Below are 288,358 nucleotides of genomic sequence, written 5' to 3' on the forward strand. Positions count from 1 at the left end.
CAACCTAGGCCTGAGGGCGGCGGCTCTGCCCGCATCCTCCAGACCCGCGAGCTTCAGCTTCAGGTCGTACCTTCCCTCCAGATCTGTGTGAACCTCGGCCACCCGGCGATTGATCTCCTCCTCGACTCCGTCCTCGCAGGCCCCGATGGCGTCTTCTGTCTGAGCAACTGGACGCTCCCTCGTCTCCAGTTGCTCGAGCTCGAGGCTGCGCTCCAAGGCTTCCAGGGCCAGCGCCTCCTCGCGCTTCCGGACCTCCTCTTCCTCCACGGGCGTCCCCCTCAGCGATGCAAGAGCGGCCCCGCGCGCCTCCACCTGCTGCTCAAGGGACACGCTCCAGGCCTGGAGCCCCCACGCGCGCTCTTTCGCTGCCTCGCAACGGTGATCGGCCTCGCGAGCCTCTTCTAAGGCTCGTGAGCAGGCTTCATGGGCGATCTTGAGGGATGCCTCGGCCTTCGCATTCTCGAGGTCGCGCTGGTAGTGACCAAGGTTGATGGCAACCTTCAGCTTGCGCCGCTCCTCCACTAGCCGAATACCTTCAGCTTCAAGATGCGAATCGACACCAGCGAGCTCTTCACCAAGGTGGCTCATCGCGCCCATCGCCTCCTGGAAGAGCTCATGACGAACCATGCTCCACCCACGCTCGAGCTCGAACTCTCGACCCGCCTTGTCCTCCACCTCGGGGGCAGCGGGCGGAGCATCAAGTGGCGCGCTACCTCCCGGCGAGAGGTTGGGGGCTGGCGCCGTGCCTGACGTCAGCCCGTCCTCGCAAGGAGCCCAAGCTGATCGGGGCTCACCGCTTGAAGAGGAACCGAAGATCAAGGTCAACTAGTGGATGTTCATGAGCAAGGCAGGAGTCTTGGGCACGCCCGCCGAGCTCCACACCAGACCATGGGGGAGGGGCGGCCGAACCGCGGACTCAGCGCGCCACGAAGGCGAGGACGCTCCCCCTATCGACTCTGCTCCAAGGGCGGCAAGCAGGCCAGGAATGCTCAAGGCTGATGGGGAAGTTGATGAAGGAGGAGGCAGCCTCTCAGAAGACACAACAGCTTCAACGGAAGGAGCCCTGAAAGACAGACGTCAGAATAAGAAGACCACACGCAGGAAGCCATGGCAATAAGATGCTTACGCGTCAATGGCGATGTACTTCCGTCGCTTCAATGGCCGGAAGATATTGCTGCCGCTGGGGGATCCCTTCCTCTTGCGGAGCTCCTCGAAGTCCACACAAAGACGACCAAAGCGCTGGACGTGACGGCCGGTGCACGGCGGAGCCGAAGAAGAACCAAGAGGGATGGCTTCAGGGGAGCCCGGTCGTGGCGAACAGCCCTCCGCCCTCTCACTGCAACCTCCCGAGGCTCCTAGAGCCTCAACCTCGGGAGCCGCATGATGCGCCTCCTCAGCAACCAACGCCTCAGGAGGGTCGCAGGCCCCCGAGGATGACGCCCCCCGGATCACCGCTAGTCATGTGCTCCTCGGCACTTGAGCCGCCGGCCTCCGTCGGAGCTCCCCCCCCCCCCCCCGCACCATCACCTGGGACGAGCTCGGCACCGGCGGCAAGGAGGGGGATCATGATGACAGGGTTTCTCGCGGGACCCCATCAAGCCGATTGGGCGGAGCCCCCACTCATCAAAGGAAGGCATGTTCGCGGCAAATGTGACTTTGTTCTCGCAGCGGTACAACAGGCAGCTGTTCCTAGGCATCTCATCCGATAGAGGGACGCCTGATAGGACCGTGAGCACTGTTTTCCGTGCCGCAAGAGGAAGCCCCTCCTCCTGAAACCTCATGTTGTCCTGGCTGCGGAGCAAGTCCCACATCGGACGGGAGTGGCGCTGAAGTGGAGCGACTCGACGCCTGCCGAACTCCCTCACCACCATGGGCCCAGTCACGCCAAGGTCCTTCAACCACCTCAGCCTGGCCCAGACGGGGGCAAGGCAGAGGCTCATGAGCTTCTGATGACCCCAGCCGGAGTTTGGAATGGCAGGCCCCACCGGGGCTTGAATAAGAGGGTTGAGCACGCCGGCGTCAACAAACACCCATCGAGTACGGTACTCGCTCATGGATGAAGGAAGCTCGAAGTCGAACCCCGCGCCTGCCTTCGCAGCCATGGCCTGGAATCCCATGCACCCCGAGCTCTGCCGGGGACCGGTGAGATGCAGCGAGAAGTGGTGAAAGAGTGCCACAGAAGGAGCGATGCCCACCATGGCCTTGCACAAGAAGGCGAAGACAGCAGGAAGGATCACAGATTAAGGGTCAAGATGGAGCATGTGGATCTGATAGTGCTCGAGCACCGCGTTGAAGAAGGCGGAGAAGGGAGGAATCAGGCTAGCCCAGAGGGCCTCAATGAAGATCGGAACCTTGGTGACTACCCGAGCCATGCGAGTGCGAGACGCGGGCCAAGCTGTCGTCGCTCCCCAGTTGTTGAAACTGGAGGCAAGCATGGGGCGCACCGTGTCCATGGCCTCGTCGTTGAGCATCCGGGGCCGGCCGAGCGCCGGCTCGAAGGATGGAGGTGCAGTTGGCGAGGACAGTGCTTTCTTCCCCTTCTCGGCTTGTTTCGGCGCCATGGCGGTGAAGCAGGCGGAGCGCAATCAGATTGGGAGGACGGAGTAGGGCCTCGAGGAAGCAGGGAGATTGGAAGAGCCAGGCGCGGGGAAGGAAGAATAGCTGAGTAAGAGCCGGGGGCCGCATAGCCAGGCGGATTCAAGGGCAGCATGGGGAAGTGGAGACACCCACGTCCAATTAGCCGCCACATGTCAACCGAGGCCGTAGGCTTTTTGGGCCTGCAGTGCTCCGTACTTGGCCCTTGGCTTCACCGCGAAGCCAAGCCCGAGCGTGCCTTGGGCCCGGGGGCTACTGTCGGCATCCTCGGAACGGGGGTCCCCAGACTTGCCTGCCTGCGGCCCGCTGCGTGGCTAAGCCAGCAGGCCGTGCGACAAATCTTCATCAACAAGGCATCCAAGACCCTCGTGAGGGGCCAAGCCTCGCGAGGCGGACGACACAAGACCTCCTCTAGAGCGGCCTAGTCAGGCAGGCTCATGAGGAGCGGAGATATCAAGGTGAGGCGAACCTCACGAGGCTCTCGTGGCGTGAGCCATGACGACCGACACCAGGCTGGCGCCAGGAATGCGCCAGCGCACACAGCGTCCTTGTTTCCTCTTTGGTGCTAAGGAAACCAGCGTAGGCGAGGAGTACCGAGGCATCAGGCAAAGGTTGCCATTTTGGTGCAACAAGACCAGGACGAGAGGGACGGCAAGACGGAGGTCATCGTGGAGCCCAAGACGGCGTCACCACCGGAGCCTTTGGCAGGCGAAGACCACTTTAGTCAGGATAGCTTGTACTAGCTATCCCCCTTCAAATTTGCCTGCCATTGTTGGCTCCCTTCCCGCTCAAGATTTGGGAAGAGGACAAGGACCTCTATAAGTAGGACTAACCACCACCATAGGTGGGGAGGACATCTTAGATCACTCTCACCCACACAAGTTAGCCAAGCACAAGAACACCTCAACCTCAGGAGGCTGTTCTTCCCCTTGTATTGTTCATCATCATCCCAAGAGGCAATCCACCACCACCACACTAGAGTAGGGTATTACACCACAATGGTGGCCCGAACCAGTATAAATCTTGTGTCTTCCCGTGTTGCGAGTTTGTCGAGTTCGTTCACGAGATCTTAGCAAGCTAGGGCGTAGATCGGTGGGAGAAAAAGATTCGCGCGCACCCCAGTGTTCGAACCTTAAGGGTTTGCCGGAACCCCACATCCGACAGTCGTCAATGTTTATCCTTTGTGCCACCTGTTTTTAAGAGATAATGAAGAAAGAAAAAAGGAAAGCAGATAAAAATGTTACCGGAGTGCTTGCAGACTTGTCCGTATTGTGCTTCCGCCAATGCCCATGGCATCTTAAGTGCGTAATTACGTATGCGCTGTATAGTTTTAACGGGTATATGAGATGGGAAGCGGAAGCCGAACTGCTATTTCTGTTCCGGATTTGATCGATCTTCTGGGGGAAATTGCCTCTGGCCCCCGGCGTTTCGCTGGTGCACCATTCCGTCGTCCCTATTGCCTGGCGGCCTCCTTCCCTTGTGTTCGGTGTTGAGCTTGCCGACCTGCTTGAGGACCCAATAGCTTCTGTTGGTATGATTAGCTGGTTTATTGGGGTGGCCATGAATCTGGCATGGTCGGTCCAGTATCATGTCTAGGTTGGATGGTCCGTCTTTGTTATCCTTGAATCGCTTTTTCCGTTGACCGGGCTTGGGATTGCTGAATCCGGCTTTAACCGCTGTGTCGCGTGATCTTTCATTGTCATTGCGACTGTTGTGTTTGCTTCGTCGTGGCTTGCCATTGCCGTCTTGGATTTCGGAAGTGCCCGAGTCACTGGCACTATTGCTTCTACGAGTGAGACAGTTGTCTTCTCCCACGCAAAAGTGGGTCATTAGAGCGGTAAGGGCTATCATGGATCTAGGTCCTTCTTGACCGAGGTGGCGTGCAAGCCATTCATCCCGGCCGCTGTGTTTAAAGGCCGCAAGGGCTTCCGCGTCTGACAGTCGACGATTTGGTTCTTTTTAACTAAGAACCTAGTCCAGAGCTTCCTGGCTGACTCTCCGGGCTGCTGGACAATGTTACTTAAGTCATCAGCATCCAGTGGTCGTACATATGTTCCTTGGAAGTTGTCACGAAAGGCGTCCTCCAAAACCTCCCAGCTGCCAATAGAATTTTTTGGCAGACTGTTTAACCAGTACTGAGCTGGTCCTTTGAGTTTGAGTTGTAGGTATTTGATAGCACGATGGTCGTCTCCACGGGCCATGTGGATATGGAGGAGGAAGTCCTCAATCCCTACTGTGGGATCCGTTGTTCCATCATATGATTCGATATTCATGGGTTTAAACCCGTCTAGGAATTCATGCTCCATTACTTCATGTGTGAAGCTAAGAGGGTGTGCGGCGCCTCTATGTTGGGCCACACTGCAGCGTACCTCCGATAGAGTCCATTTACGGTTTTCGACCTGGGCGTGGCTAGATTTTTCATGTCCGAATAGGTGGCCGTTGTCACGTGTCGAGGTATGTCCTCGCGATCCGTAGATCACTCTTGAGTGTCCTGCTCTACTACCCAAGTCCTGTTGAAGGTCGTATGTACAACCCGGACCAAGTTGTGGTCGGCCTGCCGCATTGTGCGATGATGGTACGGGCTCCAGCACCTTATCGTCGTCCTGGGGTAGCAATCTATGCTTCGGGTAGCTTTTGGCTGGTCCACTAAGGCCGTATTCTTTGGTGGCTAGGACTTCAGTCCATCTATCATTGAGCAGATCTTGGTCAGCTTGAAGCTGCTGCTGCTTCTTTTTCAGGCTCCTTGCGTTGGCTATTAGTTGGCGCTTAAAGCGCTCCTGCTCAAGAGGTTCGTCAGGCACAATGAAATCGTCGGTGCTGAGGCTCACCTCATCCTCAGAGAGCGGAAGGTAATTGTTGTCCTCCGAATCTTCATGTGTGGCCTGTGTTCCAGGGCTAACCTGCCCATCTTCCCATTCATCTTGTTCATTAGATGTATCCACGGGGTCTTCGTTGTCTTCGGCATCGTCATCCATACCGTCAATGTTCTCGGAGTCGTAATCAAGTGTATCGGTCGAATCCTTGACCGTGGCTATGATGTGGGTGGTGGGTGGGAAGAAAAATTCTCCACCATCAGCCCTAGGTTCGAGCCGGATATAGTTCGGCTGTGAGTCCTCTGCCAAGGACTGGTTCTTTAATGAGTTTAGCACATCGCCCGAGGGCGAGTACTGGAAGATGTCTGCGGTGCTGCATTCAAAGATCGATAAATGGTCAAGCTTGGCGTCTGCGGGCTCACGTGGTTCGGAACTTATGGCCGAAGACGAGTCCGGAGTTCCACTAACAAAGGCGTCGTGAGAGGTTAAGTCTATGTGTGGCTCCAACACCATGGAATCTATGGCCTCCGTGGTGGGGTTGATTCTCTTGTCCTTGAGTGGCGCATCTTGCTCTAGATCTAAGGCCAGAGCGGTTATAGGTGCAATCTCCTGGATGCGGCCCGACGACAGAATTAGGTTATGGTTATCGGGGCGGCCAGGAGCGGCTACTGCAGTTTTGAATACAGCGAAGATCAAGTCCCCACGGATGTCCACGACGTAGTTAAAGATTCCAAATTTGACCTGATGGCCAGGGGCGTAGCTTTCGATCTGCTCCAGATGGCCAAACAAGTTGGCCCGCAGCGCGAAGCCGCCAAACATGAAGATCTGTCCGGGGAGGAAAGTCTCTCCTTGGACATAGTCATTATGGACGATTGAAGGGGTCATCAAACCATTCAGCGACAACACAAAGGAACTCTCAATGAAAGCACCAATGTCGGTGTCAAAACCGGCGGATCTTGGGTAGGGGGTCCCGAACTGTGGTATAAGGTCAATGGTAACAGGAGACAAGGGACACGATGTTTACCCAGGTTTGGGCCCTCTCTATGGAGGTAATACCATACTTCCTGCTTGATTGATCTTGATGAATATGAGTATTAGAAGAGTTGATCTACCACGAGATCGTAATGGCTAAACCCTAGAAGTCTAGCCTGTATGACTACGGTATTGAGTATATCCTATCCGGACTAAGTCCTCCGGTTTATATAGACACCAGGAGGATCTAGGGTTACACAAGGTCGGTTATAAAGAAGGGAATCTACATATTCCGTCGCCAAGCTTGCCTTCCACGCCAAGGAGAGTCCCATCTAGACACGGGCGCAGTCTCCGGTCTTCATATCTTCACAACCCATCAGTCCGGCCCATGGCTAACAGGTTGGACGCCCGAGGACCCCTTAGTCTAGGACTCCCTCATCGACCTCGGTCCGGGCGGGGGTGGTGTCGTCCTTCGTCCCTCCCTCCGAAGCCCACAGCTTGGGTGTACAAAGGCAGTGGATGCCCAGGAGGAGGTCGTTCGTACCATGGCCGCGACACCACCGGCCTCGCGGCTATCTCACGGCGGTGGGACCACCTCTTCTTTTGCGGGAGCAACTCGAGCATGTTGAGGGGAGTTTTGCCTTTCTCCGCGGCCGAGAATCTTCGAATAGGCGCCATGGCAGAGGCCGCAAGCGGAGCGAGGAAGAAGAAGAAGCGGGAGAAGCAAAGGAAGAGACGGGTGATGGGGGCTCCGCCCCCACTCCCCATTTATAGCCCAGGGAGGCCAATCGCCGACCTCCATGATCTAAGGTAATGATGACATTTTTTTCTTCATGCAGGAAGGACTCGTCAAGTCGGGCAGTTGCCGAGGCCGCATGGGGAAGCGGAGAGGCACATGTCCAATCAATCGCCACGCGCCAACCAGGGCTGCAGGCTGTGGGGGCCCACAGCGCTCCGCACATGCCCTTTGGCTTTTCCTCAAAGCCAAGCCCGAGCGCGCCTTGGGCCCGGGGGCTAATGTCGGTGTTCTAGGGATGGGGGTCCCCAGACTTGCCTGCCTACAACCCACAACGTGGCTCCACCAGCGGCCTGTACGGCCCATATTCACCAACAAACACTCAAGACCCTCGCGAGGGGCCAAGCCTCGCAAGGCGGACGATGCAAGATCTCCTCAGGGGCGGCCTCACCAGGCTAGCTCGCGAGGGGCGGAGAGATCAAGGCCAGGGATACCTCACGAAGGTTGTGTGACACAAGCCATGATGACTGGAGCCAGGCGGGCGCCAGCACGCGCAGTGTCCTCATTTCCTCTTTGGTGCAAAGGGGGCAAGCGCAGGCGAGGAGTCCCGAGGCATCAGGCAAAGGTTTCCATATTGGTGCAACAAGACCAAGACCAGCAGGATAGCAAGATGGAGGTCACCGTGGAGCCCAAGACGGCGTCACCACCAGAGCCTTTGGCAGGCGAAGACCACCTTTTGTCAGGATAGCTTGTACTAGTTGTCCCCCTTCAAACTGGCCGTTGTGGGATCCCTTCCCGCTCAATATTTGGGAAGAGGACTAGGGCCTCTATATATAGTACTAGCCACCACCATAGGAGGGAGGATCGACAACCACACCAAGTCTACCAAGCACAAGAACACCTCTCCTCAGGAGGATGTTCTTCCTTTGTAACTGTTCATCCTCAGCCCAAGAGGCAATCCATCACACCGCACTAGAGTAGGGTATTACACCACAATGGTGGCCCGAACCAGTATAAATCATGTGTCTCTCGTTCTTTGAGTCCGTCGAGCTAGGACGTAAGATCTTACGAAGCGTGCAAGCTAGTGAGGGGGGAGAACTTCGCGCGCACCCTAGTGTTCAAACCTCAAGGGTTTGCCGAAACCCGAAATCTGACATATTCAGACAGAATAAATGATGTATATTGGCCGTAGTGTCATGATATGTGTAGGAGCGACGACCGAGGTCGAGGACCTTAAAAAGGCCCTGCCCGAAGCCGAGGGGAAAGCTGTCAAGGAGCAGGCCGCTCGTAGGACTCTTATGGCCAGGCTGAACGAGGTCCAGCAAGAGCTCCGGGACGCTATGAAGAAGTGTGAGACCTTGGAGTGCAATGTTTTGGCTCGAGAGACCGAACTCGCCAAGGCTCGCCAAAGCGCGGAAGCGGCCCGGGTTGAAGCCCAGGGTGCCCTCCAGGAGATCCAGGAGGCCAAGAAGATCACGATGGGTAAGGCGTTTAGTATGCAAAGTAAGTATGTGAAGAAGAAGTATTTCTTACTAACCCGGATTCGAAGTTCTCCAGGGGCATTTGCGGATCTGTCGCGCAGTGTGTCTGATGTTGCGGAGTTCGTCCGAGCCAAAGAAGGGAGCTCAACGGAGAAGTTGTTCTGGTCGCAATACCTTGCACAAAAACATCCAATGCCCTTCATCGATCAGCTAAGACAGCTGGTCGAGCTGCATAGGGTGGCCGAACTGGTCATGAAGGATTTAATAATCCGGCTGTGGCCTGCCGAAGTTATACCCAGCAGCTACTTCGGACTCGTGAAGAGGCTGGTAGGTGCCTGCCCTCGGCTGGACATCGTCAAGAGGTCGGCCTGCATCTAGGGCGCGCGCGTGGCCTTCGCCCGCGTCAAGGTGTGGTGGCCGAAGATGGATGTTGTCAAGCTTGTGACCGAGGGGCCGCCTGAAGGCAAGGAGCACCACACGCCGGAATGGTATTTTGAAGACGTCCTGGAGGGGTCCCGCACTGTGGCGATGCAATGTGTGAAAGACATTATTTTTGAATGAATATATTCATATTGTCTCTGCCTTGTATGATGAAAGAAATTTAATATAATGTTTGATTAAAAAATTTCACCTCCTGTGCGGCCGTATTGTGTGAAATCTGAGAGTTGGCCAGTCATCGGCTTCTGCCCCCACATAGGAAGTACGGGGGTGTTCGGGATATAATCTAAACACTCATGATCCAATTGTTTTCTCCTTGAAGGAGGTGTTTAGCGCAGCGAACCAGGCAATCAGACTATTCGGCTTGAACACCCTCACTTAGCTGTAGGAGTTTGACCATAAGAATTTAGGCGCAACCCCTGGTATCCGAACTAGGAAGCTATAAACACCTGATCGGGAAAGTACCAATCCCTCGCGTAGTTTGGAAAGAATCTCTAACGATTTGAGACCTCCGAAGAGCTGACCGGCTCTCACCGCATCATGACAGTCAGTTTTTGGCTTTCTCTACTGAGGTGCTCATCTGGGTAAACCAGGGCACAATCGCAGTAGTTCTCCCTTTAATACCCTAGCCGATATAGCGGAACGTAGGGTAGCAAGCACAGGAGCCGGGCAAGCCAACTATTGACCAAAGACATGATTCAGAGCCAGTGCATATAGTGCTAAATTCGGGGCGCTGAACAGTAGAAAGTGTTCGGACTTTGTTGCCGTGTTGTGGGGCGCTATGAAGCCCCTGGCAAATTGGAACCTACCAAAGTGTACGGGTGCTATCTAACAAGGTTACCAATAGAAAAGGGAAAACAGAAAAAAGAGCAAGGGTAAAGAGCCAAGGCCACAGAATTTGGGCCACAAACTGTTTCCATTATAATTTGATTAATACATTGAAGGGCATTGATACAAATAGTGCAATAAGCAACGGGCTAAGGCACGACCAAGAGAGAGCTACGTGTGGGTCCTGAAAATAGGTAGAGTGATTGTTAAAGAAACCACCTAAAAATTCCCCTATATGTCTGTGCTTTGTGCCATCTTGGTATATGTATCCTTTGAAAGGACTAGTGATTGGGCCACCAGGGGGAACCTGTGGAAAGAAAACTTGGAAAGGAGAAAAGGAAACGGTGAGAGTATGTGTGTCCGGGAGCGGTCAAGCCATATTGTGGATCACAGGCTAGTTATGCCTCCGTCTATGCCCATGGTATCTTGAGTGCGTAATTATGTACGCGTGGTACGAACACCGCTACTTGATCAGGACTGGGACGGAGGCCGAATTGCTAGTCGAGATCTTGACAAGCTGAGCTGTCCTGCTGCAGAGTAGTCTGGACTCTCTTGACAGTGTCCAGGGGCTTGGCCGCCGGATTGAGGTTCTGCTTGAAAAGGCCGCTCTGTACTTCTACTACTAAGGCAGCGGTGTGCTACTCACTACGAAGGGAGCGTTCCATGTTTCCATTAACTGTTATGACGCCGCGCGGTCCTGGCATCTTGAGCTTGAGATAGGCATAGTGTGGTACGGCATTGAATCGAGAAAATGCGGTTCGTCCGAGCAGTGCGTGTTAGCCGTTGCAAAAGGGGACGACATCGAAGATTAACTCCTCGCTTCGGAAGTTGTCTGGCGATCCGAAGATAACCTCCAGTGTGATTGAGCCCGTACAGCGGGCCTCTACACCTGGTATGACTCCTTTAAAGGTAGTGTTTGTGGGATTGATCTGTGATGGATTAATGCCCATTTTGCGCATTGTGTCCTGATAGAGCAGGTTGAGGCTGCTACCGCCGTCCATGAGGACTCGCGTCAAGTGGAATCCATCAATGATTGGGTCGAGGACCAGTGCGGCTGAACCGCCATGACGGATACTAGTCGGATGATCCCGATGACCGAAAGTGATCATGCATGATGACCATGGATTGAATTTTGGGACGACTGGCTCTGTCGCATAGACGTCCCTGAGCACGCGCTTGCGCTCCCTCTTGGGATGTGTGTAGCATATATCATGTTCATCATTTTGACCTGAGGGGGAAACTTCTTCTGTCCCCCTGTGTTCAGTTGCAGGGGCTCCTCGTCATCGTCCTCGCTTTGCGATCCCTTTTCCTTGTTCTCTGCGTTTAATTTGCCGGCCTGTTTGAAAACCCAACAATCTCTGTTGGTATGATTGGCTGGTTTGTCTGGGGTGCCATGGATCTGGCATGGACAATCGAGTATGCAGTCCAAGCTAGATGGTCCCTGATTGTTTCTTTTATATGTCTTCTTTCGCTGACCGGACTTGGAGCCACTGAATCCAGCATTGACTGTGGTGTCATCGGTGTTATCACCATTGCTTTGGTGTTTGTGCCAGATTGAATCCGGCATTGATGATGGATTGAATCCGGTGTTGAAGCAATAGTTGGCGAGATGACAATGATGCTACGATGGAGATCAAGGTGTCAAGCCGGCAACGATGGAGATCATGACGGTGCTTTGAATATGGAGATCAAAGGCACAAGATGATGATGGCCATATCATATCACATATTTTGATTGCATGTGATGTTTATCCTTTATGCATCTTATTTTGCTTAGTACGACGGTAGCATTATAAGATGATCCCTCATTAAATTTCAAGGTACAAGTGTTCTCCCTGAGTATGCACCATTGCTACAGTTCGTCGTGCCGAGACACCACGTGATGATCGGGTGTGATAAGCTCTACGTTCACATACAACGGGTGCAAGCCAGTTTGCATGTGCAGAATACTCGGGTTAAACTTGGCGAGCCTAGCATATGCAGATATGGCCTCGAAACACTGAGATCGAAAGGTCGAATGTGAATCATATAGTAGATATGATCAACATAGTGATGTTCATCATTGAAAACTACTCCATCTCACGTGATGATCGGACATGGTTTAGCTGATATGGATCATGTAATCATTTAGATGACTTGAGGGATGTCTATCTAAGTGGGAGTTCTTAAGTAATATGATTAATTGAACTTTAATTTATCATGAACTTAGTCCTGATAGTATTTGCAAATTATGTTGTAGATCAATAGCTCGCGTTGTATCTCCCCTATGTTTTTTATATGTTCCTAGAGAAAACTAAGTTGAAAGATGATAGTAGCAATGATGCGGACTAGGTCCGTGATCTAAGGATTATTCTCATTGCTGCACAGAAAAATTATGTCCTTGATGCACCGCGAGGTGATAGACCTATTGCAGGAGAAGATGCAAATGTTATGAACATATGGCAAGCTCGATATGACGACTACTTGATAGTTTAGTGCACCATGCTTTACGGCTTAGAACAGGGACTTAAAAAATGATTTGAACACCATGGAGCATATGAGATGTTCCAAGAGCTGAAAATGATATTTTAGACTCATGCCCGTGTTCAGAGGTATGAGACCTCTGACAATTACATTGCCTACAAGATGGAGGAGAATAGCTCAGCTAGTGAGCATGTGCTTAGAATGTCTGGGTACTTGCTACCTCTTGAGCATGCGTTGGTTTTCCCTTGAAGAGGAAAGGGTGATGCAACAAAGTAGCGTAAGTATTTCCCTCAGTTTTTGAGAATCAAGGTATCAATCCAGTAGGAGACTACACGCAAGTCACCTAGTACCTGCACAAACAATCAAGAACCTTGCAACCAACGCGATAAAGGGGTTGTCAATCCCTTCACGGCCACTTGCAAAAGTGAGATCTGATAAAGATAATAAGATAAATATTTTTGGTATTTTTGTTGTATAGATTGGAAAAGTAAAGATTGTAAAATAAAATGAACTATAATTATAGATCGGAAACTTATATGATATAAAGTAGACCCGGGGGCCATAGGTTTCACTAGTGGCTTCTCTCAAGTTAGCATATATTACAGCGGGTGAACAATTTACTACTGAGCAACTGATAGAAAAGCGCATAGTTATGAGAATATCTAGGCAATGATTATGAAATATAGGCATCACGTCCGTGTCAAGTAGACCAAAACGATTCTGCATCTACTACCATTACTCCACACATCAACCACTATCCAACATGCATCTAGAGTATTAAGTTCATAAGAACAGAGTAATCCATTACGCAAGATGACATGATGTAGAGGGATAAACTCAAGCAATATGATATAAACTCCATCTTTTTATCCTCGATGGCAACAATACAATACGTGCATTGCTGCCCCTACTGTCACTGGGAAAGGACACCGCAAGATTGAACCCAAAGCTAAGCACTTCTCCCATTGCAAGAAAGATCAATCTAGTAGGCCAAACTAAACCGATAATTCGAAGAGACTTGCAAAAATATCAAATCATGCATAAAAGAATTCAGATAAGAATCAAATATTGTTCATAGATAATCTTGATCATAAACCCACAATTCATCGGATCTCGGCAAACACACCGCAAAAAGTATTACATCAAATAGATCCCCAAGAACATCGAGGAGAACTTTGTATTGAGAACCAAAGAGGGAGAAGAAGCCATCTAGCTAATAACTATGGACCCGAAGGTCTGTGGTAAACTACTCACACATCATCGGAGAGGCTACGGTGTTGATGTAGAAGCCCTCCGTGATCGAATCCCCCTCTGGCAGATCGCCGGAAAAGGTCCCTAGATGGGATCTCACGGGAACAGAAGGTTGTGCCGGTGGAAAAGTGTTTTCATGGATCCCCTGGATGTTTTTAGGGTATAAGAGTATATATAGGCGAAGGAAGTAGGTCGGTGGAGCTATGAGGGGCCCACGAGGGTGGGGGCGCGCCAACCCCCTGGGCGCGCCGCCCTACCTCGTGGCCGCCTTGTTGCTTCCTTGACGTCCACTACAAGTCTCCTAGATTGCGTTTGTTCCAATAAAGATCCTCGCGAAGGTTTCGTCCCGTTTGGATTCCGTTTGATATTCCTTTTCTGCGAAACACTGAAATAGGCAAAAAACAGCAACTGGCATTGGGCCTCCGGTTAATAGGTTAGTCCCAAAAATAATATAAAAGTGCATATTAAAGTCCATTAGACATCCAAAACATATAATATAATAGCATGGAACAATCAAAAATTATAGATACGTTGGAGACATATCAGCATCCCCAAGCTTAATTCCTACTCGTCCTCGAGTAGGTAAATGATAAAAACAGTATTTTTAATGTGGAATGCTACCTAAAATAATTTTCAATGTAATCTTCTTTATTGTGGCATGAATGTTCAGATCCGAAAGATTCAAAAGAAAAGTTTAATATTGACATAAAAATAATAATACTTCAAGCATACTAACAAAGCAATCATGTCTTCTCAAAATGACATGGCCAAAGAAAGCTATCCCTACAAAATCATATAGTCTGGTTATGCTCTATCTTCATCACACAAAATATTTAAATCATGCACAACCGCGATGACAAGCCAAGCAATTCTTCTATACTTTTGATGTTCTCAAACGTTTTCAACTTTCACGCAATACATGAGCGTGAGCCGTGGATATAGCACTATAGGTGGGATAGAATGGTGGTTGTGGAGAAGACAAAAATTAGAAGATAGTCTCAAATCAACTAGGCATATCAACGGGCTACGGAGATGCCCATCAATAGATATCAATGTTAGTGAGTAGGGATTGCCATGCAACAGATGCACTAGAGCTATAAGTGTATGAAATCTCAACAAAAGAAACTAAGTGGGTGTGCATCCAACATGCTTGCTCACCAAGACCTAGGGCATTTTTGAGGAAGCCCATCATTGGAATATACAAGCCAAGTTCTATAATGAAAAATTCCCACTAGTATATGAAAGTGACAAAATAAGGGACTCTCTATCATGAATATCATGGTGCTACTTTGAAGCACAAGTGTGGAAAAAGGATAGTAACATTGCCCCTTCTCTATTTTTCTCTGATTTTTTTATTTGGGCCTTCTCTTTCTTTTTATGGCCTCTTTTTTTGTGTCCGGAGTCTCATCCCGACTTGTGGGGGAAGCATTATCTCCATCATCCTTTCCTCACATGGGACAATGCTCTAATAATGATGATCATCACACTTTTATTTACTTACAACTCAAGAATTACTACTCGATAGTGAGAACAAGATATGACTCTATGTGAATGCCTCTGGCGGTGTACCGGGATGTGCAATGAATCAAGAGTGAAATGTATGAAATTATGAACGGTGGCTTTGCCACAAATACGATGTCAACTACATGATCATGCAAAGCAATATGACAATGATGAAGCATGTCATAATAAACGGAACGGTGGAAAGTTACATGGCAATATATATCGGAATGGCTATGGAAATGCCATAATAGGTAGGTATGGTGGCTGTTTTGAGGAAGATATATGGTGGGTGTATGATACCGGCGAAAGGTGCACGGTATTAGAGAGGCTAGCAATGGTGGAAGGGTGAGAGTGCGTGTAATCCATGGACTCAACATTAGTCATAAAGAACTCACATACTTATTGCAAAAATCTGTTAGTTATCGAAACGAAGTACTACGCGCATGCACCTAGGGGGATAGATTGGTAGGAAAAGACCATCGCTCGTCCCCGACTGCCACTCATAAGGAAGACAATCAATAAATAAATCATGCTCCAACTTCATCTCATAACGGTTCAGCATACGTGCATGCTACGGGAATCACAAACTTTAGCACAAGTATCTCTCAAATCCACAACTACTCAACTAGCATGACTCTAATATCATCATCTTCATATCTCAAAACAATCATAAGGAATCAAACTTCTCATGGTATTCAATGCACTCTATATGGAAGTTTTTATTATACCCATCTTGGATGCCCATCATATTAAGACTAATTTTATAGCCAAAGAAAATTACCATGCTGTTCTAAAAGACTCTCAAAATAATATAAGTGAAGCATGAGAGATCAATAATTTCTATAAAATAAAACCACCACCGTGCTCTAAAAAGATATAAGTGAAGCACTAGAGCAAAATTATCTAGCTCAAAAGATATAAGTGAAGCACATAGAGTATTCTAATAAATTCCGATTCATGTGTGTCTCTCCCAAAAGGTGTGTATAGAAAGGATGATTGTGGTAAACTAAAAAGCAAAGACTCAATTCATACAAGACGCTCCAAGCAAAACACATATCATGTGGTGAATAAAAATATAGCCTCAAGTAAAGTTACCGATAGACGAAGACAAAAGAGGGGAGGCTCTTGCCACTCCTTATTCCAAAATCCATCAAATCTTTACCCAAAAACATGAAAACTTCACAACACAAATCTCAACAGAAAATCTCATGAGCTCCGTTAGTATAAGAAAACAAACCACCACTTCAAGGTACTGTAATGAACTTATTCCTTATTTATATTGGTGTTAAACCTACTGTATTCCAAATTCTCTATGGTTCATACCCCCCATACTAGCCATAGATTCATCAAAATAAGAAAACAACACACGAAAAACAGAATCTGTCAAAAACAGAACAGTCTATAGTAATATGTAGGTTCCGAATACTTATGTAACTCCAAAAAATCCTGAAAACTTAGGACGTCCTAAATAATTTGTATATTGATCTACTACAGATGGAATTGGTATTTTATCGCTCTCTACTAAAAAATGAAAAAAATTCTCGTGAGCGCATACTTTCTGTTTTTTCCAGCAAGATCAAATAACAATCATCCAAGAAGATCCTAAAGGATTTACTTGGGACAAACACTAATTAAAACATAAAAACAAAATCATAACAGAGGATAGATGATTTATTTATTACTAAACAGGAACAAAAAGCAAGGAACAGAAATAAAATTGGGTTGCCTCCCAGCAAGCGCTATCGTTTAACGCCTGTAGCTAGGCATAAAAACAAAAATAGATCTAGGTATTGTCATATTTGGTATGCAATCCATAAGAGGCTCTCATAATTGATTCATAAGGCAATTTAATTTTCTTTCTAGGAAAGTGTTCGATGCCTTTCCTTAACGGAAATTGGAATCTAAGATTTCCTTCTTTCATGTCAATAATTGCACCAATCATTCTAAGGAAAGGTCTACCAAGAATAATATGACATGTAGATTGCAATCTATATCAAGAACAATGAAATCTATGGGCACATAATTCCTATTTGCAACAATAAGAACATCATTAATCCTTCCCATAGGTTTCTTAATGGTGGAATCTGCAAGATGCAAATTTAAAGAACAATCATCAAATTCACGGAAACCTAACAGATCACACAAATTTTTTGGAATCATGGAAACACTAGCACCCAAATAACATAAGGCATAACATTCATGATCTTTAATATTAATTTTAATAGTAGGTTCCCACTCATCATATAGTTTTCTAGGGATAGAAACTTCTAGTTCAAGCTTTTCTTCATAGGATTGCAATAAAGTATCAATGATATGTTTAGTAAAAGCTTTGTTTTGATCATAAGCATGATGAGAATTTAACATGGATTGCAACAAGGAAATACAATCTATCAAATAGCAATTATCATAATTAAATTCCTTGAAATCCAAAATTGTGGGTTCATTGCTATGAAAAGTTTTGACCTCTTCAATCCCACTTTTACCAATTTTTGCATCAAGATCTAAAAACTCTGAATCATTGGGATGCCTTTTAACTAAAGTTGACCCATCTCCAGTCCCATCTTTATCAAGATGCATATTGGAAAACAAATATTTAATAGGAGACACATCAATAACTTTTAGATCTTCATCATTATTATCAAGAAAACTAGAAGAACATGCTTTCACAAAGCAATCTTTTTTAGCATGCATCCTAGCGGTTCTTTCTTTGCACTCATCAATGGAAATTCTCATGGCTTTGAGAGACTCATTGATGTCATGCTTAGGTGGGATAGATCTAAGTTTCAAAGAATCAATATCAAGAGAAGTTCTATCCACGTTCCTAGCCAACTCATCAATCTTAAGCATTTTTTCTTCAAGCAAAGCATTGAAATTCTGTTGAGAATTCATAAATTATTTAACACTAGTCTCAAAATCAGAGGGCATATTATTAAAATTTCCATAAGAGTTGTTGTAGGAATTACCATAATTATTAGAGGAATTACTAGGAAACAGACTAGAATTAAAATTTCCTCTATACGCGTTGTTACCAAAATTGTTCCTACCAACAAAATTCACGTCCATAGATTCATTATTATTCTCAATTAAAGTGGACAAAGGCATATCATTAGGATCGGAAGAAACACTCTTATTATCAAACAATTTCATTAGTTCATCCGTCTTTCCACTTAAAACATTAATCTCTTCAATAGCATGAACTTTTTTACTAGTGGATCTTTTGGTGTGCCATTGAGAATAATTAACCATAATATTGTCTAGGAGTTTAGTAGCTTCTCCTAAAGTGATTTCCATAAAAGTGCCTCCCGCGGCCGAATCTAAAAGATTTCTAGAAGCAAAATTCAATCCGGCATAAATTTTTTGTATAATCATCCATAAATTCAAACCATGTGTAGGACAATTACATATCATTAATTTCATCCTCTCCCAAGCTTGTGCAGCATGCTCATGCTCAAGTTGCTTAAAATTCATAATATCATTTCTAAGAGAGATGATCTTAGCGGGAGGAAAATACTTAGATATAAAAGCATCTTTGCACTTATTCCATGAATCAATACTATTTTTAGGTAAAGAAGGGAACCAAGTTTTAGCACGATCTCTAAGCAAAAACGGAAATAGCTTCAAGTTAACAATATCATTATCCACATCTTTCTTCTTTTGCATATCGCACAAATCAACAAAGCTGTTTAGATGGGTAGCGACATCTTCACTAGGAAGGCTAGAGAATTGATCTTTCATGACAAGATTCAACACAATAGTATTAATTTCACAAGATTCAGCATCAGTAATAGGAGCAATCAGAGTGCTAATAAAATCATTGTTGTTGGTATTGGAAAAGTCACATAATTTAGTATTGTCTTGAGCCATTGTGACAAACAATCAATCCAACACACAAGCACAGAAGAAGTAAGCGAAAAGATACGAACGGAAAAAGGGTGAATGGAAAAGAGGCGAATAAAACGGCAACGGTGAAGTGGGGGAGAGGAAAACGAGAGGCAGATGGCAAATAATGTAATGCGAGGGATAAGAGTTTGTGATGGGTACTTGGTATGTCTTGACTTAAGCGTAGATCTCCCCGGCAACAGCACCAGAAATCCTTCTTGCTACCTCTTGAGCATGCGTTGGTTTTCCCTTGAAGAGGAAAGGGTGATGCAGCAAAGTAGCGTAAGTATTTCCCTCGATTTTTGAGAACCAATGTATCAATCTAGTAGGAGACTACATGCAAGTCGCCTAGTACCTGCACAAACAATCAAGAACCTTGCAACCAACGTGATAAAGGGGTTGTCAATCCCTTCACGACCACTTGCAAAAGTGAGGTCTGGTAAAGATAATAAGATAAATATTTTTGGTATTTTTGTTGTCTAGATTGGAAAAGTAAAGATTGCAAAATAAATAGTAAACTAGAATTATAGATCGGGAACTTATATGATATAAAGTAGACCCGAGGGCCATAGGTTTCACTAGTGGCTTCTCCCAAGATAGCATATATTACGCTGGGTGAACAAATTACTGCCGAGCAATTGATAGAAAAGCGCATAGTTCTGAGAATATCTAGGCAATGATTATGAAATATAGGCAACACGTCCGTGTCAAGTAGACCGAAACTATTTTGCATCTACTACTATTACTCCACACATCGACCGCTATCTAGCATGCATCTGGAGTATTAAGTTCATAAGAACAGAGTAATGCATTAGGCAAGATGACATGATGTGGAGGGATAAAGTCAAGCAATATGATATAAACCCCATCTTTTTATCCTCGATGGCAACAATACAATACGTGCCTTACTGCCCCTACTGTCACTGGGAAAGGACACCGCAAGATTGAACCCAAAGCTAAGCACTTCTCCCATTGCAAGAAAGATCAATCTAGTAGGCCAAACTAAACCGATAATTCGAAGAGACTTGGAAAGATATCAAATCATGCATAAAAGAATTCAGAGAAGAATCAAATATTGTTCATAGATAATCTTGATCATAAACCCACAATTCATCGGATCTCGGCAAACACACTGCAAAAAGTATTACATCGAATAGATCTCCAAGAACATCGAGGAGAACTCTGTGCCTCCCCTGGATGTTTTCAGGGTATAAGAGTATATATAGGCGAAGGAAGTAGGTCGGTGGAGCTACGAGGGGCCCATATGGGTGGGGGCGCTCCTTCCCCCTGGGCGTGCCACCCTACCTCGTGGCCGCCTCGTTGCTTCCTTGACCTCCACTCCAAGTCTCCTGGATTGTGTTTGTTCCAAAAAAGATCATCATGAAGGTTTCATTCCATTTGGATTCCGTTTGATATTCCTTTTCCGTGAAACACTGAAATAGGCAAAAAAATAGCAACTGGCACTGGGCCTCTGGTTAATAGGTTAGTCCCAAAAATAATATAAAAGTGCATACTAAAGCCCATTAAACATCCAAAACAGATAATATAATAGCATGGAACAATAAAAAATTATTGATACGTTGGAGATGTATCAGTACTACAATCACTTGAATCAAGTGGGAGTTTATCTTCCAGATAAGATAGTGATTGACAGAGTTCTCTAGTCACTATCACCAAGTTACTATAACTTCGTGATGAACTATAATATTCAAGGGATGACAAAAACAATTGCCAAGCTCTTCGCGATGCTGAAATCAGCAAAGGTAGAAATCAAGAAAGAGCATCAAGTGTTGATGGTTGACAAGACCACTAGTTTCAAGTAAAAGGGCAAGGGAAAGAAAAGGGAACTTCAAGAAGAATGGCAAGCAAGTTGCCACTCCCATGAAGAAGCCCAAAGCTGAACCCAAGCCTGAAACTGAGTGCTTATACTACAAAGGAAATGGTCACTAGAAGTGGAACTGCCCCAAACATTTAGCAGATAAGAAGGATGGCAAAGTGAACATATATTTGATATACATATTATTGTGTACCTTACTAGTGTTCATAGTAGCCCCTGGGTATTTTATACTAGTTCAGTTGCTAAGATTAGTAACTCAAAACAGGAGTTACAGAATGAACAGAGACTAGTTAAGGGCGAAGTGACGATGTGTGTTGGAAGTGATTCCAAGGTTGATAAGATCACCATTGCACACTCCCTCTACCTTTGGGTTTAGTGTTGAACCTAAATAAATGTTATTTGGTGTTTGCGTTGAGCATGAATATGATTGGATCATGTTTATTGCAATACGGTTATTCATTTAAGTCAGAGAATAATTGTTGTTCTGTTTGCATGAATAAAATCTTCTATGGCCATACACCCAATGTAAATGGTTTATTGAATCTTGATCGAAGTGATACACATATTCATAATATTGACGCCAAAAGATGCAAAGTTGACAATGATAGTGCAACATATTTTTGGCACTGCCGTTTAGGTCATATTGGTGTAAAGCGCATGAAGAAACTCCATGCAGATGGAATTTTGGAATCACTTGATTATGAATCATTTGATGCTTGCGAACCATGCCTCACGGGCAAGATGACTAAGACTCCGTTCTTCAGAACAATGGAGCGAGCCACTGACTTATTTGAAATAATACATACTGATGTATGCGGTCCGATAAGTGTTGAGGCTTCTAGCGGGTATCGTTATTTTCTGACCTTCACAGATGATTTGAGCGGATATGGGTATATCTACTTAATGAAACACAAGTCTGAAACATTTGAAAAGTTCAAAGAATTTCAGAGTGAAGTGGAGAATCATCGTAAAAAGAAAATAAAATTTCTATGATCTGATCACGGAGGCGAATATTTGAGTTACGAGTTGGGCCTTCATTTAAAACATTGTGGAATAGTTTCACAACTCACGCCACCTGGAACACCATAGCGTAATGGTGTGTCTAAATGTCGTAACTGTACTTTATTAGATATGGTGTGATCTATGATGTCTCTTAACGATTTACTGCTATCATTTTGGAGTTATGCATTAGATATAGTTGCATTCACGTTAAATAGGGCACCATCTAAATCCGTTGAGAAGACACCATATGAACTGTGGTTTGGAAAGAAACCTAAGATGTCGTTTCTTAAAGTTTGGGGTGGCAATGCTTATGTGAAAAAGTTGCAGCCTGATAAGCTCGAATCCAAATCGGAGAAGTGCGTCTTCATAGGATACCCCAAAAGAAACTGTTGGGTATACCTTCTATCACAGATCCGAAGGCAAGATCTTTGTTGCTAAGAATGGATCCTTTCTAGAGAAGGAGTTTCTCTCGAAAGAAGTGAGTGGGAGGAAAGTAGAACTTGATGAGGTAATTGTACCTTCTCTCGAATTGGAAAGTTGATCATCATAGAAAACCGTTTCCGTGATGCCTACACCAACAAGATCATGAAACTTCAGATGAAGTTACTACCAAATCTCGTAGGTCAACCAGAGCACGTTCCGCGCCAGAGTGGTATGGTAATCCTATTCTGGAAGTCATGTTACTAGACCATGATGAACCCATGAACTATGAGGAAGTGATGATGAGCCCAAAGTCCGCAAAATGGCTTGAGGCCATGAAATCTGAGATAGGATCCATGTATAAGAACAAAGTATGGACTTTGGTGGACTTGCCCAATGATCAGCAAGCCATTAAGAATAAATGGATCTTCAAGAGGAAGACAGACGCGGATGGTAGTGTTACCATCTACAAAGCTCGAATTGTCGCAAAAGGTTTTTGGCAAGTTCAAGGTGTTAAATACGATGAGATTTTCTCACTCATAGCGATGCTTAAGTTTGTCCGAATCATGTTAGCAATTGCCACATTTTATGAAAACTGGTAAATGGATGTCAAAACTACATTCCCTAATGGATTTCTTAAAGAAGAGTTCTATATGATGCAACCAGAAGGTTTTGTCGATCCTAAAGGTGCTAACAAAGTGTGCAAACTCCAGCAATCCATCTATGGACTGGTGCAAGCATCTCGGAGTTGGAATATACGCTTTGATGAGTTGATCAGAGCATATAGTTTATACAGACTTGCGGTGAAGCATGTATTTACTAGAAAGTGAGTGGGAGCACTACAACCTTTCTGATAAGTATATGTGAATGACATATTGTTGATCGGAAATGATGTAGAATTTTCGGGAAAGCATAAAAGAGTGTTTGAAAGGAGTTTTTCAAAGAAAGACCTCAGTGAAGCTGCTTACATATTGAGCATCAAGATCTATAGAGATAGATCAAAACGCTTGATAAGATTTTTCAATGAGTACATACCTTGAAAAGATTTTGAAGTTGTTCAAAATGAAACAGTCAAAGAAGGAGTTCTTGCCTGTGTTGCAAGCTGTGAAGTTGAGTAAGACTCAAAACCCGACCACGACAGAAAATCGAAAGAGAATGAAAGTCATTCCCTATGCCTCAGTCATAGGTTCTATAAAGTATGCCATGTTGTGTACCAGACCTATTGCGTACCTTGCCATGAGTTTGGCAAGGGGGTACTGTCGGTGTTTTGGGAACGTGGGTCCCTAGACTTGCCTGCTTGCGGCCCATGGTGTGGCTGTGCTGGCAGGTCTGTACGGCCCATCATCATCAACAAGGCATTCAAGACCCTCACGAGGGGCCAAGCCTCACGAGGCGGACGGCGCAAGACCTCCTCAGGAGCGGCCTCACCAGGCTGCCTCGCGAGGAGCAGAGATATCAAGGCGGGGCGAACCTCGTGAGGCTCTCGTGACGTGTGCCATGGCGATCGACACCAGGCGGGCGCCAGTGCGCGTAGCGTCCTTGTTTCCTCTTTAGTGCTAAGGAGGCAAGTGCAGGCGCGGAGTAACAAGGCATCAGGCAAAGGTTTCCATATCGGTGCAACAGGACCAAGACCAGAAGGACGGCAGGACGAAGGTCACCATGGAGCGCAGGACGGCGTCACCACCAGAACCTTTGGCAGGCGAAGACCACCTTTTGTCAGGATAGCTTGTACTAGTTGTCCCCTTTCAAATTGGCTGCTGTTGTTGGCTCCCTTCCCGCTCAATATGTGGGGAGAGGACCAGGGCCTATATAAGTAGGACTAGCCACCACCTAGAAGAGATAGATCGAAGAAGGAGATAGGATCTGATAAAAGGCCAACCCTTGGCACAAGAACACCTCAACCTCAGGAGGCTGTTCTTCCCCTTGTATTGTTCATCATCAGCCCAAGAGGCAATCCACCACCACCACACTAGAGTAGGGTATTACACCACATCAGTGGCCCGAACCAGTATAAACCTTGTGTCTTTGTGTTGCGAGTGTGTCGAGTTCGTCCGCGAGACCTTAGCGAGCTAGGGCGTAGATCGGAAGGAGGGAAAGAACTTCACGCGCACCCCAGAGTTCGAACCTCAAGAGTTTGCCAGAACCCGTGATCCGACGTTTGGAGCGCCAGGTAGGGGTGCACCGTAGCTCCTCTCCACCGGCCTGCGCTCCACGCCACCGCTCTTCGCCCTCATGGCAGGTGCCCCGCCACCGGCTCCAGCGGCCGGTGCTGACGATGGGGCCAGGGGGCTCCGAGCCCTGGCCCCCGCCCTACGACAGGTGCGATGGCCACCCAAGTTCAGGTCGCAGATGCCGCCGTGCTACGACGGCGCGGCAGACCCGTTTGCCTTCCTGTTGGCATACGAGGAGGCCGTACTCAAGGCCAGGGGCGACGACAAGGTCATGGCAAACTTGCTCCCCATGGCCCTCGCCGGTGAGCCACGTGCATGTCTGCTCAACCTCCCTGGATCCACGGTGGCATCCTGGGAGGAACTTCGCGACCTCTTCACTGCTCGCTACGCGGTAGCAGCGCACCATGCAGTCGCGGCGCCGCTAGGCGGCTCTCAAGCACCGCCTTCAGATCGCCACGTCAAGTCGTTCCTCCGCTAGATTGGTGTCGCTTCCAAGCGTCCGGGGGCTCCGCCAGAGGCCGACCTCACCTTCGGCTCAGAAGACCACCCCGACTCCACCGCCGGCTCGGGCATGCTCCCAATGCTCTGCATGCCCACCATCTGCAACGTGGTTGTTACCAAGACCCTCATCGACGGTGGTGTCGGCCTCAACTTGCTTTCCATGGAAGCCTTCATCCTTCTTCACATGCCACTCGAGCGGCTCAGCCTCAGCAAGTGAAAGCACAAGTGCTCCCTGGGTGGTTTTGGTAATTAATGTCAACATATCTCTTGTTGGACTAACACTTTTACCTAGTATGTTTCAGATAAGTTCAACAATGGAGTGGCATGGACTAGAGGATGTGGAACCCCTTCAAGATGCTAAGGACAAAGGATTGGCTCAAGCTTCAAGATCAAGACTCTACATTTTCTATTTTAGTGATCCAAGATCACATTGAGTCTATAGGAAAAGCCAATACTATCAAGAGGGGATGAGGTGTTGCTTAATGGCTTGCTTGCTCAAAGTTCTTAGTGATATGCTCCAAAACCCTCAACTACCTTCCCACATCCACATATGACCTAAACCAAAAGTCAAACTCGGCCCCACCGATTCTATCTATCCGGCGCCACTGAGTTTCAAATGTCATAGCCACTGCCATAAACCCTAGCAAATCGGTTTCACCGATAGGGATCTCGGTCTCACCGAGATGGGATTGTAATCTCTCTGTGTATGTCCATTACTAAAATCGGTCTCACCGAGTTTGATCAATCGGTACTACCGAGATTACAATGCAAACCCTCTGGTTAGCTTATTACCAAAATCGGTCCCACCGAGTTTGTGTAATCGGTCTCACCGAGTTTGCCTGACCAACTGTCTGGTTAGCTTATTACCAAAATCGGTCCCACCGAGTTTGTGTAATCGGTCACACCGATATTACGTTATGCCCTAACCCTAACCATATCGGTCCTACCGAGTTGCATCTCAGTCCCACCGAAAATCCTAACGGTCACTAGGTTTGCTGAATCGGTCCGACCGAGTTTAACCATTCAGTCCCACCGAGTTTTGCAAACTGTGAGTAACGGTTAGATTTTGTGTGGAGGCTATATATACCCCTCCACTCACTCTTCATTCATGGAGAGAGCCATCAGAACATACCTACACTTCCAATACACATTTTTTGAGAGAGAACCACCTACACTTGTGTTGAGGTCAAGATATTCCATTCCAACCATATGAATCTTGATCTCTAGCCTTCCCCAAGTTGCTTTCCACTCAAATCTTCTTTCCACCAAATCCAAATCCTGTGAGAGAGAGTTGAGTGTTGGGGAGACAATCATTTGAAGCACAAGAGCAAGGAGTTCATCATCAACACACCATTTGTTACTTCTTGGAGAGTGGTGTCTCCTAGATTGGCTAGGTGTCACTTGGGAGCCTCCAACAAGATTGTGGAGTTGAACCAAGGAGTTTGTAAGGGCAAGGAGATCGCCTACTTCGTGAAGATCTACTGCTAGTGAGGTAAGTCCTTCGTGGGCGACGGCCGTGATGGAATAGACAAGGTTGCTTCTTCGTGGACCCTTCGTGGGTGGAGCCCTCCATGGACTCGCGCGACCATTACCCTCCGTGGGTTGATGTCTCCATCAACGTGGATGTACGATAGCACCACCTATCGGAACCACAACAAAAACATTCGTGTCTCCAATTGAGTTTGAATACTCCAACCCTTCTCTTTACATTCTTGCAAGTTGCATGCTTTACTTTCCGCTGCTCATATACTCATTGCATGCTTGCTTGATATGTATTGTGTTTGTTAAACTTGTGCTTAAACTCCACTTAAACTTAAGAATATTAAAAACTGCAACTTTTAGCACTTAGTGTCTAATCACCCCCCTCTAGACACCTCTTCTCGATCCTTTCAGCAAGCCTTTCTCAGGAGTTGGTGGTGGCACTGCCTGCTCTCTGGGACAGATCCGCCTTCCCGTCACCTTCAGCACGTGTGACAACTACCGCACCGAGCTGGTCGACTTTGACATCGCCCGCATCAACCTCCCGTACAACACCATTCTCGGGTACCCAGCTTTGGCCCAGTTCATGGCGGCGAATCATCCGGCCTACAACCTCATGAAGATGCCCGGGAGCAAGGGCGTCCTCACTGTCAAAGGGGATGGCAAGGAGGCTCTGGCAGCGCTCAGGCTCTCCCTAAAAACCGTCGCGGCGGCGCAGCCTGCCGACGCGGACACTTCCGAGCCCAAGAGAGCCATACCAACCAAGAAGAAGCAGTTGTTCACACAAGACAAGGCGGAAACCAAGCAGGTGCCAGTCAATAAGGACAGGCCCTCAGGAGCCACCTTTACCATAGATGCCAGCCTCGATCAAGGTCAAGAGGAAGCATTGGTAAAGTTCTTGCGTGCAAACAAGGATATATTCGCATGGGAGCCCAATCAGCTCGTAGGAGTTCCGAGGAAAGTGATTCAGCATCACTTAAGGGTATGCCCCAATGTACGCCCCGTGAAGCAGCGGGCAAGACGGTAGTCCACTGAGAAGCAAGCCTTCATCATCCAAGAGACCCGTAAGTTGGAGGCGGCGGGCGCCATTCGCGAGGTTCGGTATCCCGAATGTCTGGCGAACCCCGTCATTGTATCGAAGAAAGGCGGGAAGGAACGAATGTGCATTGACTTCACCAACCTTAACAAGGCCTGCCTCAAAGATCCATTCCCGCTCCCGCGCATCGATCAGATTGTCGACTCCACTGCCGAGTGCGACCTGCTATGCTTCCTGGATGCGTTCTCAGGATATCACCAGATCAAGATGGCAGTAGAGGATGTGGAGAAGACAGCCTTCCTGACCCCGTGTGGGGTGTACTGCTACACCCGCATGCCTTTTGGATTGTGCAACGCGGGCGCAACCTTTCAGCGACTGATGCACATCGCCTTAGGATGGCAGCTCGGGAGAAACACGGAGGCCTACGTTGACGACATTGTAGTGAAGTCTCGGGAGGCGAGGACCTTGACTCAAGACCTGGAAGAGACCTTCGCGAGCCTGCACCAAATGAACTTGCGGCTTAACCCGGAGAAGTGTGTGTTCGGCGCACCTTCCGGCAAGCTGCTGGGCTTCCTCGTGTCCCACAAAGGGATCAAGGCGAATCCAAAGAAGATCAAAGCCATGGACGACATGAGCCCGCCGCAAACCCTTAGGGAGATGCATAAGCTGGTTGGCCGGGTAACTGCATTGGCACGCTTCATCTCCAAGCTAGGGGAACGTGCCCTACCCTTCTTCAAGCTGATGATGAAGAAGGGCCCATTCGAGTGGACCCAGGAGGCCGACCGAGCTATTCAAGACCTCAAGAGATACCAACCAGCCCTTCGGTGATGGTGGCGCCACGGCCCCTCAAGCCCCTAGTACTCTACCTCGCTGCTACCCCATAGTCCGCCAGCACAACACTGGTGGCGGTTCGCAAGGAGCACCAAACCAAGGGCGCGTTGTGCCGGGGTACAACTGAGGCAATACAAGATCAGGAAGGCACCCCAAGAGCTGTGGCAGCATCGACAAAAGACCAAGCTCAACAGGACGATGCCGCAAAAATTCCCGCAAACGATCAGGCATCAGGAGCCCCGTCACCTCACGAGGCGTCTCAACTTCTGCAAGATGCGAGCCGAGACACCATACCAGCACTCATCGAACACCCGGTGTATTTTGTCAGCACCGTGCTGCGAGATGCGAGGGCGCGATATCCCATGCCTCAGAAGCTTCTGCTCGCACTCTTGGTGGCCTCATGCAAGCTACGACACTACTTCTAGGGGCAACCCATCAAGGTTGTCTCAGCCTACCCATTAGAGAGGGTGCTCAGGAGCCCCAATTCTGCTGGAAGGGTCGCCGAGTGGAACATCGAGCTACAAGCATTCCGGTTTGAGTTCAGCACTACCAGGGTCATCAAGGGAGCCGCGCTCGCTGATTTTGTGGTGGAATGGACGGACGTCCCGACACTTGAAGTAGGTGAAGATCGGTCCACCTCTCCAGGAAGTGAGGCACCAGATGGTTGGGTCATGTACTTCGATGGCGCCTTCACGCACCAAGGCGCGGGAGCTGGAGCAGTACTCATCCCGCCCACTCAGGATAAGCTCTGCTACGCCATGTAGCTCTGCTTTCAGCAGGGCGAGAAGGTCTCCAACAACATCACAGAATACGAAGGCCTCATAGCTGGCCTAAAGGCCGTGACAGCTCTGGGGGTGAAGCGCCTTACCATTAGAGGCGACTCGCAGCTCCTCGTCAACTTCTCCAACAAAGTATACGAGCCGAAGGATGAGGATATGGAGGCATACCTCGCGGAGGTGCGCAAGATGGAGAAGCAGTTCTTGGGACTAGAGCTGCAACACGTGCCCCGAGGCATCAACAAGGAAGCCAATGACATCGCCAAGAGAGCATCCAAGCGGCATCCATAGGAGCCCGGTGTCTTTGAGGAATGGCTCTTCAAGACATTGGCGACACCGCTACCTTCAAGCACTGCTCAGCCTCGGGAGGAGCTCCCACAGCCTCCTGCCACGGGAGCCCCGGCCTGCGGCCCGACCTCAGGATCTCGCTTGATCTTGGCACTTGAACCTCAAGAGGGATGATGGACCAAGGAATTCAAAGATTATCTGATGCAAGGGGCGCTGCCAGAGAAGGAGGAATATGCAGAGCGTGTGGTTCGGCAAGCCACGGCGTACTGCATCCAGGATAGTGAGTTGTACAGGAAGCGGCCAAACAACGTTTCCCTGGGCTGCATTTTCAGGGACCAGGGGAAGGAGCTGCTAACTGACATACACGATGGGGACTCCGGGCACCACTCGTCATCACGGACCCTCGTCGACAAGGTATTCCGCAGTGGGTTCTACTGGCCCACTGCGCTCAACGACGCAGCTGAGCTGGTGAAGTCTTGCGAAGCCTACCAGTTCCACGCCAAGCAAATTCATCAACCGGCTCAAGGCCTCCAGACCATTCCGCTCACATGGTCGTTCGCGGTTTGGGGGCTGGACATCTTGGGCCCGTTCCCTCGAGCGCCTGGGGGCTACCATTACCTCTACGTCGCCATCGACAAGTTCACCAAGTGAGCGGAAGTGGAAGCTGTTCGTACCATCCCAGCTGGCTCCGCCATCAAGTTCATCAAAGGCCTTGTGAGCCGCTTCGGGGTCCCCAACCGTATCATCATAGATAACAGCTCGCAATTCACTAGTAACCTTTTCAAAACCTACTATGCTATCCTTGGAACGCAGATCTGCTACGCTTCGATGGCGCACCCCGGGAGCAATGGTCAGGCCGAACGCGCCAACGTGAAGGTCCTGAGAGGCCTTAAGACCAGGATCTTCAAGAAGAAGCTCGAGGCCTATGGTAGGGGCTTGCATGACAAAGTCCAGTCCGTTCTATGGTCTATCCGCACCACTGCCACCAAACCAACGGGCAAGACCCCATTCTTCCTTGTCTACAGAGCTGAAGTAGTCCTTCCTCACGAGGTTAGGCATCGCTCAGCACGGGTCCTGGCATTCTATGAAACGCAGAAGGATGCCACGCAGGGGATGGACCTCTTGCTGGGGGAGGAACGTCGTCACGAAGCTGCACTGAGGGCAGCAAGGTACCAGCAGGCACTGTAGCGATACCACTGTCGCAACATCCACTCCAGGATGCTCGAGGTGGGCGACCTCGTCCTGAGGCGGGTCCTCTCCAGGGAAGGGTTGCACAAGCTTTCACCCGTGTGGGAGGGCCCGTTCAGGGTCGTCCATGTCTCCAGGCCCGGCGCCGCGTGCCTGGAGACGCGGGACGGGACACCTATCCAGAACGCCTGGAACATCCAGCACCTTCGGAGGTTCTACCCATGAAGCAAGGCCCAGAGCCTATGAAGAAAGGCCCAGAGCCTGTGAAGAAGGCCCGGTGCCTGTGAAGAATCGCCGCCCATGACACTCTCACGCAATAATGAGTGGGGCTGTACACGCCCCGGAGTCTCAAGAGCGTTGGCCTCAGGCCCTGGGGCTCCCTCCCACACCTAGTGGCAGCACTTAGCTCCGCGCTGGTGAGAAGACTAGAAGACTAGATTAGGTGCCGGATGCGGCTTTTCATTTGCTTTCCGTAGTTGGCTCACTTTTCCTTAATCGAAGTTTGCCTTTGGTGTTCCTTGCTGATTCGATTCCCTCGCCTCTTACCGCATTTTCCAGCTCTGGTTCGCTTGTGTTCTCTCTCTCTCTCGCATACCTCGGGAGGGGGGCTAGGCAGGTGCCCTCGCGAGCGTTTTTCTTCTCTCTGCCTCCTCGTGAGCCACCCTCGTCCGAGCCTGAAAGCTGGCGCATCTCTCCTAATCCGTGCCCCACGGGTACCGCGATACAAGGCGCCGGGTCAAGGCTTGGGTGAACGGAAAATCTCCGGGCAAAACTCCCTAACGAATTTTTTTGTAGTTCCTGAGCAATCGCAGACCACAAGGTCAAGATGGAAAGGAGGAAGTAAACGCCTTGTGAGGAGGAGGGCGCCCCGAATGCACCAAGCTAAGTTATCTTTATGCAAAATAGCCGCACAACACTGAAACAACAAGCGTAGCATAATGTATAATAAGTTATGGTTCGATACATGCCCCTCCGGGCCCATGCTGACTTCATTCCGATACAGGAAGGGAAAGGGGAACATAACAAAAGCGGCGCTTGCCCCTGCAGCAGCCGACCGGGGCAGGGCCTTGGCGACGTCCCGGGTCTAGTCAGACCCCTCCTCGCGCTTCATTGGCGCACGGTGATGAGACGACCTGCTACCACCTTCAAAGCGGGCGCAGCGGCATGGCGACTGATCCAGGCCGCCGCTGCTGGAATTGTCGCCAAGGGAGGAGCCACCATAGCCAGACGAGGCGCGGCCGGTGGGGTTCGTCCTCTTCCTCGTCCCGACCATCGCCAAGGCCGAGCACCTCCTCGCCGTCGTTCACCTCGGGGCAGCATCCGGCGCGGTGGCCGTCTTCCCCAAACACCCTCACGAAGAGGGTCGCGTTGCCATCGAACTTGAAGTGAAGGGTGCACCGCCTGCCCAGGCCGCGCGCGCGGCCGAACATCTGCCAACCGCAGGCTAGAGCAATGTTGCCCGTGACGGAGACCTCGGCCGCGACCCAAGAAGCTCGGCTGCAGCAACCGTCTGCCTGCAGCCAGAGCCCGCATGGACCAGAGGCCGGCAACTCGTCGGCAAAGAAGCGGGGGAGCTGGAGCCAGCTGCCGACCGGATCCTCCAACCAGACAACAAACTCTGGCAGCAGCTCTGATGCATGGAACCACGGTCGGGGAGTTCGCACAACCAAGGCGCGTCTCCTCTCGTCGAAAGGACTGCCGCGACCAGAGCGACTCCTGCCGCGCACTGCGGCGCCACCCCGAGAGTTGGGGGCCACGGAGGGGGTTGCGGCATGCTTGCGGGGACGGCCATGTCCTCGCTTGGGCGCCGGGGAGCCGGGTCCCTCCCGAGGGGCCTTGCCCTTCTCCGCGACGGAGAACCTCTTCAATGGCGGCATTGCTGTTAGCGGCGGAGCAAGAAGGAAGAAGCAAATGAACCAAGAAGAGATGGGCGATGGGGGCTCCGCCCCCTCCCCATTTATAGTGGAAGAAGGCCAACCAGCGCCTCCCACGATCACAGGTAATGATGATTTTCCTTGCATGTCGTAGGGACTTGTCAAGTCGGGCCGTTGCCGAGGCGGCGTGGGGAAGCGGAGACGCCCACAACCAATCAACCGCCATGTGTCAACGAAGGCCGCAGGCTTTTGGGGCCCTCGGCGCTCCGCGCTTAATCCTTTGGCTTCGCGTCGAAGCCAAGCCCGAGCGCGCCTTGGGCCCCGGGGCTACTGTTGGCATTCTAGGAAGAAGGGTCCCTAGACTTGCCTGCCGTCGGCCCATGGCGTGGCTGTGCTGGCAGGTCTGTACGGCCCATCATCATCAACAAGGCATTCAAGACCCTCGCGAGGGGCCAAGCCTTGCAAGGCGGACGACGCAAGACCTCCTCAGGAGCGGCCTCACCAGGCTGCCTCATGAGGAGCGGATATATCAAGGTAGGGCGAACCTCGCGAGGATCTCGTGACGTGAGGCATGACGATCGACACCAGGAGGGCGCCAGCGCATGCAGCGTCCTTGTTTCCTCTTTGGTGCTAAGGAGGCAAGTGCAGGCGCGGAGTACCGACGCATCAGGCAAAGGTTTCCATATCGGTGCAACAAGACCAAGACTAGAAGGATGGCAGGAAAGAGGTCACCATGGAGCCTAGGACGGCGTCACCACCAGAACCTTTGGCAGGCGAAGACCACCTTTTGCCAGGATAGCTTGTACTAGCTGTCCCCTTTCAAATTTGTCGCCGTTGTTGGCTCCCTTCCCGCTCAATATTTGGGGAGAGGACCAGGGCCTGTATAAGTAGGACTAGCCACCACCGAGAAGAGAGAGATCGAAGAAGGAGATATGATCTGATAAAAGGCCAACCCTTGGCACAAGAACACATCAACCTCAGGAGGCTGTTCTTCCCCTTATATTGTTCATCATCAGCCCAAGAGGCAATCCACCACCACCGCACTGGAGTAGGGTATTACACCACATCAGTGGCCCGAACCAGTGTAAACCTTGTGTCTTTGTGTTGCGAGTGCGTCGAGTTCGTCCGCAAGACCTTCGCGAGCTAGGGCGTAGATCGGAAGGAGGGAAAGAACTTTGCACGCACCCAAGAGTTCGAACCTTAAGGGTTTGCCGGAACCTGTGATCCGACAGGTACCATAGTGATCCAGGAGTAGATCACTAGATAGGAGTAAAAACTTATGCTTAGTTAGCTAAGATGACTAAGTTAATGTTTCTCGGATATGGAGTTGATAAAGAGTTCGTCGTAAAGAGCTACATCGATGCAAGCTTTTACATCAATCCAGTTGACTCTTAGTCTCAATCTGCACACATATTGAAAGTGGGAGCAATTATCTAGAGTAGCTCCATGCAGAGCATTGTACACATAGAAAATTTGCAAAATACATACGGCTCTAAATATGGCAGACCCGTTGACTAAACTTCTCTCACAAGCAAAACATGATCACACCTTAGTACTCTTTGGGTGTTAATCACTTGGCGATGTGAACTAGATTGCTGACTCTAGTAAACCCTTTGGGTGTTAATCACATGGTGATGTGAACTATTGGTGTTAAATCACATGGCAATGTGAACTAGATTATTGACTCTAGTGCGGGGGGAGACTGAAGGAAATATGCCCTAGAGGCAATAATAAAGTTGTTATTTTATATTTCCTTATATCATGATAAATGCTTATAATTCATGCTAAAATTTATTAACCGGACTTGATACATGTGTGGATACATAGACAAAACACTGTGTCCCTAGTAAGCCTCTACTAGACTAGCTCGTTAATCAAAAATGGTTAAGTTTCCTAACCATAGACATGTGTTGTCATTTGATGAACGAGATCACATCAGTAGGAGAATGATGTGATGAACAAGACCCACCCGTTAGCTTAGCATAATGATCGTTAAGTTTTATTGCTATTGCTTTCTTCATGACTTATACATATTCCTTTGACTATGAGATTATGCAACTCCCGAATACCGGAGGAACACCTTGTGTGCTATCAAATGTCACAACGTAACTGGGTCATTATAAAGATGCTCTATAGGTGTCCTTGAAGTGTTTGCTGGGTTCGCATAGATCAAGATTAGGATTTGTCGCTCCGAGTATCGGAGAGGTATCTTTGGGCCCTCTCAGTAATGCACATCACTATAAGCCTTGCAAGCAATGTGACTAATGAGTTAGTTACAGTATGATGCATTACAGAACGAGTAAAGAGACTTGCCGATAACGAGATTGAACTAGGTATGATGATACCGACGATCAAATCTCGGGAAAGTAATATACCGATGACAAAGGGAATAATGTATGTTGTTATGATCTTTGTAGAATATGTAGGAGCCAATATGAGCATCTAGGTTCTGCTATTGATTATTGACCGGAGATGTGTCTCAGTCATGTCTACATAGTTCTCGAACCCGTAGGGTCCGCACGCTTTAACGTTCGATGACGATTTGTATTATGAGTTATGTGTTCTGGTGACCGAAGTTTGTTCGGAGTCCCGGATGAGATCACGGACATGAAGAGGAGTCTCAAAATGGTCGAGAGGTGAAGGTTCATATATTCGAAGGATGTATTCAGACATTGGAATGGTTCTGAGTGATTCGAGTATTTTTCCGGAGTACCGAGTGGTTACCGGAACCCCCCCCCCCCCCGGCGGGGGAATATTGGGCCTACTGAAGGAAATATGCCCTAGAGGCAATAATAAAGTTATTATTTATTTCCTTATATCATGATAAATGTTTATTATTCATGCTAGAATTGTATTAACCGGAAACATAATACATGTGTGAATACATAGACAAACAAAGTGTCACTAGTATGCATCTACTTGACTAGCTCGTTAATCAAAGATGGTTATGTTTCCAAACCATGAACAATGAGTTGTTATTTGATTAACGGGATCACATCATTAAGTGAATGATCTGATTGACATGACCCATTCCATTAGCTTAGCACCCGATCGTTTAGTATGTTGCTATTGCTTTCTTCATAACTTATACATGTTCCTATGACTATGAGATTATGCAACTCCCGTTTGCCGGAGGAACACTTTATGTGCTACCAAACGTCACAACGTAACTGGGTGATTATAAAGGAGCTCTACAGGTGTCTTCAAAGGTAAATGTTGGGTTGGCGTATTTCGAGATTAGGATTTGTCACTCCGATTGTCGGAGAGGTATCTCTGGGCCCTCTCGGTAATGCAGATCACTTAAAGCCTTGCAAGCATTGCAACTAATGAGTTAGTTGCGGGATGATGTATTATAGAACGAGTAAAGAGACTTGCCGGTAACGAGATTGAACTAGGTATTGGAATACCGACGATCGAATCTCGGGCAAGTAACATACCGATGACAAAGGGAACAACGTATGTTGTTATGCGGTCTAACCGATAAAGATCTTCATAGAATATGTAGGAGCCAATATGGGCATCCAGGTCCCGCTATTGGTTATTGACCAGAGACATGTCTCGGTCATGTCTGCATTGTTCTCGAACCCGTAGGGTCCGCACGCTTAAGGTTACGATGACAGTTATATTATGAGTTTATGCATTTTGATGTACCGAAGGTTGTTCGGAGTCCCGGATGTAATCACGGACATGACAAGGAGTCTCAAAATGGTCGAGACATAAATATTGATATATTGGAAGCCTATGTTTGGATATCGGAAGTGTTCCGGGTGAAATCGGGATTTTACCGGAGTACTGGGAGGTTACCGGAACCCCCCGGGGAGCTAGATGGGCCTTTATGGGCCTTGGTGGAAAAGAGAAGAGGCAGCCCATAGTGGGCCGCGCGCCCCTCCCCTCCCTTGGTCCGAATTGGACAAGGAGAGGGGGCCGGCCCCTCTCTCTCTTTTCCCCCCTCCGCGAGTCATATTGCAACTAGGATTGGGGGGGAATCCTACTCCCAGAGGGAGTAGGACTCTCCTGGCGCGCCCTATGTGGCCGGCCAGCCTCCCCCCTTTGGTCCTTTATATACTGAGGCAAAGGCACCCTAGAGACACACAAGTTGATCCACGTGATCTTATTCTTAGCCGTGTGCGGCGCCCCTTGCCACCATAGTCCTCCATAATATTGTAGCGGTGCTTAGGCGAAGCCCTGCAGTAGTAGTGCATCAAGATCGTCACCGCGCCGTCGTGCTGACAGAACTCTTCCCCGACACTTTGCTGGATCGGAGTTCGGGGATCGTCATCGAGCTGAACGTGTGCTAGAACTCGGAGGTGCCGTAGTTTCGGTGCTTGATCGATCGGGCCGTGGAGACGTACGACTACATCAACCAAGTTAACGCTTCCGTTGTCGATCTACAAGGGTACGTAGATCACACTCTCCCTCTCTCATTGCTATGCATCACCATGATCTTGCGTGTGCGTAGGAATTTTTTTGAAATTACTACGTAACCCAACAGTGGCATCCGAGCCTAGGTTTTATATGTTGATGATATATGCACGAGTAGAACACAAGTAAGTTGTGGGCGATATAAGTCATACTGCTTACCAGCATGTCATACTTTGGTTCGGCGGTATTGTTGGACGAAGCGGCCCGGACCGACATTACGCGTACGCTTACGCGAGACCGGTTCTCCCGACGTGCTTTGCACATAGGTGGCTTGCGGGTGACAGTTTCTCCAACTTTAGTTGAACCAAGTGTGGCTACGCCCGGTCCTTGTGAAGGTTAAAATAGCACCAACTTGACAAACTATCGTTGTGGTTTTGATGCATAGGTAAGATTGGTTCTTGCTTAAGCCCGTAGCAGCCACGTAAAACTTGCAACAACAAAGTAGAGGACGTCTAACTTGTTTTTGCAGGGCATGTTGTGATGTGATATGGTCAAAACGTGATGAGATATAAGTTGTTGTATGAGATGATCATGTTTTGTTAAAGTTATCGGCAACTGGCAAAAGCCTTATGGTTGTCTCTTTATTGCATAAGATGCAAGCGCCAAATAATTGCTTTACTTTATCGCTATGCGATAGCAATAGTTGCAAGAGCAATAGTTGGGGAGACGACCGTGTGATGACACATTGATATAGATCAAGATGATGGAGATCATGGTGTCATGCCGGTGACGATAGAGATCATGACAGTACTTTGGAGATGGAGATCAAAGGCGCAAGATGATGATGGCCATATCATGTCACATATTTTGATTGCATATGATGTTTATCTTTTATGCATCTTATCTTGCTTTGATTGACGGTAGCATTATAAGATGATCTCTCACTAATTATCAAGAAGTGTTCTCCCTGAGTATGCACCGTTGCCAAAGTTCTTCGTGCTGAGACACCATGTGATGATCGGGTGTGATAGGCTCTACGTTCAAATGCAACGGGTGCAAAACAGTTACACACGCGGAATACTCAGGTTATACTTGATGAGCCAAGCATGTACAGATATGGCCTCGGAACACGGAGACTGAAAGGTCGAGCGTGAATCATATAGTAGATATGATCAACATAATGATGTTCACCAATGAAACTACTCCATCTCACGTGATGATCGGACATGGTTTAGTTGATTTCGATCACGTAATCACTTAGAGGATTAGAGGGATGTCTATCTAAGTGGGAGTTCTTAAGTAATATGATTAATTGAACTTAAATTTATCATGAACTTAGTCCTGGTAGTATTTTGCAAATTATGTTGTAGATCAATAGCTCGCGTTGTTGCTTCCCTGTGTTTATTTTGATATGTTCCTAGAGAAAATTGTGTTGAAAGATGTTAGTAGCAATGACGCGGATTGGATCCGTGATCTGAGGTTTATCCTCATTGCTGCACAGAAGAATTATGTCCTTGATGCACCGCTAGGTGACGGACCTGTTGCAGGAGCAGATGCAGACGTTATGAATGTTTGGCTAGCTAAATATGATGACTACTTGATAGTTTAGTGCACCATGCTTAATGGCTTAGAATCGGGACTTCAAAAACGTTTTGAACGTCATGGAGCATATGAGATGTTCCAGGAGTTGAAGTTAATATTTCAAGCAAATACCCGAGTTGAGAGATATGAAGTCTCCAACAAGTTCTATAGCTAAAAGATGGAGGAGAATCGCTGAACTAGTGAGCATGTGCCCAGATTGTCTGAGTACTACAATCGCTTGAATCAAGTGGGAGTTAATCTTCCAGATAAGATAGTGATTGACAGAATTCTCTAGTCACCATCAGCATGTTAGTAGAACTTCGTGATGAACTATGATATGCAAGGGATAACGGAAACGATTCCCAAGCTCTTCGTAATGCGGAAATTGACGAAGGTAGAAATCGAGAAAAACATCAAGTGTTGATGGTAGACAAGACCACTAGTTTCAAGAAAAGGGCAGAGGGAAGAAGGGGAACTTCAAGAAGAATGGCAAGCAAGTTGCTGCTCAAGTGAAGAAGCCCAAGTCTGGTCCTAAGCCTAAGACTAAGTGTTTCTACTGCAAAGGGACTGGTCACTGGAAGCGGAACTACCCCAAGTGATTGGCAGATAAGAAGGATGGCAAAGTGAACATAAGTATATTTGATATACATACTATTGATGTGTACTTTACTAGTGTTTATAGCAACCCCTCAGTATTTGATACTAGTTCAGTTGCTAAGATTAGTAACTCGAAACGGGAGTTGCAGAATAAACAAAGACTAGTTAAGGGTAAAGTGACGATGTGTGTTGGAAGTGGTTCCAAGATTGATATGATCATCATCGCACACTCCCTATACTTTCGGGATTAGTGTTGAACCTCAATAAGTGTTATTTGGTGTTTGCGTTAAGCATGAATATGATTTGATCATGTTTATTGTAATACGGTTATTCATTTAAGTAAGAGAATAAATTGTTGTTCTGTTTACATGAATACAACCTTATATGGTTACACACCCAATGAAAATAGTTCGTTGGATCTCGATCGTAGTGATACACATAATCATAATATTGAAACCAAAAGATGCAAAGGTAATAATGATAGTGCAACTTATTTGTAGCACTGCCGTTTAGGTCATATTGGTGTAAAGCGCATGAAGAAACTCCATGCTGACGGGATTTTGGAATCAGTTGATTGTGAATCACTTGATGCTTGCGAACCATGCCTCATGGGCAAGATGACTAAGACTCCATTCTCCAGAGCGAGCAACTGACTTATTGGAAATAATACATATTGATGTATGCGGTCCGATGAGTGTTAAGGCTCACGGCAAGTATCATTATTTTCTGAACTTCACAGATGATTTGAGCAGATATGGGTATATCTACTTGATGAAACATAAGTCTGAAACATTTGAAAAATTCAAAGAATTTCAGAGTGAAGTGGAAAATCATCGTAACAAGAAAATAAAGTTTCTACGATCTGATCGCGGAGACAAATATTTGAGTTACGAGTTTGGTCTTCAATTAAAACAATGTGGAATAGTTTCACAAACTCATGCCACCTGGAACACCGCAGCATAATGGTGTGTCTGAATGTCATAACCATACTTTATTAGATATGGTGCGATCTATGATGTCTCTTACCGATCTACCACTATCGTTTTGGGGCTATGCATTAGAGACAGCTGCATTCACGTTAAATAGGGCACCATCTAAGTCCGTTGAGACGACACAATCTGAACTGTGGTTTGGCAAGAAACCAAAGTTGTCATTTCTTAAAGTTTGGGGTTGTGATGCTTATATGAAAAAGTTTCATCCTAATAAGCCCAAACCCAAATCGGAGAAATATGTCTTCATAGGATACCCAAAGGAGACTGTTGGGTACACCTTCTATCACAAATCCGAAGGCAAGACTTTTGTTGCTAAATTCAGAGTTTTACTAGAGAAGGAGTTTCTCTCGAAAGAAGTGAGTGGGAGGAAAGTAGAACTTGATGAGGTAACTGTACCTGCTCCCTTATTGGAAAGTGGTTCATCACAGAAATCTGTTCCTATGACTACTACACCAATTAGTGAGGAAGCTAATGATGATGATCATGTAACTTCAGATCAAGTTACTACCGAATCTCGTAGGTAAACCAGAGTGAGATCCGCACCAGAGTGGTATGGTAATCCTGTTCTGGAGGTCATGTTACTTGACCATGACGAACCTATGAACTATGAGGAAGCGATGATGAGCCCAGATTCCGCAAAATGGCTTGAAGCCATGAAATCTGAGATGAGATCCATATATGAGAACAAAGTATGGACTTTGATTGACTTGCCCAATGATCGGCAAGCCATTGAGATTAAATGGATCTTCAAGAGGAAGACAGACGCTGATAGTAGTGTTACTATCTACAAAGCTAGAATTGTCACAAAAGGTTTTTGACAAGTTCAAAGTGTTGACTATGATGAGAGTTTCTCACTCGTATCTATGCTTAAGTCTATCCGAATCATGTTAGCAATTGCCGCATTTTATGAAATCTGGCAAATGGATAAACAAAACTGCATTCCTTAATGGATTTATTTAAGAAGAGTTGTATATGATGCAACCAGAAGGTTTTGTCGATCCTAAAGGTGTTAACAAAATGTGCAAGCTCCAGCGATCCATCTATGGACTGGTGCAAGCATCTCGGAGTTGGAATATACGATTTGATGAGTTGATCAAAGCATATAGTTTTATACAGACTTGCGGTGAAGCCTGTATTTACAAGAAAGTGAGTGGGAGCACTACAACATTTTTGATAAGTATATGTGAATGACATATTGTTGATTAGAAATAATGTAGAATTATTCTGCAAAGCATAAAGGAGAGTTTGAAAGGAATTTTTCAAAGAAAGACCTCGGTAAAGTTGCTTACATATTGAGCATCAAGATCTATAGAGATAGATTAAGACGCTTGATAAGTTTTTTCAATGAGTACATACCTTGACAAGATTTTGAAGTAGTTCAAAATGGAACAGTCAAAGAAAGAGTTCTTACCTGTGTTGCAAGGTGTGAAATTGAGTAAGACTCAAAGCCCGACCATGGCAGAAGATAGAAATAGAATGAAAGTCATTCCCTATGCCTCAGCCATAGGTTCTATAAAGTATGCCATGCTGTGTACCAGATCTATTGTATACCCTACACTGTGTTAAGCAAGGGAGTACAATAGTGATCTAAGAGTAGATCACTGGACAGCGGTCAAAATTATCCTTAGTGGAATAAGGAAATTTTTCTCAATTATGGAGGTGACAAAAAGGTTCATCGTAAAAAGTTATGTCGATGCAAGTTTTGACACAGATCTGGATGACTCTAAGTCTCGATCTAGATACATATTGAAAGTGGGAGCAATAAGCTAGAGTAGCTCCGTGCAGAGCATTGTTGACATAGAAATTCGCAAAATACTTACGGATCTGAATGTGACAGACCCGTTGACTAAAATTATCTCACAAGCAAAACATGATCACACCTTAGTACTCTTTGGGTGTTAATCACATAGCGATGTGAACTAGATTACTGACTCTAGTAAACCCTTTGGGTGTTGATCACATATCGATGTGAACTATGGGTGTTAATCACATGGTGATGCGAACTATTGTTGTTAAGTCACATAGTGATGTGAACTAGATTATTGACTATAGTGCAAGTGGGAGAATGAAGGAAATATGCCCTAGAGGCAATAATAAAGTTATTATTTATTTCCTTATATCATGATAAATGTTTATTATTCATGCTAGAATTGTATTAACCGGAAACATAATACATGTGTGAATACATAGACAAACAAAGTGTCACTAGTATGCCTCTACTTGACTAGCTCGTTAATCAAAGATGGTTATGTTTCCAAACCATGAACAATGAGTTGTTATTTGATTAACGGGATCACATCATTAAGTGAATGATCTGATTGACATGACCCATTCCATTAGCTTAGCACCCGATCGTTTAGTATGTTGCTATTGCTTTCTTCATAACTTATACATGTTCCTATGACTATGAGATTATGCAACTCCCGTTTGCCGGAGGAACACTTTATGTGCTACCAAACGTCACAACGTAACTGGGTGATTATAAAGGAGCTCTACAGGTGTCTCCAAAGGTAAATGTTGGGTTGGCGTATTTCGAGATTAGGATTTGTCACTCCGATTGTCGGAGAGGTATCTCTGGGCCCTCTCGGTAATGCACATCACTTAACGCCTTGCAAGCATTGCAAATAATGAGTTAGTTGCGGGATGATGTATTACAGAACGAGTAAAGAGACTTGCCGGTAACGAGATTGAACTAGGTATTGGAATACCGACGATCGAATCTCGGGCAAGTAACATACCGATGACAAAGGGAACAACGTATGTTGTTATGCGGTCTGACCGATAAAGATCTTCGTAGAATATGTAGGAGCCAATATGGGCATCCAGGTCCCGCTATTGGTTATTGACCGGAGACATGTCTCGGTCATGTCTGCATTGTTCTCGAACCCATAGGGTCCGCACGCCTAAGGTTACGATGACAGTTATATTATGAGTTTATGCATTTTGATGTACCGAAGGTTGTTCGGAGCCCGAATGTGATCACAGACATGACGAGGAGTCTCGAAATGGTCGAGAAGATTGATATATTGGAAGCCTATGTTTGGATATCGGAAGTGTTCCGGGTGAAATCGGGATTTTACCAGAGTACCGGGAGGTTACCGGAACCCCCCGGGAAGCTAGATGGGCCTTTATGGGCCTTGGTGGAAAAGAGAAGAGGCAGCCCATAGTGGGCCATGCGCCCCTCCCCTCCCTTGGTCCGAATTGGACAAGGAGAGGGGGTCGGCCCCTCTCTCTCTTTTCCCCCCTCCGCGAGTCCAATTCCAACTTGGATTAGGGGGGGAATCCTACTCCCAAAGGGAGTAGGACCCTCCTGGCGCGCCCTATGTGGCCGGCCAGCCTCCCCCTTTGGTCCTTTATACACTGAGGCAGAGGCACCCTAGAGACACACAAGTTGATCCATGTGATCTTATTCTTAGTCGTGTGCGGCGCCCCCTGCCACCATAGTCCTCGATAATATTGTAGCGGTGCTTAGGCGAAGCCCTGCAGCAGTAGTGCATCAAGATCGTCACCGCGCCGTCGTGCTGACGGAACTCTTCCCTGACACTTTGCTGGATCGGAGTCCGGGGATCGTCATCGAGCTGAACGTGTGCTAGAACTCGGAGGTGCCGTAGTTTCGGTGCTTGATCGGTCGGGCCGTGGAGACGTACGACTACATCAACCAAGTTAACGCTTCCGTTGTCGATCTATAAGGGTACGTAGATCACACTCTCCCCCTCTTGTTGCCATGCATCACCATGATCTTGCGTGTGCGTAGGAATTTTTTTGAAATTACTACGTAACCCAACACCTACATGGGCCATAGGGGAGAGGGGAGGCAGCCCACAAGGGGTATTCGCGCCCCCTCCCTATAGGGAGTCCGAATTGGGCTAGGGAGGGGGTATGCCCCCCTTTCCTTCTCCTCTTCCTCTCCCTTCTCTCTTTCCCCTCTTTGGAAAAGGAAAGGGAGTCGAACTAGGATTGGGAGTCCTAGTTGGACTCCCCCCTTTGGCGTGCCCCCTAGGCCGTCCGCCTCCTCCCCTCATCCTTTATATACAGGGGCAGGGCAACCCCAAAGGCACATCAATTGTTCCTCAGCCGTGTGCGGTGCCCCCTCCACAGTTTACCACCTTGGTCATATTGTCATAGTGCTTAGGTGAAGCCCTATGCGGATCACATCATCAACATTGTCACCATGCCGCCGTGCTGACATAACTCTCCCTCGACCCTGTACTGGATCAAGAACTCAAGGGACGTCATTGTGTTGAACGTGTGCTGAACACGGAGGGGCCGTATGTTCGGTACTTGGATCGGCTGGATCGCAAAGACGTTCGACTACATCAACCGCGTTAACATAACGCTTCCGCTTTTGGTCTACGAGGGTACATGGACACACTCTCCCCCTATCATTGCTATGCATCTCATGGATAGATCTTGTGTGATCGTAGGAAGTTTTTTGAAATTGCATGCTATGTTCCCCAACAAAGAGTTCAAGCTTGGGGATGCCCAAGGCACCCCAAGTAAATATCCAAGACAACTCAAGCGTTTAAGCTTGGGGATGACCTAGAAGGCATCCCATCTTTCTTCAACAAGTATAGGTATGTTTTTCATTTCGTTCATGTGATATGTGTAAATCTTATAGCGTCTTTTGTGTTTATTGCTCCTTTTTCTTTTATGCACCATGCTGGTATGAGATAGTCCATGGTTGATTTATAGAAGGCTCATTGCACTTCACTTATATCTTTTGAGTATGGCTTTATAGAATGTTTCATGTGCTTCACTTATATCATTTGAAGTTTGGATTGCGTGTTTATCTTCACATGGAAAACCGTTATTTGTAGAATGCTCTTTTTCTTCACTTATATTTGTTAAAGCATGGTCTTCTGTAGAAAGAATTAAACTCTCATCGTTCACTTATATCTATTTAGAGAGTCTTGTGGATCACTGAATATGATATGTTTGATTCCTTGCAATAGTTTTGCGATATAGAGATGGAATATGTGAGAGGTACTAGTGGATGATCGTGTTTAGTAAGATACTGGTATTATGGTTTGTGATTCCCGAAGCATGCACGTATAGTCTCCCATTATGCTATGAAATTGGAGCATGATTTATTATTGATTGTCTTCCTTTGTCTGGAGGTCGGGGACACGCGATGGTTAACTCCTACCAACCTCCCCCCTAGGGGCATCTGTAGTAGTACTTTGCTTCGAGGGCTAATAAAATTTTGCAATAAGTATATGAGTTCTTTACACTACAAAAAAATATACTTCCGTGATGATACGTGTTTGTCACAGTAGGTCATGTTTTCTGTCATGCATGTACATCCATGACAAATTTATGACAGAATCAAGATAGTCATACATGTGCTGCCGTAGAAGTGTTCCATGACATTACCAAAATTATCATCACGGAAGTGTCCACTTCCATGACGATAAATCGCGTGTCACAGAAGTGCTTTCGTCAAGGGTGACCGACACGTGGCATCCACCGTAACGAAACGCCGTTAAGCTACCGGGTCCGGTTTTGGATCCGATAACCCGTTAACAGCCCCGACCAATGCGGATTTTCCACGTGTAAAATCATCATTGGCTGGAAGAAACATGTGTCGGCTCACGTTGGGACAGATGGCATCCACTCATTGGACCCAAAGGGCCTATGATACGTCGACATGTGGCACGGCCCAACAGAGGCCCATTCCTGTGAAAAGGCCGACCCACTTGACTTGGTCAAAAGGTGGCGAGCTGGCCCACGGCAAGCCTGTTAACGGCATGTTCGCATATAGCCCATTTACAGCCCGCTATCCCAGGGCCCGTTTACGACCTATCCGAATTAGGCCCAGTAGCGTCATCTGGGCCGTCCAATATAATTCCAGCCTGTTTTAACTTCCGGCCCATGTATGGCCCATGACGTATTTTGGCCCATATGAGGCCCTTAGTAACCCTCGGCCCCTTAACAGCCCGTGGTAAAACTGGCCCGTAATGAACAGTGTATCACTTTATACCCATTAACGACCCATTATTCCGTTGGGCCGTTTCCGGCCCATGTTATCTTTCGGCCTTCTCAGGGCCCATTTATTCTTGGGCTCCTTTCCAGCATTCGGCTATTTACGGCGCATTACTGTCATTTTCTGCTTGTGGGCCAAATCCAGCCCATGGTTACAGTCGGCCCGTTTGTGGCCCGTTAATACATTGGGCCATTTTCATGTCGAAAAAACCTGTTGGGCTGTTTTCATAGAGTTATCAAATACGGCCTATTAACGACCCATTATTGTCCACGAATAGTACGGCCCATGATTGAGGAGATGATGATACGCCCTGTAGAAGGCCCATGGATCCTATGGCCCGTAAAAGGCCCATGGATCATACGGCCCATAGAAGGCCAATGGATCCTATGGCCCGTAGAAGGCCCATGGATCATACGCCCGTAGGAGGCCCATGGTTACAACAGTCCGTGTGTTGCCATGATTATTTTGGCCTAGTTTCCAAAAATAGGTTATTGTGGCCACTAGAAAAACGCAGAAAAAGAACTGCAGTGACTACAAGCAAACAACTAAACAAGACAATAAGGAAATAAAAAAGCAAGCAATTAACGCTAGCCTATTACCGCTATTACACATATTACATCCACTGGGCATCAAAGTTCGCCACCAGTGCAAATATAGGGAACAAAGCAGCATATTACATACACTGGCCGTCAAAATTGGCCACCAGTGCAAATAAACGCGGCAGCAAAACAAGAGCATAACTGAAACAACTTCAGAAGAGCTCAAGAAACGTGGTATCCACCGCTTTGTCTTGTTTGGTGCTAAAATCCTCCAACACTTGCTGTTGCACCAGAAAGTATGCATCTGAATGCTCCAGGGACTTCCGCAGTCCTTCCGCTTCTTGTCGCAGCACAGCTGATCGATGTCTTTCACCTTGTAGTTGAGACTCAAGAAACCAAACTGATTCAGACAGTGAGTTTGAATAGCTTGTGCGAGAGGTAGTGGCCAGTAACTCGAACACTAAACCAAGATAGGACTTTGGGGTTGTCTCACTGTCTTTGAGATAGTCTTCCTTAGCTATTTTATCAGCTTTGTTGGAGACCAACAAGGATGTGTCACTATCCTGAACCTTATCTGCATTACTTCCTTTACCATTGCTTAATAAGGCACTCTTCCCCAATATTCTGTCAGCATTCTAAAAGAAGAAACAAGCAGACACATAATAGTTTTAGCATGTACTAGTATGTGAAACTCATTTCGGTGAACCAGTTCATTAGTAAGCTAGATAGGATTAAACTACCAAGTCTTCTATTGCCAAGTACTAGTACATAATAAAAGCATCAAACAAACATATATCTATGTCCTATGGTCACTGCATTGTCTTGCCAAATCAAAATAGAGACACGGTTCAAATCATACCAGTTCAAGATAAAGTAACAGTGAAAGAATACAAAGCGTGGGAAACTACACGGCACAACAAGATTTCAGATGGGTACCACGGGTCTACATGTACAACAACACTATTGGCTTTGTGTGATTCTAGTAATGTGCATGATATGAGGAGTCAACTGTATACACAATTGCAATTAAAATCAACAGAGCTATTGATAAGAGCAAGCCTGTTAAAGAAACATGCGTGAACATACCTGCTGTGCCATTGGAGTTTTGATTGGATCCTTCAATTTAAAAATAAGTTTATATGAGTAAATACAGTGATACAAGAGCAAAGCAGTATGCATGATAGCAATCATAGTTAAAAAAAAAGGCGCGCCTAAGCGAGCGCTTAAGCGCGCCTAGGCTCTAGGCGTTGGCGAAACGCATTGCGCATAACTACGCTTAATTTGTGCATAACTACGCATAAGCATGTGCTTTGGTCAGTAAAGCGCAAGGCGGTGGCAAAACACACAATTAACGCCTAGCGCTTTTTTGAACTACTAGTAAAATGCCCGTGTGTTGCCACGGGAAACAACAATGAAACATTGGTTTCTAAAATTCTTGCTCATCCATTATTGCGAAAAAGAGTCTTTTCTTGTAAAGCCAATATCTGAGGTCAACAAGACTTCATTAGGATTTCACTTCTAAACTGGCCCTAATTTTTACCAGTAGAAGCTTTGGTGTTAACTTCATCCAAAAATATAATATATGATCAGATATGAGCTTATTTTCACCGGCAATTGTTATGAAGCTACGCCGCTCGCTGAAGCTAGTTGTTGGCAATCGATGGGCGGTCTTCATCTCTCTGGTGACTCTTCAGGCTGAAGTGCAACCTTCTGAGGCGATGGATCTGTCTGCGCGCCTCTTTCTTCCTCCTAGGGCTATGCCAACAAGGAGGCAGTGTTTCTTCTATTTGGGGGTTATGTATGGCCTCGAGCCATACTGCCATAGCAGCCTCGTTGCCCCAAGTGGCTTGTTCCCGACGGTGGTGAGATGCAACCTACACTGACGCAAGGACCTGATCATGTTTTTGTCTCTCAGCTTGAGGTCCTTTTTTGTAAAAGTCCATGGAATTTTTATGTACTTTTCTTGTTTCTTTAGGGCCTGGATGTCATATGTGTTGTATCATGTTATTACGATGATAATAAACCTTTGGGATCCCTCCCTGTTAAAAAAAACTCTAGTAATAACACCTATAAAAAATAATGTTTTTTCACTTGTATACTCTGCATGTACTCTTACGTCAAGATCCCACATAGATATAAAATCACAGCCATGTGATATTCAATCACCAATTTTATTATTTGTCTAATGAAATTTTTTATTCTATTTTTCTTCTGGCTCTGCGGGAAATAGGAAGGTCACGGCAACCAGATTGTCATACTCCGTATAACATATCATCCTTACTAAAAGCTACAATCCATATCACATATGACAAACAATAGTGGCCCGTAGCTCGTACAGCTACCACTACTAGGAAAAGGCTAATTAGTGGTGCAATTATCACGCCATTAGTAACAAATACTAATGGCGCATCCCAGATAGTAATTTTCAAGTAATTCTCATTTTTCACTTTTTTCTTAATCTCGGGTCACTATGGCTTAATCTTGGGTCAAATCGCACTCCGTGCTCAAACTTCCCGGAAGGTCACCCATCCTCACACTACTCCAACCCGAGCACGCTTAACTTCACAGTTCTATCCAACTTCAGCACCAGCTCACTTCACAGGCACTTGTTGATATATCTATCATATCAATCCTATTAAACCTTGTTGATGTCTAGGACTTTGTTCATGTTCATGAGTGTCATGAAATTTTGAAAAAATATTTCAAACTTCCCTGTCATATTATGCATCATATTTTGAAAAAAAAATCCAAAAAAAATTGAAACCAATTTTTTTTCTGTTACTAGTGGCGCACCTAGCTAATGGTGCGCCACTAGTAAGTTTGAATTTTTTTTCATTTCCCCCCCTCTAGATCTTAAAAGCCCCGTACCTTTCGTTCTGTTAGGTTTTTGGGGATTCTGAAAATCTTCAACATAGTTCCCCCGGTTCAATTCGGATGTAACTTTTCGAGTAGATGATTTTTCATATAAAAAACTTTTTAATCCGAGTTCGTATGCAAAAGTTATGCCCATTTTACTAAATGCCCGAGAGATTTTGCAAATAAAGTCGAAATTCATATTTATAAATTTTCCCAACAATTAGACCACACATCACATGGGAAACTTATTTTCTTTTATTTTTTGACATTTCCATCATTTTCTTTTATTTTTTCTAAAACTGAAAAGGCGGTCCACCTTGAGGGGGGTGCAAAGAAAGTTAGTAATGGTGCACCATCTAACAATGCGCCATTAGTAACCCTGGTTACTAATGGCACACCTGTTACGTGGTGTGCCATTACTAGTTTTTGCAAAAAAAAATAAAAAAAAATTGTTTGTAGTGGCGAACCGTGGTTGTGGTGCGCCATTACTAGTTTGAACTTGTAATGGCGCACTATACACTGGTCCGCCATTACTAGTTTTGAAAAAAAGTAAAAAAGATTGTTAGTAGTGGCGCACAGAGTGTGTGGTGCGCCATTACTAGTTAAAACTAGTAATGGCGCACTATGCCCTGGTGCGTCATTACTAGTTTTGGAAAAAAATTGTTAGTAGTGGCGCACCGTGGGTGTGGTGCGCCATTAGTGATATGGACATTAATGGCGTACCTACACATGGTGCGCCACTGCTATATAGCAGTGGCGCACCACATATGTGGTGCGCCATTAATGTCCATATTAGCTATAGCCCTTTTCCTAGTAGTGTACATTTGAGTACTGCAATATGAGTGGCAAAGTACAACCCTACAACTGTATTTCAAATAGGCATAAGAGGGAGAATATATTGCATTACTTCTGACCCTCCAGGAGTGTCTCTTCCTTGATGGTCCCAATAAATTGATATCCTTGTTTGACTACTTCTATAAGAAATATAATGTTTCAATAAATTGGTATCCAGGTTTAACTACTTCTATAAGAAACTTACTTCATGTAGTGTGTAGACACTTGAAGAAACATGTGTTATCTCATTCCAAGAAATACTGAAGGACTAATAGACATAGCCCTAGGCTAGTTGGAGTGGTTTCTCAAAAAGAAAATCATGATATTACAAATTGAAGTTGTCCATAAGAGAAATATCAGTTGAATTTGACACAGAGTTACAATACTGGAGAAACTGGGATTTACAAAGTAACTTCGAACTAAATAATATAGCAAAATCAGGTTATAAGGATTCACTTATTTCTGTTCTGAAAAATCTACGCATCATGTAAAATGCTAAATAAGTGCAGAATTTGTACAGTTAGAAATATCAGACTTGCGACACACTAATCAGATTATCGTGATGGAGCTCAGACTTGTAAGGAATTATAGATGGCAACATTGTCCATGTGAGTGACACAACTTGATGTACCTTTGTTCAAACTTATAGTTTTGAAGGACATTATAAATGGCTTTAAAATCCAATTATGCTCTACCCTGCAAGCAGCCCATACTTGTGTTTGAACACAAATATCTCATGGATGAACCAAGTCGCGGGATACACAAGCATCCAGATTATGGACGGATAATATAGAACATCTAGCTTGACAATGCACTTGTTCTTGGAGTAATCTGCAACAAAAACAACCATTCCTTTCCATCTACTATTAAATTTGAGACAATGGTTTGCTCTGCTTCAGGTACTGTTATAGTGTAAGGATCGAGATTCTCTATGGTTCTTCCTTGTCTACAAATAGAAAGGAATAAGAAAAAAGATATCCTGATCAATGCTATTGACAAAATTATGTGAAGTCCTTCTATCTTAGGCAAACTAACGGCGATGTTTCCCTACCACCATGATAGAGGAAGATAAATTAGGAACATAAATAATCATCTTGTGTAAGCTGTGACTATGATCGAATATATTACCACAGAACACGAAAAGCCCTGGAGATGCCGTGTAAATTAAAGTGATCAAGAAATAAGCTATAAACTAATTAGGACCATCAACTTTTTATACTGAAAGAGTTCATGTCTTATTACCTCTTTGTCATCGAGCCCACCTGATTTGGTTTCATATATAGATTGGAGTAGCATCTTGATCTCAACTGCTAAAGTAGACCCTTTCTTTCATTCTATCTTTTATGGAAGATTACTGCGAGGGTAAGTTGACCAAGTCAGAAAAAACGCTGATAATTCCTTGACCATGGTAATTAATAAACTATAATGGAAATACGTAAATCAGTTAGTAGAAAATTAGTTTTATGAGGAGCAAAACATTTGTGAGCAAAACTGAGTTGCAGTTTATAAAGTTGCAGAATTAGAGAAAGAAAATGCTTTGAAACCGAAAGTTGTAATTAAAAAGTACTAAATATAAGTTGCAACTGTGAGATTGTTCACTTTGCATAGGTTTTACTTGTGCATGCGGAGAATAATTTCAATTCCAGTTTATGGTACATGTACTTGGAACACCTTTAGCCCAGCACCCCACAGGACTTGAGCGACCCACACATCAATCACCTAGTGTACTATCATTAAAATCACAAGCATATCTGCATGTAAGTGCTGCTAGTATCCTAATACAATAGCCAGGAATGATAACACCAAGTTCCCGACTGTCTTAACTGACAGAAAACAATAGTTCTACTTCCACATGGTAGTTGATGTTGACGGACCTAGTAATAGAATCAAACGATGTGCTCATAAGAATGATTTCTCTCAAGTCATGAGCAATTCTCTAAACTGGATTTAAAAGTTCATCAGAACTTGGCTGGAAGACTGCAGTGCAGCGATGAGGACAGAGGAAGCTTCTTCTGTGTCCATGGGATCATCATCTTCAGTTTCTGATTCATCCTGTGACAAAGAGGGATTTTAGTGCGAGCAAGAAATTAAAGTGTATGTACAGACAAAAAAACTGTCCAAGGCTACAGATTCTGATGATACAACATCAATTTACTTAAGCTCTTACACAAGAGCAGTGAAGGTCAAGGTGAATCTAAGGAAATATCATACTCAGCAAAAAAAGTTGTAAGAAGACGATCAAATTAAAATCATGTAACTAAATACATAGAAGAATCTTCTTATAAATAAATCAGGCAACCAATATTTTGTCCGATATTCAAAGAGCTATGTTTGAATGACTCTTCTATATTATACAATGCTCTATGCCAATAGATAAATGAGAGTGAAAAGAGTGTTATTAAAATTGTATGCATGCCTTATATATACCAAGGGTCGTTCTTGAGAAAATTTGTGGTTCATGCCTCATGACATTTAGAAAAAAATGGATAATATGTAGGTGCTAGCACTTTCCAGAACGTACAAACCTTACAGGTTCACTCAAGCAAATACCACAAATCATATAATCGCACAACAATGGTTCACAAAATTACAGAAAAATTAAGAGAGGGAGAGAGAGAGAAGCAGCAACAGTTTGGAGCTCAGAGAAGAACTGCATCAACGGGTTTGAGAAGAGCTTTAGAAGAAGTGCAGCAGCAGTGCTAGGAGAGATGGGACAGCCACAGGCAGCAAGGAGGAGAGAGGAGAGGTAGCAGCGGACAGAGAATCGACAGCACAGAGATGGAGTTAGAGGAGCAGCAGTAGGGACGTACGGGAAGAAAGATGCCGCGTCAGAGCGGCGCCACCGCCGGTGACTGCCTCCCTCACCCCGCGCCCCTTCTCCTTCTCATTTCTTCCTCTCTTTCCTCTCTCCCTCACGCCATGTCTCTCTCTTTCTCTGGATGAGCAGGACACCGCCGCCATCGGAGCAAGCTGCCGCACCAGCCGCCTGAACCCTCGACGTCACGCCTTGATCCGCCATCTTCCTCGTGCCGCCCGCCAGCCCCCTACCCGTTCCGGTGAACTCCAGCGCCGCCTGGCCATTTCGACGGAGTCTGCCGGCTGATGAAGAGTGGTGACGGCGAAGGAGGAGGAGAGAAAGGAGTTGGGGAAGGTGCGGCACCGACATTAGTGTCGCCGGTGGTGGAAAGCCGCAGGGGTTGAGGCGGCGCACGGCGGAGGGGCGGTGGCAGCGCGCGGTGGAGGGGCGAGGGCCGACTGCGGCGGCGCGCTGGAGGTGGAGACGGGGGAGGTAAGCGTGTTTTTTTCTTTTCCATTGCCCGTACCGGTTCAGTTTGACATATTAGGAGGACTGCGGGTTAATTTCTAAAAAATGAAGGGATTTTTCTGCAAAAGCGCCAACGACGTACAACCAGAAACAACCTGTGGTTAATTATTATTAGAGAGAAGAATAATTTTTCCAACGTAAAATTTAGTACCACCTTGGTCAGAACATCGTCAACAATAATATTATGGGTGAATGGATTAAATATTTAGTGAAACACACCTTGCTTTATTACTAGGTATAGATGATAGCAACGTAATCTTAAATTAGAACAATTGTTCTTCAGGTTACTATCTGCTGGGGTTGGGGTTAGATTGGGTGAAGCTGGTTCTCTGTCCATCGCAGTAGGGGTACAATCTGCGAGAGTTTGGGTTATGTGTGGTAGGGCTGGTTCTCGTGCATGTACAACCGGGGTGCTATCTCCACCAAGAGGTAGCATTGATTTATTTGAAGATCGTGTTTTTTGTAACGCCCCGTGACCGATGTGCCAGGTGTCATCTAGTTATTCGCTGTTGTTGCCTTGTTATTGCTTGCGTGTCATGCATTGCATATCATGTCATCATGTGCATTTCATTTGCATACATGTTCGTCTCATGCATCCGAGCATTTTCCCCGTTGTCCGTTTTGCATTCCGGCGCTCCGTTCTCCTCCGGTGGTCATTTCTACCTTCTTCTCATGTGTGGGGGTTAAACATTTCCGGATGGGACCGAGACTTGCCAAGCGACCTTGGTTTACTACCGGTAGACCGCCTGTCAAGTTTCGTACCATTTGGACTTCGTTTGATGCTCCAATGGTTAACCGAGGGACCGAGAAGGACTGGTGTGTGTAGCAGCCCAACACCCTTCCAATTTGGTCGAAAACCCACCCAAACCTCCTCCATCATCTCGGTCGTTCGATCACGATCGCGTGGCCGAAAACCGCACCTCATTTGGACACTCCTAGCTCCCTCTACCTATATATATGTGATCCCCTCCGAAATTCGCGCAGACGAAACCCTAAAACTCCTCCGCGTGTCGCCGGACATTTCGTCCCGCGCCGCCGGACATGTCCAGCCGCCGCCGCCACCTCACTCCGGCCAATCGGGAGCCGCCACCTCAGCACCGCCGCCTCCCTCCTCCACTCGTGCGCCGCCATGTGTCCCGCGCCTCGTCTCCACCGCGCCGGCCCGCCGGGCCCATCGCGAACCCGCCCGGCCCGGTCGCCGCGCGCCGACGATCCCACTCGCCTGCTGCTCCCCGCCACCTAGCGCCTCCCCGCCGGCGACCATCGCCGCCTGCGCCACTGCCCGCCTCCTCTCGCCGCCTTGCTGCCTCCATCGTCGGTCGCCGCGTCCGCCATCGCCAGCCACCGCATCCGCCATCTCCACCTCGCCATCGCCTGAATCCGGCCAACTCCGGCCAGATCCGGCAGCCCCCGTGCCATTTCCGGCATTCCCCGTCGCTCTCCGGTCACCCCGCCATTGCTGCGCCCTCGCCGGAGTTCTCCAGCGCCGCCGCCGCCATGGATCGGGAGGAGCCCGATCCAGCCGGTCTTCGTTCCAGGCCGTTGACCTCACCCGCGAGCGCCAGCGTGGGCCGGCCCAATCGGCCTCGCCTGCGGCCCATGCGCAAGCCTCCCCGCGGTCCAGCCTCGTCCCCGCCAGCCCATTTCCTCCGGCCCAGTGATTTTTTCCTCAGAGGGTATATTTCTACCAAGTCCCCGAAATTCCCAAATTCATATGCCTCTATTCATTGCATCGTAACTTTGCACCCGTAGCTCTAACTCATGCATATAGCATATCAAAATGTTCGTCTCAGAGAGTACATAATTTCATCTCATTGCATCATTTTCATTTGAGCTTATCTTGATGCCCGAAATGTTGTTGGAAGAGTGCTATTTGAGTTAATTGTCAGATCTGCTGCTCCAATTAGATATTTGTCATTTTTGCCATGATTAATGTGTCAATGATATGCTCTTGAGCTCTACATGTGTTTTGTTATATGCTTTGCCATCTTTCCAGAGGTGCTATCCATGTATTTTTTGTGATATGTGTGGTGACTAGCACAAGCTTGCAAAGTGGTGCATTTGTTAATGCTGATTTCAGGTACTTAGCATTTCCACTAAGTCCTTGATCTGTTTATTTCAATATGCCATATGTTCATGTTGTCTCCTAGTGATCCGTGTCTCTTTTGAGGATGATCAGTAAGGATGTTTTGTTAATCTTGTAGTGCTCTATCCATCCATGTCTTTGTTGGAAATTATGGTGCACCCTGTCTTGAGTCAATCGAGCTCTACTTTTGCTATTTTGTGAATCTGGGCAGATTGTCTACTTGTTAGCGATTTTGCCGAGGATGTTGTAGTTGATCCGTGCATGATATGTTATTGTTCTTGCCATGTCTAGCTTGTATTTTGTGTATTCTTGATGGGTGTATGCTTAGATTGTCATGCCATGCTCTGTAGTGAGTGCATCGAGCTCGTAAACATGCCTACTTGATATCTGATTTGCATGCTCCAATTTTTCACTAAGTCTGTGATCTGATTATGTTTTTGCCATGTTCACATGCTTGCAATTGTATTTTCTGATCCCTTTTGGCTCAAGGTCACTAAGGGATTTTTGTTAAGCTCTTTGAGTAGCTCCATGCCATGCTTTACTTTGCCATGTTCAGTTCCTGTAGCATATAGTTTTCATGCTCCAAAATGTGCTACCTGATCTGAAATTCCAGGCTTGTGTTAATTTCACAAAGTCTGAGATCTGTTTACCAAATGCATCTTTTGCCATGCTTGTTTGAACCTGTTAATGAATGAATTGGCCCTAGCCCAGTGTTCATCTTTTGTTAAGCATCATGAGTGGATCCCTGCCATGTATTTTGTTGCCATGTTTGTGTGCGGTAGCATGTTCATCTTCATGCATTTAGATGGCTACTTGCTGTATATCGCAGACCGGTGCCATATTTGAATTGCTTGCCATTTCCAAACCGTGACTCCGATTCCGGCGATCTTTATATCGTTTTCAAGCGATTCGATCTCACCTTTCCAGTGGCACACTTGGATTCCCAAGTTGAGGCCAGGTTCTTTCATTCCCTGGAAAATCATGCATATGCATCACATCCCGCATCCCGCATATCATACCATGTTCATATGTTGGTTGTTTACTATGTCGTGTGCTTCTTTCCGGTGTTTGCTTCTTTGGGTTGGTTCCAGTAACGTCGCGTTTGTGAGGACCCATTCGACTACGTCCGTTTGTCTTCTTCATGGAGTCGTTCTTCTTCCTTGCGGGATTTCAGGCAAGATGACCATACCCTCGAAATCACTTCTATCTTTGCTTGCCTACTTGCTCGCTCTTTTGCTATGCCTATGCTGCGATACCTAACACTTGCTTGTCATGCCTCCCATATTGTTGAACCAAACCTCTAACCCACCTTGTCCTAGCAAACCGTTGTTTGGCTATGTTACCGCTTTGCTCAGCCCCTCTTATAGCGTTGTTAGTTGCAGGTGAAGATTGAAGTTTGTTCCTTGTTGGAACATGGAGATGTTGTTCCTTGTTGGAACATGTTTACTTGTTGGGATATCACAATATATCTTATTTAATTAATGCATCTATACACTTGGTAAAGGGTGGAAGGCTCGGCCTTATGCCTGGTGTTTTGTTCCACTCTTGCCGCCCTAGTTTCCTTCATATCGGTGTTATGTTCCCGGATTTTGCGTTCCTTACTTGGTTGGGCTATTATGGGAACCCCTTGGAAGTTCGCCTTGAGTAAAACTCCTCCAGCAATGCCCAACATTGGTTTTACCTTTTGCCACCTAGCCTTTTCTTTTCCCTTGGGAGTCGCGCTCCTAAGGGTCATCATTATTTTACCCCCCCAGGCCAGTGCTCCTCTGAGTGTTGGTCCAACCTGTTAGCTGCCGGTGGCCACCAGGGGCAACTCTGGGCTAGCCTACCTGTACCTAAGACAATCTGAGTGTGCCTTGAGAAAGAGATATGTGCAGCTCCTGTCGGGATTTGGCAGCACATTCGGGCGGTGTTGCTGGATTTGTTTTAACTTGTCGAAATGTCTTGTAGAACCGGGATACCGAGTCTGGCCGGAATGTCTCGGGAGGAGGTCTATTCCTTCTTAGACCGTGAGAGATTTTCATGGGCTAAGTTGGGACACCCCTGCAGGGATTTGAACTTTCGAAAGCCGTGCCCGCGGTTATGGGCAGATGGGAATGTGTTAACGTCCGGTTGTAGAAAACCTGAAGTTGACCTTAATTAAAATGCATCAACCGCGTGTGTAACCGTGATGGTCTATTTCCGGCAGAGTCCGGGAAGTGAACACGGTGTTGGAGTAATGCTTGACGTAAGTAGTCCAGGATCACTTCTTGATCATAGTTTCTCGATCATGCTTTGCCTTCTCTTCTCGCTCTCATTTGCGTATGTTTAGCCACCATATATGCTAGTCGCTTGTTGCAGCTCCACCTCATACCTTTACCTTACCCATAAGCTTAAATAGTCTTGATCACGAGGGTGTGAGATTGCTGAGTCCCCGTGACTCACAGATACTTCCAAAACCAGCTTGTAGGTGCCGATGAGACCGTGCAGATGACGCAACCAAGCTCAGGAGGTGCTCGATGAAGATCTTGTCCTTCATGTTGTTTCGTTCTAGTTGATGAACAGTGGAGCCCAGTTGGGGTCGATCGGGGACCTTGTCGCATTTGTGGTTCTTCTTTTATTTTGGTTCCGTAGTCGGACCTTGATTGTATTTGGATGTTGTAATGCTTTATTCATGTATTGTGTGAAGTGGCGATTTGTAAGCCAACTATGTATCTTTTTCCCTTATGTATTACATGGGTTGTGTGAAGATTATCTCACTTGCGACATTGCTTTCAATGCGGTTATGCCTCTAAGTCGTGCTTCGACACGTGGGAGATATAGCCGCATCGAGGGTGTTACAAGTTGGTTATCAGAGCCTTCCCCGACCTTAGGAGCCCCCACTGCTTGATCGTTTTTAGCAGCCGTTGTTTAGTCTAGAAAAAATGTTTTGAGTCATTTAGGAATTATATATCGGAGAGTTTAGGAATTCTTTTTACTCCCCAGTCCCGCCATCGCTCTGGTAAGGCATCCTGACGTAGAGTTTTGACTCTTCTCTTCTCAAATTTCACTAATTTTTTTAGGATCACGCGGGTATCTTGGAGTTGTTCCGATGGATTTGTGACGAGAACATTGTTCTTGGTGCCTCCTGTCATTTAGGGGTTGTGGCAGTGTCCCGGGGAGTTGAGCTCCGAGGTGTTGTCATCACAATTTTATTGTTGCAGTTCTGGAATACCTGAGATTAGTTTCGTCGACATCGAAAATCTCTTTTTTGCAGTTGTTGGTGAGATAACCTCGACGCCACCCAGTACCGGGGCAGGAGTTCGGGAGTATTGCCATAACTCGGATATAGGATGCTTTTCGAAGGTTGAGGTAGACGATTTTCGAAGGTTTCTTGGTTATGTGTTGAAGGATGGATACATCTGGATGTAGGATTTGCTAGTTTTGGGTGAGATATTATGCTTCCCCTGTATCCCCAACACCTGATTGCATAACCGGAAAAATTCGGGAGTTTATAAGTGGGAGTTCAAGTAGCTCTTAGGATATCTTTCCGACAGATGTATGATATGAAATTGGGGTTCGATGTCTAGTGGTCCGCCTATTCATGGTTGGTTTTACAGTGGTCTCGTTGTGTCTTAAAGAGTCCTTGGCTATGACGACTCGGGGACGCTTCATATGTCATGTGCACTGCCTTGTACATGATGGTGCTGTACGATCGAGCCCGTGTAGGCCCCACCACAAAAACTTCGGACGAAATCTCTATCATATGTTTGTTCTGGCTTATTCTGCAGGCCAATCCTTGTTTTGTTTTGAGATGTGGTATTCGAGTTGCTTCAAAGTCAAATGTTGATTCCATACCCTTTCCTAAACGGTGTTCTCATAGTCCGATGTGAATACTAATCCTTCTCGATCATCAAGATTGTTTTCGTCAATCCTTTTCAACCGGCTTGCTTCTCTTCAAATGGATCCGATCATTGCAACATCCGCAAGTTTCAATCTCAGCTTTCTCTATGGTGTTCGTTTCATCCGTCCCCAAGTTGCCTTTGTTTTTCCCGCCCACCCACCCTTGTTTCTCCGAGGACTCATATATCTCATTCAAGTATCATTTTATTGATGTGAAGTCTCTTTGTTCTTTTCAGTCAATGTTCTTATCCGGTGATTCTCATGAAGATACTAATATTTGCCTTTTCTTCTCCGGTGGATCCAATTCAAGCTTTCGGTGTTGTTCAGATTCTTTTCGGTATTTCAAATGTTTTCTCATACCGGTGCACCTTATATTCAGTCATTCCACGCTCGTTATTCTATTGTTCCAGAGTGCTCAAGATGTCTGGATGATTCGTGTTTTCCACTCTACTTTCGTTCAACCTATTTCGAGGTTGTTATCCCATTCAAGCCATTTAATTCAACCGGTGTAATCTCTCCTTCAAATCGTTCAATGGTGTATCTTTTGAGTGGGCCCTAACCCACAAGTCTTTTCCCAGGATCTTACCTGACTCTTCTAATTCTCCCGGAGATATCCTTAAAATTCTTTTCGAAGTTTGACGTAAGAATGAATTGCCATCAGTCAGATGTCCTCCTCTAAGATCTTTCAAATTCTTTTCATCGTTGGCTCAACATTTCCATTCTTCATTCCAGAGTGCCTCAACAATTCTTGGTGGTGTTCTCATCATCATTCTCAACATTTCAAGACCGAAGAAGATTTTCCTCTAAATCTTGCTCCTTTCTCTTCAAGATTTATGACTCTAGCTTCGTGCCATCCTCTCTTAATTGGTTTGATTGTGAAAATTCTTTTCACCTATCCAAAGCAATTCAGGAGCCTTTTCAATTTGTTCATCCGGAGCCCATCATCTAAGATTTATTCATTCTCGGCTTTCAGGTATCATTCTCCAAATCTTACCGGTGCGTCATTCAAGTATTTCTCCAATCAGCTCGTGATCTCTTCGTTTTCATATATTTATTTTACCTCAAGTATCTTCATTCGTTCTCCAATTCTTTCCGGTGAATTGTGCCTTTCTTACTTTCATTTTCAACTCTTATGGTGGTTCGCTCAAGATCTCTTCCCTGGTTGTCATACTAATTCTTTCGTTGTTTTCTATCCTACCAGTGACTTGTTGAAGACTTTCTCAAGTTGGCGCTATATCTATCATAATCCTTTCTACGAGGGTAAGTAGTATGCCAAATCCATTGTTTGTCATCAATTTAATTGGTGAAGGATACACATAGCATAATTCTTATTCTTGTTCCATCCAAGTGATTAATTCCTTTTTCCGGAGTGGTTCATCATATCATATTCTCAGTTCGAGATGCTTTATCTTTTCTTTCCCAGAGTTCCAAGCTCTAATTATCACGGAGATCCATCTCAATCATCGCAAGGCTTCACCTTGTGTTTTTTTCAACTTCTCTTTTTTCTCGTTATCCTTTTGTTGCCGGAGTTCTTCACGAAGGTTCTACATGATGGCTCATCAAGGATTTAATTCCTTTTCGAAGTATTCATCAACATTCTTTTCTAAGGAGCACAAGTATTCTTCATCGTGCAATCCGGAGTGTAATTCTTTCTACCATATTATTGGAGGTGGTATTATGTCATTCTTGATAATTTGAGTTCATGTTCCATGGTTCACATGTTGTCAAGAATGAAATATCCTAAATCCATCAATCTCTTCATTGGAATTATCTTGGGTTATATTTCACCTAAAGCTTTCCTTTAAGGATTGTCGCTCTCATGGTGTTTATCAATGATCCAATTTCTTCATTTATCCTTTCCGATGTGATATACTTTCTCGTCTCCTTGTTCATATCAATACAATTCTTTTCCCGTGAGTGGCAGGTTGTTCTCTCAAGATCTTGTTTCCCTGCGTTCTGGAGGCAGTGTGTTGTGATTTCATCAAGTATCTTCTCATCTAGCCAAGTTCTTATTCAATTCCTGTTCTTTTCAATCGGAGTGCTGCCCGAAGTTGTTCTCCCTTCTTCCTCTTTTCTAGCGGATTGTTTTCAACTTTGTTCATCTCCGTTGCATTCATTTCTCGAAATGGCTTAACCTTTTCAAGGTTCTTTGGTTTCACTCGTTTGTCAAAGCAGCAACTTAGTTTTACCTCTTCTTTTTCTCTTCCGTTGTCCCTCCGGTGCCATTCTAGATCTCGGGACGAGATCCTCTCGTAGTGGTGGAGTGTTGTAACGCCCCGTGATCGATGTGCCAGGTGTCCTATAGTTATTCGCTGTTGTTGCCTTGTCATTGCTTGCGTGTCATGCATTGCATATCATGTCATCATGTGCATTTCATTTGCATACATGTTCGTCTCATGCAGCCGAGCATTTTCCCCGTTATCCGTTTTGCATTCCGGCGCTGCGTTCTCCTCCGGTGGTCATTTCTACCTTCTTCTCATGTGTGGGGGTTAAACATTTCCGGATTGGACCGAGACTTGCCAAGTGGCCTTGGTTTACTACCGGTAGACCGCCTGTCAAGTTTCGTACCATTTGGACTTCGTTTGATGCCCCAACGGTTAACGAGGGACCGAGAAGGCCTCGTGTGTGTTGCAGCCCAACACCCTTCCAATTTGTCCCAAAACGCACCTAAACCTCCTCCATCAACTCGGTCGTTCAATCACAATCGCATGGCCGAAAACCGCACCCCATTTGGACACTCCTAGCTCCCTCTACCTATATATATGTGATCCCCTCCGAAATTCGCGCAAACGAAACCCTAAAACTCCTCCGCGCATCGCCGGACATTTCGTCCCGCGCCGCCGGACATGTCCAGCCGCCACCGCCACCTTGCTCCGGCCAATCGGGAGCCGCCACCTCAGTACCGCCGCCTCCCTCCTCCACTCACGCGCCGCCATGTGTCCCGCGCCTCGTCTCCACCGCACCGGCCCGCCGGGCCCATCGCGGACCCGCCCGGCCCGGTCGCTGCGCGCCGCCGATCCCACTCGCCCGCTGCTCCTCGCCGCCTAGCGCCTCCCCGCCGGCGACCATCGCCGCCCGCGCCACCGCCCGCCTCCTCTCGCCACCTCGCTGCCTCCATCGCCGGTCTCCACGTCCGCCATCGCCTGCCCCCGCATCTGCCATCTCCACCTTGCCATCACCCGGATCCGGCCAACTCCAGCCAGATCCGGCAGCCCCCGTGCCATTTCCGGCGTTCCCCGTCGCTCTCTGGTCACCCCGCCGTTGCTGCGCCCTCGCCGGAGTTCTCCAGCGCCGCCGCCGCCATGGATCGGGAGGAGCCCGATCCAGCCGGTCTTCGTTCGAGGCCGTTGACCTCACCCGCGAGCGCCAGCGTGGGCCGGCCCAATCGGCCTCGCCTGCGGCCCATGCGCAAGCCTCCCCGTGGTCCAGCCTCGTCCCTGCCGGCCCATTTCCTCCAGCCCAGTGATTTTTTTCTCAGAGGGTATATTTCTACCAAGTCCCCGAAATTCCCAGATTCATATGCCTCTATTCATCGCATCGTAACTTTGCATCCGTAGCTCCGATTCATGCATATAGCATATCAAAATGTTCGTCTCAGAGAGTACATCATTTCATCTCATTGCATCATTTTCATTTGAGCTTATCTTGATGCCCGAAATGTTGTTGGAAGAGTGCTATTTGAGTTAATTGTCAGATCTGCTGCTCCAATTAGATATTTGTCATTTTTGCCATGATTAATGTGTGCATGATATGCTCTTGAGCTCTACATGTGTTTTGTTATATGCTTTGCCATCTTTCCAGAGGTGCTATCCATGTATTTTTTGTGATATGTGTGGTGACTAGCACAAGCTTGCAAAGTGGTGCATTCGTTAATGCTGATTTCAGGGACTTAGCATTTCCACTAAGTCCTTGATCTGTTTATTTCAATATGCCATATGTTCATGTTGTTTCCTAGTGATCCGTGCCTCTTTTGAGGATGATCAGTAAGGATGTTTTGTTAATCTTCTAGTGCTCTATCCATCCATGTCTTTGTTGGCAATTATGGAGCACCCTAGCTTGAGTCAATCGAGCTCTACTTTTGCTATTTTGTGAATCTGGGCAGATTGTCTACTTGTTAGCGATTTTGCCGAGGATGTTGTAGTTGATCCGTGCATGATATGTTATTGTTCTTGCCATGTCTAGCTTGTATTTTGTGTATTCTTGATGGGTGTATGCTTAGATTGTCATGCCATGCTCTGTAGTGAGTGCATCGAGCTCGTAAACATGCCTACTTGATATCTGATTTGCATGCTCCAGTTTTTCACTAAGTCTGTGATCTGATTATGTTTTTGCCATGTTCACATGCTTGCAATTGTATTTTCTGATCCCTTTTGGCTCAAGGTCACTAAGGGATTTTTGTTAAGCTCGTTGAGTAGCTCCATGCCATGCTTTACTTTGCCATGTTCAGTTCCTGTAGCATATAGTTTTCATGCTCCAAAGTGTGCTGTTGGGTTTCGTAGTAATTTCAAAAAAATTCCTACGCACACGCAAGATCATGCGATGCATAGCAACGAGAGGGGAGAGTGTTGTCTACGTACCCACGCAGACCGACTGCGGAAGCATTGACACAACATAGAGGAAGTAGTCGTACGTCTTCACGATCCAACCGATCAAGCACCGAAACTACTGCACCTCCGAGTTCGAGCACACGTTCAGCTCGATGACGATCCCCGGACTCCGATCCAGCAAATTGTCAGGGAAGAGTTCCATCAGCACGACGGCGTGGTGACGATCTTGATGTACTACAGCAGCAGGGCTTCGCCTAAACACCGCTACAGTATTATCGAGGACTATGGTGGCTGGGGGCACCGCACACGGCTAAGGAATAGATCACGTTGATCAACTTGTGTGTTTCTGGGGTGCCTCAGCCTCAGTATATAAAGGATCCAAGGGGGAGGGGGCCGCCGTCCAGGAGGAGGGCGCAGGAGGAGTCCTACTCCTCCCGGGAGTAGGACTCCCCCCCAATCCTAGTTGGACTAGGATTCCCCGAGGGGGAAAGGGAGAGAGAGAGGGCCGGCCACCTCTCCTAGTCCTAATAGGACTAGGGGAGGGGGAGGCGCGCGGCCACCTTGGGCTGCCCCTTTCTCCTTTCCACTAAAGCCCATTAAGGCCCATATGGCTCCCGGGGGGTTTCGGTAACCTCCCGGTACTCCAGTAAAATCCCGATTTCACCCGGAACACTTCCGATGTCCAAATATAGGCTTCCAATATATCAATCTTTGTGTCTCGACCATTTCAAGACTCCTCGTCATGTCCGTGATCACATCCGGGACTCCGAACAACCTTCGGTACATCAAAATGCATAAACTCATAATATAACTTTCATCGTAACCTTAAGCGTGCGGACCCTACGGGTTCGAGAACAATGTAGACATGACCGATACACGTCTTCGGTCAATAACCAATAGCGGGACCTGGATGCCCATATTGGCTCCTACATATTCTACGAAGATCTTTATCGGTCAGACCGCATAACAACATACGTTGTTCCCTTTGTCATCGGTATGTTACTTGCCCGAGATTCGATCGTCGGTATTCCAATACCTAGTTCAATCTCGTTACCGGCAAGTCTCTTTACTCGTTTTGTAATACATCATCCCGCAACTAACTCATTTATTTGCAATGCTTGCAAGGCTTAAGTGATGTGCATTACCGAGAGGGCCCAGAGATACCTCTCCGACAAACGGAGTGACAAAACCTAATCTCGAAATACGCCAACCCAACATGTACCTTTGGAGACACCTGTAGTACTCCTTTATAATCACCCAGTTACGTTGTGACGTTTGGTAGTACCCAAAGTGTTCCTCCGGTAAACGGGAGTTGCATAATCTCATAGTTTTAGGAACATGTATAAGTCATGAAGAAAGCAATAGCAACATACTAAATGATCGGGTGCTAAGCTAATGGAATGGGTCATGTCAATCAGATCATTCTCTTAATGATGTGATCCCATTAATCAAATAACAACTCATTGTTCATGGTTAGGAAACATAACCATCTTTGATTAACGAGCTAGTCAAGTAGAGGCATACTAGTGACACTTTGTTTGTCTATGTATTCACACATGTATTATGTTTCCGGTTAATACAATTCTAGCATGAATAATAAACATTTTTCATGATTATAAGGAAATAAATAATAACTTTATTATTGCCTCTAGGGCATATTTCCTTCAGTCTCCCACTTGCACTAGAGTCAATAATCTAGATTACACCGTAATGATTCTAACACCCATGGAGCCTTGGTGCTGATCATGTTTTGCTCGTGGAAGAGGCTTAGTCAATGGGTCTGCAACATTCAGATCCGTATGTATCTTGCAAATCTCTATGTCTCCCACCTGGACTAGATCCCGGATGGAATTGAAGCGTCTCTTGATGTGCTTGGTTCTCTTGTGAAATCTGGATTCCTTTGCCAAGGCAATTGCACCAGTATTGTCACAAAAGATTTTCATTGGACCCGATGCACTAGGTATGACACCTAGATCGGATATGAACTCCTTCATCCAGACTCCTTCATTTGCTGCTTCCGAAGCAGCTATGTACTCCGCTTCACATGTAGATCCCGCTACAACGCTTTGTTTAGAACTGCACCAACTGACAGCTCCACCGTTTAATGTAAACACGTATCCGGTTTGCGATTTAGAATCGTCCGGATCAGTGTCAAAGCTTGCATCAACGTAACCTTTTACGACGAGCTCTTTGTCACCTCCATATACGAGAAGCATATCCTTAGTCCTTTTTAGGTATTTCAGGATGTTCTTGACCGCTGTCCAGTGATCCACTCCTGGATTACTTTGGTACCTCCCTGCTAGACTTATAGCAAGGCACACATCAGGTCTGGTACACAGCATTGCATACATGATAGATCCTATCACTGATGCATAGGGAACATCTTTCATATTCTCTCTATCTTCTGCAGTGGTTGGGCATTGAGTCTTACTCAATTTCACACCTTGTAACACAGGCAAGAATCCTTTCTTTGCTTGATCCATTTTGAACTTCTTCAAAATTTTGTCAAGGTATGTTGTTTGTGAAAGTCCAATTAAGCGTCTTGATCTATCTCTATAGATTTTAATGCCTAATATGTAAGCAGCTTCACCGAGGTCTTTCATTGAAAAACTCTTATTCAAGTATCCCTTTATGCTATCCATAAATTCTATATCATTTCCAATTAATAATATGTCATCCACATATAATATCAGAAATGCTATAGAGCTCCCACTCACTTTCTTGTAAATACAGGCTTCTCCAAAAGTCTGTATAAAACCAAATGCTTTGATCACACTATCAAAACGTTTATTCCAACTCCGAGAGGCTTGCACCAGTCCATAAATGGATCGCCGGAGCTTGCACACTTTGTTAGCCCCTTTTGGATCGACAAAACCTTCTAGTTGCATCATATACAACTCTTCCTCCAGAAATCCATTCAGGAATGCAGTTTTGACATCCATCTGCCAAATTTCATAATCATAAAATGCGGTAATTGCTAACATGATTCGGATAGACTTAAGCATCGCTACGGGTGAGAAGGTCTCATCGTAGTCAATCCCTTGAACTTGCCGAAAACCTTTCGCAACAAGTCGAGCTTTGTAGACAGTAATATTACCGTCAGCGTCAGTCTTCTTCTTGACGATCCATTTATTCTCAATTGCTTGCCGATCATCGGGCAAGTCAACCAAAGTCCATACTTTGTTCTCATACATGGATCCCATCTCAGATTTCATGGCTTCAAGCCACTTTGCGGAATCTGGGCTCACCATCGCTTCTTCATAGTTCGTAGGTTCATCATCATCTAGTAGCATGACTTCCAGAATGGGATTACCATACCACTTTGGTGTGGATCTTACTCTGGTTGATCTACGAGGTTCAGTAGTATCTTGTTCTGAAGTTTCATGATCATCATCATTAGCTTCCTCACTAACTGGTGTAGGTGTCATAGAAACAGTTTTCTGTGATGTACAACTTTCCAATAAGGGAGTAGGTACAGTTACCTCGTCAAGTTCTACTTTCCTCCCACTCACTTCTTTCGAGAGAAACTCCTTCTCTAGAAAGTTTCCGAATTTAGCAACAAAAGTCTTGCCTTCGGATCTGTGATAGAAGGTGTATCCAATAGTTTCCTTTGGATATCCTATGAAGACACATTTCTCCGATTTGGGTTCAAGCTTATCAGGTTGAAGCTTTTTCACATAAGCATCGCAGCCCCAAACTTTCAGAAACGACAACTTTGGTTTCTTTCCAAACCATAGTTCATAAGGCGTCGTCTCAACGGATTTTCATGGTGCCCTATTTAACGTGAATGCGGTTGTCTCTAGAGCGTATCCCCAAAATGATAGCGGTAAATCAGTAAGAGACATCATAGATCGCACCATATCCAGTAAAGTACGATTACGACGTTCGGACACACCATTACGCTGAGGTGTTCCGGGTGGCGTGAGTTGTGAAACTATTCCACAATTTTTCAAATGTACACAAAACTCGTAACTCAAATATTCTCCTCCACGATTAGATCGTAGAAACTTTATTTTCTTGTTACGATGATTTTCAACTTCACTCTAAAATTCCTTGAACTTTTCAAATGTTTCAGACTTATGTTTCATTAAGTAGATATACCCATATCTGCTTAAATCATCTGTGAAGGTGAGAAAATAACGATATCCGCCACGAGCCTCAATATTCATCGGACTACATACATCTGTATGTATGATTTCCAACAAATCTGTTGCTCTCTCCATAATACTGGAGAACGGCGTTTTGGTCATATTGCCCATGAGGCACGGTTCGCAAGTACCAAGTGATTCATAATCAAGTGGTTCCAAAAGTCCATCAGAATGGAGTTTCTTCATGCGCTTTACACCGATATGACCTAAACGGCAGTGCCACAAATAAGTTGCACTTTCATTATCAACTCTGCATCTTTTGGCTTCAACATTATGAATATGTGTGTTATTACTATCGAGATTCAACAAGAATAGACCACTCTTCAAGGGTGCATGACCATAAAAGATATTACTCATATAAATAGAACAACCATTATTCTCTGATTTAAATGAATAACTGTCTCACATCAAACAAGATCCAGATATAATGTTCATGCTTAACGCTGGCACCAAATAACAATTATTTAGGTCTAATACTAATCCTGAAGGTAGATGTAGAGGTAGCGTGCCGACTGCGATCACATCGACTTTGGAACCGTTTCCCACACACATCGTCACCTCGTCCTTAACCAATCTTCGCTTGATCCGTAGTCCCTGTTTCGAGTTGCAAATATTAGCAACAGAACTAGTATCAAATACCCAGGTGCTACTGCGAGCATTAGTAAGGTACACATCAATAACATGTATATCACATATACCTTTGTTCACCTTGCCATCCTTCTTATCGGCCAAATACTTGGGGCAGTTCCGCTTCCAGTGACCAGTCTGCTTGCAATAGAAGCACTCAGTTTCAGGCTTAGGTCCAGGTTTGGGTTTCTTCTCTTGAGTAGCAACTTGCTTGCCATTCTTTTTGAAGTTCCCCTTCTTCTTCCCTTTGCCCTTTTTCTTGAAACTAGTGGTCTTGTTGACCATCAACACTTGATGCTCTTTCTTGATTTCTACCTCCGCAGCTTTCAGCATCGCGAAGAGCTCGGGAATAGTCTTGTTCATCCCTTGCATATTATAGTTCATCACGAAGCTCTTGTAGCTTGGTGGCAGTGATTGAAGAGTTCTGTCAATGACGCAATCATCTGGAAGATTAACTCCCAATTGAATCAAGTGATTATTATACCCAGACATTTTGAGTATATGCTCACTGACAGAACTGTTCTCCTCCATCTTGCAGCTATAGAACTTATTGGAGACTTCATATCTCTCAGTCCGGGCATTTGCTTGAAATATTAACTTCAACTCCTGGAACATCTCATATGCTCCATGACGTTCAAAACGTCGTTGAAGTCCCGATTCTAAGCCGAAAAGCATGGCACACTGAACTATCGAGTAGTCATCAGCTTTGCTCTGCCAGATGTTCATAACATCCGGCGTTGCTCCTGCAGCAGGCCTGGCACCCAGTGGTGCTTCCAGGACGTAATTCTTCTGTGCAGCAATGAGGATAATCCTCAAGTTACGGACCCAGTCCGTGTAATTGCTACCATCATCTTTCAACTTTGCTTTCTCAAGGAACGCATTAAAATTCAACGGAACAACAACACGAGCCATCTATCTACAACCAAACATAAACAAGCAAGATACTAATCAGGTACTAAGTTTCATGATAAATTTAAGTTCAGTTAATCAAATTTACTAAAGAACTCCCACTTAGATAGACATCCCTCTAATCCTCTAAGTGATTACGTGATCCAAATCAACTAAACCATAACCGATCATCACGTGAGATGGAGTAGTTTTCAATGGTGAACATTGTTATGTTGATCATATCTACTATATGATTCACGCTCGACCTTTCGGTCTCCGTGTTCCGAGGCCATATCTGTATATGCTTGGCTCGTCAAGTATAACCTAAGTATTCCGCGTGTGCAACTGTTTTGCACCTGTTGTATTTGAAGGTAGAACCTATCACACCCGATCATCACGTGGTGTCTCAGCACGAAGAACTTTTGCAACGGTGCATACTCAGGGAGAACACTTCTTGATAATTTAGTGAGAGATCATCTTATAATGCTACCGTCAATCAAAGCAAGATAAGATGCATAAAAGGATAAACATCACATGCAATCAATATAAGTGATATGATATGGCCATCATCATCTTGTGCTTGTGATCTCCATCTCCGAAGCACCGTTGTGATCACCATCGTCACTGGCGTGACACCTTGATCTCTATCGTAGCATCGTTGTCGTCTCGCCAAGCTTGTGCTTCTACGACTATCGCTACCGCTTAGTGATAAAAGTAAAGCATTACATCGCGATTGCATTGCATACAATAAAAACGACAACCATAAGGCTCCTGCCAGTTGCCGATAACTCGGTTACAAAACATGATCATCTCATACAATAAAATTCAGCATCATGTCTCGACCATATCACATCACAACATGCCTTGCAAAAACAAGTTAGACGTCCTCTACTTTGTTGTTGCAAGTTTTACGTGGCTGCTACGGGCTTAAGCAAGAACCAATCTCACCTACGCATCAAAACTACAACGATAGTTTGTCAAATAGACTCCGTTTTAACCTTCGCAAGGACCGGGCGTAGCCATACTCGGTTTAACTAAAGTTGGAGAGACAGTCGCCCGCAAGCTACCTATGTGCAAAGCACGTCAGGGGAACCGGTCTCGCGTAAGCGTACGCGTAAGGTTGGTCCGGGTCGTCTCGTCCAACAATGCCGCCGAACCAAAGTATGACATGCTGGTAGGCAGTATGACTTATATCGCCCACAACTCACTTGTGTTCTACTCGTGCATATAACATCAACATAAATAACCTAGGCTCTGATGCCACTGTTGGGTTTCGTAGTAATTTCAAAAAAATTCCTACGCACACGCAAGATCATGTGATGCATAGCAACGAGAGGGGAGAGTGTTGTCTACGTACCCACGCAGACCGACTACGGAAGCGTTGACACAACGTAGAGGAAGTAGTCGTATGTCTTCACGATCCAACCGATCAAGCACCGAAACTATGACACCTCCGAGTTCGAGCACACGTTCAGCTCGATGACGATCCCCGGACTCCAATCCAGCAAAGTGTCGGGGAAGAGTTCCGTCAGCACGACGGCGTGGTGACGATCTTGATGTACAACAGCAGTAGGGCTTCGCCTAAACACCGCTACAGTATTATCGAGGACTATGGTGGCTGGGGGCACCGCACACGGCTAAGGAATAGATCACGTGGATCAACTTGTGTGTTTCTGGGGTGCCTCTGCCTCAGTATATAAAGGAGCCAAGGGGAAGGGGGCCGCCTTCCAGGAGGAGGGCACAGGAGGAGTCCTACTCCTCCCGGGAGTAGGACTCCCCCCCAATCCTAGTTGGACTAGGATTCCCTGAGGGGGAAAGGGAGAGAGAGAGGGCCGGCCACCTCTCCTAGTCCTAATAGGACTAGGCGAGGGGGAGGCGCGCGGCCACCTTGGGCTGCCCCTCTCTCCTTTCCACTAAAGCCCATTAAGGCCCATATGGCTCCCGGGGGGTTCCGGTAACCTCCCGGTACTCCAGTAAAATCCCGATTTCACCCGGAACACTTCCGATGTCCAAATATAGGCTTCCAATATATTAATCTTTGTGTCTCGACCATTTCGAGACTCCTCGTCATGTCCGTGATCACATCTGGGACTCCGAACAACCTTCGGTACATCAAAATGCATAAACTCATAATATAACTGTCATCGTAACCTTAAGCGTGCGGACCCTACGGGTTCGAGAACAATGTAGACATGACCGAGACACGTCTCCAATCAATAACCAATAGCGGGACCTGGATGCCCATATTGGCTCCTACATATTCTACGAAGATCTTTATGGGTCAGACCGCATAACAACATACGTTGTTCCCTTTGTCATCGGTATGTTACTTGCCCGAGATTCGATCGTCGGTATTCCAATACCTAGTTGAATCTCGTTACCGGCAAGTCTCTTTACTCGTTCTGTAATACATCATCCCGCAACTAACTCATTTAGTTGCAATGCTTGCAAGGCTTAAGTGATGTGCATTACCGAGAGGGCCCAGAGATACCTCTCCGACAATCGGAGTGACAAAACCTAATCTCGAAATACGCCAACCCAACATGTAGCTTTGGAGACACCTGTTGTACTCCTTTATAATCACCCAGTTACGTTGTGACGTTTGGTAGTACCCAAATTGTTCCTTTGGTAAACGGGATTGCATAATCTCATAGTTATAGGAACATGTATAAGTCATGAAGAAAGCAATAGCAACATACTAAACGATCGGGTGCTAAGCTAATGGAATGGGTCATGTCAATCAGATCATTCTCTTAATGATGTGATCCCATTAATCAAATAACAGCTCATTGTTCATGGTTAGGAAACATAACCATCTTTGATTAACGAGCTAGTCAAGTAGAGGCATACTAGTGACACTTTGTTTGTCTATGTATTCACACATGTATTATGTTTCCGGTTAATACAATTCTAGCATGAATAATAAACATTTATCATGATTATAAGGAAATAAATAATAAATTTATTATTGCCTCTAGGGCATATTTCCTTCATGTGCTACCTGATCTGTTTACCAAATGCATCTTTTGCCATGCTTGTTTGAACCTGTTAATGAATGAATTGGCCCTAGCCCAGTGTTCATCTTTTGTTAAGCATAATGAGTGGATCCCTGCCATGTATTTTGTTGCCATGTTTGTGTGCTGTAGCATGTTCATCTTCATGCATTTAGATGGCTACTTGCTGTATATCATAGACCGGTGCCATATTTGAATTGCTTGCCATTTCCAAACCGTGACTCCGATTCCGGCGATCTTTATATCGTTTTCAAGCGATTTGATCTCACCTTTCTAGTGGCACACTTGGATTCCCAAGTTGAGGCCAGGTTCTTTCATTCCCTGGCAAATCATGCATATGCATCGCATCCCGCATCCCGCATATCATACCATGTTCATATGTTGGTTGTTTACTATGTCGTGTGCTTCTTTCCGGTGTTTGCTTCTTCGGGTTGGTTCCGGTAACGTCGCGTTTGTGAGGACCCGTTTGACTACGTTCGTTTGTCTTCTTCATGGACTCGTTCTTCTTCCTTGCGGGATTTCAGGCAAGATGACCATACCCTCAAAATCACTTCTATCTTTGCTTGCCTACTTGCTCGCTCTTTTGCTATGCCTATGCTGCGATACCTAACACCTGCTTTTCATGCCTCCCATATTGTTGAACCAAGCCTCTAACCCACCTTGTCCTAGCAAACCGTTGTTTGGCTATGTTACCGCTTTGCTCAGCCCCTCTTATAGCGTTGTTAGTTGCAGGTGAAGATTGAAGTTTGTTCCTTGTTGGAACATGGAGATGTTGTTCCTTGTTGGAACATGTTTACTTGTTGGGATATCACAATATATCTTATTTAATTAATGAATCTATACACTTGGTAAAGGGTGGAAGGCTCGGCCTTATGCCTGGTGTTTTGTTCCACTCTTGCCGCCCTAGTTTCCGTCATATCGGTGTTATGTTCCAGGATTTTGCGTTCCTTACGCGGTTGGGCTTTTATGGGAACCCCTTGACAGTTCGCCTTGAGTAAAACTCCTCCAGCAATGCCCAACATTGGTTTTACCTTTTGCCACCTAGCCTTTTCTTTTCCCTTGGGAGTCGTGCTCCTAAGGGTCATCATTATTTTACCCCCTCGGGCCAGTGCTCCTCTGAGTGTTGGTCCAACCTGTCAGCTGCCGGTGGCCACCAGGGGCAACTCTGGGCTGGCCTACCCGTACCTAAGACAATCTGAGTGTGCCCTGAGAAAGAGATATGTGCAGCTCCTATCGGCATTTGTCGGCACATTCGAGCGGTGTTGCTGGATTTGTTTTAACTTGTCGAAATGTCTTGTAGAACCGGGATACCGAGTCTGATCGGAATGTCTCGGGAGGAGGTCTATTCCTTCGTTGACCGTGAGAGCTTTTCATGGGCTAAGTTGGGACACCCCTGCAGGGATTTGAACTTTCAAAAGCCGTGCCCGCGGTTATGGGCAGATGGGATTTTGTTAACGTCTGGTTGTAGAAAACCTGAAGTTGACCTTAATTAAAATGCATCAACCGCGTGTGTAACCGTGATGGTCTATTTCCGGCGGAGTCCGGGAAGTGAACACGGTGTTGGAGTAATGCTTGACGTAAGTAGTCCAGGATCACTTCTTGATCATAGTTTCTCGATCGTGCTTTGCCTTCTCTTCTCGCTCTCATTTGTGTATGTTTAGCCACCATATATGCTAGTCGCTTGCTACAGCTCCACCTCATACCTTTACCTTACCCATAAGCTTAAATAGTCTTGATCGCGAGGGTGTGAGATTGCTGAGTCCCCGTGACTCACAGATACTTCCAAAACCAGCTTGCAGGTGCCGATGAGACTGTACAGATGACACAACCAAGCTCAGGAGGAGCTCGATGAAGATCTTGTCCTTCGTGTTGTTTCGTTCTAGTTGATCAGTAGTGGACCCCAGTTGGGGTCGATCGGGGACCTTGTCGCATTTGGGGTTCTTCTTTTATTTTGGTTCCATAGTCGGACCTTGATTGTATTTGGATGTTGTAATGCTTTATTCATGTATTGTGTGAAGTGGCGATTGTAAGCCAACTATGTATCTTTTTCCCTTATGTATTACATGGGTTGTGTGAAGATTATCTCACTTGCGACATTGCTTTCAATGCGGTTATGCCTCTAAGTCGTGCTTCGACACGTGGGAGATATAGCTGCATCGAGGGCGTTACATTTTTAGTCCTCTAGATGCTGGCATCACCGCCTCCAATTCAAATGGCTGATAAACAGGAAACATAGTTGAATGTACAAACATTGTATGAGAGACAGGTGTCGTGGATTTGTCACGGCAGATGTCCTAGCGAAAGGACTTAGTCGTGGAGCCATCGCTACGAGTTTACTTGAAGGGGTTAAAGCGGACACAAAGACACGAGGGTTTTATACTAGTTCGGCCCCTTCGATGAAGGTAAAAGCCTACGTCTAGTTGTGATGGAATTGATATGATCTCGATGGCTAGGGAGCAAACAAGCTTCGCCTAGGCTTGAGTTGTGGTTGTCTGTCCTGAACCGCCACCGGGTCGTCCCCTTATATACACGGGTGACGCCCGTAGGTCCATAGAGTCCTAACCGGTTCATACTCGTATTCCGGTTGGTATCTCTCTATTCCTTACTTACAATACAAGTCATACATCAGGCCGGTTTACGGCTACATGTTCTAACCGACTACAGGCCTTGGGCCTTCATCTGTTTACGCCACTAATGAAGTTAACCCGGCCCAAGTAGGCCGGTTTACGCCTAGTGGTAATATCCCCAACATTAGGCCCCAGATTGATTTGAACTGGTTCATGTCAATCCTTCACACCATCTTGCGTCCTGGATATCTTCTGTTAATTGGCAAATCTCCATGTCGTCATCATTTTTGGTTGCTGCAAACCGGCATGACGTCATCAGTTTTGGTTACTGTAAACCGGCATGACGTCATTATGAAATTCATAACGCCCTCTTAATGACAGCTCCTAGATTCACGCGTTTGACCTAGCTCGGTTGCCTTATAAATAAGACTGAAGGGTCATTTCCTTTCTCTTCCCCTTCGTCCCTTCTTCTTCTTCTTCCTCACGTCGCCGGCTTTGGAGCTCCGCCACCACCGTCGACCTCTGCCTCGTCTCGGGCCGCTGCATCAACCTGAACGTACCAGAGTGTTGCGGCGTCTTTCCGCATCTTCTCTGTTCCCGGTAAGTTCTCTCTCCTTTTTAACCTAGATCTGTTCTTAGGGTTCCATGTTCTTGCTATGTTCATTGCGCATTCATAGCTGTTCTCTGACCTTGAATGCATCTGTGAACTCTTGCTGTGCTTAGTAGCGATCCCTTTAGCATCCGCTTGCTATTTCTCATCCAAGCTCATAGATCTCCCGCACATATCTGCTCAATGGTTCACTTCTGTTTCCGCCTTAGTCTTCGAAATATTTCCTGTTTTTGTGAGCTTGCTGTAGATCCGCGGCTGTAACACGATTTTGTGAAATTTGTTTCTGCATAACTAGTTATCCATAGTTTCAATTGCTTCCGGTGCTTAGGCCAGGCGGTTTAACTTCACTATAGAGAAAAAATTGCTAAACCGGTATATATGTCATTAGTCCCCTGGTTGAACCGCCGGAATCCATCTGATGCCGCGTTGTAGAAGACCGGTTTATGGGTACTGCCTCCGGTTTACCGTAATTAGATCAACACCTTTTTATCCGGCATGTCCTTGAACCGGATCACCTATTTCTTGTAGATCTCGTCATGGCCAAACAAGTGTACGAGTGCAACTGGGTTCCCTCCCGTGTCACAGAATCACAGCTGGACGATCTAGTCCTGATCGGCGCTTTGGATAGCAAAGATACGATTCACTGGAGGGTTCCTGGAGATGAATGTCCTCCCATGCCCCAGGAAGGAGAGGTCGTGGTCTTCGCAGATCACATGGCCCGGGGCTTCAAACCGCCCGGCTCTAAATTTTATCGAGATGTGTTAGCCAACTTTCAACTCCGTCCACAAGATACTGGCCCCAACTCCATCACCAATCTATGTCACTTTCAAGTACTTTCTGAGGCATACCTTCAAGAGGAGCCTTCAGTCGAGTTATTTAGAGATCTCTTTCATCTAAACCGCCGTACTGAATTCACCGACGGCCCTAATACTGAACTGGGCGGTATGGCCATTCAGAAGAGGAAGGAAATCACCTATCCCCACGTCAAACTCCATACTCACCCCAAGGAGTGGAACGCAACTTGGTTTTATTGCAAGGATACCTCCCCTGATAATGAAAATCCCTTGCCTGGCTTCCGTCCGGAACGGCTCAGCAACACTCACCCTTTTCCACAAAGGCTAAGCGCCAAGGAGAGAATTAAATATGCCCCTCAACTGTCCAAGCTCCGGGCCTTCATGGCCAATGGTTTAACAGGAATAGACCTTGCACGCTGCTGGATATCATGGAGCATTCTGCCTCTAAGCCGGCGCCCTGGTTTGATGTGTGAATATACTGGTAGTGTCGATGACCCACTCCGACATATCAAAATCCAGGTCTCCGACGACGAAGTCACAGAATCTGTAAAGAAGATGTTGAATGAACCGGAGCACCTCTGTGCTCAAACCGGTCTGCTTCCTTACTGCACCACCAACGAACCGCCAGCGGTAAGATTTTACTTGCTTTATTATTGAACCTGTTACTGCTTTATCTGTCCGACCTTTAATTATTGTTGATCCAGAGTGATAATCCATTTTGGAGCAAGAAGCTTTCACAAGATAAAATGGAGAAGGCAGGGCGGCCAACCCGGCCCAAGACCAAGGCTATCAAGAAACCAGCTCGTAAAAGAAAGACCACCGCTTCATCTGACCCAGCCATTGATGATGATGTGGGTAATCCAGATCTTGAGGTAGAACTTGATTCACTTGGCTTACTTTTTACCCGCCTTATTGATGATGATGCTTGTCAGGATGACGCTGAGGCCAGCAATGCGGGCTTCGTTGAGGTAACTATTCTCTCTTCTGATTCAGAAATCTTGCCTTTGCCAAAATCTCGCCGGACAAACCGGAAAGTTAAATTTTCTCATCCTCTTGCTTATTTGGATCCCAATTTTCTTATGAAGACCCAGCAACACGAAGCTCGCCGCACAACCCGGCACAGCGGCCAGGTAGTTACTTCTGCCGGTTTATCGAACAGTCCGGTTCGAAAACGCCGCACCGAGGTCTCCGTCCTTTTTATTGATTTAAATCCTAAAGCGGGTTTCTTCCGTCAACCTCTTAATCCATCCGACTCTGATTACCAGGTCACTTCTCATTCATCGTCTGGTGAATCGTCGGCCACCCAGCTACCACCTTTGAAAACAGTTGCTAGGTAAGTTAAACCGAACATATGCTTCCAGTATACTGCACAATGGCTTACGCTTTTCCTTGAATTTTTATTTTTCTTTCAGGGCTAAACCAAAACCAAGCAAGAAGGCCCGCCTGGATAGAGCGGCTGAAGAAGATGTGGCCCCAGAACATGACCAAGCACCGGATCATGAAGTGTTTACTTGTGAAGATATCCCCAATGATCCTCCTCTGCAAGACGACGTTATCCCTGAAGAAGGTCTTATTCATACTCCAGCCTCTGCTGATCCGCCTGCCAGCTCTGTCCAGATTGAGAAATCCCACACTCCTGCTGACAAACCGGCCGCGCCAACCCAAACCGGCGAGTCAAAAGATGATGATGTTGTGATTACCGGCGTAGGCCGCTCTGAACTCGGGAATCCTGCCACCCTTACCAGGCATACCATCAAAGAGGATTCTTCCCCTTTGAACAAAGGAAAATGGGATGTTGAATTAGAGACATACGCCGCTCTGAATGCTCAAGATCTTCACTCTGGCTATTTAAACCGGCTTTACACTAGCCGTGACTGTGAAGCTGGCCTGGTCAAAATGATGAGGGATAAATTTGAGGTAAATTCCTTCTTTCCTTTCTGCCATTGCATTCATCCTTGTAGCCCCCAAGGGCCGGTTTGTGACCTTGGTCAAACCGGGACTTGATCCTGAACATTTTGAAATCCGTCGGCATAACCCTCGAGGGCCGGTCTAACTTAGCATAAGTAAACCGGGGCTCAAAAATAAAAAGCTGTCCTTAGAACATAACTTGATCAAATAGCTATTAGCCCCCAAGTGCCAAGTTGAATACTTGTATTGAGCTTGGGACTTTGTAATCTAGCAATATACAAAAAATTGAAGGTGCATTAGCCCCCAAGTATCAGGCATGTAACTTTGTTATGTGGTTGATACTTCCATTTCTTGGATCGCCTGTGCAAAGCTTAAAATGCCATCTGTATGCAGGCTGAGGTGAAAATCAAGGAGGACCGGATTGCCGATTTGCAGGAGGCCCTGAAGACCCAGCAGGCTGAAACAGATAAGGCCAAGCAAGAATTAACCAACGCTTTGAGCACTGCTGAACGGCTGAAAGAAGGCTTCAAGAAAGAGCGGGCTGACTGGGCCACTGAGAAGGCCGGTTTAACCAAAAGAGCGGAAAATGCTGAAGCGGCCCTTAAACCGGTGGTGGATGAACTGACGGCCGTACAGCGGCAAATACACTCCATGACTGCTGCAATCTTTGGTAAGCTCCTTGTAACTTCTGTGATAAATTTGAATCTGCTGTATCGTAAATCCGGTTTGAGACCATTCCAATCTTGTTGTAGGCACACATATTGGGCACTTAGGAAATGATGTGCGGAAGAAATTGAAAGTTGCCTACACCTTGGTGGAACAATTGTATACCGGAGCCCAACGGATCATCACCACAGCTTCTCACAACAACCCGGCGCCCTCTTTAATCCAGGACACTCTTAGCAAGTTGTCAATGCTTCCAGCCCGGATTGAGGAGCTGAAAAAATCCGCTGCCCGAACCGGAGCCATCAATGCCTTAATCCGGGCAAAGGCATGGGTGCCCGACTTTGATCCTGTGGAAGCAGCTCAAGGCTATCCCAGTCTGAAAGAAGATGGCTCTGAATTCAACGAAGAAGATTTAAGGGCCATAAACCGTGCAGTGCGCCCTCTGGCTTGCCAGCTAGCTGAAGAGGCAGATTTGACGCATTATCAAGCGCAATATAATAATCAAAACAAGCGAGTGCCTGCCCCAACTGTTGAAGCGGAGAATCTGATTCCTCCAATCCGTAAGCACACTTACGCCCCTGATATTGAACCGTCTTCCCTGATCCATGAAGAGGCTGTTTTCCAAGCTTTAATGGGAATCGACTGGACCACTGTTGATTTCCAGCCAATGGGTAGAGACGAGGAAGCTGAAGCGGCGGAGGATGAGGAGCAGGCTTGAACCGGAAGCCGGTTTGAAGAGCTATTTGCAACATCCTTCCAAAAAAACAATGATTTTGTTTGAGCACCATGCTGCCTTGTAATAGGATAGTTAAAACTTCTGCCTGGAATATGCCTTCGTGCATAAGTACTGAAGCTTTTGCTTGAAAAACTTTAATTCATATTTCCTGCAATCAGAAAAATTTGAACTTCGGTGGCGGTTATACCGTCAGCCGGATTATGATCTTGATATGTGTATCAGTAATATAACAAATAGATGATACATAAATACCTGCCATGTTTGAGCATAAAGCTGGCTTTAGCCAAGCCTGAAGCGGTGGTTTTATAAACCATTACCGTCAAAAAGGGAGAAAGTAGCTCCCATACAAACCGTACTGACTTAATACGAGCCCCCTGGTTACTCCATGATGTTAACAGGGAAAAGGTAAACCAGGCAGACTCCTCCGGATTTAAAGGGGGATCAAAAATCATAGGCTGAACCGGAAAAAATATGCTTGTTGACATAAAAGAAGTCCAACAAAAGCAAAGAACGAACAAACCATGAAAACAACATGGAAGCAAAGGCAATGATAAAAACCATTTGCAAAAATATGCTATACTGAGCTGTTCAGATGGTATTACCATGGTCGGACAGGATCAAGGCCCCCAATAGGAGTGACAATGATTCAAGTCAGCCAGGTCCCCAAATGACTCGTGGCATATATGCCAGATCAAGAGGCGTGACAATGGTTCGGGTTCGACCATGCCCCCAAGTGATTTTGTGGCCTTAGGCCGACCAAGAGGCGTGACTGGTTCAGACTTGACCATGTCCCCAAATGATCTGGTGGTTGTCGCCTATCAAAGGGTGTTCGTTGGTTCGGACACGACCAAGGCCCCCAGTGATATATAAAAAACAAATGTCAAGGGGTAAACCAGAGGCCGCTTTAAACAGAACCACTCCGTGTAACCTCGCATGATGAGAAAGACAGAGACCCCGCTTTAGCTGAGGCTCCGGTTTGATATATCAAAGATAATATATACATTGTCATGATATGTACATAGATAGAGCCGATGGCTCAAGTATAGTAAGGCCAAAGATGAGCTATATTCCACGGCCTGTTGGTCTCCTCCTCTGATGTACGTGAGTCTTGATGCCCTCGAATATCAATCAGATAGTACGACCCGTTGTGCAAATTCTTGCTGACCACGAAAGGTCCCTCCCAAGGTGGGGATAACTTGTGCATATCCGTTTGATCTTGGATGAGTCGAAGCACCAAATCTCCTTCTTGAAAAGTTCTGGTTCTAACCCGGTGACTGTGATAGCAACGAAGATCTTGCTGGTAAATTGCCGAACGGGCAGCCGCTATATCACGCTCCTCGTCCAATAGGTCCAAAGCGTCTTGCCGTGCTGTCTCATTGTCTGCTTCAACATAAGCTGCCACATGAGGCGAATCGTGCCGGATGTCACTAGGGAGAACTGCCTCTGCTCCATAGACCATAAAAAATGGCGTGTATCCTGTGGACCGGTTTGGCGTAGTATTGATACTCCATAATACAGATGGTAGCTCTTCAACCCAACATCCTGGTGTTCTTTGCAATGGGACCATAAGCCGGGGTTTGATGCCTCGCAAGATTTCCTGATTAGCTCGTTCTGCCTGTCCATTGGACTGGGGGTGTGCCACTGACGACACGTCAAGTCGGATGTGCTCACGTTCACAGAACTCCTTCATAGCGCCCTTGGATAAATTGGTACCATTGTCAGTAATGATACTGTGTGGAAAACCAAACCGGAAAATCACCTTCTTGATGAACTGCACCGCTGTTGCTGCATCACACTTGCTGACAGGCTCCGCTTCAACCCACTTGGTAAATTTGTCAACTGCCACCAAAAGGTGGGTTTTCTTATCCTTGGATCTTTTAAAAGGCCCAACCATATCCAGCCCCCAAGTTGCAAACGGCCATGTTATTGGGATCATCCTCAATTCTTGAGCCGGCACATGAGCACGCCTTGAAAATTTCTGACATCCATCACACCGTTTAACCAAGTCCTCCGCGTCAGCATGCGCTGTCAACCAGTAGAACCCGTGACGAAACGCCTTTGCCACCAGAGACTTTGAACCGGCGTGGTGTCCACAATCCCCTTCATGGATTTCTCTTAAGATTTCACAGCCTTCCTCAGGAGAAACACAACGTTGAAACGCCCCTGATACACTGCAATGATGTAATTCACCATTGACAATCGTCATAGACTTGGATCGCCGGACTATCTGCCTGGCCAGAATCTCATCCTCTGGTAACTCCCCCCGGTTCATGTACGCAAGATAAGGAACTGTCCAATCCGGAATAACATGCAAGGCTGCCACCAATTGAGCCTCCGGATCAGGAATAGCCAAATCCACCTCACCTGGGAGCTTGACTGACGGGTTGTGCAACACGTCCAAAAAGACGTTAGGCGGGACCGGTTTATGATGAGAGCCCAACCGGCTTAAAGCATCCGCCGCTTCATTCTTCCGACGGTCCACATGATCCACTTGATAACCCTTGAAACAACCTGCAATATTATCCACTTCCCGATGATATGCAGCCATGAGCGGGTCCTTAGAATCCCAAGTGCCAGACACTTGTTGAGCCACAAGGTCTGAGTCACCGAAGCACTTAACCCGGCTTAAGTTCATCTCTTTAGCCATCCGGAGACCATGGAGCAAGGCTTCGTACTCAGCTGCATTGTTAGTACAAGGGAACATTAAGCGGAGAACATAACAGAACTTATCACCTCGTGGGGAAGTTAATACGACTCCAGCCCCCGAGCCTTCCAATTGCCTGGATCCATCAAAATGAATAGTCCAATATGTGTGATCCGGCTTCTCCTCTGGTGCTTGTAACTCCGTCTAGTCATTGATGAAATCAACAAGTGCTTGAGACTTCACCGCTGTCCGAGGTACATACTTCAGTCCGTGCGGCCCAAGCTCTATAGCCCACTTGGCAATCCGGCCAGTCGCCTCCCGGTTCTATATGATATCACCCAAAGGAGCTGAACTGACCACTGTGATGGGGTGCCCTTGAAAATACTGCTTCAACTTCCGGCTGGCCATGAAGACACCATAGACCAGCTTCTGCCAATGCGGATACCTTTGCTTGGACTCAATAAGCACCTCGCTGATATAATAAACCGGCCGCTGAACCGGATATTCTTTGCCTGCCTCCTTGCGTTCTACCACAATAGCCACGCTAACTACCCGAGCATTGGCCGCTACGTATAATAATAGTGGCTCCTTGTCGACCGGAGCTGCAAGAACAGGCGGATTGGCTAACTGCCGCTTCAGGTCCTCAAATGCTTCATCAGCAGCCGGACTCCAGACAAAATTGTCTGTCTTCCTCAGCATTTGGTACAAACGGATAGCCTTCTCCCCGAGGCGGCTGATAAACCGGCTCAGCGCAGTGATTCGGCCCGCCAAACGCTGAACATCGTTGATACACTTCGGTTTAGCTAGGGATGTAATAGCCGTAATCTTCTCCGGATTAGCCTCAATTCCTCTGTTAGACACCAGGAAACCCAGTAACTTGCCTGCCGGAACACCAAAAACACACTTGGCCGGATTAAGCATCATCTTGTAAGCTCGCAAGTTGTCAAAGGTCTCCTTCAAATCATCCACCAGCGTCTCCTTCTGTCTTGATTTTACTACAATATCATCCACATAGGCGTGCACATTGCGGCCGATCTGCTCATGCAGGCAATTCTGTACACACCGTTGATAGGTGGCTTGGGCACTCTTGAGCCCGAAGGGCATAGATATATAGCAGAAGGCTCCAAAGGGAGTAATAAATGCTGTTTTCTCCTGGTCCTTAACCGCCATCTTGATCTGATGATATCCAGAGTATGCATCCAAAAAACTCAAACGCTCACAACCCGCCGTGGCATCAATGATCTGGTCAATACGGGGGAGGGCAAAAGGATCTACCGGACATGCTTTGTTAAGATCTGTGTAATCCACACACATACGCCAAGTGCCGTTTTTCTTAAGAACCAGCACCGGATTAGCAAGCCACTCTGGATGGAACACCTCAATAATAAAACCAGCTGCTAAAAGCCTGGCCACTTCCTCTCCAATGGCCTTGCGTCTTTCTTCATTAAACCAGCGGAGGAACTGTTTCACCGGTTTATACTTAGGATCCACATTAAGAGTGTGCTCAGCGAGTTCCCTCGGTACACCTGGCATGTCAGACGGCTTCCATGCAAAAATGTCCCGATTCTCACGGATGAACTCGATGAGCGAGCTTTCCTATTTGGGATCCAGGTTGGCACTGATAGTGAACTGCTTGGACGAATCGCCGGGCACGAAGTCAACAAGCTTGGTCTCAGCTGCCGATTTGAACTTCAGATCTGAATCATGCTCTGTAGTTGGCTTCTTTAAAGGGGTCATATCCGCCGGATCAACATTGTCCTTATAATACTTCAACTCCTCCGTGGCACAGACTGACTCTGCATAAGCCGCATCACCTTCCTCACATTCCAAAGCGACCCTACGGCTCCCATGAACCGTTATGGTCCCCTTGTAACCCGGCATCTTGAGCTGCAAGTAGATATAACAAGGCCGCGCCATGAATTTGGCGTAAGCCGGCCGGCCAAACAAGGCGTGGCGCCAACTGTCATGGATTTGTCACGGCAGATGTCCTAGCGAAAGGACTTAGTCGTGGAGCCATCGCTATGGGTTTACTTGAAGGGGTTAAAGCAGACACAAAGACACGAGGGTTTTATACTAATTCGGCCCCTTCGATGAAGGTAAAAGCCTACGTCTAGTTGTGATGGAATTGATATGATCTCGATGGCTAGGGAGCAAACAAGCTTCGCCTAGGCTCGAGTTGTGGTTGTCTGTCCTGAACCGCCACCGGGTCGTCCCCTTATATACACGGGTGACGCCCGTCGGTCCATAGAGTCCTAACCGGTTCATACTCGTATTCCGGTTGGTATCTCTCTATTCCTTACTTACAATACAAGTCATACATCAGGCCGGTTTACGGCTACATGTTCTAACCGACTACAGGCCTTGGGCCTTCATCTGTTTACGCCACTAATGAAGTTAACCCGGCCCAAGTAGGCCGGTTTACGCCTAGTGGTAATATCCCCAACATTAGGCCCCAGATTGATTTGAACTGGTTCATGTCAATCCTTCACACCATCTTGCGTCTTGGATATCTTCTGTTAATTGGCAAATCTCCATGTCGTCATCATTTTTGGTTGCTGCAAACCGGCATGACGTCATCAGTTTTGGTTACTGTAAACCGGCATGACGTCATTATGAAATTCATAACGCCCTCTTAATGACAGCTCCTAGATTCGCACGTTTGACCTAGCTCGGTTGCCTTATAAATAACACCGAAGGGTCATTTCCTTTCTCTTCCCCTTCGTCCCTTCTTCTTCTTCTTCCTCACGTCGCCGGCTTTGGAGCTCCGCCACCACCGTCGACCTCTGCCTCGTCTCGGGCCGCTGCATCAACCTGAACGTACCAGAGTGTTGCGGCGTCTTTCCGCATCTTCTCCGTTCCCGGTAAGTTCTCTCTCCTTCTTAACCTGGCGTGGAAAAAAGAGGGCATGAAATAGTTGACATGTATATTGTTTAACTAAAACGGATAGCATGACATAATTTCACATATATGATGTCTATCTAAACTAGATAGCATGGCATAACATAATTCAAAGATATGATGAATAACTAAACAGGATCGCATGACATAATTCACCTACATGTTATCTAAGTAATAAGGATCGCATCATTTAATTCACATATGTGATTTATATGCTAAACATAGGGCATTAGATATGATGTCTGAACTAAGAACATGTGTTGAATATTGTGTATATGATGTCTAAACTATGCAATGCAAGACACCATATGCATGATATGAGTAGTATAACCATGCCAAGTTAGGGCATACACCTCGGTGGGGGAATAGGACTGGTCATCTGTTTCTGAATCCATCTCCGAGGAGCTATCGGGACCCAACAAGAGATCTGCTTCGACAGGTAGCACTGTCTGCTCTTAAGGCCTTGTTTTCACTCTAGATTTTTCAAAATCCCACCCAAATGGCTGATTCACAGGAAGAGTAGTTTAATGTACAAACAGTGACGACAAATGGAAATGTAACGAAGAAAAGGATGGGAAAGATATCATTCAAACATATGATGCCTGGTTAAACATGATGACATTGCACATTTCACGTATATTATGGCTAGCTAAAAGACATGAGACTGCATAATTCCCATATATGATATAGAAACTAAACAAGTGGCATTATAGAACATGTCTAAACTACACAGATGACATATATGTTGTCAAAAGTAGGCACTACAAGGCAACATATGCATGATATGACTAACATCATCATGCCAAGCTAGAGAAAACACCTTGGGGGATAAATAGGAGTGGTCAGCGGCGTCTGAATCCGCCTCAGAATAGATATCTTCCTCTGGATTACAATCCGGAGAGGGGTGGGGAGGGTTTGCCATTGAACCCACCATGGAGCGATGTCTGCATGACATTGTATTGCCACGCAAAACTCTTCTCTTTTTCTCTACATGTTCAACATGACTGTGTACAATATCTGACAAGCATACTAAAAAAATATGGTGAGATTATGTAAGGAGAGCATGCAGAAATTTAGAGTGATGGTAACAACCAGTGGATGGATCCAAAAATAATGATAGCAGGCTGATGATTGCTTTAATTTAATAAAAAGACAGATGATGATTGCTTTACTATTTGTTTCCCACCCAAGATGAACAACATAGGCGTACCCTAGGTGAACCAGATATTAGACACAGATACTATTTATTGCTTCCTCGATATGTGCCCCACAACTAATTTAGAACTCAAGTGTGAACATTAATTTGGTCCTGACTTGGAGTCCAAGAGGTGAACAAGACGATAAAATAGCAGGTAATTTTAAGCAATGCATAACATAAGCAGAAACAAAACAGTGCGACCTCTCTCGTGGACCCGTGTACTCCTAAGGTTCATCTGCTGAGTCGATGATGGTGATGCCGTTGCGGTGGGTGCCGGCGGCAGGGAGGGAGATCTGAGGCGGCGAAAGACGGTCAGGAGTCGTGATGTCTGGTTTGGTGGATGTTTCTGTCGATGGAGCAGCTCATTTGAGGTGGACGATGTCGCGGCAGGAGCAGGACAAACCACACAAAGTTCCCTTCGACACCTAATTGTAACTAAAGTAATTCTGTAAGGGCTCATTTAGCTTGCATGATTTTAAAAACACGGGGATATTAAAAACACCAGAATATGATAGGAATGCACATGGTAAACAGAGCATTTGTAAACATAGGATTTCTGTCAACTTGAGTGTTTGGTTTACAGGAATTGGAAGAGCAGAGGAATGCAAAGAAACATGGCCAAAATAAAGTGAAACCATATGAAAGCGTGTACAGTTAGAATGTTATTCTGCCACTAATGCACTTGGTCTTGTTTTCATGCATAGGATGTTGAAAAGTAGGTCCAGGTGAATGTTTTGCTTCATTCCTTTCAACAAAATGCATGAATAATTGAATAGTAGAGTGCCATTGGAAAATTCCCTATTGCTATGTTTTTCCGTCGAACCAAAATAGCCCTAATGGATCGACATGAATGTATAGTAATAAGTGATGCAACAAGTGTACAACCTCTTTGCTGTAGCCGTGTCGACCTCAGCATCATTGGGTTGGTCGCTGAAGCAGTTGAGGCAGGGGTGGCTATCGGAGGTGTGGAGGAAGATCTGAGGAATCTGTAGACGGCGTCCAAGGCACTGCTCTGTTGTGATGGATTGTTCTGTCGTTGGAGCAGCCCCGGTGAGCCGTAAGACGGCAAGGCTGAAGCAGCACAAGACAGACAGCGTCAATCCCAAGTGGGATTCTAATATCATCTCCAATAGATGATGTAAAATAGATGTAAAATTTACATCACCAAAAACCACCTGACTTCAACAGATGAGGTAAAAACTGTTGACTCTGAACTTAACTGTCAAAACTGAAATGTTACTGTCGAAACTGAATGCAATGGTAGCAGAGAGGCAGTTGGCATGTAGTTTAGGGAGGGCATGCAGTTCATCTTCAACCTGCACCCCCCCCCCTGAGCCGACAGCCACCACCGGCCGAACCGCCGGCCCCAGCGCCGCCTCGCCGCCCCGAAACAACTCCCCACCACCGGTCCGCTGCCGCCCCGGCGAGCCCTATTGGCCCCCCGCCCCCACCTTGAACCCTAAGATAGATAGTGGGGTACCTCTCCGGCGAGCCCCCGTCCCCGCTGCGGGTGGTTCTTCCTTAACTCCGGCGAGCCCCACCACCCCCTGAAAATCAACTGACCCAAAAGTCGATTCAGTCGACTGAAGTGTAGCTAAATCGAAGCAGAGCAGCAACACGAGCAGGGGGAGAGCAGCAGTAGTGTGAGCGAGCGAGCGAGAGCCGGAGCAGCAGTAGTTGGGCGAGCGAGCGATCGAGCGAGAGCTGGAGCAGCAGCAGTAGCGCGAGCGAGCGAGAGCCCGAGCAACAACAGCAAATCCGGCTGGTATGGATGCTGCCGCCAAAGGGCCTCGCACTGGAGGAGAGCCGCCATGGAGATGTCGCCCGCGGTGCCGGCTTCAAGGTAGCCGCTACATGGGGGTGCGGGATGGAGCACCGTCGGTGTCGGGAGGTCGAGCTAAGGAGAAGGTGTGATGCGATGACTGTACAACCTCTTTGGTGGCGACGAGTAGGCCTCGGCTTCGTCCGAGGAGTCGGTGAGGATGCTGCAGTTCTGGTGGAGCAGGTTAAGGCGACACTGTGGGGATGGAGCAGCCGTGATAGACGAGGCGATTATCGGAGTAGCTCCTTGGAGGTGGATGACGGGGCGGCTGAACCGGCGGGACGACGAGATGGACGACGGATCCTCATCCGGGGAGGTGGACGAGGGACATCGAGCTGTTGCGGTGGACAACGTCGTCGGGGAAGAGGCTCCGGCTGGGCAGTGGTGAGGTGGTGGACGGAGGAGGGTGGGGTTTCGCGGCTGGAGCGAAGAGGTTATGGCGGCCTAGGATTTCGAATGGCAAAACGGAGGCGATGGGAGGGGCTGAACCATGACTTAGGGACGTGCTTGTCCAAAATGTAGGGTGTGTTACAAAAGTACCCCCACCGATTTGAACTAGCGGCCCTTTCGGCTCAGGGTTAGAAGGGGGATTTAGCATGTAGGGAGTTTTCGCGTGCATTGTAATTTTGGGATACCAAGGCGCGGGTTGTGAAGGCGCCAGTTTTGCGAGCACGATATTTGAATTTTCGGGATATAACAAGGCGTGGGTTGAATTTTAGGGACAAGCCTAACGTGTAATATTGTACTTGTACGTACCAAATCAATTCGCACTTCCCTCAACCAAAAAAAATTAAAAAAATAAAAATATTCACACCACACAAAGAGAGAGTCTTGCCCCGTTTTACTATAAAAATGCTATTCAAAGCTACTCCCTCCTTCCATCTATATAGGGCCTAATGCGTTTTTTGATGCTAACTTTGACCAAATATTAGAGCAATAATATATGACATGCAACTTACACAAAGCACACCATTAAATTCGTCTTTGAAAGGTTCTTTCGATGATATAATTTTCACATTGTGCTTGTCATGTACTATTAATCTTGTCAATAGTCAAACGCGGTCTTAAAAACGCATTACGCCCTATATAGATGGAAGGAGGGAGTATGAATCCATGTTATGTCCAATTAAATTTTTCCGCTTGCTGTATAATGCATGTAACCTACTCATACCAACATTTTAGTGCATTCCAAATGTCTATACTACTGCTACAATTCGAACTGAATTTGAATTCGTTTCTCTATTTCAATAAGAATCTACAATCATGATTGTTGCCAACTTCAACCATCATTCGTGTATTACCTTAATAACACACCACATGATTACTATAGAGATGGATATGAACTATGTGTACTTTTTTTAGAAAAGGAGGATGACCCCTGTCCTCTGCATCTGGGAGATCCATACGGCCACTTTATTGATTATTCTCGAGGACCTTACAAAGTATTACAAACAATATATCTGAATCCACCATCTTGGCAACATATGCCGCTACTCCTATCCATATGATGAAGGGATGCTAGCTGGGCCACTACCCAAACCACTCAACTAAACCTAACATCAAAAGCCGGAAGCCCCAGCCAAGCCACATACCAGGTCTGGGGCACAATCGGTCAGACGAACTCGTGTGTCGTCACAGCCATCTTCCACAGGTCCGTCTTCAGATTATATTGAGGCTTCTACCTTGTCTGGCCACTCTGCCATCGACGTCACCATGACACCAGACAGCTACCTCCTCCTACGCGAGTCCATCTCTGCGCATCGGACGCCGAGCCTCCTACATGAACTCAAATTCTATTTTTTGAATACACTTGATGTTGATTCCAAATAATAGTACATTTGATGTACTAACTATATATTCATAATCTAAACCATGTTCCATATGTGTACACCGTGTTTATCACACATAGTATAGTGCCCTTCCCCCTACATTATGACAAGTATTTAGACCTGAGCTGCAAAAGCCACACATTAGCCCAAATTATGATCAATGTTCTATATATTATACGTAGTACTAGCAAGATGACCATGCGTTCCATGGAACATCAACATGGTCAAGGGGAGGCCTAATTTGCAAATATGGAGAGGGGTGTGGGTATCTTTTTTCAAAATTGCCATAGTTTCCTTCCTATCCTTCAGATATAAATTGGACGGCCTATATTGCAGGATGGCAGGCACACCATCATCAACAACTCTGCTTTTTATAAGAGTAGAGATAAAATATATTATATGTAGTATAACATGTTCATAACCACATCATGTGTATCACTGTTATATATATTCACACATGCGTCGGTTTAAAACACCATGATAAATTCTTCAAATATCCGAATTCGCTTTTTATAATGAAGTATGATCTCTATTCATCTTTTACACTCACACAATCCTCTTATCTTTGTAGCTAGCTAGCGCTAACTTTCTCTCGTGCATGCACACGCCCGCATCCCTCTCACCCTCCCTCAGCATTCTCTAGCTCCATCGCACAAATTCGTCTTTTCACTTTAGGTCGTTCACCCATGGTGTGTGTAGGCCCCAAGCTCCTTCTTTACGGCACACATCGATCGATATGCCTCTCTAGCCAGGTGTGCCTAGCACAAAACACAAGCTTCCCCTCTTCTCTTATCACCGTCCATGCCTCACTCCCACCACTCTTTTCATCGATCTCGTACTCGCACACTCCTCCCCCTCGATATAGTATGACTCTCGCACCACCTCCTAGATGCATCCCTCTCTCTCTCTCTCTATCCTTCTCCTCGTGCCTCATTTGCTTCTAACACACACATCCATGTATACCGATCGATCTCCCAACATATACCTAGGTCGACTTTAACTATTCCCCACCCCATCGATCAACGTACCTCACAAGTTATGTCTGTCCTTTCTCTGACAAAGGACGATTGATCTTCCTATGTAGTTATGTCTGCTTACCACAACCATATTGCCCCCCTCATCATTCGTGCATGCCTCCTGACCCGTCTCTCACACGCACGTGCACAGATAGGAAGCCATCCCCTCTCTTATTGATATTGCAGGCATGCCCTCCAGTTGTCTAGCAAGCCTATCCCACCATTTGTTAGAAGCAACTCCACACCACCCCCTCCAACACTCTAGCTCCGTCTCTCTCCCAACCTTATTCCTCTCCTACACATATGCATGGATGCCGATCGATCTCCCTTAATACATCAGGTAGATCGATCTTGCTTAATACATGAGGTAGGCCTCTCTCCTCCTCCACACATATACCAGCCATTGTACCTCTATACTTAATTAGGCCTCCCCCCACCACACACCGATAGTCGAGCGCTGTAGGTAGGTATCCATGCCATAGAGACAAACTGCACATGTCCCCTCTCACGTTCCAGTAGGCTAGCCACTCTATATCTTTGATGTGGGCACACACAAATTCGATGTCACTCTTTATCGATCGCGCGCACACACACACACACACATCATCCCTCTCTTCGATTCTATGGACACCTCAAGCCGATGATACCTCCACTCTCTTCTCGTGGATCGCCCCCTCTATATATATGATATATCCAGGACTCTATTTCACACACATTGCATATGTTACATTTTTTATTGACCCCCCCCCCCCAAAAACTCTCACGAACCCACACACTATAATATCTCTCTATGTTTGTATCTCTCTCACACAACCCCACGTAGGTGGTGTACGTATACAAGATGAGAATAGGTGCACCATGCACGTACTCACACTTCATGCCCAGCCACACCCGCGCGGGTGCATGGTGGAGCTCATTTCTGTACGAAATGGCAGCCCACGTGCTAATTTGAACGCATGTAGCGGTTGTTTACCTACGGAGGTCATGTACCACGCATGCACGAAACAAAGTTCGACTTGATGCGTTGGCGCATTATTTTTAAATGAAGTTATATCTCTCAATGGCACGTACACAGAATATAAAACGATTTTTATGGAGAAAAAGGTAGTCCGCTCCACTATATACAATGGAGCCTGCCTGCCTGGTTTGTCTCTCTTCAGAGTATCTCACACAAGGCTGCGGTGGCCTCTATCTCTCTCTCTCAACATTGGTCACTGATCCGGCCGCATCCCGTCCGCCGACGGAAAGGGAGGACGTGCATCATTTCTCCGTTCGACGGCGCCGAGGTAGCACGTCCTGATCTGCGGTACATGCTGTTCTCTCTGACCAAGCTCCAGCGTGGTAGGGCCTACGCCACCTGCTCGATGCCGCGGTATGGGAAGATTCCGCCCGCCGCCGCTCACCTAGTTACATCCCGACGACCTCCAGGTATCCCCTCCGGCCTTGCTCCACTACCCGTCTTCCCACGTCGCTGCATGTGGATCTTCCATAGTTCTTTGCCCAAAACGTAGCTCGTCTGGCGTACTTTCCATATTACAATCTCGTCCTCACACCGTTTAAGACAAACACAACTGTGTTGTTATCTTCCCTTAGGACAAGGAATATGCTTCTTTTTTGTCGTCGCATGTGTCATCAACTGTTATTGGCCAGTAATTGTTTCCTTTCTACCTCTTTTTTTGCAAACAGGGCTATCCATTTCACCTCGTTGCTATTGCGACCTTTTGGTGAACTGCACAAATCACTTTTTTCTTAAGAGTGTTTTGTGCAGTTCTACCAAAATGTCACACGGGCAACGTCTCTACATTTCAGTGCGACTGCACAAAGGGAGATTGGTTTTGCTCTATCCTCCTCATCCAACTTTGACCCTAATCTTCTCCAACTAGTTAGTCTTAAGAGAGACTGCAAAGGTGACCGGCTTCTATTTGTGTGTTTATTGTTTCATCAGCAGTCCTCTATTATCGTAATCACACTTAATATCTTTGGAACAGGGACGCTCAGCTCTATTTTAGTGGAACTGCACAAAATGATCGGAATGTTGCATGCTCCAGACAGCTACTTTTTTCCCAACATGCCTTGTTGATTTAGACAGAGCTGGGGGACGTTGCTGCCAATGAAAGCATGGATCAATTTTAATTTAACACCTTCTCACAACTTTGTCTTCAGTTGTGATGTAAATATTAGCTCTGATTAGCAAGGAAGTTAGTTTTTTATTGTTTCCGAAAGAGCATCGATGGCAAGACACACGAAACAAAAGCTGAAAGCTCACACCATTGTACAATTTCATGTCGCTGGAAAATTATTTGTATAGTACGTCAATTATGTAAACAAATGCTGGAAGCTTGATAGCATTGCCAGAAGCCTCTTCGGCATCCGGGTCCATGTGCCATGCACAAAATTATACTCCTTCGTTCCTAAATATTTGTCTTTTTACAAATTTCAAATGGGCATATTTTAGAGTGTAGATTCACTCATTTTGCTTCGTATGTGTACTCCCTCCATTCCTAAATATTTGTCTTTCTAGAGATTTCAACAAGTGACTACATACGGAGCAAAATGAGTGAATCTACACTCTAAAATATGTCTATATACATCCGTATGTAGTAGTCCATTTGAATCTCTAAAAAGACAAATATTTGAGTAGTCACTCGTTGAAATCTCTAGAAAGACAAATACTCCGGAGTATATTTAAGAACCGAGGGGGTAGTGCACAGCCGCATGGGAGACTCAGACCGGTCGTTGCGCCGCATTAATAGTGAGTAATGAGCAGTCAAATCATAAGCCCCACCTTTCCCACTATAAGTTGCTCGGAAGAAGCAACCATCAATACGCTATTCTTTGAATCCGCTCATACTACTCCATCCGTCACTGTTTATAGAGCGCGCTTCAGAAAAAGAGAAAATTTCTGGGACCAAGGCGACTAGCGATCGGCCTAAAAAATAGCATTGGTAGTTATAGCACGGCGTCTATTACTAGAGGAAATAATGCGTACACACATGCATGCAGTGCTTCCACCCCGGGTACACACATGCATGCACTTACTCCACTCTGTAGTACTACATCGAGAGAAAATTGCGGTTACCATGCCCTAATTAATTGAGCATTAAACCAAATGCATCTAAAGTCTCTCTAGTGGTGGAAATGCATTGAGAGAAATGCATCGTAATGAAGCTCGCCCTATAAACTGTGACAGAGGGAGGAGTAGTATGAAGGTGCAAAACCAAGTACGCGTATGGCCAGTCGGTCAGCGCACCTCCCCTTGGCATATCACTGACATGTGGGACCGGAGTGTGAGCAAACTGATATCAATTGACGGCAAAATGGCCACCCCGCCGTTCCTTGAGAGAGACGAGGAGTGAGAACACACAGACAGGCTCGCACGAAGGCTAAGATATATTCGAGCATGGTTGATCGATATCATCATTACATGTTGGGCTGCCGTTTTCCGCCCTTCTCCGGAATAAATGTGTACTTTATTGGAGATCAAAAAAAATAAGAGTATAGAGGCTCCACCATGCGGTTCTAGTAGTTGTACTACTTGTACTACTAAACCTTGCGCTTGGCTCTTCGCCTCTTCGTGAAGTCGAACAATGATGGTATTCTGCATGTTCGGTGCTTGTACAGTGTATGCCTCTGGCAATCTGACACCGAATGAACTGATGCATGTCCACCGCCTGGGCGATGGTATGTTGCATTAGTCAAAAGGTGTAAGCAAGCTTCACCTTGTCGTGCAAACTTCTCCTTGTTTTGCGAGTTGACGGGACACACCAACAAGTAGTGCTAGTCCATACTCCCTCCTTTCCGGTTAATATGGCTTAATCTTTTTTGCGGGTAAATGAGAGAGCTTTATTCATATATAAGCATTTTAGGACGATCAGCCAAGACACTGGTCACTAGGAAGTGAGGTACCCCGCAAAAAAAGAAGTAGGAAGCGAGGTGTTTCATCAAGCCAGCTCTCGGCCACATTCAAAGTGCAGCAAGTATGGTTCGCACAAAGATGCGCCGCAAGGTTTGCTGACCTGTTTACATGCTGAATAACAAAAAAAGAGGAAATATTACCGACCGCTCCTATTTGTAACAGGATATGAGCCAGAATTAAGCGAGAATTGTGGCGAGTGTTCCATGCAATCAACTTCCATTATCACATGCGAGAACCCTCGAAGAGAACCAAATGTGTTGAAGATTGCTTTATCACATTTTAAAAATATAATAAGAGTGCAGACGCTCCTCCATCCAGTTCCTAGTACTAGTATAGTACATACCTCTATAGACTATAGTAGTAGTACTAGTACTAGTAAACTTTGCACTTGGTTGTTCGCCTCTTCGGGAAGTGCAACAATAATAGTACTAGTACAATGTATGCTTCTGGCAATCTGACACCGAATTAACTGTTGCACGTCCACCGCCTGAGCAAAGGAGAGCTTGCATTAGTCAAAAGTTTCTCCTTGTCCTGCGAGCCACCGTGCGCAAGCTTCTCTCGTCCTGCAAGCTTCTCCTCGTTCGGCAAGTTGATGGGACACATCAAAGTAATGCTAGTCCATACTGCCTCCTCTCCGATTAATATGTCTTAATTTCAAACGAGATAAATACACTGTCTGTCACTGTATATTTATAAAAATATGGTCAGTGGACTTCATAATATGCTCATTGCACTCAATATATACATTTTCCGGTATTTATACGGTCACTAGCTCACCCTGACTGAGTATGTGTGTGCATGCACGTGTAGGTTGAGCACTTGAGTGTGACCGTGTGTGTTCCGTCATGTGCTCGGACATGCATGCATTAGGGCTTCGCGTGCATTTTTGCATCCATGTGTACATGTGATTGTTGCATACACGTAGGGGGAGTACGTGTAGGGGCCACTAAAGGAGCAGTCGAATCACACAATAAGTTAGTCGGAAGAAGCAACCATCATTTCACTCTTCAATGACACGTACGCAATATAAAATGGTTGATATGGAGAGAAAAAGAAAACCACTATATATACACTAGGAGGAGCCTAAGCTACAAGCCTACTTGCTTGGGTTGCTCTCTCCACAAGCATAGAACGACGGTGGCCACACCCCTGGTCACATATCCGGCCTGATCCCGTAGCTGGGGGAAGGGAACAATGTTCTGCGTAGACGCGGTCGACATCGGCGAGGGAGAAAATCCACAGTCGGTGCGTCCCAATTGGGGGTCACCGCAGTATGGGCCGATGTCGCGTCCCAACCGCCCTTCTAGCTACAGCCCGACGTCCCAGGTAGTCCATGTTCCTTTTGGAGCCGGCTTGCTCTACTGCCGTAGCTCCCCGCGTAGCTCCATCTCCATGTCGATCTTTCTCTACTTCTACCGGCTTCTACTTGTGATGAGTTTATGTCTCATGAACTAGTGCCAGTACTATTATTCTAATCACACTTCTTCAATATCTTTTCCATTAGGGATGCTCAGCTCGATTTTAGTGGAACTGCACAAAAGTATCGTATGATCCGAGGGTGCCAGCCGTCTTTCCTTCGACAGGTTCTACCTGTCCAGGAAATTAAATCCTTTTTAGGGTTTAGGGTTTGAGTCATTGTGACCCCATCAGTAGTTTTTCTTTCGTACACGCTCTCACAACTTTTGTCTTTAGTTGTGAAGTAAATATTGGCTATGATCTGTGAATCATTGAGATGCATCAGCATGCGTGTTAGTTTTCCTTTGTATTTGATGGAATGTTGTAACGGGGCAACCTTGGAGTAGGAATGAAAATGGAGTGGAAAGTTTCCGTTTTTCCAGAGAAAAAATGGAAATGGAGAGAAACCCACGTTTTGTTTCGTTGGATTGCGCCATCGAGCAAAACCAACATTTAAAAATCATGTATGTCGCGTTCGTGTCTCACCCTCCTCCACGGCTCGACCCCACATGGTCGTTCGGCATGCCACTCACCGCAAACCGAGTATACGATAACTTTCCCGCCTGCTTGTCGATGGATCGCGCCATGGAGTACTAGTACTACTGGAAGAGATTGATGAGTTCGGGGAGGATAGCTAGCTGTAGAACGGACTCCCAAGAACTTTTTACATGCATGTTGTGGTCGGCGTGCTGCTTCAATGCCGGTGCGAGTGAGAGGTCGCGTCCGCTCTGGCCGGGCATGAATGCGGCACTGACCATTTCGGGCGGGAAGCACGCACGGGCGATGAAGAGGGTTCGGGTTGGTCAGGAGCGGCCGTGGCAGCGGTCCGGACGCCCGCAAACAAGAGATGTTGTACGTTAATATTCCCGCGTATATAATTAACAACGTAAATAATGTGCCAATTGGACAAATATGATTGGAGATGGAGATCAAAATGGAATTTTACGTAAACAGGGATATGCATGTCTATGTCTATGTGTGTGTGCGCGACGACTCTCGCTACCTGGAAGCGGGGTCGTGTTTTTGATCGAGTTTTCTTTCTCGGTACGTTAAAAAATTGTCCGCCAATTTTTGTTTCTTTTTTCCGGGAACGCGCGTATTCTATTTAAAACCATTTCTATGGAGAGATTGTTTTACTCCATTATAGCCTCTTGTATGATATAGTTTCTCGTGTCTCGCTCTCTCATCCTCTCCATATCAAAACAAGATGACAGTGTCCACACTATCTCTCTCCTCACGGGTGGTCACAGATCCGGCCGAATCCCGTCCGCTACGAGAGGGGAGGAGGTGCAGCATTGATATTGTCGCCGTCGGCGATGGAGGAAGCCAATGCGCACCGTCCTCTCGGAGCCGGTGCTGGCATGGACGAAGGTCCTCCGCACCCTTGTTCGCTGTCGTCGTGTGGGCAGATCCCGCCCGCCCGCCTAGGCGACATCTCGCCCACCTGAGGTATAACTTCTTGTACTGGTCCAGCTCCCCAGGTCGCTACATGCGGGTTTTCTTCTATGCGACTACTCCCCAGCTCCCCATGTATAGTAGCTAGGGTTCGTCGGCTAGTTGTAGCGACCCAACCTCAGACGGTCAAGCCTCTGGGCTTAAGTGTCATCCCTGGATCGGTATGCTGACACACACAGTACTCGAGGATTTATAACAGAGGTAAATCACATGTATAAATGACGTAAATACTATTACCTCAATCCAAATAGCAGAAGTAACAACAAGGTTGTGGATTCCCATAAACACCAACGGCAAATTTGAGTGTAGAAATCGTAACCCTAACGTATCACTTACTCGTCGTAAGAATCTTGCAACATGAGACGTTGCAGCCACAAAGGGTCAGTACATTGAATGTACTCGCAAATTCACACCAGAGGATAATGATGAATAATAGCTATCACTACATGCATATATGGCTGGTGGAAAAGCTCTATGGTTATAATGTTTTTGCGAAAAGCCAATTTTTCCCTACTGCAAAGGAATATATTTTATTTAACTACAAAGTTGGTTGAAAATATTGAGAAGGTTTCTCCAACTCAATCCCAAATTAACATCAATAACGCAACAAATTATTTAAGTAACGTGATGAGATCTATAGGATAATCCAAGTACCAGAGACTCAAGATGTCCATAACCAGGGACACGGCTAACCATGATTAGTTTGTACACTCTGCAGAGGTTTGCGCACTTTTTCCCACAAGACTCTATCGCCTCCGTTGAATTTTCTCGCACTACATGTTGTTTGAGAAATGGATGACCGATACACAGTCTTTCAGAAACATTAACTCTCTACTCCGGGCAGACCATACCAAACCTACAACCCACTACCTGTTGACCCACCTCTTCAAGAGCTTCACGTAACTTACTCAACTACGCTAGAGCCCATAATAGCTTGTGGCTGCACACGGAAGTTTCTAGCATGAATAGTCTTATGATCCCTTTGAGCCTGGGTGGCGGTCCATAGGAAGATCACACGGGTACTCCAGGATTTCCAAAAATACAGGCAACACTGGGTACTCTAGGTGCCTCAATCCACACAGATGTGTATTTAAGTTGCCACCTTAAGTTGAACCATTAATTAACAATCTAACATATGTCATGGATTTCACTCACCCAAACCACGTCTACGAGCATAGCATAGCAATATAAGCAACGCGTAGAAGTAACTCCCGAGGGTTTGAATGTAACAGGGCAATAGGTTCTACCTCATCAACTACTTCCCAACCCACATGTTAATGACATCCTAACCATGTAATGTTTGAGGATTGGAACTAATGCATAAAAACTGGGCGATAAATGGGTATGATCAAAGTGTGAACTTGCCTGCAATGTTGAAGAAGATGACTCGCACTCAAAACCCTTGATAGTTCTACTCGTCCCACTCCGTTCAATCTATCGTAAGCAAGCAATAGTAACCACACATAAGAAATCACTCAAAAGATCAGAAAGATCGAAAAGACGATTCGGAAAACTTCAAAACCAAGCAAATAACTCTTGCAACACAAAACAATTTCTAACAGTACCAAAATTATGTGAATTTGGCCTTATCGTAAAGTTTAAGTCAAGAGCTTCGATTTGCAAAAAGAATCAACTAAATCGGAGTTACGAAACTCGAGTTACGAACAAACGAAGTTTGAATACAAATCTATTTGAATTCAAAATTTAAAACTTTCAAAAACATGTTTAGGTTGTTTTACTGGATAGAGGAGATCGTAACGAAGAAGTGGGCGTTGGTCTCATATAGTTTGGATGAACAAGTAAAAAGTTATGGCTATTTGAAAAAATCAGGGCCAAGCTGTTTTACCGAAGAAAAATAGCTACGGCTAAGGTCTAATGTATAAATACGTTGATAATCTAATTATTCTATCATATTTAGTCTAGAAATAATAAACTACGGAAGTATAAAAAGAAAAAAACAAAGAAAGATACCTTTATAAGGTAGAGAAAAGACAACTTCAGAGAGAGGAGACAACTTCCAGAAGTCGCGCCGGAGAGGAGAAAAATATTTTTCTTAAATGAATCTAGTCAAACCAAAATATTGATTTAACCCGAATCAGATGATTTTTTGAAGGCTCTATGGGTCTATATTTATATATGAAAAAGGAGGTTAGAGGTCAAAGACTAGGCAATGTGGGACTAAACGTAGACAAAAAAATACAAAAAGAGAGGAGGTGTGCCATGGGCCAAAAGGCCTTTAGGCGGTTCGGCGGGCCGCGTACGCTGCAATTTTTTTTGAGTAATAGAAAAGAAAAGAAAAACTATAGAAAGAAAAAAAATATGGGGAAAGAATATGGCCGGCTGGGCCTGGCCCATATAGGATAAAGAAAAAGAAAAGATGAGGCGCCCACTGCCACTATGCTATGCGCGTGGGCAACAGTTAGTTTCAGGCGCGCGTGCAGTTTTTGTTATTTAAAAAAAGCATTAAACTGAAAAACGAAAATAAAAGTAAAATTTTATATAGGCATATTATATATCAAAATTTTCAGAAAAAGATTTTCTACGACATAGACATTTTTATAGCATCAAATAAATTACACACAAATTAAAATAAATCAAACAGTGCTACTGCCCTACTAAAATCCAATAAATATCATTTTAAAAATACCAAAATGATTTCAAGTTTATTTATCTCCAATTTTCTGATGTAGAGAATCATGTTACCCTATTTTCCATATATTTTTATTTTGGAGAAAAATAATTTGAATAAAACACAAATAACTCCAAATTGAAAATAATTTCAAAGGGACTTTAAAATTTGATTCTTTGAAACTCCAAACTCATATTTCATATGTTTTGAAGAAGTCACTTTATCTTCTTCATGAAAATCATTGAGTCGCTTGAAGTTTCTGAATTTGAAAATATTTCCAAATAAATTTCAAATATTTTCAAATACCCTTTTCATTTAATTAAATGGAAGAAGTCATGTCATCTTCTCTCTAAGGTTTTGTATTTGAAAAGAATTCGAATCACGACGATCAAAATGAAAATGAAAGTTTGGGAAAGTCCTTTTATTCCCTCTCATTTAACTTTCAGAAGGTTTCGAATTTCACTCAATTTTAGTCAATCAATCAAGCAATCAATCAAATCTATCTATTTATATAACATTCCAAAATTTAGAATTTTGGGATATTACACTAGTCCAATATCACCTACTATTATAGAGGAAATGCCACTCGAAAAGTTGTCCTGATTTATGCCTCGGTGGAGGTATACATGTTGTTTTGACAAAAAGTACATGGTGGTTGTGCGGTCATTGTCCATATGCCCCTATTGCTGGTGCTAATCTAATACTATCACTGGTTAAATGAAGAAATGCTTTTTTTCTCGGGTATCCTAGTTTAGTTCCCATCAAGATAATCATGATGCTTCTGTTTGTTGGTGTACTTTTCATAATTATTATTAACAATTGAGTTTTCATTGTTAATCTTGTAAAACAAAGTAACAATACTATATCCCTTTTTATATTTTTGGAAACAGTGATGCATATCTCCATACTCGGGCATGTCTTCCTCAATTTTAGTGGAACTGCACAAAATTGGATGGTCATTTTTGTTCCGCCTCACTGTCCTCTGCCATGTGGTTCTTCCTTCCTTGAGCTTGACTACTGAGAAGAAACATACCACAGTGAGGATTTGTCGAACTTCATTGGTGCCTCACCCAAACTTGATGCCAAATGGATGATGCATCACCATGATGACCTATCGATGCTCATGGTTGCGCCTCATGGTTGCGTCGGTTGGTGAAGCTGATCAATTTTCAATGAAAAACAAGTTGTCTTCCATCAGTGCTCTTTGCTTTTTACCCACAAAGATGATATCCTTCGTCATTTCACCTTGGTTGCGTTGGAGACGCGGTCGTCTTCCACGTTGCTGCAATTTTATCACACAATTGACTATGAACCAAATGTTTCCTCGAAGAAGGATCGACGTTGGTACTAAGAGCATAAGTTTTGTATTGATTTCTCAGCCTTCTCACAACTTTGTCTCCAGCTCCCCTGTAATTTTATTTGTCCAGCTATTAACTTTGATTAAAAAATGGTGTGGACTAAAAACCCGGATGGACGTAGTATCCCTCCATTTTTATTTACTTCGCATATTAGATTTGACTAAAGTCAAACTTTGTAAAGTTTGACCAAGTTTAGGCCGAACACAACAAACCATAATTATTAGAGAGGGAAAACTGTACATACTCTCAAACCTTTCCAATAATTGAAATTAAAATTCTTTATTTGTACACACTCTCACACATTTCCGATAATTTGGTATATGTGTGGTTGTTCACTTAAGGGAGGGTAGTGTACCGCACGTGAAGGACAGGAAGTGCGACCAGGACGCGTGGATCATTAGTTCATCGAAGGTACTCCCTCCATTCTTAAATATTTGTCTTTCAAGTGGTTTGCAATGGACTACCACATACAGATGTATATAGACATTTTTTACAGTGTAGATTCACTCATTTTGCTCCGTATGTAGTCATTTGTTGAAATCTCTAGAAAGACAAATATTTAGGAACAGAGGGAGTAGTAGTTTTCTTCACTGGTACGTTAAATAAAGAGTTCCGTTTTGTACTTACACAATTTAAAATGATTGTTATGGAAAGAATAAGAAAACCACTCCACTATATATTAGTCATATACACGAGTACTATATGGACGCAGCTTCATTGAATTTAGTGCACCTACCTTTGGGTTTCTGACAGGTAGGCCCAAAATGTGGCTGGCCCACCCGTCATACAGCCAAAAGTAGGTGCAGTTAAGGCACCAGAGCCCAGTCCGTACTACAGTATATATATAAGCTGGAGCCTCAGCGCTTGTTCGCTAGGGTTTGCACTCTCCACACTCTCACCGCACTACATATATATACACGCTTGAGGCTCAGCATTCCTTTGCTAGGGTATTCTAATATTCACTATCTCTCACCCTCTTCACCAGATCTAAACAAGACTACGTTGTGGCCTCTGTCTCTCTCACCCCCTCATAGCTGGGGAAGGAGGCATCCGGATCCCGTCGCACCGGGAAGGGGAGGAGGTGCAGCGTTCACTCAATCGCCTTCAGCGAGGGAGGCAATCCACCGCCAGCTGCTCTTTTCTCTTTCACCCAGCGCCAGTGCGGGAGAGCCACCGATCCCTTCTTCCTCGCTGCCGTACGTAGTGTGGGAAGATCCGACCTTTCGCCACATGCCTTGCCACATCCCGACGACCCTAAGGTATAAGTTTCTTTGAAACCGTCATTGGTCTAGCCGCATGCTGATCTTTTTTGATTCTGTAGTCAAATCTAGGTCTTGGTTCAAAGAGGAAAGAAGGGTGTGGTGGGGTGGAGCATGAATCCAGGACGTGGTTCAATGAGGAAAGGAGGGAGGGAAAGTAGTATAGACTAGCTATCCAGCCGCTTTGTTGGTCGAAAAGGGAAAAAGGGGGTAACCTAGTACACACATCTGCTTGGCTACATACTCTGCATCACCCATTTATACGTGTGGACGCACATGGTGCTGGCATGTCCCATGTCCCATCCACATGATCGTGCAATGTGTTTTGAGATGTTGTGCTACTTGTATTGGTACTATTTTAAATAGATGTTGAATTGAAGCTATTGCATTTTAAGCAATGCCACTATCAGAAATTAACTACTGAACTATTTTAAGAGAATTTCTCTGTTAATATGAATCAATGCAACCGTTTTAGAAATGCTATTGTCCTATACTTTGTTTTCCATCAAGATAAGGTAGATGCTTCTTTTGTGGCCGCATGTTTCATCCTCCTTTATTGACAGTAATTGTTTCCTTTTTTGCCTCTGTTAAATTAGGGATATCTATTCAACTTGTTGCTATAGCAAACTTAAATGTCACACCGGCGACTTTACTTGATTTCGGAGTAACTGCACAAAACGAGTTTGGATTTCCTATTCGTGTTGGCAGATTCGTACATGATCTTGTGTGCGTCATGACAGGTTGGTACTTGCCTTCATCCACATGATCGTGCAGTGTGTTTTGAGATGCTGTGCTACTTGTATTGGTACTGTTTTAAATAAATGTTGAATTGAAGCTATCGTATTGTAGTGTTTTCCCATTATGTAGTGAACAAAAATGGGACCAACCCAGACATTATGCTTGTTGCTTTGTTACAACAAACTCTGCATCACCCCTTTATAAGTAGATGGAAGCACATGTTGTTGTTGCACCCACTCTCCCCTGGAACTGTTTATGCTTTTTGTTAATCTAATGCCACTGGTAAAATTAAGCAATGCCATTCTCATAATTAACTACTGAATCTTATTTCAAAACTACAACACTTGTTAGGGATTGGCGGGATTACCATTTTTGTGGCCGCATGTTTCATCCTCCTTTATTGGCCAGTAATTGATTCCTTTTTTGCCTCTATTAAACAGGGATATCTATTCAACTTGTTGCTATTGCAACATTTTTCTTCGCTTAATTTTGGTGGAATTGCACAAAATGAGACCGGATTTCCATATATGTGTTGAGATCTCTCTCAGGTCTTCCTCACGAGTTGTTTCAAATCTTGGTCTTGAAAGGTCAGTACCGACTTTCCTTAGAATTAACTACTGAATCTTAGTTCAAAACTGCAACACTTGTTAGGGATCAGCGGGAGTACCATTTCTATTAGGGATCGGCCGGAGTACATGTTTAAGAAATGTATTGTTCAGATAATGTCTATATTATTATATATCAGTTACAGTGTTTTACAAATGGTACTATCCTGCTTTGTAGTTCTTTCTACATGTTTAACCAAGGTATTGTTAAGATAATGTCTCTGTTAAAATGAACCAGTCGCATTGTTTTAGGAATGATACTTTTCTGCTTTATCGTTCTTTATACATGTTGAAACAAGGCATTGTTAAGATAATGTCTCAGTTAATATGAATGAATCACACTGATTGAGAATTGCTACTCTCCTGCTTTGTTTCCCATTAACATAAGGTAGATCTATAGATGTTTTTCTTCTGGGAGTACAAGTCATGAACCGTTATTTCTCAGTAATTATTTCCCTTGTACCTTTTGTTGCTTACAGGGATATCAAAATTAAAGCTCGGTTTTATTCCGACTTTGATTTTATTTGAACTGCACAAAAGGAGCCAATGTGTCTAAGAAAAACTGCTGCATTAGTGGGTCCAGTTGGTCTTACCACTTTGCAGAAAGAAGCAGTCATTGTTTGTGCTACATTGCACAAGGAATGATCGAGAAGCTTTACAGAGTATTAGTAGACGCTGGTGACATGAGTAGTCTGCGGAGAGCATAGGAAACTCTACAACACGTGGAGTGCACTGGGCAAAAAGTGCCCAAACAAGTACAGGAAGCCAGGACAGGACTCCAAATCTGTCAATGTCATTCTAAGGAACAATGATGGGGCATCTGGGTATGGTAATCTGTTTATCGTACTTTCAGTTTGTTAGTCCACCGATTGGTGGGTTGACACTGGGGCAATATTCATGTGTGTGGTGCTGTGTCTTTGTTTTCTTGCAGTATATAAATACGATATCCACAGGGATGCTCAGCTTGATTTTAGTGGAACTACACAAAAATGTCCAGATGGTTTGTGTCCTCCATAATACTTCATCATGCACAATACATCGAATGGTTCTCTAATCATTCGTCGTCACCTTGATCCACCGGATTATATGTTTGAATGGTGCTGCTAGCATCGGCAATTAAGAAGGGTAAGAAGAAAGACAAAAAGAGAGATGGCTGCTTTACTTGTGGTTCGGAGGAACACTAGGCAAACAAGTGCCCAAACAAGTACCAAGAAGCCAGGACAGGACTCCAAGTCTATCAATGTCACTCTAAGCAACAATGATGGGGCATCTGGGTATGATAATCTGTTTACCATACTTTCAGTTTGTTAGTCCACCGATTGGTGGGTTGACACTGGGGCCAATATTCATGTGTGTGCTGATGTGTCTTTGTTTTCTGGCAGCATATAAATATGAAATCCACAGGGATGCTCAGCTTGATTTTAGTGGAACTGCATAAAATATTCAGATGGTTCGTGTCCTCCATAATACTTCACATCATGCACAATACATCGAATGGTTCTCTAATCATTCGTTGTCACCTTGAGCCACCGGACTATCAGATGACAAACTGATGACAAACCCTGCCCGTTCCACAATCATATGCATTACATTTTGAGTGGGAAAAGCTTGTCAAAGTTGACATTAGTTTAATATATTGGAATTGGAAAACCTTGTCAATTTTTGCTCATTGATGATAGCTAGAAGACATGCATTTGATATTTTTGAGTGGGACACCCTTTGCTGTGAGCAACGTCGATCGTTTTTTCCTATTCATGTCTTTAGTTCAGAAGTAAATATTTACTCCGCTGAGACGCATAGTCACATGAATGTTGACTTATGTAAGATATTTTAAGAGTTTGTTCTGAATATTGTCTATGTAATGCCAGGCCTTGAGTTTTATTGCAAAGTTGAGCTTGGAATGTTGTGGCATGCGGCATCACGAGCTGTTCACCGTGCCTCCTGAGAATAATGCTTTGTATTGTTTTGCATGTCGATCTAATGCCAGTGATTTGCTTGTTAGGAAGATCATCCTCTTCTGTTGTTTCCGTGCTTAAGAAGTTCATTGTCTTATGTTTCATTCATAACCTATATGACAAGTTGGCTAGGTTAGACGTGAAACCATATGATCTTCTGACCAACTCATCATCTTTGGTCATGATTGGATCGTCGTTTTCCAAACAAAACCGCTTGTAAAACTGACGCTTGTAAATAAAAGCAGATGGTCTCGGGCGAAGCGCTTGGTTGGTCAATTTCGACTAGTAAAATATACATCGGTCTCTCAAATTACACGCGTAACCCAGCGGTTTTACTTATAGGCCTCGGGCCCTCGGTTTCATTACGCCTATATTTTACGCGTTGTTTCCGATGACAAGTAAATTACACTTGTATCTTAATACAGGTGTGAAATAAACCAGAGCTCGCAAGCGCGGCCTTACCGTTTCATCCCGTCTCAGTCTATCGAAGGTGCTCATAGGTGTTCGATGATCCTGGTTTCCTGAATGAGCAGCGGGCGCTGTATCAGACCATCTGTAGGGCCCGCGAGGCCCTCTCCGTCGTCCTTCGAGTTGTTGCGCTCGCCATGGCGCCGAGCATTGTTAACATGGTCAATGAACATGAGGATTCAGGAGATGACTTTATTTTGACTGGATGACAGTAGGGACCCACTAGGGCCATAGCCGTACATACGCAAATGCCTCCTTATTATGTACATACGCAAATGAGAGAATTGCACAAGGTGCGGCCAACAGGTGGGACCAAGCAGCTCAAGTAGTATTTGTGTTTTTGAGGCGTGAGCACTGTAGAGTTTTTCTTGGCGATGTTTTCGTTGTTGTTCAGAGGAGAGCAGGGTATTAACTGGGCGGGCTGTGGCCCGTCTAGCCCAGGACAGATATCCAGCCCAAATATTTTTTTCAAGATGAAAATGGCTAGCCCAGCTATACGTTTTTTAGGAATACCCACGCAAAGTCAACTTATTATTCTCCACCCCGCAGGGCTGCAAATCTTTCCTAGGAGGGATGCATTAGGCTTAACAGGAAAATGGGCTTTAAAAATAATAAATGGGATGTAATTAGAAAAACTGGGCAGTAACTATAAAAAATGCACCAAGCACGAAATTAGTTTATAAAATATTATTTATGGATTTTGAAAATCTTAATTTTTTATTGTTGCGTGCGCAATGTTTCGTTAGATTTTTACGTAATACAAATTTATATTTAATCTGACTAGAAATTTCAGGATACAAATATTCCGGATCCCATTAAAATGTGGGAAATTTTATTGAATTCTGTCTTGAACGGTTGGTTGAAATTATTAATTGTTGTCCTAGCTAGAAAATGGGCTGTACTTTTAAAAATTGTAAATGGGCTGTAGTAAATTCCATTAGAATTCAAAAATGGGTTGTACATTCTTATAAATCACAAATAAGCTATAAGTTCTCTGCCACACACTTGTGGGCCTACTAAGTTGACGCGTCCCCTAAAAAAAGAAGTTGACGCGTATGCAAGGCTTTGTCAACTTATTATAGTCAACACACGGTTCTAGCAGCAGTGGCCGTTGGATGTCCATCCAACGGATGTTGTGCTTCTTCTTCAATCTCGGATATTCTAGCTTCACCCACCCAAAAAATGATTCCTCCCCCTGACATCTGGGGCGCACCATTTCGGAAGCTGACCTGTGGGCCAACTAAGTTAACGCGTGCTACCTCTTTTAGCACTGCATTGGTTTTCCTCGAAGAGGAAGGGATGATGCAGCAAAGTAGCATAAGTATTTCCCTCAGTTTTTGAGAACCAAGGTATCAATCCAGTAGGAGGCTACACACAAGTCCCTCGTACCTGCACAAAACAAATAAATCCTCGCAACCAACGCAAATAGGGGTTGTCAATCCCTATAGGGCCACTTACGAGAGTGAGATCTGATAGATATGATAAGATAATATTTTTGGTATTTTTACGATAAAGATGCAAAGTAAAATAAAGGCAAAGTAAATAGAAAAGTAAATAACTAAGTAGTAGGAGATTGATATGATAAAGATAGACCTGGGGGCCATAGGTTTCACTAGTGGCTTCTCTCGAGAGCATAAGTATTCTACGGTGGGTGAACAAATTACTGTTGTGCAATTGACAGAATTGAACATAGTTATGAGAATATCTAGGTATGATCATGTATATAGGCATCACGTCCGAGACAAGTAGACCGACTCCTGCCTGCATCTACTACTATTACTCCACTCATCGACCGCTATCCAGCATGCATCAAGAGTATTAAGTTAAAAACAGAGTAACGCCTTAAGCAAGATGACATGATGTAGAGGGATAGACTCATGCAATATGAAGAAAACCCCATATTGTTATCCTCGATGGCAACAATACAATACGTGCCTTGCTGCCCTTACTGTCACCGAGAAAGGACACCGCAAGATTGAACACAAAGCTAAGCACTTCTCCCATTGCAAGAAAGATCAATCTAGTAGGCCAAACCAAACTGATAATTCGAAGAGACTTGCAAAGATAACCAATCATACATAAAAGAATTCAGAGAAGATTCAAATATTATTCATAGATAGACTTGATCATAAACCCACAATTCATCGGTCTCAACAAACACACCGCAAAAAGAAGATTACATCGAATAGATCTCCACAAGAGAGGGGGAGAACATTGTATTGAGATCCAAAAAGAGAGAAGAAGCCATCTAGCTACTAACTATGGACCCATAGGTCTGAAGTAAACTACTCACACTTCATCGGAGAGGCTATGGTGTTGATGTAGAAGCCCTCTGTGATCGATGCCCCCTCCCGCGGAGCTCCGGAACAGGCCCCAAGATGGGATCTCGTGGATACATAAAGTTACGGCGGTGGAATTAGGGTTTTGGCTCCTGTTCTGATCGTTTGTGGGTTCGTGGATATATATAGGAGGAAGAAGTACGTCGGTGGAGCAACAGGGGCCCCACGAGGGTGGTGGGCGCGCCTGGGGGGGGGGGGTAGGCACGCCCCCTACCTCGTGGGCTCCTATTACGTTTCTTGACGTAGGGTCCAAGTCTCCTGAGTCTTATCTGACGATAAAATCACGTTCCCGAGGGTTTCATTCCGTTTGATATTCCTTTTCTTCGAAACCCTAAAACAGGCAAAAAACAACAATTCTGGGTTGGGCCTCCGGTTAATAGGTTACTCCCAAAAATAATATAAAAGTGGATAATAAAGCCCAATAATGTCCAAAACAGTAGATAATATAGCATGGAGCAATCAAAAATTTATAGATACGTTGGAGACGTATCAAGCATCCCCAAGCTTAATTCCTGCTCGTCCTTGAGTAGGTAAATGATAAAAACAGAATTTTTGATGCGGAGTGCTACTTGGCATAAGTTTAATGTAATTCTTCTTAATTGTGGTATGAATATTCAGGTCCGAAAGATTCAAGACAAAAGTTCATATTGACATAAAAATGATAATACTTCAAGCATACTAACTAAGCAATTATGTCTTCTCAAAATAACATGGCCAAAGAAAGTTCATCCCTACAAAATCATATGGTTTAGTCATGTTTCATTTTCATCACACAAGAATGATATCATCATGCACAACCCCGATGACAAGCCAAGAAATTGTTTCATACTTTAGTAATCTCTAACCTATAAACTTTCACGCAATATATGAGCGCGAGCCATGGACATAGCACTATAGGTGGAATAGAATATAATGAGGGGGGTTATGTGGAGAAGACAAAAAAGGAGAAAGTCTCACATCAACGAGGCTAATCAATGGGCTATGGAGATGCCCACCGATTGATGTTAATGCAAGGAGTAGGGATTGCCATGCAACGGATGCACTAGAGCTATAAATGTATGAAAGCTCAACAAAAGAAACTAGTGGGTGTGCATCCAACTTGCTTGCTCATGAAGACCTAGGGCACTTGAGGAGGCCCATTGTTGGAATATACAAGCCAAGTTCTATAATGAAAAATTCCCACTAGTATATGAAAGTGATAACATGAGAGACTCTTTACTATGAAGATCATGGTGCTACTTTGAAGAACAAGTGTGGCAAAGGATAGTAACATTGTCCCTTCTCTCTTTTTCTCTCTTTTTTTCTTTTTTTTCTTTGGGCCTTTTCTCTTTTTATGGCCTTTCTTTTTTTGGGCCTTCTCCTTTTTTTATTCCTCACTTGGGACAATGCTCTAGAAAATGATGATCATCACACTTCTATTTATTTACAACTCAATGATCACAACTCGATACTAGAACAAATATGACTCTATATGAATGCCTCCGGCGGTGTACTGGGATATGCAATAAACCAAGAGTGACATGTATGAAAGAATTATGAATGGTGGCTTTGCCACAAATACTATGTCAACTACATGATCATGCTAAGCAATATGACAATGATGAATGTGTCATGATGAACGCAATGATGGAAAGTTGCATGGCAATATATCTCGGAATGGCTATGGAAATGCCATAGTAGGTAGGTATGGTGGCTTTTTTGAGGAAGATATAAGGAGGTTTATGTGTGAAAGAGCGTATCATATCACGGGGTTTGGATGCACCGGCGAAGTTTGCGCCAACTCTCAATGTGAGAAAGGGAAATGCACAGTACGGAAGAGGCTAGCAAGGATGGAAGGGTGAGAGTCCATATAATCCATGGACTCAACATTAGTCATAAAGAACTCACATACTTATTGCAAAAATCTACAAGTCATCAAAAACCTTGGTACTACGCGCATGCTCCTAGGGGGATAGATTGGTAGGAAAAGACCATCGCTCGTCCCCGACAGCCACTCATAAGGAAGACAATCAAATAACACCTCATGTTTCAAATTTGTTGCATAACATTTACCATACGTGCATGCTACAGGACTTGCAAACTTCAACACAAGTATGTCTTAATTTCACAACTACTCAACTAGCACGACTTTAATATTATTACCTCCATGTCTCCAAACAATCATCAAGCATCAAACTTCTCTTAGTATTCAACACACTCATAAGAATGTTTTATTATTAATATTGCATACCAAGCATATTAGGATTTTAAGCAAATTACCATGCTATTAAGACTCTCAAAATAATCTAAGTGAAGCATGAGAGATCAATAGTTTCTATAAAACAAATCCACCACCGTGCTCTAAAAGATATAAGTGAAGCACTAGAGCAAAATTATATAACTCAAAAGATATAAGCGAAGCACATAGAGTATTCTAACAAATTCCAAATCATGTATGGCTCTCTCAAAAGTTGTGTACAGAAAGGATGATTGTGGTAAACTAACAAGCGAAGACTCAAATCATACAGGACACTCCAAGTAAAACACATATCATGTGGTAAATAAAAATATAGCTCCAAGTAAAGTTACCGATAGAAGTAGACGAAAAGAGGGGATGCCTTCCAGGGCATCCCCAAGCTTTGGCTTTTAGGTGTCCTTAGATTATCTTGGGGGTGCCATGGGCATCCCCAAGCTTAGGCTCTTGCCACTCCTTGTTCCATAATTCATCAAATCTTTACCCAAAACTTGAAAACTTCACAACACAAAACTTAAAGTAGAAAACTCGTGAGCTCCGTTAGAGAAAGAAAACAAAAGACCACTTCAAGGTACTGTAATGAACTCATTATTTATTTATATGGGTGTTATACCTACTGTATTTCAACTTCTCTATGGTTCATAAACTATTTTACTAGCCATAGATTCATCAAAATAAGCAAACAACACACACAAAACAGAATCTATCAAAAACAGAACAGTCTGTAGTAATCTGTAGCTAGTGCAAGATCTGGAACCCCGAAAATTCTAAAATAAAATGATGGACGTGAGGAATTTATCTATTAATCATCTGAAAAAAGAATTAACTAAATAGCACTCTCCAAATAAAAATGGCAGCAGTTCTCGTGAGCGCTAAAGTTTCTGTTTTTTTACAGCAAGTTCAACAAGACTTTCCCCAAGTCTTCCCAACGGTTCTACATGGCACAAACACTATTAAACACAAAAACACAACCAAAACAGAGTCTAAATAAATTATTTATTACTAATCAGGAGCAAAAAGCAAGGAATAAAGATAAAATTGGGTTGCCTCCCAACAAGCGCTATCGTGTAACGCCCCTAGCTAGGCATAGCAAGCAAGAATAGATCTAGGTATTGCCATAATAGTAAGATAGATTATTGAAACTCATTTCGTATTCTCTACTTTCAGCAGCAAGTTTTCTTTGAGGCAAGCAAACATAATCAAAAGGGCTAAATTTATTGGGACAAAAGTCTCCAAGATCAGCCTTGGGAGGTATAGGTTCCTCCTTTGGTCCTTCATATTGCACAACCAATTCATCATTATAAGCATTCTTTTGACAGAACTTTGTGAGCCTATATTCAAGAGAATATGCCAATTCATTATCTCGAATAGCCAAATCATCATTAAGTTCATAAATTCTATCAACTAAAACATTGGTAGGAACCTTTTTTCTAAGATTTTCATTGAAAGCAACTTAGTCTAAAGATTGAAAACGCATTATTTCTTCTTGATCAAAGAGGATAGTCTCTATGGGAGGACGGCAAGCGTCCACCCTATAATGCGCAAAGATTTCTTTGGCCTCTTTTATTATGAATAGAAACTCATGAGCCAAAAGATAGTAACGGCATGCTTAACAGAAGAATGCTCAATATTAGAAAATTCTAGGAAAATCCTTTGTATAGAAGGATGCATGTGCATGAATTGTCTCTCAAGTTCAACTACAAGCATGGAAATAGCGTCCGCAAGACTACTAGTTCTATGAAGAATATAACTACCCATAGGAGGTAAAGCACCGGCACAAGTAAATAAATCTTGAATAACTCCTTTTCCAATAATATTACCACTACCAACACGGAATATTTTTATATGTGAGATAGTGGGTTCTTTAGTAGGAGCATCAAAATTATTATTAACAATAGCATCCCCAATTTCAGACATAGATGCAGAGGGTAAATAACTAGCCATAACGACAAGCAAACAAACTAACACACAAGCAAACAAAAAGAAAGTGGACAAAAATGGCAAATAGAGAGGGAGGATAGAGAGAGAGAGGGCGAATAAAACGGCAAGGGTGAATTGGGGGGAGAGGAAAACGAGAGGAAAATGGCAAATAATGTAATGCGGGAGATAAGGGTATGCGATGGGTACTTGGTATGTTGAATTTTGCGTAGACCTCCCCGGCAACGGCACCAGAAATCCTTCCTGCTACCTCTTTTAGCACTGCGTTGGTTTTCCCCGAAGAGGAAGGGATGATGCAGCAAAGTAGCATAAGTATTTCCCTCAGTTTTTGAGAACCAAGGTATAAATCAAGTAGGAGGCTACACGCAAGTCCCTCGTACCTGCTCAAAACAAATAAATCCTCGCAACCAACGCAAATAGGGGTTGTCAATCCCTATAGGGCCACTTACGAGAGTGAGCTCTGATAGATATGATAAGATAATATTTTTGGTATTTTTATGATAAAGATGCAAAGTAAAATAAAGGCAAAGTAAATAACTAAGTAGTAGGAGATTGATATGATAAAGATAGACCCAGGGGCCATAGGTTTCACTAGTGGCTTCTCTCGAGGGCACAAGTATTCTACGGTGGGTGAACAAATTACTGTTGAGCAATTGACAGAATTGAGCATAGTTATGAGAATATCTAGGTATGATCATGTATATAGGCATCACGTCTGAGACAAGTAGACCGACTCCTGCCTGCATCTACTACTATTACTCCACTCATCGACCGCTATCCAGCATGCATCTAGAGTATTAAGTTAAAAACAGAGTAACGCATTAAGCAAGATGACATGATGTAGAGGGATAGACTCATGCAATATGAAGGAAACCCCATCTTGTTATCCTCGATGGAAACAATACAATACTTGCCTTGCTGCCCTTACTGTCACCGGGAAAGGACACCGCAAGATTGAACCCAAAGCTAAGAACTTCTACCATTGCAAGAAAGATCAATCTAGTAGGCCAAACCAAACTAATAATTCGAAGAGACTTGCAAAGATAACCAATCATACATAAAAGAATTCTGAGAAGATTCAAATATTATTCATAGATAGACTTGATCATAAACCCACAATTCATCGGTCTCAACAAAAACACCGCAAAAAGAAGATTACACCGAATAGATCTCCACAAGAGAGGGGGAGAACATTGTATTGAGATCCAAAAAGAGAGAAGAAGCCATCTAGCTACTAACTATGGACCCGTAGGTCTGAAGTAAACTACTCACACTTCATCGGAGAGGCTATGGTGTTGATGTAGAAGCCCTCCGTGATAGATGCCCCCTCCGGCGGAGCTTCGGAACAGGCCCAAAGATGGGATCTCGTGGATACAGAAATTTACGGCGGTGGAATAAGGGTTTTGGCTCCTGTTCTGATCGTTTGGGGGTACGTGGATATATATAGGAGGAAGAAATACGTCGGTGGAGCAACAGGGGCCCCACGAGGGTGGAGGGTGCGCCTGGGGGGGGGGGGGTAGGCGCGCCCCCCTACCTCGTGGGCTCCTGTTACGTTTCTTGACGTAGGGTCCAAGTCTCCTGAGTCTTATCTGAGGAGAAAATTACTTTCCTGAAAGTTTCATTCCGTTTGGACTCCGTTTGATATTCCTTTTCTTCGAAACCCTAAAACAGGCAAAAAACATCAATTCTGGTCTGGGCCTCCGGTTAATAGGTTAGTCCCAAAAATAATATAAAAGTGGATAATAAAGCCCAAGAATGTCCAAAATAGTAGATAATATAGCATGGAGCAATCAAAAATTATAGATACGTTGGATACGTATCAACGCGTACTGTCGGGGATATACCCCGTGGCGTAAACCGGTCGGGAGTATAAACCGGCCGGACTGGATGACTCACTGGTAACCCGCCCGGAGCTTGGCGGTTCACCAGCTACCCGCCTGGTCTTGGCGGTTCATTAGTAACCTGGCGGGCGAGTCAGATGGATGACGAGGCCCATGGCCCAGAAGGCCGGATCACGCTATGGTGGGTCGGTTTAAGAGAAAAGGCGTGAGGAATATTTACTTTACAAGGAAGACCCGGACTTGTATCCGGTTTGTATTAGAGATAGACTAGTCCTAATCCTAATAGGACTCCACATATAACCCACCCCTTCAACATATATAAGGAGGGGCAGGGCTCCCCAAAGAGAGACAGACAACAATCAATAATCTCCAGGGCTAGACACAAAGAGGAGAGCCGGTTTACGACGACTCCCTCGTGATGATAATGAGACCTAGCCTCAAACAGCATGTAGGGTTTTTACCGGATGATGTTTCCCGGGGCCCGAAGCTGTCTAAATCCCTGTCTTGTGTTGCGTCTCTCGATTCCGCGCAACCCCTCTCAAGCTACCACATAGATGCGTTGGCCTCGCGACTAAGTCCTGACACTAAGGACATCTAACGTGACAAATCCACGACAGTTGGCGCCCACCGTGGGGCCCGCGCACGGTGGTGTTGAGTTCTTAGAGGTAATTCTTCAGGGATAAAGAAGATCGCAATTGATTGGATGATAAAGGAGCGGCAAGTTCGTCAGTTATGTTCAGAATTATGATGAATTTTGAAGTTGGCATACAAGGTTAGGGTTACAACTTCCTGTGCGCAGCCGCCGATGCAACCTGTGGTGGAACCTGTTTCGCCGGCGCCGCAAGTGTCAACCTGTAACTCGCCGAAATTGGCAGGATTAAAGGCTGAAGTTTCATTGAGCTGGTTCACCGTGTACGATGGGAATACGAACTGTGCAAATCGCCAACGTGTACAAGGCCAAGTCCCGAAGCGGTTGGTGGAATTGTTTATACGATCAGTTGGTAATCAACAGAGAAAAAAAAGGGAGATACCATGACCTGGAAGGAGCCACGGACTCAAGCTCCGCCTTTGACTCGGCTCCGTCTCAAGCAGCGACCGCCGGACAACTGTTTGTTTCCGTGAACAGCCGCTGCACGGTTTCAGTTTGATCTCGAGCTACCGCGAGCTGGCCCTGACGAGGAGCCGTCCTGGCCTCAAGCTGCTTTGCTTTACCTCCTCCGACCGTGCCCTTTGACCCGCCAAGGTCGTCGCAGCTCCTCCATGGTACAGCCGCCGAGCCTCCGCAGACGTTGGGATATATGCCAAATCGCTACGCTTGCCTCGAGTCACCGGAGACCCTGCACGACCTCATCGCTGAGTCACTAGGCTCCACTGCGGCCCCGCCTTGCGTCGCCTCCATTGATCCGTCGCTATGGCCCGCCCTCACCGATGCGGTGCAGAGCTGCCTTTTCCACACCGCCGGAGAGCCACCCTTGATTGCTGGTTCTACCCGAGCGGCCGCGTCTAGTGCCCCTCTAAACCTGCTCCGCTGTCGTCATCCGCTTCGCTCCTTCAACCGCCGTCATCCGAAAACCGCTGTCGGCTTGTCCCTCCATCTCGCGGGTCGCAGCGAGCCACAGACGTATTGCCTCTGAAACCGCCCTGGCCTTGCTTCGGTCGACCGCTGAAGACGGCAGCCGCCGCTGAAGCTGGCCGACCCCGCGTCCTTCACCTGCTCTGCCTCGGAGTGACTGCGCCACCACAACCTTGACAAACCGGCAATGGCTGAACAGCCCTTGACGGCGCGTTTCATCGGCTGACCGCATCCTCCAACGCATAGCTTTGCTGCTGCTGCTTACCTCTCCGGGTACGACGTCAAACTGCCGTCGCTGAGTAGCCGTCGCGGGCGAATCAAATCGCCGCCTCGCAAGTCGCCGACCCGCTGTCACCGTCGCGTCGAGTCACCTCTGCCTACACGGGTTCAGTCGCCCTGTGGTATCACGCAGAGTCAGTTTTCACCATCCGTGGCCTCGACCCAACCCAGTACTACCTCGCTTCAGCTATGCGGTAATGAAATTCAGTATAGCGAAACTGCAGGTTGGTAAAGCGGAGAGTCCAAACAGATGAGACAAGAAACCTGCACCAGAGAAAACAGAGTCCATCATGACAGCTGAATGAAGTTTGATCAGAATACAAAGAGGAAGGAAAAACAGGGCGGGGGCCATTGGTTCTATCAGGTGTGCACGTGCCCGCTGTTACTATGGCACTAACTGAGACAAAAACATCAGATTTTCTAAGAAAAATAGCAGAAGATCAAAGCTGCTAGCGCGGCATGCCATGTACTACTTTGGACTTGCTAAGAAAAAAAGAAGGGGGATTGTCTCCCCATGAGGAGACCCCAATCATCCTAGGCATTTGACGACAAGAGAACCAGTACTACTACTCCTCTCAACATGGCATGATTTTCAAAGCGACCAAAGGAGATGTGTTGGGGGTTTCTTGCCTTACAACAATTCTTTTATCACAAGTAAAAGCGGCACTATATATAATCTGGAATCATGATAGTTATTTAGGACAAAGGTATTGTCATACCGCGGTCATGGAGCACGCGCCAGCATGATTTTGCACTGGCATTCTTCCGTGCCATGCTACTCGACGGATACACGTGCAAGTCGCCACCTTCGTTGTTCGGTTTACATCCGTCCGTGCCTGCAGCAAATCGCCGACCATGCCCGCGGCCGGCTCGAGCGTCCACGCCGGTTTACAAATGTCGTGATTGGCACGCCCGTCCGCACCGGTTTACCACGCCGTGGCCGGTTCGCCCGACGTTGATTCATTATAAAGATGGTGTAATATCATGTTCATGGAGTGTGCGGTAGCATAATCATGCAACGGCATCGGCGACCGCTTACTATTCAACAGGTGGGTGCAAGCCGCTGCCCCTGCGGTCCGATCTACATCAACGCACTAGCCGATTCACACGACTGTGTCGGCTTACAATGTGACGGCCGACTCATCCGGCCGCTCCCGTGGCCGACTCACCCGTTGTTGATTTCAACCTTACCGCAGTGATCATCAACTCTGCGACGGATTAATTCCGGCTCAACACATCAGGTGAAATCCATCCAGTATATTTCATATTATGTATTGTTTTCTTTAAAAGAGCAATTACTCTGGCTTGTAAGTTCCCCAGTGCAGGACAAATTATGTCATTGAGATGTTAAATGACTCATACTGGTTTGTATCATGGTCAAATATGGAGAGTCTCAAGCCAACTCCTCGAGTAGTCTTAAAACTCGGGGGCTACAGTGACATGACTCGGGAACTCCGGGTCATGGGAGGAGATGATAACCCGGTTCCGGAGGACACTACCATACTGATGAAGATTCTGATTTAAAATTCGGTTCAAGAGACATCTTTCTCCCGCAAAGCTTTGAAGTTTTCAAAACCGGTTCAACATCCGGATCAAGGTAAATTTGTCCCTTACAAAGCTTTGAAGCTCTCAATATCCGGTTCAAGATCCCGGTTCAAGAAAAATTTATCTCTTGCAAAAAAAAAGTTAAAAATTACCGAAGAGGACCTGCTGCCATGATGCGCGGTTCAAACATGGGTATCCTGCCTTATTGTCCTGACATATTATTGATCACATGGGGGCTTCTGCTTCATAAAACGGGGTCTCTGTCTTTCTTATCATGCGTGGTTACACGGAGGTTCTGTCTTAAAGCGGCCTCCGGTTTACCCCTTGACATTTGTTTTTTATATATCACTGGGGGCCTTGGTCGTGTCCGAACCAACGAACACACTTTGATAGGCGACAGCCACCAGATCATTTGGGGACTTGGTCAAGTCTGAACTAGTCACGCCTCTTGGTCGGCCTAAGGCCACAAAATCACTTGGGGGCATGGTCGGGCCCGAACCATTGCCACGCCTCTTGATCTGGCATATATGCCACGAGTCATTTGGGGACCTGGCTGACTTGAATCATTGTCACTCCTATTGGGGGCCTTGATCCTGTCCGACCATGGTAATACCATCTGAACAGCTCAGTATAGCATATTTTTGCAAATGGTTTTATCATTGCCTTTGCTTCCATGTTATTTTCATGGTTTGTTTATTCTTTGCTTTTGTCGGATTTCTTTTATGTCGACAAACACCTTTTTTCCGATTCAGCCGATGGATTTGATTCCCCTTTAGTCCGGAGGAGTATGCCCGGTTTGATTTTCTGTTACCATCCTATTATGGAGTAAACCGGTGTTTATCAACCCGGCTTGACCTTCAATTACAAGTTGTCAATACAGGATCAAGTTATAATCCGGAGACTATCAGCCCGGTCTGGTTTGACTACGAGTCGCCGGTATTATATATGGTTAAACCGGTGTTTATCACAACCCGGTACGGTTTATTATCAACCGGCAGAGTATGAAAGGAGTTATCATTACTCAAGATTGGGGTTATCACTGTTACTACAAAAAATTGGTAAACCAATGATGTGATTCAATATCACAGGTATGATATATTTCATTGATTATTCTTAAGTGCAGCCTTGGTTATAAACCTGGGTTATATGTTGGGCATTATGACCCGTCCGGCGGTAAACCGCCAGGACACTTTAAACTTGTTGTGTGCAGAGACAGGTTGAATAAAGCATGATGATAAATTATCCGGTGTTTATTAAACCGGCCTGGCTTTAAAACGATAAGTCGCCAGTATATGATGGGAAATTATCCGGAGTTTATTAAACCGGCCTGGCTCTGGACTATACGTCGCCAGTATATATTTGGATTGCGCCATTCGAATCATGCGCTTATAAATGATTCGGTTATATTATTCAAATAGCCAAATTTGGCTGAATTTTCATTATGATATTGGATGAATTTTTCATACCGGATTATATTATCTTGAATAGCCAACATGGCTGGATTTTTATGGTTATTAGTAACCGGTATTGTTGAGTTTTCAAAGTCGCTTTAGTGCAACAATTATTATTTTATCAAAGGAAGGAATAGTCCCGAGTCGCTGCAGGCTCACGACCCGGCACTTGGGGGCTACATTATTCAAATTGAGATTACATGCAAGTCTCATGTCGCTGCAAGCATGCACCATGACACTTGGGGGCTAATGCAAAGTAATTTTCTGCTCATATTATTGAAGACCCGACTCATCACATTATAATGAGTCGGCCCTTGGGGGCTACCAATTGCTCCTGTCAACAGTTGAAGGTACAAAGATTTTTATTCATTATATTGAAGAGTCCACTGCTCGGTTGGTAAAGCACAAGGCTCTTAACCTTGTGGATGTGGATTCAAGTCCCATGATGAGGGTTACATCATATGATGTTATTTTCATTGAAGTATATATTAAAGTCCCAGCTCAATATTATCTTACTGGGCCGGCCCTTGGGGGCTACACATCATTGCTCAAATCTACATGATTATACCTACAAAGTCCCTGCTCATTATTGCATAATGACCGGGCCCTTGGGGGCTATATTGGTTGAAGTTTTTATGAGTATAAGACAATTACAAGTCCCAGGTTGCTGCAAGCATGACAACCCGGTACTTGGGGGCTACATAGTATGGAGTATTTAGTTTTTACTAGTCACTGGGATGAACAACATGGATTTCTTTGAAAGTGGTAGTATTTATACCGAAGAAAAGTCTTAAGCCATCACTTTGTTCTGCTCAAAGACTTGGGGGCTACATGTATTATATTATTTTCTAAGAAATATTTTCAAATTCTCTGATTGAGCAAACTAGGTTGACCCGGCGTCACCAATCATTATGACCCTATGGCTGCAACCCGGCGTTATTAATAATCATGAACCGGTGTCTGCAACAATTATGACTCGGAATTATCAGTTTTTATAACCAGACAATGGTGGAAATCATAAACCGGCAAGTTCTACATTTTCAAACCGGCCGAATATCAGATGAGTATTTCAAGACCAATATTTCTTAAACCAGCGCTCTAGAAACCGACTCAAGTGGATTATTCTTCACAATATTTTTTATAAATAAGCCAACATCAACAATTTGAGTATGAAGCTAGTTATTGATCCGGATTTTCTAGAAGAAGGAAATGACAAGGACTTCAGAATGATCAGATGCCAGTTTACAAGAATTCTTAACCCGGAGCATAGTCTATCAAATTTGTTCTTGTATTTGTTTTACAGGATCAGTTTAACATGGATAAATCCAAATTAAACTGGGGGCTAATGTCGGGGATATACCCCGTGGCGTAAACCGGCCGGGAGTATAAACCGGCCGGACTGGATGACTCACTGGTAACCCGCCCGGAGCTTGGCGGTTCACCAGCTACCCGCCCGGTCTTGGCGGTTCATTAGTAACCTGCCGGGCGGGTCAGATGGATGACGAGGCCCATGGCCCAGAAGGCCGGATCACGCTATGGTGGGTCGGTTTAAGAGAAAAGGCGTGAGGAATATTTACTTTACAAGGAAGACCCGGACTTGTATCCAGTTTGTATTAGAGATAGACTAGTCCTAATCCTAATAGGACTCCACATATAACCCACCCCTTCAACATATATAAGGAGGGGAAGGGCTCCCCAAAGAGAGACAGACAACAATCAATAATCTCTAGGGCTAGACACAAAGAGGAGAGCCGGTTTACGGTGACTCCCTCGTGATGATAATGAGACCTACAGCATGTAGGGTTTTTACTGGATGATGTTTCCCGGGGCCCGAAGCTGTCTAAATCCCTGTCTTGTGTTGCGTCTCTCGATTCCGCTCAACCCCTCTCAAGCTACCACATAGATGCGTTGGCCTCGCGACTAAGTCCTGACACTAAGGACATCTGACGTGACAAATCCACGACACGTACCAAGGGCTTTGTCAACTTAGTCAATATGAACGATTCTAGCTATAGTGACCATACGATGTCCATCCAACGGTCGTAGTGCTTCTTCAACCTCTGGTCTTCTTGCTCTAGCCGCCCAAAGCAGCGCCGGTTGTGCCGCCTGCTCCTGACTCCCATGGCCGGTTGTGCTGCCGTGGAGGCCTCACCACCCCCTACTACTCCCACCGCTGGCCAGGCCATCCCTCCACTCACCCACACCCCCTATTATTCTGCAGAGATGGCAGCCACACACCGCAACCGAACTAGCGACCCTCATACTCCTCTCCACGCGGGCTTCCACTGCCGCATCTTCCCTGGCTCCGCGTCGTCCCCTTCCTAGGCCTCGCCGCTCGCCGTCGTCCACTGCCCTGGTGCTCTCGGCGCGGCGTGGTCAACGTGGTCAAGGAACGACTTCCATCGGAAGAGTACTGTACGCGGAGAGGCTGACAGCTGAGTCCACGGCAGCCGCAAGGAAGTGCCTCCTTATTACGTGGAAAATAATTATTCCTCCACCTGACAGCAGGGACCCACCGGATGGGCCACCGTATTTGGCGAAAAAAAGGTTTCCCCCTGACTGCTGGGACTCACTGGACGGGCCACCATATTTTGCGAAAAAATGTTCCCCCCGCTGTCAGCTCGGACCCACCGGAAGTGCCTCCTTATTACGCACAAAAAAATGAATACTCTCCCTGCTAGTTTGGACCCACCTTGGTGGGAGGCTGACTTGTGGGCCTACTAAGTTGACGGGGACGGAGTGTTTTGTCAACTTAGTCAATATGAACGATTCTAGCTCCAGTGACCATACGATGTCCATCCAACGGCCGTAGTGCTTCTTCAACCTCTGGTCTTCTTGCTCTAGTCGCCCAATGCAGCGCCAGTCGTGCCGCATGCTCCTGCCTCCCGTGGCGGACTGTGCTGTTGCGGAGGCCTCACCGCCCCTACTATTCCCACCGCTGGCCAGGCCCTGCGGCAACGACAGCCTCACACCGCAGCTAAACCAGTGAACCCTCGTACTCCTCTCCGCGCGGGCTTCCACTGCCGCGTCTTCCCCGGCTCCGCGTCGTCCCCTTCCTAGGCGTCACCGTCGTCCACCGCCCTGGTGCTCTCGGCGCGGCATGGTCAACATGGTCAAGGAACGACTTCCATCGGAAGAGTACTGTACGTGGAGAGGCTGATAGCTACGTCCACGGCAGCCGCAAGGAAGTGCCTCCTTATTACGTGCAAAATAATTATTCCTCCACCTGACAGCAGGGACCCACCGGACGGGCCATCGTATTTCACGAAAAAAATGTTTCCCCCTGACTGCTGGGACCCACCAGCTACATCTTGGCATGCAAGGAAGTGCGTCTGGGCAAAAAAGACGATTCGCCCCCCTGACTGCTGGGACCCACCAGCTACATCTTCGCAGGCAAGGAAGTGTCTGACAGTCGAGACCCACCTGGTCGAAGCGTACGTAGCGTTGTCATTCTGGCCGCGAACATGTACGTACATACTGGTCGATGTAGAGGCGCGCACATGTCGTAGTAGAGGCGCGCACGTAGCTTGTACACGTATGTACAGCAGCTAGTGTGCAAGAAAGAAAATACGGCCACGTACGTACATACGGGCAGGGTCTCCAATGCCTACTCATGCATACGTATGGCCAGGGCTCGTGTACATGGCTGGGTCGGAACAGAGAAACAATGTCGTCATCGTGTTCATGGGGAGCCAACCGGCTGGGTCGGTACAGAATGTGTCGTCGTGTTCATCGGGAGGGCTTGGACGGAAAAACCAATGGAAACGAGGCCTGGCGTACCGCAGAACGGAGGAAAAAACCTTGTTTTCGACCGGCCACGGTCGAAACAGGATCCTGTTCATTGGGAGGGGTCAGGCGTACCGCAAAATGGAGGAAACGGACCTCCTACGGTCGAAACATAGAAAACGGACTTGTGTTAGAGCGCTAAGGTCAAAATGGGGGTCCTGTTCATAGGGAGGAGTGTGGTGTACCACAAAACGGGACTCCATGGGATACTGTTCATCTCCATCGTCGACCCCCTCCAGCCTCCACGGGCTACTATTCATCCACCGTTGACCTCCTCCAGCCTCCACCTACGACTGTTCATCCACGGGCTCCTGTTTATCCAGCCTCCACCATGCGCTACTCCACCGGCTACTGTTCAACCAGCCCTCTCCACAGGCTCCTGTTCAACCACCCCTCCATGGGCTACTGTTCATCCAGCCCTCCACCGTCTACTATTCATCCAGCCCTCCACGGGGTGGTTCTGTTCATCCCGCCCTCCACGGGGTCCTGTTCATCCAGCCCCAACCGGCTCGATCGATCGGGGTCATGTTCATCCAGAGGCAACACCACGGGGTCCTGTTCATCCACCCCCATCGGGAACTGTTCATCCAACCCCCAGCAACACTCACTGTTCATTCGGAGGAAACACCAAGGGGTCCTGTTCATCCACCCCCACCGGGGACTGTTCATCCAACCCCCCGCCCCCACCAACGGTCACTGTTCATCCAGAGGCAGCATCGACCGGCTTCAGTTAGCAGCAGTAGCGAAGGAATTGCTCGATCGTGTTCAGTTAACAGCCATCGATCAATCGCTTGGGTTCAGTAACGCGTAGCCTGCAGTGCAATCGCTCGGGTTCAGTTAGATCCCAACGCCTCGCTTGGGTTCAGTTAGAGCCCAACGCCTCGCACCCACGCGCGTGCGTGTACGAGAGAAACGCGCATCGCTCGGCCCCGACCACCCACTGTAACTGGGAACACCCCGATATTTTCCTCACCCTCGCTTGTACCACAGTTTTTTCCGTCATGGACGGCCCAAAGAATGTCATGCAGCTGCGTCTCCGGCCCGCCTAGGACGAAAAGCCCATTTGCTGTCATGATTTTTTGTCATAGAAGTAGGACCCCACCACATCTATGATGATACTGGGTTTTGTCAGAATTATCATCATAGAAGTGTCATAAGTATGACAGAATTTTTTTTTGTTCGGCCCAAAATGTCATGGTTGTGTCTTTTTTTGTAGTGTTATGACTAATGTGGGTCCATGGATTATACACACTCTTACCTTCTCGTAATTTGCTAGCCTCTATGGTACTGTGCATTGCCCTTTGGTGCAAACTTCGCCGGTGCATCCAAACCCCATGATATGATATGCTCTAGCACACATAAGCCTTATTATATCTTCCTCAAAACAGCCACCATACCTACCTATTATGGCCTTTCCATAGCCATTCCAAGATATATTGCCATGCAACTTCCACCGCTTCCGTTTTGATGACTCGAGCATTCATTGTCATATTGTTTTGCATGATCGTAAGATAGCTAGCATGATATTTCCATGGCTTGTCCATTTTTTGATATCGTTGTTATGCTAGATCATTGCACATCCTGGTACACTACAAGAGGCATTCATTTAGAGTCATACTTTGTTCTAGGTATCGAGTTGTAATTTTTATTTCTTTTGAGTTGTAAGTAAATAGAAGTGTGTTGATCATTATTATTCATTATTAGAGCATGTCTGAGTGAGGAAAGGATGATGGAGACTATGATTTCCCCACAAGTCGGGATGAGGCTCCACACAAATAAAAAAAGAAAAAAATGTGAGGCCAAATGTAGCGATCCGACCTCAAACGGCCAAATCTCTGTGCATAAGTGTCATCCCTGGATCGGTAATGCTGACACACACAGTACTTGAAGGATTTATAACAGAGTAGCAATCACACACTTATTACATCGATAGTCTCAAAATAGAACTTATTACAATAAATATGGCTTCAGCCATCTAAGTAAGATAACAGCAGAAGACTTGGAAGATAAAGTGAGTCCATCAACTCCAACGGCATAGCTGGGTGCATGACAACGACCTAGCGCACCTTACTCTTCGTCTGAAAAGTCTACAACATGATATGTTGCAGCCTGAAAATGGGTCAGCACATGGAATATGCTGGCAAGATAACACAATAGAGCAATGAACAAGTAAATGCTATCATTACATGCATATATGGCTGGTGGAGGCTCTATGGTTATAATGTTTTTGCGAAAGCCAATTTTTCCCTACAACAAAGGAATATATTTTATTTAACTATCATGGTAGTTGGAAAACATTGAGAATGGTAAATCCCCATATCAATCCCAATTAAAAGTAATTAACATCCCAACAAAATAAATTTAGAGTGATGAGATTCACATGATAATTCAAGAACCAGATACTCAAGATGTCCATAATCGGGGACACGGCTAACCATGATTAGTTTGTACACTCTGCAGAGGTTTGCACACTTTTCCCCACAAGACTTGATCTCCTCCGTTGGATTTCTCGCACTGCATGGTGTTTGAGAAACGGTTGACCGAGACACAGTCTTTCCGAAGAGGTCCCCTTAACCGATAGATAGGCCGGTACACCTACAATCCCCTACATCTGCTAGCCCATCATGGAAAGGTTTCCCACAACTTACTCAACTATGACAGAGCCCATAATGGCTTGTGGCTGCACACGGAAGTTTCCAGCATGAATAATCTTATGATCCCTTTGAGCCTGGGTGGCGAACCAAAGAGGACAACACTGGTATATCCCCAGGTGCCCGCAACCAAGCCACCCAGATGTGTGTTTAAGTAGCCACCTTAAGTAAACCGTTAGTTAAAATCTCACATCTGTCATGGATTCACTCAAACCCAAACCACGTCTACGAGCATAGCATAGTGATATAAGCATAATGTAGAAGTAACTCCCAGGGGTTTGATAATAAAAAGGGTAATAGGTTCTACCTCATCATCTACTTCCCAAACCCACATGTTAAGAGATCCTACTCATGCAATGTTCGACGGTTGTAACTAATGCATAAAAACTGGGTAATAAAGGGATATGATCAAAGTGTTACTTGCCTTGCTGATGATCCGCAAAACCTAGTGACTCGTAGTAGCACGCTGCGCACTCCGGGAATTCTAGCGCAAACAAACAATAGCATACATAAGCACTCAAGCAAAGATGCAAGGGGAAAACTTCAAATAAGAAGATCCAAACTGAAAGGTCAACTGAAAAGATTCGATCTGCAAAAAGAATCAATCGATTCGGAGCTACGGAACTGCAACTACGGTAAAGAGAACTTCGAAGACAAATCTTCTTGAAACCAAATTGTAATTTGTCAAAACATTGTTCAAGTTGATTAAATAGAAAGAGGGGCTCGAGACGAAGATTTTGGCGTTGGTTTCACTAGATTTGGAGGAATGGTTAAGAAACGGCGAGGGTTTCAAGATCAGGGGCTAATCTGCGATAGAAATAATCGCGGATAGGTCCCTGACCAAAAATAAAATAGAAAGAAAAGACTAACGAACGAACGTTCGCTAACAGAAGCAATGTAACGAAAATCGTTCACTAATAGATCTAAACGAATGAATGTTCGTTAAATAAACTAAACCGAAATAAAACCCGATCTAATAAAAAATGATCTAGGTTTTTACCGAAAATAAAACCGACAAAAACCGGTGGCGATGAACTCCGGCGAGGCAGCAGTCGGCGGGCGCCGGCGGACAGCGCAGGCGGCGGCGTGGACGCGGGCGGCGGCGGACGGCGCGGGCGGCTAGGTTTAGGGTTCGGGGCCTTGGCGACTTGGGCCTCGGGGGGCCTCGGGCTGGCTTATAAAGCCTGAACTCGGACGGAGTCTGGCTCGGGCACGGCCCGTTAGGTCGGTTCGTTTCTTTTAAATGATTCCGCTGAAAAAAATCCTAACAAAATAAAAAAATCTAAAAATGCCAAAACAAATTTTCGCCGTCTAAATAAAATATTTAGAACAAAATGAACATTTTCTTGGCCTACAAATGCAATTTTGAAAAATGCATATTTTTTCTAATTCATATAAAATAGCAATAAAATCCAAATAAAAATATTTATTTGATTTAAACATTTTCCCCCAATATTTCATTTATTTTGGAGAAGTATATTATCTCCTCTCATATATTTTAATTATGAAATATTTTTGGAGAGAAAAATAATAAAACCAAAATGATCCTCTTTCCAATATTTGAGAAAAATCAAATATGAAAAATAGAGAAATCCCCAACTCACTCCGTGGGTCCTTGAGTTGCTTAGGATTTTTCTCAGGATCACACCCAAAATGCAAATAAAATATGATATGCATATGATGACCTATGTATAACATTCCAAATTGAAAATTTGGGATGTTACACCAAAAAGAGACGAAGAAAAAGAAAGGAAAATATGAGAGAAGAAGAGCGAAGAGGCATGCAAATTACACACTTGTGCTTCAAAATAGCACCATGTTTTTCATATGGAGAGTCTCCTATGTTGTCACTTCCATATACTAGTGGGAATTTTTCATTATAGAGTTAGATGCACACCCACTTAGTTTTCATGTTGAGCTTTCATACACTTATAGCTCTTGGTGCATTCATTGCATGGCAATCCCTACTCCTCGCATTGATATCAATTGATGGGCATCTCCATAGCCTGTTGGTTAGCCGTGTTGATGTGAGACTTTCTTACCTTTTTTGTCTTCTCCAAATTATTCTCTACCATTGTATTCTATTCCACCCAAGTGCTATATCCATGGCTTGCGTGTTGGGAATCGTTGCATGGGAAACAAAAAAATTCTACGCACACGCAATGATCTATCCATGGAGATGCACAGAAATGAGGGGAAGAGTGTGTCTACGTACCCTCGTAGACTGTAAGCAGAAGCGTTTCACAACGCGGTTGATGTAGTCGAACTTCCTTCATGCTCCACCGATTGAATACCGAATGTACGGCACCTCCGAGTTCTGCACACGTTTAGCTTGGTGACATCCCTCGCCTTTTTGATCTAGCAAGGGGTCGAGGTAGTAGATGAGTTCCGTCAGCACAACGGTGTGGTGACAGTGATGGTGAAATGATCCGCGCAGGGCTTCGCCTAAGCACCGCAAGAATATGACCGAGGGTGTAAACTGTGGAGGGGGCGCCGCACACGGCTAACAATTGATGTTGTGTGTTCTAGGCACCCCCTCGCCACATATATATAGGTGGGAGGGAAAGGGGAGAGGCCAAGGGGCGCCCCAAGTGGGGCCGAATCTGTAACACCACGGATATGACTTTCCCAATTTGTACTCCAACTCTTGTCGTTTCCGACGTTAAGTTACTTTATTTTCTCGGGTTCGGGTTTTTGTCTCCGTGTGTTGTTGTCGTTGTCATGCATCTCATATCATGTCATCATGTGCATTGCATTTGCATACGTGTTCATCTCATGCATTCGAGCATTTTCCCCGTTGTCCGTTTTGCATTCCGGCGCTTCGTTCTCCTCCTGTGGTCATTTCTACCTTTCTTTCATGTGTGGGGATTAAACATTTCCGGATTGGACCGAGACTTGTCAAGCGGCCTTGGTTTACTACTGGTAGACTGCCTGTCAAGTTTCGTACCATTTGGACTTCGTTTGATACTCCAACGGTTAACCGAGGGCCGAAAAGGCCTCGTGTGTGTTGCAGCCCAACACCCCTCCAATTTGGCCCAAAACCCACTAAAACCCTCTCCATCATCTAGAGCGTTTGATCATGATCGCGTGGCCAAAAAACGCACCTCATTTGGACTCTCCTAGCTCCTCCTATGCCTATATATAGCCCCTTCCCGAAAATCTCGGATCCACTCCAACCCTAACCCTAGTCCCCGTCCATCCGGCGTGCCGGACACGTCCGGCCGCAACCGGACGAAATCGCCCCGCCAACCGTGAGCCGCCACGTGGGCAGCCGCGCCCACATCGCCGCCTCCTCCTACCGCCGGCCCGCTCGGCCCACGAGGGGCCCTCCCGGCCCACACGCGTGCCGCCGCCCGAGCCTTCGCACCGCCACCACCACCTCTCGCTCCGGTGGCCAGCCCCGCCGCAGACAATATCGCCGGCGGGCTCAACTGCACCTTCCGGTCAGCGCCACGCCGGGCCGCCGCGGCCACCGCCGCCACCGACGCCGCGTGCGCCCTCCGACCAGCCACCGCCTTCCCGACCTCGTCGCCGGCCAGATCCGGCTGTGGGAGAGCCGGATCTGGCGACCCCGTCCTCGCCGGCCGCCGTCCGAGTCTTCTCCGGCGAGATCCGCCACCGCTTCGTTTTGCGTGCCCGGGTCAACCCTAGATCCGCGGTTGATGATTTTCTTCTAAGTCCTCAAATTCCCAGATCCATATGCCCATGTTCATCATGCCGTAACTTTTTATCTGTAGCTCCGTTTTTGGCATATAGCATATCAAAATGTTCATCTCAGAGAGCACATCATTTCATTCCATTGCATCATTTCAATTTGAGTTCATCTTGATGCCCTAAATGCTGTTGGAAGAGTGCTACTTGAGATAATTGTCAGATCTGCTGCTCCATTTAGATATTTGTCATTTTTACCATGATTATTGTGTGCATGCTATGCCATGAGCTCTACATATGTTTTGTTAAGAGTTTTGCCATCTTTCCAGAGGTGCAACCCATGTATTTTTGTGATGTGTGTGGTGACTAGCACAAGCTTGCAAAGTGAGGCACTTGGTAATGCTGATTTCAGGGACTTAGCATTTCCACTAAGTCCTTGAGCTGTTTATCTCATATGGCCATATGTTCATGTTGTTTCCTAGTGATCTGTTCCTCTTTTGAGGATGATCAGTAAGGATGTTTTGTTAATCTTGTAGTTCTCTATCCATCCATGTCTTTGTTTGCAATTATGGAGCACCCTAGCTTGAGTCAATCGAGCTCTATTTTTGCTACTTCGTGAATCTGGGCAGATTGTCTACTTGTTAGTGATTTTGCCGATGATGTTGTAGTTGATCCGTCCATGCTATGTTATTGTTCTTGCCATGTCTAGCTTGCATTTTGTGTATTCTTGATGGGTGTATGCTTATATTGTCATGACTTGCTCCGTAGTGAGTGCATCGAGCTCATAAACATGCCTACTTGATATCTGTTTCAGCATGCTCCAGTTTTCACTAAGTCTGTGATCCGATTATGTTTTTGCCATGTTCACATGCTTGCAATTGTATTTTCTGATCCCTTTTGGCTCAAGGTCACTAAGGGACTTTTGTTAAGCTCTTTGAGTATCTCCATGCCATGCTTTACTTTGCCATGTTAAGGTCCTGTAGCGTGTAGTTTTGTTGCTCCAAAGAGTGCTATCTGATCTGAAATTCCAGACAAGTGTTAATTTCACTAAGTCTGAAATCTGTTTGCCATATGCATTTTTTCCATGCTTGTTTGAACCTGTTAATGGATGAATTGGCCGTAGCTCAGTGCTAGACTTTTGTTAAGCATCATGAATGCATCCATGCCATGTATTTTGTTGTCATGTTTGGGTGCTGTAGCTTGTTCATCTCTTTGTATTTAGATCGCTACTTGCTGTAAATCGCAGACCGGTGTCATATTTGAATCGCTTGCCATTTCCAAACCGTAACTCCGATTCTGGCGTTATTTATATCGTTTTCAAGCAATTTCATCTCATCTTTCCAGTGGCACACTTGGATTCCCAAGTTGAGGCCAGGTTCATGCATCCCTTGTCAAATCTTGCATTTGCATCCCGCATCGCATCCCGCATAGCATACCATCCTTGCATCATATTATTTGATCCTGACACGTGGTTGATGGTGTCCTTGTTGGTTGTTTTTCTTGTTTGGGTAGATCCGGGAGACGAGTTCGCTAACGAGGAGCCCATTGAGTATGCTTTCGATGGTCCAGTCAACTCTGACAACTTTGCAGGCAAGATGATCATACCCTCGAAATGACTACTATCTTTGCTTTGCTAGATGCTCGCTCTTTTGCTATGCCAATGCTACGATGCCTACCACTTGCTTTCAAGCCTCCAAAATTGCCAACCTCTAACCCACCATGTCCTAGCAAACCGTTGATTGGCTATGTTACCGCTTTTCTCAGCCCCTCTTATAGCGTTGCTAGTTGCAGGTGAAGATTGGAGACCGTTCCTTGTTGGAACATTATTTACTTGTTGGGATATCATTATGTTGCCATGTTATCTTAATGCATCTATATACTTGGTAAAGGGTGGAAGGCTCGGCCTCTCGCCTAATGTTTTGTTCCACTCTTGCCGCCCTAGTTTCCGTCATATCGGTGTTATGTTCCCGGATTTTGCGTTCCATACGCGGTTGGGTTATAATGGGAACCCCTTGACAGTCCGCCTTGAATAAAAATCCTCCAGCAATGCCCAACCTTGGTTTTACCATTTGCCACCTAGCCTCTTCCCTTGGGTTTCGCGGACTCAAGGGTCATCTTATTTTAAACCCCCTGGGCCAGTGCTCCTCTGAGCGTTGGTCCAACCTAGAGCACCGTGCGGGGCCGTCCCTTGGCAACTTGGGTTACGTTGGCTCCCGTACGCTTAGCTTATCCGGTGTGCCCTAAGAACGAGATATGTGCAGCTCCTATCGGGATTTGTCGGCACATCGGGTGGTGTTGCTGGACTTGTTTTACCATTGTCGGAGTTGTCTTGAAGAACCGGGATGCCGAGTCTGATCGGAATGTCTCGGGAGGAGGTCTATTCCTTCGTTGACTGTGAGAGCTTGTCATGGGCTAAGTTGGGACTCCCCTGCAGGGATTTGATCTTTCGAAAGCCGTGCCCGCGGTTATGGGCAGATGGGAATTTGTTAATGTCTGGTTGTAGATAACTTGAACCTTAACTAAATTAAAATGAATCAACTGTGTGTGTTACCGTGATGGCCTCTTCTCGGCGGAGTTCGGGAAGTGGACACGGTGTTGGAGTAGTGTTTGCCGCAGGATTTGCCCTCTAGTTATGCGTTAGCGCTTTGCCTCCTCTTCTCGCTCTCTTTTGCGAATAGGATAGCCACCATATTTGTTAGTCGCTTGCTGCAGCTCCTCATAATTACCTTGCCTTACCTATAAGCTTAAATAGTCTTGATCGCGAGGGTGCAAGATTGCTGAGTCCCTGTGGCTCACAAATTACTATTACACCAGATGCAGGGCCTGATGCTTCCGCTCCAGATGACGCGCTTGAGCTCAAGTGGGAGTTCGATGAGGACTCTCAACGATACTATGTTTCCTTTCCTGATGATTAGTAGTGGTGCCCAGTTGGGGGTGATCGGGACCGTGTCGCATGTTGGGTTATCTTTTATTTTGGCGCCGTAGTCGGGCCATGAGTGTTTGGATGTCTTAATGTTATTTATGTACTTGATTGACGTGGCGAGTGTAAGCCAACTACGTTATCTCCCCATTTATTATCTATATTACATGGGATGTTGTGAAGATTGCCTAACTTGCGACTTATGCGTTCAATGTGATTATGTCTCTAAGTCGTGCCTCGACACGTGGGAGCTATAGTCGCATCAAGGGTGTTACAAGTTGGTAATCAGAGCCTTCCCCGACCTTAGGAGCCCCATTGCTTGATCGTTTTTAGTGACCGAGTTGTGTCTAGAAAAATGTTTTGAGTCATTTAGGAATTATATATCGGAGAGTTTAGGAATTCTTTTTACTTCCCAGTCTCCTCATCGCTCTGGTAAGGCATCCTGACGTAGAGTTTTGACTCTTCTCTTCTCAAATTTCACTAAAAATTTTTTTAGGATCACGCGGGTATCTTGGAATTGTTCCGATGGTTTTATGATGAGAACATTGTCTTGGTGCCTCATGTCAGGGGTTTTGTGGAAGTGTCCCGGGGAGTTGAGCTCTGAGGTCTTGTCGTCATAATTTTATCGTTGCAGTTCTGGAATACCTGAGTCTAGTACGCCGACATCGAAAATCTCTTCTATGCAGTTCGTTGGTGAGATAACCTCGACGCCACCCAGTACTGGGGCGGGAGTTCGGGAGTATCGCCATAACTTGTATAATGGATGCTTTTTGAAGGTTGAGGTAGATGGTTTCCGAAGTTTTTCTCAGTTATGTGTTGAAGGATGGATACAGCTGGATGTAGGATTTGCTAGATTTGGGTGAGATATTATGCTTCCCCTGTATCCCCAACACCTGATTGCATAACCGGAAAGGTTCGGGAGTTTCATAGGTGGGAATTCTAGTAGCTCTAGTTCTTCTTCCATGGAAAGTTGGTTTGAGATTGGGATTTCTTACCGATTATTCGTTCTTGATCTGTACCTTGTTGATTTATTTCTCTACCTTAATTATAAGTGGCTTCTCAATTTATGGATATGTGACCATTTCAAGAGGAATGCATTCGTTCATTTTGTTCGGATGTGAAGGCTATAGGTTGCAATTTTCATTCCGTTGGATTCAGCTTCATTTTATCTGTCTATGTGCTAATGGTGGTCAACCTCTTCAGGATGGCTCCACCAACGCGCACGACTCCGAATCCTGATCCGCCACCACCTCCACCTCCTCCGGAGGCATGGCAAGCTGTGATGGCCGCAACCAATGCAAACACACAGTTGATCATGCAAATTCTTTAAGAGCGTAATCAAGGCAACCAAGGGAACCAAGGCAACAATCAGAATCACTTTGCTTCACTCAACCAGTTCCTTGCTAATGGGCCAAAGACTTTCAGCAATTGTGTTGAGGCAACCGATGCTGACGATTGGCTTGTGGATCTGTGCAAGCATTTCGAGTGCAGTAACGTCAGGCCTGAGGACTTCGTCAAGTTCGCTTCCTTCCAACTCAAAGATCAAGCTGCAGAATGGTTCCAGCAGTACAAGGATTCCAGAGGTGGACGTGTAATTACCTCGGATGGATTCCGTCAAGATTTCAGAGCTCACCATATCCCTCAAGCGTGGTTGAAAGCAAGCGTGAGGAATTCTGCAACCTGAAGAAAGGCTCTTTGTCTGTCTATGACTACAACAAGTTGTTTCAGAAGCTCGCCCGCTTTGCCAAGCAGGACGTCCCTGATGAGAAGAGCATGATATACCAGTTCAGGGGTGGTCTCAGAGAAGAAATTCAGCTAGCTCTTGTTCTCTTTGAGCCCTTGAGGTACGATGAGTTCTACAACATGGCATTGAAGCAAGAGGCCGCTCAATTGAGCTGTGATGCTTCAAGAAGCGAGTCAGAGATGCTACTCCTTCTTCCTCTACTCAAGTGGCCAAGCAGCAGAAGTATTGGCTTCCTCCTCCTCTGTTTCGTCAGCCGTATCAGCAAAAGAGCAAAGGTGGCAGTGGATCTTCCCACCCACCCAACCCTGGCTTTCAGAACAAGACTTCGTCCCAAGCTCCTAGAGCGAGTGCTCCATACCACCGTCCGCTTTCAGAGGTCACGTGCAACAAGTGCCAACAGAAGGGTCACTATGCCAACAAGTGTCTCAACCAGAGGCGTCTTCCTCCTCCTCCTCCTGTGAGATCGGCAAGTATAGCTGTGGTCAAGCATAACCCCAAGCATGCTAAGGTCAACTTGCTGAATGCAGCTCAGGCAGAGGACTCATCAGATGTCATCATGGGTAACTTTCCAGTTAACTCTTTTCCCGCAAAAGTTATTTTTGACACGGGTGCATCGCATTGTTTCATGTCAAGATCATTTGTTTCCAAGCATGACTTCGTTTCACAAATGTTGGGTAAACCTATGGGAGTGGTTTCTCCGGCTATGTCTATGAAGTCTACTTCAATAGTCCCGGATGTTTCTATCATGTTGGGTGACTTCAAGTTTCTGGCTTCTCCAATGGTTCTGGGTAACTCGGATATTGATGTTATTCTCGGAATGGATTGGCTTTCTAAGCACAAGGCTCAGCTTGATTGTGCAGCCAGGCAGATTCAATTGACTCATTCGTCTGAGGATGTAATTGTGTTTGCCGCTCGTGATGATACCATCCGTCTGTTTTCTCTCAATGAGAAGGGTGAACTCGATGCCATCTCGCAAATTCCAGTCATTTGCGAATATCAAGACGTCTTTCCAGAAGAGCTTCCAGGAATGCCTCCGCACCGGCCAGTTGAATTCGTTATTGATCTTGAGCCCGGTATGGAACCAGTGTGCAAGCGTCCTTACAAGCTCGGACCTGAAGAGTTGAAGGAGCTGAAGAAGCAACTCGATATTCAAGAGAGAATGGGTCTCATCCGGCCTAGTTCTTCTCCGTGGGGTTGCGGTGTTTTTTTTGTGAAGAAGAAGGATGGAATGGACCGACTTTGTGTTGATTACCGTCCATTGAACAAGAAGACCATCAAGAACAAATACCCACTTCCCAACATCAACGAGCTGTTCGAACAACTCAAAGGTGCCCAAGTATTCTCCAAGCTTGATCTACGTATGGGTTATCATCAGATTCGAATCCGTGAGCAAGATATTCCCAAGACGGCTTTCAGGACAAGCTATGGTTCATATGAATACACTGTCATGTCTTTTGGCCTCATCAACGCTCCTCCGACTTTCTCTCGCATCATGAACTTCATCTTCAACGCCTACACCAATGACTTTGTTTTGGTCTATCTCGACGACATTCTGGTTTTCTCGAAGAACAAGGAAGATCATGCCAAGCACTTGCGTTTCTTGCTCGATAAGCGACTTTCTCTCGCATCATGAACTTCATCTTCAACGCCTACACCAATGACTTTGTTTTGGTCTATCTCGACGACATTCTGGTTTTCTCGAAGAACAAGGAAGATCATGCCAAGCACTTGCGTTTCTTGCTCGATAAGCTCAGAGAACACAAGCTCTACACCAAGTTCTCCAAGTGCGAATTTTGGCTCGATGAGGTTCTTTATCTTGGTCATATCATCTCTGCCAAGGGCATTGCGGTGAATCCTGAGAAGGTGTCTGCAATTGTGAATTGGGAACCTCCTCAGAACGTGAAGCAACTTCGTAGCTTCCTCGGTCTCGCAAGCTACTATCGAAGATTCATTGAAAACTTCTCCAAGATCGCGAAGCCTCTCTCAAATCTTCTCCAGAAGCACGTCAAGTACGTTTGGTCTCCGGAGTGTGACATTGCTTTCAACACTTTGAAAGAGAAATTGGTCACTGCTCTAGTTCTGACTCCGCCTAATGAATCCAAACCGTACGAGGTCTTTTGTGATGCCTCTCTCCAAGGTCTTGGCGTAGTGTTGATGCAAGAGAAGAAAGTTGTTGCTTATACCTCTCGCCAGTTGAAGCCCAATGAGAAGAACTACCCCACTCATGATCTTGAGTTGGCGGCAGTTGTGCATGCTCTTTTGACTTGGAGACATCTCTTATTGGGAAGAAAAGTGGACATTTTCACTGATCACAAGAGTCTCAAGTACATCTTCACTCAGCCTAATCTCAACCTCAGGCAAACTCGATGGGTCGAAATGATTCAAGAGTATAATCCAGGTATCGAGTATACTCCAGGAAAGGCCAATGTGATTGCTGACGCATTGAGCAGGAAGGCTTACTGCAACAGTCTGATTCTCAAGCCTTATCAACCCGAGCTTTGTGAAGCTTTCCGCAAACTTAATCTGCATGTTGTTCCTCGAGGTTTCCTCGCCAACATTCAAGTCTCTCCTACCTTGGAAGACCAGATTCGCCAAGCCCAGCTTCTTGATGCTATGGTGAAAAAGGTGAAGATTGGGATTGCCAAGAGTCAACCCAAGTACAAGTGCTACCGCCTTGATGACAAGGATACTCTCTTCTTCGAGGATCGTATTGTTGTGCCCAAAGGTGACCTCCGTAAAGTGATCATGAACGAGGCTCACAATTCTCTCCTCTCCATCCACCCTGGGAGCACGAAGATGTATCAGGACCTCAAGCAGGCTTATTGGTGGACTCGAATGAAGCACGAGATTGCTCAATTCGTGAATGAAACGAGCATTTTCCCCGTTGTCCGTTTTGCATTCCGGTGCTTCGTTCTCCTCCGGTGGTCATTTCTACCTTTGTTTCGTGTGTGGGGATTAAACATTTCCAGATTGGACCGAGACTTATCAAGCGGCCTTGGTTTACTACTGGTAGACCGCCTGTCAAGTTTCGTACCATTTGGACTTCGTTTGATACTCCAACGGTTAACCGAGGGACCGAAAAGGCCTCGTGTGTGCTGCAGCCCAACACCCCTACAATTTGGCCCAAAACCCACCAAAACCCTCTCCATCATCTAGAGAGTTCGATCACGATCGCGTGGCCGAAAACCGCACCTCATTTGGACTCTCCTAGCTCCTCCTATGCCTATATATAGCCCTTCCCGAAAATCTCGGATCCACTCCAACCCTAACCCTAGTCCCCGTCCATCCGGCGCGCCGGACACGTCCGGCCGCAATCGGACGAAATCGCCCCACCAACCGCGAGCCACCACGTGGGCAGCCGCGCCCACATCGCCACCTCCTCCTGCCGCCGGCCCGCTCGGCCCACGAGGGTCCCGGCCCACGCGCGTGCCGCCACCTGAGCCTTCGCCCCCCCGCCGCCACCTCTCACTCCGGCGGCGAGCCCCGCCACAGACGCTATCGCCGGCAGGCTCAAGTGCACCTTTCGGTCAGCGCCGCCCTGGGCCGCCGCGGCCACCGCCGCTGCCGACGCCGCGTGCGCTCTCCGACCAGCCGCCGCCTTCCCGACCCCGTCGCCGGCCAGATCCGGCCGCGGGAGAGCCAGATCCGGCGACCCCGTCCTCGCCGGCCGCCATCTGGGTCTTCTCCGGCGAGATCCACCGCCACTTCGTTTTGCGTGCCCGGGTCAACCCTAGATCCGCGGGTGATGATTTTCTTCTAAGTCCTCAAATTCCCAGATCCATATGCCCATGTTCATCGTGTCGTAACTTTGCATCCGTAGCTCCGTTTTGGGCATATAGCATATCAAAATGTTCATCTCAGAGAGCACATCATTTCATTCCAGTGCATCATTTTCATTTCAGTTCATCTTGATGCCCAAAATGCTGTTGGAAGAGTGCTACTTGAGATAATTGTCAGATCTGCAGCTCCATTTAGATATTTGTCATTTTTGCCATGATTATTGTGTTCATGCTATGCCATGAGCTCTACATATGTTTTGTTAAGGGTTTTGCCATCCTTCCATAGGTGCAACCCATGTATTTTTGTGATGTGTGTGGTGACTAGCACAAGCTTGCAAAGTGAGGCACTTGGTAATACTGATTTCAGGGACTTAGCATTTTCACTAAGTCCTTGAGCTGTTTATCTCATATGGCCATATGTTCATGTTGTTTCCTAGTGATCCGTGCCTCTTTTGAGGATGATCAGTAAGGATGTTTTGTTAATCTTGTAGTGCTCTATCCATCTATGTCTTTGTTTGCAATTATGGGGCACCCTAGCTTGAGTCAATCGAGCTCTACTTTTGCTACTTCGTGAATCTGGGCAGATTGTCTACTTGTTAGCGATTTTGCCGATGATGTTGTAGTTGATCCGTGCATGCTATGTTATTGTTCTTGCCATGTATAGCTTGAATTTTGTGTATTCTTTATGGGTGTATGCTTATATTGTCATGACTTGCTCCGTAGTGAGTGCATCGAGCTCGTAAACATGCCTACTTGATATCTGTTTCAGCATGCTCCAGTTTTCACTAAGTCTATGATCCAATTACCTTTTTGCCATGTTCACATGCTTGCAATTGTATTTTCTGATCCCTTTTGGATCAAGATCACTAAGGGACTTTTGTTAAGCTCTTTGAGTATCTCCATGCCATGCTTTACTTTGCCATGTTAAGGTCCTGTAGCATGTAGTTTTGTTGCTCCAAAGAGTGCTATCTGATCTGAAATTCCAGACAAGTGTTAATTTCACTAAGTCTGAAATCTGTTTGCCATATGCATTTTTTCCATGCTTGTTCGAACCTGTTAATGGATGAATTGGCCGTAGCTCAGTGCTAGACTTTTGTTAAGCACCATGAATGCATCCATGCCATGTATTTTGTTGTCATGTTTGGGTGCTGTAGCTTGTTCGTCTCTTTGCATTTAGATGGCTACTTGCTGTAAATCGCAGATCGGTGTCATATTTGAATCGCTTGCCATTTCCAAACCGTAACTCCGATTCCGGCGTTCTTTATATTGTTTTCAAGCGATTTCATCTCATCTTTCCAGTGGCACACTTGGATTCCCAAGTTGAGGCCAGGTTCATGCATCCCTTGTCAAATCTTGCATATGCAACCCGCATCGCATCCCGCATAGCATACCATCCTTGCATCATATTGTTTGATCCTGGCACGTGGTTGATTGTGTCCTTGTTGCTTGTTTGTCTTGTTTGGGTAGAGCTGGGAGACGATTTCGCTAACGAGGAGCCCGTTGAGTTTGCTTTCGAGGGTCCAGTCAACTCTGACAACTTTGCAGGCAAGATGATCATACCCTCGAAATCATTACTATCTTTGCTTTGCTAGATGCTCGCTCTTTTTCTATGCCAATGATACGATGCCTACCACTTGCTTTCAAGCCTCTCAAATTGCCATGTCAAACCTCTAACCCACCATGTCCTAGCAAACCATTGATTGGCTATGTTACCGCTTTGCTCAGCCCCTCTTATAGCGTTGCTAGTTGCAGGTGAAGATTGGAGACCATTCCTTGTTGGAACATTATTTACTTGTTGGGATATCATTATATTGCCATGTTATCTTAATGCATCTATATACTTGGTAAAGGGTGGAAGGCTCGGCCTCTCGCCTAGTGTTTTGTTCCACTCTTGCCGCCCTAGTTTCCGTCATATCGGTGTTATGTTCCCGGATTTTGCGTTCCTTACGCGGTTGGGTTATAATGGGAACCCCTTGACAGTCCACCTTGAATAAAACTCCTCCAGCAATGCCCAACCTTGGTTTTACCATTTGCCACCTAGGCTTTTCCCTTGGGTTTCGCGGACTCAAGGGTCATCTTATTTTAAACCCCCCGGGTCAGTGCTCCTCTGAGCGTTGGTCCAACCTAGAGAACCGTGCAGGGCCGTCCCTTGGCAACTTGGGTTACGTTGGCTCCCGTACGCTTAGCTTATCCGGTGTGCCCTGAGAACGAGATATGTGCAGCTCCTATCAGGATTTGTCGGCACATCGGGTGGTGTTGTTGGACTTGTTTTACCATTGTTGGAGTTGTCTTGAAGGACCGGGATGCCGAGTCTGATCGGAATGTCTCGGGAGGAGGTCTATTCCTTCGTTGACCGTGAGAGCTTGTCATGGGCTAAGTTGGGACTCCCCTGCAGGGATTTGATCTTTCGAAAGTCGTGCCTGCGGTTATGGGCAGATGGGAATTTGTTAATGTCTGGTTGTAGATAACTTGAACCTTAACTAAATTAAAATGAATCAACTGAGTGTGTTACCGTGATGGCCTCTTCTCGGCAGAGTCCGGGAAGTGGACACGGTGTTGGAGTAATGTTTGCCACAGGATTTGCCCTCTAGTTATGCGTTCGCGCTTTGCCTCCTTTTCTCGCTCTCTTTTGCGAATAGGATAGCCACCATATTTGCTAGTCGGTTGCTGCAGCTCCTCATAATTACCTTGCCTTACCTATAAGCTTAAATAGTCTTGATCGCGAGGGTGCGATATTGCTGAGTCCCTATGGCTCACAGATTACAAGTACACCAGATGCAGGGCCTGATGCTTCCGCTCCAGATGACGCGCTTGAGCTCAAGTGGGAGTTTGACGAGGACTCTCAACGATACTATGTTTCCTTTCCTGATGATCGGTAGTGGTGCCCAGTTGGGGGTGATCAGGACCGTGTCGCATGTTGGGTTATGTTTTATTTTGGCGCCATAGTCGGGCCATGAGTGTTTGGATGATGTAATGTTATTTATGTACTTGATTGACGTGGCGAGTGTAAGCCAACGACGTTATCTCCCCTTTTATTATCTATATTACATGGGATGTTGTGAAGATTGCCTAACTTGCGACTTATGCCTTCAATGCGATTATGTCTCTAAGTCGTGCCTCGACACGTGGGAGCTATAGTCGCATCGAGGGTGTTACAGAATCCAACTTGGGCTTCTGCCCTGGTTCGCCCCCCTTCCTTGTATAGGCGCCAGGGGAAGGAAGGGGGAGGTGGCACCCCCCTTTCCTTTCTCCCTTGAGAAGGGGAAGGAAGGAGGGACTTTCCCTCCTCCCTTTCCTTTCCCTAGGGCTAGCCGGCCTGGTGGAGGGGCGCACCAGCCCTTTCGGGCTGGTCTGTCCCTCCCTTACCCCATTAAGCCCATATCTTTGTCGGGGGTGCCTGGAACCCCTTCCGGTGACCCTATATGAACCCGGTACCCTCCGGAACACTTCCAGTGTCCGAATACCATCGTACTACATATCAATCTATACCTCTCGACCATTTAGAGACTCCTCTTCATGCCTTTGATCTCATCTAGGACTCCGAATAACATTGGGTCACAAAATCACATAACTCAGATAATACTATATCGTCATCGAACGTTAAGCGTGCGAACCCTACAGGTTCGAGAACTATGTAGACATGACCGAGACACCTCTCCGGTCAATAACCAATAGCGGAACCTGGATTCTCATATTGGCTCCTACATATTATATGAAGATCTTTATCGGTTGAACCTTTATGACAACATACACAATTCCTTTGTCCATCGGTATGTTACATGCCTGAGATTCAATCGTCGGTATCTTCATACCTAGTTCAATCTTGTAACCAGCAAGTCTCTCTAATCGGTCCATAATACATCATCCTGCAACTAACTCATTAGTCACTTTTGCTTGCAAGCCTTCTTATGATGTGCATTACCGAGAGGCCCGGAGATACCTCTCCGATACTCGGAGTGACAAATCCTAATCTCGATCTATGCCAACCTAACAAACACCTTCGTAGATACCTGTAGAGCATCTTTATAATCACCCAGTTACGTTGTGACGTTTGATAGCACACAATGTATTCCTCCGGTGTCCAGGAGTTGCATAATATCATAGTCGAAGGAATAAGTATTTGACATGTAGAACGCAATAGCAATAAAACTGAACAATCATTATGCTAAGCTAACGGATGGGTCTTGTCCATCACATCATTCTCCTAATGACAACTCATGTCCATGGTTGGGAAACCTTAACCATCTTTGATCAACAAGCCAGTCAAGTAGAGGCTCACTAGGGACACAGTGTTTGTCTATGTATTCACACATGTATTTGGGCTTCCGATCAATAAAATTCTAGCATGAATAATAAACATTTATCATGAATAAGGAAATATAAAATAACAACTTCATTATTGCCTCTAGGGAATATTTTCTTCAGTCTCCCACCTGCACTAGAGTCAATAATCTAGATTACATAGTAATGATTCTAACACCCATGGAGTCTTGGTGCTGATCATGTTTTGCTCATATAAGAGGCTTAGTCAATGGGTCTGTTACATTTAGATCCGTATGTATTTTGCAAATCTCTATGTCCCCCTCCTTGAATTGATCATCGATGGAGTTGAAGCATCCCTTGATATGTTTGGTTCTTTTGTGAAATCTGGATTCCTTTGCTAAGGCAATTGCTTGAGTATTGTCACAAAAGATTTTCATTGGACCCGATGCACTAGGTATTACACCTAGATCGGGTATGAACTCCTTCATCCAGACTCCTTCATTTGCTGCTTCCGAAGCAGCTATGTACTCCGCTTCACATGTAGATCCCACCACAATGCTCTGCTTGGAACTGCACCAACTGACAGCTCCACCATTCAATATAAATACATATCCGGTTTGTGAGTTAGAGTCATCCGGATTAGTGTGAAAACTAGCATTGACGTAACCATTTATGACGAGCTCTTTGTCACCTCCATAAACGAGAAACATATCCTTACTCCTTTTCAGGTACTTTAGGATGTTCTTGACCATGTTCGGTGATCCACTCCTAGATTACTTTGGTACCTGCCTGCTAAATTTATAGCAAGGAACACATCAGGTCTGGTACACAACATAGCATAGATGATAGAACCTATGGCAGGGGCAAAAGGAATGACTTTCATTTTCTCTCTATCTTCTGCAGTGGTCAGGCATTGAGTCTGACTCAACTTCACACCTTGTAACATAGGCAAGAACCCTTTCTTTGACTGATCCATTTTGAAGTTCTTCAAAACTTTATCAAGGTATGTGCTTTGTGAATGTCCTATTAAATGTCTTGATCTATCTCTATAGATCTTGATGCCCAATATATAAGCAGCTTCACTGAGGTCTTTCATTGAAAAACTCTTATTCAAGTATCCTTTTATGCTATCCAGAAATTCTACATCATTTCCAATCAACAATATAATATTAGAAATGCTACAGAGCTCCCACTCACTTTCTTGTAAATACAGGCTTCTCCGAAAGTCAGTATAAAACCATATGATTTGATCACCTCATCAAAGCGTATATTCCAACTCTGAGATGCTTGCACCAGTCCATAGATGGATCGCTGGAGCTTGCACACTTTGTTAGCACCTTTAGGATCGAAAAAAACCTTCTGGTTGCATCATATACAACTCTTATTTAAGAAATCCATTAAGGAATGCAGTTTGTCATCCATTTGCCAGATTTCATAATGATAAAATGCGGCAATTGCTAACATGATTTGGACAGATTTAAGCATCGCTATGGGTGAGAAGGTCTCATCGTAGTCAACTCCTTGAACTTGTCGAAAAACTTTTGTGACAAGTCGAGCTTTGTATATAGTAACATTACCATCAGCGTCAGTCTTCTTCTTGAAGATCCATTTATTCTCTATGGCTCGCCGATTATCGGGCAGTCCACCAAAGTCCATACTTTGTTCTCATACATGGATCCTATCTCAGGTTTCATGGCCTCAAGCCATTTATCGTAATCTGGGCTCATCATAGCTTCTTCATAGTTCATAGGTTCGTCATGGTCTAGTAATATGACTTCTAGAACGGGATTACCATACCACTCTGGTGCGGATCATGCTTGGGTTGACCTACGAGCTTCAGTAGTAACTTGATCTAAAGTTTCATGATCATTATCATTAGCTTCCTCTCTAGTTGGTGTAGGCATCACGGGAACGGTTTTCTGTGATGAGCTACCTTCCAATTCGAGAGAAGGTACAATTACCTCATCAAGTTCTACTTTCCACCCACTCACTTCTTTTGAGAGAAACTCCTTCTCTAGAAAGTTTCCATTCTTGGCAACAAATATCTTGCCTTCAGATCTGTGGTAAAAGGTGTACCCAATTGTTTCCTTAGGGTATCCTATGAAGATGCATTTCTTCGATTTGGGTTCGAGCTTACCAGGCTGAAGCCTTTTGACAGAAGTGTCGCAAACCCCAACTTTAAGAAACGATGGCTTAGGTTTCTTGCCAAACCACAATTCATACGGTGCCGTCTCAACGTATTTTGATGGTGCCTATTTAACGTGAATGCATCTGTCTCTAATGCATAACCCCAAAACAATAGTGGTAAATCGGTAAGAGACATCATAGATCGCACCATATCTAATAAAGTATGGTTACGACGTTCGGACACACCATTACGTTGTGGTGTGCTATGTGGTGTGAGTTGTGAAACTATTCCACATTATTTTAAATGAAGGCCAAACTCGTAACTCAAATATTCGCCTGTGCGATCAGATCATAGAAACTTTATTTTCTTGTTACGATGATTCTCCACTTCACTCTAAAATTCTTTGAACTTTTTGAATGTTTCAGACTTGTGTTTCATTAAGTAGATATACCTGTATCTGCATCAAATCATCTGTGAAGGTCAGAAAATAATGATACCCGTCGCGGGCCTCAACACTCATCGGACCGCATACATCGGTATGTATTATTTACAGTAAGTCATTAGCTCGCTCCATTGTTCCGGAGAATGGAGTTTAAGTCATCTTGCCCATGAGGCATGGTTCGCAAGTATCAAATGATTCATAATCAAGTGATTCCAAAAGCCCATCTGCATGGAGTTTCTTCATGCGCTTTACACCAATATGACCTAAACGGTAGTGCCACAAATATGTTGCACTATCATAATCAACTTTGCATCTTTTGGCATCAATATTATGAATATGTGTATCACCACAATCGAGATTCAAAAAAATAGACCACTCTTAAAGGGTGCATGACCATAAAAGATATTACTCGTATAAATACAACAACCATTATTCTCTCATTTAAATGAATAATCGTGTTGCACTAGACAAGATCCAGATATAATGTTCATGCTCAACACTGGCACCAAATAACAATTATTCTGGTCTAAAACTAATCCCGAAGGTAGATGTAGAGGTAGCGTGCCGACGGCGATCACATCGACCTTGGAACTATTCCCGACGAGCATCCTAACCTCGTCCTTAGCGAATCTTCGTTTAATCTGTAGCCCATGTTTCGTGTTACAAATATGAGCAACTGAACTAGTATCAAATACCCAGGTGCTACTACGAGCATTAGTAAGGTACACATCAATAATATGTATATCAAACATACCTTTGTTCACTTTGCCATCCTTCTTATCCGCCAAATACTTGGGGCAGTTCCGCTTCCAGTGACCAGTCCCTTTGCAGTAGAAGCACTTAGTTTTAGGCTTGGGTCCAGATTTGTGCTTCTTCCCGGGAGTGGCAACTTGCTTCACATTCTTCTTGAAGTTCCACTTCTTTCCATTGTTGTTTTACTTGAAACTAGTGGTCTTGTTAACCATCAACACTTGATGCTCCTTCTTGATTTCTACCTCCGCAGATTTGAGCATTGCGAAGAGCTCGGGAATTGTCTTGTCCATCCCTTGCATATTATAGTTCATCATGAAGCCTTTGTAGCTTGGTGGCAGTGATTGAAGAACTCTATCAATAACACTATCATCTGGAAGATTAACTCCCAGCTGAGTCAAGTGATTATGATACCCATACATTTTGAGTATGTGTTCACTGACAGAACTGTTCTCCTCCATCTTGCAGCAATAGAACTTGTTGGAGACTTCATATCTCTCAACTCAGGCATTTGCTTGAAATATTAACTTCAACTCCTGGAACATCTCATATGGTCCATGACGTTCAAAATGTCTTTGAAGTCCCGGTTCTAAGCCGTCAAGCACGGCACACTGAACTATCGAGTAGTCTTCAAATCAAGCTTGACAAACATTCATAACATCAACATCTGCTCCTGCAGCAGGCCTTTCACCTAGCAGTGCATCAAGGACATAATTCTTCTGTGCACCAATGAGGATAATCCTCAAGTTACGGACCCAGTCCATGTAGTTGCTACCATCATCTTTCAACTTAGCTTTCTATAGGAACGCATTGAAATTCAAGGGAACGGTAGCACGGGCCATTGATCTACAACATAGATATGCAAAAACTATCTGGACTAAGTTCATGATAAATTAAGTTCAATTAATCAAATTACTTAAGAACTCCCACTTAGATAGACATCCCTCAAGTCATTTAAATGATACGTGATCCAAATCAACTAAACCATGTCCGATCATGACGGGAGATGGAGTAGTCATCAATGGTGAACATATCTACGTTGATCATATCTACTAGATGATTCATGTTCGACCTTTCGGTCTCCAGTGTTTCGAGTCCATGTCTGTACATGCCAAGCTCGTCAAGTTTAACCTGAGTATTCCGCATGTGCAAAACTGTCTTGCACCCGTTGTATGTGAACGTAGAGTCTATCACACCCGATCATCATGTGGTGTCTCAACACGACGAACGGTCGCAACGGTGCATACTTCGGGAGAGCACTTATACCTTGAACTTTTAGTTAAAGGATCATCTTATAATGCTACCGCCGTACTAAGAAAAATAAGATGCATAAAAGATAAACATCACATGCAATCAAAATATGTGACATGATATGGCCATCATCATCTTGTGCTTTTGATCTCCATCTCCAAAGTATCATCATGATCTCCATAGTCACCAGCTCGACACCTTGATCTCCATCGTAGCGTCGTGGTCATCTCACCAACTATTGCTTCTACAACTATCGCTAACACATAGTGATAAGGTAAAGCAATTACATGGCATTTGTATTTCATACAATAAAGAGACAATCATAAGGCTCCTGCCGGTTGTCAAATATCTTACAAAACATGATCATCTCATACAGTAACGTTTATCACATCATGTCTTGACCACTTCACATCACAACATACCCTGCAAAAACAAGTTAGACGTGCTCTACTTTGTTGTTGCAAGATTTACGTGGCTGCTACGGCTTTCTAGCAAGAACCGTTCTTACCTACACATCAAAACCACAACGGTGTTTCGTCAAGTTTGCTGTTTTAACCTTCTTTAAGGATCGGCCGTAGTCAAATTCAATTCAACTAAAGTAGGAGAAATAGACACCCGCCAACCACCTTTATGCAAAACTAGTTGCATGTCTGTCAGTGGAACCGGTCTCATGTGCGTGGACATGTAAGGTTGGTCCGGGCCGCTTCATCCCAAAATACCGCTGAATCAAAATAAGACGTTGGTGGTAAGAAGTATGACTATCACTGCCCACAACTCTTTGTGTTCTACTCGTGCATATCATCTACGCATAAACCTGGCTCTGATACCACTGTTGGGAATCATTGCATGGAAAAAAAAATTATACGCACACGCAATGATATATCCATGGAGATTCATAGAAACGAGGGGAAGAGTGTGTCTACGTACCCTCGTAAACCATAAGCGAAAGTGTTTCACAACGTGGTTGATGTAGTCGAACTTTCTTCGTGCTCCACCGATCGAATATCGAACGTACGTCACCTCCGAGTTCAGCACATGTTCAGCTCGGTGACGTCCCTCGCCTTCTCGATCTAGCAAGGTGTCGAGGTAGTAGATGAGTTCCGTCAGCACGATGGTGTGGTGACGGTGATGGTGAAGTGATCCGCACAGGGCTTCACCTAAGCACCGCAAGAATATGACCGGGGGTGTAAACTGTGGAGGGGGCGCCACGCATTGTTAACAATTGATGTTGTGTGTTCTAGGCGCCCCCCTCCCCACATATACATAGGTGGGAGGGAGAGGGGAGAGGCCAAGGGGCGCCCCAAGTGGGGCCGAATCCCACTTGGGCTCATGCCCTGGTTCACCCCCTTCCTTGTATAGGCGCCACGGGAAGGAAGGGGGAGGTGGTGCCCCCCTTTCCTTTCTCCCTTGAGAAGGGGAAGGAAGGAGGGACTTGCCCTCCCCCTTTCCTTTTCCTATGGCTATCCGGCCTAGTGGAGGGGTGCACCAGCCCCTTGTGAGCTGGTCTGTCCCTCCCTTGGCCCATTAAGCCCATATCTTTGCCGGGGGTGCCCGGAACCCCTTCCGGTGACCCTATATGTACCCGATACCCTCCGCAACACTTCCGGTGTCCGAATACCATCGTCCTATATATCAATCTTTACCTATCAACCGTTTAGAGACTCCTCGTCATTTACATGATCTCATCTAGGACTCGGAACAACACTCAGTCACCAAATCACATAACTCATATAATATTATATCGTCATAGAACGTTAAGCGTGCGGACCCTACGGGTTCGAGAACTACGTAGACATGACCGAGACACCTCTCCGGTCAATAACCAATAGCGGAACTTAGATGCTTATATTGGCTCCTAAATATTCTATGAAGATCTTTATCGGTCGAACCGTTATGACAACATACACAATTCCTTTTGTCCATTGGTATGTTACTTGCCCGAGATACGGTCGTCGGTATCTTCATACTTAGTTCAATCTTGTTACCGGCAAGTCTCTTTACTCATTCCGTAATACATTATCCCGCAACTAACTAATTAGTCACTTTTTCTTGCATGGCTTCTTATGATGTGCATTACCGAGAGGGCCCAGAGATACCTCTCCGATACTCGGAGTGACAAATCTAATCTCTGTCCATGCCAACCCAACAAACACCTTCGGAGATACCTGTAGAGCATCTTTATAATCACCCAGTTACGTTGTGATGTTTGATAGCACACAAGGTATTCCTCCGGTGTCCCGGAGTTGCATAATCTCATAGTCGAAGGAATATGTATTTGACATGAAGAAAGCAATAGCAATAAAACTGCATGATCATTATGTTAAGCTAACGGATCACTCTTGTCCATCACATCATTCTCCTAATGATGTGATCCCGTTATCAAATGACAACTCGTGTCCATGGTTAGGAAACCTTAACCATCTTTGATCAACAAGCTAGTCAAGTAGAGGCTCACTAGGGACATAGTGTTTGTCTATGTATTCACACATGTATTTGGGTTTCCGATCAATACAATTCTAGCATGAATAATAAAGATTTATCATGAATAAGAAAATATAAAATAACAACTTTATTATTGCCTCTAGGGCATATTTCCTTCATTGCGCTCATGTATTGCATGAGGGTTGAAAAAGCTGAAGCGCGTTAAAAAGTGTGAACCAATTGCTTGACTGACACCAGGGTAGTACGTGATAAATACTTTGTGTTAAGAAGATGGAGCATGACAAGTCTATATGATTTTGTAGGGATAGCATTCTTTAGCATTGATATTTTGAATGACATGATTGTTTGTTGGGATGCATGAGTATTGATGTCTTTATGTCAAATTATAGACTATTGCTTTGAATCACTCATGTCTTAATATACATGCCATGATTAGATATATGATCAAGATTATGCTAGGTCACATTCCACATAAAAATATATTCTTTTTTATCATTTACCTACTCGAGTACGAGCAGGAATTAAGATTGGGGATGCTGATATGTCTCCGTCGTATCTATAATTTTTTATTATTTTGTGCCAATATTATACAACGTTTACATACTTTTAGCAACATTTTATATGATTTATTGGACTAACTTATTGATCCAATGCCCAATGCCAGCTCCTGTTTGTTGCATGTTTTTTGTTTCGTAGAGTATCCATATCCATCGAAGTCCAAACGCGATAAAAATTTAAGGAAAATTATTTTGGAATATTTTTGATTTTTGGGAGTTGGAACAACGCAAATGGAGGCCCACAGCCACCAAGATACACCTGGGTGCGCGAGGCTACCCAGGCGCATGGTGGTGTATCATGCCCTCCTTGTAAGTCGGTTGGAGCTCTACTTCGGGCGCAAGGAAGCTTATATCTGGAAAAAAACTCGTGTGGTTATGTTAGGTTTAATTTGCTTGTGGTTATGTTGTTGTCCTTTGGTGCCCATAGGGTTAGTTGTATGTTGATAGGACTATGCATTGGAGGGCAAGGGTGACAGAAGCTTCTTCCTAAACATTGAAATTGATACATAGTAGATTGAATGGGGGCCAATATATATCTTAATGGTATGGTTGGGTTTTTATCTTAATGAACGTTAGTAGTTGCGGATGCTTGCTAATAGTTCCAATCATAAGTGCATAGGTTCCAAGTAAGGGACGACATGCTAGCAGTGGCCTCTCCCACATAAAAACTTGTTGTCCGTCTAGTAACATAGTCAATTGCTAAGGGACAATTCTGTAAATCCTATCACCACTAATCCGCACTCGTTTTACTAAACTTAATTGTTTCTTTATTTAAACATTACCTAACTTTTATCTTCACATTCTTTATTATCTTGCAAACCTATTCACACCTACAAAGCACTTCTAGTTTTATTCTTGTTCCAGGTAAAGCAAATGTTAAGCGTGCGTAGAGTTGTATCGGTGGTTGATAGAACTTGAAGGAATATTTATTCTACCTTTAGCTACTCGTTGGGTTCAACACTCTTATTTATGGAAAAAGGCTACAAACGATCCCTTATACTTGTGGGTTATCACAACCTCACACACCTCCACCGACGACTTATGTTGCAACCCATATGTGACAAGATGCCTGGCGCTACGACCTTGATGCTACCATCGAAGGATATAATGGAGAAAAGGCCACACCAATGACGAGTTTTGTGGTTGGCACCCACTAATGCTAGAGACGATACCTCCCAATGATAGGTGCTACCACCAACAATCATCGGTGCCAGAGACAATGACCGGCGGTGCTGCAACCAGCAACCACCAATGCTTGAGCGAGGTGTTTGTAGCATGACGACAAGTCGAGGTGCTACAACCGGTACAACACCGAGCTACAACGGGCGACTCATTTTACTGGTACCGACAAGCCATTTTGGCTGGGACTGGTGAGATCTAGAGTTGCAATGGCCAATTTTTGCTGCGACTAGTGACTACTAGAGATGCGAAGGGCGAGCCATGGTGCTACGACTAGCAACCACTGTGACATGTGTTATGAGCTTGATGAGGGGTGTTGCGGTTGGCAGCCAAGGCTACGTGTGTTGTGAGCTCACTGGCGGGTGTTGTTGCTATGAGCTTGTGTTAGTTTTCCCTTGAAGAGCAAAGGGTGATGCAGCAAAGTAGAGATAAGTATTTTCCTCATCAAAGTAGAGATAAGTATCCAGTAGGAGGAACACACAAGTCTCCAATGATAGCACCTACACAAGCAAACAAATACATGCACCCAACGCGATAAAAGGGGTTGTCAATCCCTTAACAGTTACTTGCAAGGATGAGATCTGATAGAGATAGGTATAAAAGATAAATAAAAAGGCAAAATAAAGTAAGGTAAATAAATTGCAACAAGGTATTTTGGGGTTTTTGGTTTTACAGATCTGAAAAATAATATGATAAAAATAGACCCGGGGGCCATAGTTTTCACTAGAGGTTTCTCTCTTGAAAGAATAAATATGGTGGGTAAACAAATTACTGTTGAGCAACTGATAGAAAAGTGCATAGTTACGATGATATCTAAGGCAATGATCATGTATATAGGCATCACGTCCACAAAAAGTAGATCAAAATGATTCCGCATCTACTACTATTACTCCACACATCGACCGCTATCCATCATGCATATAGTGTATTAAGTTCACAAGAATGGAGTAACGCCTTAATAAGCAAGATGACATGATCTAGAGGGGTAGATCCAATCAATATGAAATAAACCCCATATTTTTATCCTTAATGGCAACAATACAAATACATGCCTCGCTACCCCTTCTGTTACTGGGTGAGGACACCGCAAGATTGAACCCAAAACAAAGCACCTATCCCATTGCAAGAAAAATCAATCTAGTGGCCAAACCAAATCCATAGATCGGAGAGAAATACAGAGCTATCTTAATCATGCATAAAAGAGTTCAAAGAAGACTCAAATAATATTCATAGATAATCTGATCATAAATCCACAATTCATGGAATCTCAACAAACTCATCGCAAAACAAGATTACATAGAATAGATCTCCAAGAACATCAAGGAGAACATTGTATTGAAGATCAAAGAGAGAGAAGAAGCCATCTAGCTACTAGCTATGGACCTGTAGGTATGTGGTAAACTACTCATACATCACCGGAAGGGCAGCGAGGTTGATGTAGAAGCCCTCCATGGTCGAATCCCCCACCGACAGAGTACCCGAAAAGGCCCCAAGATAGGATCTGATGAGGACAGAAGCTTGCGGCGGCGGAAAAGTATTTTTGGTGTGACCTCTGGTATACAGAGAATATTTAGGTATTTATGTTGCTGAGATTAGGGTTAGAGGAGCCACGGGGGGCCCACAAGCTCATAAGGCCCCCCTTAGGGCGCGCCTGGTGAGCTTGTGGCTCACCCATGGGTCTTCTGGCCTCCTCCCCAAGCTTCCTAGGTGTCTTCTGGTCAAAAATCATCAAAAAGTTTCGTTCCATTTGGTATTGCTTTTCTATAAAAGACAAAAACATGGAAAAATAGCAACTGGCACTGGGCAATAGGTTAATAGGCTAGTCCCCAAAAATGATATAAAATAGCATAATAATGCATATAAAACATCCAAGATGGATAATGTAATAGCATTGTAGGATCGAAAGTATGTTTAGAGGGGGGGGGTGTTTAGACTACTTGACCAAATAAAAATCTATCATTTTCCCAATTTTAAGTCTTGGCAGATTTTAGCAACTTAGCACAAGTCAAGGAATCAACCTACACATGCAAGTCTTATATTATAGCAGCAGAATGTAAAAACATTGCACATGAAGGTAAAGGGAGGAGCTTGGAGGGAGCAAATGCAATGTATACATGGAGATTTTGGCTTGGTTCTGATAGGTGGTGCTATCGTACATCCACGTTGATGGAGACTTCAACCCATGATGGGTAACGACTGCGCGAGTTCCCGGAGGGCTCCACCCACGAAGGGTCCATGAAGAAGCAACCTTGTCTATCCCACCATGGCCATCGCCCATGAAGGACTTGCCTCACTAGGGTAGATCTTCACGAAGTAGGCGATCTCCTTGCCCGTACAAACTCCTTGGTTCAACTCCACATTCTTGTCGGAGACTCCAAGTGACACCTAACCAATCTAGGAGACACCACTCTCCAAAAGGTAATAGATGGTGTGTTGATGATGAACTCCTTCCTCTTGTGCTTCAAATGATAGTCTCCCCAACACTCAACTCTCTCTCATGGATTTGGATTTGGTGGAAAGATGATTTGAGTGGAAAGCAACTTGGGGAAGGCTAGAGATCAAGATTCTTGTGGTTCGAATGGAATATCTTGGTCTCAACACATGAGTAGGTGGTTCTCTCTCAGAAAGTGTATGCTGGAAGTGTAGGCACATTCTGATGGCTTTCTCCATGAATGAAGAGTGGGTGGAGGGGTATTTATAGCCTCCACACAAAATCTAACCGTTACACACAATTTACCAAACTCGGTGAGACTAAATAATGAAACTCGTGTAGACCGATTTAGTTCAAAATGTGAACGTTAGGATTTTCGGTGGGATCGACATGTCAACTCAGTGGGACCGTTTTCATTAGGGTTAGGGCATGACGTAATCTTGGTAAGACCGATCACGTAAACTCGGTAAGACCGATTTTTGTAATAGGCAAATAGAGAGTTGGTCAAGCAAACTTGGTGGGACCGAATCGCTCATTTCGGTGAGACCGAAATGTTATGAAAGGGAAACAGAGAGTTTGCATTGCATACTCTATGGAACCGATCGCTCGTCTCGGTTAGACCAAAACGTTACAAAGGGAAACAGAGAGTTTGCAGTCCCATCTCGGCGAGACCGAGATCCCTATCGGTGAGACTGAACTGATTAGGGTTTCTGCTATGGCTATGTCAAATGAACTCTGTGGCGCTGGATAGATCAAATCGGTGGGGCCTACATTAACTTTTGGTTTGTGACATATGTGGATATGAGAAAGTGGTTGAGGGCTTTTGGAGCATATCACTAAGCATTTTGAGCAAGCAAGCCATTAAGCAACACCTCATCCCCTTTTAATAGTATTGGCTTTTCCTATGGAATCAATGTGATCTTGGATCACTAAAATTAAAAAGTAGAGTCTTGAGCTTGAGCCAATGTGTGTTCTTCGCATTTTGAGGGGTCCACATTCTTAGTCCACGCCATGCCAATCATTAAACTTTCTGAAATGTTCATCTTGAAAGAGCATTAATTCAATGAGCTATATGTTGTTAGGAATTACCAAAACCACCCAGGGATAGTTGCACTTTCAATCTCCCCCTTTTTGGTAATTGATGACAACATATAGATCAAAGCTTCGACAAATAATAGTATGATTGAAATGCATCGTTGCTTTGAGAAGTATGTGGTAAGCAAGAGCTCCCCCTAAATTTGTGCATTATTTAAATTTTTCTTCTGAATGAAAATTCACAATCAATTAGGATCACGGGTTACTCTTCCATGTCACATACATCTTGGTGGAGCGCTCAAAATGATAGAGAGTAAAAATATGCACTTATCACCAAGGCAAAGTGAATGATCATATAAGAGAGTTAAAAGATAACATCATTCAAGCACTAGAATTAATGTAGGATATGATCAAACACATGATCATACAAGTATCTCACACACATAGACAAAGAGTATCAAGAAAGCACACAAATAAGTATCAACCAAAAACAAACAAGTCAAAAGAAGCAAATCTCTCTCTCTCGAAGCCTATGATCTATACACTTTCTTCCCCTTTGGCAACAAGTTACCAAAAAGCATGAAAATGCATAGTGCTATGCGTCTCTCTAGGCTTGATCTCCAGGAGGAGGCATTGAGAGGAATCCAAGGATGAATGCATCTATGGAAGTTGGTGGAGCTAGTGGAGTGGCAACTGGAGGTGGCACTGATGCTGTGGCTGCAGGTGCTGATGTAGTTTCTCTAGTGTCAGCCATGGGCACTGCAGCAGATCTCTGCCCTCTTGGCACTCTCTGAAAGGCATCTGTGGCAGCTTGCCCTTTCCTCTCCTCGGCTTCTTCCTGGAGCTGCTCAACAACTGTTTGCATCTCTGTCACCTTTAAATCAAGACCATAAAATTTAGTTTCAATGATCCTTTCCAAGCTCTCTTGGTTCTGAGTCAGGGTGGCCAAGCCCTTCTCAATCCTCAAGGTGGCTTGAATCAGATATCCAAGTTGATCTTACTTAGTCTTTAGAAACACTTGAGATGCCTCCGCAGCACTTGGCATCTTTGCAGATTTCTCAGCCTTTTCTTTCTCTCTCTTTTCTTGTGCCTCTACAAATGTGGGATCATCTTCATTCATGATAATAGTGTTGTCCTCAAAATTTGGTCTCAAGGGTAGATGTTCCTTGTCCAAAAGTTAAGTGCATGTGCCCATCTTGGAGTTGATAAGCATTTGAATGTGTGGAGCATACCCACATGACCTCTTCTGATCTGCAGTTATCCTCTTGATTGTCTCAATAATCAGACTCGTGACTTTGAACTTTTGGGGCACATCAAACAACTGCAGCAGGTTGATGGAGTGACCTCTGATCATTCTATGATCTCCAGACTTGGGCAACAATGTATGCCTCATAGTGTTGAATGTGGTCAAACCAGATAGCAAATAGTAGACAGAGCCCATCTTATGAGTTTCCAAGGCTTTGTCAGGAATTTCCTTGTACATATTTTCCATAGAGTTGTGATCCTTCTTCTTCTTGGCATAAACATCTATGTCATCCTCTTGCTCTTCAGGTGCATTGATCAACGGTGCCCATTCATCAACTATAGACTAGTAACTAGTACCTTTAGACATCCATACAATTTTCCCATCAGAATAAAAGTGTGTTGTGGAGTAGAATTGCATGATTAGTTCATCATTCCACTTGGTCAACTTCTGACCCACAAACTTGTCCACTCCACATAGCCTAAAGCTCTCATGCACTCTTGGAAAATGGTTTTCATTGTTGTCAATGTATTTCCAATCTGCCCACTTCATGTCACAAACAATGGGCTTATTATCAAGCAAGATGGTCTCATAGAAATCCTGCTGCTCTTTGGTATGGAACCTGTAGTGTACAGCAGTCCTTCTCCTTACAACATATGGATTAGATTGTGTGTCCATAGACCTGCATCCTTTCTGATCTTCATGTTTTCTGCCACTAGATGGCTGTCATCATGGTCTGGGATCTTGGGTTTCAGTTTCCTAAGCACTTGGGCTTCAGCATCTTCTTCATCAATCTCAGTTTCAGGCACTGGGGCCTTGTTTTCTCAGCAGCTGGAATATTTCTTGTGCTCCTCTTGGGTGCAGTCTTTGGAGTTGGAGCAGAGGCCTTGGGAGCTGTCTTGGGCTTAGAAGGGGCAGCCCCAGACTTGATGCCATCTCCCATCAACTTTTGAGTCTTTGATGCTGGTGCAACATCTTCTTCTTATTCTTCTTCTTCATCATCTGCAGGATCTCTCATCATGGAGGATCTCCCAATGACTTTGGAAATGGTCTTCTTGCCTTCACCAGCCTCCTTTGGTTTCAAGTATGAACTCCATAGTTTCCTGAGTTGATGATCTGGTCTTTGACATTGGAACTCTCTTGGCAGGTGCCTTCTTGTGCAATCCTGGCTTTTTGCAGCAGCATCATATTCCTTTTTCAGCAACTTCTTCTTGTAGCTGACCTCTTCCTCAGCAGCAACATAATCCTCATCTTCTGAGTCAGAGTTTCTCTTCCTCCTTGTCCTTGTAGCTTCTTTGGGTAGGTTGCTTGGGGTGCTATTGCTACCCTCATCATAGTTGCTAGAGGTACTAGTGCCCTCACTCATGTTCACCTACTCTTCTGACTTGTTCTGGCTATCACTCTGATCAGATATTCTGGCCAAGCAAACTGACAACAAACCCCGTGAATAGTTATGGATGGGCATCACAAAGTGCAGATATTTTGCAAAAAAATGAGTCAAAAACTTAGTTTTAGTTTTCCACAGAAAGCATTTTGGAGCTACTGATTTGTTAAAATCGGTGACACTGAAGTAACTTTTGGAGTCTAAACTAGTGAAATTGGTCAGACCGAGATACAGTTCAGTGACTCCGAGATTGCTAGGGTTTCACAGAGAGTTGAACTCGGTCACACCGATTTGCAAGTTTCGGTCAGACCGAAAAGTGCAAGTGCAATGGCCTAAGCCAAATCGGTGAGACCGATTTCCACAACTCGGTCGGTCCGAGATGAGTTCGGCGGAAACCTAACCCTAAATTTTCAAATTGAATCTAATCTAGAGATGTTTTTTCTAGATAGGATGATCTCATACGTGGTAAAGAACATGTCATTTGGTTTTTTCTAAGAATCGGAGTAAGGAACAACACATAGATGTGAACTCATACCCTAGTTCGGTGATGAGCTTGCTACGGCGGCAATGGCGGGGTTGAATTCCATTGACGGCGATGGAGACCAGTGGCGGGAGGTCGGTGGCGACGAGAGGACGATCCGGAAACCCGAGGCGGCAGAGCAGGACATGCGCGGGCTGAGAGGTTTTGGAGAAATTTCCAAAATTTGACCCGTCGGTATATATATCCTGACCTTGTCGGTGTGACCGAGTGTAACAACTCGGTGGTATCGAGATGCAGAATCGCAAGCGGTTACTGCAACTCGATGTGACTGAAAATTTCTAATCGGTTGCACCGAGATTGAAAACCTAGACCAACTCAGTGAACTCGGTCAGACCGAAATGCACAGAGAGGTTTTGGAAGTTTAAGTCTATGACGAATCGGGACTCCGAGTGCTCCTCACACAGAGTGTTCGAATCTGACTTGATCAAACTTTGTGATGTAGCATGAATAGAGTTTGAGACGAGAAAAGCATAGATAGCTAGAGGAAGTTTTTAGGCATTCTTGTCCATCCATTTGGCAAAAGGAAAAGAGCCAAATATCAAAGCAACAAATGGATGTCCTCGAATGAATAAAATATGCAACCAACATGCTCACACAATAAAATGGCAAGTGAAATATGTGACAAAGCATGCACAAACACTCTAGCATCTATAAAGCAATTGGCGATGACTAGGTCATCTATATATGAGTATATTGACTTAGGAGTTAAATGAGAACATTTCATCATAGGTCATACTCATCGTTTAAGAATAAGTGGGGTTACCACTTTTACATAAAGCATTGTTGTGTTCACACCATTAGAGTTGCTTTACCTCAATATTTTGAGTAAAGCTCCCCCTAGATGTGATATCCCCCCTAAGAGGGATGAACTAACGTTGGGTTTTGTCGATGATGACTTCATGTAGATGTTGAAGATGTGGATGCTCAATGTTCATGTAGATCATTCGGAGCAATCCATTAGAGTGAGTTGCACTTTCAATACCTACATGGGTTAGTCCCACTAGGAACAAACAAGGATATCCATAGATATTGTGACGCCAGGATAATCAAGCTACAGTAACCCTCTGCTAATGATGCCACGTCACCTCGATTATTGGTGCTAATCTCGTGTTAGTTCAAAAACTGATTCAAATTTAAAATTTATGGCAAACAACAAAAGTTTTCAAAAGGTCAAAACTAAAATGTTCTTAATCTGACAAATAATTCACAAAATATATTGGTTGAGAAAACAAGTTTTTATAAAATGTTCAAATGCACTAAACTAATTAAATTAGTAGCTATAACTAATAATCCAATGCTATTTGTAATATAGAAAATATTAAACTAATTTATTTGGGAGCCCAAGTTATTGTGGCATTAGCATAAGTAGTAACATTATTATAGGAACAAATTGTATTTTTTTATATAAAACTTTAGTAAATAGAACATAAAATAAAACAGTAAAAGAAATAAAGAAAAAGAAAAGAAAGCGCAAAACAAAAAACAAAACAAAAAAAGAGGAAAAGAAACCCCGGGGTCCGACCCAGCAGGCCATTGGGCCACCCACCTGGCCGGCCCACCTCACTCCCCCATAACCCCCCACTTCACGGTCAACCCCACCCCACCTACACCCACGTTCCCCACTCCCCCCTCTCTCCCGATCCCATCTGGATCGGGGCTGCAGAGCCCGACGACGCCACCGCGCCCCGACGCTCGTCGTCGTCGCCGGACCTCCCCCGCCTCTACCCCACCGGCGTTGCCACCATGACGGCCTGCCTCCTCGCCGGAACGATGTCCCCGACATCCTCCTCGAGCCCCGCTGCCATTTCCCTACGCTCCATGGTGAGGCCCGCGGCCTCTCTATCCTCTTCCCTCGTCACCCTACGCATGCGCTCAGTGCTCCGCCGCCCGCATCGCGACCTCGCTGGCTGTCCTCGCATGCCGCTGCTATTTGCTCGCTCTGCTGCCGCTGGCTGCTGTGCTGCCGCTTGCTCTACCTGCTGCCCTCCGTGCAGCTGCGCCCTGCCCTTACCCCGCGACCACCGCTCCTCGGCATCGCCCGCTGTGTCCTTGCCCCGCCGAGGCTGTGCCATCTCATGCTCACCGCGCTCCGCCTTCGCCGTGCTCCGCGCCGCCGGCTCGCCGGCCACGCCCTTGCTGCTGCTGGCCTCCCTGGACGCGACCCGCCGCCCGCAGTGTGCGCACACCCCCACTGCTACCCCCTGCCATGCTTAGGGTCGGCCGCTCGTCGCCCTCGCTCCCCGCGCATGCCTGTCTCCTACTCTGGTGCCCACCGCGCCCTCTCCTCCTCCCGCGGCCGCGCGGCCGCGCCACCGCGCCCGCCCGCGCGCCACTGGCCATGCCGGCACCACCCCTTGCCTCCGCCCGCCATGGTCCCGGCTGGCTGCGCCGGCTTCCCCCGTCGTCGGTGCCCCGGCAGTCTCGCCCCGCCCTGCGGCGAGTGCCCGCTCGGGTGCGCCCACACCCGGCGCCCGTGCCCGCTATGGCCATGGGCCTATGACAGCCGAGGACCACCGGCCCCAGAACATTAAAAAAAAATTAAATATATATATAAAGTAAAAATAAATAAATATAAATTAAATCAATCAATTAATTAATTAAGTTAATTAATCATAATTAGATTAATCTAATCACAAATCAACTCAAATTAAACCTACTAATTAAATGCTAATAAAATAATTAGTCTTCAACCTATGACATGTGGGACCCACACGTCAGTTTGACCAGTCAACACCCCTGTTCGGATAATGTTGAATTAAAATAATGTTGACGTCAGCAAACACTATTCTGGATAATGTTGAATTAAAATAATTAAATAAATGCTAAAATGATTTAAATCTTTTAAAATCAATATAAAATAAACCGTAGCTCGGATGGAAAAACTTTGTACATGAAAGTTGCTCAGAACGACGAGACAAATCCGGATACGCAGCCCGTTCGTCCGTCACGCATCCCTAGCATAGCGAACACGCAACATCCCCCCTCCAATTCATTTGTCCGAAAACGCAAAACCCCGGGGATATTTTCCTGGATGTTTCCCCCCTTCACCGGTACCACCTCATACCGCGTTAGGGAACCCCTAGCACCGCTACTTGTCATGTCATGCATCGCTATGCATCTGTTTGCTTGATATTTATTATTTCTTCCCCCTCTTCTCTCGCTAGACACCGAGACCGACGCCGCTGCTACCCAGTACGACTATGGTGTTGACGACTCGTCTATCTTGTCAGAGCAACCAGGCAAGCCCCCCTTGATCACCAGATATCGCCTATTATTCTCTATACTGCTTGCATTAGAGTAGTGTAGCATGTTACTGCTTTCCGTTAATCCTATCCTGATGCATAGCCTGGCATTGTTGCTACAACTGCTGATACCTTACCTGCGATCCTACATGCTTAGTATAGGTTGCTAGCACTTCATCAGTGGCCCTACACTCTTGTCCGTCTGCCATGCTATACTACCGGGCCGTGATCACTCGGGAGGTGATCACGGGCATATGCTATATACTTTATACTGTTACATTACTTATGATACTGTTTCGGAGATGGGGGCTGAAGGGGCAGGTGGCTCCATCCTGGTAGAGGTGGGCCTGGATTAACGACGGCCCCCGACTGTTACTTTGTGGCGGAGCGACAGGGCAGGTTGAGACCACCTAGGAGAGAGGTGGGCCCGGCCCTGGTCGGTGTTCGCGGATACTTAACACGTTTAACGAGATCTTGGTATTTGATCTGAGTCTGGCCACTGGCCTATACACATTAACCATCTACGCAGGGATAGTTATGGGCACTCGACGTCGTGGTATCAGCCAAAGCCTTCATGACCTCAGCGACTGAGCGGCGCGCGCCGGGTTGGACCGCGTAACGCAACTTCCTTTGTAATGGAGGTTGCTAGGTCTTCTCTCCGGCCGCCCACGCAACATGCAGGTGTGCAATGGGCAATGGGCCCATACCCCTGCGCGCATAGGATTCAGACCGGCGTGCTGACCTCTCTATTGTGCCTAGGTAGGGCTGCGACATGTTGATCTTCCGAGGCTGGGCATGACCCATGAAAGTGTGTCCGGCCAAAGGGGATCGAGCGTGTTGGGAAATGTGGTGCACCCCTATAGGGAAGTTAATCTATTCGAATAGCCATGATCTTCGGTAGCAGGACGACTTGGAGTTGTACCTTGACCTTATGACAACTAGAACCGGATACTTAATAAAACACACCCTTCCAAGTGCCAGATACTACAGGTGATCGCTCTCTCACAGGGCGACGAAGGGAGGATCATCGATTAGGATTATGCTATGCGATGCTACTTGGTGAACTTACCATCTACTCTCTTCTCCTGCTGCAAGATGGAGGTTACCAGAAGCGTAGTCTTCGATAGGACTAGCTATCCCCCTCTTATTCCAGCATTCTGCAGTTCAGTCCACATATGATACCCTTATTCCATTTGATAACAATGCATACATATGTAGTGTAGCTCCTTGCTTGCGAGTACTTTGGATGAGTACTCACGGTTGCTTTGCTCCCTCTTTTCACCCTCTCTCTACCCGATTGCTATGACCAGACGTTGGAGCCCAGGAGCCAGACGCCACCGTCGATGATGGCTACTACTACTCGGGAGGTGCCCACTACTACGTGCAGCCCGCTGACGACGACCAGGAGTAATTTAGGAGGATCCCAGGCAGGCAGCCTGCGCCTCTTTCGATCTGTATCTCAGTTTGTGTTAGCCTTCTTAAGGAAAACTTGTTTAACTTATGTCTGTACTCAGATATTGTTGCTTCCACTGACTCGTCTATGATCGAGCTCTTGTATTCGAGCTTGTAATATGATGCTTGTATGACTTATTTTATTTGTAGAGTTGTGTTGTGATATCTTCCCGTGAGTCCCTGATCTTGATCGTACACGTTTGCGTGTATGATTAGTGTACAGTCAAATCGGGGGCGTCACAAGTTGGTATCAGAGCCGACTGCCTGTAGGAATCCTCTTTCCACACTCCTTGGCCGAAGTCGAGTCTAGACATTGCAAAACTTTTACTAACATGGCTGTGTGTCTTACGGGCCAACGTCGCCATTTGGGTGGTATTAGGATCTTTTACTCCTCGATCCTTACTCTGGGACTCTGAACTCTCTTCTACTCGGGTTAAATGATTTTTCTAAAATCTAACTTTAGGTTCTCGAAAACACTTCTCCCGGTGAGCCCCTTCAGTCTAGATGATCGCCTGCTGCACCCAAATTTTTTTGAAGATACTCTTTGATGTTTCCTTGAGACCCTTGTGCCCTTCACTGTTGCAATTCTATACCACCGATAAATCCCTATGGGAAGCTACCTACACTTGTCGTCCATAACTTCATTTCCAATTTGGTCTTGTTATTACAAGATACCCTGAAATACTTTGGATATTCCGGGAATCCTTTGTGTCTACTGCCTTGCAGTTCTTTGCCACCTGAATGCCCCTATGGATAATTCCTCGCACTTACCGAGTAGCCGCTCATCCCCAGTTGATTCATGTATTTCACAAAAGTCTTCGAAATACCATTCGATCTTCGGAAAATCTTGAGCAGCCTATTGATCTTGAAATTCTTGCTTGCTTGCATTATGGTTAATCCCATAAGTCTCGTAATCTTATTGACATCCCTTGTCTTTATTATCTTAAGTCCATTGATTCAATATGTTGAGGATGCTCGCATTCCTCAGTCGAATCCTAGAATTCATCCTTCTGGCTCAGATGTCATTTTAAACATGAGCTGGATCTCTACCAATCAAATTGTCGTTGATTGTACCCCTAAGGCTATTCAACTTATCCATCCCTAATCAGAGCATTGTTTCTGATCCCTTGTCTTGGAATTCATAAATTCCTTTGCATTTGAGCTTTGAGTTAGTCAGTTGTTCTATAATCTAATGCCTTTGCATTCTTTCTTCAAATGGTTGTGTGCCGATGCTCACATCAGCTCCGCTATGGACCGTCATATCCTTTGTTGAATTATCATCCAACAGTGTCCTTTGTATACAAAAACATCAAGAAGTTCTTCCCTGATACATAATGCCATTGGTAAATCATATTCTCTGATATGGCCAAGTGCTTTCGAGCTTTAGTTATGTACTTCTGAACCTTGTAGTATATGTTCCTAAGATACCCGATGGGTTAAACCTATGCCTTCCTTACTCTGTGTGAACCCGAAAGATTTCACGGGTCATAAGTATCTAGTATTGCACCAGGTAAAACTTTTGACAACTAATGTCATTTTCAAAAAGCGAGAGGTGAATGGAAGGTTATTCATTGAAGAAGTGGCAGTCGACCTTCAACTTTGTGTTCATGCCCATGGACACGATGTATATCCTATCATGGAAGCTTCTTGTAATAATAGCTATTGCCGTGGTATAATATCATTTGGTATATGTGAATTGAGCCTTTGCAATCGTGGTTCCGATCATATTTTCTCCTTGATTTAATTTCTCGGACTAGATAAAGCACTTGTCTTCTGCAGATCAATACACCTCCGCAACCTCTATTATGTACAACCTTCGAGTATTACCCCATGGTATCTCGATAAAATCACAGAACCATATTACTTCTTATGAGTTCTTCTTCAAGTATTAATTCTCACCAATTCCAATTTTTCCCTGGGTTCTGAGTTGTTAGACACCCAGGGACACCGATAGTGAATCGAGTCCGTAATCTCATTCATTAACTCTAAGTAATTTTCGTTGCTCATGAGTTTAATAATCCTTCAAGTCATTCCTAGCCCAATCGGCTATATAGTTATCGTGCTAAATTTTAAATATACTACCTAGTCCTTCTCGAAGCACAATTTTCGACGATGAACTAATCTTACGTCGAACTTCCTCGTCATATCATTTCTCCTTGAACATCAAACTTGATTTCGAGTTTATGTCATACCCTTGGTTCCCATAACCTTTTGCTTCATCATCATTTGACTTGATGTCATCGCCGACCGATTACATCTTCATGAAATCTCTCGACAACTGTGTCGTGATCATCATCAACATCTTAGCTCTTCCATGATATATATTGAATTCTTGATGGGTAATACCATCCTTGCCTCTCGATGATTCATGTATCATCGACCACTTTATTGCCCTCCATTCAACACAAACTTGTTCGTGTTTTGTGTTTTACCTTGAGATCCTTGCTACCTAGCAGTTGTTCTTCTTTACCTTGGAAGTATTACCATCTTTTATGTCAATAAAGTCGTGAGAATTTCACCACCTCTTAATAATTCTTGATATAGTAATACTTCTCGCTATCTCCGTTCATATCTTGGTCCCCGTGTTGTTTCTAACCGGGATACCAACCATTTAACTATGATGTGTGAAGTCAAAACTTCTAGCAACCCTAGTGCTTGTAAGTTATTGGTTGATAGTTTCATTCTAAGTCTATTGCTTGTTGAATCATCATTCAAACATTGACCATGCTACCCAAGTCCATATTTCGGGTGCACCTTTCAACCAAATTGTGTATGTTTTCCTCGAGCATAGATCAGTATATTATTTGACTTGACAAATGTTATCTCCTTGTTCACATGGTTGTGGAAATTCATCTTTTTGGAAATCTCGATGGATTGTCCCTAAGACCATCAGCCACCTCATCCTCTCCTTGGTTTAAATGAACTCTTGTGTTGGAACTCGCTCACATATTTCATTTCCCGAGAATCTTACATTGTCATCTCGTCAATTTGTGTTGCACCTTTTCTTCTCAGGCATCCTGAGTCTGAGGTATCCTGACATTAATGAGATCTGAATCTCGGTCAGATATGATGGTTGAACCTTTTCCAAGAGTCATAACATTGGACTTTATATGACCCAGTAAGGTGATATCGTGCCTAGCACACCTGGCCGGAGGACCTATTGTTACCGTTTCATTTTTCGCAAGGCTATCCTTTCTTCCATGAGGAAATTGTAAGACTTATTCTACAAGCCGTTCCTGATGGATCCTTTGTGTTTCCAAAGTCTGATCTTCACATGATGACCATGTCAATGCTATCTCGATGCATGTCTATGGTACTCCAATTTTCAACAAGAACATTTTAAGCCCAATGCTAAATGTTTCCTGCTCAATTATCCAAACACCGTTGTATGGGTAATGTCAGGAAATTTCTCTCCCTATACCTAAAGAGTTTTCTACATTATATCATGTCATGGATATCATGCTCTACATGACCTTGGGAATGATATACCCCTGGAATATGTGTTCTAACACATTTTCCTTTCCATTGTTCTGTTTAATCTGATAATCATATTTTCCTTTCCATTGTTTGGTTTAACCTTTCTTGTGATCTATATTTTCCTTTCCATTGTTATGTAAAACACCTCGTTGTACAATTCTGTCAGAAAGACCCTGTTACTATTGTTGATGACATTCCGGTAACCACCGATGGAGGAGAACCTTGCCTATTGGTCCACCTCGTTCAACGAGCAGGAAAATGGTTCTCCTCGTCCATCTCCTTGGTACCAACGTTGTTGCCAACATAACTGACCGGTTATCCTCTAACATACCCTACTATTTTAACCATGCAAGATGTCACCGACCTTCCTATTTTTAACCACATGGTGGGGCCATAACCCACAGTTCCTCAGGATCGAAACCTGACCCTCCTGTACACCCCAGCTCCTAAAGGTTATTCCTCATGCTTGGCTTCGTGGGTAATTCACGAGCCACCTTCCTACAGCTCTATTCTGGTATCAGACGCAATGCTTACTCTCGCTGCTCTGAACCCCTTTCTCACTCTGGTTCAGACTTTGAGCAGCTATGTATCCGCTTGGACCCTCTCATTGTACCTTCGTATCGTACCCTCGATGTATTTTATATGTTCAACTCAAGAGATAATCTTATGCTCATTCATGGTTAACCCCAGATTGTTTCCCTCGTAAGCATGTTGTCGTAGCCGAGCTGCCCCTTTACCTATTCGTAAGTACGTTGGAGTTCCCGAAGAAAAGGATGATGACTTCCTCATGATGACCTGAAGCAGAGGAGTGAAGACATCGATGTAATGGATCGACCTCTCCGAGAAGAGCAACCAAGACCGAGAAGACTCGATAGAATTTTGTAGCCACATCTTTCCCTTACTCCCCTCTTAAATCTCGGGACGAGATTTCTTGTAGTGGAGGAGAATTGTGACGCCCGGATAATCAAGCTACAGTAACCCTCTGCTAATGATGCCACGTCACCTCTATTACTGTTGCTAATCTCGTGTTAGTTCAAAAACCAATTCAAATTTAAAATTATAGCAAACAACAAAAGTTTTCAAAAGGTCAAAACTAAAATGTTCTTAATCTGACAAATAATTCACAAGATATATTAGTGGAGAAAACAAGTTTTTATAAAATGTTTAAATGCACTAAACTAATTAAATTAGTAGCTACAAGCAATAATCCATGCTTTTTGTAATATAGAAAATATTAAACTAATTTATTTGGGAGCCCAAGTTATTGTGGCATTAGCATAAGTAGTAACATTATTTTAGGAACAAATTATATTTTTTTATTAAACTTTAGTAAATAGAAAATAAAATAAAACATTAAAAGAAATAAAGAAAAAGAAAAGAAATCGCAAAAACAGAAAACAAAACAAAAAAAGAGAGGAAAAGAAACCCCAGGGTCCGGCCCAGCAGGCCATTGGGCCACCCACCTGGCCGGCCCACCTCACTCCCCTATAACCCCCCACTTCACGGTCAACCCCACCCCACCAACACCCACGTTCGCCACTCCCCCCTCTCTCCCGATCCCATCTAGATCGGGGCTGCAGAGCCCGACGACGCCACCGCGCCCCGACGCTTGTCGTCGTCGCCGGACCTCCCCCGCCTCTACCCCGCCGGTGCTGCCACCACGACGGCCTGCCTCCTCGCCGGAACGACGTCCCCGACATCCTCCTCGAGCCCCGCTGCCATTTCCCTACGCTCCACGGTGAGGCCCGCGGCCTCTCTATCCTCTTCCCTCGTCACCCTACGCACGCGCTCAGCACTCCGCCGCCCGCATCGCGACCTTGCTGGTTGTCCTCGCATGCCGCTGCTATCTGCTCGCTATGCTGTCGCTGGCTGCCTTGCTGCTGCTTGCTCTACCTGATGCCTCCGCGCAGCTGCGCCCCGCCCTTGTCCCGCGACCACCACTCCTCGGCATCGCCCGCTGTGTCCTTGCCCCGCCGAGGCCGCGCCATCTCATGCTCACCGCGTTCCGCCTCCGCCGTGCTCCGCGCCGCCACCTCGCCGGCCACGCCCTTGCTACTGCTGGCCTCCTTGGACGCGACCCGCCGCTGCCTAGTGTGTGCACACCCCCACTGCTGCCCCCTGCCATGCTTAGCGCCGGCCGCTCGTCGCCCTCGCTCCCCACGCATGCCCATCTCCTTCTCTGGTGCCCACTGCGCCCTCTCCTCCTCCCGCGGCCGCGCGGCCACGCCACCGCGCCCGCCTGCGCGCTACTGGTCGTGCCGGCACCACCCCTTGCGTCCGCCCATCATGGTCCCGGCTGGCCGCACCGGCTTCCCCCGCCGTTGGTGCCCCGACGGTCTCGTCCCGCCCTGCGGGCGAGTGCCCGCTCAGGTGCGCCCGCACCCGGCGCCTGTGCCCGCTATGGCTATGGGCCTATGACAGTCGGGGCCCGCCGGCCCCAGAACGTTTAAGTTTTTAAAAATATATATATAAAGTAAAAATAAATAAATATTAATTAAATCAATCAATTAATTAATTAAAGAATTAATTAAGTTAATTAATCATAATTAGATTAATCTAATCACAAATTAACTCTAATTGAACCTGCTAATTAAATGTTAACAAAATAATTAGTCTTCAACCGATGACATGTGGGACCCACACGTCAGTTTGACCAGTCAACACCCCTGTTAACTACTAACGTCATGCTGATGTCATGCTGATGTCGGCAAACACTATTCTGGATAATGTTGAATTAAAATAATTAAATAAATGCTAAAAATGATTTAAATATTTTAAAATCAATATAAAATAAACCGTAGCTCGGATGGAAAAACTTTGTACATGAAAGTTGCTCAGAACGACAAGACGAATCCGGATACGCAGCCCGTTCGTCCGCCACGCATCCCTAGCATAGCGAACACGCAACTTTCCCCCTACAATTCATCTGTCTGAAAAGGCAAAACCCCGGGGATATTTTCCTGGATGTTTCCCCCCTTCACCGGTACCACCTCATACCGCGTTAGGGCACCCCTAGCACCGCTACTTGTCCTGCCATGCATCGCTATGCATCTGTTTGCTTGATATTTATTGTTTCTACCCCCTCTTCTCTCGCTAGACACCGAGACCGACGCCTCTGCTACCCAGTACGACTACGGTGTTGACGACTCCTCTCTCTTGCCAGAGCAACCAGGCAAGCCCCCCCTTGATCACCAGATATCGCCTATTCTTCTCTATACTGCTTGCATTAAAGTAGTGTAGCATGTTACTGCTTTCCGTAAATCCTATCCTGATGCATAGCCTGTCATTGTTGCTACAACTACTGATACCTTACCTGCGATCCTACATGCTTAGTATAGGTTGCTAGCACTTCATCAGTGGCCCTACACTCTTATCCGTCTGCCATGCTATACTACTGGGCCGTGATCACTCGAGAGGTGATCACGGGCATATGCTATATACTTTATACTGTTAAATTACTTATGATACTGTTTCAGAGATGGGGGCTGAAGGGGCAGGTGGCTCCATCCCGGTAGAGGTGGGCCCGGGTTCCCGACGGCCCCTGACTGTTACTTTGTGGCGGAGCGACAGGGCAGGTTGAGACCACCTAGGAGAGAGGTTGGCCCGGCCTTGGTCGGCATTCGCGGATACTTAACACGTTTAACGAGATCTTGGTATTTGATCTGAGTCTGTCCACTAGCCTATACGCACTAACCATCTACGCGGGGACAGTTATGGGCACTCGACGTCGTGGTATCAGCTGAAGCCTTCCTAACGTCAGCGACTGAGCGGCGCGCGCCGGGTTGCACCGCGTAACGCAACTTCCTTTGTAATGGAGGTTGCTAGGTCCGCTCTCCGGCCGCCCATGCAACGTGCAGGTGTGCAATGGGCGATGGGCCCAGACCCTGCGCGCATAGGATTTAGACCGGCGTGCTGACCTCTCTGTTGTGCCTAGGTAGGGCTGCGATGTGTTGATCTTCCGAGGCCGGGCATGACCCAGGAAAGTGTGTCCGGCCAAAGTGGATCGAGCGTGTTGGGAAATGTGGTGCACCCCTGCAGGGAAGTTATTCTATTCGAATAGTCGTGATCTTCGGTAACAGGACAACTTGGAGTTGTACCTTGACCTTATGACAACTAGAACCGGATACTTAATAAAACACACCCTTCCAAGTGCCAGATAAAACCAGTGATCGCTCTCTCACATGGCGACGAAGGGAGGATCATCGGTTAGGATTATGCTATGCGATGTTGCTTGGTGAACTTACCATCTACTCTCTTCTCCTGCTGCAAGATGGAGGTTACCAGAAGCGTAGTCTTCGATAGGACTAGCTATCCACCTCTTATTCCGACATTCTGTAGTTCAGTCCACATATGATACCCTTATTCCATTTGATACCAATGCATACATATGTAGTGTAGCTCCTTGCTTGCGAGTACTTTGGATGAGTACTCACGGTTGCTTTGCTCCCTCATTTCCCCCTCTCTGTACCCGATTGCTGCGACCAGATGTTGGAGCCCAGGAGCCAGACGCCACTGTCGACGACGACTACTACTACTCGGGAGGTGCCCACTACTACGTGCAGCCCGCTGACGACGACCAGGAGTAGTTTAGGAGGATCCCAGGCAGGAGGCCTGCGCCTCTTTCGATCTGTATCTCAGTTTGTGTTAGCCTTCTTAAGGCAAACTTGTTTAACTTATGTCTGTACTCAGATATTGTTGCTTCCGCTGACTCGTCTATGATCGAGCTCTTGTATTCAAGCCCTCGAGGCCCCTGGCTTGTAATATGATGCTTATATGGCTTATTTTATTTGTAGAGTTGTGTTGTGATATCTTCCCGTGAGTCCCTGATCTTGATCGTACACTTTTGCGTGTATGATTGGTGTACAGTCAAATCAGGGGCGTCACAGACATAGAGTGAAGTTCACACAAGATGATGTCCATGGAAGCATTAGGTTACCTTGTCCCTTGTCTTACCAACAATAGGGTTTGTGACTCCTTGAATTAGTGCAAGATGTGGAAGTTGTTAGCACTTGTCTTCGCCAAGATGATATGAGGGAAGTATGTTGGCGGAGTCACCCTCAAGAACTCTCTAGTTCTTCTTCTTGGGATCCACATCAACTTGATGGGAATCCTTGGAGTTGTAGTCATACTTGATGAAGTAGAACTTGATGTAGTCTTGGGAACCCACTTGACAAAGGCCTTGGGAACTTCTTCAAATGCATCAATCTCTTCTTGAAGCTTGTCCTTGCCTTTTTATTTGTGGTCTTGTGGTGGAAGATCATCTTGAGCTTGTGTCCCCTTGAAAGAAGCAGGATCATACTTCTCTTGTTGAGGAACAAACTTCGTCTTGCGGTATTGATCTTCTTCCCACTCAACTCAATTGGCATTGAACTTTCGTTCAAAACCAACACCTTGATTCTTCCGGTGCCTTCCTTGCTTGCGTACAATTTCCTCAAATTTCTTAGTTTCGGCAAGGCTCTTGTAAACACCTTTCTCTATAATTCCCTTCAATAAGCTATTTATTTCTCAAGTGTAACTTGGCTAAGAGAATCATTAGTGGAATCAAGAGAACTACTAGAAGCAACAATATTGGATTTAACATGATTATTGTTACTACTAGAGGAAGAATCTTTCTTACTCTTGTTGCTAATTTTTACTTCTGGCATGTAATTAGACAATAGTAAACTCTTGGCAATGTAAGGAGAACTTTTCTTGCGAAGATCACCATTGATTGCTTTTAAGAACCCATGCTCTTGCTCAAGGTTGGGCTTTTCAAAGCGTAGCTGTAACATCCCAAATTTTCAATTTGGAATGTTATACATTAGAGCATCATTGCATATCATATTCTATTGCATTTTTGGCTTGATCCTAGAAATTCTACACAACTCAAGGACCTACGGAGAGAGTTGGGTATTTCATTATTTTCATATTCAAGTTTTCTCGAATTTTGGAAAGAGGATCGTTTGATTTTAATTATTTTCTCTTCAATTATTTCTTCTATAAAAATAAAAGAGAGAGGATAAAATGATTTCCTCAAAATAGAGAAATATCGAAGATTTAATATTAAAATCAAATAAGATTTTTATTCGGAGTTTTATCGCTATTTTATTTGAATTAGGAAAAATATGCGTTTTTCAAAGTTGCATTCTAGGCCCAAATAAATTTTCACCTTGTCCAGCTTATTTTTAGAGGACGGGGAAAATTTATTTCGGGATTTTTGGAGTCCGTTTAGTATTTCTTTTCTTTCTTTTTTGCACGTTGATTTTTTTTGAAAAAAGCAAACCGACTCCGGGCCGTACCCAAGCGGGACTCCGCCCGGGGGGCCTTTATAAGCCGCCGCCCCCGAGCCGCCGAAAGCCCACAGCCGCCGCCGAAGCCCACCCGCGCCCTAACCCTAACCCTAGCCGTCGTGCCGCCGCCCACCGCTGCCACGCGCCGCCGCCTGCCGCCGCCGGAGCCGCACCGCCGCCGCGCCGCCTCATCGGACCCCGCCGGACTTGAGGTAGCCGCCTCAGTTTTCGTGAGAAAACCGTTTGGTTTTTTCGAAACCCTAGATCCGTTTTCAAGATCCGGTTCGGTTTATTTTTTGGTTTAGTTATTGAACGAACGCCCGTTTTTACGTTCCTTTTAAGAAACGGTTTTCACCGTTTAGCCGCAGATAGCGAACGTTCGTTTGTTAGCGTGTTCGTCAGTTTTTCTTTTTCTCGGATTTTCCGCGATTATTTTTTATCGTGATTTCTGATCCGATTTTTGTTGTAGTATAATTTTTCGCTCGTTTATCGGAATCAGGCGATTCAAGCGCCTATAGTTTCGCCTTGAAACCCTCTTTCCAGTTAACCAACTTGAACAAGATTTTTATACAGTAAAATTTGACCTTAGTCCAGATTAGTAATCGGATCTTGTTCCTTTCGTGGTTTGAGTTCGTTGCTCCGCTTGATTTGATTCTTTTTGCAAACTGGAGTTCTTAAGTTGAACTTTATGGTTATATCTCTTATTTGAGTTTTACCCGTGCGTATTGTTTGATTGCTTATTGTATGCTTGTTTCATTGCGATAGAGTACCTGGAGTGCGAAGCATGCTACATCGAGTCTCTAGGTTTTGCGGGTCATCAGCAAGGCAAGTAACACTTTGATCATATCCCTTTATCACCCAGTTTTGATGCATTAGTTTCAACCCTCAAACATTGCATGGTTAGGACTTGATAACATGTGGGATTTGGGAAGTAGATGAGGTAGTACCTATTCACCTGTTTATTTTCAAACTCTTGGGAGTTACTTCTACGTATTGCTTATATTGCCATGCTATGCTCGCAGACGTGGTTTGGATGAGTGAAACCATGACAGATGTGAGATTGTTAATTAATGGTTCAACTTAAGGTGGCAACTTTAATACACATCTAGGTGGATTGCTTGTCGGGCACCTGGAGAATCCAGTGTTGTCCTAGGATATCCCGGGGTACCCGTGTGATAATCCTAAGGTCTGCCACCCAGGCTCAAAGGGAACTGAGATATTTTCATGCTAGAAACTTCCGTGTGCAGCCACAAGCCATTATGGGCTCTAGCATAGTTGAGTAAGTTGCGTGAAGCTCTTGAAGAGGTAGACTAGCAGATCTAGTGGGTTGTAGTTGGTATAGTCTATCCGGAGTAGAGAGTTAATGCTTCTGAAAGACTATGTCTCGATCATCCGTTTCTCAAATATCATGTAGTGTGAGAAATCCAACGGAGGAGATCGAGTCTTGTTGGGAAAAGTGCGCAAACCTCTGTAGAGTGTACAAACTAATCATGGTTAGTCGTGTCCCCGGTTATGGACATCTTGAGTATCTAGTGTTGGGGAACGTAGCAGAATTTTTAAATTTTCTACGCATCACCAAGATCAATCTCTGGAGTCATATAGCAACGAGGGAAAGAGGAGTGCATCTACATACCCTCGTAGATCGCGAGCGGAAGCGTTCAAGAGAACGAGGTTGATGGAGTCATACTCGTCGTGATCCAAATCACCAAAGATCCTAGCGCCGAACGGACGGCACCTCCGTGTTCAACACACGTACGGAGCGAGGACGTCTCCTGCGCCTTGATCTAGCAAGGAGGAGGGAGAGGTTGAGGAATAGGTCTCCAACAGCAGCACGATGGCGTGGTGGTGGTGAAGCTGCAGTACTCCGGCAGGGCTTCGCCAAGCTCTTACGGAGGAGGAGAGGTGTTGGGGAGGGGAGGGGCTGCGCCTTGGATGTTGTGTGCAGCCCTCCCCTTGCCCCTCTATTTATAGGGGAAGGAGGAAGGGGGCCGACCCCCTCTAGATGAGATCTAGAGGGGGGCGGCGGCCAAGGGGAGGGGGCTTGCCCCCCAACCAAGGGGGGGCGCCCCCTTTAGGCCCCCCCCCAACCCTAGGTGCATGGGCCCAAGGGGGGATGCGGCCAGCCCATGTAGGGCTGGTTCCCTTTCCTCTACAGCCCATTAGGCCCTCCGAGAGAGGTGGCCCCTCCCGGTGGAACCCCGGAACCCCTCCGGTGGCCCCGGTACAATACCGATATGCCCCCGAACCTTTCCGGTGACCGTATGACAACTTCCTACATATAATTCTTCACCTCCGGAACTCCTCATGACGTCTGGGATCTCACCCAGGACTCCGAACAACATTCGGTAATCACATACAAGTCTTCCTAACAACCCTAGCGTCACCGAACCTTAAGTGTGTAGACCCTACGGGTTCGGGAGACATGCAGACATGACCGAGACGACTCCCCGGTCAATAACCAACAGCGGGATCTGGATACCCATGTTGGCTCCCACATGCTCCTCGAAGATCTCATCGGATGAACCACGATGTCGTGGATTCAATCAATCCATATACAATTCCCTTTGTCAATCGGTACGTTACTTGCCCGATACTCGATCGTCGGTATCCCAATACCTTGTTCAGTCTCGTTACTGGCAAGTCACTTTACTCGTACCGTAATGCATGATCCTGTGATCAACCACTTGATCACATTGAGCTCATTATGATTATGCATTATCGAGTGGGCCCAGAGATACCTCTCCGTCATACGGAGTAACAAGTCCCAGTCTCGATTCGTGCCAACCCAACAGACACTTTCGGAGATACCTGTAATGTAACTTTATAGTCACCCAGTTACGTTGTGACGTTTGGCACACCCAAGGCACTCCTACGGTATCCAGGAGTTGCACAATCTCATGGTCTAAGGAAATGATACTTGACATTCAGAAAGCTACAGCAAACGAACTACATGATCTTTGAGCTATGCTTTAGGATTGGGTCTTGTCCATCACATCATTCTCCTAATGATGTGATCCCGTTATCAATGACATCCAATGTCCATAGTCAGGAAACCATGACTATCTTTTGATCAATGAGCTAGTCAACTAGAGGCTCACTAGGGACGTGTTGTGGTCTATGTATTCACACATGTATTACGATTTCCGGATAACACAATTATAGCATGAACAATAGACAATTATCTTGAACAAAGAAATATAATAATAACCATTTTATTATTGCCTCTAGGGCATATTTCCAACAGTCTCCCACTTGCACTAGAGTCAATATTCTAGTTACATTGTGATGAATCGAACACCCATGCAGTTCTGGTGTCGATCATGTTTTGCTCTAGGGAGAGGTTTAGTCAACGGATCTGCCACATTCAGGTCCGTATGTACTTTACAAATCTCTATGTCTCCATTTTGAACTCTTTCACGAATGGAATTGAAGCGACGCTTGATATGCCTGGTCTTCCTGTGAAACCTGGGCTCCTTGGCAAGGGCAATAGCTGCAGTGTTGTCATAGAAGAGAGTCATCGGGCCCGACGCATTGGGTATGACTCCTAGGTCGGTAATGAACTCCTTCACCCAGACTGCTTCTTGTGCTGCCTCCGAGGCTGCCATGTACTCCGCTTCACATGTAGATCCTGCCACAACGCTTTGCTTGCAACTGCACCAGCTTACTGCCCCACCATTCAAAATATACACGTATCCGGTTTATGAGTTAGAGTCATCCAGATCTGTGTCGAAGCTAGCATCGACGTAACCCTTTACGACGAGCTCTTCGTCACCTCCATAAACGAGAAACATTTCCTTAGTCCTTTTCAGGTACTTCAGGATATTCTTGACCGCTGTCCAGTGTTCCATGCCGGGATTACTTTGGTACCTTCCTACCAAACTTATGGCAAGGTTTACATCAGGTCTGGTCCACAGCATAGCATACATGATAGACCCTATGGCCGAGGCATAGGGGACGACACTCATCTTTTCTCTATCTTCTGCCGTGGTTGGGCATTGAGCCGTGCTCAATCTCGTACCTTGCAATACAGGCAAGAACCCCTTCTTTGACTGATCCATTTTGAACTTCTTCAATATCTTGTCAAGGAACGTACTCTGTGAAAGACCAATGAGGCGTCTCGATCTATCTTTATAGATCTTGATGCCTAATATATAAGCAGCTTCTCCAAGGTCCTTCATTGAAAAACACTTGTTCAAGTAGGCCTTTATGCTTTCCAAGAATTCTATATCATTTCCCATCAACAGTATGTCATCCACATACAATATGAGAAATACTACAGAGCTCCCACTCACTTTCTTGTAAATGCAGGCTTCTCCATAAGTCTGCATAAACCCAAACGCTTTGATCATCTCATCAAAATGAATGTTCCAACTCCGGGATGCTTGCACCAGCCCATAAATCGAGCGTTGGAGCTTGCACACCTTGTCAGCATTCTTAGGATCGACAAAACCTTCCGGCTGCATCATATACAATTCTTCCTTAAGGAAACCATTAAGGAATGCCGTTTTGATGTCCATTTGCCATATCTCATAATCATAGAATGCGGCAATTGCTAACATGATTCGGACGGACTTCAGCTTTGCTACTGGTGAGAAAGTCTCATCGTAGTCAACCCCTTGAACTTGTCGATAACCCTTAGCAACAAGCCGAGCTTTATAGATGGTCACATTACCATCCGCGTCTGTCTTCTTCTTAAAGATCCATTTATTTTCTATGGCTCACTGATCATCGGGCAAGTCAGTCAAAGTCCACACTTCGTTTTCATACATGGATCCTATCTCGGATTTCATGGCTTCCAGCCATTTGTCAGAATCCGGGCCGGCCATCGCTTCTTCATAGTTCGAAGGTTCACCGTTGTCTAACAACATGATTTCCAAGACAGGGTTGCCGTACCACTCTGGTGCGGAACGTGTCCTTGTGGACCTATGAAGTTCAGTAGCAACTTGATCTGAAGTTTCATGATCATCATCATCAACTTCCTCTCTAGTCGGTGCAGGCACCTCAGGAACATTTTCTTGAGCTGCGCCACTTACCGGTTCAAGAGGTAATACTTCATCAAGTTCTACCTTCCTCCCACTTATTTCTTTCGAGAGAAACTCTTTCTCTAGAAAGGACAAATTCTTGGCAACAAAGATCTTGCCTTCGGATCTGAGGTAGAAGGTATACCCAACAGTTTCTTTAGGGTATCCTATGAAGACGCATTTTTCCGACTTGGGTTCGAGCTTTTCAGGTTGAAGTTTCTTGACATAAGCATCGCATCCCCAAACTTTTAGAAAGGACAGCTTAGGTTTCTTCCCAAACCATAATTCATACGGTGTCGTCTCAATGGATTTCGACGGAGCCCTATTTAAAGTGAATGCGGCAGTCTCTAAAGCATAGCCCCAAAATGACAGTGGTAAATCGGTAAGAGACATCATAGATCGCACCATATCTAATAGAGTGCGATTACGATGTTCGGACACAGCATTACGCTGAGGTGTTCCAGGCGGCGTGAGTTGTGAAACTATTCCACATTTTCTTAAGTGTGTGCCAAATTCGTGACTCAAGTATTCTCCCCCATGATCTGATCGCAAGAACTTGATTTTCCTGTCACGTTGATTCTCAACCTCACTTTGAAATTCCTTGAACTTTTCAAAGGTCTTAGACTTGTGTTTCATTAAGTAGACATACCCATATCTACTCAAGTCATCAGTGAGGGTGAGAACATAACGATAGCCACCGCGAGCCTCAACACTCATTGGACCGCACACATCAGTATGTATGATTTCCAATAAGTTGGTTGCTCGCTCCATTGTTCCTGAGAACGGAGTCTTGGTCATTTTACCCATGAGGCATGGTTCGCACGTGTCAAATGATTCGTAATCAAGAGACTCTAAAAGTCCATCTGCATGGAGGTTCTTCATGCGTTTGACACCTATGTGACCAAGGCTGTAGTGCCACAAGTATGTTGGACTATCATTATCAACCTTACATCTTATGGTATTCACACTATGAATATGTGTAGCATTACGCTCGAGATTCATTAAGAATAAACCATTCACCATCGGAGCATGACGATAAAACATATCTCTCATATAAATAGAACAACCATTATTCTCGGATTTAAATGAGTAGCCATATCGAATTAAACGAGATCCTGATACAATGTTCATGCTCAAAGCTGGCACTAAATAACAATTATTGAGGTTTAAAACTAATCCCGTAGGTAAATGTAGAGGCAGCGTGCCGACGGTGATCACATCGACCTTGGAACCATTCCCGACGCGCATCGTCACCTCGTCCTTCGCCAGTCTCCGCTTATTCCGCAGCTCCTGCTTTGAGTTACAAATGTGAGCAACCGCACCGGTATCAAATACCCAGGAGCTACTACGAGTACTGGTAAAGTACACATCAATTACATGTATATCACATATACCTCTCGTGTTGCTGGCCTTCTTGTCCGCTAAGTATTTGGGGCAGCTCTGCTTCCAGTGACCACTTCCCTTGCAATAAAAACACTCAGTCTCGGGCTTGGGTCCATTCTTTCGCTTCTTCCCGGCAACTTGCTTACCGGGCACAACAACTCCCTTGCCATCCTTCTTTAAGTTCTTTTTACCCTTGCCTTTCTTGAACTTAGTGGTTTTATTCACCATCAACACTTGATGTTCCTTTTTCATTTCCACCTCTGCTGATTTCAGCATTGAATATACCTCAGGAATGGTCTTTTGCATCCCCTGCATATTGAAGTTCATCACAAAGCTCTTGTAGCTTGGTGGAAGCGACTGAAGGATTCTATCAATGACCGCGTCATCCGGGAGATTAACTCCCAGCTGAGTCAAGCGGTTATGCAACCCAGACATTTTGAGTATGTGGTCACTGACAGAACTATTTTCCTCCATCTTACAGCTGAAGAACTTGTCGGAGACTTCATATCTCTCGACCCAGGCATGAGCTTGAAAAACCATTTTCAGCTCTTCGAACATCTCATATGCTCCGTGTCTCTCAAAACGCTTTTGGAGCCCCGGTTCTAAGCTGTAAAGCATGCCGCACTGAATGAGGGAGTAATCATCAACACGTGACTGCCAAGCGTTCATAACGTCTTGGTTCTCTGGGACAGGTGCGTCACCTAGCGGTGCTTCTAGGACATAATCTTTCTTGGCAGCTATGAGGATGATCCTCAGGTTCCGGACCCAGTCCGTATAGTTGCTGCCATCGTCTTTCAGCTTGGTTTTCTCTAGGAACACGTTGAAGTTGAGGACAACGTGGGCCATTTGATCTACAAGACATATTGTAAAGATTTTAGACTAAGTTCATGATAATTAAGTTCATCTAATCAAATTATTCAATGAACTCCCACTCAGATAGACATACCTCCAGTCATCTAAGTATAACATGATCCGAGTTAACTAGGCCGTGTCCGATCATCACGTGAGATAGACTAGTCAACATCGGGGAACATCTTCATGTTGATCGTATCTTCTATACGACTCATGCTCGACCTTTTGGTCTTCTGTGTTCCGAGGCCATGTCTGTACATGCTAGGCTCGTCAAGTCAACCTAAGTGTATTGCGTGTGTAAATCTGGCTTACACCCGTTGTATTCGAACGTTAGAATCTATCACACCCGATCATCACATGGTGCTTCAAAACAATGAACCTTCGCAACGGTGCACAGTTAGGGGGACCACTTTCTTGAAATTTTAGTGAGGGGTCATCTTATTTATGCTACCGTCGATCTTAGCAAATAAGATGTAAACATGACAAACATCACATGCAAATCATAAAGTGACATGATATGGCCAATATCATCTTGCGCCTTTGATCTCCATCTTCGAGGCGCGGCATGAACACCATCGTCACCGGCATGACACCATGATCTCCATCATCATGATCTCCATCATCGTTCTTCATGAAGTTTCGTCGCCAACTATTACTTATACTACTATGGCTAACGGTGCACAGTTAGGGGGAACACATTCTTGAAATTATTTCGAGGGATCATCTTATTTAAGCTACCGTCGTTCTAAGGAAATAAGATGAAAAACATGATAAACATCACATGCAATCAAATAGTGACATGATGTGGCCAATATCATTTGCTCCTTTTGATCTCCATCTTCGGGGCTCCATGATCATCGTTGTCACCGGCATGACACCATGATCTCCATCATCATGATCTCCATCATCGTGTCTTCTTGAAGTTGTCTCGTCATCTATTACTTCTACTACTATGGCTAACGCTTTAGCAATAAAGTAAAGTAATTACATGACGTTTATGTTGACACGCGGGTCATAAATAAATAAAGACAACTCCTATGGCTCCTGCTGGTTGTCATACTCATCGACATGCAAGTCGTGATTCCTATTACAAGAACATGATCATCTCATACATCACATATATCATTCATCACATCCTTTGGCCATATCACATCACAAAACACTTGCTGCAAAAACAAGTTAGACGTCCTCTAATTGTTGTTGCAAGTTTTTACGTGGCTGCTATAGGTCTCTAGCAAGAACGTTTCTTACCTACGCCAAAACCACAACGTGAATTGCCAATTTCTATTTACCCTTCATAAGGACCCTGTTCATCGAATCCGATCCGACTAAAGTGGGAGAGACAGACACCCGCCAGCCACCTTATGCAACTAGTGCATGTCAATCGGTGGAACCAGTCTCACGTAAGCGTACGTGTAAGGTCGGTCCGGGATGCTTCATCCCACGATGCCGCCGAATCAAGATAAGACTAGTAACGGCAAGTAAATTGAAAATATCGACGCCCACAACTGCTTTGTGTTCTACTCGTGCATAGTAACTACGCATAGACCTAGCTCATGATGCCACTGTTGGGGAACGTAGCAGAATTTTAAAATTTTCTATGCATCACGAAGATCAATCTATGGAGTCATCTAGCAACAAGGGAAAGAGGAGTGCATCTACATACCCATGTAGATCGCGAGCGGAAGCATTCAAGAGAACGGGGTTGATGGAGTCGTACTCGTCGTGATCCAAATCACCGAAGATCCTAGAGCCGAACGGACGACACCTCCGCGTTCAACACACGTACGGAGAGAGGACGTCTCCCATGCCTTGATCCAGCAAGGAGGAGGGAGAGGTTGAGGAAGAGGGCTCCAACAGCAGCACGACGGCGTGGTGGTGGTGAAGCTGCAGTACTCCGGCAGGGCTTCGCCAAGCTCTTACGAAGGAGGAGAGGTGTTGGGGAGGGGAGGGGCTGCGCCTTGGATGTTGTGTGCAGCCCTCCCCTTGCCCCTCTATTTATAGGGGAAGGAGGAAGGGGGCCGGCCCCCTCTAGATGAGATCTAGAGGGGGGAGGCGACCAAGGGGAGGGGGCTTGCCCCCCAAGCAAGGGGGCGCCCCCTTTAGGGTTTCCCCCCCAACCCTAGGCGCATGGGTCCAAGGGGGGATGCGGCTAGCCCATGTAGGGCTGGTTCCCTTTCCTCTACATCCCATTAGGCCCTCCGAGAGAGGTGGACCCCCGGAACCCCTCCGGTGGCCCCGGTACAATACCGATATGCCCCCGAACCTTTCCGGTGACCGTATGACAACTTCCTACATATAAATCTTCACCTCCGGACCATTCCGGAACTCTTCGTGACGTCCCGGATCTCATCCGGGACTCCGAACAACATTCGGTAATCACATACAAGTCTTCCTAACAACCCTAGCGTCACCGAACCTTAAGTGTGTAGACCCTACGGGTTTGGGAGACATGCAGACATGACCGAGACGACTCTCTGGTCAATAACCAACAGCGGGATCTGGATACCCATGTTGGCTCCCACATGCTCCTCGATGATCTCATCGGATGAACCACAATGTCGAGGATTCAATCAATCCATATACAATTCCCTTTGTCAATCGATACGTTACTTGCCCGATACTCGATCGTCGGTATCCCAATACCTTGTTCAGTCTCGTTACTGGCAAGTCACTTTACTCGTACCGTAATGCATGATCCCGTGATCAACCACTTGATCACATTGAGCTCATTATGATGATGCATTACCGAGTGGGCCCAGAGATACCTCTCCGTCATACGGAGTGACAAATCCCAGTCTCGATTCGTGCCAACCCAACAGACACTTTTGGAGATACCTGTAATGTACCTTTATAGTCACCCAGTTACGTTGTGACGTTTGGCACACCCAAGGCACTCCTACGGTATCCAGGAGTTGCACAATCTCATGGTCTAAGGAAATGATACTTGACATTCAAAAAAGCTACAGCAAACGAACTACACGATCTTTGAGCTATGCTTTAGGATTGGGTCTTGTCCATCACATCATTCTCCTAATGATGTGATCCCGTTATCAATGACATCCAATGTCCATAGTCAGGAAACCATGACTATCTTTTGATCAACAAGCTAGTCAACTAGAGGCTCACTAGGGACGTGTTGTGGTCTATGTATTCACACATGTATTACGATTTCTGGATAACACAATTATAGCATGAACAATAGACAATTATCATGAACAAAGAATATAATAATAACCATTTTATTATTGCCTCTAGGGCATATTTCCAACATCTTGTACTTGGATTATCATATGTATCTCATCACTCTAAATTAATATTGTTGGGTTGATAATTACTTTTAATTGGGATTGAGTTGGAGGAACCTTCTCAATGATGTTTCAACTACCATGATAGTTAAATAAATCTACACCTTTGTTGTAGGGAAAAAATGGCTTTTCGCAAAACTTTAACCGTAGAGCTTTCCACCGGCCAAATATGCATATAGTGATAGCATTATTCTGTCCTTGCTCTACCGTGTTATATTGCCAGCATATTCCATGTGCTGACCCGTTTTCGGGCTACAACGTATTATGTTGCAGACTTTTCAGATGAGGAGTAAGGTTCATTAGGTCGTTGCCGTACAGCTCAGCTATGCTGTTGGAGTTGATGGACTCACTTTATCTTCCAAGCCTTCCGCTGTTATCATATTAGATGGCCTTAAGCCATATTTATTGTAATAAGTTCTGTATTGAGACATTCGATGTAATAAGTGTGTGATTGCTACTCTGTTATAAATCCTTCGACTACTGTGTGTGTCAGCATTACTGATCCAGGGATGACACTGAAGCATAGAGACTTGACCGTTTGAGGTCGGGTCGCTATAGTAGCTTCTCATGAGTCTTTAAAAGTTCTCGATGATCTTCCAAGGTAGTTTCATGAGCTAACTCAGTGTTTAGTTCTTTAGTTAGACGCTCAATCTCCTTATTATCATCATCATCATTCATTTTATCTTGATTAGCATGATTAATAGCAATTTCATCATAGTTTTCATCACTAGAGTTGTCAACAAGTAAATCATCATCACCTAGCAAATCATCTTCATCACTATTGAAATCAACATACTCGGGGTGTGGTACCTTTGGGCCTTTAGCCATGAAGCATCTTCCAATTCCTTCAGTTGGTGAGTTAAATATGTCGTAGGAGTTGGTTGACACAAGTGCTAGACCAGCAACACCTTCATCTTGAGTATATTCGGAGTCGGAGTGATAACTTCTCCGGAGTGATGGTCAGAGTCGAAGATGGATACCCATTCACCAACATGAGCTTGATGTCTTCGTTTTGTGTAGCTCCTTGATGACTTTTCCTTGCTTTCCGAATCCTTGATTCTGTGAGAGGTTCTCCGTTCATAACGAACATCTCTACTCCTTCTCTCTCTTGGAGGTGATTCTTCTCTTCTATTTCTCCTTTTAGGTGAGTCTTCTCTTATTTTGTAGGGAGCCATACACTCATTGGAGTAGTGTCCGGGTCTTCCACAATTGTAGCAATTATGCTCACTCCTGGAAGATCTTTTGTCATTGTAGGACCTTGACTTGGAACTTCTTTCTTTGCTTCTACTCTTGTAGAACTTGTTGAAGTTCTTCACCATTAGGCTCAATTCCTCATTGAAGGATTGTTTCTGACTTGATGATGTAGGAGCGTCACATGAGGCTTTGTAAGCACCACTTGACTTGTTGTGAAGCTCTTCTCTATCCTTGAGTGACATCTCATGAGCAACAATTCTACCAATGACTTCAGGTTGCTTGAGATCTTTGTAATTGAGCATCATTTTGATCAATGTGCACACGGTATCATATTTTCCATCCAAGGCTCTTAGGATCTTCTTGATGATGAATCTATCAGTCATCTCTTCACTTTCTAAGCCGACAATCTCATTTGTGATGAGAGCAAGCCTAGAGTACATTTCAGCGACACCTTCACCATCCTTCATTTTGAACTTTTCAAGCTGACTTTGAAGCACATCAAATTTGGATTCCATGACGGAGTCGGTACCCTCGTGCACATCAACCAAAGTATCCCAAATTTCATTAGCATTCTCAAGATGGCTGATTTTATTGAATTCTTCGGGGCACAATCCGTTGAAGAGGATATCACAAGCTTGAGCATTGTATTGTAGCATCTTCAACTCTTCCGCTGTAGCTTCACGGTTTGGTTCTCTTCCATCAAAGAATCCACCTTGCAAGCCAATACACACAATAGCCCAAACGGCAGGGTTATGTCCAAGAATATGCATTTTCATCTTATGCTTCCAACTAGCAAAATTAGTACCATCAAACTAAGGACCTCTATGGTGGTAATTTCCCTCGCTAGACGCCATACTCTCCTAGGTTGTGAAACCAACGCTATGATCACCAAAATCTATGGAAATCAAGGCAAATGGAGACCGAAGCTCTGATAACACTTGTAGGATCGAAAGTTGTCTAGAGGGGGGTGATTAGACTACTTAACCAAATAAAAATCTATCCTTTCCCAGTTTTAAGTCTTGGCAGATTTTAGCAACTTAGCATAAGTCAAGCAATCAACGTACACATGCAAGTCTTAGAGTACAGGAGCGGAATGTAAAAACATTGCACATGAAGGTAAAGGGAGGAGCTTGGAGGGAGCAAACGCAATGTAGACACGGAGATTTTGGCGTGGTTCCGATAGGTGGTGCTATCGTACATCCATGTTGATGGAGACTTCAACCCACGAAGGGTAACAGCTGCGTGAGTCCACAGAGGGCTCCACCCACGAAGGGTCCACGAAGAAGCAACCTTGTCTATCCCACCATGGCCATTGCCCATGAAGAACTTGCCTCACTAGGGTAGATCTTCATGAAGTAAGCGATCTCCTTGCCCGTACAAACTCCTTGGTTCAACTCCACAATCTTGTCGGAGGCTCCCAAGTGACACCTAACCTATCTAGGAGACACCACTCTCAAAAAGGTAATAGATGGTGTGTTGATGATGAACTCCTTGCTCTTGTGCTTCAAATGATAGTCTTCCCAACTCTCAACTCTCTCACACAGATTTGGATTTGGTGGAAAGATGATTTGAGTGGAAAGCAACTTGGGGAAGGCTAGAGATCATGATTCTTGTGGTTGGAATGGAATATCTTGGTCTCAACACATGAGTAGGTGGTTCTCTCTCAGAAAGTGTATGCTGGAAGTGTAGGCACGTTCTGATGGCTTTCTCCACGAATGAAGAGTGGGTGGAGGGGTATTTATAGCCTCCACACAAAATCTAACCATTACACACAATTTACCAAACTCGGTCAGACCAAATCATGAAACTCGGTCAGACCGATTTAGTTCAAAATGTGGACGTTAGGATTTTCGGTGGGACCAACATGTCAACTCGGTGGGACTAATTCCATTAGGGTTAGAGCATGACGTAATCTCAGTGAGACCGATCACATAAACTCGGTAAGACCGATTTCTGTAATAGGAAAACAGAGAGTTGGTCTGGCAAACTCGGTGGGACTGAATCACTCATTTCGGTGAGACCAAAATGTTATGAAAGGGAAACAGAGAGTTTGCATTGCAAACTCAGTGGGACCGATCGCTCATCTCGGTTAGGCCGAAATGTTACGAAGGGAAACAGAGAGTTTGCAATCCCATCTCGGTGAGACTGAGATCCCTATCGATGAGACCGAGCTTATTAGGGTTTCTAGCTATGGCTATGTCAAATGAACTCGGTGGCGCCGGATAGATCAAATCGGTGGGGCCGACATTGACTTTTGGTTTGGGACATATGTGGATATGAGAAAGTGGTTGAGGGCTTTTGGAGCATATCACTAAGCATTTTGAGCAAGCAAGCCATTAAGAAACACATCATCCCCTTTTAATAGTATTGGTTTTTCCTGTGGACTCAATGTGATCTTGGATCACTAAAATGAAAAAGTAGAGTCTTAAGCTTGACCCAATGTGTGTCCTTAGCATTTTGAGGGGTCCACATTCCTAGTCCACGCCATGCCAATCATTGAACTTCTTGAAATGTTCATCTTGAAAGAGCATTAATTCAATGAGCTATATGTTGTTAGGAATTACCAAAACCACCCACGGATAGTTGCACTTTCAAGCATGGAACAATAAAAAATAGATATGTTTGACACGTATCGGCTGTGAGCTGGGCAGGTTGATGAACCACTATGACAAACTTTGGTGGTGCTACGACTGCGGTCAAACGAGCATTACCTGCTATGAGTGATGGGGTATGCGACGGAGCATGAATGTAACGCCCTAGGACAAGCACTACAAAAATCTAGCATCTTCACTAGAAAATGCATAGTATTGAACCTAGGACGCCAAACAAGCACAACATGCATGCTATATCCATATACTCAACATTCACGGTATGTGGATGGAGCGACATGTATCATAGCACAACTCTACAAAAGAACGGGAAGGGTTTCACGACCAAGTTGTGGCTCTCACAATGGAAGAAAAATATACCTAGACCGGTAAATTTTAACAAAGGCCTTAAGAAGGCTAAAGAAAAGCATATGGCGTTCATAACCCTGCATAGACCACTGCCTAGGATAGCCATAGTTAATGTCATCATTCACAGCCAGAGATCACCTATTCTAGTTGCTACCATATGATTTGCTGCATCTGGGTCAAAAGAATAAATAATGCAAGACGAGTACTCAGTTGTACTCACAAGACTTGCATCAGATCTATACTAATTATCCATCATTTTCAAACATGAGGTATGTAGTTTGAGCTGTATCAAGCGCTAGAATTCTATAGAGACTCGCTACAACCTGTGTGTATAGATATTAGGTAAGAGAGCGTATTTGAGCCATCTAACATAAACACCACATCATAACACTACCTTGCACCCCCTTGCATCACCCATGAGGAAGGATCCACAAGGAACTCACACCTAAGTTGGCAGGTTTATTAATTATTAGTTGAAGTTGTTCTATGACCAGGTACAGAATCTTCAAGTCGTACATAACTGCGGACATAGCCATTCAAATAGATTTAACTCTACGGGGGTGTACCAATTTACTCTAACAGATGGCAAGGGCCCTTTATGTCGATTAATAGCACACACGAGGTATGCCGACAGAGTGAGAATGGCCATGACACTTCCCCTATGACGCAAACAAGTTAAGGGTATTACCCAATTGAATTGCACCCAAGCTCTTCATTCTTCTTTAGAAATATTTCAATTCTTCTCTTGAGGGTGGAATGTATTTCACTTGTCCAGGCTGAAGGAAATATGCCCTAGAGGCAATAATAAAGTTGTTATTTATATTTCCTTATATCATCATAAATGTTTATTATTCATGCTAGAATTGTATTAATCAGAAACTTAGTACATGCGTGGATACATAGACAAATAGAGTGTCCCTAGTATGCCTCTACTTGACTAGCTCGTTAATCCAAGATGGTTAAGTTTCCTAGCCATAGACATGTGTTGTCATTTGATGAACGGGATCACATCATTAGAGAATGATGTGATGGACAATACCCATCTGTTATCTTAGCATAATGATCATTTAGTTTTTCTACTATTGCTTTCTTCATGACTTATACATGTTCCTTAGACTATGAGATTATGCAACTCCCGAATACCGGACGAACACCTTGTGTGCTATCAAACATCACAACATAACTGGGTGATTATAAAGATGCTCAATAGGTGTCTCCAACGGTGTTTGTTGAGTTGGCATAGATCGAGATTAGGATTTTTCACTCCGTGTATTGGAGAGGTATCTTTGGGCCCTCTCGGTAATGCATATCACTATGAGCCTTGCAAACAATATGTCTAATAAGTTAGCCGCGGGATGATGCATTACGTAACGAGTAAAGAGACTTGCTGGTGATGATATTGAACTAGGTATGATGATACCGATGATTGAATCTCGGGCAAGTAACATACCAATGACAAAGGGAACAACGTATGTTGTTGTGCGGTTTGACCGATAAAGATCTTCATAGAATATGTAGGAACAAATATGAGCATCCAGGTTCCGCTATTGGTTATTGACCGGAGATGTGTCTCGGTCATGTCTACATAGTTCTCGAACTCGTAGGGTCCGCACGCCTAACGTTCGATGACGATTTGTATTATGAGTTTCGTGTTTTGATGAACCGAAGTTTGTTTGAAGTCCCGGATGAGATCACGGACATGACGAGGAGTCTTGAACTGGTCGAGACATAAAGATTCATATATTGGAAGGCTACATTCAGACACTGGAATGGTTCGGTTCGTTTCAGATAAGTTTTGGAGTACAGGGGGTTACCGGACCTAAGCCTGAGACTGAGTGATTCTACTACAAAGGGACTGGTCACTGGAAGTGGAACTGCCCCAAGTATTTGGCAGATAAGAAGGATGGCAATGTGAAAAGTATATTTGATATACATGTTAGTGATGTGTACCTTACTAATGCTCGTAGTAGCGCTTGGGTATTTGGTACTGGTTCTGTTGCTCATATTTGCAACTCGAAACAAGGGCTATAGATTAAACAAAGATTGGCTAAGGACGAGGTGACGATGCACATGGGAAATGGTTCCAATGTCAATGTGATCACTGTCGGCACGCTACCTCTACATCTACCTTCGGGATTAGTATTAGACATGAATAATTGTTATTTGGTGCCAGCATTAAGCATGAACATTATATGTGGATCTTGCTTGATGCGAGACGATTATTGATTTAAATCAGAGAATAAAGGTTGTTCTATTTATATGACTAATATCTTTTATGGTCATGCACCCTTGATGAGTGGTTTATTTTTATTGAATCTCGATAGTAGTGATACACATATTCATAGTATTGAAGCCAAAAGATATCAGTTTAATAATGATAGTGCAACTTATCAGTTTAATAAAGATATCAGTTTAATAATGATACACATATTCATAGTATTGAAGCCAAAAGATATCAGTTTAAACAAAAGATATCAGTTTCATAGGCCACCTCCTTGAGTCTACATAACTCTTCTGCCTGGACTGAGCTACCTTCGGTCTATCTCGAATCAACTTAACATTCTCTTCTGACTCCTTGATCACATTTGGTCCAAACAACTGACGGTCTCCAACTTCATCCCACATACTCTTGGGCATCACACATATCGAGACAAAACTCGTATTCATTTTGTCCGAAATCGATTACAGGGTACTACCACCCTTAAATGCACAAACCTTCCATAGACCATATTTCTCTTATCCTCAGAATGGCCAAAATTCTCCTTCATAGAGTAACAACTCATAAGATCCATATCAGTACCAATGATGCTAACTTTATTCACTCTCAATTAATTACAATCTCTCGCTTTTCCATTACATGTCTCAACTCAACACCTCAAGAAAATGTTCTGACTTCTACTACTCCATTACTTCTGTTGCAAACTCAACTATCTAGCACAAGTTTCCTTCTCCTTGGGGCATTCTCTGGCAAAGTGCCCTGCTCCATTACAACTAAAACATATTACTTCTGACAAGTATCGAGGTTTCCTTTTTGGGCAACTGTTGAGGTAGTGCCCTGACTCCTTGCACCTATAACAGGTGATATGACTCAGGTTCCTCCTGGGCTCCAATCGGTTTCTCTCCCTGGACTTTTCCATTCCAATCAGGGCTTCTATTTCTTGTGGGTCATATTCTACTTCCTCTGTCGGGAATTCTACTAGATCCCCATTCATACAATTCTAGGAGATGTGTCCTTCTTATCCACATGAATAGCAAGACTTAGTGCAGGGTTTACTCGGGTCCTCTTTAGGTGTGTCCTCCACATCTTCCTTCATCACAACTTCTTCTAAAATTTCCATGAGGGCTCCTTTCGTTACTTCTTTCTTTTGCTGGATGGTTCGTTGTACCATGGTGTAAATGTGACACTGTGCAGGGTAGTGGGTAGTCCCTTCACACAAGAAACAAGTGATCTGCCTAGTTGTGCATTCTTCAGCTGGGTGACTTCCTTCACAATTAGGGCATTCATCCTTGTGTTCTTTATGGTGGTGTCCTATTTCTCCACAAAGCTTGCATGCATAAGTTTTCTTCATATCCTTTCCATAAGGCTTCAATTTCTGGGACACAAACTGAGACTTTAGCAAGGTCAACTTAAATTCTTTCCAAGTGGTTACTCCTTGCCATCCATTGATGGTTTGGTACATCCTCCACCAAGTAGCAGCACCTCTTTCAAAGCATTGAAGAGCATGCTGGGCCATATCATGTCCAACTATAGGGTTATTCTCCATGTGATCCTCCATGTTCTGAATCCATCGGTCTGTCTCCAATTGACTCATCGGTCTAGAAAATATAAGCTCATCTTCATTCATCCTCTATTAGGTCCATGGGTTTTGGGGTGAGATAAGAGAGATCAAGAGAGAGGGATGCACACAATACAAACAAAAGTTTTGAAAAGATAGATTTTTGTTGTGGCTATTGAAAAACATCAAACAAATGACAACTCACAATCGTCGCATCTAACGTAGGTGTATAACAGGGGTTTGGTCTTCTAAGGTCAATAAATCTTCAACGTCTCCAAACTCTTCAAGCCTTGTTTATGTCTCCAATGGCTTCTTCCGGTCATTCTTGTCTTTCTCAAGTCCTTTTTGCCAGCTCATCTTTGTTGTCGCAAAGTCTATCGTGCCGTCCCTTAATATTTCTGGAGTTGCATTCCAAACTTCCGGGTTTCAACATCCTTGGCATGAACCATGATCAGACTGTCCTTCAGTTCCTGACGAATCTCCGGTATCTAGAGGTTTTGCTCCTCCAGCTTGGCTACTTCAGCTTCTTGCACCTAAATTCTTCATGAAATGCTTCCCTGTCAAAATACGGCTTCCTGGAGCTCCATCTTAAAATTCTTGATGTACTACTCCAGATTCTGGCGATACACCAGCTAAGGTTAAAACTTCATCTTACTGTTAGGTGCTCCATCAACCTTCTACCATCCAATCCTTCCAAAGAAATGCATGCTTAGCTCAGCTCGGTGACCATAGTATCAGTGGCGATGACATCACGGATAACGTGTTTCTGCCCTTGTCATTGCCATGAGCTATCTTCCATAGTTGATATCTCCTGCCTTAGGGTTTTCTTTCACAAAACTTTGAGTTCTCATGCTCCTTGTTTCATTCTTTCTCCGACACACCTTGATCTCGGGTATTTGATCACTTCCATAGTCTGCCAAGTTCCATAAGGGTAGCCTTCCTAGGTCATACAAATCTGGAAATTCTACAGAGCCTCCAATTCTCCTAGTCTTCAGAGTCTTCAACAGCTGTAGTTTCCATTATCATAATGTATGTTAAAATCCTCTTCATTCTGAATGGTCTTACTTGTCTGATATCCTGTACTTCTTGGAGTGGTCTCATCAGTCGAATCCTTCGTGTGGTCAAAAGGGAAAAGGGTATAGTCTCACTAAAGAGAATTTTTTTGAATAAGCTAAGAAGAGAAGAGAGGTAAAAGATCTTTTTGAAAGGGGAAAGTTGTAGAGAAAATCTTTGCTATGGGCTTGCCAGTTTCTAGGGTCACGTCCTACAGTCAACATGTGCTCTGATACCATCTTGTAGCGACCCGACCCGAATGGATCAAGTCTCTGTGCTTAAGTGTCATCCCTGGATCGGTATGCTGACACACACAGTACTCGAAGGATTTATAACAGAGGTAAATCACATGTATAAAGTAATGTAAATACTATTACCTCAATCCATATAGCGGAAGCAACAAGGTTGTGGATTCCCATCAACACCAATGGCAAAGTTGAGTGTAGAAATCGTAACCCTAACATATCACTTACTCGTCGTAAGAAACCTGCAACATGAGACGTTGCAGCCCGAAACGGGTCAGTACATTGAATGTACTGGCAAATTCACACCATAGAGAATGATGAACAATGGCTATCACTATATGCATATATGGCTGGTAGAAAAGCTCTATGGTTATAAGGTTTTTGCGAAAAGCCAATTTTTCCCTACTGCAAAGGAATACATTTTAATTAACTATCATGGTCGTTCTGAAACATCGAGAATGGTTGACAGCATTCTCAATCCCAATTAAAAATAATTAAAACCCAACAACATTAATTAGAAGTAACATGTTGAGATTCACATGATATTCAAGTACTAGATACTCAAGATGTCCATGACCGGGGACACGACTAATCATGATTAGTTTATACACTCTGCAGAGGTTTGCACACTTTTCCCCACAAGACTCGATTGCCTCCGTTTGGTTTCCCGCACTACAGGGTGTTTGGGAAGACGGATGACCGAGTCATATCATTCAGAAGCGCTAGCACCTTACGATTGGGTAGACCGGTACACCTACATCCCCTACATTTGCTAGTCCACCACTGTAAGAGTTCGCACAACTTAGTCAACTATGCCAGAGCCCATAATGGCTTGTAGCTGCACACGGAAGTTTCTAGCATGAAAGATCTTATGATCCCTTTGAGCCTGGGTGGCGGTCCAAAAAAAACAGGCAAGTCCTGATAAACATCAGGTGCCTCAATCCACCCAGATGTGTGTTTAAGTTGCCACCTTAGATAAACCATTAAAATTATCAACTCACATCTGTCATGGAATATCACTCACCCAATCCACGTCTACTAGCATAGCATGGCATAATAAGCAAATGTAGAAGTAACTCCCAAAGGTTTCATAATAATACAGGTAATAGGTACTACCTCATCTACTTCCCATCCCACAATTTAATTAGATCCTAATCATACAATGTGAGAGGATTGATCTAATGCAATAAAAGATGGGTTGTAGAAAAGGTATGATCAAAGTGTGAACTTGCGTGCAATGTTGATGAAGATGATTCGCACTCAAAATCTTGATAGATCTACAAGTCACACTCCGGTCAATCTATCGTAAGCAAGCAATAGTAACCACACATAAGCAATCACTCAAGAGATCAGAAAGATCGAAGAAGACGATTCGGAAAACATCAAAACCAAGCAAATAGCCCTTGCAACATAAAACAATTTCTAACAGTACCAAAATTATGTGAATTTGGCCTTATTAGAATGTTTAGGTCAAGAGCTTCGATTTGCAAAAAGAATCAACTCAAACGGAGCTACGAAACTCAAGTTATGATCAAACGAAGTTTGAATTCAAATCTGATCTAATTCAAATTCTAAACTTTTCAAAAACATGTTTAAGTTGTTTATCCGGATAGAGGAGATCATAACGAAGAAGTGGGCGTTGGTTTCGTTGGATTTGGACAAACGAGTAAAAAGTTATAGTCGTTTGAAAACCAGGGGCTGATCTGTAAAGAAAATATTCACGTATGGGTCCCTAGACTGAGAACTAAAGAAATAAAAGAAAAAGAGAAATCTAAAAAGTGAACATTCGTTACCGAACGCTAACTAACGAATTTGCTCGCTACGAAGAGGTAAACAGCGAGCATTCGCTATTTAACAAATACCGGTTCGAAAAAAAACGACTAGATCTAATCCTAGGCGTTGACCCTAGATCTAACGGATGAGGGAGGAGCCAGGCTTACCGCGGCGGTGGGCGTCGGCGTCGCCGGAGAAGATGGCAGCGGCGGCGTCGGTTTCGAGCGGGCGGCGGCTCTGGTGGTCAGGGGCGACGGTGGAGCGGTCGGGGAGGGGCGGAGCGGAGCGGCGGAGTCGTCGGCGGGGTAAGCTGCGGTCGAGGGCGACGGAGCGGAGCGGGCGACGGCAGCGGATCTCGTCGGAGTTTGCAACTCCGGCGAGGGGGGGTGCGGGGCATCGGCGTCTGCGGCTTGAGGGGAAAACGAGGCCGGGGCCTCGGTATTTAACGAAGGGGGCGAGGCGGTGGCTTGGGCGAGGGGCAAGGCGGCGCGGGGTGGACGTCGAGTCGGACATGGCGGCGGCCGGCGACGCGTGCTGGAGTTGGACTCCGGCTCGGCTTGGGTAAGAAGAAGCTGACAGGTGGGGTCCAACTGTCGACGGCTGGCGAAGCGGCGTCCGCGCGACGGAGCGAGCGGGCGAGCGAGGCGTAGCTGGTTCGGGCGCAGGGAGTTGCTGGGCTGCGGTTGTCCTAGCCCGGTTGGCTGGGCCGGCCCTGTCGGGAATTTTTTTTAAAGATTTTTTTTTCAGACAAACAAAACAGAATAAAACAAATAGAAATAAAAATAGTATATAGGCATATAATATATCTAAATTTTCAGAAAAAGATTTTCTACAACATGAACATTTTTCTAGCATTAAATAAAATACACACAAATTCAGATAATTCAAACAGTGCTACTGGTCTATTAAAATTCAACAAAAATCATTTTTAAAATTCCAAAATGATTTCAAATTAATTTTTCTCCAATTTTCTATTGTAGGGAATCATGTTACCCTAATTTCCATATATTTTATTTTTGGATAAAAATAATTTGAATAAAACTCAAATAACTCCAAATTGAAAATTAATTCCAAAAGGACTTGAAATTGATCCTTTGAAACTCCCAACTCATATTTCATAATTTGAAGAAGTCATTTTATCTCCTCTCGTGAAAATCATTGAGTTGCTTAAAGTTTCTGAATTGAAATATTTCCAAATGAAATTCAATTATTTTCAAATACCCTTTCATTTAATTTTAAATGGAAGAAGTCATATCATCTTCGCTCAAGGGTTTTGTATTTGAAAAGAATTTGAATTCATGGAGATCAGAAAGCAAATATGAAAGTTTGGAAAGTCCTTTTATTCCCTCTCATTTAACTTTCAAAAGTTTCGAATTTCACTCACTTTCAGACAATCAATCAAACAATCAATCAAATCTATCTATTTATTATAACATTCCAAAATTTAGAATTTTGGGATGTTACATAGGGTCTGCACGCTTAACGTTCAATGACAATTTGCATTATGAGTTTCATGTTTTGATGAACTGAAGTTTGTTCGGATTCCAGGATGAGATCACGGACATGACGAGGAGTCTCAAAATTGTCGAGAAATAAAGATTCATATATTGGAAGGCTACATTCGGACACCGGAATGGTTCGGGTCGTTTCGGATAAGTTTCAGCATACCGGGTGTTACCAGAACCCCCCGGGAAGTTAATGGGCCATCATGGGCCTTAGTGGAGAAGAGAGAGGGCCGGCCAGAGGTGGCGTGCACCCCCTGTCAGTGTCAAAACCGGCAGATCTCGGGGTAGGGGGTGCCGAGCTGTGGATTCTCGGATCAATGGTAACAGGAACGAAGGAGATGATGTTTTACCCAGGTTCGGGCCCTCTTGATGGAGGTAAAACCCTACGTCTTGCTCTTGTTTATATTGATGGAGTATCAAGTACAGAGTTGATCTACCGCGAGGTCATATGTTGTGGTCAAAAACCTGAGGGTATGATGAATAATGTCATAATGATCTATCGACTAGCCTGGCCTCGGCTTATATAATGTACCGGAGGCCTAGGATAACAAGAGTCCTAGTCGATTACGTTGGTGGAGAGGAGTCCTTGTCTTGATCATCAAGTCTTGTGGAATATTCCTTGAATGCGACATGGGCTACCCAAAGTGGCCCATTAGTAAACCGCCATGGGGGTCCTCGGCCCGATCCACCTAGTCGGGAGACGATGTGGTGAGTACCCACTAGTCCAGGACACCGTTAGTAGCCCCCTGAACCAGTCTTCAAGTTGGGGACGCTTCTCGATTCTTCCGAACTGCTCTTCATCTTCGGTCGTCGGTCTTGAAAACTGGTTCAACAAATCTTCCCATCTTCAATCTTGAGGATCGCCGAAGTGAGTCCGGAGAGTTTACACGTCGGGTATCCGAGGAGCCCCTTAAATATTTGGCCTTTATCAATGCCTTGTTATTTTTATGATACACCTCGGGTTTGAAGTGCTTCCCGTGCGGCAGTGTATCCGAGCTCCAACACCGGACTGTGTCGGAGCTCCAATGCTGGACTGTAGCCGAGCTGTCTTTCTGCAGCCGAGCTTCGATGATGGTCGGCATCTGAGGTGTGACGATGGTCGGCAAACAACCTCGGTTTTTTAAAAGATTGAACAAATTCAGCCGAGCTTAATGCTAGAAATGCCCTCTATGGAGCCAGCCACTTGTGCCCGAGCTTTATGTCGGACTGCTTCCGAGGTGGTTCACCACCCCGAGTGCGGGTTGATTTTTTGTGAATATTTTTGATTGGTGCAATTTTATTCTCTGCCGAGATATATAGCCAGTAGCCCTCAAGGTGTATGTCGGTCTAAAACCCGAGATGCACGTTAGAGGAGATAGTGATAGGCGGACATGCCCTTGAGAGAGGGTTTTGAGAAGTCGCCGTAATATCTTAGCTTGATGCCGGATATGTCCCAGTTGGTACCTATTGTTGTTCGAAGACGTGTTTGCCCATAGTTCGGTCCAGCTGAATACTAAGCCCTTTGAATTTTCTGCATTGAATAAGCAATGTAGTAGCCCCCAAGACACTGGTCGGGTGGCAACACAAGATCATGGGATTGATGTGCCCCTTTAATATTAGTGAATGATAAGCCAGAAGCCCAGTAGCCCCCAAGACTTAATTCGGGCATGGGCGAACGAATTAAGGATCGATATCCAAAGTAAAATCACAAATTATGTGTAATGATTCTATGTATCCAAGTACTTTACATCATTAATGCTCGGATCTGCACTGTACAAAACTTTGTTGACCGACCATCGGCTTCAACCTCCTCGGCCAAAAGCCGGGGAATGTTTGTCCCACTTTATAAAGCCGTTATAAGGGCAAAGATTTATGGAAAACAAGGCAATCTGGCCATACGGTTTTATAAAAAAGGTACATAGAAAGATATGAAACATCTTCCAAAGAAAATAATCCCGCTATCAGTACCTTTCTTTGGTTTGTCATGTTGGTCACGATCATAAAACCTCACCTCCAGTCAATGTGGGAGGAAACTATTGAGGATTTAGTTCAGGGAAAGTTCCCGAACTCTATGTTTTTAATGAACCAAAATTTTCACTTCCATCCTTGCCGACCAATTATATCCTTTAAGATCGCTAGCTTTCTACTTCACCCAGTCTAAGGTACTAACTCAGATGACCCGGTAGTAACAATCACAGAGGTGCTACCTTTATCGCCTAGCAGAACAATCGGGGACATAGGGGTAACCACAGGAGCTAGGCAACCCAGCTTGCCAAAATCTTAAGTCAAATTGATGCATATTTATGTCTTTATCAAAAATTCTATATGTCGATCGAGCGACATGCATGGCAATTCCTCTGGAAATACGTGCAGGTAATCCTTCACAACAGGCACTTCCTCCTGAACAACTCCTGAAAGCGAGTATACTTGGGACCTTCTCGGCGCATGCCGAGACACATACTTAATCCGTTTACCCTCTAGGGTGGTGAGCAGAATTGACTTACTATCGCAGTCGATGTTTCCTCCGTACATCGATAGCCAATCCATGCCCAGTATCACATCCAATCCTTGTGACTCCAAAATTATTAGGCCTGAGGGGAAAACATGTCTACCTATGGTCAATGGCATCTGAAAACATCCTCTGCTTTCCATATACTCAGCTCCTGGCGAGCTTACTAACATAGGTGTCTTAAGAACTTTGGTGGGGAACTTATACTTGTCCACAAACCCCCTCGAAATGTATGAATGTGATGCACTAGTATCAAAAAGAACGATTGTAGTAAATGACTCAATCAAAAACTTACCTATAACTGCATTTGGCTGCTCTTCAACCTCCTCCACCTTAACGTGGTTCACCTGTCCCCTGTTGAAAGGGTTGGGCTTTTTCCCAGAGCTTCCATTGCCATTTCCATTCATTGCTTCGGGGCATTCGGTGGCATAGTGTCCTGTCTTCCTGCACTTGAAACAAGTAATGTGACTTAAATCCTTCCTGGCGGCTGTTGATGGGTTGGAACGATTCTCTCCGCTGCTTCCTCCATTCCCATTCCCATTTTTAGGGGCCATTGTGGTTATGCAAAGTTCCTCCATTATGAGTATGGCCTCCATGGTTATGATTGTGTCCTCCCGAGTTCATGGTGAAACGAGGCTTCTATTGAGCTCCAGAATTGTACTTCCTTGTCCATACTTCCTTTTGTGGCTCTCTATCTTTTGTTGCTTGCCTTCAATCATAAGGGTCCTGTCTACCAAATCCTGGTAGTTATTGAATGTTGCTACCACCAACTGCATACTCAGCTCATCATTCAGCCCTTCACAACATCTGTGGACACATCATCTGGGGCATAGCGAGCTAACTTACTAAACTCATCCACTTACTACCCCACAGTATGATTTCCCTGGCATAAATTGTGAAACTCACGCTTCTTCATACTCATTGCTCCAGTTGAGACATGGGCTGTACGGAAAGCTTGCTGAAACTGATTGAGGGAGTCTTGGATTAGGGGGTCTCCGGGCAGCCGGACTATATCCTTTGGCCAGACTATTGGACTATCAAGATACAAGATTGAACACTTTGTCTCGTGTCCAGATGGGACTCTCCTTGGTGTGGAAGGCAAGCTAGGCAATACAGATATGTATATCTCCTCCCTTGTAACCGACCTTGTGTAACCCTAGCCCCCTCCGGTGTCTATATAAACCGGAGGGTTTAGTCCGTAGGACAACATACAATCATACCATAGGCTAGCTTCTAGGGTTTAGCCTCTACGATCTCGTGGTAGATCAACTCTTATAATACTCATATCATCAAGAACAATCAAGCAGGACGTAGGGTATTACCTCCATCAAGAGGGCCTGAACCTGGGTAAACATCGTGTCCCGTGCCTCCTGTTACCATCCGCCTTAGACGCATAGTTTGGGACCCCCTACTCGAGATCCGCCGGTTTTGACACCGACATTAGTGCTTTAATTGAGAGTTCCACTGTGTTGTCACTGGCTTGATGGCTCCTTCAATCATCGCTAGCGATGCGGTCCAAGGTGAGGTTTTCCTCCCCAGGCAGATTTTTGTATTCGGCAGCTCCACACTGCGGGCCAATTCGCTTGGCCGTCTGGAGCAGATAGAGAGCTACGCCCCTGTCCATCAGGTCAGATTCGAAAACTTGAACTACACGGCCGACATCCGCGGAGACTTGATCTTTGACGGATTCGAGCCCATGTCGGACGCGCCGCACAGTCGCACGAGCATGACGTAACTCTGCCGTCAGACGATGTTCGGGAGATTGCGTCTACAACTACTCTGGCTATCAGTCCGGAGCAAATTGCGCCATCCGGGAGCGAAGGGATAGACCCCACCATGGAGGCTGCACTCTCAGTGGCGATAGAGCAGGATACTGACTTTACCCCTTACGAGAGCCGCGTCGCCGAACCACTGGATTCTTCTCTGGCCACGGGCTCCGAGCCGCCTTCCTCCGCACCCATCGAATATGATTGGGCGCCGATCATGGAGTTCACCTCCGCGGATATCTTTCAGCACTCACCTTTCGGCGATGTGCTAAATTCATTAAGGTCTCTCTCCCTGCCATGAGAACCTTGGCCGAACTATGTCCGGCTAGAATGGGATGAGGACGAGGAAGAAATTCACTGCCCACCCACCACCCACTTAGTAGCCACTGTCGGCGACTTAACTGACATGCTCGACTTCGACTCCGAAGACATCGATGATATGGACGACGATGCAGGAGACGAACAGGAACCACCGCCCACAAGGCGCCGGACCACCACTTCATCACATGACATATACATGGTGGATACACCCACATAGGGAAATGGCAAAGAGACAGCGGAGGATGCCCCCTCCAAGCAACCCAAGCTCCAATGTCAGCGGCGCCGCTCTAAGTCCCGCCATAGCAAAAACGGCGATAACAGCGCAAGAGGAAATAACAGTCCAGTCGACTCTAGAAGAAACGACGACTACACCACCCCGGTGGCAGAGCACGATCAAGATGCAAACGGCGAACATAGTACGGATCCAGCGTCTGAACACGGTGACGCCAAGGATAAACCTCATCAAACCCCGTTTGGGGAGGAAAACAGTCCGGACGAAGATGCACACATCATCCCGGAAACGCCACTTGGAACAAGAGAACCTCCGCCGAAGGCTTATCGCCACAGCGAGGAGCCTGAAGAAACAGAAGCAAAGGCTTAAGGCTGCACAAGATATGCTCAACAGCAGGTGGAACAAAGTGCTCGACAAGGAAACAAAGTATGGTTGAAATTACCACACAAATAGCTATCCAAAGCACAAGCTATTACCGGAATTCGACGATGAGGCCTGAGCCCACACAGCCGAAGAATGATATGGCCAACTGGCCGGATCCACCTTGTGAACGCGATAGAGCGGCTAACAAAGTCGTGCATAAGTCAACACATGATCTACGTGAGAACTTGCGCCAAAAATCCAGTGTGACTAGATCCATCTATGGATCTAGGAAGAGCGCTACGGTACAAATCCAAAAACGAATACTACAACCGTCTGAACACCATGGCACATCCAAATACAGGGGTGCCACACACCCCTTATGTTTCACTGATGAGGTGCTGGATCATGAATTCCCAGAAGGATTCAAACCGGTGAACATAGAGGCATACGACGGGACCACAGACCCTGGAGTCTGGATCGAGGACTTCATCCTTCATATTCATATGGCTCGCGGGGACGATCTCCATGCCATTAAATACTTTCCCCTCAAGCTTAAGGGACCAGCTCGGCACTGGCTGAAAAGCCTCTCCAAAAACTCAATTGGAAGTTGGGAGGAGCTCGAGGACGCTTTTCGGGCTAATTTTCAAGGGACTTATGTCCGACCTCCGGATGCAGACGATTTAAGTCATATAATCCAACAGTCCGGAGAGTCCGCCCGAAAGCTTTGGAACAGGTGCCTCACTAAGTAGAACCAAATCGTCGACTGTCCGGACATCGAAGCCTTAGCAGCTTTTAAACACAGCGTCCGAGACGAATGGCTCGCGAGACACCTCGGCCAAGAAAACCGAGAACAATGGCAGCCCTAACAAGCCTCATGACCCGCTTTTGTGCGGGTGAAGACAGCTGGTTGGCCCGTAGCAGCACCAACGACCCAAGCACATCCAAAATCAGGGATGGCAATGGTAAACCACGATGCAACAAAAACAAGCATCGAAATAAAGAAGGTAGCCCAGATAACACGGCGATAAACGCCGGATTCAGGGGCTCTCGACCAGGTCAGCGGAAAAAGCCTTTCAAAGGCAGCAGAGAAGGACAATCTGGCCTAAACAAAATTCTTGACAAGCTCTGTCAAATTCACGGCACCCCCGACAAACCTGCAAATCATACCCACAGAGAATGTTGGGTCTTCAAGCAAGCTGGTAAGCTAAACACCGAACACAAAGGGGAGGAGACACCAAGTGAAGACGAGGATGAACCTCGCCAACAAAGCACCGGAGGACAGAAAAAGTTCCCACCAGAGGTTAAAATGGTAAACATGGTCCATGCGACGAAGAGGAGAAGCAAGCATGCACTCCGAGACACACGCGCCATAGAGCCCGTCACCCCTAGGATCAACCCCTGGTTGGCCTGCCCGATCACTTTTGATCGTAGGGATCACACGACAAATATCCGGCACGAAGGACTGGCGGCCTTGGTGTTAGACCCAATAATAAACGGGTACCACCTTACACAAGTCCTCATGGACGGCGGCAGTGATCTAAATCTGATATATCAGGACATAGTCCGCAAAATGGGGATAGACCCGACACAAATAAGCCACAATAATACTACCTTCAAGGGAGTAATACTAGGCCAGGAGGCCCACTGTACGGGCTCTCTACTGCTAGAGTTGGTATTTGGTTCTCCCGATAACTTCCGAAGAGAAAGGTTAACTTTCCACGTCACTCCATTCCGAAGTGGTTATCAAGCACTACTCGGAAGAACGGCTTTCACTCGTTTTAACGCAATACTGCATTATGCTTTTCTCAAGCTAAAAATGCCCGGTCCACGTGCCATCATCACAGTTAGCGGAAATACCAAACGTTTCTTATGTACGGAAGAGGATGCGGCGGCTTTAACAGCCGCGAACTAGATGGCCTCACCAACCAGAAAAAATGGCAGGTCGTCAAGACCACGGACACGGTTAGATGAGTCCGACGTTCCATCACATATACATGAGATTGGTTTGATGATCAAACCCACATAGACGATACCAGGGGCTTCCCGCGTGTAATCAGGGCCAGCCCGGCTCAACTTGACTTCTCATGAATTTTGATAGTTCATTGATAATAACCAATTCGTCTTTTTTTTTGGCATGGCAACTTTCACCTAAGTTCTTTCCTTTTACAGATGACAATCGTGCTACACCCGTCCAGGACACGGCACAATTGAAACACAGGCGCAGACGTGTAGCAGGGACCTGCCCAAAGGTTTCTTTTTAGATTAAGACCCTGCATAAACCCTTTTTACTATCTCTTGTTGCTATCATCCTCCGGATACTCCACACAACCGAGAAGGATGCTGACGTTATTGGCATGTGGCCACGTCAGGATATTGCATGTACCTGGACACATGGGGTTTATTATTGAGGGCATTTTTTATCCCGGTATATATTATAAAGACCGAACACCTTAGGGAGTATTCGGCGTCACAATTTTGGCCCTATATGCATCAGCTCTGAATCATGTCTTTGGTCAAATGTTGGGTTTGCCCGGCTCCCATGTTTTGTTACCTTACGTTCTGTTATATCAGTTGAGGTAGCACTGGGAGAACTACTGCGATTGTGCCCTAGTTCATTCGGATGAGCACCTCAGTAGAGAAAGCCAAAAACTGACTGTCATGATATACCGAGAGACTGGTCAACCACTCGATGACTCGGCGGAATCTTCGGGATTCCTCCGCAATAACAAAGGGTCGTTTCCCGGTCAGGTACACATGCGCCCCGTTTACGGACGAGCGCAGAAGTACCAGGGGCTATATGGTAGCCCCACCGTCAAACTCCTATGGCTAAGTGAAAGTGTTAAAGCAATATAGTTCGATTGCCTCGTTCACTATGCTATCACCTCCTTAACGGACCAAGACATTGGATCAAGTGTGGATATGCCTTACTGTGAACACCCCCGCATTATATGTGTGGGGGTGGAAGCCGACGACTGCAAACTTTCAGGTTATATACATATATACATAAACGGCCGCACAGGAGGCATCACAATACTTTCGGGCAAAAGTATAAATACAACCTTGTTAATTCAATAAACATTGTTTCTACAATGGGAGTACATGTTACTAGAACATAATATTCTTTGAGCACTGCACCTCTATCAAATGAGCGCCTTCAAGAACTTCTTCAAAGTAATGCTCGGCAGCCACTCGGCCTACGGTCAAACCCTATGTCACAACAGTGGTGGCCTCCATCTCTGCCCAGTATGTCTTAACACAGGCAAAGGCCATCCGCGCACCCTCTATGCACGCCGATCTCTTTACAGCATCGATGTGTGGCACAGCACCAAGGTATTGTTGCACTAAACTAAAGTAGCTATTCGGCCTTGGCCCTCCCGGCCACAGATGATCCACAATGGACCTCATGGCAAGTCCGGACAACCTATGGAGCTCGGCCCACTCGGCCATTCGCTCATTCAATAGCAGCGGGCGGACTGGAGCATGAAACTTTGACTAGAACATCTTCTCCACTTCCTGATCTTTCTGATCCTTGAAGTACTCGGCCGCATCAGCAGCACTTGCAGCCAAACCCATGTAGGCGTCCGCAGAACTCCATAGTCGGTCAAGAGGAGCATACTTCGGATCTCCGAATTTAGGCCGCAACAAGAAGGGCTTCCTAGACACGATATTTGCAGCTTGATGCAGCTCCTCCTTCGTCGCTCTACTTTTGGAGTGGGCTTCCTTGGCAGCTACCAGGGCCTTCTCCAGGTCCGTCGCCCTCGCTCGGCTTTCTTCTTCAAGAAGCTGGTAACGGTCAGCGGCATCTTTTAATTCTACAGCCATTTTGGCTATTCTTTCCTTGCTCTCGCAATGCGCAGCCTGTTCGGCCCTTAACTCTTCGGCCGCCTTTAGAGCGGTCGCATTGCTACTCCTTGCTTTCTCCTTGGCTCGGGCCAACTCCGCCCGAAGGGTCTCCACGGTGGCAGCTCCATCTGCAATCACAACATATTAAAGATACTGGCATCATGCTCCTCTTATTATGTGACGATCACCAGAGAAATCACTCACCCTGTGCCTCATCAAGCCGCTGGTTGACAAGCACGATATCGGCATCGGCCGCATCAAGCTGCCGCTTTAGCTCGGTAAACCCATCAGTTCGGCTAGACACCATTGCCTCAGCCACCTGCACATAAGGGCAGTCGGGTTATTACTCGAGAATATGATCCTCGAGTTGTCGCCATTCTCGATGACAACCAGAGTCTTAGGGGCTACTATCTGCATAGGGCACACCTAACGTGTGCGGTACTATCAAAAACATACACTATTTCACATACCTTAAAGCCCTTCAGCAGACTCATAAAGGCTTCATGCAAACCGCTTTTAGCGGATGAAATACTTTCAATTACCATACCCATTAGCGTACAATGTGCTTCCGAGACGGACGCTTGCCCTAGAAGATCATTCAGCGCGTCTGACCGCACACTGTACGGTTCCGAACCCTTGCTGTCGCTCTCCTTAGAAGCCGGATACTGGGGATTCCGGGTAGCCAAAGGGTTATCCTCTGGCATTGGCGGATCCGGAGATATCCTCCGCGATGACACTTCAGGGTCGCCCGCCTCCGAAGGCGGGGTGTCAGGGGGAGGCGTTTCGCTCTCCATCATCTCCGGAAGGAGATCCCCCGAAGACGGACTCTGTCGAGAAGGGCTACGATCCGGACTACAATTTATAAGCATCAGTTATTGTCTTCAGAAGTAAGGTAGGATATTTTCACTATTAAATACTTTTCGATTACTTATTGCTCGGTAGAGGTTTGATCCCCATGCAGACATTGTGTGGTGAAGATACCCTCTGAGGCAGGACCCTCTGGCGAAGATTCCTTCTCCCGTTTGGAAACCTTGGTTTCCATATCTTCAGAGGTAGTCCTCTTCCCTCCCCGGGGAGAGAGAATGTCAGATTCTTCCCCCGGGTTATCCTCCCTCGCGGAGGCGCTCATTCCCCCGGTTGGAATGAGTAGCGAGTGAGGCCCGCTTTCGCCCTCTTTAATCCCCCCTTCATCTTCCTTTGAGGGAACTAGATAAGGCACCGGCTCGAGCATCTTGTCCAGTACCGGATTGTCCAAACCCTCAGGAAGGGGGGCCGAACACCTGATCATCTTCGCCTTTGTTATCCAGTCCTGGTCAAAGAGCGACTCTTTAGAATGACGCCATGATAAATAAAAGGACGGCGGGTTCGGTCATGGGATTACTTACTTGGGTAGCAGGGCGGTTGTAGCTCAAACCCACATCCTCGGAGGTGTCCGGACACTTTACTTGGGGTCCGAAGAACGATTTATACATCTCTTCAAGCGTCATGCCAAGGAAATGCTGAATAGCTCGCGGTACTTCCGGGTTGAATTCCCACATATGGAGGGGCCGGCGTTTGCAAGGCTGGACTCGACGAACTAGCATAACTTGCATTACCATAACCAGACTGAAATCTCTCTCAAAGAGATCTCGGATACGGCTCTGTAGTATTGGCACGTCCTTTGCTGGACCCCAGCTCAGCCCCCTGCTAATCCATGACATCAGTTGCGGTGGGGGCGGCTACCCACTTGGCACTTTGGGGAGCTGTGATGTAAAACCACTCCCGCTGCCACAATCTGGACACCTCTAGGAAGGAACCCTCTGGCCATGGAGCATCAGCGAGTTTGCTTATTAAAGCACCTCCGCACTCTGCGTGCCGCCCCTCGATCATCCTCGGCTTCACATCGAAGGTCTTGACCCATAGGCCGAAGTGAGGGGTAATGCGGAGGAAGGCCTCACATACGATAATAAATGACGAGATGTGAAGAAAGAAGTCCGGGGCCAGATCATGGAAATCCATCCCATAATAGAACATAAGACCCCTAACAAAGGGATCCAGAGCAAGGCCTAGTCCTCGGAGGAAGTGGGAGATGAACACGACACTTTGGGTGGGTTCGGGAGTAGGGACGACCTGCCCTCGGGCAGGCAGCCTATGTGAAATTTCGGCGGTGATATATCTGGCCTCTCTCAGCTTCTTGGTGTCCTCCTCTGTTATAGAGGAGGGCATCCACCAACCTTGAAGGTTGGATCTGGACATAGTTGAAGGTCTGAAGCGCCTGACTTGAGCTTTGGGTGTTAGAACTCGAGGCGGGGGAAGGATTCGACTGAGCACGAGAGGGAAAAAGAAAAGACCTTGTCCTCTCTATAAAGAGGGTGAATATCAAGCGTCCTCCTCGTGGCCGTTTTGGACTTGCCTAAGATCTAGGTGTCATACCAACAGGCACGGTTGGGTTACCCGCATTTGTATTGATGAGAATCCCGTGATAAGGGGAACACGATCTCTGCTTTGACAAGACGTGTCAAGAAAACCACCTCGCAATATGTGTGGTGATAATTGAGAAAAATGGTTCGAATAATGACCGGGCCATGGCGTGATGTCACGCTATCAAAACGTGTCAGCAGATTAGATTTGTGGAAATATTATTCTCTCTACAGTGGTATGTGGAACTTATTTTTCAGGGGCGAACACTATCCTTGTGTTCAAACTCTTCCATGGAGTATTCGGAGGAGGAACTCGCCTTGCAATGCAGAAGACAATACTGTGCGCCAGACTCATCGTCATTGAAGCATGGTTCAGGGGCTACTGAGGGAGTCCTGGATTAGGGGGTCTCCGGACAGCCGGATTATATCCTTTGGTTGGACTGTTGGACTATGAAGATACAAGATTGAAGACTTCGTCTCGTGTCCGGATGGGACTCTCCTTGGCGTGGAAGGCAAGCTAGGCAATACGGATATGTATATCTCCTCCCTTGTAACCGACCTTGTGTAACCCTAGCCCCCTCTGGTGTCCATATAAACCAGAGGGTTTACCCCGTAGGACAACATACAATCATACCATAGGCTAGCTTCTAGGGTTTAGCCTCTACGATCTCGTGGTAGATCAACTCTTGTAATACTCATATCATCAAAAACAATCAAGCAGGACGTAGGGTATTACCTCCATCAAGAGGGCCCGAACCTGGGTAAACATCGTGTCCCCTGGCTCCTGTTACCATCTGCCTTAGACGCACAGTTCGGGACCCCCTACCCGAGATCCGCTGGTTTTGACACCGACACTGATCCCATGTGACATTGGCTATGGGGAAAGTGGCTGTGTAGTTCTCCCACCATGAGGCTGCGGGTCCATCCAGTTGGTGTGCGGCAAAGCGCACCTTCTCAGCATCTGTGCAACCTGTGGTGGTCAACTCCCTTCCAATCCTACATAGCCAGTCATCAGCAACAATCGGCTCGGTGCTACTATAGAACACAGGCGGATTCAACCTCAGAAAACAGGCTAAGTTGTCAACTGGAGGTGGTGGCGGTGGGTGGTTGTTGTTGTTGTTGTTGCCTTGGTTCTGGACTAGCAACTGCGTCAAGGCATTCTGCTGCTGGATCAACTGAGTGCACTCCGGTGGGAAGACAAATCCGGGGTCACGTCTCGGAGGCATCTAATGGGTTTAGAGGGAAGAGATTTAGAATAGAGTGAGGTGTAAAGAGAAATCACTACCCATATGCACATGAGACAAACACATTCATATCACACCACTCAATTCAAACAAGGGCATACAATCGATCTAAACTACCAGTACAAAATACTCGGACTATTCTATATACATGGGGGGTATACTACTAATAATATGGGGGTCGACTAGAAATTTTGATCGGAAGACGATTCCATAATATCTGCTCCAGCTTTGTCTTCATAGTCATCATCACTGTCTGGGTCGGAGTCGGTGTCGTCGATGATGATGTAGTCCTCGGGATGGTCGTCACCTCCTGGCGCAGGGTCTCCCATGAATACTACTAGATTTTTCTTCAGATCTTCATTCTTGTCTAGTAGAACTACAATTTCCTCTTCATATCCATCGCATGTAGACTTGAGTTCCTCTTCTAGCTCCATGTTCCTAGTCATCACCTTCTTCGGGTCTATCATGCTGGCGCACATCTGGTTCTCCTGACGACGAATATACTGGTTTAACTCCTGGATGTAGGCTGCAATGGACTTGTCCCTCCTGGTGTTGATCATCTCCCGTTGCTCATCTTGGCGTCCACATATCTGGTAGATGGTGCCCTTAAGATCCTTGCGGTAAAATTCGCCAATGCGTCCCATGGCGATGTGAGCTGCCATGCTCTTTCCTAGACTCCAGGTTGGTGCATCAAAGGAAAACTCTATGGGCTCAGTCACTCGTATGAATGTCCTTCCTGGAACATGTACTCGAATGGTCCAGTGCTCTTCTTCCGGTAAAGTGGCGGTATAGGTCCCGGTGAATCTTGGTATTGTGATGTTCAGGTATCTAGTGGCTTCCTTCAAGTGTCGTCCAAAAGGGGTGTCTTCATCCGGTTGAGCAAACTTGTTCCTTGGGTCCGCCATCTATAGTGTGGAAAGTGGAGAAGAGCCAGAAATGAGTAGAGAAGAGTGACCTATGGCTTATCTTAGTGGTCACGTCCTACAGTCAGCGTGTTCTCTGATACCATCTCGTAGCGATCCGACCTCAGATGGTCAAATCTCTGTGTATAAGTGTCATCCCTGGATCGGTAATGCTGAGACACACGGTACTTGAAGGATTTATAACAGAGCGCAATCACACACTTATTACATCAAATGTCCCAAAAGAGAAATTATTAAAATAATATGGCTTAAGGCCATCTAAAATATAATTTCGGAAGCATCGAAGGTAAATGAGTCCATCAACTCCAATGCAATAGCTGAGTGCATGACAATGACCTAGCGCACCTTACTCTTCATCTGAAAAGTCTACAACATAATACATTGCAGCCCGAAACGGGTCAACACATGAAATATGCTGGCTAAATAACACTGTAGAGCAATGAACAAAATAATTGGTATCACTACATGCATATATGTCTGGTGGAGGCTCTATGGTTATCATGTTCGCGTAAAGCCAATTTTTCCCTACTGCAAAGGAATCTATTTTATTTAACTATCAAGTTGGTTGATAAATATTGAGAAGGTTCCTCCAACTCAATCCCAATTAAACAGTAATTAACAGCCCAACAAAATTAATTAAGAGTGATGAGATCAAACCAATAATTTATGGACCAGATACTCAAGATGTCCATAACCGGGGATACGGCTAACTATGATTAGTTTATACACTCTGCAGAGGTTTGCGTACTTCCCCCCACAGGACTCGATATCCTCCGTGGTATTTCCCATTTCATGGTATTTGAGAAACGGATGATCGAGACACAGTCTTTCTGAAGAGGTCCGCTTAACCGATAGATAGGCCGGTACACCTACAATCCCCTACATCTGCTAGCCCATCATGGAAAGGATTCCCACAACTTACTCAACTATGCCAGAGCCCATAATGGCTTGTGGATGCACATGGAAGTTTCTAGCATGAATAATCTTATGATCCCTTTGAGCCTGGGTGGAATTCCATAGGGTGATCACACAGGTACTCCGGGATCCCCTTGGGCAAGCACTGGTTTATCCAGGTGCCCAGACAACCACTGGGTGCTCCAGGGTGCCCCAACCAATCCACCCAGATGTGTATTAAAGTAGCCACCTTAAGTTAAACCTTAGTTAACAATAACTCTCACATCTTTCATGAGTCCTCGCAAACCAATCCCACGTCTACGAGCATAGCATAACAGTATAAGCATAATGTAGCAACTCCCAAGGTTTGAATAAAAGGGCAATAGGTTCCTACCTCATCATCTACTTCCTAATACCCACATGTTATCAAATCCTACTCATTCAATGTTTGAGGGTTGAAACTAATGCATAAAAACTGGGTAAAAGGGATATGATCAAAGTGTGAACTTGCCCTGCTAACGATCTGAAAACCCTAGTGACTCATAGTAGCACGCTTCGCACTCCGGAAACTCTATCGCAAACAAACAATAGCATACATAAACACTCAAACATAGATGCAAGGGTAAAGCTTAGATGAAAAAGTCCAAACTGAAGATACAACTAAAGAACCTCGATTTGTAAGAAGAATCAATCAAATCGAAGCTACGAGACTCAAACTACGATCGAAAGAAGTTCGAAAACAAATCTGCTTGGAACCAAATTTTAAATTTTCAAAATCATGTTCAAGTTGATTAGCTGGAAATAGGGGTTCGAGACGAAGATTTTGGCGCTGGTTTCACGGGATTTGGACGAACGGTTAAAAAGTTGCGAGGGTTTGAACATCAGGGGCTAATATGCGATAAAAATAATCGTGGATAGGTACCTAGCCGAAAATAAAATAAAAAGAAAAGACTAACGAACGAACGTTCGCTATCAAGGACGAACGGACCAATGCATTCACTAACGAAGACGTTCAAGTGAATGTTCGCTAACTAGATCAGATCGGGAAAACCCAAGAAAACCAAGAAAACCCTAACCCTAAAATAAAAACCAATCTAGATCCGAAAAAACCGAAATGAACTAGCGAACCGGGGCGGTTTTCTACCGGGTCACGACGACGGCGAGGTCCGCCAGCGAGGCGAGATTCCGGCGAGGCGGGCGGCTCCGGTGGCGGCGCGGTGGGGCGGCGGCGGCAAGCGGTGGCTCGGCGGCGGCGGTGCATGGCAGCAGTAGCACGAGGCGGCGGCGCGTGGCTTGCGTCGACGGCGGTGGCTGCGGGCGGCGAGGTGGAGGAGAGGCGGCGGGGTGGCGGCTATTTAAAGAGGGGGGCTCGGCCGACTTGGGGAAGGGGCGGCGCGAGGGGAGTCCGGCTCGGACTCTCCTGAGCACCAGCGGCGGCTGCCGTGCATGAGGCGGACACGGGCGGAGTTGGCGCTCGCGTGGGCTAGCCTGCTTGGCTGGGCTTCGGCCGAGTCGGTCGGGAAAAAGATTTTTTTTATAAATTCCGCCGAAGAAAAATCCTAATAAAATATAAAAAATCTAAAAATGCCAAAAACAATTTTCACCGCCTAAATAAAATATTTAGAACAAAGTGAACATTTTTCTGGCTTAATAATGCAATTTTCAAAAATGCATACTTTTCTAATTCAAATAAAATAGCAAATAAAATCCAAATAAATTATATATTTGATTTTAAAAAAATTCCTCCAATATTCCTCTCTTTTTTCGAAGAAGTCATATTATCTTCTGTCTTTTATTTTTAATATTAGAAATATTTGGAGAGAAAAATATTAAAACCAAATTGATCCTTTTTCAAATTTGAGAAAAATTCAAATATGAAAATAAATGAAAATCCCCAACTCTCTCCTTGGGTCCTTGAATTGCTTAGGATTTCTAGGATCACAACCAAAATGCAGATAAAATATGATATGCATATGATGACCTATGTATAACATCCAAATTGAAAAATTGGGATGTTACAAAACTCGAGCGGTCATTAGAGAGAAAATGGGCTATCCGGCTATTGACCACACACCCGCGTCGAAAAAGGAGTGATAGAAAAAGGTTTTGTAACGACTAGAAAGAAAACACATTTACTATAAAACGGCTCATATAAATTTAAGAGCGCCCAGTAAACTTGGGTAAGAGAAGTGTTTTTAACAAATAACGTATGCGAGCATGGTCTAACCGAATACAGATTACAAATTTAAAACTTTGAGCAGAAAAGCGACTTAGCTGGTTAATGTGTTCGGCATTGATGACGCGGTCCGAGCTTATGGCGGGACGAGGTCCCAGCCCCCATGCCGTTCCTGAAGTGGCAGAGCTAAGAGCTTGATGCTCCGAAGTGGCGACATAGCACGGCCGATGCAGGCTGGCAGTGTGACGCCAAAGTACCCGACGTGGGTTAATGAAGTGATGACGAAGCCCACGGTCCAGCCGAGGTGACGTGGTATGTCGATACGCCGAGGTGACAGCGTTTCCCAATCCAGATCATTTACCTATGCACAGAAGATAGTGCAAGCCGGAGATAATAGTAATAATAATAATAATAAAATCAATAGAAGTTGCATGATTAATAATTTATGCAAAGTGAGTAATAAAAGAAATATGGCTTGTCGCCGAACACCCGATGAGGTAGGACCCTCTTGATGATGCCAAAGTCCCCGAGGCAACCGAACATGTCGGTATGGTAATTCAAACAACAAGGTGGTCATGTGAGCCGATTTATGCCAATTGGGACGACGACATTGGCTTGCTGAAGTGACCACGTGACGCGGTCGAAGTCGATCACCTACACACATAAAATAGTGCAGTCCAAAAAGAATAATATAAATCTATATAAAATCCTTGCATAGTTGCTTTTCACAAAAATAATTTATCTAAAGAGATGTGGCATGTCGCCGAAGTCAATGTTGATGTAGGGCGTCGGCGTGACGCGGTGAAGGCGTGGCAAAGCCTGAATTCACAGGCCAGTCAGAGTTCTGGATTCGGCATTCACCGAATTGTATACGGAAACTGGACGAACCACCACGCGACCGTCGTTAATGCGGCCACCATTTGACATACCTGTGTACAGATGATGGAACAAACCAGAGTAATAATTCCTCAGAAAAAATAAACCCAAGCAAGAAAAATTACTAGGATTAATAGCACCTGGTTTATCTATTGTAGCAACATGGAGAAAGATTACTCCCAAAATTAGGAGTAGATCCACACATCCATTGCCTAATGGGTGATGAAGCGATGGCATGGCAATGCTGACAAAGGTTGGCTCGCCGAGGCAAAGCCCCCAGTCCAGCTAACGTGACAAAGCTGGTCGGCTGGTGATGCCGAAGTCTCCAGAGTAGGCTGATGAAAGAGATGGCGAAGGCCCCGGTCTAGGCCGAGGTAATGGAGCGGGTCGGTAAGGAGACGTTGCAGCTGCCATGCCAGCCAACGTATTGAAGCAGTTTGGCATGATGGACATCAGCTTGAAGAACCAACAGTGCGTCCATGTCGACGCTAGTCATAACTTGTGACGCGGTGAAAGCCGGATTGATGAAGTGACCGAGCGGCGATGTCAGCCCGCCGGACCCATGCAATCGATGGGGCGATGGTGTTGGTGATAATTTAGTATTTCGTGATGCCGAACTCTTGTTTGGCTTGCCGAGCTGATGATCCGATAAGATTGGGCTCGGCTCGATGAAGCGACGATCTGTCTAGCGCAGGTCGGCAGATGTGGAGTAAAGGCTGGTTTGACACCGGCGTGGCGGTGAAGATTACCTCCGAAAAGGAGCAAAATTTATGAGCATGTGGAGTAAATGCTGGTCTACAAAGAGATTCTTCCAAAAAGGTTGTCCAATATCCCGTTCATGAAGAAAGATGGACTCGGGTCGGATTTGTATTCGTGCAGAAAACAGATCCAAAAAGTGATGCACTAATCGAAAAGTTTCCGGAGTTTGGACGGTCAGATCGAGCTGAAATTTTGAGAGGTGGTATATATAGGAATTCCACAACGGATCAATGGTTGGATCTTCCAGAGGACGTCCGAGCTAGATGCTGGACACCACACTCCAAACGCATCCAGATTCCTGTCTAGATTCGACAGGGCTCCGGTATATCGGAGATCGGCGGAGATTGCTCCATCGGAACGCGACAAAATTTTACAGTGTTGTTTTACACTCAATTCCGCACAATTCCGCCGAAGGAATCGTCAAAGCGATGCTCGAGGAGGTTGTGGTAGCAGATACAAATTCGCTGTTCGGAAAAACAGCATGGTCGCCCGAGGGCAATGTTGACGTTGAGCCCCCGAGCTCAATGGATGATTCGTACGTGATCATGATAGAGATCGAAGTTGATGTTGATGAAGGCCCTCGTCCAAACATGACAATTGGAGGTAGGGCACAGTTCCTGGTCAAGCCAAGGTGACCAGTCGAGCTGGTGACGAAGACGCCGACATCGCAGTTGATCTGCAGGTGAGCCATTGATCTTTTGCCGATCACACAGCGGAACTCTCAATGAAAGCACTATTGTCGGTGTCAAAACTGGCAGATCTCGGGGTAAGGGGTCCCGAGCTGTGGATTCTCAGATCAATGGTAACAGGAACGAAGGAGATGATGTTTTACCCAGGTTCGGGCCCTCTTGATGGAGGTAAAACCCTACGTCCTGCTCTTGTTTATATTGATGGAGTATTAAGTACAGAGTTGATCTACCATGAGATCATATGTTGTGGCCTAAAACCTAAGGGTATGATGGATAATGTCATAACGATCTATCGACTAGCGTGGCCTCGGCTTATATAATGTATCAAAGGCCTAGGATAACAAGAGTCCTAGTCGAATACGTTGGTGGAGAGGAGTCCTTGTCTTGATCATCAAGTCTTGTGGAATATTCCTTGAATGCGACATCGGCTGCCCAAAGTGGCCCATGAGTAAACCGCCATGGGGGTCCTCGGCCTGATCCACCTGGTCGGGAGACGACGTGGTGAGTACCCCCTAATCCAGGACACCGTCACCCCCCGCCCATGCCCAGTCCGAATTGGACAAGGGGAGGGGGCGGCGCCCCCCTCCTTCCTTCTCTTCTCTTCCTCCTTCCCTTCTTCTCCTACTTGGACAAGGAAAAGGGGGGGACCGAATCCTACTTGGACCAAGAGTACAAGTAGGACTTCCCCCAAGGCGCGCCCCCTCTAGGGCCGGCCACCTCTCCTCCCCCTTTATATACGTGGGAGGGGGGCACCCCAAAGACACCAAAGTTTCTCTTAGTCGTGTGTGGTGCCCCCCTCCACAGTTACACACCTCAGTCATATCATCCTAGTGCTTAGGTGAAGCCCTGCGTCGGTAAACTTCATCATCACCGTCACCATGCTGTCGTGCTGACAGAACTCTCCCTCAGCCTCAACTGGATCAAGAGTTCGAGGGACGTCACCGAGCTAAACGTGTGTTGATCGCGAAGGTGCCGTACGTTCGGTGCTTGGATCTGTTGGATTGCGAAGACGTTCGACTACATCAACAGCATTATTAATCGCTTCCGCTTTCGGTCTACGAGGGTATGTAGACACACTCTCCCCTCTCGTTGCTATGCATCTCCTAGATAGATCTTGCGTGATCATAGGAATTTTTTTGAAATACTGTGTTCCCCAACACAGGCTTCCTAAGGAAGTGCCTAGTAATCACTTCATTGTAGATTCTATAAAGGCCACCTTTTGTTCAGGATAGTCCACTTATGTAGTTGTGGTATTAAGGAAAGGTCTCCGAAGATTAATAGATAGGTTTTCATCTTCAAACATATCAAGTATAATAAAATTGGCAGGGATAACATGTTAAGTGAGCCTTAGCAGCACATCCTCGTTCATATCTACTAGTTGTTTAGTAGATATTTCCTCCATCTGCAAAGTTGTAGTAGTGGAGACATACGCTCCCCAATCAAGTTTTTTATTAAACGAGTGTCGTATATGTTAGGAAATGTAGTAGAAAACAAAAAAATCATCCTACAATCAAAATAGGAACACTATGAAGATGCATTAATGGTTTATATCCGATTGTTACCAACTCCGAGTTGCAGTGAAAGAAGATTCAGTGTATATCATACTTGAAGTCCCTGGAACCATTCACAATCAATCCCTTGAACGGAAGACCAAAAGCATGGGATCTCCACAATTTACAAGCGTATGGTCTTCACGATCCGGCAGCGCTTCACCGTCGAGAGTTAATTTTCGCTAGAGAATTATTGGGAGAAGATTAGAGCCACACTGGGCTTCTAATTATGAGGACTAGAGGATATTATATCTAGCTCTAATTGGATCAACTAGAACTAGAACTTGAACTAGACAACTAGAGGAGGCTCCAAAATTTGTATATCCAAAAGGGCCCAAAACCTCTTATATACATAGCTTGTAGGGAGGGGAGGGGTGCCACAAGAGGGGAGGAGGCCTCCCCCCTTGCGCCGGCCCTAGGGGGAGGAGGCCTCCCTGTGATGCCCGTGATTCAATCATACACTAATCATACACGCAAACGTGTACGGTCAAGATCAGGGACTCACGGGAAGATATCACAACACAACTCTATACACAAATTAAAGTCATACAAGCTTCAACAAGCTAGGGGCCGCGAGGGCTCGAATACATAAGGTCGATCATAAACGAGTCAGCGGAAGCAACAATATCTGAGTACGGATGAAAGTGCGTTAAGTCAACTAGAGGGGGGTGAATAGGTGATTTTTATGAATTCTTCACTAGGGAATTTCAGGGTGAGGAAATTCCTAAGCAAAGAACTATTTGCAGCGGAATAAGTACTCAGATGCAGACATGACATAACATAAGCATGTACATCATGATGAATAGAAAACAAAAACAAAGTACAGAAAGCATAAGCACTGGATAAAACAGAATGAAGACAAACAGACTGAAGAAATTGAACTGGGGAAATTGAGAATGTCTTCAGTCAAAGTCTTCAAATAGATATGAACATGTACACAACACAGTAATGACGAAATGAAAGGGTTGAGGAAATAGAACCAGTTAGCTCGGTGAAGACAAAGATTTGATAGACCAATTCCAACTACTGTGACAGTTGTACGTCTGGTTAGAGCGGCTAGGTATTTAAACCTAAGGACACACAGTCCTCGCCGTATTCTCCTTGAACTAAGGTCACACAGACCTCGTCTAATCACTCGTGGTAAGTCTTCAGGTGACTTCCAAACCTTCATAAACTCGGTCACCCGGCGATCCACAATTTCCTCTTGGATGCTCTAGACGATGACGCCTAACTGTCTGGAGGATTCACAGTCCTCAAAGGTAACAAGCGTCAGTTCCACATAGGAACAATCTCTTTAGTTATGCACAATCACTTTGGGTTTGTAGGTGCTTGGGTTTGGGTTTTTGGTTTTTCCTCACTTGATGATTTTCGCTAAAGTCCTCGGGGATGGGATGCTCTCAATGACAAGTGTCAGTTTCTCGCGGAGCAGCCAACCAGCTAGTGGTTGTAGGGGGCGGCTATTTATAGCCTAGGGAGCAGCCCGACATGATAAGACATAAATGCCCTTCAATGATATGAACGTTAGGTGGGTAGATATTTTGGGACAGCTGGCGCATAGCACTAGCAACGGTCGGAAATTTGAGGCTCAAATTCCTCAGGGCAATCATGTTCCTCACTTGTAGGCAATCCACACTAGCGAATTCCTAACTCCTCAGTCAGGACAAATTCCTTAGAGACCAGAAGAACTACATCTCTATCACTGAAGAAATTGACTGAACTATATGAGATTTCCACTGGCTTCACTCGAAGGGATTGGTAGTTGTAGGATTTTGAGTTGAGCATCACCTGGAAACTTTTCCTTAGTGTTACCTCGACCCCTGTCGTGGGTTTGTCATGGCAGATGTCCTCGTGAAAGGACTTAGTCATGGAGCCATCGCAACGGGTTAGCTTAAAGGGGTTAAACCGGACAAGAGGACATGGGAATATATACTAGTTCGGCCCCTTCGATGAAGGTAAAAGCCTACGTCTAGTTGTGATTGGTATTGCTAGGGTTTCAAAGACCAGGGAGCGAATCCGCTTTGTCTGGCTCTCGTCTGTCTCTAAACCGCGGCCGGGTCGTCCCTTTATATACATAGGTTGACGCCTGCCGGGCTACAGAGTCCCAAAGCCGGTTTATAAACGTATCTGGTTCAGCCTCTCTCTTTCTATCTTACTATACAAGTTACATCACTAGGCCGGTTTACATTTACAAACTATAACCCGCCTTTGGGCCTTCCGTAAAGCGCTATCATCTTTACATCTTCATGGGCTTCTAATCTTCAAAGATTCAACCCGGCTACATAAGGCCGGTTTACGTCCAGTAGTAATATCCCCAACATTAGGCCCTAGATTGGTTTGAACTTGTTCATGTCAATCTTCCATACTTTAGAAAAAATCTTCTCTCTTATCTTCATTTTTGATCTTGTAAACCGCCATGACGTCATACTTCAAAATTACGATAAACCGTCCTGACGTCATCCATCCGTTGATGTCAGAGATTTCCTTCATTTAATATATATCCAGTCATCAAGGCTACACCTTTATTAACTTATCCATTTTTTGGGCTCCTCGATTCCCGTACTTGCCATTTTTCCACTTCGCCTTATATATAGGACCGAGGGGTCATTTTCACCATTTCCCCCCGTGCCTCTTCACGTCATCTTCCTCGCGCCGCTCAGCTTCTGGAACTCCGCCACCACCGTCGACCGCCATCTTTGCTCCGACCTTGGCCGCTGCATCGTCCTGAACGCACCAGAAAACTGCGGCGCCCTTCCGTTTCCTCACCAGCTCCGGTAAGTTCTCTGCTTTTTTCACCATAGATTTGTTCTAGGGTTTCGACATTCTTCGCAGTTCTTCCGAAGTTCATCAGTGCTATTCTTCCCTGTTCTTCCTTTAATAAATGGACACTTCATGCTTGATGCATCTCTTGCCGTAGCTTACCTACCATGGTCATCACAAATCCTTATGCGCAAAGAACTGATATGTCTGTCAAAAATTGCTTCAGTTCTGTACCCCTTCAAGATCCAATTATTTTTGCTTTTCTGTCTTATCTCTAGATTCGAAATTTTTATACATCACTGTGAGATCTGTTTCTCCTCGCACCAATATAAGCAATTTGACATTGGATAAATAGTCTATGCCATTAGCCCTCTTATAAACTGGAAGAGCATGTTACCTTCACAATTATGCTCCGGTTTAACAGTGTCTGATCAATCCTGCGCTAGCATTACCTTTCTTTCTCATTATACTAGTCTCCGGGTTGTACCATTTATTATATCAGTACGTTTCTTACTCCCTTGTCTCTTGTGTATGATCATGCATAATTTATAAACCGGCCTTTCATTTTCAGTTTGTTCGCCTTGCAATGGCCAAAAAATTCACTGCTTGCAACTGGGCTCGTTCCCGGGTTACCGAGGATCAATTGAATGAGATGGTTAGCATCGGCTCTCTGCCTAAGAAAACTGAGATCAAATGGCGAGTTCCAGGAACAGAGAATCCTCCAACCCCAAGACAAGGCGAGGTGGTAATCTTTGTTGACCATATAGGTCGTGGTTTCAAACCGCCAGGGTAAAAATTTTATCGAGATGTACTTGCCAGCTTCCAATTGCATCCACAAGATATTGGTCCCAACTCAGTGTCCAACTTATGTAATTTCCAAGTCTTCTGTGAAGCCTATTTACAAGAAGAACTAACTGTAGAATTGTTCCGGGATTTCTTTCACTTAAACCGGCACACAGAGTTTGTGAATGGCCAGAACACAGAGCTTGGTGGTTTCTCGATTCAAAAGCGGAAAGAAGTGGAATTTCCTCATGCCAAACACCATAGCCACCCAAAGGAATGGAACCAAACATGGTTCTATTGCAGAGACACTTCGCCTGAGGATGAAAATCCCCTCCCCAGCTTCCGTGATCATAGATTATCCAATACTCACCCAATGCCACAACGCTTGAGCTCTTTAGAAAGGGCAAAATATGCTCCTCAAATCGCCAAGCTCCGGGCCTTTATGGCAAACGGTTTAACAAGTGTGGATTTTGTAGCTGTTGGATATCCTGGAGTATCTTGCCGCTAAGCTGGCGTCCCGGTTTAATGTGCGAATATACCGATGAAGTTGACGATCCTCAACGCCACTACAACATCCAAATATTTGATGAAGAAGTTACTGAAGGTGTGAAGAAAATTCTGAATGAATCAGAACTGGTGTGTAGTCAAACCGGTCTGAATCCCTTCTACACCAAGAACAAACCGCTTGCTGTAAGCATTACACTTCCTCTTCATCTCTAATATCTTTGACTTATACAAGCTGTAACCCTTCTTCTTTATATGTATAGGGTGATGACCCTTTCTGGAAACGAAAATCCATAGAGAAAGCGACAAAGCCAACTGGAGATAAAGCGGTCAAACCAACCCGCCTGAAGACCAAAGCTGCAAAACGGATGTTAAAGCGGAAAACGGCTGACCGGATCACTATGGAACTTGATGATGATACTGATGACCCAGAAGTTGAGGTAGAACTTGACTCACTTGGCTCTCTTTTTATGCATCTTGTTAACAATGATCTTCCTCAGGAGGAGGCAGAAGCTAGTCAGGCTGAGGACGTAGAGGTAATTACCCTTTCCTCCAGTTCAGACTCTATGCCAAGACAAAAAAATCACCAAACAATCTGGAAAGTAAGCTTTTCTCATCCTCTTGATCACTTGGATCCAACATTTCTTTTGAAGACTCAACAGCATGAAGCTCGCCGGACAACCCGACACAGTGGCCAGGAGGTCACCTCTACCGGTTTACCTGATACTCCGGTTCGAAAGCGCCGGTCTGAGGTCTCTCCTACTTCTGACCATTCTTACCCCAAGGCAGGTTATTTCAGACAGCCTCTTAATCCGTCCGATTCAAATTATCAGGTGACACCTCCTTCCTCTTTTGGTGAATCGACAGCAACTCAACTCCCCCCTTTGAAAACTATGGCTGGGTGAGTTACGAAAAACCTTTCCTTTCAATGTGCCCTACATCTTTTGAACAGGATATTAATCCATTTTTATTCTGTCTACAGGGCCAAAGCCAGACCCAGCAAGAAAGCTCGGGTCACCAATCCGCCAGAAGACCCTGTTGCCGAAGAAGAAGAACCAAGAGGTGAACCAGAGCAAACAGGTGAACGGGAAGGCCTCCATCCTGAAACAACTTCTGATGATCTGCCCCTTGATGGCCAACATACTGACGAACCAACAGATGCTGAGCCTGCCGCCCCTGATACTGAACCGGCAGAACTAAACCGGGCTAATCCAATGAAAGACACTGAAATTCCATCATCATCCGCCCAAAATCCTGAAGGCCAAGGTGATGACGTTATTATTACTGGAGTAGGCCACAGCTCTCCTGGTCATCCCATCATTTTGGCTCAGCATAGTGCCAAAGAAGAGCAAATTGCCAGGGATAAAGGTAAATGGAGCAGCGACTTATCAAACTATGCTCATCTTAACACTAATGAGCTTCATTCCGGCTTCTTGAACTGTCTGCACTCAAACCGGGATTATGAAGCCGGTTTGGTGAATTTGATGAAAGAACGATATGAGGTAAATTCTTCTCCCTTGCACATTGATTTATAGCTGAAATACTATTCCAAGTAGTCCCCAAGAGCTGTTTTATGATTGTCAATCATAAACCGGGTCCTTGTAACACTTTAAGCATCCCATCATTAATCCTTGCCAAGGCGTGTCTTCAATCATAGATAAGACTCGTGTTTGAAAAATTAGATAACGTTCTGTAGCATAGCCCCCAAAGGCCAGTTTAACTTGGTAAGTTAATCCGGTTTTTCCACACCGTCGGTTTAGAACAAATGTACATTAGCCCCCAAGTGTCAAGGATAATGCTTTAATTGTTCTGGAGACTTGCATAGAAGGTAGTATTTGGGAGCAAATAAGCATTAGCCCCCAAGCAAAGATGCCCAAAACTCTGACTTGCAAGAAAATGTGAAGTCGCAACAAGCTGAAGCTGCAAAAGCCAAAGAGGAGCTAACCCAGGCCCTCGCCGGAATGGAAAAATTGAAAGAATCCTTCAATCAAGATCGTGCTGCATGGGAAACCGAAAAAGCCGGTTTGACCAAAAGAGCTGTAGATGCAGAGGAAGCCCTGAAACCGGTGGTTGAAGAACTAGCTGGTTTGAAGCGCCAAATCAATGATATGACCTCTGCTATCTTTGGTAAGTATCTGCTTATGTATGTTGCATCAGTCAATGAATCTTAAAACTGACCAAAATGTTGATAAAATCTTTGGCAGGAACTCGGATCACTCATCTTGATAAAATCTTTGACCATTAACTTGGAAAAGCACACACATGATATAAGAAAGAACAGATACCCTGCTTATAACGGAGGCTCCGGTTTATTATATGGTATATACACTGTCATAAATATGTACAAGTGAAGAGCCTATGGCTTCAAGTATAGTAAGGCCGAAGGAGAGCTATGTTCCATGGCCGCTTTGTCTCCTCCTCCGATTGACGTGAGTGTTCATGCTCTCGAACATCAATGAGGTAGTAGGATCAGTTGTGCAGATTTTTGCTGACCACAAAGGGTCCTTCCCAAGGGGGGGATAACTTGTGCATATCAGTCTGATCCTGGTTGAGCCGGAGCACCAAATCACCTTCTTGAAAGGTTCTGGTTTTAACTCGGCGGCTGTGATAACGTCGAAGATATTGTTGATAAATTGCCGAACGTGTTGCTGCAAGATCCCACTCTTCATCCAACAGGTCCAGAGAATCCTGACGTGCCTTCTCATTATCAGCTTCAACATAAGCTGCCACACGGGGCGAAACGTGATAGATGTCACTAGGAAGAACCGCCTCTGCTCCATAAACCATGAAGAAAGGCGTGTAACCCTTAGACCTATTGGGTGTGGTGTTGATGCTCCATAACACAGAAGGTAGCTCCTCGACCCAACAACCCGGCGTCCTCTTTAAGGGAACCGTAAGCCTTGGTTTGATACCCCATAGAATTTCTTGATTCGCCCTTTCCACTTGACCATTAGATTGGGGTGAGCCACTGATGCTAGATCAAGATGGATGTGCTCACATTGACAAAATTCTTCCATCTCTCCTTCTGACAAGTTAGTGCCATTATCCGTTATAATGCTATGTGGAAAGCCAAACCGGAATATCACTTTTTTGATGAATTGAACCACGGTGGCTGCATCACACTTGCTGACTGGCTCTGCCTCTACCCATTTAGTGAATTTATCAACTGCTACTAACAGATGGGTCTTCTTGTCCTTGGAGCGCTTGAAGGGCCCAACCATATCCAGCCCCCAAGTGGCAAACGGCCATGTAATTGGAATCATCCGCAACTCTTGAGCCAGAACGTGCACACGGCGGGCAAACTTTTGACATCCCTCACATCTTTTGACTAAATCCTCCGCATCAGCATGCGCCGTCAACCAGTAAAAACTGTGGCGAAAGGCTTTAGCAACCAACGACTTTGAATCGGCGTGGTGACTGCAATCCCCTTCATGAATTTCTTGCAAAATCTCACAACCTTCTTGAGGAGAAACACATCGTTTAATCGCTCCTGAAACACTGTAACGATGTAACTCCCCATTGAGTATGGTCATGGACTTGGAACGCCGGATTATCTATCGAGCCAACGTTTCCTCAGCTGGTAACTCGCCCCGGTTCATGTAATCCAGATACGTGATCGTCCAATCCGTTATGGCATGCAGAGCTGCCACCAACTGAGCCTCCGGATCAGGAATAGCCAAATCTTCTTCGGTTGGTATTTTGACTGACGGATTGTGCAATACATCAAGAAAGACATTGGGCGGAACCGGTTTACGTGGGGAACCAAGACGACTTAAAGCGTCCGCCGCTTCATTCTTCCGCCGGTCTATATGGTCCACCTGATAACCTTTAAAGTGACCAGCCACTGCGTCCACCTCTCGCCGATATGCAGCCATGAGTGGGTCCTTAGAATCCCAAGTGCCAGACACTTGCTGAGCCACTAGATATGAATCGCCAAAGCACTTAACCCGGCTCAAATTCATCTCTTTAGCCATCCAAAGACCGTGGAGTAAAGCCTCATATTCAGCTGCATTGTTAGTATAAGGGAACATTAAACGGAGGACATAACAAAACTTATCACCTCGTGGGGAAGTTAATACGACTCTAGCCCCCGAACCCTCTAGCTGTCTGGACCCATCAAAATGAATAGTCCAATATGTATTATGTGGTTTCTCCTCAGGTGCGTGTAAATCCGTCCAATCGTTGATGAAATCTACGAGTGCCTGTGACTTGATCGCCGTGCGGGGTATATATTTGAGCCCGTGGGGTCCAAGCTCAATGGCCCACTTGGCAATACGGCTAGTTGCCTCTGTGTTTTGAATGATGTCGCCCAGAGGAGCTGAACTGACTACTGTGATAGGATGGCCCTGAAAATAGTGTTTGAGCTTCCGGCTTGCCATAAACACCCCATACACCAGTTTCTGCCAGTGCGGATAACTCTGCTTTGACTCAATGAGCAGCTCACTGATATAATAAACCGGCCGTTGAACCGGATACTCTTTGCCAGGCTCCTTGCGCTCTACCACAATGGCTAGACTGACAGCCCGGGCATTAGCAGCCACATATAATAATAATGGCTCTTTATCGATTGGTGCTGCCAGCACGGGCGGTTCCACGAGCTGTTTCTTCAGATCTTCAAACGCCTTATCAGCTGCTTCACTCCAGACAAAGTTATCCATTTTCTTGAGCATCTGATATAAGGGGATGACCTTCTCTCCAAGGCGACTGATAAACCGGCTCAAGGCTGTAATCTGGCCGGCCAGATGTTGCACATCGTTAATACATGCCGGTTTAGCCAAGGACGTAATCACTGCAATCTTTTCCGGATTAGCCTCAATGCCTCTGTTTGAAACCAGAAAGCTTGAGAGCTTGCCTACCGGGACACCGAAAACACACTTCTCTGGATTGAGCATCATCTTGTAAACCTGGAGATTGTCAAAAGTTTCCCGTAGATCATCTATCAAAGTCTCCTCCTTTCTGGATTTGACCACAATATCATCTACATACGCATGAACATTGCACCCAATTTGCTTATGAAGGCAATTTTGAACACATCGCTGGTAAGTTGCCTGGGCACTTTTGAGTCCAAAGGGCATGGAAACATAGCAGAAGGCTCCAAAGGGAGTTATAAAGGTTGTCTTCTCCTGGTCCTTAACTGCCATTTTGATCTGATGATAACCAGAGTAAGCATCCAAAAACACAAATGGTCACAACCCGCCGTAGCATAAATTATCTGATCAATGCGAGGGAGAGCAAAGGGGTCTGCAGGGCAAGCCTTGTTTAAATCTGTGTAGTCCACACACATGCACCAAGTGCCATTTTTCTTAAGAACCAGCACCAGATTGGCTAACCACTCTGGATGAAAGACATCAACAATAAACCCAACAGCCAACAAACGGGCGATCTCTTCACCTATAGCCTTGCGCCTTTCCTTGTTGAAGCGGCGGAGGAACTGTTGGACCGGTTTGAATTTCAGATCAATGTTGAGTGTGTGCTTAGCGAGTTCTCTCAGTACACCTAGCATGTTAGAAGGTTTCCAAGCAAAGATGTCCCGATTCTCACGGATGAACTCGATGAGCGCGCTTTCCTATTTGGGATCTAGGTTAGCGCTGATGCTGAACTGTTTGGATGAATCGCCAGGGAGAAAGTCAACCATCTTAGTGTCTATAGCTGATTTGAACTTCAATGCTAGATCATGTTCCGTGGTTGGCTCTTTTAAGGAGGTCATGTCTGCCGGATCAACTTGCTCCTTATAGAATTTTAACTCCTCCGTGGCACAAACCGACTCAGCATAAGCCGCATCGCCTTCTTCACACTCCAAAGCAATCTTTCTACTTCCATGTACTATGATAGTCCCCTTATGACCTGGCATTTTAAGCTGTAGGTAAACATAACATGGCCTTGCCATAAACTTAGCATAAACTGGCCGCCCAAACAAGGCGTGGTATGGACTTTTGATCTTCACCACCTCAAATGTGAATGTTTCTGACCTTGAATCATAGTCATCTCCAAAAGCTACCTCCAAAGCTATCTTACCAACAGGATATGCAGACTTACCAGGCACCACACCATGAAATACCATATTTGACGGTTTAAGATCCTTATCTGTCAACCCCATATGGCAGAATGTATCATAATACAAAATATTGATACTACTTCCCCCATCCATGAGCACTTTAGTGAACTTGTATCCCCCAACTTGAGGGGCTACCACCAAGGCCAAATGACCTGGATTATCAACCCGGGCGGGTGATCCTCTCTGCTCCACAAAATAGGTTGCTCCGACCAGCGTAAATACTGAGGTACTGCCGGCTCAACAGAGTTGACTACCCTTTTGTGAAGCTTCTGATCACGTTTGCACAAACTAGTAGTGAAGACATGATATTGCCCGCTGTTCAGCTGTTTGGGATTGCTCTAATAACCCGACTGCTGCTGCTGCTGACTCCCCTGATGGTTGTAACCTCCCTGGTTGCCTTGGTGTCCTTGGTTGACATGTCCGGTTTGATTGCCTGGAAACCCTGAACCGGAACCACCGCCTCCTTAACCCGGCCCGTGGAAACCTCCTCCTGAACCGCCGGGCGGGCCGTTGTCATATTGGAACATATTGGAATTCTTGAAATCTCGCATGATATAACAATCTTTCCAGAGATGTGATGCCGGTTTCTCCTTCGATCCATGCTTTGGACAGGGCTGATTTAACAAACGCTCCAAATTGTTACCTGGACCTCCACCCCTCTGGGGCTACTTGCCTTTACGGTGCTGGCCATTCTCCTGCGCATTGGTATTTGTGACAAAGTCCAAACCACTGTTGGCCTTGCGCTTACCAGCGTTTCCATGGCCTGCCGGATTGTGTTGTTGGCCTTTGGCATTGCCGGTCTTCTTACCCTTCTCCGGTTTGTCTTCCTCTGAATCCGGATCCTTGGTATTATCTAAATCGGCGTCTTTAACCAAAGCGGCCATGAGTGTTGACATGTCGTTGCAGTGACATTTGAGCCTTCCCAACTTCTGTTTCAACGGTTTGAAACGGCAATTACCCTCTAACGTTAGCACTGCGGTGTCTGCGTTGATAAGATCTGATGAATGCAAAATCGCCGAGACCCATTTGACCCAATAGGTCGTGGACTCCCCTTCCTCTTGGACACAAGCGGCCAGATCTACAATTGACATTGGCTGCTTACACGTATCCTTGAAGTTCTGGATAAACCGGTGCTTTAGTTCGGCCCATGATCCAATAGAGTTGGTCGGCAAGCTCTTCAACCAAGTGCGAGCTGTTCCTTCCAACATCATGGTGAAATATTTAGCACACACCGCCTCATCCACATCTAACATCTCTATTGCCATCTCATAGCTCTCCACCCACGCCTCTGGCTGCAAATCGGCGGTATAATTTGGTACCTTACGAGGTCCCTTGAAATCCTTGGGTAGTCGCACATTACGCAAAGCAGGAGTTAAACATGGTACCCCTAAGGAACTGAACGTCGCCCCTGGCTCCACGGAGACGGTGGGGTGAACAGGAGTATGCTGTCATGCTTCGTGTCGAGCTGTCAACTCGGCCTCTCGACGTGCGCGGCCATGGTCCACAACATCTTGCACATTAGCACCTCCCCCAGTCGGGTTGTTCCCTGGTGGCGAATTTCGGCAGCGTGCACTACTGGACACGGCCGGTTCGTCTTCCACGTGTCTGCTATAACTCCGGCTTGGACGGGGAGTGGAATGAATCCTCTCGCGGCTGTGTGAATATGCTTGCTGTTGATTTAGTGCTGTCTGAAGGAGATACCTGGCCCGACTTGCTTCCACTTCAACTGGTGACTCGCCGTCGGTTGGGAGGGCCGCCAGGCGTGAAGCGGCGGCCACAATGTTGTCCAATGGATTGGAATAATGACCCGGGCGGCGTTGATGATACAACGTTGTTCTGGTGAGGCAGGTCCGTTGTGCGCGGCTGAACCGGCGCTCCTGCTCTCGGCGCCCCCACCCGGTTTAGCGTGGGTTTGTTACCAGCTCCTGCACCTGGCGTGTTGAAAAGATTATGCGGCTCATAAGCCGATGGGAGACGTGACCGGTACCTTCTTCTCATGACCTCCTCTGAAGCATTCTGATCCAGTCTAATCTGGTAAGCCTGTGCTTCCAACTCGGCCCGCTCCATAGCCATCCTGGCGTTCTCTGCTGCCAGGTCCGCTTTAGCCTGGGCTATCTGATCTTTCACTTTTGCAATCTCCGCATCGTATTGATCCCTGGCTGCCGCGTCTACCTCCGTGGACATCAATGTGTCCAGAGCGTCGAACAAAATCAGACAAGACTTAGGCCGGAGGTGGCGCCGAGCTTCCTGCCCTTGCTGGTGTGGCCGTCGTTGAACCGGAGAGCATTGCTACGGTGGTAGATGAATGAGGCGCCGATTGTGTGCCGGCCATGAAGATGGCAGCCCGGTTTGGCAGACCGGGGGAATCCGGAATACTGTTGCCCTCGGATCCTCCCTCAATCCGGCCGTCCTGCAACTGGTAAAGCGATTCGGTTTCTCCAGAAGATTCATCATCAGAGTAGACTATGGTTTCTCCATCGGACACCGGTCCGTCCTCGTGCCCTGATCCATGGATGACACCTACGAAAACATGCCTTGCCTCGGGCTGAACCGGCGAAGAACTTGCACGCCGAGCCATTTCGATGATGTCGGTGCAGATGTCTGGCTCGGGGGCCGGTTCGCCGATCTTGCCGATGAAGACGTGAATCCCACCAAAGGGGACCCGGTACCCGTATTCGATTGAATCGGCCTCAGGACCCCATCCTGCGTTGTCGATGTAGAGCTTGCCGCAGCGACTCTTCGTCATCCGGCCCACAGCGTATCCCTTAAGTCCATCGAAGCTGCCCTTCAAGAACTCAAAACCATCGTGCGATAGCCTCACGGTGGGCGCCAACTGTCCTGGGTTTGTCATGGAAGATGTCCTCATGAAAGGACTTAGTCGTGGAGCCAACGCAATGGGTTAACTTAAAGGGGTTAAACCAGACAAGGGGACACGGGAATTTATACTAGTTCGGCCCCTTCGATGAAGGTAAAAGCCTACGTCTAGTTGTGATTGGTATTGCTAGGGTTTTGAAGACCAGGGAGCGAATCCTCTTTGTCTGGCTCTCGAGTTGTTGTTGTCTGTCTCTAAACCGTGGCCGGGTCGTCCCTTTATATACATAGGTTGACGCCCGCCGGGCTACAGAGTCCAGAAGCTGGTTTATAAATGTATCTGGTTCGGCCTCTCTCTTTCTGTCTTACTATACAAGTTACATGACTAGGCCGGATTACATTTGCAAACTGTAACCCGCCTTTGGGCCTTCCATAAAGCGCCATCATCTTTACATCTTCATGGGCTTCCAATCTTCAAAGAGTCAAACCCGGCTACATAAGGCCGGTTTACGTCTAGTAGTAATATCCCCAACAACCCCCTTTAATAGTACGGTGTTTCCTATGACTCAAGAAAGAGAAAATGAAACTACGAAAACAAAATTCTTCATGCTTCATGTTCCTCGCATGAATATCAAGTCTTCACGGTCACACCAATTTATTCACTTTCAGAGTCTTCAGAAATTCTTCAAAAATCCAAAGTCTTCAGTTGAAGACATTCATTTTTAGGGGTCGACTTTCTCTATAATATAAAACTCCTCATAGACTTATAGACCTGTGTACACTCACAAACGCATTAGTCTCTTAACCTATAAGTCTTCAATTCACCAAAATCACTAAGGGGCACTAGATGCACTTACAATCTCCCCCTTTTGGTGATTGATGACAATATAGGTTAAGTTTTCAACGGGGATAAACATATGAAGTGTAAATACTGATATTGAGGAATTTGATTGCAAGATATAGAAGAACTCCCCCTGAAGATGTGCATAGTGAGGAATTTTCCTTTGAAGCAATGCACATTTGAAGAGTAGAATCATGGAGATCTCCCCTATAACTTTTAATTTGTACGCGCATTTAACATATGATATGAAGAATTTGAAATGTATGATGAAATATGGTGACTGATGTAATTGAGCATGCATGCATTATCATATATGAGGAAATAGCATGCAGAAGAACATATCAAAAGTATTAGACCACCATCGGTTTAAGATTACAACTCGATCCAACAAAGTCTTCAAGAAGAACGAGAGTTGTAACTTAGCAAAAAACACCCATATATAAAGACCCGCTTGAAGACTAACTCAAAATTTCTCCCCCTTTGTCATCGAATGGCTAAAAGGGATGAAAAGTGAGGACTAACGCCCCTAAAAAATATCATCACTGAGTCGATGGAGGAGCGCCAGCATTGTTGTCGTCGGTTGTTGAAGTAGGGCCTGCCGCGGTGTCGTTCAAATCTTCATGCTCATCTATCTCACGCGATGAAGAATAAGAGCTCGCCACAATGTGAGGAACTTTGACCTTCTTGAATTTCTTCGAAGGTGGCTGAGACCAGTCAGGGTCCTGCTTGAAGCCCATCTTGTTGAGATCATCTTCACCTTAGAGATGAGACAAAACAGCCCAGGTGCGATCAAATACTTCATGGAGGTAGTAATGTTTCTTCTTCACTGAATTCTGAGTGATGGTCATGTTCTGAAGAATTGAACCAAACTGACGCTTGACCCATTTGTGGTTGCGATCGAATCTTCTAGTGAAGACCGAGGAGAAGCTCACGATCAGTCAATACCCCTGGAGCTGTGGCTTGAGGATATTGCTTTAAAGCATTGGCGGCAAAGTCATGAGTGGCAGAGTCATCATTGGTGGAGTAAGATGCAGCTTTCCGGAACTGACCATCCAATGGACGAATGCCTTCATCGATAACAGCAGGTGCCTTGCCCTTTTCATCAGATGAGCAAATAGGTTCCTTGAAGACTTCAATTGGGGGCAAATAGCTGACGTGATTCATCAAATCAGCCTTGTAATTGATTGAAGACCTTGATCTGAGGAATCTCATAATCCAAGGAGCGTAAGGCTTCAACTCCAAAGGCGATAATGCAACATTTGCCAGAGTCCTCATGAAGAAATCATGGTAGTTGATTGGAACTCCATGGATGATATAGAAAAGCAAATTCTTCATGATGCCAACGACCTCTTCTTCATTCGAGTCGTGGCCTTTGATTGGACTCAACGTCTTGGTCGAGAATACGATAGATAGTCCATGGCACATACAGGAATTCCTTCACAGGGAATTTGGTCCTTGGGGCTTGACCAGGCTTCAGCGGTTTCATCAGCACTTGCATGTAGTAATCTGAAAGCTCAGGTTCATTATAGATCAGCTACGCACCTTCAAGGGGAGGACTGACAGGCAGGGCATGAAGCAATTCAGAGGTCGGTGCTTTGAAGTGAGTGTTATCGGTCATCCAGTCCAACACCCAAGAAGTCACATCTTCAGCATTTCCTGTGATGTGCAGCATCACGTAGAACTCAAGAATTAGTTCTTCATTCCAGTCTATGATGTCGGTGCAGAAGTTGAGCAGCCTAGCTTCATGAAGAACACTGAGGACTGTTGTGAAGAAAGGCAGTGATTCCATGTCCACATGAGGAATATCTGCATGATCAAATACTTTGTCTTTATCGAAAAGCAGTGAGGAATAGAAGTTGGCTTGGCTTGTAGTCTAGAAACACTTCCTTCGTAGACGAGCAGAGTCATATGGATTGTAATCTGTGAAGAATACATGCTCATGAAAAAAGTCATCAGCCTTGAATTTTTGCTTCTTGGAGAAGGGATTCTTCGGCTTGGGCTGAGGAGTGTCAGTCAAAGTCATCACAGCCTCAGGAATCACATTCTCAGGAACCACAGGCTGAGGAATTTCAGTTTCTGCTTCAGTAGCAGCATGGGTCTTCAATCCTTCATCAAAATTGACATCAGCACTAGTGGCTGGAATTTCTTATGGATGGAAGGAGTGGAGTGATGATCTTCAGAACCCATTTGAACTTCAGTGTGCACTGGGAACTGAGGGATTTGTTGCAGTGGCGTGAAGAGCGGAGAGTTGGGGTGCTGACTATCCCAATAATCATCATTCAGCACGGGAGTGGAGCACCCAATGTCCATGTCTTCATCTTCTTCATTCAATTCTTCACCGCCTGCCTCTTCAGCTGTGAACTGAGGCATAGGCGATGAGATGACTGGGGTTGAAGGGATATTATACGCTTTAATTTCTTCATCCAAGTGCTCTGAAGAAGCAACAGAAGGAACATCTTCATCATATCCGCTTGGGATCTCATAATCCTCACCAAAGGGAACGAGTTCCTTTGATGGCATGCTTGAAATTGGAATATCATCAATTGGATTCTCAAAAGAGCTTAACAATTTCTTCATCTTCTTCAGTGCTGAAGAATCTGATGAAGCTGATGATTTCCTTTTCTTCACTGTTGCTCACTCCATAGCCTTGGTTTTCTTCGCTTCTGATGCAGAATGAAGAACTGGACTTGGCATTGGCGCAGGAGGGGCAGAGAAAATTGGTTCAGTAACCTCAGGCGCAACTGATGTAGTTGCCCTGGCATTATTAGTTTCTTCAGGCGCAGCGACGGATGCTTCAGCTGGCCTGGCTTGTTCCTCAGGCGCAACACTAGTGGTTTCCCTAGCATTGTCATTAGCGATAGGAATGGAGTCATCAGCCCTGGTACTAGCAGTTTCATCAGCAGCCTGATTTTCATCAGTGGTGCTAGCATGTTCTTCAGTCGGCTAGGCAGAAGCTTCAGCTTGAGGAGATTCATGTTGCATTGGGGCTGCAACATTGGTGGTGAATCCTTCAGCCAACTTGACGAATCGGACTTTGCCTCCCAGCCAATCAGCATGGTACGTGTCAAATTCATCACTGAGGTTTTTGATTTCAGATTGAACAACCACAAGTTCATCAGTTGTCATCTTGACAACGTTTTTGTTCATATAGCGCTCCTTCTTGTACTGCAGTTTCTTCATCTTCTTGGCCTTCTCAAGTTTCCACTTTTCTTCGCCAATGAAGGGGGTCAGCATGTGACTTTGGCCAGGAGTGAGGTTGAAGTCGGGCATAGGAGTGTTGGGATCCTTGTGCTAGAGGTCAATGAAATCGAGGATCAACTTTGGATCTAGCATCAACGGCACATTAGTGCCTTTGGCTCTAGCGGCCCTTTGTTGTCTGTCTTTGATGATTTCGGCGAGTTCCTCATCATCAGCTTTGTCATCACTGGACGGTACTTGGAAGGCGCCCTGCTTCTTACGAGGACTTGGTCTAGTGCCTCGTCCAGTAGTGGCCTTAATCTTCAGTAGAGTGGGGCCTGTTGAGGGTTGCGGAGGAACTGAAGAACTTCCTGGGGCTCCTAAGGTAATTGATTTGCCTGTGGTCCTTTGGCACCAGGCAAGATGCACGGGTGAAGAGGACTTAGCCGGAGGAGCTGAGGACTATGGAACTTGAGGAACTGGGGCAGCATGAGGAATTGGCCGTGAGGGCTTTGCAGAACTGCGCTGTGAGGGCATAGCCGAGGAGCTTGGCCGTGAGGGCATTGAAGAAGAAGCACTGGGCTTATGTGCGGGCTTCTTTGGCATGGCCTTCTTGGGCTTGCTAGCAGAGGCCTTAGTAGTGGCAGCAGCAGAATCTTCATTGAATTTCTTCACTACCTCTTTTGCCATTTTGGCTAGTTTAGCTTGACGCTTGGCCCATTCAGCAGGAAATTCCTCACCTTATCTGATGCTATAGGGATCAGCAACTTGGCCTGGTGCCAATGGAGGTCTTGGGCATGGAGGGTGTACAACGAATTTCTTCATGTACTTGGGAGTGACATAGCGATATTCCCTCCATTTCTGGCCCATCTCCTTTCAATCTTCTGAATGTGCACCTTGCGCTCATTCTTCATTTCCTTTCCATGAATTGCCTCATCTGGAGTGCAATACCATGCATAGATGTCATCAGGGATTTCAAAGGCAGTGTTGACTTCCAATTTCTTGCCATCTGCCATTTTGTTCTGTCGGCGTTCTGAGAACGGGGGTCCCCAGACTTGCCTGCCTGCGGCCTGCAGCGTGGCTCAAGTGGGGGCCCAGCGCGGCCCATCTTCATTAGCTCAAGCTCAAGACCCTCGCGAGGGGCCAAGCCTCGCAGGGCGGACGACAGAAAGCTTCCTTAGAGGCAGCCTCGTCAGGCGGGCTCGCGAGGAGGCGGAGAGATCAAGGCAGGGGTACCTCACGAGGAGCCCATGACGCAAGCCATGACGATCGAGACCAGGCGGGCGCCGACCTGTGTAGTGTTCTTGTTTCCCCTTTGGTGCAAACCGGGCAAGCACAGGCCAAGGCATCGGGCAAAGGTTACCATTCCGATGCAACGAGACCAAGACCAACAGAGCGGCGGGACGGAGGTCACCGTGGAGCCCAAGACGGCGTCATCACCAGTGCTTTTGGCAGCCGAAGACCACCTTTGGTCAGGATAACTTGTACTAGATGTTCCCCTTCAAAACAGCCAATTGTTGGCGCCCTTCCCGCTCATTATTTGGGGGAGAGGCCCAGGGCCTCTATAAATAGAGCTAGCCACCACAGAGTGGAAGGGGGATGGGGAGAAATGGAGAGAAAAGGAGAAAGAAGAGAGAGAAAAAGGGAGAGAGCAGAGACATCTAGAGATCTGATAGAGCCCTAGCAGAGAGAGAGAGGCAACTGAACTCACCCAAGCAGTTCATCGCACCAGCTCAAGAACACCTCTCGCGAGGCTGTTCTTCCCTTGTACTGTTCATCATCAGCCTCTGAGGCAATCCACCACACCACACATTGGAGTAGGGTATTACACCACAACGGTGGCCCGAACCAGTATAAACCTCATGTCCCCTGTGTTGTTGCTTGTTTCCATCTTAGATCACGCGAGGAGATTGGACGTAGATCGGTAGGGGAGAGATCTCCGCGTGCACCCCAGTGTTCGAACCTCAAGGGTCTACCGGAACCCGAAATCCGACATTTGGCGCGCCAGGTAGGGGTGCGCCGGAATCTTTCTTCCGCTGTTCGCGTGCGATCTTCCGTCGTGTCCATGGCTGACACTCGCCGGGCTCGCGCCGAGCGCCGGGCTTCTCTCGCCACCCGCGTCGCCCAGGCGGCGCCCGTCGGTGAACGTCCGCGTCGTTCCCCGTCGCATGCCTCCAACGCCGCCACCGGCCCGGCGGGGAACTAGCAGCAGGCCTCATTCCAGCATCCTTCGGTACGGTGGGAGGGCCGCACCGCCACACTGTCGCTAACTCCAGCTGCTTCGTCGTCCCACGCCCGTCGCGCCCCCATGGATGCGCACGCCGCGCTGCTCCTGGCAAGAGAGCTCTTGCACTACCGCCCTGTCAACGACCTCTATGAGGACTGGCTCGCCCGCATCACCGAGCTCGTCAGCGCCGCAGGGGCCTCCCCCTTGCCGTCCCTCTCGCTGCGTCGCCCTCCATTCCGTGTAGGAGGCGAGGACCAGGAGATGCCTCCACCACCTCCTCCCCAAGAAGGCGCCCTGGCTCCAAGGCGCGCAGCCCCAGGGTGAGACCCTCCGCGTCCGGCACCTGCGCAGCAAGAAAGGAGCTGCCAAGAGAACCCTCGTCCCCAAGAAGGTGCTCGCGCGCTCCCACCGCCGGCGCGCCAAGACCGCATCCCTGCACCTCCAGACCAAGACTCCGCGCTGCTCCAAGCGGGGACGCGCGGTAATCCCCAGGAACAAGCCCAACACCAGCAAAAAGCGCCGGTGGCCACAGCAGGCTGCCGCGCTCGCACCCCCGAGCTACGCGGCGTCGCATGGCCAGGCAAGTTCAAGCCTGACCTGCCCCCTCGCTACGATGGCACGACGGACCCCACGGAGTTCCTGCAGCTCTACAAGCTATGCATCGAAGCCGCCAACGGAGATGAAAGGGTCATGGCGAACTGGTTTCCCATGGCGCTCAAGGACGGGGCCCGCACCTGGCTCCTGAACCTGGCTCCTGGCAAAATCTCCTCCTGAGTCGAGATGCGCTCTTGCTTCATCGCCAACTTCCAGGGCACCCACGATCGGCCCCCGACCATGAGCGATCTGCGCCGCATCAAGCAGCAGCAAGGGGAAACCCTGCAGAAATACATCCAGCGCTTCAACAACGCTCGCCTCAAGATCCCCAGGTGACTGAAGAAGCCATCATCTCGACCTTCTCCGATGGCGTACGCGGCATCAAGATGAAGGAGGAGCTAGCAATCCATGAAGACCTGTGCACATCCCTGGAGCTGTTCAACTTGGCGACCAAGTGCGCTAGGGCCGAGGAAGGGCGCCTTTCCCTCCTCGAACTCCCAGCTGCCGACCCAGAAGAGAAGAAGCCCAAGGCCAAGGATGTGCAGCGCAAGGGGGCTGTCGTGCTTGCAGCGGAACCGGACACCAAGCGAGGCAGGGATCAGCCTGAGTCATCCAAGGGTAGCCGGTACTGTGTGTACCATGACCTCCACACCCACAACACCAACGAATGTCAAGAGCTCAGGGCCGTGAGAGATGGACGTGTCGACCGACGCCCCGAGCACAACGACAGGGGCTATGACCGAGGAGGAGGAAGAGGTGGCGGACGTTGGGAAGACCGTGGCCCTCGCCAAGGGTGGCGTGACCGACCTCGCGAGGATCGCTGGCAGGACCAGCCTCGCGAGGGAGGCTGGAGAGATCAGCCTCGTGAGGATCGCCCACACGACAACGCAAGCCTTCCTCCTCTGCCGCCGCCGCCAAGGAGGAACGAAGGCCAGCATCAAGACGAGGAGGCTGTGGGCTTCCAGGAGCCGCAGGCAATCGCTTGCATCTTGGGTGGAGCGCAGGCCCCAGCCTCACAGCGCATCTTCAAGCAGTTTGCTCGCGAGGTGAATACAGTCCTCCCCAAGCTTGAGGCCACGCGCCCTCTTAGGTGGTGTGCGTGCGCTATCACGTTCAGCTCAGTGGATCAGCTCAAGTGCGCGGCAACTGCCGGAGTCCTCCTGATGCTTTTCTCCCCAGTCATCAGCAACGTGCAGGTCACCAGGACCCTCATTGACGGCAGAGCAGGACTCAATGTCCTGTCTGTCTAGATGTTCGACAATCTCCAAGTGTCGTACGATCAGCTTCAGCCGACCAAGCCCTTCTCAGGAGTCACTGATGGTTCCACTGTTCCAATAGGGTAGGTTCGCCTTCTAGTCACCTTTGGGCAGCGCAACAACTACCGCACCGAGCTCATCGACTTCGACGTCACCCACATCCGTCTGCCATACAACGCCATCCTCGGGTACTCAGCCCTGGCCAAGTTCATGGCAATGACTCACCATGGGTACAATGTCCTCAAGATGCCAGGGAGTGGTGGAGTCATCACCGTACCTTGTGAAGAAAGGGACGCAGTGTGTTCACTTGAGCGCGCATTCCAAGCCGCAGCAATTGAAGACCCGGACCACAGGAACGGAAGGCTACCTGAGGTGACCCTTAAGAAGGAGAAGGTTCGCCTGGCCCAAGCCATAAGGAGGCAGGCGCCTCCGGAGGTGTTGCGTCAGGATCTGCGCCCAATCAGGGAGCGCCACCCTCTCTCGCATAGGAAGGCGCGCCCAGCGCCCTCCTCGGGCAGGGCTTGGGGGATCTTTCTTGGAGAGCCACCGACTTTGCCAAGGTCGCGAGGGAGGCGCTCGGGCACCACTTGGAGGGGTGCTTCCAGGCACGTTTCCCTCAGGAAGTTACAAGGCAAGGAAGACCAAACCCTCAGGAGTTCATCGCAAGAAACACCCTGGAGCTACAGGAGTCAAGAGTCATGCGCGGCAGCCGCCGTTTGCCCATCGTAGCCCCACATCCAGGCGAGGATGGTGGGCTGCGTGTCTACATCGACGTGCCAGGGCTCAACCGAGCCGCGTCTCAGGAGCATCTCTGGCCTTCGCACGTGGGGCGTTGCGAGGGTCCACCTCACAGCTACGTTCGCATGCCTTTTGGCCTGCCAAGCGCGGTCGCCGCTCATCAGTGCCTGCTGAGGAGTATTCTGGAAGCCCAGGAGGTCAGACATTGTGCGGTCCTGGCAAAGATGGAGATGGCCCTCGGAGACCCACCTGCGCCCCCAGAGCCTCTCGAGGCTCCTGGGCCTGGGGGCTCATGAGGGTCGGCATCTTCATCGCGCATCGCCCGCTTCTTCAACATCACTCCATCTTCAACGGCTCCAGGTGACACCTTTCTAAGCTCCGTTTTTAGCTGGGAGCGCCCACAGGGCCGCGTCATTCCAAGGTCGCGTGGGTCCATCCCTGCGGCATGTATCCATTTTGCTTATGCTCTTTACTTACCTTGTTGGGGGCGCCCCTCGGGCTGCATCATCCCCGAGCTGCTTGGGCCTGGCCCAGTGGCGTTTTCTTTTCCCGCGTCTATTTAAAATGAATTTCCTCCTGCGTGCCTAACATACCCAACCTAATCGCTTGCTCAATTGATGCCTACCTATGGAGCCGCTCGCTCTGGCACAGCATTTGCGCACGGGTCCATCCCTGCAACGCCGATAAACCTAAGTCTCATCCAAAAGGGGTGTCTTCATCCGGTTGAGCAAACTTGTTCCTTGGGTCCGCCATCTATAGTGTGGAAAGTGGAGAAGAGTCAGAAATGAGTAGAGAAGAGTGACCTATGGCTTATCTTAGTGGTCACGTCCTACAGTCAGCGTGTGCTCCGATACCATCTTGTAGCGATCCGACCTCAGATGGTCAAATCTCTGTGTATAAGTGTCATCCCTGGATCGGTAATGCTGAGACACGCGGTACTTGAAGGATTTATAACAGAGCGCAATCACACACTTATTACATCGAATGTCCCAAAAGAGAAATTATTAAAATAATATGGCTTAAGGCCATCTAAAATATAATTGCGGAAGCATCGAAGGTAAATGAGTCCATCAACTCCAATGCAATAGCTGAGTGCACGACAATGACCTAGCGCACCTTACTCTTCATCTGAAAAGTCAGCAACGTAATACATTGCAGCCTGAAACGGGTCAACACATGAAATATGCTGGCAAAATAACACTGTAGAGCAATGAACAAAATAATTGGTATCACTACATGCATATATGTCTGGTGGAGGCTCTATGGTTATCATGTTCGCGTAAAGCCAATTTTTCCCTACTGCAAAGGAATCTATTTTATTTAACTATCAAGTTGGTTGATAAATATTGAGAAGGTTCCTCCAACTCAATCCCAATTAAATAGTAATTAACAGCCCAACAAAATTAATTAAGAGTGATGAGATCAAACCAATAATTTATGGACCAGATACTCAAGATGTCCATAACCGGGGATACGGCTAACCATGATTAGTTTATACACTCTGCAGAGGTTTGCGTACTTCCCCCCACAGGACTCGATCTCCTCCGTGGTATTTCCCACTTCATGGTATTTGAGAAACGGATGATCGAGACACAGTCTTTCTGAAGAGGTCCCCTTAACCGATAGATAGGCCGGTACACCTACAATCCCCTACATCTGCTAGCCCATCATGGAAAGGATTCCCACGACTTACTCAACTATGCCAGAGCCCATAATGGCTTGTGGATGCACATGGAAGTTTCGAGCATGAATAATCTTATGATCCCTTTGAGCCTGGGTGGCATTCCATAGGGTGATCACACAGGTACTCCGGGATCCCCTTGGGCAAGCACTGGGTTATCCAGGTGCCCAGACAACCACTGGGTGCTCCAGGGTGCCCCAACCAATCCACCCAGATGTGTATTAAAGTAGCCACCTTAAGTTAAACATTAGTTAACAATAACTCTCACATCTTTCATGAATCCTCGCAAACCAATCCCACGTCTACGAGCATAGCATAGCAGTATAAGCATAATGTAGCAACTCCCAAGGTTTGAATAAAAGGGCAATAGGTTCCTACCTCATCATCTACTTCCTAATACCCACATGTTATCAAATCCTACTCATCCAATGTTTGAGGGTTGAAACTAATGCATAAAAACTGGGTAAAAGGGATATGATCAAAGTGTGAACTTGCCCTGCTAACGATCTGAAAACCCTAGTGACTCATAGTAGCACGCTTCACACTCCGGAAACTCTATCGCAAACAAACAATAGCATACATAAACACTCAAACATAGATGCAAGGGTAAAGCTCAGATGAAAAAGTCCAAACTGAAGATACAACTAAAGAACCTCGATTTGTAAGAAGAATCAATCAAATCGAAGCTACGAGACTCAAACTACGATCGAAATAAGTTCGAAAACAAATCTGCTTGGAACCAAATTTTAAATTTTCAAAATCATTTTCAAGTTGATTAACTGGAAATAGGGGTTCGAGACGAAGATTTTGGCGCTGGTTTCACGGGATTTGGACGAACGGTTAAAAAGTTGCGAGGGTTTGAACATCAGGGGCTAATATGCGATAAAAATAATCGTGGATAGGTACCTAGCCGAAAATAAAATAAAAAGAAAAGACTAACGAACGAACGTTCGCTATCAAGGACGAACGGACCAACGCGTTCGCTAACGAAGACATTCAAGTGAATGTTCGTTAACTAGATCAGATCGGGAAAACCCAAGAAAACCAAGAAAACCCTAACCCTAAAATAAAAACCAATCTAGATCCAAAACCGAAAAAACCGAAATGAACTAGCAAACCGGGGCGGTTTTCTACCGGGTCACGACGACGGCAAGGTCCACCAGCGAGGTGAGATTCCGGCGAGGCGGGCGGCTCCGGTGGCGGCGCGGTGAGGCGGCGGCGGTGCGTGGCAGCGGCGGCACGAGGCGGCGGCACGTGGCTTGCGGCGACGGCGGTGGCTGCGGGCGGCGAGGTGGAGGAGAGGCGGCGGGGTGGCGTCTATTTAAAGAGGGGGGCTCGGCCGACTTGGGGAAGGGGCGGCGCGAGGGGAGTCCGGCTCGGACTCTCCCGAGCACCGGCGGCGGCTGCCGTGCACGAGGCGGACACGGGTGGAGTTGGCGCTCGCGTGGGCCAGCCTGCTTGGCTGGGCTTCGGCCGAGTCGGTCGGGAAAAAGATTTTTTTATAAATTCCACCGAAGAAAAATCCTAATAAAATATAAAAAATCTAAAAATGCCAAAAACAATTTTCACCGCCTAAATAAAATATTTAGAACAAAGTGAACATTTTTCTGGCTTAATAATGCAATTTTCAAAAATGCATACTTTTCTAATTCAAATAAAATAGCAAATAAAATCCAAATAAATTATATATTTTATTTTAAAAAAATTCCTCCAATATTCCTCTCTTTTTTCGAAGAAGTCATATTATCTTCTGTCTTTTATTTTTAATACTAGAAATATTTGGAGAGAAAAATATTAAAACCAAATTGATCCTTTTTCAAATTTGAGAAAAATTCAAATATGAAAATAAATGAAAATCCCCAACTCTCTCCTTGGGTCCTTGAATTGCTTAGGATTTCTAGGATCACAACCAAAATGCAGATAAAATATGATATGCATATGATGACCTATGTATAACATCCAAATTGAAAAATTGGGATGTTACAAAACTCGAGCGGTCATTAGAGAGAAAATGGGCTATCCGGCTATTGACCACACACCCGCGTCGAAAAAGGAGTGATAGAAAAAGGTTTTGTAATGACTAGAAAGAAAACACATTTACTATAAAACGGCTCATATAAATTTAAGAGCGCCCAGTAAACTTGGGTAAGAGAAGTGTTTTTAACAAATAACGTATGCGAGCATGGTCTAACCGAATACAGATTACAAATTTAAAACTTTGAGCAGAAAAGCGACTTAGCTGGTTAATGTGTTTGGCATTGATGACGCGGTCCGAGCTTATGGCGGGACGAGGTCCCAGCCCCCATGTCGTTCCTGAAGTGGCAGAGAGAAGAGCTTGATGCTCCGAAGTGGCGACATAGCACGGCCGATGCAGGCTGGCAGTGTGACGCTGAAGTACCCGGCGTGGGTTAATGAAGTGATGATGAAGCCCATGGTCCAGCCGAGGTGACGTGGTATGTCGATACGCCGAGGTGACAGCGTTTCCCAATCCGGATCATTTACCTATGCATAGAAGATAGTGCAAGCCGGAGATAATAGTAATAATAATAATAATAATAATAATAGAAGTTGCATGATTAATAATTTATGCAAAGTGAGTAATAAAAGAAATATGGCTTGTCGCCGAACACCCGACAAGGTAGGACCCTCTTGATGATGCCAAAGTCCCCGAGGAAACCGAACATGTCGGTATGGTAATTCAATCAACAAGGTGGTCATGCGAGCCGATTTATGCCAAATGGGACGACGACGTTGGCTTGCCGAAGTGACCACGTGACGCGGTCGAAGTTGATCACCTACACACATAAAATAGTGCAGTCCAAAAAGAATAATATAAATCTATATAAAATCCTTGCATACTTGTTTTCACAAAAATAATTTATCTAAAGAGATGTGGCATGTCGCCGAAGTCAATGTTGATGTAGGGCGTCGGCGTGACGCGGTGAAGGCGTGGCAAAGCCTGAATTCACAGGCCGGTCCGAGTTCTGGATTCGGCATTCACCGAACTGTATACGGAAACTGGACGAACCACCACGCGACCGTCGTTAATGCGGACACCATTTGACATACCTGTGTATAGATGATGGAACAAACCAGAGTAATAATTCCTCAGAAAAAATAAACCCAAGCAAGAAAAATTACTAGGATTAATAGCACCTGGTTTATCTATTGTAGCAACATGGAGAAAGATTACTCCCAAAATTAGGAGTAGATCCACACATCCATTGCCTAATGGGCGATGAAGCGACGGCATGGCAATGCTGACAAAGGTTGGCTCGCCGAGGCAAAGCCCCCAGTCCAGCTAATGTGACAAAGCTGGTCGGCTGGTGATGCCGAAGTCTCCAGAGTAGGCTGATGAAAGAGATGGCGAAGCCCCCGGTCTAGGCCGAGGTAATGGAGCGGGTCGGTAAGGAGACGTTGCAGCTGCCATGCCAGCCAAGGTATTGAAGCAGTTTGGCATCATGGACATCAGCTTGAAGAACCAACAATGCGTCCATGTCGACGCTGGTCATAACTTGTGACGCGGCGAAAGCCGGATTAACGAAGTGACCGAGCGGCGATGTCGGCCCGCCGGACCCATGCAATCCATGGGGCGATGGTGTTGGTGATAATTTAGTATTTCGTGATGCCGAACTCTTGTTTGGCTTGCCGAGCTGATGATCCAATAAGGTTGGGCTCGGCTCGATGAAGCGACGATCTGTCTAGCGCAGGTCGGCAGATGTGGAGTAAAGGCTGGTTTGACACCGGCGTGGCGGTGAAGATTACCTCCGAAAAGGAGCAAAATTTATGAGCATGTGGAGTAAATGCTGGTCTACAAAGAGATTCTTCCAAAAAGGTTGTCCAATATCCCGTTCATGAAGAAAGATGGACTCGGGTCGGATTTGTATTCGTGCAGAAAACAGATCCAAAAAGTGATGCACTGATTGGAAAGTTTCCGGAGTTTGGACGGTCAGATCGAGCTGAAATTTTGAGAGGTGGTAGATATAGGAATTCCACAGCGGATCAATGGTTGGATCTTCCAAAGGACGTCCGAGCTAGATGCTGGACACCACACTCCAAACGCATCCAGATTCCTGTCCAGATTCGACAGGGCTCTGGTATATCGGAAATCGGCGGAGATTGCTCCATCGGAACGCGACGAAATTTTACAGTGTTGTTGTACACTCAATTCCGCACAATTCCACCGAAGGAATCGTCAAAGCGATGCTCGAGGAGGTTGTGGTAGCGGATACAAATTCGATGTTCGGAAAAATAGCATGGTCGCCCGAGGGCAATGTTGACGTTGAGCCCCCGAGCTCAATGGATGATTCGTACATGATCATGATAGAGATCGAAGTTGATGTTGATGAAGGCCCTCGTCCAAACATGACAATTGGAGGTAGGGCACAGTTCCTGGTCAAGCCAAGGTGACCAGTCGAGCTGGTGACGAAGACGCCGACATCGCAGTTGATCTGCAGGTGAGCCATTGATCTTTTGCCGATCACACAGCGGAACTCTCAATGAAAGCACTATTGTCGGTGTCAAAACTGGCAGATCTCGGGGTAAGGGGTCCCGAGCTGTGGATTCTCAGATCAATGGTAACAGGAACGAAGGAGATGATGTTTTACCCAGGTTCGGGCCCTCTTGATGGAGGTAAAACCCTACGTCCTGCTCTTGTTTATATTGATGGAGTATTAAGTACAGAGTTGATCTACCACGAGATCATATGTTGTGGCCTAAAACCTGAGGGTATGATGGATAATGTCATAACGATCTATCGACTAGCGTGGCCTCGGCTTATATAATGTACCAGAGGCCTAGGATAACAAGAGTCCTAGTCGAATACGTTGGTGGAGAGGAGTCCTTGTCTTGATCATCAAGTCTTGTGGAATATTCCTTGAATGCGACATCGGCTGCCCAAAGTGGCCCATGAGTAAACCGCCATGGGGGTCCTCAGCCTGATCCACCTGGTCGGGAGACGACGTGGTGAGTACCCCCTAATCCAGGACACCGTCACCCCCCGCCCATGCCCAGTCCAAATTGGACAAGGGGAGGGGGCGGCGCCCCCCTCCTTCCTTCTCTTCTCTTCCTCCTTCCCTTCTTCTCCTACTTGGACAAGGAAAAGGGGGGGACCGAATCCTACTTGGACCAAGAGTACAAGTAGGACTTCCCCCAAGGTGCGCCCCCTCTAGGGCCGGCCACCTCTCCTCCCTCCTTTATATACGTGGGAGGGGGGCACCCCAAAGACACCAAAGTTTCTCTTAGTCGTGTGTGGTGCCCCCCTCCACAGTTACACACCTCAGTCATATCATCCTAGTGCTTAGGCGAAGCCCTGCGTTGGTAAACTTCATCATCACCGTCACCATGCTGTCGTGCTGACAGAACTCTCCCTCAGCCAACACTGGATGAAGAGTTCGAGGGACGTCACCGAGCTAAACGTGTGTTGATCGCGAAGGTGCCGTACATTCGGTGCTTGGATCTGTTGGATCGCGAAGACGTTCGACTACATCAACCGCATTATTAAACGCTTCCGCTTTCGGTCTACGAGGGTATGTAGACACACTCTCCCCTCTCGTTGCTATGCATCTCCTAGATAGATCTTGCGTGATCATAGGAACTTTTTTGAAATACTGTGTTCCCCAACACAGGCTTCCTAAGGAAGTGCCTAGTAATCACTTCATTGTAGATTCTATAAAGGCCACCTTTTGTTCAGGATAGTCCACTTGTGTAGTTGTGGTATTAAGGAAAGGTCTCCGAAGATTAATAGATAGGTTTTCATCTTCAAACATATCAAGTATAATAAAATTGGTAGGGATAACATGTTAAGCGAGCCTTAGCAGCACATCCTCGTTCATATCTACTAGTTGTTTACTAGATATTTCCTCCATCTGCAAAGTTGTAGTAGTGGAGACATACGCTCCCCAATCAAGTTTTTTATAAAACGAGTGTCGTATATGTTAGGAAATGCAGTAGAAAACAAAAAAATCGTCCTACAAACAAAATAGGAACACTATGAAGATGCATTAATGGTTTATATCCGATTGTTACCAACTCCGAGTTGCAGTGAAAGAAGATTCAGTGTATATCATACTTGAAGTCCCTGGAACCATTCACAATCAATCCCTTGAACGGAAGACCAAAAGCGTGGGATCTCCACAATTTACAAGCGTACGGTCTTCACGATCCGGCAGCGCTTCACCGTCGAGAGTTAATTTTCGCTAGAGAATTATTGGGAGAAGATTAGAGCCACACTGGGCTTCTAATTATGAGGACTAGAGGATATTATATCTAGCTCTAATTGGATCAACTAGAACTAGAACTTGAACTAGACAACTAGAGGAGGCTCCAAAATTTGTATATCCAAAAGGGCCCAAAACCTCTTATATATATAGCTTGTAGGGAGGGGAGGGGTGCCACAAGAGGGGAGGAGGCCTCCCCCCTTGCGCCGGCCCTAGGGGGAGGAGTCTTCCCTGTGATGCCTGTGATTCAATCATACACTAATCATACACGCAAACGTGTACGGTCAAGATCAGGGACTCACGGGAAGATATCACAACACAACTCTATACACAAATTAAAGTCATACAAGCTTCAACAAGCTAGGGACCGCGAGGACTCGAATACATAAGCTCGATCATAAACGAGTCAGCGGAAGCAACAATATCTGAGTACGGATGAAAGTGCGTTAAGTCAACTAGAGGGGGGTGAATAGGTGATTTTTATGAATTCTTCACTAGGGAATTTCAGGGTGAGGAAATTCCTAAGCAAAGAACTATTTGCAGCGGAATAAGTACTCAGATGCAGACATGACATAACATAAGCATGTACATCATGATGAATAGAAAACAAAAACAAAGTACAGAAAGCATAAGCACTGGATAAAACAGAATGAAGACAAACAGACTGAAGAAATTGAACTGGGGAAATTGAGAATGTCTTCAGTCAAAGTCTTCAAATAGATATGAACATGTACACAACACAGTAATGACGAAATGAAAGGGTTGAGGAAATAGAACCAGTTAGCTCGGTGAAGACAAAGATTTGGTAGACCAATTCCAACTACTGTGACAGTTGTACGTCTGGTTAGAGCGGCTAGGTATTTAAACCTAAGGACACACAGTCCTCACCGTATTCTCCTTGAACTAAGGTCACACAGACCTCGTCTAATCACTCGTGGTAAGTCTTCAGGTGACTTCCAAACCTTCATAAACTCGGTCACCCGGCGATCCACAATTTCCTCTTAGATGCTCTAGACCATGACGCCTAACTGTCTGGAGGATTCACAGTCCTCAAAGGTAACAAGTGTCAGTTCCACACAGGAACAATCTCTTTAGTTATGCTCAATCACTTTGGGTTTGTAGGTGCTTGGGTTTGGGTTTTTGGTTTTTCCTCACTTGATGATTTTCGCTAAAGTCCTCGGGGATGGGATGCTCTCAATGACAAGTGTCAGTTTCTCGCGGAGCAGCCAACCAGCTAGTGGTTGTAGGGGGCGGCTATTTATAGCCTAGGGAGCAGCTCGACATGATAAGACATAAATGCCCTTCAATGATATGAACGTTAGGTGGGTAGATATTTTGGGACAGCTGGCGCATAGCACAAGAACGGTCGGAAATTTGAGGCTCAAATTCCTCAGGGCAATCATGTTCCTCACTTGTAGGCAATCCACACTAGTGAATTCCTAACTCCTCAGTCAGGACAAATTCCTTAGAGACCAGAAGAACTACATCTCTATCAATGAAGAAATTGACTGAACTGTATGAGATTTCCACTGGCTTCACTCGAAGGGATTGGTAGGTGTAGGATTTTGAGTTGAGCATCACCTGGAAACTTTTCCTTAGTGTTACCTCGACCCCTGTCGTGGGTTTGTCATGGCAAATGTCCTCGTGAAAGGACTTAGTCGTGGAGCCATCGCAATGGGTTAGCTTAAAGGGGGTAAACCGGACAAGAGGACACGGGAATATATACTAGTTCGGCCCCTTCGATGAAGGTAAAAGCCTACGTCTAGTTGTGATTGGTATTGCTAGGGTTTCGAAGGCTAGGGAGCGAATCCGCTTTGTCTGGCTCTCGTCTGTCTCTAAACCGTGGCCGGGTCGTCCCTTTATATACATAGGTTGACGCCCGCCGGGCTACAGAGTCCCAAAGCCGGTTTATAAACGTATCCGGTTTGGCCTCTCTCTTTCTATCTTACTATACAAGTTACATCACTAGGCCGGTTTACATTTACAAACTATAACCCGCCTTTGGGCCTTCCGTAAAGCGCCATCATCTTTACATCTTCATGGGCTTCTAATCTTCAAAGATTCAACCCGGCTACATAAGGCCGGTTTACGTCCAGTAGTAATATCCCCAACATTAGGCCCTAGATTGGTTTGAACTTGTTCATGTCAATCTTCCATACTTTAGAAAAAATCTTCTCTCTTATCTTCATTTTTGATCTTGTAAACCACCATGACATCATACTTCAAAATTACGATAAACCGTCCTGACGTCATCCATCCGTTGATGTCAGAGATTTCCTTCATTTAATATATATCCAGTCATCAAGGCTACACCTTTATTAACTTATCCATTTTTTGGGCTCCTCGATTCCCGTACTTGCCATTTTCCACTTCGCCTTATATATAGGTCCGAGGGGTCATTTTCACCGTTTCCCCCCGTGCCTCTTCACGTCATCTTCCTCGCGCCGCTCAGCTTCTGGAACTCCGCCGCCACCGTCGACCGCCATCTCTGCTCCGACCTTGGCCGCTGCATCGTCCTGAACGCACCAAAAAACTGCGGCGCCCTTCCGTTTCCTCACCAGCTCAGGTAAGTTCTCTGCTTTTTTCACCAGCTCCGGTCTGTCAAAAATTGCTTCAGTTCTGTACCCCTTCAAGATCCAATTATTTTTGCTTTTCTGTCTTATCTCTAGATTCGAAATTTTTATACATCACTGTGAGATCTGTTTCTCCTCGCACCAATATAAGCAATTTGACATTGGATAAATAGTCTATGCCATTAGCCCTCTAATAAACCGGAAGAGCATGTTACCTTCACAATTATGCTCCAGTTTAACAGTGTCTAATCAATCCTGCGCTAGCATTACCTTTCTTTCTCATTATACTAGTCACCGGGTTGTACCATTTATTATATCAGTACGTTTCTTACTCCCTTGTCTCTTGTGTATGATCATGCATAATTTATAAACCGGCCTTTCATTTTCAGTTTGTTCGCCTTGCAATGGCCAAAAAATTCACTGCCTGCAACTGGGCTCGTTCCCGGGTTACCGAGGATCAATTGAATGAGATGGTTAGCATCGGCTCTCTACCTAAGAAAACTGAGATCAAATGGCGAGTTCCAGGAACAAAGAATCCTCCAACCCCAAGACAAGGCGAGGTGGTAATCTTTGTTGACCATATAGGCCGTGGTTTCAAACCGCCAGGGTCAAAATTTTATCGAGATGTACTTGCCAGCTTCCAATTGCATCCACAAGATATTGGTCCCGACTCAGTGTCCAACTTATGTAATTTCCAAGTCTTCTGTGAAGCCTATTTACAAGAAGAACCAACTGCAGAATTGTTCTGGGATTTCTTTCACTTAAACCGGCACACAGAGTTTGTGAATGGCCAGAACACAGAGCTTGGTGGTATCTCGATTCAAAAGCGGAAAGAAGTGGAATTTCCTCATGCCAAACACCATAGCCACCCAAAGGAATGGAACCAAACATGGTTCTATTGCAGAGACACTTCGCCTGAGGATGAAAATCCCCTCCCCAGCTTCCGTGATCGTAGATTATCCAATACTCACCCAATGCCACAACGCTTGAGCTCTTCAGAAAGGGCAAAATACGCTCCTCAAATCGCCAAGCTCCGGGCCTTTATGGCAAACGGTTTAACAAGTGTGGATTTTGTAGCTGTTGGATATCCTGGAGTATCTTGCCGCTAAGCCGGCGTCCCGGTTTAATGTGCGAATATACCGGTGAAGTTGACGATCCTCAACGCCACTGCAACATCCAATTATTTGATGAAGAAGTTACTGAAGGTGTAAAGAAAATTCTGAATGAATCAGAACTGGTGTGTAGTCAAACCGGTCTGAATCCCTTCTACACTAAGAACAAACCGCCTGCTATAAGCATTACACTTCCTCTTCATCTCTAATATCTTTGACTTATACAAGCTGTAACCCTTCTTCTTTATATGTATAGGGTGATGACCCTTTCTGGAAACGAAAATCCATAGAGAAAGTGACAAAGCCAACTGGAGATAAAGCGGTCAAACCAACCCGCCTGAAGACCAAAGCTGTAAAACGGATGTTAAAGCGGAAAACGGCTGACCGGATCACTATGGAACTTGATGATGATACTGATGACCCAGAAGTTGAGGTAGAACTTGACTCACTTGGCTCTCTTTTTATGCACCTTGTTAACAATGATCTTCCTCAGGAGGAGGCAGAAGCTAGTCAGGCTGAGGACGTAGAGGTAATTACCCTTTCCTCTAGTTCAGACTCTATGCCAAGACAAAAAAATCACCAAACAATCTGGAAAGTAAGCTTTTCTCATCCTCTTGATCACTTGGATCCAACATTTATTTTGAAGGCTCAACAGCATGAAGCTCGCCGGACAACTCGACACAGTGGCCAACAGGTCACCTCTACCGGTTTACCTGATACTCCGGTTCGGAAGCGCCGGTCTGAGGTCTCTCCTACTTCTGACCATTCTTAACCCAAGGTAGGTTATTTCAGACAGCCTCTTAATCCGTCCGATTCAAATTATCAGGTGACACCTCCTTCCTCTTTTGGTGAATCGACAACAACTCAACTCCCCCCTTTGAAAACTATGGCTGGGTGAGTTACAAAAAACCTTTCCTTTCAATGTGCCCAACATCTTTTGAACAGGATATTAATCCATTTTTATTCTGTCTACAGGGCCAAAGCCAGACCCAGCAAGAAAGCTCGGGTCACCAATCCGCCAGAAGACCCTGTTGCCGAAGAAGAAGAACCAAGAGGTGAACCGGAGCAAACAGGTGAACCGGAAGGCCTCCATCCTGAAACAACTTTTGATGATCCGCCCCTTGATGGCCAACATACTGACGAACCAACAGATCCTGAGCCTGCCGCCCCTGATACTGAACCGGCAGAACCAAACCGGGCTAATCCAATGAAAGACACTGAAATTCCATCATCATCCGCCCAAAATACTGAAGGCCAAGGTGATGACGTTATTATTACTGGAGCAGGCCACAGCTCTCCTGGTCATCCCATCATTTTGGCTCAGCATAGTGCCAAAGAAGAGCAAATTGCCAGGGATAAAGGTAAATGGAGCAGCGACTTATCAAACTATGCTCATCTTAATGCTGATGAGCTTCATTCCGGCTTCTTGAACTGTCTGCACTCAAACCGAGATTATGGAGCCGGTTTGGTGAATTTGATGAAAGAACGATATGAGGTAAATTCTTCTCCATTGCACATTGATTTATAGCTGAAATACTATTCCAAGTAGTCCCCAAGAGCTGTTTTATGATTGTCAATCATAAACCGGGTCTTTGTAACACTTTAAGCATCCCATCATTAATCCTTTCCAAGGCGTGTCTTCAATCATAGATAAGACTCATGTTTGAAAAATTAGATAACGTTCTATAGCATAGCCCCCAAAGGCCGGTTTAACTTGGCAAGTTAATCCGGTTTTTAATCCACACCGTCGGTTTAGAACAAACGTACATTAGCCCCCAAGTGTCAAGGATAATGCTTGCATTGTTCTGGAGACTTGCATAGAAGGTAGTATTTGGGAGCAAATAAGCATTAGCCCCCAAGTATGAAGTGGATAACTTGTTATATGATTTATACTTAGTGCATATATATGTTGTTTTGTTGAAGATACCTTCAATGTTGCAGGCTGAACTGAGAAGCAAAGATGCCCAAAACTCTGACTTGCAAGAAAATGTGAAGTCGCAACAAGCCAAAGCTGCAAAAGCCAAAGAGGAGCTGACCCAGGCCCTGGCCGGAATGGAAAAATTGAAAGAATCCTTCAATCAAGATCGTGCTGCATGGGAAACCGAAAAAGCCCGTTTGACCAAAAGAGCTGTAGATGCCGAGGAAGCCTTGAAACCGGTGGTTGAAGAACTAGCCGGTTTGAAGCGCCAAATCAACGATATGACCTCTGCTATCTTTGGTAAGTATCTGCTTATGTATGTTGCATCAGTCAATGAATCTTAAAACTGACCAAAATGTTGATAAAATCTTTGGCAGGAACTCGGATCACTCATCTTGATAAAATCTTTGACCGTTAACTTGGAAAAGCACACACATGATATAAGAAAGAATAGATACCCTGCTTATAACGGAGGCTCCGGTTTATTATATGGTATATACACTGTCATAAATATGTACAAGTGAAGAGCTTATGGCTTCAAGTATAGTAAGGCCGAAGGAGAGCTATGTTCCATGGCCGCTTTGTCTCCTCCTCCGATTGACGTGAGTGTTCATGCTCTCGAACATCAATGAGGTGGTAGGATCAGTTGTGCAGATTTTTGCTGACCACAAAGGGTCCTTCCCAAGGGGGGGATAACTTGTGCATATCAGTCTGATCTTGGTTGAGCCGGAGCACCAAATCACCTTCTTGAAAGGTTCTGGTTTTAACCCGGCGGCTGTGATAACGTCGAAGATCTTGTTGATAAATTGTCGAACGTGCTGCTGCAAGATCCCGCTCTTCATCCAACAGGTCCAGAGAATCCTAACGTGCCTTCTCATTATCAGCTTCAACATAAGCTGCCACACGGGGCGAAACGTGACACATGTCACTAAGAAGAACCGCCTCTGCTCCATAAACCATGAAGAAAGGCGTGTAACCCTTAGACCTATTGGGTGTGGTGTTGATGCTCCATAACAAAGAAGTAGCTCCTTGACCCAACAACCCGGTGTCTGCTTTAAGGGAACCATAAGCCTTGGTTTGATACCCCATAGAATTTCTTAATTCGCCCTTTCCGCTTGACCATTAGATTGGGGGTGAGCCACTGATGCTAGATCAAGACGGATGTGCTCACGTTGACAAAATTCTTCCATCTCTCCTTTTGACAAGTTAGTGCCATTATCCGTTATAATGCTATGTGGAAAGCCAAACCGGAATATCACTTTTTTGATGAATTGAACCATGGTGGCTGCATCACACTTGCTGGCTGGCTCTGCCTCTACCCATTTAGTGAATTTATCAACTGCTACTAACAGATGGGTCTTCTTGTCCTTGGAGCGCTTGAAGGGCCCAACCATATCCATCCCCCAAGTGGCAAACGGCCATGTAATTGGAATCATCCACAACTCTTGAGCCAGAACATGCACACGGCGGGCAAACTTTTGACATCCCTCACATCTTTTGACTAAATCCTCCGCATCAGCATGCGCCGTCAACCAGTAAAAACTGTGGCGAAAGGCTTTAGCAACCAACGACTTTGAATCGGCGTGGTGACCGCAATCCCCTTCATGAATTTCTCGCAAAATCTCACAACCTTCTTGAGGAGAAACACATCGTTGAATCACTCCTGAAACACTGTAATGATGTAACTCCCCATTGAGTATGGTCATGGACTGCCGGATTATCTGTCGAGCCAATGTTTCCTCAGCTGGTAACTCGCCCCGGTTCATGTAATCCAGATACGGGATCGTCCAATCCGTTATGGCATGCAGAGCTGCCACCAACTGAGCCTCCGGATCAGGAATAGCCAAATCTTCTTCGGTTGGTATTTTGACTGGCGGATTGTGTAATACATCAAGAAAGACATTGGGCGGAACCGGTTTACGTGGGGAACCAAGACGACTTAAAGCGTCCACCGCTTCATTCTTCCTCCGGTCTATATGGTCCACCTGATAACCTTTAAAGTGACCAGCCACTGCGTCCACCTCTCGCCGATATGCAGCCATGAGTGGGTCCTTAGAATCCCAAGTGCCAGACACTTGCTGAGCCACTAGATATGAATCACCGAAGCACTTAACCCGGCTCAAATTCATCTCTTTAGCCATCCAAAGACCGTGGAGTAAAGCCTCATATTCAGCTGCATTGTTAGTATAAGGGAACATTAAACGGAGGACATAACAAAACTTATCACCTCGTGGGGAAGTTAATACGACTCTAGCCCCCGAACCCTCTAGCTATCTGGACCCATCAAAATGAATAGTCCAATATGTATTATGTGGTTTCTCCTCAGGTCCCTGTAAATCCGTCCAATCGTTGATGAAATCTACGAGTGCCTGTGACTTGATCGCCGTGCGGGGTATATATTTGAGCCCGTGGGGTCCAAGCTCAATGGCCCACTTGGCAATCCGGCTAGTTGCCTCTCTGTTTTGAATGATGTCGCCCAGAGGAGCTGAACTGACTACTGTGATAGGATGGCCCTGAAAATAGTGTTTGAGCTTCCGGCTTGCCATAAACACCCCATACACCAGTTTCTGCCAGTGCGGATACCTCTGCTTTGACTCAATGAGCACCTCACTGATATAATAAACCGGCCGTTGAACCGGATACTCTTTGCCAGGCTCCTTGCGCTCTACCACAATGGCTACGCTGACAGCCCGGGCATTAGCAGCCACATATAATAATAATGGCTCTTTATCGACTGGTGCTGCCAGCACGGGCGGTTCCACGAGCTGTTTCTTCGGATCTTCAAATGCCTTATCAGCTGCTTCACTCCAGACAAAGTTATCCATTTTCTTGAGCATCTGATATAAGGGGATGACCTTCTCTCCAAGGCGGCTGATAAACCGGCTCAAGGCTGTAATCCGGCCGGCCAGACGTTGCACATCGTTAATACACGCCGGTTTAGCCAAGGACGTAATCGCTGCAATCTTTTCCGGATTAGCCTCAATGCCTCTGTTTGAAACCAGAAAGCCTGAGAGCTTGCCTGCCGGGACACCGAAAACACACTTCTCTGGATTGAGCATCATCTTGTAAACCTGGAGATTGTCAAAAGTTTCCCGTAGATCATCTATCAAAGTCTCCTCCTTTCTGGATTTGACCACAATATCATCTACATACGCATGAACATTGCACCCAATTTGCTTATGAAGGCAATTTTGAACACATCGCTGGTAAGTTGCCTGGGCACTTTTGAGTCCAAAGGGCATGGAAACATAGCAGAAGGCTCCAAAGGGAGTTATAAAGTTGTCTTCTCCTGGTCCTTAACTGCCATTTTGATCTGATGATAACCAGAGTAAGCATCCAAAAAACACAAATGGTCACAACCCGCCGTAGCATAAATTATCTAATCAATGCGAGGGAGAGGAAAGGGGTCTGCAGGGCAAGCCTTGTTTAAATCTGTGTAGTCCACGCACATGCGCCAAGTGCCATTTTTCTTAAGAACCAGCACCGGATTGGCTAACCACTCTGGATGAAAAACTTCAACAATAAACCTAGCAGCCAACAAACGGGCGATCTCTTCACCTATAGCCTTGCGCCTTTCCTTGTTGAAGCAGCGGAGGAACTGTTGGACCGGTTTGAATTTCAGATCAATGTTGAGTGTGTGCTTAGCGAGTTCTCTCGGGACACCTAGCATGTTAGAAGGTTTCCAAGCAAAGATGTCCCGATTCTCACGGATGAACTCGATGAGCGCGCTTTCCTATTTGGGATCTAGGTTAGCGCTGATGCTGAACAGTTTGGATGAATCGCCAGGGACAAAGTCAACCATCTTAGTGTCTATAGCTGATTTGAACTTCAATGCTAGATCATGTTCCGTGGTTGGCTCTTTTAAGGAGGTCATGTCTGCCGGATCAACTTGCTCCTTATAGAATTTTAACTCCTCCGTGGCACAAACCGACTCAGCATAAGCCGCATCGCCTTCTTCACACTCCAAAGCAATCTTTCTACTTCCATGTACTGTGATAGTCCCCTTATGACCTGGCATTTTAAGCTGTAGGTAAACATAACATGGCCTTGCCATAAACTTAGCATAAACTGGCCGCCCAAACAAGGTGTGGTATGGACTTTTGATCTTCACCACCTCAAATGTCAATGTTTTTGACCTTGAATCATAGTCATCTCCAAAAGCTACCTCCAAAGCTATCTTACCAATAGGATATGCAGACTTACCAGGCACCACACCATGAAATACCATATTCGACGGTTTAAGATCTGATATCGCCTCGTGGAAACCTCCTCCTGAACCGCCGGGCGGGCCGTTGTCATATTGGAACATATTGGAATTCTTGAAATCCCGCATGATATAACAATCTTTCCAGAGATGTGATGCTGGTTTCTCCTTCGATCCATGCTTTGGACAGGGCTGATTTAACAAACGCTCCAAATTGTTACCTAGACCTCCACCCCTCTGGGGCTGCTTGCCTTTACGGTGCTGGCCATTCTCCTGCGTGTTGGTATTTGTGACAAAGTCCAAACCACTGTCGGCCTTGTGCTTACCAGCATTTCCATGGCCTGCCGGATTGTGTTGTTGGCCTTTGGCATTGCCGGTCTTCTTACCCTTCTCCGGTTTGTCTTCCTCTAAATCCGGATCCTTGGTATTATCTGAATCGGCATATTTAACCAAAGCGGCCATGAGTGTTGACATGTCGTTGCAGTGACATTTGAGCCTTCCCATCTTCTGTTTCAACGGTTTGAAACGGCAATTACCCTCTAACGTTAGCACTGCGGTGTCTGCGTTGATAAGATCTGATGAATGCAAAATCGCCGAGACCCATTTGACCCAATAGGTCGTGGACTCCCCTTCCTCTTGGACACAAGCGGCCAGATCTACAATTGACATTGGCTGCTTACACGTATCCTTGAAGTTCTGGATAAACCGGTGCTTCAGTTCGTCCCATGATCCAATAGAGTTGGTCGGCAAGCTCTTCAACCAAGTGCGAGCTGTTCCTTCCAACATCATTGTGAAATATTTAGCACACACCGCCTCATCCACATCTAACATCTCTATTGCCATCTCATAGCTCTCCACCCACGCCTCTGGCTGCAAATCGGCGGTATAATTTGGTACCTTACGAGGTCCCTTGAAATCCTTGGGTAGTCGCACATTACGCAAAGCAGGAGTTAAACACGGTACCCCTAAGGAACTGAACATCGCCCCTGGCTCCACGAAGACGGTGGGGTGAACAGGAGTATGCTGTCATGCTTCGTGTCGAGCTGTCAACTCGGCCTCTCGACGTGCGCAGCCATGGTCCACAACATCTTGCACATTAGTACCTCCCCCAGCCGGGTTGTTCCCTGGTGGAGAATTTCGGCAGCGTGCACTACTGGACATGGCCGGTTCGTCTTCCACGTGTCTGCTATAACTCCGGCTTGGATGGGGAGTGGAATGAATCCTCTCGCGGCTGTGTGAATATGCTTGCTGTTGATTTAGTGCTGTCTGAAGGAGATCCCTGGCCTGACGTGCTTCCACTGCAACTGGTGACTCGCCGTCGGTTGGGAGGGCCGCCAGGCGTGAAGCGGCGGCCACAATGTTGTCCAATGGATTGGAATAATGCCCGGGCGGTGTTGATGATACAACGTTGTTCTGGCGAGGCAGGTCCGTTGTGCGCGGTTGAACCGGCGCTCCTGCTCCCGGCGCCCCCGCCCGGTTTAGCGTGGGTTTGTTACCAGCTCCTGCACCTGGCGTGTTGAAAAGATTATGCGGCTCATAAACCGATGGGAGACGTGACCGGTACCTTCTTGTCATGACCTCCTCTGAAGCATTCTGATCCAGTCTAATCCGGTAAGCCCGTGCTTCCAACTCGGCCCGCTCCGTAGCCATCCTGGCGTTCTCTGCTGCCAGGTCCGCTTTAGCCTGGGCTATCTGATCTTTCACTTTTGCAATCTTCGCATCGTATTGATCCCTGGCTGCCGCGTCTACCTCCGCGGACATCAATGTGTCCAGAGCGTCGAACAAAATCAGACAAGACTTGGGCCGGAGGTGGCGCCGAGCTTCCTGCCCTTGCTGGTGTGGCCGTCATTGAACCGGAGAGCATTGCTGCGGCGGTAGATGAATGAGGCGCCGATTGTGTGCCGGCCTTGAAGATGGCAGCCCGGTTTGGCAGACCGGGTGAATCCAGAATACTGTTGCCCTCGGATCCTCCCTCAATCCGGCCGTCCTGCAACTGGTAAAGCGATTCGGTTTCTCCAGAAGATTCGTCATTAGAGTAGACTATGGTTTCTCAGTCGGACACCGGTCCGTCCTCGTGCCCTGATCCATGGACGACACCTACGAAAACATGCCTTGCCTCGGGCTGAACCGGTGAAGAACTTGCACGCCGAGCCGTTTAGATGATGTCACTGCAGATGTCCGGCTCGGGGGCCGGTTCGCCGATCTTGCCGATGAAGACGTGAATCCCACCAAAGGGGACCTGGTACCCGTATTCGATTGAATCGGCCTCAGGACCCCATCCTGCATTGTCGATGTAGAGCTTGCCGCAGCGACTCTTCGTCATCCGGCCCACAGCGTATCCCTTAAGTCCATCGAAGCTGCCCTTCAAGAACTCAAAACCATCGTGCGATAGCCCCATGGTGGGCGCCAACTGTCGTGGGTTTGTCATGGCAGATGTCCTCGTGAAAGGACTTAGTCGTGGAGCCAACGCAATGGGTTAGCTTAAAGGGGTTAAACCGGACAAGGGGACACGGGAATTTATACTAGTTCGGCCCCTTCGATTAAGGTAAAAGCCTATGTCTAGTTGTGAATTGGTATTGCTAGGGTTTCGAAGACCAGGGAGCGAATCCTCTTTGTCTGGCTCTCGAGTTGTTGTTTTCTGTCTCTAAACCGTGGCCGGGTCGTCCCTTTATATACATAGGCTGACGCCCGCCGGGCTACAGAGTCCCGAAGCTGGTTTATAAATGTATCTGGTTCGGCCTCTCTCTTTCTGTCTTACTATACAAGTTACATGACTAGGCCGGTTTACATTTGCAAACTGTAACCCGCCTTTGGGCCTTCCGTAAAGCACCATCATCTTTACATCTTCATGGGCTTCTAATCTTCAAAGAGTCAACCGGCTACATAAGGTCGGTTTACGTCTAGTAGTAATATCCCCAACAACCCCCTTTAATAGTACGGTGTTTCCTATGACTCAAGAAAGAGAAAATGAAACTACGAATACAAAATTCTTCATGCTTCATGTTCCTCGCATGAATATCAAGTCTTCACGGTCACACCAATTTATTCACTTTCAGAGTCTTCAGAAATTCTTCAAAAATCCAAAGTCTTCAGTTGAAGACATTCATTTTTAGGGGTCGACTTTCTCTGTAAATATCAAACTCCTCATAGACTTATAGACCTGTGTACACTCACAAACGCATTAGTCTCTTAACCTATAAGTCTTCAATTCACCAAAATCACTAAGGGGCACTAGATGCACTTACGATCTCCCCCTTTTGGTGATTGATGACAATATAGGTTAAGTTTTCAACGGGGATAAACATATGAAGTGTAAATACTGATATTGAGGAATTTGATTGCAAGATATAGAAGAACTCCCCCTGAAGATGTGCATAGTGAGAAATTTTCCTTTGAAGCAATGCACATTTGAAGAGTAGAATCATGGAGATCTCCCCTATAACTTGTAATTCATACGCGCATTTAACATATGATATGAAGAATTTGAAATGTATGATGAAATATGGTGACTGATGTAATTGAGCATGCATGCATTATCATACATGAGGAAATAGCATGCAGAAGAACATATCAAAAGTATTAGAACACCATCGGGTTTAAGATTACAACTCGATCCAACAAAGTCTTCAAGAAGAACGAGAGTTGTAACTTAGCAAAAAACACCCATACATAAAGACCCACTTGAAGACTAACTCAAAATTTCTCCCCCGTTGTCATCGAATGACTAAAAGGGATGAAAAGTGAGGACTAACACCCCTAAAAAATATCATCACTGAGTCGATGGAGGAGCGCCAGCATTGTTGTGGTCGGTTGTTGAAGTAGGGCCTGCCGCGGTGTCGTTCAAATCTTCATGCTCATCTATCTCACGCGATGAAGAATAAGAGCTCGCCACAATGTGAGGAACTTTGACCTTCTTGAATTTCTTCGAAGGTGGCTGAGACCAGTCAGGGTCCTGCTTGAAGCCCATCTTGTTGATATCATCTTCACCTTAGAGATGAGACAGAACAGCCCAGGTGCGATCAAATACTTCATGGAGGTAGTAATGGTTCTTCTTCACTGAATTCTGAGTGATGGTCATGTTCTGAAGAATTGAACCAAACTGACGCTTGACCCATTTGTGGTTGCGATCGAACTTCTGGTGAAGACCGAGGAGAAGCTCACGATCAGTCAATACCCCTGGAGCTGTGGCTTGAGGATGTTGCTTTAAAGCATTAGCGGCAGAGTCATGAGTGGCAGAGTCATCATTGGTGGAGTAAGATGCAGCTTTCCGGAACTGACCATCCAATGGACGAATGCCTTCATCGATAACAGCAGGTGCCTTGCCCTTTTCATCAGATGAGCAAATAGGTTCCTTGAAGACTTCAATGGGGGGCAAATAGCTGACATGATTCTGCAAATCAGCCTTGTAATTGATTGAAGACCTTGATCTGAGGAATCTCATAATCCAAGGAGCGTAAGGCTTCAACTCCAAAGGCGATAATGCAACATTTGCCAGAGTCCCCATGAAGAAATCATGGTAGTTGATTGGAACTCCATGGATGATATTGAAAAGCAAATTCTTCATGATGCCAACGACCTCTTCTTCATTCGAGTCGTGGCCTTTGATTGGACTCAACGTCTTGGTCAGAATACGATAGATAGTCCGTGGCACATACATGAATTCCTTCACGGGGAATTTGGTCCTTGGGGCTTGACCAGGCTTCAGCGGTTTCATCAGCACTTGCATGTAGTAATCTGAAAGCTCAGGTTCATTATAGATCAGCTACGCACCTTCAAGGGGAGGACTGACAGGCAGGGCATGAAGAATTCAGAGGTCGGTGCTTTGAAGTGAGTGTTATTGGTCATCCAGTCCAACACCCAAGAAGTCACATCTTCAGCATTTCCTGTGATGTGCAGCGTCGCGTAGAACTCAAGAATTAGTTCTTCATTCCAGTCTATGATGTCGGTGCAGAAGTTGAGCAGCCTAGCTTCATGAAGAACACTGAGGACTGTTGTGAAGAAAGGCAGTGATTCCATGTCCACATGAGGAATATCTGCATGATCAAATACTTTGTCTTTATCGAAAAGCAGTGAGGAATAGAAGTTGGCTTGGCTTGTAGTCTAGAAACGCTTCCTTCGCAGACGAGCGGAGTCATATGGATTGTAATCTGTGAAGAATACATGCTCATGAAAAAAGTCATCAGCCTTGAATTTTTGCTTCTTGGAGAAGGGATTCTTCGGCTTGGGCTGAGGAGTGTCAGTCAAAGTCATCACAGCCTCAGGAATCACATTCTCAGGAACCACAGGCTGAGGAATTTCAGTTTTTGCTTCAGTAGCAGCATGGGTCTTCAATTCTTCATCAAAATTGACATCAGCACTAGTGGCTGGAATTTCTTATGGATGGAAGGAGTGGAGTGATGATCTTCAGAACCCATTTGAACTTCAGTGTGCACTGGGAACTGAGGGATTTGTTGCAGTGGCGTGAAGAGCGGAGAGTTGGGGTGCTGACTATCCCAATAATCATCATTCAGCACTGGAGTGGAGCACCCAATGTCCATGTCTTCATCTTCTTCATTCAATTCTTCACCGCCAGCCTCTTCAGCTGTGAACTGAGGCATAGGCGATGAGATGACTGGGGTTGAAGGGATATTATACGCTTTAATTTCTTCATCCAAGTGCTCTGAAGAAGCAACAGAAGGAACATCTTCATCATATCCGCTTGGGATCTCATAATCCTCACCAAAGGGAACGAGTTCCTTTGATGGCATGCTTCAAATTGGAATATCATCAATTGGATTCTCAAAAGGGCTTATCAATTTCTTCATCTTCTTCAGTGCTGAAGAATCTGATGAAGCTGACGATTTCCTTTTCTTCACTGCTGCTCACTCCATAGCCTTGGTTTTCTTCGCTTCTGATGCAGAATGAAGAACTGGACTTGGCATTGGCGCAGGAGGGGCAGAGAAAATTGGTTCAGTAACCTCAGGCGCAACTGATGTAGTTGCCCTGGCATTATCAGTTTCTTCAGGCGCAGCGACGGATGCTTCAGCTGGCCTGGCTTGTTCCTCAGGCGCAACACTAGTGGTTTCCCTAGCATTGTCATCAGCGACAGGAATGGAGTCATCAGCCCTGGTACTAGCAGTTTTATCAGCAGCCTGATTTTCATCAGCGGTGCTGGCATGTTCTTCAGTCGGCTAGGCAGAAGCTTCAGCTTGAGGAGATTCATGTTGCATTGGGGCTGCAACATTGGTGGTGAATCCTTCAGCCAACTTGACGAATCGGACTTTGCCTCCCAGCCAATCAGCATGGTACGTGTCAAATTCATCACTGAGGTTTTGATTTCAGATTGAACAACCACAAGTTCATCAGTTGTCATCTTGACAACGTTTTTGTTCATATAGCGCTCCTTCTTGTACTGCACTTTCTTCATCTTCTTGGCCTTCTCAAATTTCCACTTTTCTTCGCCAATGAAGGCGGTCAGCATGTGACTTTGGCCAGGAGTGAGGTTGAAGTCAGGCATAGGAGTGTTGGGATCCTTGTGCTAGAGGTCAATGAAATCGAGGATCAACTTTGGATCCAGCATCAACGGCACATTAGTGCCTTTGGCTCTAGCAGCCCTTTGTTGTCTGTCTCTGATGATTTCGGCGAGTTCCTCATCATCATCTTTGTCATCACTGGACGGTACTTGGAAGGCGCCCTGCTTCTTATGAGGACTTGGTCTAGTGCCTCGTCCAGTAGTGGCCTTAATCTTCAGTAGAGTGGGGCCTGTTGAGGGTTGCGGAGGAACTGAAGAACTTCCTGGGGCTCCTAAGGTAATTGATTTGCCTGTGGTCCCTTGACACGAGGCAAGATGCACGGGTGAAGAGGACTTAGCCGGAGGAGCTGAGGACTATGGAACTTGAGGAACTGGGGCAGCATGAGGAATTGGCCGTGAGGGCTTTGCAGAACTGCGCTGTGAGGGCATAGCCGAGGAGCTTGGCCGTGAGGGTATTGAAGAAGAAGCACTGGGCTTATGTGCGGGCTTCTTTGGCATGGCCTTCTTGGGCTTGCTAGCAGAGGCCTTAGTAGTGGCAGCAGCAGAATCTTCATTGAATTTCTTCACTACCTCTTTTGCCATTTTGGCCAGTTTAGCTTGATGCTTGGCCCATTCAGCGGGAAATTCCTCACCTCATCTGATGCTATAGGGATCAGCAACTTGGCCTGGTGCCAATGGAGGTCTTGGGCATGGAGGGTGTACAACGAATTTCTTCATGTACTTGGGAGTGACATAGCGATATTCCCTCCATTTCTGGCCCATCTCCTTTCAATCTTCTGAATGTGCACCTTGCGCTCATTCTTCATTTCCTTTCCATGAATTGCCTCATCTGGAGTGCAATACCATGCATAGATGTCATCAGGGATTTCAAAGGCAGTGTTGACTTCCAATTTCTTGCCATCTGCCATTTTGTTCTGTCGGCGTTCTGGGAACGGGGGTCCCCAGACTTGCCTGCCTGCGGCCTGCAGCGTGGCTCAAGTGGGGGCCCAGCGCGGCCCATCTTCATTAGCTCAAGCTCAAGACCCTCGCGAGGGGCCAAGCCTCGCAGGGCGGACGACAGAAAGCTTCCTCAGAGGCAGCCTCGTCAGGCGGGCTCGCGAGGAGGCGGAGAGATCAAGGCAGGGGTACCTCACGAGGAGCCCGTGACGCAAGCCATGACGATCGAGACCAGGCGGGCCGACCTGTGTAGTGTTATTGTTTCCCCTTTGGTGCAAACCGGGCAAGCACAGGCCAAGGCATCGGGCAAAGGTTACCATTCCGATGCAACGAGACCAAGACCAACAGAGCGGCGGGACGGAGGTCACCGTTGAGCCCAAGACGGCGTCATCACCAGTGCTTTTGGCAGCCGAAGACCACCTTTGGTCAGGATAACCTGTACTAGATGTTCCCCTTCAAAACAGCCAATTGTTGGCGCCCTTCCCGCTCATTATTTGGGGAGAGGCCCAGGGCCTCTATAAATAGAGCTAGCCACCACAGAGTGGAAGGGGGATGGGGAGAAATGGAGAGAAAAGGAGAAAGAAGAGAGAGAAAAAGGGAGAGAGCAGAGACATCTAGAGATCTGATAGAGCCCTAGCAGAGAGAGAGAGGCAACTGAACTCACCCAAGCAGTTCATCGCACCAGCTCAAGAACACCTCTCGCGAGGCTGTTCTTCCCTTGTACTGTTCATCATCAGCCTCTGAGGCAATCCACCACACCACACACTGGAGTAGGGTATTACACCACAACGGTGGCCCGAACCAGTATAAACCTCATGTCCCCTATGTTGTTGCTTGTTTCCATCTTAGATCACGCGAGGAGATTGGACGTAGATCGGTAGGGGAGAGATCTCCGCGTGCACCCCAGTGTTCGAACCTCAAGGGTCTACCGGAACCCGAAATCCGACATTTGGCGCGCCAGGTAGGGGTGCGCCGGAATATTTCTTCCGCTGTTCGTGTGCGATCTTCCGTCGTGTCCATGGCTGACGCTCGCCGGGCTCGCGCCGAGCGCCGGGCTGCTCTCGCCACCCGCGTCGCCCAGGCGGCGCCCGTCGGTGAACGTCCGCGTCGTTCCCCGTCGCATGCCTCCAACGCTGCCACCGGCCCGGCGGGGAACAAGCAGCATGCCTCATCCCAGCATCCTTCGGTACGGTGGGAGGGCCGCACCGCCACACTGTCGCTAACTCCAGCTGCTTCGTCGTCCCACGCCCGTCGCGCCCCCACGGACGCGCACGCCACGCTGCTCCTGGCAAGAGAACTCTTGCACTACCGCCCTGTCAACGACCTCTATGAGGACTGGCTCGCCCGCATCACCGAGCTCGTCAGCGCCGCAGGGGCCTCCCCCTTGCCGTCCCTCTCGCTGCGTCGCCCTCCATTCCGTGTAGGAGGCGAGGACCAGGAGATGCCTCCACCACCTCCTCCCCAAGAAGGCGCCCTGGCTCCAAGGCGCGCAACCCCAGGGTGAGACCCTCCGCGTCCGGCACCTGCGCAGCAAGAAAGGAGTTGCCAAGAGAACCCTCGTCCCCAAGAAGGTGCTCACGCGCTCCTAGCGCCGGCGCGCCAAGACCGCATCCCTGCACCTGCAGACCAAGACCCCACGCTGCTCCAAGCGGCGGCGCGCGGTAATCCCCAGGAACAAGCCCAACACCAGCAAAAAGCGCCGGTGGCCACAGCAGGCTGCCGCGCTCACACCCCCGAGCTACGCGGCGTCGCATGGCCAGGCAAGTTCAAGCCTGACCTGCCCCTCACTACGATGGCACGACGGACCCCATGGAGTTCCTGCAGCTCTACAAGCTATGCATCGAAGCCGCCAACGGAGATAAAAGGGTCATGGCGAACTGGTTTCCCATGGCGCTCAAGGACGGGGCCCGCACCTGGCTCCTGAACCTGGCTCCTGGCAAAATCTCCTCCTGAGTCGAGATGTGCACTCGCTTCATCGCCAACTTCCAGGGCACCCACGATCGGCCCCCGGCCATGAGCGATCTGCGCCGCATCAAGCAGCAGCAAGGGGAAACCCTGCAGAAATACATCCAGCGCTTCAACAACGCTCGCCTCAAGATCCCCAAGGTGACTGAAGAAGCCATCATCTCGACCTTCTCCGATGGCGTACGCGGCATCAAGATGAAGGAGGAGCTAGCAATCCATGAAGACCTGTGCACATCCCTGGAGCTGTTCAACTTGGCGACCAAGTGCGCTAGGGCCGAGGAAGGGCGCCTTTCCCTCCTCGAACTCACAGCTGCCGACCCAGAAGAGAAGAAGCCCAAGGCCAAGGATGTGAAGCGCAAGGGGGCTGTCGTGCTTGCAGCGGAACCGGACACCAAGCGAGGTAGGGATCAGCCTGAGTCATCCAAGGGTAGCCGGTACTGTGTGTACCATGACCTCCACACCCACAACACCAACGAATGTCAAGAGCTCAGGGCCGTGAGAGATGGACGTGTCGACCGACGCCCCGAGCGCAATGACAGGGGCTATGACCGAGGAGGAGGAAGAGGTGGTGGACGTTGGGAAGACCGTGGCCCTCGCCAAGGGTGGCGTGACCGACCTCGCGAGGATCGCTGGCAGGACCAGCCTCGCGAGGGAGGCTGGAGAGATCAGCCTCGTGAGGATCGCCCACACGACAACGCAAGCCTTCCTCCTCTGCCGCCGCCGCCAAGGAGGAACGAAGGCCAGCATCAAGACGAGGAGGCTGTGGGCTTCCAGGAGCCGCAGGCAATCGCTTGCATCTTGGGTGAAGCGCAGGCCCCAGCCTCACAGCGCATCTTCAAGCAGTTTGCTCGCGAGGTGAATACAGTCCTCCCCAAGCTTGAGGCCACGCGCCTTCTCAGGTGGTCTGCATGCGCTATCATGTTCAGCTCAGTGGATCAGCTCAAGTGCACGGAAACTGCCGGAGTCCTCCTGATGCTTTGCTCCCCAGTCATCAGCAACGTGCAGGTCACCAGGACCCTCATTGACGGCGGAGCAGGACTCAGTGTCCTGTCTATCTAGATGTTCGACAATCTCCAAGTGCCGTACGATCAGCTTCAGCCGACCAAGCCCATCTTAGGAGTCACTGATGGTTCCACTGTTCCAATAGGGTAGGTTCGCCTTCTAGTCACCTTTGGGAAGCGCAACAACTACCGCACCGAGCTCATCGACTTCGACGTCACCCACATCCGTCTGCCATACAATGCCATCCTCGGGTACCCAGCCCTGGCCAAGTTCATGGCAATGACTCACCATGGGTACAATGTCCTCAAGATGCCAGGGAGTGGTGGAGTCATCACCGTACCTTGTGAAGAAAGGGACGCAGTGTGTTCACTTGAGCGTGCATTCCATGCCGCAGCAATTGAAGACCCGGACCACAGGAACGGAAGGCTACCTGAGGTGACCCTTAAGAAGGAGAAGGTTCGCCTGGCCCAAGCCATAAGGAGGCAGGCGCCTCCGGAGGTGTTGCGTCAGGATCTGCGCCCAATCAGGGAGCGCCACCCTCTCTCGCATAGGAAGGCGCGCCCAGCGCCCTCCTCGGGCAGGGCTTGGGGGATCTTTCTTGGAGAGCCACCGACTTTGCCAAGGTCGCGAGGGAGGCGCTCGGGCACCACTTGGAGGGGTGCTTCCAGGCACGTTTCCCTCAGGAAGTTACAAGGCAAGGAAGACCAAACCCTCAGGAGTTCATCGCAAGAAACACCCTGGAGCTACAGGAGTCAAGAGTCATGCGCGGCAGCCGCCGTTTGCCCATCGTAGCCCCACATCCAGGCGAGGATGGTGGGCTGCGTGTCTACATCGACGTGCCAGGGCTCAACCGAGCCGCGTCTCAGGAGCATCTCTGGCCTTCGCACGTGGGGCGTTGCGAGGGTCCACCTCACAGCTACGTTCGCATGCCTTTTGGCCTGCCAAGCGCGGTCGCCGCTCATCAGTGCCTGCTGAGGAGTATTCTGGAAGCCCAGGAGGTCAGACATTGTGCGGTCCTGGCAAAGATGGAGATGGCCCTCGGAGACCCACCTGCGCCCCCAGAGCCTCTCGAGGCTCCTGGGCCTGGGGGCTCATGAGGGTCGGCATCTTCATCGCGCATCGCCCGCTTCTTCAACATCACTCCATCTTCAACGGCTCCAGGTGACACCTTTCTAAGCTCCGTTTTTAGCTGGGAGCGCCCACAGGGCCGCGTCATTCCAAGGTCGCGTGGGTCCATCCCTGCGGCATGTATCCATTTTGCTTATGCTCTTTACTTACCTTGTTGGGGGCGCCCCTCGGGCTGCATCATCCCCGAGCTGCTTGGGCCTGGCCCAGTGGCGTTTTCTTTTCCCGCGTCTATTTAAAATGAATTTCCTCCTGCGTGCCTAACATACCCAACCTAATCGCTTGCTCAATTGATGCCTACCTATGGAGCCGCTCGCTCTGGCACAGCATTTGCGCACGGGTCCATCCCTGCAACGCCGATAAACCTAAGTCTCATCCAAAAGGGGTGTCTTCATCCGGTTGAGCAAACTTGTTCCTTGGGTCCGCCATCTATAGTGTGGAAAGTGGAGAAGAGTCAGAAATGAGTAGAGAAGAGTGACCTATGGCTTATCTTAGTGGTCACGTCCTACAGTCAGCGTGTGCTCCGATACCATCTTGTAGCGATCCGACCTCAGATGGTCAAATCTCTGTGTATAAGTGTCATCCCTGGATCGGTAATGCTGAGACACGCGGTACTTGAAGGATTTATAACAGAGCGCAATCACACACTTATTACATCGAATGTCCCAAAAGAGAAATTATTAAAATAATATGGCTTAAGGCCATCTAAAATATAATTGCGGAAGCATCGAAGGTAAATGAGTCCATCAACTCCAATGCAATAGCTGAGTGCACGACAATGACCTAGCGCACCTTACTCTTCATCTGAAAAGTCAGCAACGTAATACATTGCAGCCTGAAACGGGTCAACACATGAAATATGCTGGCAAAATAACACTGTAGAGCAATGAACAAAATAATTGGTATCACTACATGCATATATGTCTGGTGGAGGCTCTATGGTTATCATGTTCGCGTAAAGCCAATTTTTCCCTACTGCAAAGGAATCTATTTTATTTAACTATCAAGTTGGTTGATAAATATTGAGAAGGTTCCTCCAACTCAATCCCAATTAAATAGTAATTAACAGCCCAACAAAATTAATTAAGAGTGATGAGATCAAACCAATAATTTATGGACCAGATACTCAAGATGTCCATAACCGGGGATACGGCTAACCATGATTAGTTTATACACTCTGCAGAGGTTTGCGTACTTCCCCCCACAGGACTCGATCTCCTCCGTGGTATTTCCCACTTCATGGTATTTGAGAAACGGATGATCGAGACACAGTCTTTCTGAAGAGGTCCCCTTAACCGATAGATAGGCCGGTACACCTACAATCCCCTACATCTGCTAGCCCATCATGGAAAGGATTCCCACGACTTACTCAACTATGCCAGAGCCCATAATGGCTTGTGGATGCACATGGAAGTTTCGAGCATGAATAATCTTATGATCCCTTTGAGCCTGGGTGGCATTCCATAGGGTGATCACACAGGTACTCCGGGATCCCCTTGGGCAAGCACTGGGTTATCCAGGTGCCCAGACAACCACTGGGTGCTCCAGGGTGCCCCAACCAATCCACCCAGATGTGTATTAAAGTAGCCACCTTAAGTTAAACATTAGTTAACAATAACTCTCACATCTTTCATGAATCCTCGCAAACCAATCCCACGTCTACGAGCATAGCATAGCAGTATAAGCATAATGTAGCAACTCCCAAGGTTTGAATAAAAGGGCAATAGGTTCCTACCTCATCATCTACTTCCTAATACCCACATGTTATCAAATCCTACTCATCCAATGTTTGAGGGTTGAAACTAATGCATAAAAACTGGGTAAAAGGGATATGATCAAAGTGTGAACTTGCCCTGCTAACGATCTGAAAACCCTAGTGACTCATAGTAGCACGCTTCACACTCCGGAAACTCTATCGCAAACAAACAATAGCATACATAAACACTCAAACATAGATGCAAGGGTAAAGCTCAGATGAAAAAGTCCAAACTGAAGATACAACTAAAGAACCTCGATTTGTAAGAAGAATCAATCAAATCGAAGCTACGAGACTCAAACTACGATCGAAATAAGTTCGAAAACAAATCTGCTTGGAACCAAATTTTAAATTTTCAAAATCATTTTCAAGTTGATTAACTGGAAATAGGGGTTCGAGACGAAGATTTTGGCGCTGGTTTCACGGGATTTGGACGAACGGTTAAAAAGTTGCGAGGGTTTGAACATCAGGGGCTAATATGCGATAAAAATAATCGTGGATAGGTACCTAGCCGAAAATAAAATAAAAAGAAAAGACTAACGAACGAACGTTCGCTATCAAGGACGAACGGACCAACGCGTTCGCTAACGAAGACATTCAAGTGAATGTTCGTTAACTAGATCAGATCGGGAAAACCCAAGAAAACCAAGAAAACCCTAACCCTAAAATAAAAACCAATCTAGATCCAAAACCGAAAAAACCGAAATGAACTAGCAAACCGGGGCGGTTTTCTACCGGGTCACGACGACGGCAAGGTCCACCAGCGAGGTGAGATTCCGGCGAGGCGGGCGGCTCCGGTGGCGGCGCGGTGAGGCGGCGGCGGTGCGTGGCAGCGGCGGCACGAGGCGGCGGCACGTGGCTTGCGGCGACGGCGGTGGCTGCGGGCGGCGAGGTGGAGGAGAGGCGGCGGGGTGGCGTCTATTTAAAGAGGGGGGCTCGGCCGACTTGGGGAAGGGGCGGCGCGAGGGGAGTCCGGCTCGGACTCTCCCGAGCACCGGCGGCGGCTGCCGTGCACGAGGCGGACACGGGTGGAGTTGGCGCTCGCGTGGGCCAGCCTGCTTGGCTGGGCTTCGGCCGAGTCGGTCGGGAAAAAGATTTTTTTATAAATTCCACCGAAGAAAAATCCTAATAAAATATAAAAAATCTAAAAATGCCAAAAACAATTTTCACCGCCTAAATAAAATATTTAGAACAAAGTGAACATTTTTCTGGCTTAATAATGCAATTTTCAAAAATGCATACTTTTCTAATTCAAATAAAATAGCAAATAAAATCCAAATAAATTATATATTTTATTTTAAAAAAATTCCTCCAATATTCCTCTCTTTTTTCGAAGAAGTCATATTATCTTCTGTCTTTTATTTTTAATACTAGAAATATTTGGAGAGAAAAATATTAAAACCAAATTGATCCTTTTTCAAATTTGAGAAAAATTCAAATATGAAAATAAATGAAAATCCCCAACTCTCTCCTTGGGTCCTTGAATTGCTTAGGATTTCTAGGATCACAACCAAAATGCAGATAAAATATGATATGCATATGATGACCTATGTATAACATCCAAATTGAAAAATTGGGATGTTACAAAACTCGAGCGGTCATTAGAGAGAAAATGGGCTATCCGGCTATTGACCACACACCCGCGTCGAAAAAGGAGTGATAGAAAAAGGTTTTGTAATGACTAGAAAGAAAACACATTTACTATAAAACGGCTCATATAAATTTAAGAGCGCCCAGTAAACTTGGGTAAGAGAAGTGTTTTTAACAAATAACGTATGCGAGCATGGTCTAACCGAATACAGATTACAAATTTAAAACTTTGAGCAGAAAAGCGACTTAGCTGGTTAATGTGTTTGGCATTGATGACGCGGTCCGAGCTTATGGCGGGACGAGGTCCCAGCCCCCATGTCGTTCCTGAAGTGGCAGAGAGAAGAGCTTGATGCTCCGAAGTGGCGACATAGCACGGCCGATGCAGGCTGGCAGTGTGACGCTGAAGTACCCGGCGTGGGTTAATGAAGTGATGATGAAGCCCATGGTCCAGCCGAGGTGACGTGGTATGTCGATACGCCGAGGTGACAGCGTTTCCCAATCCGGATCATTTACCTATGCATAGAAGATAGTGCAAGCCGGAGATAATAGTAATAATAATAATAATAATAATAATAGAAGTTGCATGATTAATAATTTATGCAAAGTGAGTAATAAAAGAAATATGGCTTGTCGCCGAACACCCGACAAGGTAGGACCCTCTTGATGATGCCAAAGTCCCCGAGGAAACCGAACATGTCGGTATGGTAATTCAATCAACAAGGTGGTCATGCGAGCCGATTTATGCCAAATGGGACGACGACGTTGGCTTGCCGAAGTGACCACGTGACGCGGTCGAAGTTGATCACCTACACACATAAAATAGTGCAGTCCAAAAAGAATAATATAAATCTATATAAAATCCTTGCATACTTGTTTTCACAAAAATAATTTATCTAAAGAGATGTGGCATGTCGCCGAAGTCAATGTTGATGTAGGGCGTCGGCGTGACGCGGTGAAGGCGTGGCAAAGCCTGAATTCACAGGCCGGTCCGAGTTCTGGATTCGGCATTCACCGAACTGTATACGGAAACTGGACGAACCACCACGCGACCGTCGTTAATGCGGACACCATTTGACATACCTGTGTATAGATGATGGAACAAACCAGAGTAATAATTCCTCAGAAAAAATAAACCCAAGCAAGAAAAATTACTAGGATTAATAGCACCTGGTTTATCTATTGTAGCAACATGGAGAAAGATTACTCCCAAAATTAGGAGTAGATCCACACATCCATTGCCTAATGGGCGATGAAGCGACGGCATGGCAATGCTGACAAAGGTTGGCTCGCCGAGGCAAAGCCCCCAGTCCAGCTAATGTGACAAAGCTGGTCGGCTGGTGATGCCGAAGTCTCCAGAGTAGGCTGATGAAAGAGATGGCGAAGCCCCCGGTCTAGGCCGAGGTAATGGAGCGGGTCGGTAAGGAGACGTTGCAGCTGCCATGCCAGCCAAGGTATTGAAGCAGTTTGGCATCATGGACATCAGCTTGAAGAACCAACAATGCGTCCATGTCGACGCTGGTCATAACTTGTGACGCGGCGAAAGCCGGATTAACGAAGTGACCGAGCGGCGATGTCGGCCCGCCGGACCCATGCAATCCATGGGGCGATGGTGTTGGTGATAATTTAGTATTTCGTGATGCCGAACTCTTGTTTGGCTTGCCGAGCTGATGATCCAATAAGGTTGGGCTCGGCTCGATGAAGCGACGATCTGTCTAGCGCAGGTCGGCAGATGTGGAGTAAAGGCTGGTTTGACACCGGCGTGGCGGTGAAGATTACCTCCGAAAAGGAGCAAAATTTATGAGCATGTGGAGTAAATGCTGGTCTACAAAGAGATTCTTCCAAAAAGGTTGTCCAATATCCCGTTCATGAAGAAAGATGGACTCGGGTCGGATTTGTATTCGTGCAGAAAACAGATCCAAAAAGTGATGCACTGATTGGAAAGTTTCCGGAGTTTGGACGGTCAGATCGAGCTGAAATTTTGAGAGGTGGTAGATATAGGAATTCCACAGCGGATCAATGGTTGGATCTTCCAAAGGACGTCCGAGCTAGATGCTGGACACCACACTCCAAACGCATCCAGATTCCTGTCCAGATTCGACAGGGCTCTGGTATATCGGAAATCGGCGGAGATTGCTCCATCGGAACGCGACGAAATTTTACAGTGTTGTTGTACACTCAATTCCGCACAATTCCACCGAAGGAATCGTCAAAGCGATGCTCGAGGAGGTTGTGGTAGCGGATACAAATTCGATGTTCGGAAAAATAGCATGGTCGCCCGAGGGCAATGTTGACGTTGAGCCCCCGAGCTCAATGGATGATTCGTACATGATCATGATAGAGATCGAAGTTGATGTTGATGAAGGCCCTCGTCCAAACATGACAATTGGAGGTAGGGCACAGTTCCTGGTCAAGCCAAGGTGACCAGTCGAGCTGGTGACGAAGACGCCGACATCGCAGTTGATCTGCAGGTGAGCCATTGATCTTTTGCCGATCACACAGCGGAACTCTCAATGAAAGCACTATTGTCGGTGTCAAAACTGGCAGATCTCGGGGTAAGGGGTCCCGAGCTGTGGATTCTCAGATCAATGGTAACAGGAACGAAGGAGATGATGTTTTACCCAGGTTCGGGCCCTCTTGATGGAGGTAAAACCCTACGTCCTGCTCTTGTTTATATTGATGGAGTATTAAGTACAGAGTTGATCTACCACGAGATCATATGTTGTGGCCTAAAACCTGAGGGTATGATGGATAATGTCATAACGATCTATCGACTAGCGTGGCCTCGGCTTATATAATGTACCAGAGGCCTAGGATAACAAGAGTCCTAGTCGAATACGTTGGTGGAGAGGAGTCCTTGTCTTGATCATCAAGTCTTGTGGAATATTCCTTGAATGCGACATCGGCTGCCCAAAGTGGCCCATGAGTAAACCGCCATGGGGGTCCTCAGCCTGATCCACCTGGTCGGGAGACGACGTGGTGAGTACCCCCTAATCCAGGACACCGTCACCCCCCGCCCATGCCCAGTCCAAATTGGACAAGGGGAGGGGGCGGCGCCCCCCTCCTTCCTTCTCTTCTCTTCCTCCTTCCCTTCTTCTCCTACTTGGACAAGGAAAAGGGGGGGACCGAATCCTACTTGGACCAAGAGTACAAGTAGGACTTCCCCCAAGGTGCGCCCCCTCTAGGGCCGGCCACCTCTCCTCCCTCCTTTATATACGTGGGAGGGGGGCACCCCAAAGACACCAAAGTTTCTCTTAGTCGTGTGTGGTGCCCCCCTCCACAGTTACACACCTCAGTCATATCATCCTAGTGCTTAGGCGAAGCCCTGCGTTGGTAAACTTCATCATCACCGTCACCATGCTGTCGTGCTGACAGAACTCTCCCTCAGCCAACACTGGATGAAGAGTTCGAGGGACGTCACCGAGCTAAACGTGTGTTGATCGCGAAGGTGCCGTACATTCGGTGCTTGGATCTGTTGGATCGCGAAGACGTTCGACTACATCAACCGCATTATTAAACGCTTCCGCTTTCGGTCTACGAGGGTATGTAGACACACTCTCCCCTCTCGTTGCTATGCATCTCCTAGATAGATCTTGCGTGATCATAGGAACTTTTTTGAAATACTGTGTTCCCCAACACAGGCTTCCTAAGGAAGTGCCTAGTAATCACTTCATTGTAGATTCTATAAAGGCCACCTTTTGTTCAGGATAGTCCACTTGTGTAGTTGTGGTATTAAGGAAAGGTCTCCGAAGATTAATAGATAGGTTTTCATCTTCAAACATATCAAGTATAATAAAATTGGTAGGGATAACATGTTAAGCGAGCCTTAGCAGCACATCCTCGTTCATATCTACTAGTTGTTTACTAGATATTTCCTCCATCTGCAAAGTTGTAGTAGTGGAGACATACGCTCCCCAATCAAGTTTTTTATAAAACGAGTGTCGTATATGTTAGGAAATGCAGTAGAAAACAAAAAAATCGTCCTACAAACAAAATAGGAACACTATGAAGATGCATTAATGGTTTATATCCGATTGTTACCAACTCCGAGTTGCAGTGAAAGAAGATTCAGTGTATATCATACTTGAAGTCCCTGGAACCATTCACAATCAATCCCTTGAACGGAAGACCAAAAGCGTGGGATCTCCACAATTTACAAGCGTACGGTCTTCACGATCCGGCAGCGCTTCACCGTCGAGAGTTAATTTTCGCTAGAGAATTATTGGGAGAAGATTAGAGCCACACTGGGCTTCTAATTATGAGGACTAGAGGATATTATATCTAGCTCTAATTGGATCAACTAGAACTAGAACTTGAACTAGACAACTAGAGGAGGCTCCAAAATTTGTATATCCAAAAGGGCCCAAAACCTCTTATATATATAGCTTGTAGGGAGGGGAGGGGTGCCACAAGAGGGGAGGAGGCCTCCCCCCTTGCGCCGGCCCTAGGGGGAGGAGTCTTCCCTGTGATGCCTGTGATTCAATCATACACTAATCATACACGCAAACGTGTACGGTCAAGATCAGGGACTCACGGGAAGATATCACAACACAACTCTATACACAAATTAAAGTCATACAAGCTTCAACAAGCTAGGGACCGCGAGGACTCGAATACATAAGCTCGATCATAAACGAGTCAGCGGAAGCAACAATATCTGAGTACGGATGAAAGTGCGTTAAGTCAACTAGAGGGGGGTGAATAGGTGATTTTTATGAATTCTTCACTAGGGAATTTCAGGGTGAGGAAATTCCTAAGCAAAGAACTATTTGCAGCGGAATAAGTACTCAGATGCAGACATGACATAACATAAGCATGTACATCATGATGAATAGAAAACAAAAACAAAGTACAGAAAGCATAAGCACTGGATAAAACAGAATGAAGACAAACAGACTGAAGAAATTGAACTGGGGAAATTGAGAATGTCTTCAGTCAAAGTCTTCAAATAGATATGAACATGTACACAACACAGTAATGACGAAATGAAAGGGTTGAGGAAATAGAACCAGTTAGCTCGGTGAAGACAAAGATTTGGTAGACCAATTCCAACTACTGTGACAGTTGTACGTCTGGTTAGAGCGGCTAGGTATTTAAACCTAAGGACACACAGTCCTCACCGTATTCTCCTTGAACTAAGGTCACACAGACCTCGTCTAATCACTCGTGGTAAGTCTTCAGGTGACTTCCAAACCTTCATAAACTCGGTCACCCGGCGATCCACAATTTCCTCTTAGATGCTCTAGACCATGACGCCTAACTGTCTGGAGGATTCACAGTCCTCAAAGGTAACAAGTGTCAGTTCCACACAGGAACAATCTCTTTAGTTATGCTCAATCACTTTGGGTTTGTAGGTGCTTGGGTTTGGGTTTTTGGTTTTTCCTCACTTGATGATTTTCGCTAAAGTCCTCGGGGATGGGATGCTCTCAATGACAAGTGTCAGTTTCTCGCGGAGCAGCCAACCAGCTAGTGGTTGTAGGGGGCGGCTATTTATAGCCTAGGGAGCAGCTCGACATGATAAGACATAAATGCCCTTCAATGATATGAACGTTAGGTGGGTAGATATTTTGGGACAGCTGGCGCATAGCACAAGAACGGTCGGAAATTTGAGGCTCAAATTCCTCAGGGCAATCATGTTCCTCACTTGTAGGCAATCCACACTAGTGAATTCCTAACTCCTCAGTCAGGACAAATTCCTTAGAGACCAGAAGAACTACATCTCTATCAATGAAGAAATTGACTGAACTGTATGAGATTTCCACTGGCTTCACTCGAAGGGATTGGTAGGTGTAGGATTTTGAGTTGAGCATCACCTGGAAACTTTTCCTTAGTGTTACCTCGACCCCTGTCGTGGGTTTGTCATGGCAAATGTCCTCGTGAAAGGACTTAGTCGTGGAGCCATCGCAATGGGTTAGCTTAAAGGGGGTAAACCGGACAAGAGGACACGGGAATATATACTAGTTCGGCCCCTTCGATGAAGGTAAAAGCCTACGTCTAGTTGTGATTGGTATTGCTAGGGTTTCGAAGGCTAGGGAGCGAATCCGCTTTGTCTGGCTCTCGTCTGTCTCTAAACCGTGGCCGGGTCGTCCCTTTATATACATAGGTTGACGCCCGCCGGGCTACAGAGTCCCAAAGCCGGTTTATAAACGTATCCGGTTTGGCCTCTCTCTTTCTATCTTACTATACAAGTTACATCACTAGGCCGGTTTACATTTACAAACTATAACCCGCCTTTGGGCCTTCCGTAAAGCGCCATCATCTTTACATCTTCATGGGCTTCTAATCTTCAAAGATTCAACCCGGCTACATAAGGCCGGTTTACGTCCAGTAGTAATATCCCCAACATTAGGCCCTAGATTGGTTTGAACTTGTTCATGTCAATCTTCCATACTTTAGAAAAAATCTTCTCTCTTATCTTCATTTTTGATCTTGTAAACCACCATGACATCATACTTCAAAATTATGATAAACCGTCCTGACGTCATCCATCCGTTGATGTCAGAGATTTCCTTCATTTAATATATATCCAGTCATCAAGGCTACACCTTTATTAACTTATCCATTTTTTGGGCTCCTCGATTCCCGTACTTGCCATTTTCCACTTCGCCTTATATATAGGTCCGAGGGGTCATTTTCACCGTTTCCCCCCGTGCCTCTTCACGTCATCTTCCTCGCGCCGCTCAGCTTCTGGAACTCCGCCGCCACCGTCGACCGCCATCTCTGCTCCGACCTTGGCCGCTGCATCGTCCTGAACGCACCAAAAAACTGCGGCGCCCTTCCGTTTCCTCACCAGCTCAGGTAAGTTCTCTGCTTTTTTCACCAGCTCCGGTCTGTCAAAAATTGCTTCAGTTCTGTACCCCTTCAAGATCCAATTATTTTTGCTTTTCTGTCTTATCTCTAGATTCGAAATTTTTATACATCACTGTGAGATCTGTTTCTCCTCGCACCAATATAAGCAATTTGACATTGGATAAATAGTCTATGCCATTAGCCCTCTAATAAACCGGAAGAGCATGTTACCTTCACAATTATGCTCCAGTTTAACAGTGTCTAATCAATCCTGCGCTAGCATTACCTTTCTTTCTCATTATACTAGTCACCGGGTTGTACCATTTATTATATCAGTACGTTTCTTACTCCCTTGTCTCTTGTGTATGATCATGCATAATTTATAAACCGGCCTTTCATTTTCAGTTTGTTCGCCTTGCAATGGCCAAAAAATTCACTGCCTGCAACTGGGCTCGTTCCCGGGTTACCGAGGATCAATTGAATGAGATGGTTAGCATCGGCTCTCTACCTAAGAAAACTGAGATCAAATGGCGAGTTCCAGGAACAAAGAATCCTCCAACCCCAAGACAAGGCGAGGTGGTAATCTTTGTTGACCATATAGGCCGTGGTTTCAAACCGCCAGGGTCAAAATTTTATCGAGATGTACTTGCCAGCTTCCAATTGCATCCACAAGATATTGGTCCCGACTCAGTGTCCAACTTATGTAATTTCCAAGTCTTCTGTGAAGCCTATTTACAAGAAGAACCAACTGCAGAATTGTTCTGGGATTTCTTTCACTTAAACCGGCACACAGAGTTTGTGAATGGCCAGAACACAGAGCTTGGTGGTATCTCGATTCAAAAGCGGAAAGAAGTGGAATTTCCTCATGCCAAACACCATAGCCACCCAAAGGAATGGAACCAAACATGGTTCTATTGCAGAGACACTTCGCCTGAGGATGAAAATCCCCTCCCCAGCTTCCGTGATCGTAGATTATCCAATACTCACCCAATGCCACAACGCTTGAGCTCTTCAGAAAGGGCAAAATACGCTCCTCAAATCGCCAAGCTCCGGGCCTTTATGGCAAACGGTTTAACAAGTGTGGATTTTGTAGCTGTTGGATATCCTGGAGTATCTTGCCGCTAAGCCGGCGTCCCGGTTTAATGTGCGAATATACCGGTGAAGTTGACGATCCTCAACGCCACTGCAACATCCAATTATTTGATGAAGAAGTTACTGAAGGTGTAAAGAAAATTCTGAATGAATCAGAACTGGTGTGTAGTCAAACCGGTCTGAATCCCTTCTACACTAAGAACAAACCGCCTGCTATAAGCATTACACTTCCTCTTCATCTCTAATATCTTTGACTTATACAAGCTGTAACCCTTCTTCTTTATATGTATAGGGTGATGACCCTTTCTGGAAACGAAAATCCATAGAGAAAGTGACAAAGCCAACTGGAGATAAAGCGGTCAAACCAACCCGCCTGAAGACCAAAGCTGTAAAACGGATGTTAAAGCGGAAAACGGCTGACCGGATCACTATGGAACTTGATGATGATACTGATGACCCAGAAGTTGAGGTAGAACTTGACTCACTTGGCTCTCTTTTTATGCACCTTGTTAACAATGATCTTCCTCAGGAGGAGGCAGAAGCTAGTCAGGCTGAGGACGTAGAGGTAATTACCCTTTCCTCTAGTTCAGACTCTATGCCAAGACAAAAAAATCACCAAACAATCTGGAAAGTAAGCTTTTCTCATCCTCTTGATCACTTGGATCCAACATTTATTTTGAAGGCTCAACAGCATGAAGCTCGCCGGACAACTCGACACAGTGGCCAACAGGTCACCTCTACCGGTTTACCTGATACTCCGGTTCGGAAGCGCCGGTCTGAGGTCTCTCCTACTTCTGACCATTCTTAACCCAAGGTAGGTTATTTCAGACAGCCTCTTAATCCGTCCGATTCAAATTATCAGGTGACACCTCCTTCCTCTTTTGGTGAATCGACAACAACTCAACTCCCCCCTTTGAAAACTATGGCTGGGTGAGTTACAAAAAACCTTTCCTTTCAATGTGCCCAACATCTTTTGAACAGGATATTAATCCATTTTTATTCTGTCTACAGGGCCAAAGCCAGACCCAGCAAGAAAGCTCGGGTCACCAATCCGCCAGAAGACCCTGTTGCCGAAGAAGAAGAACCAAGAGGTGAACCGGAGCAAACAGGTGAACCGGAAGGCCTCCATCCTGAAACAACTTTTGATGATCCGCCCCTTGATGGCCAACATACTGACGAACCAACAGATCCTGAGCCTGCCGCCCCTGATACTGAACCGGCAGAACCAAACCGGGCTAATCCAATGAAAGACACTGAAATTCCATCATCATCCGCCCAAAATACTGAAGGCCAAGGTGATGACGTTATTATTACTGGAGCAGGCCACAGCTCTCCTGGTCATCCCATCATTTTGGCTCAGCATAGTGCCAAAGAAGAGCAAATTGCCAGGGATAAAGGTAAATGGAGCAGCGACTTATCAAACTATGCTCATCTTAATGCTGATGAGCTTCATTCCGGCTTCTTGAACTGTCTGCACTCAAACCGAGATTATGGAGCCGGTTTGGTGAATTTGATGAAAGAACGATATGAGGTAAATTCTTCTCCATTGCACATTGATTTATAGCTGAAATACTATTCCAAGTAGTCCCCAAGAGCTGTTTTATGATTGTCAATCATAAACCGGGTCTTTGTAACACTTTAAGCATCCCATCATTAATCCTTTCCAAGGCGTGTCTTCAATCATAGATAAGACTCATGTTTGAAAAATTAGATAACGTTCTATAGCATAGCCCCCAAAGGCCGGTTTAACTTGGCAAGTTAATCCGGTTTTTAATCCACACCGTCGGTTTAGAACAAACGTACATTAGCCCCCAAGTGTCAAGGATAATGCTTGCATTGTTCTGGAGACTTGCATAGAAGGTAGTATTTGGGAGCAAATAAGCATTAGCCCCCAAGTATGAAGTGGATAACTTGTTATATGATTTATACTTAGTGCATATATATGTTGTTTTGTTGAAGATACCTTCAATGTTGCAGGCTGAACTGAGAAGCAAAGATGCCCAAAACTCTGACTTGCAAGAAAATGTGAAGTCGCAACAAGCCAAAGCTGCAAAAGCCAAAGAGGAGCTGACCCAGGCCCTGGCCGGAATGGAAAAATTGAAAGAATCCTTCAATCAAGATCGTGCTGCATGGGAAACCGAAAAAGCCCGTTTGACCAAAAGAGCTGTAGATGCCGAGGAAGCCTTGAAACCGGTGGTTGAAGAACTAGCCGGTTTGAAGCGCCAAATCAACGATATGACCTCTGCTATCTTTGGTAAGTATCTGCTTATGTATGTTGCATCAGTCAATGAATCTTAAAACTGACCAAAATGTTGATAAAATCTTTGGCAGGAACTCGGATCACTCATCTTGATAAAATCTTTGACCGTTAACTTGGAAAAGCACACACATGATATAAGAAAGAATAGATACCCTGCTTATAACGGAGGCTCCGGTTTATTATATGGTATATACACTGTCATAAATATGTACAAGTGAAGAGCTTATGGCTTCAAGTATAGTAAGGCCGAAGGAGAGCTATGTTCCATGGCCGCTTTGTCTCCTCCTCCGATTGACGTGAGTGTTCATGCTCTCGAACATCAATGAGGTGGTAGGATCAGTTGTGCAGATTTTTGCTGACCACAAAGGGTCCTTCCCAAGGGGGGGATAACTTGTGCATATCAGTCTGATCTTGGTTGAGCCGGAGCACCAAATCACCTTCTTGAAAGGTTCTGGTTTTAACCCGGCGGCTGTGATAACGTCGAAGATCTTGTTGATAAATTGTCGAACGTGCTGCTGCAAGATCCCGCTCTTCATCCAACAGGTCCAGAGAATCCTAACGTGCCTTCTCATTATCAGCTTCAACATAAGCTGCCACACGGGGCGAAACGTGACACATGTCACTAAGAAGAACCGCCTCTGCTCCATAAACCATGAAGAAAGGCGTGTAACCCTTAGACCTATTGGGTGTGGTGTTGATGCTCCATAACAAAGAAGTAGCTCCTTGACCCAACAACCCGGTGTCTGCTTTAAGGGAACCATAAGCCTTGGTTTGATACCCCATAGAATTTCTTAATTCGCCCTTTCCGCTTGACCATTAGATTGGGGGTGAGCCACTGATGCTAGATCAAGACGGATGTGCTCACGTTGACAAAATTCTTCCATCTCTCCTTTTGACAAGTTAGTGCCATTATCCGTTATAATGCTATGTGGAAAGCCAAACCGGAATATCACTTTTTTGATGAATTGAACCATGGTGGCTGCATCACACTTGCTGGCTGGCTCTGCCTCTACCCATTTAGTGAATTTATCAACTGCTACTAACAGATGGGTCTTCTTGTCCTTGGAGCGCTTGAAGGGCCCAACCATATCCATCCCCCAAGTGGCAAACGGCCATGTAATTGGAATCATCCACAACTCTTGAGCCAGAACATGCACACGGCGGGCAAACTTTTGACATCCCTCACATCTTTTGACTAAATCCTCCGCATCAGCATGCGCCGTCAACCAGTAAAAACTGTGGCGAAAGGCTTTAGCAACCAACGACTTTGAATCGGCGTGGTGACCGCAATCCCCTTCATGAATTTCTCGCAAAATCTCACAACCTTCTTGAGGAGAAACACATCGTTGAATCACTCCTGAAACACTGTAATGATGTAACTCCCCATTGAGTATGGTCATGGACTGCCGGATTATCTGTCGAGCCAATGTTTCCTCAGCTGGTAACTCGCCCCGGTTCATGTAATCCAGATACGGGATCGTCCAATCCGTTATGGCATGCAGAGCTGCCACCAACTGAGCCTCCGGATCAGGAATAGCCAAATCTTCTTCGGTTGGTATTTTGACTGGCGGATTGTGTAATACATCAAGAAAGACATTGGGCGGAACCGGTTTACGTGGGGAACCAAGACGACTTAAAGCGTCCACCGCTTCATTCTTCCTCCGGTCTATATGGTCCACCTGATAACCTTTAAAGTGACCAGCCACTGCGTCCACCTCTCGCCGATATGCAGCCATGAGTGGGTCCTTAGAATCCCAAGTGCCAGACACTTGCTGAGCCACTAGATATGAATCACCGAAGCACTTAACCCGGCTCAAATTCATCTCTTTAGCCATCCAAAGACCGTGGAGTAAAGCCTCATATTCAGCTGCATTGTTAGTATAAGGGAACATTAAACGGAGGACATAACAAAACTTATCACCTCGTGGGGAAGTTAATACGACTCTAGCCCCCGAACCCTCTAGCTATCTGGACCCATCAAAATGAATAGTCCAATATGTATTATGTGGTTTCTCCTCAGGTCCCTGTAAATCCGTCCAATCGTTGATGAAATCTACGAGTGCCTGTGACTTGATCGCCGTGCGGGGTATATATTTGAGCCCGTGGGGTCCAAGCTCAATGGCCCACTTGGCAATCCGGCTAGTTGCCTCTCTGTTTTGAATGATGTCGCCCAGAGGAGCTGAACTGACTACTGTGATAGGATGGCCCTGAAAATAGTGTTTGAGCTTCCGGCTTGCCATAAACACCCCATACACCAGTTTCTGCCAGTGCGGATACCTCTGCTTTGACTCAATGAGCACCTCACTGATATAATAAACCGGCCGTTGAACCGGATACTCTTTGCCAGGCTCCTTGCGCTCTACCACAATGGCTACGCTGACAGCCCGGGCATTAGCAGCCACATATAATAATAATGGCTCTTTATCGACTGGTGCTGCCAGCACGGGCGGTTCCACGAGCTGTTTCTTCGGATCTTCAAATGCCTTATCAGCTGCTTCACTCCAGACAAAGTTATCCATTTTCTTGAGCATCTGATATAAGGGGATGACCTTCTCTCCAAGGCGGCTGATAAACCGGCTCAAGGCTGTAATCCGGCCGGCCAGACGTTGCACATCGTTAATACACGCCGGTTTAGCCAAGGACGTAATCGCTGCAATCTTTTCCGGATTAGCCTCAATGCCTCTGTTTGAAACCAGAAAGCCTGAGAGCTTGCCTGCCGGGACACCGAAAACACACTTCTCTGGATTGAGCATCATCTTGTAAACCCGGAGATTGTCAAAAGTTTCCCGTAGATCATCTATCAAAGTCTCCTCCTTTCTGGATTTGACCACAATATCATCTACATACGCATGAACATTGCACCCAATTTGCTTATGAAGGCAATTTTGAACACATCGCTGTTAAGTTGCCTGGGCACTTTTGAGTCCAAAGGGCATGGAAACATAGCAGAAGGCTCCAAAGGGAGTTATAAAGGTTGTCTTCTCCTGGTCCTTAACTGCCATTTTGATCTGATGATAACCAGAGGAAGCATCCAAAAAACACAAATGGTCACAACCCGCCGTAGCATAAATTATCTAATCAATGCGAGGGAGAGGAAAGGGGTCTGCAGGGCAAGCCTTGTTTAAATCTGTGTAGTCCACGCACATGCGCCAAGTGCCATTTTTCTTAAGAACCAGCACCGGATTGGCTAACCACTCTGGATGAAAAACTTCAACAATAAACCCAGCAGCCAACAAACCGGCGATCTCTTCACCTATAGCCTTGCGCCTTTCCTTGTTGAAGCAGCGGAGGAACTGTTGGACCGGTTTGAATTTCAGATCAATGTTGAGTGTGTGCTTAGCGAGTTCTCTCGGGACACCTAGCATGTTAGAAGGTTTCCAAGCAAAGATGTCCCGATTCTCACGGATGAACTCGATGAGCGCGCTTTCCTATTTGGGATCTAGGTTAGCGCTGATGCTGAACAGTTTGGATGAATCGCCAGGGACAAAGTCAACCATCTTAGTGTCTATAGCTGATTTGAACTTCAATGCTAGATCATGTTCCGTGGTTGGCTCTTTTAAGGAGGTCATGTCTGCCGGATCAACTTGCTCCTTATAGAATTTTAACTCCTCCGTGGCACAAACCGACTCAGCATAAGCCGCATCGCCTTCTTCACACTCCAAAGCAATCTTTCTACTTCCATGTACTGTGATAGTCCCCTTATGACCTGGCATTTTAAGCTGTAGGTAAACATAACATGGCCTTGCCATAAACTTAGCATAAACTGGCCGCCCAAACAAGGTGTGGTATGGACTTTTGATCTTCACCACCTCAAATGTCAATGTTTTTGACCTTGAATCATAGTCATCTCCAAAAGCTACCTCCAAAGCTATCTTACCAATAGGATATGCAGACTTACCAGGCACCACACCATGAAATACCATATTCGACGGTTTAAGATCTGATATCGCCTCGTGGAAACCTCCTCCTGAACCGCCGGGCGGGCCGTTGTCATATTGGAACATATTGGAATTCTTGAAATCCCGCATGATATAACAATCTTTCCAGAGATGTGATGCTGGTTTCTCCTTCGATCCATGCTTTGGACAGGGCTGATTTAACAAACGCTCCAAATTGTTACCTAGACCTCCACCCCTCTGGGGCTGCTTGCCTTTACGGTGCTGGCCATTCTCCTGCGTGTTGGTATTTGTGACAAAGTCCAAACCACTGTCGGCCTTGTGCTTACCAGCATTTCCATGGCCTGCCGGATTGTGTTGTTGGCCTTTGGCATTGCCGGTCTTCTTACCCTTCTCCGGTTTGTCTTCCTCTAAATCCGGATCCTTGGTATTATCTGAATCGGCATATTTAACCAAAGCGGCCATGAGTGTTGACATGTCGTTGCAGTGACATTTGAGCCTTCCCATCTTCTGTTTCAACGGTTTGAAACGGCAATTACCCTCTAACGTTAGCACTGCGGTGTCTGCGTTGATAAGATCTGATGAATGCAAAATCGCCGAGACCCATTTGACCCAATAGGTCGTGGACTCCCCTTCCTCTTGGACACAAGCGGCCAGATCTACAATTGACATTGGCTGCTTACACGTATCCTTGAAGTTCTGGATAAACCGGTGCTTCAGTTCGTCCCATGATCCAATAGAGTTGGTCGGCAAGCTCTTCAACCAAGTGCGAGCTGTTCCTTCCAACATCATTGTGAAATATTTAGCACACACCGCCTCATCCACATCTAACATCTCTATTGCCATCTCATAGCTCTCCACCCACGCCTCTGGCTGCAAATCGGCGGTATAATTTGGTACCTTACGAGGTCCCTTGAAATCCTTGGGTAGTCGCACATTACGCAAAGCAGGAGTTAAACACGGTACCCCTAAGGAACTGAACATCGCCCCTGGCTCCACGAAGACGGTGGGGTGAACAGGAGTATGCTGTCATGCTTCGTGTCGAGCTGTCAACTCGGCCTCTCGACGTGCGCAGCCATGGTCCACAACATCTTGCACATTAGTACCTCCCCCAGCCGGGTTGTTCCCTGGTGGAGAATTTCGGCAGCGTGCACTACTGGACATGGCCGGTTCGTCTTCCACGTGTCTGCTATAACTCCGGCTTGGATGGGGAGTGGAATGAATCCTCTCGCGGCTGTGTGAATATGCTTGCTGTTGATTTAGTGCTGTCTGAAGGAGATCCCTGGCCTGACGTGCTTCCACTGCAACTGGTGACTCGCCGTCGGTTGGGAGGGCCGCCAGGCGTGAAGCGGCGGCCACAATGTTGTCCAATGGATTGGAATAATGCCCGGGCGGTGTTGATGATACAACGTTGTTCTGGCGAGGCAGGTCCGTTGTGCGCGGTTGAACCGGCGCTCCTGCTCCCGGCGCCCCCGCCCGGTTTAGCGTGGGTTTGTTACCAGCTCCTGCACCTGGCGTGTTGAAAAGATTATGCGGCTCATAAACCGATGGGAGACGTGACCGGTACCTTCTTGTCATGACCTCCTCTGAAGCATTCTGATCCAGTCTAATCCGGTAAGCCCGTGCTTCCAACTCGGCCCGCTCCGTAGCCATCCTGGCGTTCTCTGCTGCCAGGTCCGCTTTAGCCTGGGCTATCTGATCTTTCACTTTTGCAATCTTCGCATCGTATTGATCCCTGGCTGCCGCGTCTACCTCCGCGGACATCAATGTGTCCAGAGCGTCGAACAAAATCAGACAAGACTTGGGCCGGAGGTGGCGCCGAGCTTCCTGCCCTTGCTGGTGTGGCCGTCATTGAACCGGAGAGCATTGCTGCGGCGGTAGATGAATGAGGCGCCGATTGTGTGCCGGCCTTGAAGATGGCAGCCCGGTTTGGCAGACCGGGTGAATCCAGAATACTGTTGCCCTCGGATCCTCCCTCAATCCGGCCGTCCTGCAACTGGTAAAGCGATTCGGTTTCTCCAGAAGATTCGTCATTAGAGTAGACTATGGTTTCTCAGTCGGACACCGGTCCGTCCTCGTGCCCTGATCCATGGACGACACCTACGAAAACATGCCTTGCCTCGGGCTGAACCGGTGAAGAACTTGCACGCCGAGCCGTTTAGATGATGTCACTGCAGATGTCCGGCTCGGGGGCCGGTTCGCCGATCTTGCCGATGAAGACGTGAATCCCACCAAAGGGGACCTGGTACCCGTATTCGATTGAATCGGCCTCAGGACCCCATCCTGCATTGTCGATGTAGAGCTTGCCGCAGCGACTCTTCGTCATCCGGCCCACAGCGTATCCCTTAAGTCCATCGAAGCTGCCCTTCAAGAACTCAAAACCATCGTGCGATAGCCCCATGGTGGGCGCCAACTGTCGTGGGTTTGTCATGGCAGATGTCCTCGTGAAAGGACTTAGTCGTGGAGCCAACGCAATGGGTTAGCTTAAAGGGGTTAAACCGGACAAGGGGACACGGGAATTTATACTAGTTCGGCCCCTTCGATTAAGGTAAAAGCCTATGTCTAGTTGTGAATTGGTATTGCTAGGGTTTCGAAGACCAGGGAGCGAATCCTCTTTGTCTGGCTCTCGAGTTGTTGTTTTCTGTCTCTAAACCGTGGCCGGGTCGTCCCTTTATATACATAGGCTGACGCCCGCCGGGCTACAGAGTCCCGAAGCTGGTTTATAAATGTATCTGGTTCGGCCTCTCTCTTTCTGTCTTACTATACAAGTTACATGACTAGGCCGGTTTACATTTGCAAACTGTAACCCGCCTTTGGGCCTTCCGTAAAGCACCATCATCTTTACATCTTCATGGGCTTCTAATCTTCAAAGAGTCAACCGGCTACATAAGGTCGGTTTACGTCTAGTAGTAATATCCCCAACAACCCCCTTTAATAGTACGGTGTTTCCTATGACTCAAGAAAGAGAAAATGAAACTACGAATACAAAATTCTTCATGCTTCATGTTCCTCGCATGAATATCAAGTCTTCACGGTCACACCAATTTATTCACTTTCAGAGTCTTCAGAAATTCTTCAAAAATCCAAAGTCTTCAGTTGAAGACATTCATTTTTAGGGGTCGACTTTCTCTGTAAATATCAAACTCCTCATAGACTTATAGACCTGTGTACACTCACAAACGCATTAGTCTCTTAACCTATAAGTCTTCAATTCACCAAAATCACTAAGGGGCACTAGATGCACTTACGATCTCCCCCTTTTGGTGATTGATGACAATATAGGTTAAGTTTTCAACGGGGATAAACATATGAAGTGTAAATACTGATATTGAGGAATTTGATTGCAAGATATAGAAGAACTCCCCCTGAAGATGTGCATAGTGAGAAATTTTCCTTTGAAGCAATGCACATTTGAAGAGTAGAATCATGGAGATCTCCCCTATAACTTGTAATTCAT

The sequence above is a fragment of the Triticum aestivum genome, chromosome 6A, assembly GCF_018294505.1.
Source record: "Triticum aestivum cultivar Chinese Spring chromosome 6A, IWGSC CS RefSeq v2.1, whole genome shotgun sequence".
NCBI lineage: Eukaryota > Viridiplantae > Streptophyta > Magnoliopsida > Poales > Poaceae > Triticum > Triticum aestivum.